The 251,631-nt window shown below is 31.6% G+C and overlaps 19 protein-coding genes and 1 pseudogene across 32 annotated transcripts; 6 read left to right on the top strand and 14 right to left on the bottom strand.

Moving 5' to 3' along the window:
* Positions 1–20,075: 20,075 nt before the first annotated feature.
* LOC25495752 (GTP-binding protein ERG) lies at positions 20,076–26,222 on the bottom strand. Of its 2 annotated transcripts, none has more exons than XM_013595983.3 (8): positions 25,336–26,219; positions 24,549–24,638; positions 23,494–23,639; positions 21,855–22,013; positions 21,663–21,729; positions 21,292–21,399; positions 21,044–21,183; positions 20,076–20,556 (listed from the first exon to the last, which is right to left on the bottom strand). In XM_013595983.3, the coding sequence occupies exons 1-8, from the start codon at positions 25,786–25,788 to the stop codon at positions 20,472–20,474; spliced, it is 1,248 nt and encodes a 415-aa protein (XP_013451437.2). In that variant the 5' UTR covers positions 25,789–26,219; the 3' UTR covers positions 20,076–20,471. The 2 variants fall into 2 exon arrangements, 1 of the variants encoding a protein (XP_013451437.2); XR_005642085.1 differs by having other exon boundaries at positions 20,538–20,556; positions 21,044–21,157; positions 25,336–26,222.
* A 16,976-nt stretch (positions 26,223–43,198) lies between these two features.
* LOC112422738 (protein FAR-RED IMPAIRED RESPONSE 1-like) lies at positions 43,199–45,268 on the top strand. The gene has a single exon (XM_024786361.1). The coding sequence runs from the start codon at positions 43,199–43,201 to the stop codon at positions 45,266–45,268; it is 2,070 nt and encodes a 689-aa protein (XP_024642129.1).
* A 28,919-nt stretch (positions 45,269–74,187) lies between these two features.
* On the bottom strand, positions 74,188–74,745 carry LOC25495745 (pectinesterase inhibitor 2). Its single transcript, XM_013595976.1, has one exon. The coding sequence runs from the start codon at positions 74,743–74,745 to the stop codon at positions 74,188–74,190; it is 558 nt and encodes a 185-aa protein (XP_013451430.1).
* A 1,277-nt stretch (positions 74,746–76,022) lies between these two features.
* Positions 76,023–76,668, bottom strand: LOC25495744 (pectinesterase inhibitor 1). The gene has a single exon (XM_013595975.2). It carries the CDS (start codon positions 76,629–76,631, stop codon positions 76,110–76,112), a length of 522 nt encoding a protein of 173 aa, XP_013451429.1. The 5' UTR covers positions 76,632–76,668; the 3' UTR covers positions 76,023–76,109.
* Positions 76,669–92,777: 16,109 nt separating this feature from the next.
* Positions 92,778–93,308, bottom strand: LOC25495741 (pectinesterase inhibitor 1). The gene has a single exon (XM_013595972.2). The coding sequence runs from the start codon at positions 93,306–93,308 to the stop codon at positions 92,778–92,780; it is 531 nt and encodes a 176-aa protein (XP_013451426.1).
* Positions 93,309–104,059: 10,751 nt separating this feature from the next.
* On the top strand, positions 104,060–110,138 carry LOC25495738 (sulfite oxidase). Its single transcript, XM_013595969.3, has 12 exons — positions 104,060–104,134; positions 104,203–104,318; positions 104,486–104,548; positions 105,970–106,006; positions 106,115–106,196; positions 106,354–106,472; positions 106,578–106,673; positions 107,249–107,359; positions 107,448–107,549; positions 107,716–107,763; positions 108,412–108,627; positions 109,760–110,138. The coding sequence occupies exons 1-12, from the start codon at positions 104,060–104,062 to the stop codon at positions 109,874–109,876; spliced, it is 1,182 nt and encodes a 393-aa protein (XP_013451423.1). The 3' UTR covers positions 109,877–110,138.
* A 24,449-nt stretch (positions 110,139–134,587) lies between these two features.
* LOC25495731 (uncharacterized) lies at positions 134,588–139,380 on the top strand. Its single transcript, XM_013595961.3, has 7 exons — positions 134,588–134,707; positions 134,900–135,077; positions 137,015–137,150; positions 137,827–137,911; positions 138,023–138,070; positions 138,724–138,824; positions 138,911–139,380. The coding sequence occupies exons 2-7, from the start codon at positions 134,915–134,917 to the stop codon at positions 139,044–139,046; spliced, it is 669 nt and encodes a 222-aa protein (XP_013451415.1). The 5' UTR covers positions 134,588–134,707; positions 134,900–134,914; the 3' UTR covers positions 139,047–139,380.
* Positions 139,381–140,212: 832 nt separating this feature from the next.
* LOC25495730 (ATPase family AAA domain-containing protein FIGL1) lies at positions 140,213–150,996 on the bottom strand. 2 transcript variants are annotated; one of them, XM_039834927.1, is made up of 13 exons: positions 150,617–150,996; positions 147,778–147,916; positions 147,288–147,674; positions 146,632–146,873; positions 146,065–146,192; positions 145,845–145,963; positions 145,672–145,764; positions 145,348–145,449; positions 145,053–145,155; positions 144,307–144,390; positions 144,132–144,227; positions 143,891–144,018; positions 140,213–140,366 (listed from the first exon to the last, which is right to left on the bottom strand). In XM_039834927.1, exons 1-13 carry the CDS (start codon positions 150,880–150,882, stop codon positions 140,265–140,267), a joined length of 1,989 nt encoding a protein of 662 aa, XP_039690861.1. In that variant the 5' UTR covers positions 150,883–150,996; the 3' UTR covers positions 140,213–140,264. The 2 variants fall into 2 exon arrangements, with proteins under 2 accessions (XP_039690861.1, XP_013451414.1); XM_013595960.3 differs by lacking the exon at positions 140,213–140,366 and adding an exon at positions 143,610–143,800 and having other exon boundaries at positions 150,617–150,993.
* Positions 150,997–159,138: 8,142 nt separating this feature from the next.
* LOC25495729 (ATPase family AAA domain-containing protein FIGL1) lies at positions 159,139–163,113 on the bottom strand. Its single transcript, XM_024786359.1, has 11 exons — positions 162,866–163,113; positions 161,631–161,837; positions 161,417–161,544; positions 161,201–161,319; positions 161,034–161,126; positions 160,730–160,839; positions 160,467–160,558; positions 159,781–159,864; positions 159,614–159,709; positions 159,399–159,526; positions 159,139–159,306 (listed from the first exon to the last, which is right to left on the bottom strand). The coding sequence occupies exons 1-11, from the start codon at positions 163,111–163,113 to the stop codon at positions 159,139–159,141; spliced, it is 1,473 nt and encodes a 490-aa protein (XP_024642127.1).
* Positions 163,114–168,622: 5,509 nt separating this feature from the next.
* Positions 168,623–172,948, top strand: LOC25495728 (ATPase family AAA domain-containing protein FIGL1). Its single transcript, XM_024786357.1, has 11 exons — positions 168,623–168,876; positions 169,625–169,942; positions 170,592–170,719; positions 170,818–170,936; positions 171,018–171,110; positions 171,270–171,371; positions 171,493–171,598; positions 172,265–172,348; positions 172,421–172,516; positions 172,627–172,754; positions 172,847–172,948. Exons 1-11 carry the CDS (start codon positions 168,623–168,625, stop codon positions 172,946–172,948), a joined length of 1,530 nt encoding a protein of 509 aa, XP_024642125.1.
* Positions 172,949–174,466: 1,518 nt separating this feature from the next.
* On the top strand, positions 174,467–177,836 carry LOC25495727 (ATPase family AAA domain-containing protein FIGL1-like; annotated as a pseudogene).
* A 3,014-nt stretch (positions 177,837–180,850) lies between these two features.
* LOC25495726 (SWI/SNF complex component SNF12 homolog) lies at positions 180,851–184,229 on the bottom strand. 3 transcript variants are annotated; one of them, XM_013595956.3, is made up of 3 exons: positions 183,904–184,229; positions 182,076–183,796; positions 180,851–181,406 (listed from the first exon to the last, which is right to left on the bottom strand). In XM_013595956.3, exons 2-3 carry the CDS (start codon positions 183,677–183,679, stop codon positions 181,334–181,336), a joined length of 1,677 nt encoding a protein of 558 aa, XP_013451410.1. In that variant the 5' UTR covers positions 183,680–183,796; positions 183,904–184,229; the 3' UTR covers positions 180,851–181,333. The 3 variants fall into 3 exon arrangements, with proteins under 3 accessions (XP_013451410.1, XP_024641617.1, XP_024641616.1); XM_024785849.2 differs by having other exon boundaries at positions 182,076–183,715; XM_024785848.2 differs by having other exon boundaries at positions 182,076–184,229.
* A 4,480-nt stretch (positions 184,230–188,709) lies between these two features.
* LOC25495724 (F-box/kelch-repeat protein At3g27150) lies at positions 188,710–192,112 on the bottom strand. Its single transcript, XM_013595955.3, has 3 exons — positions 191,794–192,112; positions 190,686–191,251; positions 188,710–189,965 (listed from the first exon to the last, which is right to left on the bottom strand). Exons 2-3 carry the CDS (start codon positions 191,164–191,166, stop codon positions 189,229–189,231), a joined length of 1,218 nt encoding a protein of 405 aa, XP_013451409.1. The 5' UTR covers positions 191,167–191,251; positions 191,794–192,112; the 3' UTR covers positions 188,710–189,228.
* Positions 192,113–200,386: 8,274 nt separating this feature from the next.
* LOC11422090 (uncharacterized) lies at positions 200,387–205,802 on the bottom strand. Of its 10 annotated transcripts, XR_005642218.1 has the most exons (7): positions 205,438–205,798; positions 204,132–204,290; positions 203,876–203,942; positions 202,327–202,418; positions 201,669–201,740; positions 200,935–201,060; positions 200,406–200,810 (listed from the first exon to the last, which is right to left on the bottom strand). XR_005642218.1 is itself a non-coding variant. In XM_024785434.2 (4 exons), exons 1-3 carry the CDS (start codon positions 205,788–205,790, stop codon positions 201,041–201,043), a joined length of 465 nt encoding a protein of 154 aa, XP_024641202.1. In that variant the 5' UTR covers positions 205,791–205,802; the 3' UTR covers positions 200,406–200,810; positions 200,935–201,040. The 10 variants fall into 10 exon arrangements, 1 of the variants encoding a protein (XP_024641202.1); XR_003012804.2 differs by having other exon boundaries at positions 200,387–200,810; positions 203,211–204,290; positions 205,438–205,802; XR_005642217.1 differs by having other exon boundaries at positions 200,387–200,810; positions 202,327–203,942; positions 205,438–205,802.
* Positions 205,803–215,542: 9,740 nt separating this feature from the next.
* Positions 215,543–221,657, top strand: LOC11427694 (chloride channel protein CLC-a). Its single transcript, XM_003618799.4, has 6 exons — positions 215,543–215,850; positions 216,006–216,206; positions 216,520–216,697; positions 218,968–219,500; positions 220,015–221,143; positions 221,350–221,657. Exons 1-6 carry the CDS (start codon positions 215,672–215,674, stop codon positions 221,455–221,457), a joined length of 2,328 nt encoding a protein of 775 aa, XP_003618847.2. The 5' UTR covers positions 215,543–215,671; the 3' UTR covers positions 221,458–221,657.
* A 675-nt stretch (positions 221,658–222,332) lies between these two features.
* On the bottom strand, positions 222,333–223,732 carry LOC11427693 (mavicyanin). Its single transcript, XM_003618798.4, has 2 exons — positions 223,457–223,732; positions 222,333–222,932 (listed from the first exon to the last, which is right to left on the bottom strand). Exons 1-2 carry the CDS (start codon positions 223,620–223,622, stop codon positions 222,559–222,561), a joined length of 540 nt encoding a protein of 179 aa, XP_003618846.1. The 5' UTR covers positions 223,623–223,732; the 3' UTR covers positions 222,333–222,558.
* Positions 223,733–224,923: 1,191 nt separating this feature from the next.
* On the bottom strand, positions 224,924–229,046 carry LOC120580820 (triacylglycerol lipase 2). The gene is made up of 8 exons (XM_039834949.1): positions 228,861–229,046; positions 228,638–228,757; positions 227,253–227,393; positions 226,561–226,674; positions 226,277–226,472; positions 225,647–225,721; positions 225,427–225,522; positions 224,924–225,263 (listed from the first exon to the last, which is right to left on the bottom strand). Exons 1-8 carry the CDS (start codon positions 229,044–229,046, stop codon positions 224,938–224,940), a joined length of 1,254 nt encoding a protein of 417 aa, XP_039690883.1. The 3' UTR covers positions 224,924–224,937.
* A 3,002-nt stretch (positions 229,047–232,048) lies between these two features.
* LOC11416871 (triacylglycerol lipase 2) lies at positions 232,049–235,907 on the bottom strand. The gene is made up of 8 exons (XM_039834982.1): positions 235,722–235,907; positions 235,499–235,618; positions 234,394–234,534; positions 233,702–233,815; positions 233,418–233,613; positions 232,850–232,924; positions 232,640–232,735; positions 232,049–232,475 (listed from the first exon to the last, which is right to left on the bottom strand). The coding sequence occupies exons 1-8, from the start codon at positions 235,905–235,907 to the stop codon at positions 232,150–232,152; spliced, it is 1,254 nt and encodes a 417-aa protein (XP_039690916.1). The 3' UTR covers positions 232,049–232,149.
* A 2,121-nt stretch (positions 235,908–238,028) lies between these two features.
* LOC11417505 (triacylglycerol lipase 2) lies at positions 238,029–242,065 on the bottom strand. Its single transcript, XM_003618796.3, has 9 exons — positions 241,806–242,065; positions 241,455–241,574; positions 240,601–240,741; positions 239,896–240,009; positions 239,655–239,798; positions 239,135–239,175; positions 238,962–239,041; positions 238,744–238,839; positions 238,029–238,354 (listed from the first exon to the last, which is right to left on the bottom strand). The coding sequence occupies exons 1-9, from the start codon at positions 241,989–241,991 to the stop codon at positions 238,029–238,031; spliced, it is 1,248 nt and encodes a 415-aa protein (XP_003618844.1). The 5' UTR covers positions 241,992–242,065.
* A 3,077-nt stretch (positions 242,066–245,142) lies between these two features.
* On the bottom strand, positions 245,143–249,240 carry LOC25495721 (triacylglycerol lipase 2). The gene is made up of 9 exons (XM_024786356.2): positions 249,055–249,240; positions 248,239–248,358; positions 247,275–247,415; positions 246,915–247,028; positions 246,691–246,834; positions 246,135–246,175; positions 245,922–246,025; positions 245,707–245,802; positions 245,143–245,478 (listed from the first exon to the last, which is right to left on the bottom strand). Exons 1-9 carry the CDS (start codon positions 249,238–249,240, stop codon positions 245,153–245,155), a joined length of 1,272 nt encoding a protein of 423 aa, XP_024642124.1. The 3' UTR covers positions 245,143–245,152.
* Positions 249,241–251,631: the final 2,391 nt, after the last annotated feature.

The following is a 251,631-nucleotide window of genomic DNA, read 5'->3' as shown; positions in this document are numbered from 1 at the left end:
GGTGAACTTAAAAGATTTGACCATAGATAATGAAAGCATGTTGAAGGTTAACATGGTGAACTTAAAAGATTTGACCATAATTGTGAAGTTAAAAATAATCACTGATTTATATGAGTGTCCTATTAATCAAGTACATTGACAAGAAACATATTAAATCTTGATTATTGTATTGGTTTAACTTCACCGAATCACCATGATGGTCCGATCTTTTATGTTCACCATAATAACCATCACTTGAAAGCATTTGGTCCGTCTTTTTGTAAATGTTTTAAAGTGCATAAGCTTAGTTAGTGAGAACTTATAAATTAATATAAAAACTTATTTATTTGTACAAGCTTTTTTTTTCATAAGCTCAATCCAAAGAGAGAGCACGTGGTTGCTTATAGTAGCTTAAACATTCTTATGTCACACTCTCTTTTTATTAGTTTTCTTTTATAACAATTTACAAATCATCAACTAAAGTTGAATCTACTATTTTATGAACTAATTAACTTTTTATGCTTGTTTTTTTTATGAAATAAACTTTAGCTGAAATGTAATAAGATAATAATAATTCTGGTGAATATCAATACAACGTTCTAATTGGTTAACTGTTCTTTGGTCTAGGCTTTTTTACACAATTTAGAAGTAAAGTATACAGAGTCAACTGCTGGCATCGCCTGGTCTGTATGGTAATTGTGTGAAAACATTACCTGCATGTCACAGGTTCGAATGCTGGCAAATGGAGACTTGTTGTTGACATTGATGATGATGATGATAGTTGTTCTCATATATGAGTAGGGATGGCAAAAAATCCACTAATTAATGGATAAAATAAACGGTTTTTTTAACCAACCGTTAATTAATGGATACAGATGCAGATTTAATGGTATCCACACCCGTGGATATCCATACCCGCTATTAAACCGAGTAAATTATATAAATAACCTCAATATCATTCAACTTCCTAAGAAAACACCTTAGGTATTGTGAGTGTTATCAGTTATTACGCTCCTTTAAAAGGAAGTGAAAGTGGTTGTTGAAGCTTTGTTTTTGTTGAATATGATGAGCTTTACTTATGTTTTTGTTAAATCAAATAACTTTATTTTTATTAAATTGAAGAGACTTTATTTATGTTTTTGTTGAGTCAATGATCTTTGTTGTTATTGTAATGTATGAATATTATGTTTTGCTAAAAAGAAAAGAAAATGCATGTGAAGAACCTTTGTTTCTAAATTTTAGCTAATAAAAGGTAAACAAATTTTTTATTTTATTTTTATAAATGTTATCCATGGATATCTGTATAAACCCGCGGATACCTCAAAATCGGCGGATTACTCGCTAAATGGATATCCGCGCGGATATGGATAGAGTACGGATTTCATATTTATTTAACGGAACGGACACGGATATCACACTATCCGCATCCATGGATATCCATTTACATCCCTATATAAGAGGTATTATAAAATACATCTCTTTTACTTTACGGTACTTACAAACTAAAATTGTAGATTAAATGTTTTATTTTTATTTGAATATAATTAAAGAAAATGAATTACTAAGGATCGATGTTTGAATAATTTTTATTAATGAGTGCTATGAAAATCTTTTTAAAATTTGATTTTTATTGAATGAAATTATCGTGAACACTACACTTTAGAAATGTGTTTCGTATAAAGTGATCAAGTTCATATAAATTGTATCGAATAAAAAAGTGAATATTAAGTACAATAAGATAAGATTTTTAACACTCCTAGTTTTGATTCACTCTTAAAATAGTTAATCCTTATTCACTCTAAATTCTGATATGTATTTATACTCTAAACTATTGCATTTTAATTCGTATTTCAAAATGGAGTTTGGGGGTATCATATTTAGCATTATTTAATCATTTTCTCTTATAAATATTTATTTGCAAATATGACTAGGTAATAATTTCTTATATATAAAAGCATACAATCATAAAGAGAAGAAACAAGATTGGTGATACAACATATAAGACAAACATGATGATAAGTAATATTGTAATTTAAGTGCAAACATACCACAAAGACACATTTGTTTTAGAAAGAAAAATAAAAGACGAGAGGTGGAGAGAATAAGGATCCGTTTGTTATTGATTAGAATAAAAGTGATTTTGATATAAACAATCTAGAGATTTTTTATTAGGTTTTTAAGAAAAACTATGGTTAAAAATCATTCAAGTTGAAAAACTATACATATCATAATAGTTTTTCATTTATATGGTTGAAAAATTATATACATCATAAATTAATGATATTCTCTCACTTATGTTCAAAATGATTTTCAAGTTCTTGTGAGCTCAATTGGTAGGGACAATGCATAATATATGCATGGTTCGAGTTAAAATCCCAACCACCGCAAAAAAAATGATTTTCAAATTCTTAAAAAATATGAGGAGTTGGTTACTTTTACCTCTCTTTTGAACGGTTGTATCATTTCTCTCATTTGTCTCTCAGTTTCCTTCCCGTCTCTCTTAAATGTCTTAGGCATCTCTCATTTTCCTGATCATCTATTTCTTCCGTTGCTTCTATAGATGATTTTGATGTAATTTCATAGTTTGTTACATTAATATCGATTTTAGATTTAGACGCATAAATTAGGGATTGTGATGATGATGATGATGCAGTTTTGAGTTTATTTTGATTTTGTTTTCAAAAAAAGATAGAGTGAATTAACCAATTTGATATGGTGTTTGAAAAACTAGGAAGCACCAATACAAGCACAAACAAACACTAAATATGACACTGTCACGTTCATACACAAAACTTTTATAGAACATGAATCTATTGTAGTAGTCACAATGTGTTGGTATTTTGTTGGTGACGGCACCATGTTTGCGGTAACGAAGCCGTATTTAAAACTTTGCATGTCGATGTCAGACACCAACACATGTGACTCTGTCAGTACAATTGATTCATGTTTTAAAAAGGTTTCGTGAATTAACCAATTTGATATGGTGTTTGAAAAACTACCATTGACATAGACTGTAAGTCAAGAAATTTACATCAAATCTCAACCACTAATTTATTTGATAGTAAGGTTCAAACTATATCAACTAAAGAAACTAATAAAACATAAGAGTCGTGCTAACATGTGTCCTAAGAGTGTGTTTGGATGGGGAAATGTTTTGAGTGAATGTAATGTTTTGAGGGAATTCAACTACTTTAAAGTAGTTGAATTCCCTCAAAACATTACATTCACTCAAAACATTTCCCCATCCAAACACACTCTAAGGGTATATATGCTAATGGTTATGTTTTGGCCTTTTTTACTGGATTGAGTTTTATGATTGTTAAATTTCTCATGATTTTTTGTTTATGTTTACCGTTCTTATAACAGATGAACTTCAGAGTTGGAACCTCACGTGGCAAATATGCATGAAATTGTAGCAGTTAGGGATCTCACAGAGATAGAAAATTTGGTAATATGACATTCTATGATTAGCATTTCAAATTAAGAGTAACTGAAAATTGTGGACAACTTCAACAGGTGTCTCACGAGACAAGAGATTAGTACTTGAAAATTGTTCGAAATTTCAATCCCATTCTTGTTTTTTTTTTCTTCTCATTTTGGTCGAACGTTACATTGATATCTGATAAGGCCACTCTATTAGTTGCAACTTGCAAGGACAAAGTGGACTCTTGGGTTTATATTTTTGTGAATGTTCTCGATTGTTAGTTTCAAGTGATCATCAAGTACTAGTCTACCATGAAAAGATGTTGTTTATCATTTTTTTTTACCTTCATTTATTTTGTTCAGAAGTATTTCCTATTTTTCAGTGACCATGGGTTTCTATTTATTTTGTTAGGAAGTCTTCAAGTGATCGTTAGGGTTTCTATTTATTTTTCATAAATCTTCATTTATATTTTTTCTTTACCTCCTCCCTTTCAAAAATCTCTCACACCCGATAACACCTACTTTATTTTGTTCAGAAGTATTTCCTATTTTTCAGTGACCGTTAGAGCCTGTTTCGTGCACATGATAAGAAAACAGAATATGATAAAACAATTCTATCCTGTTTCAATCCTCCGTTTGGAGCATCAATAGGAAATGATAACTTAAACCTATTTCTAATCTTATCATATTCACCCTTTGTTATTTTTATACTTAGTTTTTGGTGGGTTAGCAACAAGATAGTTTAAAGTTAACAAACGCGTATCCTTAGGGTTTCTATTTATTTTGTTAGGAAGTCTTTGAGTGACCGTTAGGGATTCTATTTATTTTTCATCAATCTTCATTTATATTTTTTCTTTACCTCCTCTCCCTTTCAAAAATCTCCTCACCCGACACCTACTTTATTTTTTTCAGAAGTATTTCCTATTTTTTTTAGTGAAGGATTTCTATTTATTTTTTTAGAAAGTCTTTGAGTGACCGTTAGGGTTTCTATTTACTTTTCATCAATAACCATTTATATTTTTTTCTTTACTTCCTCCCTTTCAAAAAATCTCCTCACCCAACACCTACTTTATTTTCTTCGCAAGTCTTTCCCATTTTTGATTCCATGGTATTGGCATGGTCCGACTAATTTTTGGGTTCCACTACAAAGAAACCCAGACTTAGCGACGGTCGTTTTCCGTCGCATAGTAGTCAAAATTCCGTAGCAAATGACTTTCTGACGGATTTTGCGACGCTGCAAAAATCCGTAGTAATAATGGGAATCGGAAATTTGACCGACGGAATATCAAGTCCGTCACTCCTTACGGCCGCTCACATTCGGTCGCAAACGCCAAAAATCTGTCCCTAAACCTCCCACATTCTGGATATATGTAACCCAGTTTTCCGTCACAAAATACCGACGTTAAAACTATCCGTCACAAATTACTGAGGGAAAAAGCCGTTGCAAATTACTGAGAGAAGAATCCCGTCGCTAAATATCTGGGAATTTGTGTAGCGACGCTATAGTGGCCGACGCTACACGCTAAGACCAATCTTTTGTTACTCTTAGACTTTCCGTCGCAAATAGGATTTTTTATTTCTCAAAACAGTGGAATATAAAACAAGGTGATGAATAATCACAATATAAAATACATTAATATTTGATGGAAAACTTTTTGGCTGCGTTCACAAGAAGATTAAACGTAACTCCTCCTGTGATGCACGAATCAATTCCTCATTAGTCTTCAACCGCTCTTTGAGTTCAACCAATAACAACTTAAACTGCATATAAGAAGATTAAAAAACTTCTTATACTAGTCACAAAAATATGAAATTAAATTAATTACTACAGTTAAATTCATATATAAACCAACCAATAACAACTTAAACAAATTAAAACTAGTTTTTAATTAATAACTAAGTTATCATGACTTCTTTCGAAGTGAAAAAACATAAGATTATCATGTTCACATGTCAGAACCTGATGAACAATAATAAGCATGCATAACATTAAAAACTATGGCACAAAAGCATGTAACATACAACAATATACATGATTAGATAACCAAAAACAATTATAGCATATGATGACAGAGTTATAGTGTAGCAACATGCATCATTACAGATGAGGACAATTATAAATACTAATTTTAAAGTTTTTCCAATTGAGGACTAGTATAAAAAGTAAAAAAAAAAAAAGTAATGAAAAAATCATAAATTACGACTAGATCTCTGTGAACCTTCAAACACAACAGGATTCAATAAGATATGGCTACTATTTCAAAGTTTAATTGAAGTTTGACTGAAGAAGTTAGTAGTTACGATTCTATTCGGAGTTTGTCACAGAATTGATGCATTAGGATTCTATAATAAGGGAATCATGTACTCACTTCATACTCAAGTATAAGCAGAAGTACTTTTTTTCACACTTATTAAGGATGGTAGTTAAGTGCTTATAATTTCCTTGATTTCATGTAAAAAGAGAATAAGAAAAGGGTGGTGCTCCACTGGAGAAGCTATAGTTAGTGCCAATCAGAAAACAACATCACCTTAGGGCTGTATATATGTTAATTGGTCTAATTTTTCATTTTATAAATTTGATAAGAGACTAGTAACAGATTCCATTCCATACCCTCCAAAATTGATGGTAGGCAGTGTGGTGGAATAGAATATATACCAGCAATTCCAAATAAAAAATGGACTAGAGATAACTTCAACCAACAATTCCAAATAAAAAATGCACTTAGCGACAAATCAAACATCGAGGAGGTTAAACATAAGTTGGACGAAGAGAAGGACAGTCCCTGAAACTCGTTATACCATAAGTCCACAAGATCCTTGTCATATTTCTTTATCTCTCGATAAGTTCGCCAAGTCCCTTGAAACAAAAGTTTCATAATCTTTGTACTGTCACGTGGGGGCTGAACAACAGGCTCAAACCTATAAAAACAAAATTAAACGGAAAATCTTACGTTAACTGTGGTCCCAGACGGATCCATATACGCCTATCAGTAGGATCTGTACTCCCAGCTATCGGATACGAATCATCACATGATGATGATGCATGTTAATCACCACCAGATATAACATCAGATGGTAAATGTGGCAGGCTATGTGTATTAGAAAGATGTGGACTTGGAGTAGAGTGGGGAGATTGGATATTTGTAGGTATTTGAGAAGTGGAGCATGAATTGTAGAATGTGACAAAGTAGTTTTATGTTTACCTCCCCCTCTTCCCCTAACTTTGTTGATGCCTATACCAACACCTCTTCCACTTCCCCTTGTAATATCATTGTCTTCCATCTATATACATATAAAACTAGGTAATTAACTACTGAACATAAAAAAGTTAAAAGGCACGCAAAATAAAACATCCAAAATCTGTTCTCCCTAATTAGTAATTTAAAAAAATTAACTAAAAAAAATCCATACACTAGTTTGAAGCAAACAAAGATTCAACTGTAAAAGACAGACCATAAAATCTTCACTAACTAAAACATATAAATCCATAAAACAATCCAAATCACCAACAAATTGACAAAATCCCAGAAAGAAAAATCAAAACCTTAACAGATAGACATTCAAAATGATAGAGTAATTAAATCAGTCAACATAACAATGTGAAGTAATTCAATAACATTCCTTTTTTTTTTTACAGTTACATAATTTTTCTAAAAGTCTTTTTAGTTTGACTTTACCAGTGTATCTTACCGGTGGCAATTTGATCCACCAAATTAATATCATCCAATCCATCCATAACATAAAAAAAATATGTTAATGGATTAGATTCAATCCATCCTTTTAAAAATATGGATATAGATCCAATCCATCCACTTATTTTCAAAATTCAATGGATCTCCATATTTTTTTATAAGTCGTTTTAGAAAATGGTCTATTGTTTAGATCATGGAGGTCGAGGTGCAGTTTCAAGGATGAGGCGAATAGGTCACTCTTATGAGGTGAATAGGTGTGTTGATATTTTAGCCAACATCGATTACGAGGAATGCTCGATATGATGCTTTAGCCAACATCGATTACGCGGGTATTTACTACCAAACCCTTTTTTTCAAACCCTTTTGTGTTCAGGAAAAAAAAAAGTAATCCGAGAAAATGTAATAACACAAGAAGTGTATTTGATATGCTAAAAGTTAAGTATTAGACAAAATAATACAAGACATAACAGCACAAGACAAACTTTTATAGTAATGAACAATTTTTTATCTTTTATGTTGTATGCTGGACAAAAGACTATTTTGATATGTTGGACAATTTGTTCTTGTGACAAAAAGTTGTGATAAGATTTAGAGAGACGAAAATTTCAGTTTTTAGCATATCTTTTATCCCTTAGTTTGTCTAGTCCGTAAAACAATTTTAATATCAAACAAACTATACTAAAATTGTCTTGTCCATTTCAAACAAATACAAAGTAGAATTAAGTTCCTCTGTGTTTTCTATTGTCTTTGTTTGCTTCATTATTGTACTTTTAGAAATATAAATAGAAAAGTATCAAAATCTTTAACTCTACAAGGTGTACCCAAAGAACTTTCCAACATAATTCAAATTTCAAACCATTTATTATTTTGTGAAAAATGTTTTTTTTTGACTCCATTCCATAATAAGTGAGCCTTTTGTAAAAAAAAAAAATTGTCGTAAAAAAGGTGATACATTTGACTTTTCAATCAATATAAATTACTTTTTTCCAATTATAGCTCTAATTAATATTACTTTCACCACTCTCAATTTAATATATTTCACTTTGCATTTTTTTTTGTGGTGGCCGGGGTTTGAACCCCGGACCTTGCATATATTATGCATTGTCCATACCAATTGAGTTAAACTCACGGGGACATATTTCACTTTGCATTTATGATAGTGGTGAATACACCAATACACAAAAACACTTAAAATCATTTTTCTTTCTCATTCACTTATACATTTTTTTAATACGTGTGAAATGAACAATTAACTCACTTAATTTAAGTCGAAGGGAGTACTAGACTACCAGCCACAAACAATCACTATTCACTATCATCATCATTCATCACATAAGAAACAACCTAAAAGTCCAAACCAAACCATTTCATTTTCATTCTTTGGCTCAACCACATGACCTCACCTCACTTGGCTCGCTGGCGTAGTCCTCAGATCTTTGTCTTCTTGTTGATGCTACTGCGAGGTTGGCGGAAGTGGTGAAGGTTGGAGCTGTTGCTAGGGTTAGAGGGAGGGTTACTAAGTATAAAAGGGGGTGCATATAACTGTTACGGATGTTGTTGGTGAGAGGGATTTGAATGTTGAGGTTTTGCATTGCGTTGAGTGTGTTAATTTGGCTAGGAATTGTTATAATCTTCTTAATGTTTCATCTTCTGGTTCCGTAATACCTAAATTGAATTAGAATAGTTGTTGTATTTTGGTTTTGTTGTAAGAGAGGTATATGATCAATGTTGTTATGGTTTTGTGAAGTAGGCAAACTGGCTATACATATTGAAGACGAAGCGGCGTGCAAGAAAGGCTCAATAGAAATAATGCAGATTTGGTATCTGGTGTACGATTGACTCGAATTATACGTTTTCGGAAAAGGAATTTGCTCACGAGCTTAACTCGTCGATTTTCCACGATGTAAGGGTGAATTTAGCCATTCAAGGTCATCTGAAGGCCCAAAACCCGATTTTTATTATTTCAACACAACTTGATTATTTTTCTGTTTTTCGTTTAATATTGTTATTATCGGCTCATTAGAGTTTGTTATTTCCCTAGTATTTAAGCTAAACATTCGTAGCCTAAGAGACAGTTTTCCATTCAATAAAATTATCTAGACTTTTCTTAATTCTAGTGGATTCCGAAAACTTTTTTTTGACAGGTTTGTAGCTTGCAACTTGTCTGTTTATCTTTTAGGTTTAGCGTTTGCTAATCCTTGCTTCACTTATGCGTCATTTTAGTAGTAATTGTTTGTGTTTAGTGATAGTGATTATAAGAAGTGTTGACTTGTTATTGAGATGAGAGAAAATGTTTGTGAGCATGAGTGAAGCTTTTGGAGAGAAAAGTGACACTATTTCATTTTACATGTAAAATTATTTAATATTTTATTGAAGGGATAAAAAAAAAATTATTCTCTTATTTGCTTTGTATTTATTTATTCAATAAAAAAGCATCTACCTCAACAAAAAAAAAAAAAACTTTTGGAATAATATAAAATGTTTTGGAATACCAAATCATTGCTTGACCTTGAAGGTTGGAGTTCCCATCATGTTATTGAGAAATATTGATCAAGCAATGGGATTATGCAATGACACAAGGTTGCAAGTTAATCATCTTGAAAATAATTACACAATCATTGCAACCGCCATAACTGGTAAGAGTATTGGTGAAAGGCTTTTAATTCCAAGAATAGATTTGGTTCCCTCTAATTCTAGCTATCCATTCAGATTTTCCAACAAAATGTCAAGGGTAATCATTGTCTAAGGTTGAGTTGTATCTACCTCGACTTGTGTTACACATGGACAATTTATATATTGTTGTATCAAGAGTAACCAACAAAAAAAGGACTGAAATTCTTGATTTTGGATGAAGATGGTAAAACTTGTACTTCAACCATTAATGTGGTTTTTCCTGTAATTTTTTATAACCTCTAGAGAGATTACAATATCAACTAAGAACAAAGGTACATATAGAGTTCTAAATTCCTTTTTGATAACCTATAATTTATTAAAAATTTGTATATTGTTACTAAAGGACATTATTAATGACACTTATATTATTTGCAATGTAGTTGCTTTGGACCTCAGTGAAATAATCAAAGTATTGTTGAAGAGCGAGGCAAGGAAGGAATGTAATTTTTTAAAACAGTTTGTGCTGGAAGCATTCAGCTATGAGGATAATGAGTGTTTTATAATAATGATTGCAAACTATGCCATATCTTTAAAATAAACTGATTTTATTATATATTAAATAAGTATTATTACATCTAGTAAAAATATTTCCTTAAAATACATGTTTTTATAATAATAGGGAATTCAAAAAATGGTTAAGTATGTTTTCGTCCACATAAAAAAAATAGAACTTTGTCGTCCTAACTAAATGTTCATGCACACTATTTTAATCATTGCTGTCAAGTGAACATGTATTTAATAGTTTTTTTAACATGCATGTTTAAAACATAATAAAAAGTTTCTCCACAAAAAAGAGCTCTAGATTTGATTTCTAGGTCTAGATTCAGTACAAAATTCAAACTTCAAATTTTAATTTCTCAAATTCGTTGAACTCTATGTTGATTTGGAAGTGACAACAAAAATTTTAATCGGCCTACAAAGGTGGTGTTGATTTATAGTTGTTACTAATAATTTGAAGATTAAGTGAAATTGAATGAGATGTGAAAATCTGCAACTTCTTTTGTGAAAATAATCTATTTGCAAAAGTTTTAGGTCATGAAAATGTATGCGTGTGCATCCATATATAGGTGTATAGATCATGAGAGATATTGTTAAGAGTCCCACCTCGGATAGGTGATGGTCTGACAATGTGTTTATAAGTGGGACAATCCTCACCTCACAAACCGGTTTTGTGGGGTTGTGTTAGGCCCAACCACGATTTCTAAAAGATATAAATAAAATGATTTGTTAAATGAATATATAAAAATATGAGGTGTTCCTTAAAAAAAAAAATTAAGTGTTTAAATATAATGGTTTTTGTCCAATCATGTTCTTTGAGTAGTTAGTTAGTCTTTTTTTAGAGGTAGTTGGTCATTTGTTTTAATGTTGACGTTTCTAATCGGAATATCGTAGTACCGTAGTTTCTCTCTTTTTTCGTGGAATTCACTCACATTCAAAAGAACCGAAATGTAAGGAAACATCTATATTTTATCATATTGTTTAAGTCTAATTCATATCATGCCAATAAACTTTTGTATATAACCACTATTTTATTTAATAAATATAAATTCAAGCATTCTACAACTTTTATTTCTCATATCTTCAACATACCAAAATTCAAATTTGTAGGAGTTCGTGGTGAAGGTGCCGACCATGGAACGTGACCTTTTGGCAACATACCAAAATTTAAATTTGTAGGAGTTTGTGGTGGAGGTGGAGAATCAGATGATCCTCTACTAGGTCCCGACCACGGAACATGACCTTTTGGGAACATATCAAAATTCAAATTTGTAGGAGTTCGTGGTGGAGGTGGAGAATCAGATGATCCTCTACTAGGTCACAGAATCAGATGATCCTCTACTAGGTCCCGACCACGAAACATGACCTTTTAGCAACATACCAAAATTCAAATTTATAGGAGTTCGTGGTGGAGGTGGAGAATCAGGAAATACTGGATTAGGTCGCGACCCCTTAACAAGACCTCTTGGCATCATACCAAAATCAGCCGCATTAAGAGTCAAAAACAACAAAAACATGGTAACAAGCAAGTAAACCTCTGATATTTTCATCTCTCCAGTTTAGTAATTTAGGTGTCGCAAAACAACATATAAATAAGGTTTAAAAGGCAAGTTTCATATAAGGAAATTTAAGTACTTTATATTCTATTATAGGTTTTAAATGTGAACTAATTAAATTAGTCAAAATAGCAATGTGAAGTGATTCATAATTTGATCTAAAAGAACTTTTAGCTTTGACTTTATATCTATATTTTAGATGTGGAAATTTGATCCACTAAATTCATCCAATTCATCCATTAATAAAAAAAAAACAGTTAATGGATTAGATTCAATCCATCTTTTTTAAAATATGGATAGATTCAATTCATCCACTTATTTTAAAAATTCAATGGATCAACTTCTCAAATATTAATAATAAATTCAATGGATAAGAAAATTATTTTGGGCCCACGTACCAAAAACAATTAAAATTAAATTTGTAAATAAACACAAACTAATTTATAAATTAATTTATAATATTTATATTTTAATTTTAATAACATATCTTTAAAAAATGGCCACCATGGCCACTGGAGCTCCACCAACCCTGTGGACTGCCGCCACACGCTGTTGGATGGACTCATCGAAGCTCTACAGCAAGTCGCCAAAAATAATTATTTTTCGGCAGAACGCCGCTATACTCCATCGTGGTTGTCACTAGAGCTCTAATGTTGACCACTATTGACCAGCCCCGCTGGCGGTCAGCCATAGCAACCTTTTTTAATAATTAATATATTGATTTATTAAATTTTAATATAAAAATCAGTTAATTCTTTCTGAGCATATTAATTTACCACGAGTCTTGGACGATACGGTTTCACTTGATCACAACCCTCACATTTGATCTTGTATATCCATTTGTTTCGAATGACTTTTTGACCTTTTGGAAGTTCAACAAGCTCACATGTCTTGTTTCTATGTAAGTCCTTCATATCTTCATGCATTGTTATCATCCATTAAGAAGCATTTCAACAAGCTCAGATGTCTTGTTTCTATGTAAGTCCTTCATATCTTCATGCGTTGTTATCATCCATTAAGAAGCATTTTAACTGTTTAACGCCTCTTGAAAGTTGAAGGTTCACCTTGTTCAGTTAGAAGACTATATGAATTGTGCCTCATCGTAACATAGTTTGATTTCCAAGATGGTTTTTGCGTTTGAGGCGTTGATTAATGTGGATCTTTGTTTATCTTACGACTACCACAAGATTCCAATTCACAACTCTTACCATCGGTGCACTGTTGTTTTTGATGACATATGTTGCTTCAATGTTACGTATTCAATGCAAATCTTGGGTCCTATTTCTTTCAATGTCACAATCCCTAAATCATTTCTCACCATCATGCAATTGAACCTAATAACCATAACCCTGCCCTTTTTGACGGGCCTAATAAATTTTAATGAAAAAAAGGTATGCAAGGAATTGAATCAGGTAGCACAAGAAAAATTCATTTTTTAAAAAATCACTAACGTCATTGCAATTCCTTTTTTTTAGCAGTTCTTTTCAATATTATTTTTTCTTTCAATTATCATATAAAGATTCCTTTTTATTATTATTTTTGCTTTCGGTAACCACATAGAAATTCCTTTTCATTATTATTTTTTTCTTTCGATTACCACGTAGCAGTTTCTATTCCCTTTCATTTTTATAGATTTAACAACCTTTGCGGTTAGGACCAATTTTTTTGGTGCAGACTTTTGTATATATTTTTTCTTTTGAACTGTCTTTTTTATTGCAGTTCATCTTTTATTTTTATTGCTTTTTGAGGTAGTTTGATAACATAAAACTGAATATAACTATAAAAGTAATAATAATCAATTTCATAGTTATATGTGAAGCTATACAAAACCGTGCAAACAAAGTTTAATTTCTTTTCAATATCTTTTCCACTTTCAATCAATTTAACATTCAATTCATTGAGTCTTCTAATTTCAATGCACAAGAATTTTGGTAGATATTATTTTTTATGCCAAAAATGACTTAATTTTACTAAGGGCATATGATATTACATCAGACTCAACTTGTGCGACACACGGGTGTAGGTCTAGTTATTATTATTGTTATTGTTATTATTATTATTATTATTATTATTATTATTATTATTATTATATTAATTATAATTATTATCCTTATTTATTAATTTTATTAGGTTTGCAGCAACTTATGTTGAGGCCAAATCCCTAATTAATTTTAAAGTTAACAAACCTTGATGATTAAGGAAGTAATGGACTTTGATTAATTTGTTGGTATTTAACTTGTGCTCTTGAGTGGTTAACTAAGACAGGAATAAGTTTCAATTTATACCAAGATACAAAGAATCAAAGGACATAAAGACTTAAAGAACTCAGTCAGAGTTCAGAAAGTTAAAGAGAGTTCAGAAGGTTGTTCATGATGAACATCAAGAGTCAAGCCCAGAAATTCATGAACCAAATGAAGAACATGCAAGGTTCACGTGACTTAAATAAAAGCCCAGTAAAGTACATTGACTAAGATCAATCAAGGAATAAAGGCATTTATTTGATTAAAGTCAAAAAGGACATCTTCAATGTTCATTCTAGACTATGAACATTTGAAGTACAAAACATTAGGAATATTCCATTAAGAATATCATCCTAGATGTTTTCCATGCTGCACTTCATAAATGTTTCAATATTAGGATTTGATTACATCAATTAAGAGTCTTACAAATCATCCTAAGTGAAACAAAAGGAACATTCTGAAGTCCCCTAAGTTCAGAAAGTTCGATCTTGCTCCATGCTTTTTCTGACATGAACAGTACAGTGGTTGGAAAGTCAAAAGCAAGATCAAATCTGATTCAACAAGATTTCGACACGTAAGGGAGTTGGTACTGTACAAAGCAAACCAAATCCCCTAAAGCATGGAAGTGAAGTGACAACACCACTTTATGAGATCCTGCACGCGATCCTAGACATATTTCAAAGAAGATCTGATCTAACAACATTCTGAAGTCGTACAAAGCAAATCTTCAAGTACAATCCAGAAATTCATGTGACATTCATTTGCAAAAGCCCAGATGCATATCTAACCATTCATCCACATGAACCCAGATGAAGATCATGATGAACACAACAACATTCTGAAGTATTTCAGTTTGCCCAGAATTTCAAGTGAAAGTTGGTGGGTCCCAGGACACGTGGCATAAGACCAGTGGTCACTCTCTAACGGCTACAAAGGCTCAAGAACTCTATAAATAGAGATCAAGACCTCAGCATAACACACACATTTGCAAAGCATACAAGAAAACAACATAAGAGTGTTTGAAGCTTTAGCAAAAACATTGATCATCACAAAGATTCCAAGAAGTCTTCAAAAGTGTAAATCAATATTTCTCTTATCTGATCTATATCATTCAAACTCCATACAAATTGTAAACAAAGTCTCATATAGCTTTAGGGGTACTAAAGTGTTAGTTTGAGCAGAAAGGTGTAAAGTCTAAGTGGGTAACTTAGCAAGAAAGGTTTAAGCCTGCTGAGGCTACGAGAATACAGTTGTTGTAATTGTTCAGGTGAACAAGGTTGTAAGGTGCAGGATTTGAGAAGTTATCTCAAGCATCATAGTGGAAAATCTCACAAAACTGTGAGGAGTGGACTAACCCACATTGGGGGAACCAATATAAATTTCTGTGTGTTCTTCTTCTCTTCTCTTTACTATTTACTTACAATAAACACAACACACACAAACACATTTAATTATTTAAACTGTTTTTATACTAACACTTCAGAATGTTTTGAAGTCTGTTTGTTAACTTAACCACTCCAAGTTTTCAACTTGAGAATAACTTTTAAGTGACAGGTTTAATTTTTAAAGAGTCACAATTCAAAGTGCTTGCATAACATGTTATCACCCTATAACTTTTTTGTCATACTTTTTGTAACATGTTGTTTTCCATTGATTTGGTAGGTCCTTTGATGACTCATCCTGTTACTGAGATGGACAAGACTGTCACCAAGCTTCAATTGAAGTACAGAACATACATAGTTGAGTACGACACATAAGATGTAATTTGTCGTTTTCCTTCCTAACCTCTTGCTCTTTTTTTATTTTTTAGGAAAACTATCATTTTAAGGTGATGTCATAACATCATTTTAGGGTGTTGTCTTCCTAACTTCTTCCTAACTTGTTATTTTTCAGGACACAGAACATGTTAAGTTGTCATTTTCCTTCCTAAGTTGTCGTTTCTATTTTATTTTAAGTTGTGTTTTATTTTTTTCTATATGGATACGGCGGAACAGGCAAGACATTTCTTTGGAGAGCAATGTCGGTTGCGATACGATCAAGAGGGGAAATAGTTTTAACAGTTGCTTCAAGTGGTATAGCTGCATTATTAATACCAGGAGGGAGAATCGCACATTCGGGATTTGACCTTCCCTTTATTATCGATGAATGCTCCACGTGTAATGTCAAACCTAATACCCCGTTGGCTCAGTTGGTAGTCCAAGCAAGATTAGTAATATGGGATGAGGCTCCGATGATGCACAAATTTTGCTTTGAAGCACTTGATCGTTCTTTCAGAGACGTTATGAAGGAGATGGATAAGAGAAAAAAATACATCCCTTTTGGAGGTAAAGTCGTTGTATTTGATGGAGATTTTAGGCAGATATTACATGTAATTCCTAAAGGCAGAAGACCAGAAATCGTTCATGCTACTATCAATTCTTCAAAATTATGGAATCATTGTGAGGTTCTTACCTTGATTAAGAACATGAGGAATTTGAGGCGAAAAGACAATTTTCATAATGGGTTTTAAGTATAGGCGATGGACGAATAGGGGAAGACAATGAAGTGTACAAGACCATTGTTGTTTCGTCATATTTGCTCATAGAAAGCGCAAGAGATCCTCTTGCTGCTATTGTTGAAAGCATGTATCCTAACATCTTGGAGAGCATGAGTGACATAACTTACTTTCAAAATAGAGCTATATTGACAACAAAAAATTCCATAGTCGAGAAGATCAACGACTATATGTTGGACATGTTCCAGGTGAGAAGAAGGTTTACTTGAGTTATGATTCACCTATTCAGCGTAACTTAAACGGTGATCATATTGACGATGTTCATACACCCGAATTCCTCAACACCGTCACTGCTTCTGGACTGCCTAATCACAGATTAAGGTTAAAGGTTGGTGTGCCAGTTATGTTGTTGAGAAATATAGATCCACGATATGGATTATGCAATGGAACCAAATTAGTTATCACTAGGATGGGAAGATACGTCATTGAGGAGAGGGTTATTTCCAGAAGTAATGTTGGTGGTTAGGTTTTTGTATCCATGCTATCTCTATTGCCTTCAGATGTCAGCAGTGGCGGAGCCAGAAAAAAATGTCAGGGTGGGCCACTAAAATTAACTATTGAAAAATTGTTTAAAGTCTTACAAATTAGATCCTATAATTGAATTATTTAAATTTTTCAGGTGCACCACTACACCAATTTGCGGAAATTTGGATCAACCGAAACCTAAAACCGACGTAAAATTGTATAAAATCTCACAAAATAGATCTATAATTGAATTATTTAAATTTTCGGGTGGGCCACTACACCACTTTGCAGGAATTTGGATCAACCAAAACATAAAACCAATACAAAATTGCATAAAATCTCGCAATTTAGACCTATAATCGTTGATTTTTTAATTTTTTCGGGTGGGCCGTGGCCACCCCAACCCTTGAAGGGCTCCGCCACTGGATGTCAGGATTCCCTTTAAGTTTCAACGAAGACAATTTCCTTTGACTGTATCATTTGCAATGACAATTAACAAAAGTCAAGGGCAGTCGCTTAAACGTGTAAGGCTCTATACTAAAAAAATCGAAAGGCGTCATGGTGTATATAAGCTCATATGACTATAAAGACACGTCTTGTAACCAGGGGCGGTTCCCTTCATGATGATGGGGTAGCCCTTGCTACCCCAAAAGAAAAAATATTCTTGAATTTTGTTGGTATATATTTATATTTAGCCACCCCAAATAATAAATATTGAGCTACCCCAAATAAGTTTGGTTGCCGAAAATTAACATAAATAAGAAAGTGAAAAAGTACTACATCATTGATAGATTTATTTGTATGGTTTGTTAGTTTTAGTCAGAGAAAATTTCAACAACAATAGTGAGAAACAAATGAAATAGATAATAAGTTCTTTACAAATAACCTATTGTTTACATTGAAAAGACATTAGTAATCTTTTATTAAACAATCAATTATGGATAAAATTGACTTCTTAAAACATGTTTTGTCCAGAATTATTGTGATTTTTTTTATGAATCAATTAAGTTTTAGATTAAATTTATTTTTAGTATCTACAACACTCGCAATTTTGAAGTTAAGTTCCTAACATTTTGTTTAATTTTAGTCCTTAATTTATTGTTATAGAGATTAATGCAAGACTAAAAACACTTTTTTTTTGTAAAATTATAAAACCATGAGACAAAAATTGAATAAATTTTTTTGTAAGGATTAAACCTATAAAATTATAATTTATGGGACAAAAAATATATTTTATCCTTAAATTTCATATGCTGGTTTTAAAAATAATTTTTTTTGTTTATTGGCCCCGTGTAAAATTTTCTCTAGCTTCGCCGCTACTTGTAACAATCATATTTTCACAAGCTTATTACTTATTTTTACAAACTTATAAACTTTTTTAAAATCTTAATTCAAGTAGTAGGTGGAAAAATAACTTACCAATTCTCTTCATTCCTCTCCAAACTCGCAAAAAAAGCTTCAATAACTTTTTTTGCGAGTTTGGAGGAGAAGGGAGAGAATGGTTTGGAAAAAAAAAAAAGGAAGGACTGGATGGAACAAATAGAAGACGTTGGGAGGAACGGCTTTGGGAAACTTATTTTTCTTTAAAATATAAAACCCTCCTCAATTTTCCCCTATATTTTTGTTCCCCAAAGTCTTTTCTTCCCCTCCATTTCAAACTCTCAAATAAACATTAAAGCGTGCTCCTCTAAAAGCCTCGTATTTGGTTATTTTCAATGAAAATTTAATAGACTTCGATTTTTTTCAATGAATATTTCGTTAAACTATTTTGACTTCTTAAAAAAAAATTACTCCCTCCGATCTTATTTACAAGAGACAATTTATTTTTTAGATACATAAATAATTTATGTATTTGGTTTAGGTTCTTAACTAGATACATACATTATTCAATGTATCTAAAAAGTCAATTTTCTCTTGTAAATAGGACTGGAGGGAGTATCAATTATGAATTATCCGTTCTAAACTTACTTGTCAATTTTTTATCCAACATAGTATATACTATGAGTTTTTTGTTTTATACTAGTAATTAAGTTAGCCGTTTGACTAAAGTCAATAGTTATAAAATTTGTAAGCCACTGTCACTCTATCTATCACACAAAAACCATTTGAACAATTTCAACCATATCGTTCAAACAAAACGGGAATTAGAATTACAAGACTTGTTGATTTTTGGTTTTGTTGTAAGAGAGTTGTATTAGCAATTTGTTATGGTTTTGGTAGTAACTGTGTGTTTAGTGATAGTGATTATAAGAAATGTTGACTTCTTATTGAGATGAGGGAAAATGTTTGCGAGTATTAGTGAAGATTTCTGAGAGGAAAGTGACGATATTTCATTTTCTATGTAAAATTATTTATTATTTTATTTAAGGAGTAAAAATGTCTTCATGGTAAAAAATTATTATTTTATTTATTTTATTTATCTCTTATTTGCTTTTTATTTATTTATTCAATAAAAAAGCATCTACCTCAACAAAAAAATCTGATTCAAAGATAAAATTCCAATTATATGCAGTTAAAATGTTTGATGACCACTTAAAAAATCCGTCCAAATTATTGTGGTTATATTTTTTTTTTAGGAATATTGGGTTATATTTAGCCTAGTAGTGATAGTGAAAAATAAGTTGAAATGATAATAAATAATAACTTTTTGAAAAAATATGGTGACACTCGCTCAAAGTCATGAACTCGTTTACTCTTTCTCAAGGTCTCAGGTTCGGTGCTAATTTAAATGAGTTAGTTTACCTTCTTCAAAATCACAACCATTTTAGCTTAGGACGCAAACAAGCTAGAAGGAGAAATGATTGAGAAACTTAAAATTGTTTTACTTTTTTCAATTAATCATTCAGTTGTTTTTAAAAACATCATCATGATTAAACACAAATAGCTTCTTTCACAACAAATTATTCCAACATCGATTACGGTTGACATATAAAAAAACGCAAAGCAAATAGACAACCAAAATTTTATCATCAAAATTTCTATACAGAAAATAACATTGCACAATAACCAAACTCGTATCTCACCATTTTCATACAACCAAATGCCCTAGTTGTGTTTTGTATAAAACATAAGTCAATAAATTTGAATGAACAAAAAAAACTGAAATTTCCTTTCAATTTTCATAAACAACCATAAACTTTAAACAAATTTGAGTTCTTAAACTTCAGCAATCAAATACTAAAAGGCATAACAAATTGCCGGCGTGAGATCACTTGTTTCTTCCAGAGCACTTATTTTATCTATGATGACCCTGTTCTCAAGCAAGGTTATGGAAGCTTCGACGACTTCAAAGGTCAGTGTAATTCACACACCCCTTTGGCATTTTACATGCATAACATGGTGTGTGGCAAAAAAGGTATCTTCTGAATGCCAAAGATATTCGCCTCGTTAATCATTTGAGCTTAACCTGAAGAACTAGATGCACTTGCTTTTTGAAAATGGTCCTTAGCTCTTCATTAGCTTCTATTCCTATTCTCCTGTTAAACAAACATGAACAAACAAATGTTTACCACTTCCGAATAATGACGCCAAAGCAACTTTTCATTTAAAGGTCGCAACTCGCAAGGTAGAGAAAAGAATCCTAATCATACACCCCTTCATGGGAGAAGGATTAATTAGGGCATGAGATGGGGAGGTAGACTCAAACAAGAAACTGAAGTAAATAAGAGGTAAATCCTAAGATGGATAAAAATAACGAGAAAAAACCTTATAGAAACTTTAATCGACCAAAAAGGTCATCAATTCCATCTGAGTCCAACGAAGAAACAAGATGAACCTGTCTAATCTTCATACTCAAAAAGTTTTGACATATGGAAAATGGCACAGCCATATATATAACAGAAAAAGATGGAGATATATATGGTTTTCCCATAATAATGTAATATCTAAAATAGGTGAAATTGCGAGAACAACGAACTAAAATTTGTTAAACTACAAAAAGGAAAGACAGAAGAAAGAAGTTACCCAATTTTTGAGCCACGCTTCCCCACAAGAATCTTGAGTTGGCCTAATTTGTTAGTGAGAAAGTGTTGTTCAATCCTAAGAGAACCATCTCGCAACTCTTTCCAGTCAATCAACCTATGTTCAATATCATATGGAATTTCCTGAATTGAGAAAATTGTGAGCCAATAAACACTATTATATAATCCTACAGCATACTCAGACACAAATTCTAGCTATCAATTAGAAGAACAAGTGAATTCAACAATTACCTGATGTACATGGTCCAACAACCTTTCACGCACAACTTCTAATGATATCATTTTCATAACTTCCTCGGTCATGGTAAAAGGATCTTCTTCCCAGGGCCGTTCTACTGCCTATTGCATAACAAACAATTAAAATCCAGTGTTAAGTCTTGGAGTTTGCAAGATAACAGGACAACTATAATTAAAAAAAAAAGTCTAATTGTAAGAAAAACAAATTCATATGCATGGTAGAAGGAAAAAAGAATTGTGATTCTATAATTGAAGGTGGGACAGTCTTGCTACACCCAGAAAAGAACATTGATGTTTCCTTGAAGTTACCAATACTATAATTTGTATACAACTAATATATATAGCAGACATAGAAAGATACATGCCTGCTCCATCAAGAACTGAGTCAAATCTTTTACGCCAGCCCCCTTCATTCCAGATATCATGAAACGCCTAAATAATAAAATAGCCAATAGAAGCAAGTTTAAGAAGTAGAGTCAATCTACAAAAATATTAAAATCAAACTCACACTGCAGACCAGTGTTTCCCTTAATCTTCAAACAGCAAAAAGACCTTACCTTTCAAATCCAGGAAGATTTTCGAATTCTTCTGCAACCTTCGTTAAGTCTTTCTTTTTCTCTACTAAATCAATCTTATTCATACACAAAACTCGCTTTTGATTTGGAATGGACCGTTCTCCCATTCGCTTGATCAGTTTTACAACTCTTGAATCAGGCCTATATTGATGGAATGTTAAAAAACGGAATGGGATCACTAATAATGAAAAGAACAATAAATGTATATTGTATAACATTAAAAGAATGGAAGAATGTATAACACTTGTCTGAGGTTTTTGACATACTAACACGTGTTGTATAAGAATCAAACAGACATCAGTGTCTGCAACATGTCGAACATGCGGACACACCTAAACCTTTGAGTGTTGGTGCTTCATACTGCTTGGGTACCAATGACCCATCGACACCCTAATACATCACACTAGGGATTACTGTATGAAGGACCGAAGAAGCAAGAAAATCCATGCCCAGCTATAAGTTAAGCAGACAACAAGATTTAATAAATCAATGACTGACTAAGATGAGGTGAAGACTAACAAAGAAGCAAGAAAATATATACTCGGCATTCAAATCAAACTTTCTGTAGATTCAAGTATCTTATCTATTGTCATAAGTTAATCCGCGCAAGACGTCTATAGCCATCTTTGCTTGGATAAATAATAGAGAAAAGTTGGGAAAGTTATAATAACAGATCTCTTGATAACCATTTTAAGTGGCAAATGAAGCCAAGTTAGCAACAATGCAGTCACTTTTATAGGCTTTTGACCAGATTCAGGGTAAACAATTTTAACACGAGTTTCGTATGGAATTTTCGGGGAAAAATTTAAAATATTAATAAAAATAAAAAAAGTTTAAACACAAATGTCAGAGTAGGTGGATTCTAAGGTGGGGGGTCAATTAAATCCATCACCGCAGCACCGGTGTACCACACTATATTTGACCATTGGATTAAATAAGACTATAGGATCTCCTTATTTTTGAGCATACCAGATCTAATATCTTCTCTGCAACCAGTTCTTTCTCTCCGCCTAACACATCTCATTTCGCCGCAGCACAACGACGTACCGGAACAACGGCTCCGGGCTTCGATTGTTCTACAACCACATACGAATATTTACTCCTCAGTTCACAAAATAAACCCCACAAGTTCCAATCATTTTGCCTTCAGATCTAAATCATATCTTTCATTTTCTCTCGAATGAATAATGCTCTGGTAGTGTATGGGTAGAAGATATCAACGTCGCGCGGAAAAACAACAACGCATATGAGACTAATACCCAAAAACTAAACCCAAAGAAAAGCCTAATTCCTACAACTGAACTCATTTGAAATCAAATTCCTACTTGAATTCATCGTCCTGTCAAAATCCCTCGTTTCATTCCTCATTATTTTTATTTCTTAAAACTTCCCTAAACTTGTTTTAATTTTATTTCAGTTTGTATTATCTTTCCATTTTTTCAATTCAGTGTGCAGCAAAATGAGATCTGGTAGGCGAGAGAAAGGATGGGTAAGAGATATTAGATCCAGTGTGGTCACGAATAAGGAGATCATATGGTCTTATTTAATCCAATGGTATAGTGGTACACCTCACCGTAGAATCCACAGTCAGTATTTCCTCAGATTAAACAAAACACTTTACCTAGTAATATGTCTATGGACATCAAAAATGACTATGAGCACTTCATAGAGATTGACTGAACTCCAAGCACTTTCAACACGAGCTTTGGCATCCTTATAAGGGAATCCGCTACAATTTAGCACGAGCCCTGGCGTATCAAAAAAACACTGCATAGAGAAAAAATGATCAGTGCAAATATGTGACCATGTAAACTGCGTTGTCAAATTAAAAACCCATCATAAAACAACATAATGAAACAGTAAGATCATGGCTAAAGTAGTGAATCTCCAAAGGTTTTAGTAAATATACTAATATAGTCAACAAACCAAACACAGATGACAAAAGGCAAGAACTACACGGGAGTAGGGCATGTTGAGAAAAAAATGAAGCAGTGATATTAATTTGGTAGGGCAGCAATACCAGATTTTAACAGGATGCCTAGGATAAAGGTTTACATGATCTCTTCATTCATAATCTATATAATTATTCAAGAAAAAAGCAGCAGTGGCTTCATTTATTATAAGCTGGAACTTCTTGAAACACCTTTTCTTTCCAATAATTTGACTCATTCAAATCCAAATTAAGCATATAAAAACAAATGAGCTTTTTTCTAATTGATTTATTTACTTGCTTCTAGAAAAATTGTAATTGTATTTTGCAATTGGCAAAATGATGTATACAATAATGATATATAACTAGCGTTAAATTTGTTTTAAAATGACACTACCAGTTCTAAAGCACAGATATATTTTCACATTTGCTATATGATCTTTTTTTCACTTTACATAATGAAATCTATGCAAAAGCACAAAAAAACCATGTTTCATTGGAATCAATCATGCATATATCGACGGTTCATGACCTTCACTGATACTATTGAATACTTTACCAGTCAAACATAATTGATATAGTTCGAGTATATCTGACTAAGATGCAAAACTCTTATACTCTGCATCGAAAGAATACCAATTTATTGCATCTACTACTTTCTAAAGCATAATAGCATAAGCCTCTGTTGTAACCTCAGCATTCCCTTTTACACACGACGAAATAAAATATACAGCCAAGTTACTCACAATTTGGGTGTCTCCTTTAGTCAACACGCCCACAACTTCATGAGTTGTGGTGTTTGTCTTACGTGAAACAGCCGCCACCTTTGTTCCAACCTATGATGATAAATCAGAAATAACATAAATCATATTTAGAAATGTTATGAACCAAATGCTGATTGAAATTTAAACTAATAATAATATAAATGGAAATGTTCCTCATAAGTTACAACCAGAGATCATGAAGAGGTTATCAAGATTGTGAGTGGAGCAGAAACAGAAAATAACAGAAATAGAACATGATAATATTGAGTGGAACAAGCTATTTAGAAGATGCAAATAAAATCAAACTAATAGATAGCTCCATTTCGGAGAAAGAACCAACTTCTCTAACTAAAACCTCTCAAATGCTCCCTATTAAAGAAAGGGAAATGCTAACGAGTGCCCTAAGGGCACTTTTTAACAACCTTAAATAGTACGTTTATGTTGATGGCTCTGTTTGGATAAACAGCTTATAGCACAAACGCTTATATATAAGCTATTTCTATGGCAATGATAAAATAAAGTTAATTGTTTCCATGTAAGCTGTTTTCATAAGCTATGCAGGAAAACTTATGAACAATGTTATAAGCTATGTTCATAAGCTCTACCGAACAGTCTCACATAACATATGCTAGTAGAAAAGTTCAAATAAGCTGAAATTTTTTCTAATCTTATCATATATAGTCTTAACATTCAATGCAACATCCTCATTTCAGCTACAACATAACATAACATGATGATTGAAATGCAATAAAGAAAGAAAGAACTTCACCATGTAGTTAGTGAGAGAAGATTTTCCAGCATTAGGAGCACCAATAATCCCAACAGACAAAGACTTCTGATCCTCCTCATTCACAACACCGACATCTTCATCTTCTTCCTCCTCCTCGGGTTTACTCAATGCAGCTTCCAACAAAGCCTTCTCAAGCGCCTTTGTTTTCCTCTCCTCCTCTTCCTCCTTAAACTTTATTCTCCCCTTCGGCTCATCGCCGAACACCAGTTTATCCGTTCGGTCTCGATATTTCTTATTCCACGTCACCTTCGGCTTTTCGTCGTTGTTATTAAGGATTGGGATTTCGTAGTGAGAACTATCGAAGGTTGCGTCTGAATGTTCGGGTTCCGGTGTGAGGGGTTCGGCGGAGAAGAAAGCGCGGAAGACGGTGGTGGTGATTTTGGGTGAAGGAGTTGAATAGAGAGTGTTTTTGAAGATTCTTAAGGATTTCATTGTAGAGTATTTTCATATATTATACCGTATTTTCATTTTTTTTTTCTTTCCCTCTTTCTTCCCCTGTACTTCAAGTCTGCAACCCTCACTCTCTTTCTTCTTCAACCTTCAATCTCTCTCTGTCACACAACCGTACTCAACCTCTGATCCCTCTTCGATTAACTTCCGACCGATGGTGGTGACGACGATGGAGGATGATGACTGATGAGAATGGTGGTTGTTGTGACGGTGGGAGGATGTGGTGGTGCGGAGTTCTGGATGACGGCGAGAGTTCAGAGAGAGGGAGAGAGAGATTGGACGGGTGTGGTGTTGGATGGAGGTCGGAGGTTGGTGACCGCAGTGGTGGGAGGGAGGACGGAGGTGGTATGAGGATGGTGGTGGTGGTGATTCAATTCAGAGAGAAACAAAAGAGAACAGGGAAGAGAGTGTGTAGTGGTTTTACCAAACTGCCCTTGATTTGAGGTTGAAATAACAAAATTGCCCATGGTGTTGGTATTGTGTCTAAAATTTTGTGTCTAATTATCATTTCTTTTCGAGGAGAGAAGACACGGTTGTAAACGGTGTTTTTTTTATTTCTTCCTTGAATTTTTTTGTTTCTTGCTCTTTTAAAGCCCATAAAAAATAAGATTTTTGGAGCCCAATAATTTTACTATTGTGTAAATTTTATAAAGTAAATATAATCTCTAATTGTTGATACTTTTTTAATAATCTATTTTTTGTAGAAAGTTTTTTTATTAAAATTGTATTAAATATAATAAAGTAACATAAAATTAAACAATTAAATAGAAATGGAAATGAAATTTGTAAAAAAGGTTAAATGAAATATATTTTAAATGCACACATATAAAAAAAACTATTTTGGTCATTTGTACATCTAAAATCAATTATGATGCAAAATAGTCAAACAACATTTTTTATATAAATCACTTCTATCGTAAAGGTGTCCAAACATAAATCACTTTTCACTCAACTCACTTTTAATCAGAATCAATTATATGGAATCAATTCTATCAAAATCAATTATATCCACCACACAACCAAACACACGCTAAGGAAATATGAGTAGAATATTAGTTTGAATATTTTTTTTGAAAGAATATTTGTTTGAAATATTGTTTTTAGCATTGTGATTTTATCCACAATTTTGACTATGTAATTTCCTCTTTGTTAATGTATTTGTAGACAAGATTTTTCGATTAATGCAGATTGATTGATCATATTGCATATGTAATGAGTAATTGAAATGTTATTTGTCATTGAAAATTGAATATAGGTTATTAACCATTGTTTTGAAATTCTCAATTTGAAAAAGAATATGGCTGCATTTGGGTTACAAACTAATCATTATAATAATTTTGCACCTAGCTTAATAGCACTTTGTAAAGGAAGGGCTATTATACACATAATATGATAGCGCTTTTAAAGGAAACGCTATTAAACACAACATGAATCATATTTAATAGACCTCTTTGTTAGCACTATAATGATATTACAATAACACTTTCAAAAAATGCTATTAAAAATCAGGCTTTTAATAACACTTTAAAAGTGCTATTAAAGAGGATCCACTTACAATAGCGGCGCGTTTAATAGAGCTTTTAAGTTCTATTAAAGGTAAGAAAAAGTGCTATTAAACATTTTATACTACTCTCTCCGTCCCAAATTGTATGACGTTTTGGGCATTTCACACATATTAAGAAATACAATTAATATTGTGTGGAAAATAGATATTATGAGTTGTTTTACAAAATTGTTCTTAATAAATAATATGGGAAAGAAAAATGAAAGAATTGAAAGAAGAAGGAGTAATAAATAATTAAGGTTATAATTGGAAAAGTAACATTAATATTGCATGGGTATTATAAAAGCGACATATAATTTGGGACAAATTTTTTCTCCTAAAGCGACATACAATTTGGGACAGAGGGAGTAGTTTTCATTGACTTAAAAGTATGTGAATGTATATATTAATATTTGATATGGACTCATTGTTTTAATTGCATTCTGGTCAATTACGATCAATAATGATTAATGCAAATAATTGTTGTTAAAGAAGTCAAATTGTGTTGTCCAAACGGTGCTTATAGTTAAAAAAACTTGCAAGAAAATAAAGAATAGGTGAAGAATATTTTTTTTTGGCAAATTCTATGGTACACCCAATATATTTGAGTGTATCGGTACACTCACTCTTTAAATTAATGGTTAAATGAGTTATTTTTTGAAGAAAAATATTATTTTCTATCATTTATATTTGTAATAACTAAATCTTATTCATCAAAAGTGTTAACGAAATAAAATTATTATTTTTTTTAAATTTTTAGCACTCAATATTGATTATATTTTACGATAATATGTAAAAAAAATACTATGCTTCTTATAAACAATAAACTGATGTTTTTTCTTGTGAAATGATGTTCTATAAAATATAAATATTGATAAAAGCTATTTATTTCATAAAAAATGATCGTTAATTTATAAAATTATGAAAAAAGAGTATCGGTACACCTCATTTTGTGAGTGTACCGTAGAAGTTCCCTTTTTTTTTTTTTTTTTATTTTTTTATGTTTTTTCAAGCAATCGGCTTGCTAAATAAAAACTCTACATTGTTAGGCTATTTATTGATGTAATCTTTGCACCCTTGTAAGTTGTAAACATTAACATGTAATCTTTGTTGATGATTTCCATGTACCCTTGTAAAATAATTTCAATTTTGATGAAAATTGGAGAAGGGTGTTTTTTATTAAATAAATTAGCACTAAGGACTATTTTACAACGCAATTTTCATTGAGTTATCACCACATGGACAAAATTAAAATACAAAAAAATAACTCTAATTCAAATAAGTAAGAAACAATGCAATTTATTATCCCTTCTCATAAAAACAAAATTATTTTCCAGCAATTAAATATTTTGTTATGATTTGAAGAACTTGAACACCTTGTTGAAGATGATCAACATACTTTGCAAGTAAAGGACTGGTTTCATTTTGTTTAAGACTATTACTACATTCAAGAATGTATTTCATGACATCAGCTGTATCTTTAGCCATGGCTTGATAGTGTTTCACCTGAAAATCTAGTTTTGCAGCACCAAGCCTGACAATGGCACTATCAGCTTGGACCAAATCTGATGAACAAGGAATATAATAGTTTACTATCGTAATGTTATCCCCACTTTGCAATTGAGTGATGAGTTTATATGTGTCCTGCATATTGTGATCAAGCACATCAAGTATGTATTCTGCAAGGTGGACAAGATCTACACCTTTTGCTCCTCCTGGCTTTGAGTTGAGAAGATACGAACAATATGAAGGATTGGAAGCTTCATTGCAGATGACATCTACATCAACAACTTTGGCTGAAATTGAATTGAAGGAAGCAACACATAGAATAAGAAGCACTAACAAGAGGGATGAGTGTTGAGTCATTTTTTTGTTGTTTTTCTTATTATGCCTCCTTTTTTTCTTGACTTTTTCTTATTGATTTTACACATGGTTTTATATTTATACTATAGTTTTCATTGACAAAAAATTATGTGGATGGATATGTTAATATTTGATATGAATTAATTACTTTAATTGCATTCTGGTCAATTACAATGAATTATAGTTAATGCAAGGTTTTATATTAGTTTCCTTTCTATTTTAAGTCAAGAAATTTACATCAAATCTCAACTGCTAATTTATTTGATAGTAAGGTTCAAACTATATCAACTAAAGAAACTAATAAAATATAGAGTCGTGCTAACATGTGTCCTAAGGGTATATGCTAATGGTTATGTTTTGGCCTTTTTTACTGGATTGTGTTTTATGACTGTTAAATTTCTCATGATTTTTTGTTTATGTTTACCGTTCTTATAACAGATGAACTTCAAATTTGGAACCTCACGTGACAAATATGCATGAAATTGTAGCAGTTAGGGATCTCACAGAGATAGAAAATTTGGTAATATGACATTCTATGATTAGCATTTCAAATTAAGAGTAACTGAAAATTGTGGACAACTTCAACAGGTGTCTCACAAGACGAGAGATTAGTACTTGAAAATTGTTCGAAATTTCAATCCCATTCTTGTTTTTTTTTTTCTTCTCATTTTGGTCGAACGTTACATTGATATATTAAGGCCACTCTATTAGTTGCAACTTGCAAGGACAAAGTGGACTCTTGGGTTTATATTTTTGTGAATGTTCTCGATTGTTAGTTTCAAGTGATCATCAAGTACTAGTCTACCATGAAAAGATGTTTTTGTTTATCATTTTTTTTTACCTTCATTTATTTTGTTCAGAAGTATTTCCTATTTTTCAGTGACCATTAGGGTTTCTATTTATTTTGTTAGGAAGTCTTCAAGTGACCATTAGGGTTTCTATTTATTTTTCATAAATCTTCATTTATATTTTTTCTTTACCTCCTCCCTTTCAAAAATCTCCTCGCCCGATAACACCTACTTTATTTTGTTCAGAAGTATTTCCGATTTTTCAGTGATCGTTAGAGCCTGTTTCGTGCACATGATAGGAAAACAGAATATGATAAAACAATTCTATCATGTTTCAATCCGCCGTTTGGAGCATCAATAGGAAAGGATAACTTAAACCTATTTCTAATCTTATCATATTCACCCTTTGTTATTTTTATACTTAGTTTTTGGTGGGTTAGCAACATGATAGTTTAAAGTTAACAAACGTGTATCCTTAGGGTTTCTATTTATTTTGTTAGGAAGTCTTTGAGTGACCGTTAGGGATTCTATTTATTTTTCATCAATCTTCATTTATATTTTTTCTTTACCTCCTCTCCCTTTCAAAAATCTCCTCACCCGACACCTACTTTATTTTTTTCAGAAGTATTTCCTATTTTTTTCAGTGACGGGTTTCTATTTATATTTTTAGAAAGTCTTTAAGTGACCGTTAGGGTTTCTATTTACTTTTCATCAATATCCATTTATATTTTTTTCTTTACCTCTTCCCTTTCAAAAAATCTCCTCACCCAACACCTACTTTATTTTGTTCACAAGTCTTTCCCATTTTTGATTCCGTGGTATTGGCATGGTCCGACTAATTTTCAGGCTCATACGGTAATCTTTCATCGGCTAACTTACGCTCCTAAAATTTAAGAACACTGCAACATCTGAAGGATGTTAATCGGGAAAAGCTTCTTAAAAAAAATAAAACTGATATAGATGCTCAAGCTGCTCTCCATGCACTTGCTCGGTTTGGAATGAAAATTGATATCTGTGTATAAATTTTTGGTACATAAATCAACAAATAGTTTTGGCCCTTTTTATTTTTATTGGTATAATTATGTTACTAGAACAAGAATGCTATTATGAATGACTTATTAGAAAGAAAGTTAGTATGGTCTTCTTAAAAAAAACAAAATAGTATTGCCCCTATTGTTCAAAAGGTGATATAATCACATCTTAAAATCTTAATACTTTGAATGGCTAAAATCTTTTGATAATCAATTATGTTAAAAGAATGAGAATTTTACTATGTATGACTTATTTGAAAGAAAGTTAGTATGACCCTGCCCCTGATTGTACAAATGACAAAATCATATATTAAAATCTAAATAGTATGAATGGATAAATGGTTTTATTTATTAGTAGGCTTTTTGAAGTATCCCTATGAAGGTGGTGAAAAACATGCTTTTAGGATCATGGATATTGGATTCATACAGATACAATCAAGGTTTTAAATAATGGCGTGATTGCAGTCGCGTATAGGATTTCATTAATACTTTAGCTATTATGGATGTTGCGTTATGGATTTGAAGTTTTAAATTAGAGAAAGAGCCTAAAGTAGATAATATTATGTAATTTATGTTCAAATTTGTACTAGAAATGTGATTTTCATCCATCATAAGTTAGCTCGATTATATGTATATGTATCTGTAAGTGAACGTGCGCGCATGCACAAGCGTGCGTACGAGTGTGTGTGTATGGAATTACCTGGACTAGTTTAGAAAATGTTTTAATGGGATGGTAGCGTAAAACGCATTTTCCCGAGTTTATAGAAAATCAATGAACAGGAAGGTCAAGTATGTCAAAATCAGCACAAAAGTTTATGTCTAACTTAAATTGGCTTCCCACTATTATTGATAACAAAGCAGCTAGCAGCATTCTCTTTTGAACCTCAATTCAAGAAGCATATATAGTTTATATAACTACTCACAACAGATGAATAGTCACTTGATAAACCATGAATCACTATAACAATTAGAGTAGAAAAGAAAAACACATGAGCCATAGATTACACATGAGCCATAGCAGAAAACACACTATGTTTTTTGATCTAGTTTCTTTTGATTATAGAAAACACACTATGTTTTTTTCTCCCTCTTTCACTATGTCTCTCTGATCCTTCAATGTACTATGTTCTTTTGATATGTATATCTTTTTATCATAGTGTGTTTTGTACTTTTGATTATGTCTAGTTTTGATCACAATTAAAGACTAGTCTCATTGTTAACAAATGCTATCAGTTACTTATAATGTCTATCTAAGATATGCAGAGACTTCTAAATATATACACTAGTTTGGCAATGGTTTGGTAATTCAAAATTGTGGGCTTATGAAAAAATATGATTCTTGCAGCTGATGCAGCAACTTGCTATGATTTATGTACCATTTATTTTTTTGTCTTTACTTACATTGACTATCACAGGATTAACTTCAGCTTGTTGAAGCTTCAAATCAAGGCCATTTGAGTTGTTAGTGAAATCAGAGGATGAAGATGATATCAAAAGGAAAATGCAGAAAAATTGAAGAAAGAAGATCTTTAGAACCATATTGAAAAATATGATTCTTGCAGCTGATGCAGCAACTTGCTATGATTTATGTGCCATTTTTTTTTACACAAATCAACTAGTTGCATTGCATATCATTCATACATAATTCAATATATTAGTGTTGGTCCTCCTAATTCATAATTAATAATTGAATAGCAGCAACATAAAGTAAGTAGACGTAGGAATCCCTACTTCTGGAAAAAATTCTATATTTGCATATACACATAGATCAAAATCCCGATTTAAATCCTAAAATTTAGGATTTTGCGACTTTACTCACTTTCAACAATTTAAATCCCAAAACATGCAAAATCCTAGTAAAATCGCACAAAATCGCACAAAATCGATGCAAAATTAACTTACGCTGAAAATAAATTTCGTTTAGTTCAGATCATTTGGTTCATGAGTTAACTTGGTTATATATATATATATCTGTAAGTGAACATGCGCGCATGCACGAGCGTGCGTGCCTGTGCGTGTATAGAATGACATGGACTAGTTTAGAAAATGTTTTAATTGGATGATAGTGTAAAAACACATTTTCCTGAGTTTATAGAAAATCAATGAAAGGAGCATTCTCTCTTGAACATCAATTCAAGGAGGAAGTCCACTAGTATTTAAGGAAAATGTATCACTTAGTATATCCAAGTAGTATGCAAATAATCATAATGCAACAAGGAATGCAGATATCAAGCCATGTGATCCTAATGCAACAGAGAGTTTATGAACTCAGCCACTACCTCAAAAATCACAAATCTAAGCACCAACAATAACATAAAAAAGCTAAGACAAAGTAAAACCCAGAACATATTTAAGCAAACACAAAGACAAAACACTAACAAACATGCTAAAAAAATTCAGGGGAGAAAACACACTTAAACAATACAATGCAGCATAAAAAAAATTAAAAGGAAAAGAAATAGTTAACCATAGACCTAAACAGAAGCATATATAGTTTATATAACTACTTACAATAGATGAATAGTCACTTGATAAACCATGAATTACTATAACAATTACGAATAGAAAAGAAAAACACACGAGCCATATATAACACATGAGCCATAGCAGAAAACACACTATATTTTTTGATCTAGTTTCTTTTGATTATAGAAAACACACTTATGTTTTTTTCTCCCTCTTTCACTATGTCTCTCTGATCCTTCAATGTACTATGTTCTTTTGATATGTATATCATTTTATCATAGCGTGTTTTCTACTTTTGATTCTGTCTACTTTTGATCACAATTAAAGACTAGTCTCATTGTTAACAAATGCTGTCAGTTACTTATGTACATCTAAGACATGCAGAGACTTCTAAACATATAGATGCCATTGTTACTTGCAAGCCTTACTAACACTACAAATTACAAGCCTTAGCTTTTGTAAAACCATCAGCCAGTTGAAATTCAATGAGACAATAGATGACTCCAGCATGCCTTTCATCACTTGGTCTCTAATGAAGTGAAATCTAGTCTCTTTATGCTTGCTTCTACCATGTGGAATAGAATTGTTTGGACTTCGGTGAGTTAGTTACTAATAACTTGCATCACAAGTCAAGTGTATATAACTAGTTGTAATGCTTTTTTTTCATCAATCAATGAATAACTAGATCGCAACAAACTCTTTCTTCTCTCTAACCTCTTTATCCTCTTTTCATTCATTATATTCTTTCACTTGTTCATTCATGAATACACTTACTTGCAATGCAAGAAATCTAATGTTGCACTAATAGATTGATCTTCCCTTGAGAATGGGAGAAAGTCATCCTAATTTGGAACAAACAAATTTTGCTAAAATGACATATAAAGTGGAACAGAGGAGATCATTTGGTTCATAAGTTGGCTCCATTATATGTATACGTATTTGTAAATGAGCATGCACGCGTGTACGAGTATATGTGCGTGCGTGTGTATAGAATTATATGGACTAGTTTAGAAATTTTTTTAATCGGATGATAGTGTAAACACATTTTTTATTTATTTTCGTAAGTCATTAATCTTTTCTTCATGCTATATAAGGCTTTGAAAACTGTTGAAAGAAACCAACAACATAAGATATTTGATTTCCTCTCCCACCCTTCATCACTTTGCTAAGGTTTTTCTTGTTACTAGTAGATTAGGATCTGCGTGATGGACAATTTATGATAATGATCGTGCTCAAAAACAGTGTGAATGCGTGATCACTATTGTTTTATTGAAGTTGTTTGTTGTTGGTTGTTAGTTCCACATTGCTCATGTTCTAGAGCCGTTGAGTGTATAAATATGTTTGAGTACTCTATTCGTTTGAGCTGCTTTCAGGAGAAGGTCCAAGCCCATTTAACATGATTGTGGATCCTTCTCTTTAAGGTTTTCTTTTTTATTATGTGTTCTATCATTTTTATTTGTTTTTGTAGTTCCTATGAGATAAACATAAGACCAATCTCATGCAGCTACGATGAAATTTATTACACAACAAAGATTCAAAGGATAAAAAGCATGAGAATGAAGAAGCTTGTAGTACAAGTAACTAAGCTGGTGTAGTACAATTAGGTTATTTGAATTCATTGCTTTGCCTCAATAGTTAGTGTTGGGTGCTTGTTTCATGTGGGTCGAATACTCTTGCTCTTTTGCGTGGGTTGTGACTTGAGTACCTATTGTAATTTTCTCACCTAAATTGACAATATAACCTATCAATTATATGTCAACAATGAATAGTGCTAAGTTTTACTTATTTGATGTGCTTTATAAACTTTGAACTTTGGATCAACGATTAACTGATTAACTTTGAACTTTGGATCAATGATCTTGCTTTATAAGAATATTGCTTGTTCGATTGAATACTACATGTGGAACATATTTGTGAAATTCTGGAACTTCATTGAGATTTGATTAAATGCTAAGTAGGAAGCTATCAACATTTCTTAGATTGCTTGTTATCTATTAAATCAAGTTTTCATTTGTTTCAAAAATGTGACCGTGTTTCTTTACTTAAAGTATAAATGCAGTTTTTGTCCCCTAACTTTTTGTTTCTTTTCAGAGTTTATATATGAACAACAATTTGTGTAGTACCAGTTAAAGTGATGTTACCGCAGTTCAAAATGCCATTTTACCGCGGGTGAAATCGCCGTTTTACTCTAAAAATTAGCTGCCATTTTATTAAAGCGTATCATGACCAAGGTAGACAAAATCGAGATCCTAGACAAGATCGGGGCAGGGTGACAGTATCGTGAATAGCAGGATCGTAACATGGATCGGAAGATCCTACCAAATTTATAGTATACTGCTTATAGATTTAAGTTAGTAAGAAAACAACTTCAAATGACAAAAATTACTTAATAAAAAAACATATTGGGAAGGTTTCACAAATTATTGCTTAGTGGTGTATTGGGAAGGTTTCCAATATAGTTATTAATCAATTATAATTAATAAATATTTGGTATGATAGGGAAAAAAAGATCTGTTTCATTCATGTGGCAGGTCGATAAAAAAAACGCAATTAATTTTTTTAGGAAGGTTTTCAATACAATTAAATTAATAATTAATTGGTTTAATGGGCTAAGAAACAAACCGTTTCATGTGACAGCTAAAAAAAACGCGTTTTTTCTGAGTTTCTGAAGCTTTTATAACGTTTTTCGAAGTTGGGTCGCAGATCCGACCCGCGTACCCAGAATTTCAAGAAGACGATCGGAAACGGCCAAAACGCACGAGACAGTCGTTTCCACGCGTTTTCGCGGCGATCCTGGCCGCGCCCACCAATTTCCGATTCCATACCCAATCAAGCACGCAGGTGGTAATTGACCAGAATGCAATTAAGACTAATTCATTTTTTTAGGTAAAGAATAATCAGTTCATATGGAATAGAATTTAATTACTATATTTGAACAAATATTTTACATATGAATTCAATGTACGGTGTAAAATAATTGTACATCAACAAAACATATCAATTAAAGTCTATTAACATATTCATCCAAAGACTCTATAAAGCCATGTGTAAAATCAAGAAGCAAAACACAAGTAAAAGAAGAGAAATAATAAAGAAAAACAACACAAAATGATGAGGCAAAACTCCTCTCTCTTGTTGGTGCTTTTGATTCTATGTGTTGCTTCCTCCAATTCAATCTCAGCCAAAGTTGTTGATGTGGATATCATTTGCAAAGAAGCATCCAATCCTTCGTATTGCTCAAATCTTCTCAATTCGAAGCCAGGAGGTGCAAAAGGTGTAGATCTTGTCGACCTTGCACGATACACAATTGATGTGCTTAATAATAATTCGTCTGACACACTTAACCTAATACATAATTTGGTTCGAAGTGCTGAAAATGATACGGTAGCAAACTATTATTATCGTTGTGATATTGATCTTTTGAACCATGCAGATAGTGTTACTTCTAGCCTTACGGATGCACAAGTAAGTTTGTCTTTCAGAAAGTATCCAGCCATGGCTAAAGATTCAGCTGATATTATGAAATACATTCTTGAATGTATTGATAGTCTACATAAACATAAAACCAGCCCTTTACTCGCAACATATGTTGAAAATCTTCGACAAAGTGCTCAAGTTTTTCAAATTATCACAAAATATTTAAATCTTGAAAAATAAATTAATTCTTTAGAAGGAATAATAATTTGGATTGTTTCATAGTTTCATTTAGAGTTGTTTCTTTGTATTCTAGTTATGTCTATGAGGTGATGACTCGATGAGAATAGTCTTGTAAAATGACTTTTAGTTCCAATTTATTTAATAAAATATTTTCCCTTCTCCAATTCTTAAAAGTGAATGTATTTTATTTTTAATTTAAAGGAATTCTGAAAAACAAATTAGTAATAACTATGTAATTAGATACTTTCTTTGACCTTACATTGATTTGAGTATAACTAGAGTTGGTTTCAACAATGTCTCGAGTTCGAGCATTGTTGATAGAAAAAACATGGCTGGAAGGAAAGACTCTAGTGATAGTGCCACTACCAGGCTTGGTGCTGCAAAACTAGATTTTCAGGTGAAACACTATCAAGCCATGGCTAAAGATACAGCTGATGTCATGAAATACGTTCTTGAATGTAGTAATAGTCTTAAACAAAATCCAACCAGCCATTTACTTGCAAAGTATGTTGATCATCTTCGACAAGGTGTTCAAGTTCTTCAAATTATAACAAAATATTTAATTGCTGGAAAGTAAATTAGTTTTTTTTGAGAAGGGATGATAAATTGCCTTGTTTCTTATAGTTATTTGATTTAGAGTTGTTTCTTTGTATTTTACTTTTGTCCATGTGGTGATAACTCAATGAAAATGGCATCGTAAAATTGCCATAAGTGCTAATATATTTAATAAAAATCACCGTTCTCCAATTTCCAAATTACCTCATCTCTTTGTTGTGTGTTTGATATCACCTTATCTTTGTTTTAGACCGTTGTTGTTCATAGGTCTGCCATCAAAGTTTTTTCCATGTATTTTTAATACCTAATTATTAATACGGTTGATCAAACATGTTGTATATCCGGTCATATTCATGTTCAATGCTTTATACGCTTTCGCTAATGATTTATAATATACTAGACTTTCCACCCGTGCTGCCGCACGGGTCATATACATTGTAGATGTAGTAGACAAATATATGCAGATGTTGGAATTCGAACCTCAGACACCACACTTATTCACCTTAAAAATATTAATTTTTATCAATCGTGTGTTACTTCATTCTTTTGTTAAAATTATATGTCAATGTTATATTATTGGTATGTTACTTCATTTTTTATTTTATTTTTTTGACAAAATGTTACTTCATTCTTTTGTAAAAATTATATGTTAATGTTATATTATGTACCTAAAAATAGCTCATTCTTAACCTCAACATGTAAAATGTTTTATTTAAATAATTTTCCTTTTATCGAATATTTGGCCTTTACCGTAAATAATATCCTTTAACTGTTTGTTGAAATGTTTCTTCCACCTGTTTATATAGATTGCAAAATTCTGGTGCATTTTGTGGTAGATATTTAACAAAGAGAGTTCAGTTCTAATTTGGATGAAAAGTGTAATATTAACAAAAAAAATGTTGCTATAATCTTTCAAAACCCTTTTATTCCAATAGGGCGATTTGTTTTGTTGAAGAAATAGGGGAAATAAAGCGATGCCGATTTGCTTTGTTCATGAAAATAGGAGATTAGGTGTGAGCATTAGGGTTATTCATGAAAATAAGAGATTAGGTGTGAGCATTAGGGTTAAAACAATAAAATTATGCAATAGGGTTTAGGTTAAAATTAGGGCTTACGGGTTAACTTTAATATATAAGAAGATTAAGTGAGAGCATTAGGGTTGTTCATGAAAATAGGAGATTAGGTGTGAGCATTAGGGTTAAAACAGTAAAATTATGCAATAGGGTTTAGGTTAAAATTAGGCTTACGAGTTAACTTTAATATATAAGAAGATTAGGTGTGAGCATTAGGGTTAAAACAGTAAAATTATGCAATAGGGTTTAGGTTAAAATTAGAGCTTACGGGTTAACTTTAATATATACAAGAAGATTAGGTGTGAGCATTAGGGTTGTTCATGAAAATAGGAGATTAGGTGTGAGCATTAGGGTTAAAACAGTAAAATTATGCAATAGGGTTTAGGTTAAAATTAGGGCTTACGGGTTAACTTTAATATATAAGAAGATTTTAGCTTGTCTTGTAAAATTGATCTTTATTTAGACCTAATTCAGACATACATACCCAACGACTTGAATCACCTCAACAAGTTTGCGTGGGTAAATTTATCGGTCTTTTGATTTTTGCAAAATCTATACCGCAATACAACTCTGTCAACATCTTTGGACAACTCAAAATAAACACCTTGTTGATACTTCCGTCAAATATTTTAATCAACTATGAAAGCCTGCAAAACAAACAATTTTTTTTTGTGGTGGCTGGGGTTCGAACCTGTAACACCCCGTTTTCCCAACGTAAAAATTTCATTTATTTAATCAGAGTAATTCACATAAACGGAATGTCACACTTCTTTTCTTAAAATCATAAACGGAATAATTAATTAATTATCCTTCAAAATTCAATAACATAATATTTAATACTTCGCAGCGGAATTTATTCGAACATCTAAAATAATTTTGGCACGAAGGCCTCATCAAAGTATCTCATAAAAATCCAATTAACAACTTAATCATGTAAATTCATAAGCAATACGTAAGGAATAGAAAAGCATGCAACAAAGTTCCCATCCTGTTACGTATCAGAGCATCTAAAGACACACATGAGAGATAATCCACTCACGACAACAATCTAACAACAACTTAAACTCGATCACCTGCAAGTTACTCATACAAAGAGCAACATTTCCAAGCAGAAGGGGTGAGATTTCACAAAACAATAATATCAAGCATATAATTCATTAATTATATTTAACAACATAGAATTTGCCTAATAATAATCCTTTATGTAATGATTCTTAATAACTCAACCAACTTCTAATTATTATTAACTTCATATTCATCGCATTATATACATCATCACTTAGCACATAATAATCAAATCATAATCATCATCATATAGCATCATAAATCATCACATCATAAACATCATCTTATAACGTTAATAAAATCCCTTTTCTTTATACTTTAGACTTTATAGTATTCATAAAATACTAATTGATGATTGATGATAAAGCAAAAGACAATGTATTCATAAAGTTAATGATCTACATATTGTTGAGTTATTATAGATTTGACAACTATTTTGTGTAAATTGAACTAGAAGGATATCATAATTATGAGGTTTAATTAATTGTTTGTGCAAAATTTGAAAATAAACAATGTTTACTCTGAGTGATTTGAATATGTGCAAAACGAACATGAACAAGTTTGGAAAAATTATGTTTTGCAAAAGTGCAATGTAATGAGTCAAATAACTTAAAGAGGCAATATAGGAAATTTGAGTGTGGACTTATAAATAAGAGAATGTCACGGAAAAAGGGTATGGAAATTGTGATGCCATAAGCATCTTCTTTTCTATCTCCATTCTCCTTCTCGATTCTATTTTAATTCTTTGCTTCTTTATTGTACTCATTCAAACTTGTACTTTGGTTATGAAACTTATTTTACTTCTCTAGTTGAAGGTCTGTTACATGGAGGGAAGTCGAAAATTGGTGTTTTAAGCTATTTTAAGATGTCTAGGGTTGTTGCTAAAAAACGAAAAAAGAGGTCTAGGGTTGTACCATATTTTCCTTGATTCCAAATAACTTTTTTTTAACTTCAATTTTTTTTGGGAAGGAAACAACAAAAATATTTATTAAATGGAGGTGAGAAAATTACAATAGGTACTCAACTCACAACCGAGGCAAAAGAGCAAGAGTATTCGACCCACCGAAACAAACACCCTACACTAACTATTGAGGCAAAGCAATGAATTCGAATTCATTATACAGACAAACACCCCTTTTATTTCTTGCAATAGAATCCAACTCCTTAAGATTGTTTTAATCTTCCTTAAAAAAAAAAAGATTGTTTTAATCTCATCGACCAAGCCCTCAATATCCGGAATCTTTAAAGAAAAAAAAAACTCAATTTTGCGCTTTTCAAGTCTTTCAAATAGTTGTATGTCAAATAAAAATAAGCCGTTTCCGAGCAAAAAAATTCAATTTCTAGCTTTCTTAACAAGTGCCATGGGGGCACTGGTTAACACAACCCTACAAACAAACACCCTTTTTATTTCTTACAAATTCCATAATATAGAAAATGTATGTATGGGGTATGAACCTTGTTGCATGCATGCATTGTGTTCTCAATGATTTTTGGTTGGAATGATTTGATATGGTGTGTTGAGTTTAAAGTTGTTGCTTGCCTTTTGCATGCCTTGACATGTTAATTGTTGATCTTTGATAGTTCAATCCCACCCTAATTTGTGCTTGGTAAGCATTCTAACTGATTTGAATATGTGGAAAACGAACATGAATAAGTTTCGAAAAATTATGTTTTGCTAAAGTGCAGGGAAGTCGATAATTGTTGTATTGAGCTATTTTAAGATGTCTATAGTTTTCCCATATTTTCCTTGGTTCCAAATCACTTTTTTTTAACAACAATTTTTTACTTTATTTTGAAGGAAACAACAGAATTATTTATTAAATGGAAGTGAGAAAATTACACTAAGTACGACTAAGGGTCTAGTCTAGATGTAAGACATTTTATATGTAGGGGCCGGGGTTCAAACTTTGGCTTTCCCACTTATTTACTTGAGTGGTGATTAAAATTGGTTTGAGTTTAATATGAAGTGATTTATATTTAAAAACATTAATTTAAAAATGATTTAAACAAAATAAATTTTGGATATTTAAAAACATCCAAACATATCAAAATTAGTTTTTTCAACTTTAAAATTGAAATCAAATATACACAAAAAGACTTAAGATTGCTTTTTTTGAGTAGGTATAAGTTGAACAATAATTATTAACTTTTCAAAATACCTACCAATCACCTGGTTTTTACTTAGTTTCTTTCTTTTTCCCATTTTTAGAAAAAGGCTTTAATCACCCCACTGCTCCTCCACTCAGCTGTATCCAAGCCATTGCTTTGGGATTATTTTTTAAAAAATTTTATTTATTTTCGTAAGTCATTAATATTTTCTTCAGGATAGATAAGGCATTGAAAACTGTTGAAAGAAACCAACAACATAAGATATTTGATTTCCTCTACCAACCTTCATCACTTATCTAGGGTTTCTCTTGTTACTTGTAGATTAGGATCTGCGTGATGGACAATTTATGATCATGATCGTGCCTAAAAACAGCGTGAATGTGTGATCATAATTGTTTTGTTGAAGTTGGTTTTGAATTTGTTTATAGTTTGTTTTTAGTCCCACGTTGCTCATGTTCCAGAGCCGTTGAGTGTATAAATATGCTTCAGTACTCTATTCCTTTGAGTTGTTTTTAGGATGAGATTCAAGTCCATTGAACATATTTGTGCATCTTCTCTAAGAAAGCAGCTTTTATTGTGTGTTCTATCATTTTTATTTCTTTTTGTAGTTCCTATGTGATAAACATAAGACCAATTTAGTGCAGCAGCACCGCTATTTCCAACGAAGAAATTTTCACGGGAATCACGAATTAATGTGCCGTGCACGTGGGTTACTTCTTTTTTAATTTAAATTAAAGGTGCAAATCATATCTTTTCTTTTAAAAGAAAAAGAAAAATCACAAATTGCGTGACTTTCTCTCTCTCACCCAAAAATTGTGCGACTGTCTCTTGGTTTTTGTTTTCGTTGCCGCATAGACATAGACAGTTTCATATTTGCATCATAATTGTTGCCTTCCCATTTTGCCTTCGTCTCATAGTCTCTGCATGTTTGTGGAACCACTATCTACCTCTTAAACAAAAGTTTCTATTTTGCTTTAGTTTCAGCAATTGGATTTACAAGTAAGTATTTGTTGGTATTTTTTTCTAGATTAATTTACTGATATTCAACCTATTAATTGTGTTTTCTTTTTTTGACTAAGATTAATTGTTTGGATAATTAATTGTAATTTCTTTAAACAAATTGTTTTAGTGCAAGAAATATCCAAATCATCATCTAGTGAAAGAGAAAATGAAGGAAACGAAAATTATGATGATAATTTAGGTTCAAATATTGTTTGTGAAGAGGTAGCCCCTAGTAATGAAATGACATTTAGCTCGGAAGCGGAAGTTACCTTGTATTACATGAATTATGCTCAACGTATGGGTTTCGGGATGAGTAAAATAAGTTCAAAAAATGGAGATGATGGAAAAAAATATTTTACTTTAGCATGTAGTCGTGCAGGAAAGTATGTGAGCACTTCAAAGAATCTTTTGAAGCCAAATGCTAGCATTAAAACACAATGTAGGGCAAGACTGAATGCATGTATATGTCTGGATGGAAGAGTTGTAGTTACAAGTGTTACTCTTGACCATAATCATGGCCTTAGCCCAAACAAGGCACGATACTTTAGATGTAACAAGAATATGGGGTCTCACATAAAAAGGAAATTAGAGATTAATGATCAAGCAGGTATCAATGTCAGTAGAAATTTTAGATCTATGGTTGTTGAAGCAAACGGGTACGAGAATCTCACATTTGGTGAAAAAGACTGTAGAAACTATATAGACAAGGTCAGGCGGCTAAGGCTTGGGACAGGAGACGCTGAAGCAATACAAAACTATTTTGTTAGAATGCAAAAGCAAAATAGTCAGTTTTATTATGTAATGGATGTGGATGATGATAGCCGTTTAAGAAATGTATTCTGGGCAGATGCAAGATGTAGGGCTGCATATGAATACTTTGGTGAAGTCGTAACTTTTGACACCACTTATTTAACAAACAAATATGACATGCCTTTTGCTCCTTTTGTTGGAGTAAATCATCACGGTCAATCTGTATTGTTGGGTTGTGCACTCTTATCAAAAGAGGATGCTAAAACTTTTACTTGGTTATTCACCACGTGGTTAGAATGCATGCATGGACGCGCTCCAAATGCCATTATTACTGATCAGGATAAGGCAATGAAAAAGGCGATTGAGGTTGTCTTCCCAAAAGCCCGTCATAGATGGTGCTTATGGCATTTAATGAAAAAGGTACCTGAAAAGTTTGGTAAATACTCAGAATATGAGTCTATTAAAGAACTTTTGCATGCTGCTGTATATGATTCTTTGAGCAAAAGTGATTTCTTAGAGAGGTGGGAAAAAATGATTGAATGTTATGCGCTACATGATAATGAATGGTTGAAAGGGATATTTGAGGAGCGACATCGTTGGGTTCCTGTGTATGTGAGAGACGTGTTTTGGGCCGGGATGTCAACTACACAACGAAGTGAAAGTATGAATTCATTTTTTGATGGGTATGTATGCTCAAAGACATCATTGAAGCAATTTGTTGAACAATATGACAGTGCATTGAAAGATAAGATTGAAAAGGAAAGCAAGGCTGATTTTGGTTCATTTAATTCAGTAATTGCTTGTGTAAGTCATTTTGGCTTTGAATCACAATTCCAAAAATCATTTACCAATGCAAAATTCAAAGAATTTCAAGTAGAAGTTTCTTCTATGATGTATTGCCATACTTCATTTGAAGAATTGGTGGGTTATAATTCTATATTTTATGTGATAGAAAGTAAGAAAGTATACGACAAAGCAAAAGATGTGGTATTCAAGGTGTCCTACAATGAAAAAGACTTTGAGATACAATGTACTTGCTGCTTATTTGAGTTTAAAGGCATTTTGTGTAGACACATACTATGTGTGCTTAAACTCTCTGGTAAAACAGATTTAGTGCCATCTCATTATATTTTTTCTCAGTGGAGGAAGGATATAAAGCGACGACATACAGTTATTAAATGTGGTATTGATAACTTGACTGGAAATGTTGAGTTACAGCGTGTTGGTAAAGCATGTGATGCCTTTTATGAAGTTGCTTCTATAGATATAAGCACCGAAGAAGAGTTATTGGAAGTGATGAATTGGATCAAGGACTTGAAAATTAAGTTAACTTGTAAAAAAAATTCTCCGATTATTATAGAAGAAGTTAATTCAATTCAAAATCAAGCGTCGAGAATTCTGGATCCCATAGTGGCTAGAGGAAAAGGGCGCCCTCCTTCAAAACGAAAGGCTTCTATAGTTGATAAAATTATAAAGAAGAAGATTGCAGGAAAAAAAACTCGAAGTAGCCAAAAAAGAACAAGTTGTCAAAGTTCAGAAGAGGTGATTTTGAGTTTGTAAAATTTATTTTCTAGAGTTGAACATTGTAGTATATATGTCTAATTTTAGTTTTATGGCAGGGCCTGAGCTCGCCTGTTGTTCAAAATACTACAAATGAAAATTTTATTAGATATGAAATTTTTGATGGGACTGACACACAAGAGAGTATTCAAGTAAGCAAAATTTATTACTCTCATTCTTCATTACATGCTGAACACTAGTTATATATGTTTTTTTTTATGTTTATATCTATAGCAGGAGCAAAACTACATCTTGAGCAGTGAAAATGTGAACACTTTAGCTCCATTTGATCGAAATGAAGAACATAGCAGTGCAATAAATCAGGTTTAAACATAGGATATATGTTTTATTTATATCCATTTCAGTATTTATACCATAAATTAATGTTTATCTCCCTGTGTATTTGTAGTGTGAGCAAGGTTATTTTAGCTAGGAAGAATGGATATGGTACTATAAACAATTTAGCTCCCTTCAATCCAAATCAAGAACATTTTGCTGAAGTAAACAAGGTGCATATATAGAATTTAATGTTGTTTGATTTTTATTTGAAAATTAATATCAATTGGATGCCAAAGGAGTTGGTGGATGAAATTAAATTATGCTACAAATTTGTTGGCCTTCTAGTCTGCTATGTTTTTTCTTCTCTGGTTTTTTCCAATTTAAGTCCCTGCGTTTATCTTAAGTGTGGTCCAGGTATTGTCTCTTATTGTATGGCAAAACAATGAGCTAGTTGTTTATTGTGCGGCAAAATCAAATTTTAATTAAAAAAAAATGCACTAATCTCTGTGTCTTTTTGTAGGAACAATATCATATGAAAGATCAGCACAATAACCATAGAGACACAAGATGACAGGCTGCTGTTTCGGTGGTTTTTTGAGGATGACAGTTTGGTTTTTCTGTTTTAGCCTTCTGTTAGTGCTCTGCAGCATTGCAGTTGTTGTTTGCTGGTTGCATTTTTTATGGGTGGCTCCTGTGCCTTTTTTTCCTTCTGTTTTCGCTTGCTTGCTACCGTTATGTAATTCATGGCTTTTTGCACTTCTTGTGCTAAGCCATCTAACATCATAAAGACATAATTCAGTCACTGCTTTTGCAACATTTTAGCTTTATCTTGTATTAGAATTTTGATATTTTCATTTGGATGGATTGTCATGTTATTTGGAAGGATTATTATTTAATATTATAACTGGAAAGACACAAATTGATGTTCTTCAAGTTTCATACATTGAAATGTATACATAGGCATTGTCGAACTTTTCCCTCAATGCTATTCATAATGATTCCCTAACATACAGTATCATTGTTGAACAATTCCTACTGCACTTTAAGCTATGATTTTTTTAAGAATGAACAAAGGAAGCTACTTGCAAAAGAGTAAATATTATTACACTACATGGATAGTCTTTAACAAAAGACATCCTAAGAACCAAATGCTCACTATTTTTCCTAAACATCATAAGGTTCTCCCTCCCTTTGTAGTCTCCACTATACAAATGAGCTTAAACAGCTACATCCATCAAAGCTTGACAAAATCTAGCTCTGACCAAAATATCTCTCTTTTTTCTTTCTTTCTTTTTCAATAGTTTAACCAAAATATGTTTACAAGTGTATATAATTACAAGTCTTCAAACAGTAGCATCATTTTAATTTTATATGGAGCTCCTCCAAGTTACCCATATAGCCACCAAATCCAATGGCACTCCATATTTGATTCTGCTACAGCCACAATGCATCTGATATGAAAATTCTTTAAAGCAGCTTCAAATGGTAGAATAAGATACCGATATATGTCTCTAGTATACAAATAACATATCAATTGTAACTCATAAGTCTTTCCATGAAATTTCCAACAAACAGAATGATCAAACAAAATGCCAATGTCACAACTAGTATATCAGATTCCATCAGTACTAGAAGACAACAATTACCAATACAAGTTGGAAACAAAAACCTACTCCATGGAAAATCTAGAAGCCAATCCATCTAAATTGGACTCAAACAACATATTTAAAGAATGAATTATTAGGTTTTTATATGAGGAACAAGGTAATTAACTAATTAAGAGAAAGTAGACTCAGAGTTGCAACATTAAACTCAAATACGGAATCAGCGGAAATAACGGTACACTCGACTTAGGGAGGAAAACGGAACCAGGGGAATTGATCGACAAACGATAAGAAACGAGGGTTTTAAAGTTTGAGAAGTGGAAGGAAATCAGGGTGAATCATTTCAAAAGATTCATGAAAGCATGGAAAGAAGAAGAAGAAGAAGAAGAAGCCGGGTATTTGTGTCGAGCATGGGAAGAAGAAGAAGAAGAAGAAGAAGACAAGGGTTTTAATTTGGTAACCAATTTTTATTTTTATTTAAAAAAAGAGAGTGAGAGAGAGATAGACTTTATGCAATTATTGAGGTTACCCAAGTCATTCGTTGATTTCTTAGAAATCACTCTCGTGGGATTAAGCATTTCTCTTTAATGCAGTTACGATGAAATTCTTGTGTGCTAACATATAATGATACTTTTTTGATTAATTTTGATTAGTAGTTTTCTTTAGCATATAATGTCACGTTCTAGCCGGTCATCCTTTATTGTTTCTAAATGTGTACATTATTTTACCGTCTTTATGGATTAGATACAGTGATACACTATCTTTTCGATTGAATTGGCTACTGCTAAAAATGACAGATGGACTAATAGAAACCCTATAGTTCCTTACTTGCTGAGCATGCTAAAGCTTTCTGTTGATTTTAGTTAGTTATTATATGAGTAAGCTGTAATCAGTTAAAGATCACATTCTTTATATTATTAGACTTTAGAGTAATCATAAAAACTGCTTGATGATTGATGACAAAGCAAAAGACAATGTATTCATAAAATTAATGATTTACATATTGTTGATTTATTATATAGTTTTGACATACTATTTTGTGTAACATGAACTAGAAGGATCTCATAACTATGAGGTTTAATTACTTGTTTGTGCAAAATTTGAAAATAAACAATGTATATTCTGACGTGCGTTTCTTTTCAGTGAGTACGGTGACCCAATATCTGTCAAGGAACTTGCTGCTTGCGTCTCTAGCTATTATGGTGGCTCAGTGAAACCGACTGTCGTGTAGTCATTTTTAAGTTGTATTTCTTCACACTTCATATTAATAACCAATCTATAATGGTGCTGCAGACCTTTTAGATGTGGTGCCATACTAGGTGGTTATGACAAAGATAGACCACAATTGTACATGGTCGAGCCTTCTGGCGTCTCTTTTATGTAAATTTTGACAATCACCTGCTGAAGGTTAAACATCATGTGTAGCCTATGTGTTACACTTTGAAGGTTAACAGAAACTACTGAGTGTGTTACTACATGTAGCTTTTTTTTGTGCCAGGTATCCATGAGTCGAGAACTTGGGTTACCACTTTTAATTAGACTTTTCTCTCGATCATATTTTATCCTTTCACAATTCTCAAACTCGAGACCTTGTTTAAAGGATCAAAATTCAGTAATACTTGGACCGATAATGTAATGTTGGTGAGAAAGTATTTATTTTCCAGGTTACAAGGTGACAAAGCATCTAAGAGAAAGAAAAAAAATTCTAAAGAATGATTCTAATAATAAGGGAAATAGGCAGGTGTAATGTATAGACACACAAATACATTGAACTTGTTTCTTCAAAAATTGAACTTGTTTCTTCAAAAAACACTTTGAAGCCATACTCTTTTTAGAAAAAGAAAGACATATTCAAATCTTAATTTTTTTTGTTTACCATGTTAGCGGTGCAAAGTTTCAATCGTTGTTTAGCAATGATTAATATCTATCGAATAATCTATATGACACATAAGGTAGGTTCTTTCAAAGACGAATGTGAATAATTTTTCATTTCCTCGGTCCTATCTCTTGTGCAACACCTTTAAATGTTACCAGGCATGACACATCTTTACAACTTTTAGCTTAAAATTTAAGTATCCAGTGTTGCAATAGATTTAACGTTTTTTCATTGATAATATATGTTTGTTTTGAAAATTTGGTTGTAAACATAGTTTCAGAAACATCGTTGATTTTGTTATCTACCAACAGATATATATTTTTTTTTATATGGGTGTACCAATACTAATGATGGTTATATAAATTTTACTTATGTATTTTGTTGATTTACATTTGATACTTTTGAATGGAGTTACAAATATAATCTTGCTTGACATTTTTATTAAAAAAAAAACTCATTATTAAGTTTGAGAGGGAAAACATCCCTCACTAAATATTATATTTTACCACATTTGGTTACGACTTTGGGTCGTCACTAAATCTGTCGCTAATATCATTTATGATGGAAATGTACTACTTCTGCGACGAATTCCTACCATCTCCATTTTTCTAGTAGTGGCATATATAAAATGCAATATTACATAGTCTAACAAAAAGAATCAACAAAAATTATAAAAATTAAACTCAAATTACAAATCACTTATTCTTTATGTGAAAAAGAAAAAAAAATCACATATTATCTTCACCCCTACCTCCAATTATGTCACAAAACTATTAGGTATCAAATAAGTAAAAACATTGCGAAGGATATGGATTTCAACTATCTGAGATGCAGATGATTACTAATCTTCCTCTAAGAGAATTCGCTAGCCACTTTTATTGGGTTTGAGAACATGGCTTGCCACATTTCAAGAGTCTTTCCGTCCAGCCATGTTTTTTCTATCAACAATGCTCGAACTCGAGACATTGTTGAAACCAACTCTAGTTATACTCAAATCAATGTAAGGTCAAAGAAAGTATCTAATTACATAGTTATTACTAATTTGTTTTTCAGAATTCCTTTAAATTAAAAATAAAATACATTCACTTTTAAGAATTGGAGAAGGGAAAATATTTTATTAAATAAATTGGAACTAAAAGTCATTTTACAAGACTATTCTCATCGAGTCATCACCTCATAGACATAACTAGAATACAAAGAAACAACTCTAAATGAAACTATGAAACAATCCAAATTATTATTCCTTCTAAAGAATTAATTTATTTTTCAAGATTTAAATATTTTGTGATAATTTGAAAAACTTGAGCACTTTGTCGAAGATTTTCAACATATGTTGCGAGTAAAGGGCTGGTTTTATGTTTATGTAGACTATCAATACATTCAAGAATGTATTTCATAATATCAGCTGAATCTTTAGCCATGGCTGGATACTTTCTGAAAGACAAACTTACTTGTGCATCCGTAAGGCTAGAAGTAACACTATCTGCATGGTTCAAAAGATCAATATCACAACGATAATAATAGTTTGCTACCGTATCATTTTCAGCACTTCGAACCAAATTATGTATTAGGTTAAGTGTGTCAGACGAATTATTATTAAGCACATCAATTGTGTATCGTGCAAGGTCGACAAGATCTACACCTTTTGCACCTCCTGGCTTCGAATTGAGAAGATTTGAGCAATACGAAGGATTGGATGCTTCTTTGCAAATGATATCCACATCAACAACTTTGGCTGAGATTGAATTGGAGGAAGCAACACATAGAATCAAAAGCACCAACAAGAGAGAGGAGTTTTGCCTCATCATTTTGTGTTGTTTTTCTTTATTATTTCTCTTCTTTTACTTGTGTTTTGCTTCTTGATTTTACACATGGCTTTATAGAGTATTTGGATGAATATGTTAATAGAGTTTAATCAGAATATTTGTCAATTTAAAGTTATTTATCAAATGATATTTTGTCACATTTAATGAATATGACAATTATTATGTATTCATATTCATTAATTTGATGTGACAATACATCATTGGACCCATTTGTAAAATATATTAGGAGTAATTAGTATGTTACATATGGCAATGTGCAATGATTTTACACATGTATCCTATGTGTTGCTATCTCAAATAAATATGATAACTCTTGTGTTGTCATATTCATTAATTGAGTCGCATATAATTGAATTCATATATATATATATATATATATATATATATATATATATATATGTAAAATAATGGTTCAAATATACTAATTTTATTATATTCCATATGAACTGATTATTCTACCTAAAAATAACTAATTAGTCTTAATTGCTGGTCAATGACAATAAATTATATAATTTGGTCAATTACAATAAAGTGATTTTTTATAAAGTGATTCTTGCCAATTAATAAATTTTTTCCAAACTTTGCTTAATTGCAATCCGTTAAAGCAGCCGGTCATTATTATAAATATTTCTTTTTTAAAGTTATTGTAAAACTGATATATTTCTACTTTATATAATATAGTTCACATACGTTAGTTTTTTTTTTTTTTTTTTTAAGAATATACGTTAGTTAGTTCTTTATAACTATCGTAACTTCTAGTTTTTTTTACTTTTTGGTTACATAGTAACTTCTAGTTTTTGTTAGTGATTCTAGTTTTGTTGAAAGATTGTTTTTTTTTTTTTTTAAAGATTTTGTTGAAAGATTATTAGTGACTTTTTATTTTACATTTAAGTCTCAACCTTTTTATGATGTAAATATGTTTATGAGTTGGTTTTGACGCGTGAGAATTTATTAATTAGCATGAGAGTTTAATATTTTCTTCTTTTTTTTTTTGTTGAGGGAAGTTTAATATTTTATGATATTCATAAATAAACATATTCCATCCAAAATAATGAGTTTTTCTATTCACACCCTATATATTTTTGGTTACACCCAATTTTTAAAATTTTTTTTTGATAATACCAAAATTGTCCTTTTATATAAATTTTCTTAAAATTTTGATTTCATTCATTGTCACTCTAAAATTTCACTCTCTTTCACCCATCAACGATCAAACAATCCTGATGTTCAATTAATCTCTATGGAAGATTAAAGAGTGAATCAAAATATCTTTCATTCATACTCGATTGCATATAAATAAGTGAATTTTTTCTTCTTTTTCAGTAATGCTGGTTTCAATTTTCTTCTTCTTGTTCAACTGCAATGTACGACAGTTTCAGGTTTACATTGTTGAGGTTAACTTAAATTCAGTTTAAGTAGGTTCATGTAAACTTAGTTTACATAATCTACTTAAACTTAGTTTACATAACCTATTTAAACTGAGTTTAAGTATGTACACTTAAACTCAATTTACATGACCTACTTAAACTAAGTTTACATGTACATACTTAAATTGATATTACGTATAATCATTGAACAAGGTTGAACTTTTAGATGTACACTTAAACTGAGTTTACATGACCTACTTAAACTGAGTTTAAGTATCTATACATAAACTCAGTTTACATGAGCTACTTAAACTAAGTTTACATGATCTACTTAAACTGAGTTTAAGTATGTACACTTAAACTTTTTTACATGACCTACGTAAAATAAGTTTACATGTACATACTTAAATTGAGATTACGTAGAATCATTGAACAAGGTTGAACTTTTAAATGTACACTTAAACTCGGTTTACATGATCTACTTAAACTGAGTTTAAGTATGTACACTTAAACTCAGTTTACATGACCTACTGAAACGAAGTTTACATGACCTACTGAAACGAAGTGAGGGAAAAAATGAAGATGCTTTTTGAAAATTAAATTTTATGGAAGGGTAATTTTATCATTTTGGGATGCAACCAGAATTAAACAGTGTGTAATTAGAAAAACTCCAAAATAATTAATAAACATATTCATGATTTTATAAATTTTATTTTCATTACACTTTTTTAGTCTATTGGTTTCATTGTACTTAACGAGAAACATATATTTCGGTAATAATTTTATAGTAAATTAATTTAGAGAGACTGAGTTATATATGATTGAGACATTCGATTTTATCCGATTCAGTCATACGGTTCGACAAATGACTCAATGATTCAACTATTAACTCAGTGATCCAATAACTTTACTGAGTCGATGAAGACAGTACAATTTATATAAAACTATGATTATGATAGAAGAATACTTGTTTCCAAAAAAAAAAAAATGATTATCTGGTAAAAATAAATAAAAATATTTGCTTATCGTGATGATCAAAGAGAGGATTATTAAATATTGGTCCATCTAATATAAACAATAGTCTAAATGCTGACCTTTACACTAACTCCATCCATAATTTTAAAACCCTTTTAAGAATTTCTTTATCCATTTTTATAAGACATTTTTCAAATTTTAACGTACGATAATTATTTCTTTATCACTTTATCCATATTTATGTTACATATTTTTCCTGCATTATATAATAAATATTATATGAGAACAATAACTAATTCATTCTCCTAAAGGGTAAACATGTAAATCGTCCACAAAATTAATTTAACAATCAACTTTTTTAGTTCTTGTATTTTTTCAAAAAGGTTTTATATTTAGGGAGACGAATGTAGTAATTTTAAAGTCTTGATAAAAGGAAAATCTAAATAGCCGTATAGTGTCAGCTGCCGTACCCACCGCTTCCACTCTCCTCTCCTAAATCTCACACGATGTAGCCACCGTCGGAGGTGATGTGACGAGGTATTCCCCATCCTCCGCATCACCTGTAAACACCAACATCGGTCGTGAACCCTTTGGGGTCCCCTTTCCGTTGCCTTTTCCGTCGCGGTTGTTCTCACCTACCGCAGTCGATCCCATGGAGATATGAGCTCTGGTTGGTCCGTCTCTGTAACCCCTATAAACATCTAGTTTACATTGGTTTTTCTGGATCCGGTTCGATCAAAGATTGAGTTCTCCTTACATTTCTAGTGTTGTCTTTGTTTGAGTGTTAACTTTGTTTGAAGGTGTTGCTGGTGTTTTGTGGGCTGTTTAATTGACTGTATTGGTCATTGTTTCCGTGTTCGTTCAGGTAATTTTTTGGTGGCTACAGTCTGTTGATATGAGTTTTGGGGGACCGATTTGCGCTTTGTTTTGTGCATATAAGAGTAGGGGGTGTTGTGCCTCTATTGTGGCTGCATTTTTGTTTTGAAGGGGAAATTTTATGTTGATGTTGTGGCTTTGAGTGTTTGTTTTGTGAGGGTGTTGTAACGCCCCATTTTTATTTAATTATTTTTAGTTAATTTAAAGTCTTTTATATGATTTTTAAATGATTTACGTTGATTTTGTGGTGTGGTATATTTTATTAAATGACTATTTTATTATTTAATAGAATAAGTGAGAAATAGGATTTAATTGGAGTTTGGGGGTTATGCGAGAATTAAGTAAACTTAGGGGGAGTAAAGTGAATATTGGGAGATTATATTTATTAAAGAATTAGAAAATAGAAGTGGGGGAAGCAGTTTTTACGTACAACAGAGAAAAGGGAGAAAAGTCAAGAAAAGGGAAGAGAACCAAGAAGGGCTGCGATTTCGATTATCTAAGGTAAGGGTGAGGCTAACTTACATTAATTTTAGTGTATATGATTCTGATTATGTTTTAACAAAACTTATGAATAAATTTGGAGAATTGGGAATTAGGGTTATGATGAGAATTGATGATTAAATGATGGAATTAGGGTGAATTGATGTAGAAATGATGAACAGACCTTAGATGTTTCATATATTGATGTTTAGAATCAGTTTTAAGGTTAGAACAATGGGTTTGGGTGAATTTTTGAGAAAAACTGTAACCTGGCCGTACTGTTATTCATCGCTCGCCTCCCGAGTGATGAACCTCGCCATAGCGAGTGATGAAGATCATCGTTCGCCTCGCGAGCAGGAGTTGTTCGCCTCGCGAGTTGCATTTCGCAGCTCGCCATAGCGAGCAAGTTTACTCGCCGTAGCGAGTGTGGGCAGAGAGCTTGCACAATTTCGCATTTTTGAGCTGTGAGTTTAACCTTGGATGTTTATGAGGGCCTGAACATGTACCTTAATGATTAGGCAAAGTTTTAGAATGAGATTGAACTCGGGAATGAGACAGAATGGATCCTTGAGCGTTATACCCTAACTCGCCGTGGCGAGTAGAGGCTCTCGCCTCGCGAGCTAGTGCTTGACAGACTGCGTTGTTAGGATTTCATGTGACTTTGTCGCACGAGAGGCTGTGAGTTGAACCTTGAGATAGCAATGAAAGATGTATAGGATTTAAATGATGAACTGTGAAGCTGGATAGGGTAAATTGAGGTTATTAATGTGATAAAAATTGTATAAGTAATACTTGGATTATGTGAAAATGCTAGACATCGTTGGATTGTATAAGATATTGTTATATCATGATGTTGTATACTGTTGTGTTGCTGTTGATTGATTATGATTGTTAATGATCGCTGGTTTATACTTAACTGCATTCAATTAGAATGTACAATGTGTTGGTTCGAGTTGTAAGTGGCGAGTTGTCGTTCTAAGTAACGGAGTCATAGGTTGTTGATGTTGATCAAGTTGGGGAGTGAGTCATAGTTATTATGCACGGTCGTTGTCGTTGGTTGTCGTTGTCGTAGTTGAGTTGTATGCTGATATACACAAGTTGAGTCCTTCATGATTAGGAATCTGTTGAGGGCTTATGCCCTGGAATGCTATGTCATTCAACTGTTGAGGGCTTATGCCCTGGAATGCTTTGTCATTCAAACTGTTGAGGGCTCATGCCTTGGAATGCCTTGTCATTCAAATTGTTGGGGGCTTATGCCCCGGAATGCTTAGTCATTCAACCCGTTGAAATTAGTACCACGTTGTTGTTGTTGTAGATGTTGTTGAGCGAGTTGGTGTTGTAGATGTTGTTGAGAGAGTTGTTGTGGTTGATGTTGTTGAGTGTTGTTGAATGAGCTGTTGTAGTCGTTGATAAATACTGATGTGTCGTTGTTGTTGATTGGATTAGTAAGTGTTATTAAAATTGAAGAAGTATGAATATTATCATTGGGTATATGTTGTTAATTATGTTATTTAATTAAGTTGATGATTTATATATATATCTATTATTATTGTTTGTGAATCTCACCCCTTCTGCTTGGAATTGTTGCCCTTCGTATGGGTAACTTGCAGGTATTGAAGAATATTAGAAGTGGTGGCTCAAGTGTCTTAGGGCTCTGATACGTAACGGGATGGGAAATTGTTGTCGTGTTTTCATTCCTTATGTATCATTATGAAACTGTTGATGTTGAATTTAATCTTTACAGATATTTTGTTGAGGCCGTGTGCCAAAGTTTTATTGGAAGTTGTTTAATGTTGAAAAATACTTTCCGCTGCAATGAACTGATATTTTATCAAAGTTGATTTTAATAAATAGTACTTTATTCTATTTATGGATTTTTGAAAAGCAGTGTAACATGCCCGTCAGATGTTAAACTCTGATTTACTTTTATATTTATGTTGTTGGGAAAACGGGGTGTTACAGGTGTTGTTTTTTATTTATGAATTATTAAAGAAGGGAAAAAGGTGTGTTTTTGTGCGGTGATTGATCTTTTTTGGAGGAAGAACGATGTATTTGGGGGCATGGTCTTTGGTGTGAGAATCATGTATGCCTCAAAGAGGGTAGAGAGGTCTTGGTGTATTATGCAGCGATATTTGTTTTCGTTTTGGGGCTGATTGTTGTTGGTTTTGGCGTTTGAGGGGTCTAGCGTTTGTGGCGTTGTCGTATTGGAGGGTTTGATTTTTATTGTGGACATGGGTTTTGGGTAGGATGAAAGCAACGTCTTGTTTGCTTTATGAATGACGTTGCAATTCCGAAATATTGTTCCGTCACGTAGATTGTTGTGCATCAGGTTGTGTCAAACCGAGGTGCAGTCGTTGAGTAGTTGTGACTGTTGTCTCTCAACTTTGACAACAATGATTGATTGTTTGTGGTTCTTAATACTAGTGGTAGTATTGGAGGTGAGGAACAGTTGTAGTGTTTTATTACTCTGCTGATGTTCTGTTTTCGGTGTGTAGGTGGGTGCACAGTTTGCGCTGGTTGTTTTTTGGGGTGTTGGGAGCTGATTTTCTGGTTTGGTTGGGTCTTTCGGTTGCAGCAGTTCTGTTCTCTTGGATGCATTGTTGTGCTAGGACTTTTGTTGTTATCCTATTGATGGTTTAAGTGTTTTTTACATTCTACAATTGAGGTTGTTGTTTGACTTTAGGCGACATATTTTAATTTTTTTCTTGGGATGTGTGTATATGTTGGTTCTGCGCACCATTCTCACCTTGAGGTCGGTTGCGTTATTAATACATTTTAGCCTTTTAAAAAAAATGTAGTAATTTTACAAAACTAAGAATACAAAAAAAAAGTATGAACAAGTCGGCCCTAGTTTTCTCTTTCTAGGTTTTCTCTTCGAGTTTCTTCATTAATGGGTGATTTTCATATAATTCTTGGGAAGCAAGGAGAAGTGTCTAAGATTGAGTTAAGGGCTGTTAGTAGCATTAGTATTGTTGTTGTTGCTGTTTGAAATGAAAAGCTAGAAGCTAAAAGTCAAAAGTTGTTCCGAAAACTTCCATATTTGATTATTGAGTTTAATATGTTAGAATTTCTGTAAGACTGGTGTAGGAGATGTGTGTACATATTTTCTTTGATTCTGGAAAATTTGAGTTGAAATTTAATTGTCTAGAGGTCATAAGCTGTCAGTTAAGCTGTTTTGCAAATTTTGCCTTAAATGACTATGTTGTGGATTAACCTGCTGTATAAGTGGTTCATGGGGCTGAGTATATATGTTGGAACATCTTTGTTAAAGGCTGGGTCGAAATTAATTTGATAGAAGCCATAAGCTGTAATTAAGCTGTTTCGAAGTGCTTAAATAGCCAAACGGCGTACTTCTGGTGCAAGGACTGAAATGGAAATTTCCGTGTATGCTGGTTGATGAAGTAAGAGTATGCCAAGGTGAGTTCCTTTAGCTTAGAACGCACCTTTGGGGATCGATTATGATTAGGTTAGATTATTGAGATAACATAAATAATTAGACCATTTTTATGATTTTTTGACTTTTGTGCAAGCATGACTATTATGCCATATGAATGGTACATTTGAAGTAGAATAAATATAAGATAGTTAGAATGATTATTTCTTGATTAGGCACCCTTACTTGTTTATTCTACAATCTCTTTTATGTTAATAAGTATGTTTACGTTAGTATAAATGTTGGAGGGAAATTAGCAAGACAATTGATGTATATATACCGATAAAAATGATTTGAAAGAAAATTTTAAATGGAGCCTATTAGTAACATGCTCACGGTGAATTATAGAAAATTGGTGAATTATAGAAAATTGCAGAAAAATGGAAATGAGTAAAAGAAAATGAAAATGAGTAACATGCTCATAGAAAAGGAAAGGAAAAAAAACTTATATTTGTTAATGATATGAAATTTAAGTCAAAGAATTATTTGGTTAGTATAAAAAAAAAAAAAAAAAACTTATATTTTTCAATTATGAAACCAAGGAAAAATTTTAAGGACCCTCCAACATGAATACTAACATAGCATACGCATATTAACATGAAAGTTATGATTAGAATGAATTAGCTACGAAGCATTATTTCATTGGTCATTTTACCAATCATTGAAAATGAGAAATTTTAGTTATGGAACTTCGGTTTAGTTACCCGAAACTAGTTGTTATTAGAAAAGAATCAGAGACATACTCAGATAAGTATGTCAAAGTATAAGTTATACTAGAATACGATATATTGGATATATGATTGAGATTATTATTATGATTATGGTGATTATGCTTATGATTAAAGTTATGAGTATGACTATGTTTATGATATAATCAAATTAGTATTCAGACATCGATTCTAGTTATCCACTGATCGCTCATTATGCATAATAAAATCATATAAACATGAAATGGGTTGAGTTTAGTAACAGATGGTGATCCTAGGTTCCTAGAGATTGCCTACAACCTAAGATAGGTGAAACTCACTTAGACATTTTGTCTCACCTCAATCCTTTTTATTTATTTCATATGTACACATTATTATACAACATGATGGTTCGTGAAGAGAAAGCAAAAATAGCTGGACCATATAAAGTTCACGTCAGTGGTATTATTTCAGAGGCATAAGACGAGCATTTCCATATCTTATTCAAAAGAAATTTTTATTATTGTGATTTTAATGTATCCACTGCCAAGTTTAACACGCATGCTAGATATCCTAGGTAATGTCTAGTAGGGGTGTTACTTTAATTTTATCATATATTTTTGTAGATATTATTGTCGTTACATGCTATTAACTTGAATGGTGTGAGAGTGTTCACAGATTCATTCCTTACGTTTTTAACCGTGTTGAATGATGCAATCTCTTGATTCGATTTAAATGAATGAATATCATTGTTTTTGTCAAAAAAAAGTATGAATTACGGAGGCTAAATGTTGCTTATTACGACGGTCTTAGCCGCCATCATAAACCAAATTGATGTCTTCCATGACATCATATTTTTAGCGGCACAAAGTTAAAAACTGGGTTTAAGAAGAACCATTATTCAAGCTGTCATGATACACTTCAAAAAAAAGGCAGCTAATTTTTTTCCTGCTTCCAGAACTGACGAACCAAGCCCAAAAATAAGCGAAATCAAATAAGTTAAGATGATGCATTATCTGATCATTTTTATGTTTGATGAACGTAGAAACTTGCTTCCCAACGATTAACAATGATTTGAAATGATGATTTTGACATAAAAATTTGCACTTTTTGGGTTTTTAGAGGTGAAGAGGGAAAAAAAATGGTGCTTGAAGTTGGGACTAATGGGTTTTGTACCAAAATAATACAAGCCTGCAGCGTGAGTCAAGTCACGCTGGGTTGACAACCTGCTTGAGTTAATTTACGCTGAAAGCATTGAGCGTGACTTAAGCTACGCAGGGGTACTTTTGTCCATTCAGTTGGAAATGAGTGTTTTTTAATTTGAGAGGAGCAATTTTCTTATTTCTTGCTAGAATCCAACTCCATGAGATTGTTTTAATCTCATCAACCAAGCCCTCCACATCTGGAATCTTTAAAGAAGAAAAAAAACTCCATTTTGCGCTTTCTAAATCTTTCCAATAATTGTATGTCAAATAAAAGTAAGCCGTTTCTGAGCAAAATGACCTCGGTTCCACCTCTAGATGCTCCAGATACCAAACACTCCAAATCGCTTCTATAATCACATGGACATCTTAATTTTTCTCTTATTCATGATAATTGATTCCCTTATATTTGTAATTGCACTAAGTTTTAGATTGTTCCTTACACAACTTTTTGATGATTATATTTACTCATGTCAAGTATATATGGACTCGTTGAGATGTAATCTCACCTTATGTTGTTTAAATTCTTTTCACGTATTTTTGTACATTGGAAGACTGAAGAATAAATGACTCGGTAGTTATCCAATATGTGAACATAATTAACTCAATTAGCAGAGAAATTACGTTTTATATGTAGTATGTCGGAGTTTGAACTTTGGTTTTTCCACTTATTTACTAGAAAAGACGGATTTCTATTGTGTGGTGATAAAAATTGGTTTGAGTTTAATATGAAGTGATTTATATTTAGAAACATTAATTTAAAAGTAATTTAAACAAAATAAATTCTAGATAAAAAAAACATCCAAACATCAAAATTAGTTTTTTCAACTTTAAAATTGAAATCAAATATACACAAATACTTAAGATTGCTTTTATTGAGTAGGTATAAGTTGAACAATAATTATTAACTTTTCAAAATACCTACCAAACACCTTATTATTACATAGTTTCTTTCTTTTTCCCATTTTTAGAAAAAGGCTTTAATCACACCACTGCTCCTCCACTCAGCTGTATCCAAGCCATATTGGGATTATTATTTTTTTCAAATTTTTTATTTGATTTCGTAGGTCATTAATCTTTTCTTCAGGCTATATATAAGGCATTGACAACTGTTGAAAGAAACCAACAACATAAGATATTTGATTTCCTCTCCCAACCTTCATCACTTATCTAGGGTTTCTCTTGTTACTAGTAGATTAGGATCTGCATGATGGACAATTTATGATAATGATCGTACCCAAAAACAGCGTGAATGTGTGATCACAATTGTTTTGTTGAAATTGAGTTTGAAGTTGTTTGTAGTTTGTCGTTAGTCCCACATTGCTCATGTTTCAGAGTAGTTGAGTGTATAAATATATTTGACTACTCTTTTCCTTTGAGGTGCTTTTAGGATGAGATCCATGCGCATTTAACATGTCCGAGTATCTACATCCATGAACTAACCTTTTATTGTGTGTTCTACATTTTTATTTGTTTTGCGAGTTTAAACATCGGATTGATGATACTTTTTTATTTGTAGTTTTCTTTAGCATATAATGTCACGTTCTAGTTCCTATGATATACTTTAAAATTCTTTTAATGTATGTATGAAATTTTTCCAGTCTTATGCTGTAGCAGGTTTAGCTGCAGATGGAAGGCAACTAACTATGACTGGTTTGCTCCATTTGATTGCAACATTTACATCTGCCGATCACTATTTATTGTTTCTAAATGTACATCATTTTTCCGTGTTTACGGATTAGATACACTACCTTGTTGATTGAATTGGCTACTGATATAAATGATAGATAGACTAATAGAAACCCTATAGTTACTTACTGAGCATGCTAAAGCTTTCTGTTGATTTTAGTTAGTTATATGTGTAATCTGTAACCAGTTAAAGATCCCTTTCTTTATACTTTAGACTTTAGTATTCATAAAATACGCTTGATGATTGATGACAAAGCAAAAGACAATGTATAAATAAAGTTAATGATTTACATATTGTTGAGTATTCATATTGTTCATTAATATTTGAATCTTTCTTATGATACTTTAAACTTTTTTTAATGTATGTATGAATCTTCTTCCAATTTTAGGTTGTAGCAAGATTAGCTGCTGATGGAAGGCAAATCGTTGTTAGGGCTAAGTCTGCTGAAGCAACTAACCACGACTCGACGGGTTTGCTACATTTACTTCTGAAAATCCCCTTTTATTTCATCTAACGGAAATGCTTAAATTGACGACAGGCTTTGTTGTGTGACTTGCACGACTTTGTATTTCATTTATTGCTATTTCATATATTTTTATTTATTTTAATTAAAACTTAATTATAAAAAAGGGAGTGAAGCCACATATTGGTCGTGTGGTTTCGTGGGCAGGAAATTGTCGTGTCCTTTAGCACTGCTCTTCATCTAAACATATACATCTTTTTATCGTGTTAACCAATTAAATACACCATCTTTTTAATTGAATCGATAGATGGACTAATAGAAACCCTATAATGGTTTTTCATTTTCTCTCAAAAAAAAAAAAAAAAAAAACCTATAGTGGAAAATAACTTTTACTTAGTTAAATGTGTAATCTCTTTTAAGAATTGCCATAATATGCTTTGAATAAAATGGCGGGCTAATTTCTTGAGTAAAACCACGATATCACATTGGGTAATTTTTCTTCAACAATGCTATATATCAAGAAAGATTTTATCAAGACAGATTTAAGAATGACATGGCAGAATAATCACATTTGATTTTATCAAGAAATTGTCCCGAAATTAATGTTAGCCAATAAAATCTCAGCCTGATCGGAAATCATGGGGTGGTGGATGTTATGTATTTTTTTTTATGAAATGTTAATAAATAAGACTGAAATCTAAGAGTGATTATTCTACCATGTCATTTTTAAATCTTTTTGATATATAGCATTTTCCTTTTTTTTTTTTATGTGTAGTAGCAGTTTGAACCACAAAAATAGTCACTTTTATGGGTACTAATACAAATTCCTGGAACTAATAATTTTTTTATGGATACTAATTAAATACATTTTGTTAATGCATTTTTTTCGTTTATATGTTTAAATTAGACTGAAGACATGACACATCTTTACAACTACTTAAAATTTAGGATATGGATTTCAACTATCTGAGATGCAGATGATTACTAATCTTCCTCTAAGAGAATTTGCTAGCCACTTTTATTGGGTCTCAGAACTTGGCTTGCCACTTTTCACGAGTCTTTCCTTCCAGCCATGTTTTTTCCATCAACAACGCTCGAACTCGAGACATCGTTGAAACCACCTCTAGTTATACTCAAATCAATGTAAGGTCAAAGAAGTATCTAATTACATAGTTATTACTAATTTGTTTTTCAGAATTCCTTTAAATTAAAAATAAAATACATTCACTTTTAAAAATTGGAGAAGGGAAAATACTTTATTAAATAAAATATTGGAACTAAAAGTCATTTTACAAGACTATTCTCATCGAGTCATCACCTCATAGACAAAAGTAGAATACAAAGAAACAACTCTAAATGAAATAACTATGAAACAATCCAAATTATTATCCCTTCTAAAAGACTAATTTATATTCCAAGATTTAAATATTTTGTTATAATTTGAAAAACTTGAGCACCTTGTTGAAGGTTTTCAACATACTTTGCGAGTAAAGGGCTGGTTTCATCTTCATGTAGACTATCAATACATTCAAGAATGTATTTCATAATATCAGCTGAATCTTTAGCCATGGCTGGATACTTTATGAAATACAAACTTATTTGTGCATCCGTAAGGCTAGAAGTGACACTATCTCCATGGTTCAAAAGATCAATATCACAATGATAATAATAGTTTGCTACCGTAGAATTTTCAGCACTTTGAATCAAACTTCTTATTAGGTTAAGTGTGTCGGAAGTATTATCATTAAGCACATCAATTGTGTATTGTGCAAGGTCAACAAGATCTACACCTTTTGCACCTCCTGGCTTCGAGTTGAGAAGATTTGAGCAATACGATTGATTAGAGGCTTCTTTGCAAATGATATCTACGTCAACAACTTCGGCTGAAATTGAATTGGAGGAAGCAAAACATAGAATAAGAAGCACCAGCAAGAGAGAGGAATTTTCCCTCATCATTTTGTGTTATTTTTCTTTATGATTTCTCTTCTTTTATTTGTGTTTTGCTTCTTGATTTTATACATGGCTTTATAGAGTATTTAGATGAATATGTTAATAGAGTTTAATCATTATGTTTTGTCGATGTATAATTATTTTACACATACATGCAATGATGTATTGTCACATCAATTAATAAATATGACAACTCTTATGTTTTTATCTTCATTAATCGACATGACAACACTTCATTGGATCCATGTGTAAAATATGTTGGGAGTAATTAGTCTACTACGTCAATGGACAATGATTACACATGTATCCTAGGATGGGTTGATACGTCAATTAATAAATACGACAACTCTCGTGTTGTCCTATTCTTTATTTGACGTGGTAACACATCATTGAATTCATGTGTAAAATTATTGTTCACATATACCAATTAAATTCTATTCGATATGAACAATAATTTTAATTTGGTCAATTACAATGAATTTCTTTCTGGTCAATTACACCAATTAAATTCTATTATCGAACAATAATTTTAATTTGGTCAATTAGAATGAATTTCTTTCTGGTCAATTACAAATGAAATATAATTTGGTCAATTACAATGAATAATAATTAATGATTTTGTAAAAGAAGTGAAATTGTGTTTTTTAATCGTTGCTTAATTGCAATCCATTAAAACAGCCGGTCATTATTATAAATAAGGGAGCTACGGTGCAGTCATGAAACTGACTTTTTTGAAAAAGTTAATTTTAATTTTAATGTTTGATTCATTTTTAAATTGTTGATTAATGATCAATAGTAATTCATCTAGTAATGCTTGCAAGATTTTGGACTTACCGGTACTATTTTATCATTGGCATCTTTAACATGGAAACAGAGTTGCTGATATCATGTGATAGTCTTAAGTGTTACACTTTGTAGGGTGTTAAAACAAGGTAGGATAAAAATTAGATCAAGTGTATTCTTGTTAATATGATGAATTGATGATATTATGGGGACTGAACTTTTGATGTCACTGTACAAACAGTGGGGTGTTACTCACAACACTTTTGATATTATAGTGTTAACTTCACCAGAAAAGTCATTCTCATGACTTCACCATAGAATTTTCCTCTAAAATATTTCTTTTTTAAAATTATTGTAAAATTGATATATCTTGTTTCTAATATAGTCCACCTATATTATTTATTTAATGATTATCATAAAAGAATATTTGCTTATCATTATCATGATGATCGGATAGAGGCTTATCAAATATTGGTTCATCTAATATAGACAAAGAGAATAGTCTAAATGTTGACCTTTATACTGGCTCCATCCGTAATTTTAAAACCCTTTTAAGATTTTATTTATTTTTTTATAAGACACTTTTTAAATTTTAATTGATATAATTATTTCTTTACTACTTTACCCCTATTTATATTACATATTTTTCTGCAATATATAAAAAATATTATATGAGAACATTAACAAATGCATTCTTCTAAAGGGCAAACATGTAAATCAGTAGTAGTCGTCAACAAAATTAATTTAACAATGAACATTCATAATTCTTGTGTTTTTTCTAAAGGGTCTTATGTTTAGGGACACCAATGTAGTAATTTTACAGAACAAATACTACAAAAAAAGTATGAATTACGGAGGCTAAATCTTGCTTATTACAACGGTCTTAGCCACCATCATAAATGAAATTGATGTCTTCCATCACATCCTAATTTTAGCTGCACTAAGTTAAAAACCGGGTTTAAGAAGAACCGTTATTCAAGCTGTCATGATACGCTTTAATAAAATGACAGCTAATTTTTAGAGTAAAACGGCGATTTCACCCGCGGTAAAATGGCATTTTGAACCGCGGTAACATCACTTTAACAAGTACTACTACAAATTGTTGTTCATATATAAACTGTGAAAAGAAACAAAAAGTTAGGGAACAAAAACTGCATTTATACTTTAAGTAAAGGAACACGACCACATTTTCAAACACATGAAAACTTGATTTAATAGATAACAAGCAATCTAAGAAATGCTGATAGCTTCCTACTTAACATTTAATCAAATATCAATGAAGTTCCAGAATTTCACAAATATGTTCCTCAATAGTAGTCAATCGAACAAGCAATTTTCTTACATATAAAGCAAGATCCTTGATCCAAAGTTCAAAGTTAATCAGTTAATCCTTGATCCAAAGTTCAAAGTTTATAAAAGCACATCAAATACATCACCAGATGAATGTGAAAATAATCCATCACGAGAACAAGCAACATCATACAAACTCACTTGCATGTTGTTCAATCGCATCGATATTTTGCTGAAATAAATATGTATCTCTATCACTCTATGCATAATGTTCATCCATAAATAAAGCATAATATGCTATATTTGGTGTCCTTTATTTTGTTCTACAGACGGTAATTTCTAACAGCACATAACCTAGAAGTATATACAACAAAAAAACACGAGGTGATGGAAGGCATAAAGATCACAGTTATAACAAATTTGCTTGCCTTGCAATTTTCTAATCAATTAAAATTTTCGTTTTTATGAGTTTTATTTTGGATGATCCACATTTATACAACGCCATTTGCTTTGTTGTTTCTGCCTTACCGTCTCTATTCGGCTTAAACATAGATTTGATTATTAATAAAAAATTTCGTTAAAAAAAGAAATGAATGGAGTGCATTCAGTCAAATGCATTTGGTACTTAATTATATACTGAAATGCAGAATATAATCTAGGGCCGGAATCCAATTTTAGCTTTGATTCAATATACCTAGTCAAGTTAGGAGTGAAGCCTTTATTTATATTATCTTACAAGACTGAACGTTCAATGGATACTAGAAATGAAGCAATATTGATTTCATTATAAAATTTCATCAAATAATCCCGATGCTTCAAAAGCTTAAGTTGGGCCTCTTGGGATTTTAAGGGGTTTTCAAAACTTCAATCCTCTTACCAACATAAATTTGATAAACAATTAATCAATCTATGAAAGGATGATCACTAACAAAAACAAAAATAACGATGCTTCTACTCGGTCTACATGGTAATAACCCCTTCACTCATAATGATAGCTTATTTGAATGAAGGCTTAGAGAGAGAAGACGGTTTTTTTCTCTCGCTAGATCAGGAGAAAGGACACATTAAGGGAAAGCAACGACATTCCAACTAGGTTGGCTCCCAGATGAACCCCCATCCTATGTCGCCGAACTCAAATATTATTAATAAAAAGGGAAAATATATACAAGAGGGGGGACTAGACCAAAACTCTCAAAGGAAAAGAAAAAGAAAGGAGAAACATAATGAATTCAACCGCCTAAGGAAACCTATAATGAGACATACCACAACGGTCCAAATAAAACTCCACCTGAGGGTCAGGAAGTAAAACCGACAACCACCCCGCGCCATGGACCGAGTGACCCATATTAGAAAATTTATAATCATTGATCAGACGGAGATGGCTCACCCCTAGTGCGGGTTTTGTATGGCGGCTTACCAATATTAATTTTCTTTAGGTGCTGCTTCTGTTTCTTAGTTAAAACCGGCGTGAAAAACTATGGTTTCTAACAACTGAACTAGGTTAAGTGTATTGTTACTTCATCTCAAGGATTCTATTCATAGAACTATTTGTGTGCTCTACAAGCCAAGAAACAACTTTTGGGATTTTCAAAGGTAAGTATCCACTCGTGGGCTTTCCAAGCTAAGCAGTTCCGTAAGCTAAACACACCCTTGAATAATAAGTTTCACTTATTTATCTAACTCTCATCTATATGTCGTATGTGTGTGACCATGTATAATCTTGTAACGTTGAAAATAATATTAAATCTTACTTTTAATATTATAAACAATGAGTAATATCTAGGAACACATCACTGTCACCCAAGGGGCAATAATGTCATGTGATCTGACGAATTTCATCAGGTCACTCATGTCTCTCAACATGATGTGTGGAGTACCTATCAACCGACTTTATAGTTATCCTGTTTCGCACAAATGTATGAGCAAAAATAAAGTACTCGACTCCTACATCTAAGGTACATAGTGGTTCCAGGCCGAAGCATGTAATGCACCACCATCACTATGAGAGTAACTAATGACACTTACATAACATTCTATGTAGTATTATCATTGTAGGTCAATCAAATATAAATATTACTTCTAATATTTTTTATCTATATGAAGAAATGATAACTACTTACCCGTGATATGTACGATGTTATACATCTTTACGCACATAATAGTCTTTATGTTTTAATGCTATCTCATTTCATAATAAAGCTTAACTACATATACTTTAATAATATCATCCTCATATTTAATGGGGGTCTCATAATTAAGTCGTACATAATGTTCCATCAAATAGACTAATTATTCTATAGACTTTATTATTTTAAAACAAAATAAAATGTCAAAAGAAAGACCTTATATTGTTATACACACACCCTGTGTTCACTATTAAAATAAAAAAAAAAAATCAGTTTTTAGATTCGTTCAATAAATTATGTATGTGGACTATAATATAGATACCACATGCCATTTAGTCGATGAATCTAAAAAATACATTTTTGCTTATAATGCTGACCACAAGATGTACATATCAAAGTCATGATACAAAATCAAAACAAATCGATACATATTTTCTATTAGGGCTTACTCCAAGAGGGTCATGCCTTTTCCATTGTCCCCTTATCACATATTTCTATTGTTCCTCCATTTTTCCATGCAGCTCTGATTCATTAACATTAGAAAAGGGGACAGTTAGTCAAAACTCCCAGACAATGGAACAATGTAATGTCAATGACGTAACAAGTTCCAGTAACATAGTATATACAACAATGACATCCAAAACAATGTTACAATATCAAGGACAACTACATGTGCTTCAATGGTTTAAAAAATACATAATATTTCAAATATTATTTGCCATTATCAATCAAGATGTGTATAGACTAAATTCCTAAACAGTAACCAACTATAATCACAATAGCACAAAACATTTACCAACCAAAATCATATCAACCAATTTAAAAGGTTTATGAATAAGAAATTGTAAATTAAGAAAACAACATGCACATATGGATCAAGCGAACATTATAACATTGAACTCAAACCAAGAAGAATTACAAAGAAACCTTTATATTACATCTCCTATCTTGTGAAATCACAACAAAACCCTATCAAGATATACATTTAGCTCAAATTATATTTTTATCAACAACGTATGAAAACATCTCCAATATTGAAGAGTATGACAAAAGCCCTAATTTTGAGCATATAACAATGATTTCATAACACAATATACTATTCATAGTTCTAATTGCATAATCAAATAAGCAATATAATGAGGAAAAAACCCCAAACTAAGATGTCAAAAACCCTAACAATATAGATTGAAAGCAAAAATTTAGTATAATATGATTGAGAAACACAAATCAAGAGACATCACATACTTGAAATTCGATTTAGTAAATCAGAGATTAGAGTCAAAGTTAAGATAAAAACAGCCAAAAGGAAACCCTAGAAATGTAAAATTGAAAATAATAATACCCAAAAGGAAACCCTAGACTTAAACATTCAAATACCTTTTTTTTTTGTTACAAAGCTAAACAAAACAACAAAAAGAAAAGCCGGGAAAACAGGGAAAAAAACAAGAACTAATCCTTAAGAGAAAAAAGTTCTTGTTGCGTCGATCTTGAGAAGGCTCATAATATTACCCGGAGGAGAAGGATGGATGAAGAGATCCACATTTGATAAAGCTCCAAGTTTGGCCATAAAATCCGCACATTGGTTTCCTTCCCGAAGGGTGTGACCAAATAAATATTCAAATATCTAAAATTTTGGTTTTAGTCCATGAACTTTTATCTATTTTAAAAAATGGAGAATAAATGTGGTTTTTTTACAAAGTATAATAACATTCATCTACAAATATTCAAATCACCAAAATACTCATGTTTATGGGTCTGCAACGTTGACGACGCAAAAGTCATTGATTCAATCTGCACTTGATCAAAACTAATCTTTTAATCTGAATCAAATAAACACCACACTAAGACACACCCCACAAAGACGAGAAATCAAAATACACAAAGTCGTGTTAGACGACGAAATCACAAAAACAATCGAAAGAAAATTAAAAATATGTGAAAATATCTTATTTAACTAAAGGAAAAAAAACAATCCGGGACAATAATAAGTGATTGCAATTTTAATATTGAGGTTTGAACAACATAATTTGACTTCTTTTATAAAATAGATATTTTTATGGATTATAATTCATTGTAATTGACTAGAATGCAATTAGAATATAATTATTTTGAAGAAACAATTGAATAATTAATTCATATAAAATATTAACATATTCATCCACATACTCTATAAAACCATTGTAAAATCAATATGAAAACACAAGAAAAAGAGAGAAATAATAAAGAAAAACAACACAAAATGAGTCAATATTTCTCTCTCTACTTGGTGATTCTTATTCTATGTGTTGCTTCCTCCAATTCAATTTCAGCCAAAGTTGTTGATGTAGATGTCATTTGCAAAGAAGCCTCCAATCCTTCATTTTGTTCAAATCTTCTCAACTCAAAACCAGGATGAGCAAAAAGTGTAGATCTTGTTGATCTTGCACAATACACAATTAAGGTGCTTGATGAAAATTTGGCCAACACATCTAATCTCATCACTAAATTGCAAAGTGGTAATAATCTTACAATTTACTTTCAATGTTCATTAGAAATCATTAGTGCCACCACTAAGCTTGTAGCTGCCCAATTAGAATTGACAATCGGACAATATCCAGCCATGGTTAAAGATGCAGCTGATGTTATGCAATCTCTTCTTCAATGTAGGGATGGTCTTAAAAAAGATGAAACCAGCCCTTTACTTGCAAAGAATGTTGATGATCTTCGACAAGATGATCAAGTTCTTCAAATTATACTAAAATATTTAAATCTTGGATAATGAATTAGTTTTTTAGGAAGGGATAAATATTTGGAGTCAGGACCTGTTATCAAATGGTCAATAGTGCCATTTTATTTAATAAAAAACCATCCCTTCTCCATTTTTCAAATGTATTTTACATTTATTTTAAAGGAACTATAGAAGTTATTAACTTTACGTATAAGATACTTTGCCCAAGAACTCAAGAGCGTTTAGATGAGATGACACCGATTTCTTCTAGCTTAATTAAGGTTTTGGGTTCGAATTCAGCATTGAACATGTAACAACGTTAAAACTAAGAAGTTTTTTTCCCATTTGAGTCTCATAAAGCTCAAGAGATTAGTTCCCGTAGTCGTGCGTGCGGAAGATACCCGATTTACAAACACACAAAAATATACTAAGGCCAACTGGAATTGAAGTTGGAATTTTTTAACAAGGTTTCAAGGTTTTCCGTAAGAAAAAGGTATCTTTGAGCATTGTGAATGAAAAAAAATGTGACTAAAAAGGAGAGTTGTGAAAAAAAAAGGTCTCATTGAGAGTTGTGCATGTGAAAGATACCCGATTTGCAAACACACAAAAATATACTATGGAATTGAAGTTGGACTTTTTTTAATAAGGTTTCAAGGTTTTCCGTAAAAAAAAGGTCTGATAGAGAGTTGTGCATATAGAAGATACCCGATTTACAAACACACAAAAATAAACTATGGAATTGAAGTTGGGTTTTTTTTAACAAGGTTTCAAGGTTTTCCGTAAAAAATAAAGGTCTCTTTGAGCATTGTGAATGAAAAAAATGTGACTAAAAAGGAGACCAATTAAAAATGATCAGCTAAATTTACTAGTAAAACTTTTAAGCGAGATTTATTTTATTAATTTTTAGTTGAGCATTGTGTATGAAAAAAAAAATCATAAGTTACACAACGCAAGATATATTCAAACTCAGATATTTATATTCAAAATAAAACACTTTTTTTTAGGTCAAAATAAAACACTTTGTCATCTGTATCAAGACAACTTGTTTCTTTAATTTTATGTATACCTCTATGCTCACTATTATAAATAAAAAACTATTTTCTAAGTTTATTGATTAACTTATTTATTTAGTCAATATTACAGACAAAGATATATCAATTATACAATGAATTTAAAAATGATTTTTGATTTATAACAATGACTAAAGAGAGTGTACGCTATTCATGTATATTAATTAGTAAAATATTGTATACTTTTTTATCGGGGGCGTAATTTCTTATAAGAAAATGATTTTTAGGATGCCTAATGTGAGGTTTAATTAGATCACCTTATGCTTGGGTCAGTTATGGTTTGGATAAGGTTGCAATGCGAGTTCTTTTGTTGGTTGTAAATATTATTTTGAGAAGCTCGTCATTTTGATTCTTTTACATAAAGAAATGCAAATTTTTGTACGATGAAAATCAAATAATTTATTCATTGTATTGATAGTTTGTATAATTCTTTTTTTTGAGAGAAGCCTGCATAATCATATGATACCATTTACTCTCAAAAGATGTTACAAGGTGACCAAGTTCTTCATATTATATCAAAGAGAAATGATATTTGAACAATCATTTTTTGACAACTTTTGTGACAACTTTCTCTCTCATATTCACATTATCCTTTTACTTTTTCTCTCTATTGCTTTGATTTTTGTACAACTACCTAAATTTCTTTGTATAATTTAAGTTGTCCAAAAAATTGTCACAAGAAATGATTGTTCAAATATCATTGCTCTATATCAAACTATTTAAATCTTGGATAATGAATTTGATTGTTTCTTAGTTATTTGAATTAGATGTACAACAAGACAATTTTTTTTTTTAAGGATGTACAAACAAGACAATCTTGGTCATTTCTCAAGGATTTCCAAGTTAAAAATAATCAAACAAGAATAGTGAAACATCAATATAAAATTGGGGGTTTAGTTGTTGTTGAAAATGTTTGCAAAAGACCAAATATGTGACAAGTATTTTTTTATTTATTTTTTATTTTTTGTAAAATTGGATAGTAGCTACGAAACGAGTATTTTTTGTCGTACAAACTTATAAGCCATAAGACCAAAAATGTGCCTTAAGGCTTAACAAACAAAATACTCTGTATTTGAAAGCAAAAACTGAAAGTAATATTTTAGTAAATGGTTTTATTTACTAAAAATTGTAATTATGGTTGTTTACTTTTGCAGGTTAAGCCGTAGTTTTACGATTTTTTTTAGTGTTCGAAGTTCGAACCCCAGACTTATTGCATATCATTGTCCTTACCAGCTTAGCTAAACTCACGAGGAGTGACAGTAGAGATTTACCATTTAATAACACAATATGATTTCTTTAAAAGAATAATAACATTAATTTTTCTTTTTGACAAAATAATAGCATTAATTATAATTGACAAGATGCAAAATTAAAATAACTAATTGATGCTCCCTCCATTCATTTTCTTTTGATGTTTTAGAACTTCAACTATATTTCAAAACTTTTGATGTTTTAGTGAATTTATTATTATTTTCTCAGGTTTACCCTTGTTGAAAAACACAATAAACTATTAAAGTAGTTGTGACCTTTGGTTTATTATATGTGAATTTAATGATAAATAAGGACATTTTAATTACTCCTTAAAACTTGTGTCAAGAGCTAAAACATCAAAAGAAAAGGAATGGAGGGAGTAGTATCAAATAATTAAATGATTCCTCCAATTCAGTCATATTCCTCAAATTTTCTCAATTTAAAGTCAGGAGGAGCAAAAGGCGTAGATCTTCTTGACCCTACACAACACACAATTGATGTGCTTCATGACAAGCAACTTAAAAAGAACAACTTTATATTGAAAAATATAATATTTTAATTTTTAAGAAATTGAATGCACAACTTTTAATATATATGTTTCGATAATGAGTTCATTAAGGCACACCTTGCCTAATAAAATTGCTAGATTGATTGATCAAAGTGGTATAATATTACGGAAATTTGAGAGTTTAAAGTTCATAGAAAATCGGGTGTTGTAAAATGATCAATAATGTCACTTTATTTGAAAAACTTTATCTCTTGAACCATTTTTAATTTCATTTTACTTTTATTTTGATGGAATAATGTTCATGTTGGTGATCCAATTCAATATTGTTCAAGTTTAAAGGGCCTCCTTATATCTAGAAAGTACAAACTATAGACAAGAATCACATCATGCAAACTAGAAATAGACAATAAATTAAGTTGGACAAATTGACTAATTTATTATAAAATTATTCAAGAAATAGAAACCTAAACTAGTTATCTACTTTTGTAATATCAACACCATATTTGTGATAATAAGAGCAATTTGGCCAACAACATCAACATATTTTGGAAGCAAAGATGTATCTTTATAGAGAGATAAAACCCTTGCATCCTGATGAACACTCTCATCTCCGGTGAGGCAGTCATAAACATCGGTCGCGATAGCATTCATATGAGTGTATACATTATAATAATCAAAAGCCTTCAATTGTTGTTGGGCATTCACAACCTCACCAAGAGCTCCTCCATCCAATAGAAAATGAGAATAACAATTCTTGTAATGGTCTTGTTTGTTGCGATCACTGCCACTTTGTGCGATTAGTTTTGTGATTAGAGTGACTGTATTCGATACATTGGTATGAAGCACGTCAATGGTGTATTGTGCAAGACTATTGAGGTCTTGACCTACACCACCTGGCTTTGATTTGAGAAGAGTTAAACAAAAAGAAGGGTCTTTGGCTTCCTTGCAAATAGCTTGCACATCAACAACATTAACGGCATAGGAGGATGCAACACAAAAAAGAAACACAACAACTAGGGTTAAGAAATGAGCCATAGTGTATTTGTTTCTTCTCTATTTTTCCACATTAGCGGCTTTATATAGATTTCATCAGTTGAAAAAAAAAAATTCACAATAAATTATGGTCAATTCCCATATCTTTATTTTATCTTTGTATTAAACATTAAACAAATGCCTTGCAAAGGTTTCAAAATACAATTTTTTTTTTTTTTTGGTGTACAAAGTATACAATATCTTTGATACATATTGGTCAAAGCAAAACGATTTTTATATATAAGGAATAATTTAATGGTGCATGAAAGACACTAATTAAGTTCAAATTATTTAGTGATTCAATGATACATATTGGTCAAAGCAAAACGTTTTTTATATATAAGGAATAATTTAATGGTGCATGAAAGACACTAATTAAGTTCAAATTATTTAGTGATTCAATGATACATATTGGTGAAAGCAAAACTTTTTTTTTTTTTAAATATAAGGAATAATTTAATAGTGCATGAAAGACACTAATTAAGTTCATATTATTTAGTGATTCAAAAAACTCATTATTTATCGCCAAAAAAATTGAAAACAATTGTGATTAGAATGAACTTTTTTTTTAAAGAAAGTGATAAGAAGGAACTTTTTTTTTTAACAAGGTGATAAGAATGAACTTAATTACTCATAAACATAAAAAAATATTTATTAAAGTTGATTTTTTTTTTTAGGAATAAAGTTAATATAAATCAAATCAAATAAAAATTACTACATTGTGAAAAAAATTCAAAATTTCGAATGACACATAGTCGAGGAAAAATGCATATTCGTAAATATCAACATTATTAGACAGGAGTGTGTAAATTTAAGGTGATTTTTGCGACTTCATTTACAGAAATAAAAATTATATTTTCTCTTTAAATAACATGCTTATTTTCTTCTTCTAAATTGAAGGTATATGCACTCTTATTCAGGTCATTAATTCTGAATCAATTAAAAACAATATTCAATATTATAATTTCCACTTTGAGATCAATCAAGCATTACCAATGGAAAATCACCCACCAATTCTAAGTAACAATGCTCTATAAATTTAAGAATGAGTTAAGCATAAATTATTATAATTCACTTTGAAAAAAAACTATGCACATTTGTTTCAAATTGTAAGTTCCTTGTCATATGTGGATTCATGTTTCACATTATAAGTTTCACTATGCGCATTTGTTTGACAATAATAACTTTAAAAATTGAGCGGTAAACACAATTCAATATTGTTATTGTTCAAGGATCTCATTATATATGTGTCAACAATATTGTTTAATCTCTAACTTTTTATTTCTCATATTTTTTGGACAAAATTTCTCATAAACTGACTAATATATTGTAACATTATTCAAGAAACAGAAAACAAAGTTAATAGTCTACTTTTTTAATAATATGGCTGCAATAATAAGAATAATATCAGCAACTTGATTGACATCATTTGCATATTTTGGAAGCAAAGAGGTATCAGATGAATATCCTGAAAGACAGTCATCAACATTGGTCATGACACCAGCCATATGGATATTCACACCCTGGTAATCAGAACTCTTCAAGAGTAGCCGAGTTTCGAGAAGATCACCAAGAATTCCATCCTCACCAAAATGATCCAAACAATCCTTGTAGTGGGCTTGTTTCTTGGGAACACCACGGCTTTCCGCAATCAACTTTTTTATTAGAGTGACTGTAGCGGAAGCATTGGTATTAAGCACGTCAATGGAGTATCGTGCTAGACTAACGAGGTCTCCACCTACATTTCTTGGCTTTGATTTGAGAAGAGTTAAACAAAACGAAGGGTATTTGGTTTGCTTGCAAAGATCTTGCAAGTTTACATCATTAGCTGCATAGGACGATGCGACACAAAAAAGAAACACAACAACTAGGATTAAGAAACGAGACATATTATTTTTGCTCTTTTTCTCTCAAGATTCTCCTAAGTATGTTTATGATTTCTTTTGTTTCACTATTTAGGACTTTATATAGGTTTCATCAATCGAAAACAATACAATAAATTATGGTCGGCCTTTTTTTTTTTTTTTGAGGGGATGGTCAAGGCCTTTATTATTTGCTTTTGATCGAAATTAATTATTTTATCCTACTATTATTTGCTTTTTGACCTAAAATTAATTATTTTATCCTACTATTGATTGCTTTTTGACCTAAAATTAATTATTTTATCCTACTATTATTTGCTTTTGATCGAAATTAATTATTTGCTTTTCGACCGAAAATTTCCTCGTTTGGTTTCCTTAAGCACTGTTCTGGAAGCACTGGTTAGCATGACCCAAAATTTTCTATTTTGGCTTCCTTAACCAGTGACCCAAAACTATCAAACTTCGGTCAAGGGTTGCAAAAAACTGATCCTATCATTTGCCTAATATTTGAACAACGAAAATACAATAGACATCGTCTACGTACCTATCAAAGGTCAGTACTCCAATGAAAACATGCCAAGATAGACCACTTGAACCAATACAAAGCCTTTGATAGGTAGACGTTGTCTATTGTATTTTCGTTGTTCAAATTTTTGACAAATGATAGGATCAGTTCTTTGAAACTCTTCATAGAAGTTTGATAGAGTTTTCTCACATTGATATTTGAGTGGACTTAATTGATATTTGCACAAGGTTTTTTCTTTTGGCATATTCTTTCTAATCCTTTATTATAAAAGTTAGACTTGGTTGGCAAGTTTGCCCTAATTCACCCTACTTTGCCCTAATCTCTAGCATTTTTCACTCCTAAACATGTACTAATTGCTAATCTGATCACACCCGTTCAAACTCTATTTTCACATTTGATCAAACCCGTGGATTCAAACTCAAAAAATGTTCTCTCATATAACTAAGTTAATGCTAATTGAAAACGTATAATACACTTTTAATGCAATTGAAGACGTAGTAAATGCTAATCAAGTCGGTCAACAAACCCCTACACTAATTACTAATATAATCTCACCCGTTCAAACTCTATTTTTAAACTTGATCACACTCGTTGATTCAAACTCTAAAAATGTTCTCTCATATAACTTAGTTAACGCTAATTGAAAACGTATAACACACGTTTAATGCAATTGAAGACGAAGTAAATGCTAATCAAGTTGGTCAACAACCCCCTACACTAATTGTTAATCTAATCTCACATGTTCAAACTCTATTTTCACACTCGATCACACCCGTTGATTCAAACTCTCAACCGTAGATCTCATAACAAACTTTTAAACCATATTCTCTCCTAATATTAACTTGAAAAACATTCTATATTAACGATTGCATACCCATTATCTAATTTCTTTCAATATATATCATGATCGATAGAAAACCATAATAAAAGTTATTGCATCACTTTTATTTAAAACTAGGCTTTGGCAAAAAATATTGGATAGATCACGAAAAATATGCTAGGGACGACTTTTCAAAAGCTAGACTTGGTTGCCAAACATGTTTGCCCTAATTCGCCCTACTTTGACTGTCCTCCATGTAACAAAGTCAAATTTCATATATTTATGAAATAGATTATTGATATTTCATTGTGAATAAAATAAACTTATTGCTCATTAACGGTATATAATGAATAGTAATTATGCATTATGGGTCAAAAGGCATTACCAAGCATTATGCTAATCAATTAATATTGATCATTGTTGTTGTTTGTTTTTTAAGGGCGCAAAGTATTCAAAAGCAATATGCACTAATTGCTTTTATGGCTGCAATGAATAGTAATTATTACCAATATAAGACTATGATCATTCAGATTTAAAACTTTCAAATTCAACTTGCAAATTACCTATTTAAATACCACTTAGTTGTGAGAAAACAATTATTCTGTTCTTTAAGCAAAACTAACTGTTTCTTGCACTTGCTAAGATGGCAAACATTTTCACCCCCATTTCAGCTGTGACAGGTGGAAAGAAGGATTTGAAGTTGATTGTACGTGTGACCCATATATGGCTGATCCGTGATAAGGAAAATCCAGACGATATCATCTTCATGAACATGATATTGGTTGATGAGAAGGTATATTATATAAACTTCATGTATAAATAAATTATCCTTTTTTCAAGTTGCCAATACGATAACATATATTATGGGGTTTATGTTAGTGACATGTTATTTTTGTTTAGCGAGGACGGATCCATGCCACTATTCGTAAGTACCTGGTGCCAACGATTCAATGAATGGTTAAAGAAGGAGGAACATATAAGCTAGAGAATGTCATGGTAGGATTTAATGAGGGGAATTACAAACTCTTGCCACACAAGTACAAACTTAACATGTCGGAAAATGCGAGATTTACTATAAGGTGAATGCAAGCAATGTGCCTCAGAACGTGTTTGAATTCGTGTCTTTCAAAGACATTTTGATCTCTCCGGAAGAGGACGTGGTTGCTAGTATGAAATCCTACCTTTATTATATACGAATTTGTTTCTAGCTGTTTATGTAAATGATAATGGAAATTTTTTATATGTAGATGTCCTTGGTCATGTAGTCGAGACAGATAGTGTAAGAGAAACCGAGAAAAATGGAAGAAAAAGCAAAGTAATTGATCTTACACTAGAGAATTTAGAGTAAGCTATGCAATATTGATCGATTCAACTATGACTTTATTCTCATGATCGATTCAATTAAGTTATTTAATGTTTCAGGCACAGAAGGATCCGTTGCTCTCTTTGGGGTGAATTTGCAACTGATATTGAAAACTACTTTTCAACCCATGACAACACTAAGCCTGTTGTGTTGATTGTACAGTTTGGCAGATTGAGGAAGTATATGGGTAAATTCTTTAGTTATGTTTTATGGAAAGTTCAGTGTACACAGCGTAATTATAACTTTATCGCTAAATTAACTAAAATTTAACGAACAAACAGGTGCAATGGGCGTGGAGAATTTGTTTTTCGGGTCCAAGGTTATCATGGATGGTGATATTCCTGAAGTTGAATATTATAAAAAGGGGTAATTAATTGATTTCATCAATTGTCACGACAATTCTAATATATCCATTGTTGATAGCACTTATCCGAACCTATTAGATGGTATGACTGATATATCATATTTTCAGGACAAAGCAATACTTGCTCCAACAAACTCAATAGTGGATCAGATCAAAGATTACATGTTAGATTTAATGCCTGGTGAAGAGAAAACATATTTGAGCTATGATACTCCATTGATACATAATGGAAATTGTGATGCTGTTGATGATGTCCACACTCTAGAATTTCTCAACACAATAAATGCTTCATGACTCCCACATCACAAGATAAGATTGAAGATTGGAGTTCCAATTATGCTTTTGTTAAATATTGATCTAAAGTTAGGATTATGCAATGGAACAAGGTTAACCATAACTAGAATGAAAAAATTTGTACTTGAAGCAAAGGTTATATCTGGAAGTAACATCGGCGAAAAAGTTTTCATACCCAAGTTATCTCTTCAACCGTCTGATGTTAAAATTCCTTTCAAATTTTAGAGAAGACAATTTCCAATATCTGTTTCATTTGTCATGACAATCAACAAGAGTCAAGGGCAATCACTTAAAAATGTTGGAATTTATTTGCCGAGTCCTGTGTTCTCGCATATGGTCAGTTGTACGTTGCAATTTCCAGAGTCACTTCAAAACAATGTTTGAAAATACTAATCGTTGATGGAGATGGGGAGAACATTGATACGATCTCAAATGTTGTTTATCACGAAGTCTTTCGTAATATATCTTGATAATTAATGTTCAAACCTTTTTGTTATCTATGCTACCATTTCATTTTGTTGCTATTGTTGTCTTAGAAGTGAACATATTTTTAAAACTGATATAAAACTTCTATCAATTATATATATTTACATTATTGTGAATGATTCGATTAAATTCTATGTGGTATGACCTGTGCTACGGGTCAGGAGTCTAGTTTCCACAATGTTTGATTGTTCCACCATTAGTGAGGGTTGGGGATGGGTGTTTATTTTTTTTTGCTGCGGTCTAAAAATGTAAATGTGGAGAGCTAGGGGTATTGGTATATATGGTTCCTCAAACCGTAATCAAAATAATTTAACCCGTGATTTAATTAACCAGCTTAATATTTGGAGTAGCTACTTTTCTTGGAGAATAAATAAAAGGGATGACTTTTGGGACGCAAGATTTCTACAAGCATTCTCTCTCTCTCTCATTGGAGATACACTACAACATAATTGATCGTATCTGGTCCTATTAAGGATTAAATTAATGGAGTGAATATGTGATTTGGACGTGTGGTAGCCATTTAAGCTAACTTGCATCATTGGAGATACACTATAACAAATTGAGATATGGTAATATTTGATTTTTTTTGACAAAAACAAAATGATATTCATTCATTCAAATCGAGAGATTACATCATTCAACACCGCTAAAAACGTAAAGGATGAATCTGCGAACAAACTCACAGCATCCAAGTTAATAGCATATAACGGCATAATGCCTACAAAAAATATATGATGAAATTAAAGTGACCGGAATATCCATTGCATCAGGATCTGCAACGTTGCCGCCCAAATCTTTGATTGAAGAATCGATCTTTCAATATGAATCAAATGAACACCGCACGAAGACGAGAAATCAAACAACGCCGCACAAGATGACGAACAACAAATCACCGCACTTAAATGATGAAACTACAAAGAAAAAAAAACCTAGATCTATGTGAAAATCACTTATTTAGATTGAAATAAAGAGAAAAAGATGAAGAGGGGTGATTTCAGGTCAAGAATTGACTCAAAACCACCCCTCAATGAAGAAATTGTAAGAGAAAACCTAGAGAGAGAAAACTAGGACCGACTTATTGGAGAGGGAGAGATAAAATGACAATGTTGGTAATATTGGATTGTTAAATCATAAAAACAATGTTACTAATTATATTATATTTAATAACATTTGAACAATTGTCAGACAAAATCTATGTTACTAAAGAGTTTCAGTAACATTATTTTAGTATTATTAGAAACGTTAAAAATAGTTATTTGTTTACATTTTTTGTAACATTCTTCTACCATCATTGGTAATAATAAAAAAATGTCTCCAAGTTCCTCTAAACAAATGTCGCCTACTTATAATTCTTGCTGCACCCCAATCACACTCTGTTTCAATTTAGTGCCTAAAAAACCAACGATGAAATCAGCCACTACTTGTATGTACAACAACCGTTTATTCAAGAATTTCTTTTGGCCGATCTCAAATTATTCACAGCCAGTAAAGTAATGGCTTCAAACTCAATCTGAATGAAATCATCTCAGTGCTCCTCTCTCACAGTACGATTAGTTTAATTTTGTTTGATCCAAATTCCTAATTCACCGTCTCTTTTTAGTTCTAATTGAACAAAATTCACAATTTCCAAAAAAAAAAACGGAGATTTAACACCTAAATAAAATTCATAAAATTGGATTAAGAAAAATTATGAATTAATCGAACGGCATCATTGTTGTGAAATTAAATTCATGCATCATCACCACCATAATTGATCCAATTTCACCATGATATCTCTAAATAATTAGATAGAGAAAGCACCATAATTAAAAAATACAAGAGTGGATTCTTCAAACACAGATTGAAATGAAACACATGATGTGAGAGGCAAAAGATCAAGTAGATTTGAGTATCATATTCATTAACATCGAAAGAGTTAATAGCCGAGTAATGGTGAGCAGGTATGGAACACATAAACAACTTAAATGAATAAAACACAGCTTTGGATTAATTAAGATTGACGGTTGGGATTTGGTGTCAACGAATCCTAACTCATAAAACAAATGTCTCCAAGTTCCTCTAAACAAATGTCGCCTTCTTATAATTTTTGAGACATGCCGCATATTTACATTTTTTGCTTAGACTTCATTCAAGTTTGTTGTAAACTCCAATTTGAACTAAAAAAATTTGAAGATAAAACTTTCTTTACATTCAAGACTCCAAATATGTTTTAACCAAAAAAAAAAGACTCCAAATGTGTTCTCTAACAAACATTTGAAATCGGATTTCATAATGAAAATATGAACTATGCAACACAATTTCCATTACATACTAAAACTATTACAAATTTTCATCTCATTAAGCATGTACTCTATATAAAAATCTTTTATGCATTGTTCTTAATCTTGCATCCGAACTATGAATGCATCGAACTCCATATACGACTCCATTCAAGAAAAAGGAGAATCCACATTCATCTCACATTTTTTTTCCATAGTTGTCAGTATTTTTTACCTTGACACCACCTCACAATGCAAGAAAAGATGAGTTGATGTTTACTCACCCTCCCCACATAACACAAAATTTTTCATCATCCGAGTTCAACACGTTAGGCATAGCGAGGTTGCGACAAGCAGGAAATTTATCAAGAAGAATGGTCCAAGAGAAAGACACCATTTTAGATGGAGCGAGACTCTTCCAAAGATACCGAAACACCACCGTAACAAACTCAGCTCTTCGTCTAGAAGCAAGGTTCCCTCAACCAACTTATATGAGGACCGAACCGAGGGGGCTCCACTATCCTCGTCCCCCCACCACCACACATCCTCGTCTTCCAAACCTCTAAACCCTCATACACCCAACAAGTTATTAATTAATTCCATCTCTCAATTAAAAGGATCTCTACGCCAAAGGAGCCTCCAAAGCACCCAATCATGACGCCTTTCCCATTAACCTCCCACCATTGCTTCCTTTTGGGTTGAAAGGGAGTAAAATCTAGGAAAAGACACTCGGAGAGTATAATTTCCCACCCACATATCCGTCCAAAAACTCATGTTTCTTCCATTTGATTGACTTGGTGTCATGACCCATGTGGCATATTTTATTAAGTAATTGCTAATGAGATGCCATGTGTATTTGTCATTTGATTGATCTTGTAATGTATGTATATAGGAGATAGGAGATAACAATGGATATGCATGCGGCCGAACCTGGGTGTATATTTATGAGCGTTTGTAGTCCAAAGATATTGTCAATAGGCATATTCACTGTGCAGTTTGGATCCGTTTTGAGACAAAAATTCCTCTAATCGAAAACTAAAATCAAATGCGATTTAGTTCAGTTTAGATGGTTATTTAAATGCTACATGTAAGATTAAAAACAAACAAGAAATATATGAATGCAATATACAACCCTAATAAAAGAATAAACAACATTTTTTTCCTTCAATATGATTGATATGTATCGTTTAAAGTTATGACTCGTTTTTTCGGCTACTTTAGAATGTCCCATGTGCAATGGGGATGGGGTGTTTCTGACCTTTCTCCTCTTGTTCCCTTCTACTGACAGTTGAAATATTATTACATGGTTCATTTTGAATTTTACCTCGCATCTTTATTTTCATTCTCTCCATAAGATCTAATTTACTTGATCTAATTTACTCTCCATAAGATCTAAAAGAATAAATAAGTATTAAAAAAAAAGAATAAATAAGTATTAAAATTTATTTTGTGGTTTGTTTTGGTTTCGAAAAAGTGGTTCGAAATCGAAACCGATGTGAACAGTTTTTACAAAACAACATTCAAACGCATCCAAATATATTTTGTTTTGTGCGATTTTTAGTTTTTATGATCGATTTGCATTTTATGTTTGGATTTGAACACCCCTAACTATCAATAGTCGATGCTTGCTTAGGTTAAAAATTTGAAAAAATGCACTCAATTCATTGTAAATTGAATTTGAAAAAAATGCACTCAATACATTGTAAATCAAGTATATATTAATAAGAGTTTTTGTACCAAAAAATTAAAATAAGTGTTTAATATACTCTGTTAGTGTGTAATTATTTTATACGTAAACCAAATGATGTGTTGTCACGTCAATTATGTGTTATCAAATTCATTATATAATGTGGCAACGCATCATTAGATGTATGTGTAAAATAATTGTACACCGACATATTATACTTATTAAATTCTATTAATACTCCCTCCGTCCCAAATTGTATGTTACTTTAGAAAAAATATTTGTCCCAAATTGTATGTCACTTTAGAATATCAATGAAACATTAATGTTATTTTTCCTATTATATCCTTAACTATTTATTACTCTTTCTTTTTTCAATTCTTTCATTCATCTTTCCCATATGATTTATTAAGGATAATTTTGTAAAACAACTCATAATATCTCTTTCCCACATAATATTAATTACATTTCTTAATATGTGTGAAATGCCCAAAACGTCATACAATTTGGGACGGAGGGAGTAATATTATACATTGACCCTTTCATCACTCAATGATTATTAAATACATTATATCATTCAATAATTAAACAATTTTGTCAAAGGAGTATTTATTATTTTTTTGACAACCCAAGAAGTATTTATTATTAAGATTAACATCATGATAAATTTTAAGATTACTTCCTTTATTTCTATTCATTTTATAATTACTTCAAAATATAATCACTTTTCATAAAAGAAACTGCATAACTTTGAAGACATCTTCAGGTTATATGTGGATTCATGTTTCAAATAATAACTTACACTTTGCACATTCCATTTGTCAATAATAACTTTAAAAAAAAAATTAATGTTTAAGAACCTCATTATGTGTCAACCCTTTTGCATCATGTTGGTGGCCAAAAAATTTAAACAAAATTAAATTCAACACAAACTAGAAAACTTTTACAAAATCATTATTAAAATTAAAGTAAAATCAGTATAAAAAACACAATTACTCAACCATTATTGTCTAAGATACATACAACGAAATTAGGAGTCTACTAACATATTTGTCATAACAAGAGTAGTATAAGCAATTTTGTCGACAACATCACCATATTTTGGAAGCAAAGAGGTATCAGATGAATCACTTAAAATACAGTTTTCAACATTGAATTCGAGATAAACCATATCCACACCCACTTGATTGAAATCGGAATGTTTGAAGTGTTTAAGGGAATGTAGAACATAACCAAGAACTCCTTCATCCTCACCAAAATAAGCCAAACAATCCTTGTAATGGTTTTGTTTCTTGGGATCACTACCACTTTGTGTAATTAGTTTTGTGATTAGAGTGAGTGTATTTGACACATTGGTGTGAAGCACGTCAAGGGTGTATTGTGCTAAACTCTAGAGGTCTCCACCTACACCATTAGGTTTAGATTTGAGAAGAGCTAAACAAAATGAAGGGTCTTTGGTTTTCTTGCAAATGGATTGCACATCCACATCAAGAGGAGGATGCAACAAAGAAAAGAAACACACCAACTAGGATTGAAAAACGAAGCATATTGCTTTTGCTCTTTTTCTCTCTTTGGTTTCTCCTAGTGATTTCCTTTGTCTCACTAGGGCTTTATATAAATTTCATCAATTTTTTTTTTGAGGGATGTAGATTTCATCAATTGAAAACAATACAATTAAATATGGTCAATACCCATATTATAATTGGTATATAAATGAATAATAATCTTGTTAATGATTTTGTTTAGATAGACCAAATGACATTTGTCATTGAAAACTCACACACAGAAATGAAAAAGCCGAAGGAATTTTTACCATTAAAGTTATGACTTGTAAAAAAAATTATGGATCATTTTTTTATCAAGATTTTATTAATGGTTTTATTCATAAAATTATTCATAAAATAAATTTTATTTTATTTTTGAGGGAGAATAAAATTAATTTTATGAATATTTTTCCACTAGGATATGCAGGCATGAAATAGTTGTTAAGGTAATCATTGCTACCCAATCCAATGGAATAGATGCATTTGCTAAGATAATTTGAAGCTGTATTCTAATCTCCAAGCAAATTTATCACTTGGGACACTGTCTTTTGGTAGTTTTGTACTTGACCACTAAAACTAATACGATCTCCCTACAAAGTTGAAATAATTAACAATTATAGAAATTATTAATCATATTTATCATCAAACAAAGATTAAAAGAAATTATGGTAAAATCAAAAGTATTTCATCTAATTAAGCACGTACTCTATATAAAAATCTTTCAATACTAGAAACTCTCGTTTTTCCTGCGGATGTTCATGCGGAAAATAATCCACAGGAATACCTGAGGATTTTAATGAAAGTCATACGAAGTTTCCTGCCAATCCAGAAGCCGTAGGAAACTCCGCAGGTAAGTTTTATTTTGCTGAGGATTTTCTTGCGGAATTGTTGTCGAATATTTTTTCAACGTTTCCTTAGAAAATTCCGCAGGTAGTGCTGCTGATTTTACTGCAGGTTTTCAGATGACCTTTCCTGCGGATTTTCAGTGTTACTTAATTGCCTTATAAACAAAACAAACAATTTGAGCTGTTTTCGTGTGTATGGTCTTGAAATGTGACTTATATTTTATTGACACACAAATGTGTCTTTCCATTTGTCTTTTGTGGAACTTGTTGTTTTGTTCTAGTTTTTAGCTAAGTTAGTTTTTGTTGTTGCAGGAGTGGGAAGGAAGAACAAATATTGCCATGTCTAACACTGTCACCACAGAAATTCGTGGAAGTCTGATGCATATGTCTATCGGTAAAACTAAAACTACTAGGAAATTAAAGTCGACCGAACTGTTGAGAACGTATGTAACCAATCATTTTTTCATAAGCATTGTTCTTACTTAAGTTTATCTAATTCATTTTCAATCATTTGAATACAACTAACACAAAAATTCCCTCAGGCAATTGATCTCAGGACGCGCATGGCTTTATTTAAGATGATGAACAATAATCTGTTTCAGCATATTAATGGATGCATTTCAACTGGAAAAGAAGTATGTCATACACACACCACATGCTTTTATTCACAAGTTTCAGTTTTCTGTCATCTTGTCATTACAGTTTTATATAACATGGACTTGATGCCTGTCCATAATTGATTCTATTTTTTTTATTATTATCAGGAAAATGTTTATCATGATACCAATTCCGATGGTAAAGAATATGCAATTAAAATAAACAAAACATCTGTTCTGGGATTTAAGTAAGTACCTTGCGTATTTGATTGTTCTAACTTCTGAACGCTGAAAGTTACACAGGATACTATTATCTTTTCTTTTTTTACCTGACTTACTATGATCTCATTGATATCAGGGATAGAAAAAAATATGTCAAAGGAGATTGCCACTTTGAACGTGATTCAGTAATTATAGGGACTATGTTAGGTGGTGTTAGTGTAACAAACTTTTGAGAAGGATGAGGTATTATCAATTGGGGTATTTTATGTTGTTGTATGTTTATTTCAATTGTAAAACATTCTATTGAAATTTCAGTGTTTTTAAAGGCTATATATATATGCCTAGGTAAAGTTGTGTGCAACTAGTTTGCTTTGTCTCCTGCTGCACATTCTAATTACTAAAATGTTTAGATAATTTGTACCTTTTTTTATTTAAATACATAGAATGCTTTGAAGCTCATTATCTTTTATTAAATTAAATACATTTAAATGACTAAGATGCAGATTTACCAGCTTAATTTTTGTTTTATTCTTGACCATGCTTCTTGCGGATTTTCCTGCGGATTCACGGGCAGGTAAACTCTATTAAACTGACCAAAATTTAGCTGCGGATTTATTGACATTTCGGGCGGTTATATCCGTAGGAAGATTTCCTGCTGATCCTAAAATCCTCAGAAATAGTTTTACCCACATTGACATTTCATGCGGATATATCCGTAGGAAGATTTCCTGCGGATATATCCGTAGGAAGATTTCCTGCGGATCCTAAAATCCTCAGAAATGAATTACTCACTAAGGTATTACATGGAAACCTAAATCCTTTGTATTGGATTTGTTTTGGTATTTGATTATTTATTTATCTCACATTTTTTTCATAGTTGTTAATATTTTTTTAGAGTCCCTTCCTGGTAAAGTAGTACTTGTATATGGTAGTCCTATGTTTGAATATTTTACATTTTGGTAGATTGTTCCTCACACTCTATAGGTGCTAAAATGTTCCTCATACTTTTCATTTCGCCACCATCAGTTTCACATGTTTTTTACAGCAACTAGTGGTTCAGTGATAACATAATTAATATAAAGGAAATTGTACTATTTGAGTAAGTGCCAATTTTCAAACTCCAACTCTCAACAAAAGCATCAATTGGTACGTAAAATAAAGGAAATTGTATTTTGAGTTGGTGCCAAACTCCAAAGTTTATTCACTAGTTATTTCTTAATCCTATTCAAAAGCATTCAGAAATCTATTTATACACACACAAAAAATACGTCGGTTCTTAATTAATGTGACAACACATTATTGGACATATATATAAAATAATTGTAAATCGAGAGAATATAATAATTAAATTCTATTAATTAATAATATTATTATACGAGTCAGGATCCGTTGACACCAGGTGTCAACGAATTCGTTAACACCAAATCACATCCGTTGATTTTATTTGATCCAAAGGTTGATATTTGTTTACTTAAAACTATCATGTACCATATCTTATTGTGATTTTCTTTTCCTAATTTGTTCTACCTATTTCTCTCTCTCTAATTACTCATGATTTCAAATTCATTAAATAATTTTGTTTTCAACGTGCAACAAACATTTCTTCTATTTCGTTTCTTCTTTCATGAAAATAATTTTGCTGCACATTCATCTAATTAATTTGTTTCTTCTTCATCTAATTACTTCTGATTTCAAAATCCCACTATTTATTATATTCTCTCTCATCAATCTCATTCACATTCTTCTCTAAATCATCTTGTTTCCAGCCACTTTTTTTTCTTCTTCCTGATTGTTCCGTTTAACACCATGTTTCTATCATTTGACATTGTTAGAGATGTTAATCTCATTAACCTCATGAATTTTTAGTTTTAAAAAAAAATACCATTAAAATAGATCGGATGTTGAATTGTGGCACACGATGTGTTAAGTTCAGATTCAAAAGGTTTATGTTTGAAAAAAAAATTACATGCTAGCTAATGTTTGATTCAAGTGAAGGATAAACATAAAAACAATTAACCATAAAATAATTCTTTCGTATGATAACATAGTGCAGAACATCTCATTGAGAAGAAGATGGGTCTCTTTTAGGAAACAAGAGGGTTTTTAGGAAAGGAAAATATTGAATGTTGAGTATCCACATTATGATCTTATTGAATAAATTCTGGCCTTTGGATTAAGAGTAGTGAACGGTTGAGATTTGGTGTCAACGAATCCGTTGACACCTGGTGTCAATGGATCCTAACTCTTATTATACAGTGGCCTTTTCATCATTCAATAATTATTAAATACATTTTTCTTTCGTCCCTATAAACTTAGTTCAGTTGGTAGGAACATTGTATAATATAAATAGAGGCGGGGTTCGAACCCTGACACCCCACTTATTTTCCTTAAAAGGAGAATTTCAAGTCACTACACTAGACTACTTGACAAAAAAAATACATTCTTCCTTAAAAAAAATATTAAATACATTATGTCATTTGATATTTGAAATCAATGCTTGTCATATAATTAATTTTGTTCGGATAAATTCTAGTCGTCAAAATTACACTTTTAGTCCCTTTTAATTTTAGGTAACAGTTTGGTCCTTTATCTTTTTTTTTTATTTCAATTTTATCCTTTTGATCCATTTACATATGAATTTTTAAGCTTAAAATTCATGATTTTATTTTCTTATTGTCTTTCAGTCTTCAAATATATGATCCTCGTCTATGTTTGCATAAGAATATTAGATTTGAAGCTTGAAAATGTATATGAAAATGGACAAAAAGGACCAAGTTGAAATAAAAAAAAAAAATAAAGGACCAAACTGTTACATGAAATTAAGTTAAGGGACTAAAAATGTAATTTTACATTTCTAGTCACTAGGCTGCTTGACTAAAAAATACATTCTTCCTTCAAAAAAATTAAAAAACATATTATGTCATTTAATATTTGACCAAAAAAATAACGCTTTCATCAATGCATGTCATTTAATATTTGACCAAAAAAATAACGCTATCATCAATGCTTGTCATTTAATATTTGATCAATTCAGAAGTCTTAGCTCAACTGGTAAAATGCCGAAATTGTTAGGCCGAATGCTATTATCGAGATTCGAACCCCGGTACCTCCACTTATGTGTGTGAGTTTATAATGACTTTGCTATTTCGTCTATCTACCAAAAAAAATATTTGACCAAAAAATAATCCTTTCATCAATGCTTTCCATATAATCAAATTGTCAAAAGAGTATTTATTAGTAAGAATATCAATTTTGTCAAAAGAGTTTTTATTAGAAAGATTAAATTCTTGATAAATTTTAAGATTTATTTCATGTATTTCTATTCCTTTTATAATAGTACTCTCTATTTCAAATTATATATAAATTCACTTTGCAAAAAAATTGTATATCTTCGAAGACATATGCTGCATGCTTCAGGTAGAGCGGTTCTGAAATTTTGGTGGCCTAAGGCAAACTAATAATTTGGACCTCAATTAATAGTGCATAAAAAAATTTGAATTCCTAAATTATGAAAATAATTTCCTTGAAATATATGTTTTTTATTACGTTAAGAAATAATCTAATAAAAACACCAATCTTTATAAAAAAAACTTTGAATTTTTTATTTAATTTCCAAATGTTTATACATAACAATTTCTATGAGCATTTTTAGATGTGAAGTCGCTAATAATGATGTCTACATCAATATGGTTTTTTTTGGTAACATCATCAATATGGTTTATTATATCTTTCTTAATACATAAAATGGTTAGACCATTCAACTTTTTTTTTTTGTGACATTGACTATATCAAGTAGTTTTTAAATAATTTTAACTTCGAAAAAGTTATTTGTAAAGATGCAAAGTCACGAGAATTCAAAAAGAAATTGAAACATTTTAATAACAATCTGCAGCTTTGACAAACTCAAGGATTCCAAATGCTAACATCAACATATTTGACAAAGATTTTTGCAACACTTTCAATTCTAAAAAAAGATCATTTGCATCAACATGCAAACCTCCCTTTAGAATTTAAGTTTTTTTTTTTGTTTTCAGATTAATGGACCCTTATTTTTGTTATTATGAAGCCTTTTAACCTATTTTTCAAGGTCTAGCTAGGACAGTTGCCCTCCTCGCCCTGCCTCAGATACAGTCTTGGCTTCAAGTCATCTGGTAGACATGTTTCAAATTATAACTTCCACTTTGCACATTCGTTTGTCAATTCTCAATTCATTATTGTTAATGTTTAAGGACCTCGTTATTTTATTTTTAAGGAAGGGTTCTCATTATGTGTCAACCTATGAAACCCATACTGATACAGGTGCGGGTGCGATACGATACGGGTACGTGGATACGCAAAATTTTTAAAATTTAGGATACGATACGGCTAAGATACGATAACAATTTTTTATACTAAAACTTATATTCATGTAAAATAGTTGAAGAAATAAGCATTGATTAATCTTGATTATTATACTATTATAATAATAATAATACATTCGATCAAAATAAAAAAATAAAAAAAAAGTAAAGTTTTCTTATAAACCATATTATATTTTCCTTCATATGTTGAGATATCAAGAGAAGCATCATTAAAATAATTCTACGCAAATTTTGTCTAATGTTGATTAGTTGAATCTCATCTCTCTCGTTACCTCCATCCGCAAGAAGTATAATTTTAAGCGGTTCATCAAGAAACAATTCTACTGATGCATATCTAAAATTGAATCATATACATCTACACTGAATTTCACAACACTATCTCAATTTTTTACCCTTTATTTTTTCTAGGATACGTATATGTGAAGTGTCTTATAAGTATCATAGTGTATCTATGGAGTATCTTATAAGTATTCAATAAAATATTTTTTTAAAATTAAAATATTTAATTCAGATACTTCGTGGGTACGTATCTAAGAGTATCCGTGAAGTATCGATACCCGATACGTATCCAATACGGATACGTCTTCGTTTGCAGTATCTGGGCTTCATGTCAACCCTTTCACATCATATTGGTGGCTAAAAAATTTAAACAAAATCAAATTCAATACAAACTAGAAAACTTTTACAAAATCATGATTAAAAAAATTAAAGCAAAATCGATGCAAAAACACAATTACTCAACCATTATTGTTTAAACTCTTAACACTTTTTATTTTTCATATATTATTTTTCAAGAAACATACAATGAAATTAGGAGCGACGTACTAACATATTTGTCATAATAAGAGTAGTATCAGCAATGTTGCGGACATCATTACCATATTTTGGAAGCAAAGAGGTATCAGATGGATCCCCTGAAATACAGTCATCAACATGGAACCTGAGATAAACCATATCCACACCCACTTGATTGAACTTGGAATTTTTGAATTGTTTTAGGGAATCAAGAACATATCCAAGAACTCCTTTATACTCCACACCAAATAAAGCCAAACAATCCTTGTAATGGTTTTGTTTCTTGGGATCACTACCACTTTGTGCGATTAGTTTGTTGATTAGAGTGAGTGTATTGGACGTATTGGTGTGAAGCACGTTAAGGGTGTATTGTGCTAAACTCTTGAGGTCTCCACCTACACCATTAGGTTTAGATTTGAGAAGAACTAAACAAAATGAAGGGTCATTTGCTTGCTTGCAAATGGATTGCACATCGACATCATGATCTGCATAGGAGGATGCAACAAATAAAAGAAACACAACAACTAGGATTGAGAAACGAACCATATTGTTTTTGCTCTTTTTCTTTGGTTGGTATGTTGGTGATTTCCATTGTCTTCGCTAGGGCTTTATATATAGATTTCATCAATTCAAAACAATACAATAAATATGGTCAAAGTCCCATTTAAATAATATGCATATTATATGCAGGTATATCTATTTCTTTATCTTTATCTCTATTTATAAACATTTACCTTTTTTTCTTTAGGGAAATGCTAACCAGTTCCGTCAGATCAATGGTTAAGGAAGCAAATATAGTAATTTTTAATTGGAATTTGTGCATTCAACTTCTCAAAAGTATAAAAAGTGATATTCTCAACCTAAAACTTTCTTTTTTTGGTTTCCTTAACCATTGCCCTAAGAGCACCGGTTAGCATAACCCTTTTTTTTTTTTTTAAAGTACTCTTGTCATTCAATCTTACTTGACCTCATTAATTGCTTTTACTCAAATACACATAGAAAATCATAATTAAATGTAAAGGAAAAGTTACATGTGACAATGTAAGGTTGAATCATACTAGTCCAGTCAAACCATTTAAGACAATTTTTTTTTAATGACATCATTTATGACATACTAAAGTAACAAAGTATAACTAACAACCAAATAAAAATCTTCAACAGCAAAATTTTGAAAAATAATCTTAATAAATAATTATGTAAAATGATATAATTGAAAAATTTTAAAAATAGTATTATAATTAATTTATTAAATCTGCAAAAATAGATGTTTTTTTTAATTATGATATAATATATATTTATTTGTCGATGATGCATAAAAAACATGAGATAAATATTTGTCATTGCTAAATAGAAAAAACACGAGAGAGGTGTTTGTCATTGATACATAAAAAATAGGGTTAATAATGATTTTCACCTATGTAATATAGGTGAAATCTTTGGCTCTCCAGTTGGAATGGTTGGACCAATCTCTGGCTGGAATGTGATTCTACCAGTGTCATTGCGGTCTTCAAGTCTCCCTCGTTGGTTCCTATTATGCTTCGCAATCGCTGGCACAATGCTCTTCGCCTTGGAGTTCAGGTTATTTCATCCCACATATATCGTGAAGGTAATGTTTGTGCTGACAGGTTAGCAAACCTTGGTCATTCCATCACCGGTGCGGTTTGGCATTCTACTCTACCACCTGATTTAGGCTTTGATTTTTTTCGTGATAGATGTGGACTTCCTAATTACAGATTTCCTTAGTCTGTGATTTCTTTTCTTTGTTCTTTGTTTGTTTCTGAGGGTTTTGGCCTAGTCCCCCATCTTTGTAATTATTTTTCCCCCTTTTTTTTTTAATAAGATTTGAGTGTTGCTGTATAGGATAGAGGTTCCCCGGGGTGCCAACCTAGTTGGGATGTCCGTGTTTCCTCTTGATGCATGTCCACGCTCCCGGTTTATCCAAAAAAAACCTATGTAATATAGGCCATTTTCGGTTTTCGCCCCTGTAAAATTTTCGGTTTGATTTGCATCCTTGTAAAACATTTTTTTCCAGAAAACACTCCTCCCCCATCCAACTCAGCAAATTCGCTTACGTGATTTGGCATTTTTTTTCATTTTTAATTGACCACGAGTAAAAAAATATTTCCACATCAGATTTTACTTTTAAAATATTTGAAAATGAATTTTAAAAAATAAAAAAATCATAAAAATATTCAGTTTTTTTTTCCAAAAATTTAAAATATCGAAAAATAATTTTTAAAAAATTCAGAAAAAATATTAATATTTTTTCCGAAATATAAAAAAAGAGAAAAATAGTCATATTTTTTGGAAAAATTGAAAAAAAAAAATAGATTAGATTTTTTTTTCAAAAATTTTAAAAATTAGAAAAATAGTCATATTCTGGAATTTAATTTCCAAAGTACAAAAAAAAAGTAATTTTTCAAAATAAAAAAAAAAAAAAAGGTCAGATTTTTTAAAAAAAAATAATTTTTAAAAATCTGGATAAAAATTTAGAGGGTTTTAAAAAAGTGGTGGAAATTCCATTTTTCCTAGAATTAAACTTTTTCTTAGAGGTAGAAATCATAAATCTTATATTTGTGGAATGAAATGATTTTTTTCCCAATATTTTATTAAAATTGTGGAATAAAAAATTAATTTTTTGAATTTTTTCACAAAATGGATATATTTTTGTGGAATGAAATGATTTTTTTCACAAAATGATAATTTTTTGAATTTTTAAAAAATTAATTTTTGATTTTTTAAATTTTTGGAAAAAAAGCTGAATATTTTTATGATTTTTTTATTTTTTTAAAATTTATTTTTAAATATTTTAAAAATAAAATTTGAAATAGATATATTTTTTACACGTGGCCAATTCAAAAAAAAAAAATGCTAAATCAGCGCCACGAATTTGCTGAGTTCGATGGGGGAGGGGTGTTTTCTGAAGAAAAAAAAATTTATAAGGATGCAATTCAAACCGAAAATTTTATAAGGGCGAAAACCGAAAACGACCTATATTACAGGGGTGAAAGGCACTATTAATCCTAAAAAATACAAGACTAATATTTGTTCCTGATGCATAAAAAAATGAAACAAATAATTTGCTTTAAAAATATATTTTAAAATAAGCACAAGACAAAAATTTCTTATGAAAAAAAGATTGAAAGAAGCCTATCACATATATTCATCATTGAAGATTAGTTGGGATCCTTGGATTGATGGCATGGTTTGAAAACACAAATTTGTATTGGTTTGAATAACTAGGTGGATTTTTGTTCCAAATCTCCTTGTGTGAGTTTTTTACTAACAATTATCATTTTGTGCTCTGATATAAATATTTCGTTTAACCGTGGTAGATGTTATCATAGATACGGTTTTTTGCCATAACTTTGTGCAAATTGTTGGGTTACAAGTGGAGCCCGGGAGGGTACCCATATCCAGAAAGAGTAAAGAAATTTTTGTGCTCTAATGGTAATGGATAATATAAAACTTAGACGGTATATTCAAATAAAAAAAATCTTTGTTTTATAAGAGAGACACCACACTCTTACCCAAAATCTTAAGGCAATGAGTTTATGAGTCATCTCATTTATAAAGTGTTCAACCTCCACTTTTATATCTGATGTGGACATATAACTCACACTTGCACACAACAATCTCCCCCTCAAGTGTGAGTCCATCAATTCACCATACTCACCATTTAAGTGAAAGCTCTTTCATCCTCACTATGGCAATCTACGAACATGAAGGTATTTAAAGACAATTCACAGTTCCATATACGCCTCAACATAATGGTATAGCAGAGCGATTGAATAAAACTCTCCTAGATAAAACAAGAGTTATGCAGAGAACAGCAGGAATGGCCAAGTCTTTTTTGGCAAAAGCTGCGAAAATGGCATGTTATGTGATCAATCGATCTCCATAAACTGCAATTGGTTTGAAAACACCGATGGAGATTTGGAACAAAAATCCACCTAGTTATTCATCCTTACATGTGTTCGGATGTATTGTGCACAGGATGTACATCTCCCAAGACAGAACAAAGACAGATCCAAAGTCTAAAAAATGTATATTCTTGGGTTATACTGACAAGATGAAGGGGTATCGCTTGTGGGATCCCACTATTCGCAAGCTTGTTGTTGGCAGAGATGTAGTCTTTGCAGAAAATGAACTGCAAAGTGAGCAGAAACATGACAACACTATCACATACACTACTGCAATGGAGATAGAAATGAAGTCTAAAGAAGATGAGTTTTCTGGAGTTGAAGTTTTGCATGTTCATTTTCAGCTATCGTGAAATTTGATGATGTGAGCTGAGCAGATAGTATATTCATGGTGTTTATGTGATTTGTTATTGATATGGATTCATTCATTCGGAGAGTGTAGAGCCTCCTTTTCAAGAAAATTATTGTTTGAAGTGACTTGACCTCGTACAATTTAATAAGAGTATCCTAGATCTCCCTTGCAGTCTTATTCTATACAATACATGAAAGTATCAAGTCTGCCATTGCTAAGTGAAAATCGGCAATATCGTTGTCATCCATCTCTTTCCACTTTTGATCAGTGATATATATTTGCAGATATACTATCAATTGCGTCTAGGCAAATGTCTCTTCTTAGAATCGTCCTTATCTTTAATTCCCTTAGTGAGAAATTACTCTCATTAAACTTCTCAATCTTAAATTTTTTTGCATTGGTTTTAAAACAGATTACACTATTTAACCGTGAAAAGTACAATATATGTAGGAGATATTGTATGTTTTATCGTACCGGAATAACATAATATTATTACGCAAATAAAATAAAGATGAGAAAGTTTAATGTATTCTATTTGTATATTTCTCTCTATGCAAATTTATTCAAGTATACGATAAAATACACAATATTGCTTGCATATACTATATTATTCACGCTGAAATATTGTAATCTGGTTCAAAACCATGACAACAAAATTTAATATTGAGAAGTTTAATGAGAGTAATTTTTCATTGTGGAAATTAAAGATAAGGGCGATTCTAAGAAAAGATAATTGCCTAGATGCAATTTATGGTAGATATGCAAATATCACTGATTAAAAGTGGAAAAAGATGGATGACAACGTTTTTTCCAATTTGCACTTAGCAATTGCAGACTCGGTATTTTCAAGTATTACAGAGAAAAAGTCTGCAAGGGAGATCTAGGATGTTATTATTAAATTGTACAAGGTGAAGTCACTTCACACAAGAATTTTCTTAAAATGGAGTCTTTACACTCTCCGAATGAATGAATACATATCGACAACAAATCACATAAACACCATGAATACACTATTTGCTCAGCTCACAACATCAGATTTCATGATAGCTGAAAATAAACGTGCAGAACTTCTACTTCAGAGTTTACCTGATTCATATGATCAACTCATCATCAACATTACAAACAACAATATTGTTGACTCTCTTCATTTTGATGATGTTGCTGGTGCAATTTGAAGAGGGAGTTTTGGAACAACAAAGGGAATGGAGAGAAGACATCAGAAGCATCAACCTCTCAAGGTTGTGTTGCAAGTACCTCAGATGATGGAGAAATCTTGTATAGCGGAGAAACAATCATTTCTAAGGGTGGAAATGCCTTTAATGATGGTTGGTTAGTGGACTCAGGCGCCACATGGCATATGACTCCACGCAAGGATTGGTTTTCTACCTCTGAAACTTATATAGCAATTGTTGCTATTCTATTTATAGGTTCAAGAGAAACTTATTCTCTTCCTTAGAATTCCTACCATAAAAACCTTACCAACTTTTATTTAGTAAAAAGTTCTTTAGCTATAAACTAGTATTCGTTATTCTCAAGTTATATATGTGTGGTTGGAGAGAATAGATTCTCTCAAAGGTAATTCCCTCAAATTTTTCTCAATTGGTACATCTCAACCACACACATAATATTGTATTTTATTTATAATTTTAGATCTATTTTTTTCTCTCATGTTTAATGGTAAAGATAATAGATGTAATAATTGAAAAAAAAATTGAGAGAATTTTACTTGGGAAAATTTTGAAGTCGAGTCCCGGTGCATGTTTGGTGTGAATATTTTTTTTTTAAAAAATCGATATCCGATCTAAGGAACGACTAATCTGAGGGGACCAATCTCATCGCCCACTTGTGAGGGCTCCGTTTTAAGCCATGGACTTGCCCACCGAAATTGACACCAGAGGAAATCGAACCTGAAATCTTAAGAGGAGCACACTCCAAGATCCCAAGTCAACCACTAGGCCAACCCCAAATGGGGTTTTGGTGTGAAAATTTTGAAGCTACAAATCAAAACTTTTGCATTGATGTTAGAATTTTCCAAAATTTTGTTTAAAACAAAGGTTTATTATAAGCATTCAAATGGGTATTTAGTGTATATTTTTCCATTTTTTTTTTATTATGCTAACGTGTGTGAATTATAAGCAACATATTTTTATAAAATTTTGATTTTGATCAAAATTATATTTATATATATTTATAACTTTTAATTAGTAACAAACTATGTCAATTTTTTTTTTTACCAATAATATAACAAATATAATAAAAATTCTTATATTTTTCATTAACATCAACAATATAAACTTCTAAAAAGCAAATTTGTTTAAGGGCTTATTTGGAATAATGAAAAATTCAGCCCATAAAAATTATGTATTCCCTTTATATATTGTTATAAATTCTCTATTGTGATTCTAAATTGAATAACAACGTCGATCCACCTCTTAAAAAACAACTTCGATCCATAAAATTCATTATAAACAACATGTCATTCTCAGTTGCAGTAACTATAAATAGGGATGTACAAAATCGAACCAACTCAATAAAAAAATGCAAACTAAATCCATTCAAACCGAAAATCACAAAAAAACCATGTTTGATTCGGATGTATTTTAGTCAATTTTGCACTCGATCGCACGGTTTGATTCACTTTGTGGTTTTTGTTTTCCCGCACGAATCAAACTAAGCCGCAAACTTAGAGAAACATTAACTTAACTCCACCCATTCCAAGGAATTTATTAAAGCTATAGCTTGAAGGTTAACACTTAAATATGGTGTGCATGGAATGCTAGTTCACTCCATTTCAGTTTATTTCTGGCCTAGAACTTTATTGAAGGATGCTGAATATGGATAAGGAATATTCTCTAGAGTGGTAATGTATCAATTAATACCTGCATTCTCTATCATCAATTCACTTCTATGAAGGATATTTGGCCTCTTTGTGATGGATGGAGTCACTATTGCAAGGTTGTAATCAATGCTTGCCTTGTAAATATTTTTTCAACAATTTGTTACATAAGAAACCGACCTAGATTTAACGATACAATAATTTACCAGAAATAGGTTGGATTACCTAATTTTAGATTTATCAATTTTTTAAGAGGTTTTGGCCCAATCCCCTTTTCTTACATAACTACTAGAAAATTTGGTTTTAGCGACAAAAATTTATGAGGGTGTAAATTCCGTCGCAACTTGTGATGGATTTTGTGTCATTGGCGACGAATTTTGCGAGGGTTTCTCTCGTCGCAAAGTATCCGTCATAATTACCGTCAGAAATGTGACATTACACAGTTTTGTGAGGGATTTAGCGAGGGTTTGGTTCCATCTATAACTATTCCGTCGCAGATTCCCCAAATGGTTTGCGACGTCCTTGAATGTACTTTTTTTTTTATGTAACCAAAAAAAACATGTACTCTCTTTTTGGTTTACTATATTGAATTTCAGTGATGCCTTTTCATCACCTTTGTTAAAACAAATATAGAAATAATAAATTAAGAAAATTATTGAAAATAACAAGTATACATTTTTGGGGCGTTAGAAATAACAATATAAATTGCATAAAAATTTGTGACAAAATTGCACATGTTCAATCAATTATTGTTAAACTCAAAAAACTTCATATTTATGAGATTTTTTTTAAAGTCGATATTGACTCATATGTTGCAAACTAAGAATACTCTATTGTTTCAACAAATTTGATATAATAAAAATAATCTCAGCAATCTTCTGGACAACATCAGCATATTTTGGAAGCATAGAGGTATCATGAAAAGGAGGGTCACTTGGTGAATCTCCAAAAAGACAATCATCAACATTAATTATGATAAAATTTGCATTCATATGAACATCTTCATAATCTCCAATCTTAAGGAATCCTTCAGCTTCCTTAACATATTCAACAATAGAATTAAAATGTTGCAAACAATTTCCGTAATGAGATTTTTCATTCATATCACGACTTTGTGCAACTAATTTCGTGATTAGATCGACTGTGTTGGTTACGTTGGTATGAACATTTTCAATGGAGTATTGTGCAAGGCTAACGAGGTCTCGACCTACACCAGCAGGTCTTGATTTGAGAAAAGTTGAACAAAAAGAAGGGTCTTTTGCAGTCTTGCAAATGGTTTCAACGTTGCAATGACAAATCATGAAAGCAAGGCTGGTTGTGGTCATACAATTGAGAGGAACAAATCTTTAATAGACAATAATTTTTACCAGTTGGGAGTGAATTGACCAAAAGGAGAGTCAAATGCATTATGCCATGTCCTATCATGATAGAATAATCTGCAGCTAGAAAAATATGGTTTAGGTCCAAACTTGGCATAGAATTTGATTCTACTAACATTCAATTCAGATAATGGTTAGAATACATCATTTACATTTTAAAGGATGAGGACATTATCTACCTTGTATCCATAGCCTTCAGCGCAAACAGGACATAGCATAATGCATTCTAACATACAAATAACATTCTCACAAAAAATAACATGTCGTGCAAACAAATAAGGAGAAAACCTAATTCAAACAGAATAAACTTGAATTGTGATATAATTTGTTTGAGACAGACAGGTACATGGGGCTTAGGAGCCATCTTCCGCGATGCTAAGAGGGAAGTTACGACTTCGACGACCTGTAACATGAACGGATTCGAGGATGCAACAACAGTTGATCGTTATGGTACTTTACAAAATAGTCGATGTTGACAAGGGTTGCTGAAAACCATCTATTTGAATTCAAATAATATTAAGTTTACTGAAAATGAAAAGACATTACTTCTGCTAATCTTCACTTGTTATTTTCCTCCTCTATGATCAAGTAAAACTATATATTTGATTTCCAAATTCCCACTAGGAAGGTCAGTTTGATGCCTTTGTCTTCTAATATGACGCAAGACATAGGCCCTATTTGGATAGACAATTTAATATGCATGTTGTTCTCACCCCAAGAGTGCCTTTTAAATTATAAAGGTTTAGTATTAGTAGCCCATCGAAATTGGCCCAAGGGAGAATCGAATCTAAGATCTTGAGAAGAGTAAATTTCGAGGTCTGAATCAACTCAAGTGATGTTTGTTCATTTCAAGATCTTAGATTCCATTCTCCCTTGTGCCAGTTTCGATCGGCTACTCTATTCATTTGGATCACATTTAGGAGAAAAGCGTAGAACGCAATTAAGAGAAGAAAAATTGACATGTTATGGAACTCAGTTATGATCAAGAGTTCTAAGAGCTAAATGCATGAACTCGATGTATGCACTTTGGAACTTATAGAAACACTTCATGAGCGAAAACAAACTGCAGGCTGGAAGAATAGTTTAAAGCTTAAGGGACAGATTACTGGGCCAAAAACAATATACACATAATTATAGAATATTATCTTCTATCACAACACATATCTTATCAACCAAACAATTTATTTGCAAATAAGTTCAATTGCATGATGGATCAGAGAAAATCACCACTCTAATTAAGTTGGACATTTTGTAACATCACTTTAATAATTAATCAATACCTTCGTATAATATGCAGGTAAACTCAGCTGCAAATGTTCAACCTGAAAAGTTGAAGACATTTGGAATGCCATCTATATCGTATCTTATCATTTTCACCATACTGTAGAGTGTGTTTAGATGAGGTAATTGAGAAATTTTAAAGAATTTAGAATTCTAGGCAATTTAAATGATTCAATTAAATTACTTTCATTTCTCAATTCTTTTGTTTGGATAAAGTAATAAAAAAATTCATTGTCATCATTTTTGGACAGCTTTTATAAATTTTAATTTTTTTGGGTCAAATTTGAAAATTGAAATTAGGGTCAAAATGTAAATTTTAAAAATTTGAGGGGTCAAATTATAATTTTTGAAAAAATTGAGGGACCAATTTGAAATTTTTGGAAAATTTGAGGATCAAAATGCAAAATATGAAAAATAACAACAATGAAGAAATTTGAAATTCTTAGCTTTTAGGTGTCATTTGAAATTCTCTAAATTTAACTTGAACAAAATACTTCATAAATTTCCATCATTTTGAAAATGCTTCAAATTATTATCCAAACAATGGAATTCACCCAAAAGTATTTGAATTCCCTCAAAACATTTCCCCATCCAAACACACTCTTAGTTTAGTTACAAGATATTATGCACTAAAACACCTACACTGGACACGATGTTAACACACGCATAGGCATCTGGTAATAATTTGAGAAAGTAAATGTGATTGAACGTAATTACACATGTGCGTATTGTGTCGGTATCACTAACATATGAATGTCGCTACTACATAGGTTGACAACCGTGTAAAATACACTTTCTTCAACAAGCAAAAAACAGTGTAAAATACACTATTTATAACTATTGATTTGACTTGAGAAAAGAGAAAAAACTAATAAAAAATGAATTGTATCTACGCAATATATAATAAATACGTTGTTGGACATCTAAATGGTTCTTAAAAAAACATTTCTCTAACCTAAATTGGTAGACAATATATTTAGGGTCAGATGAATTCCTCCAATCAAATGATAGGTTAGGCGAGCCCAAACATAACTCAATACAAATTAGATGCATAAGTTATGTTGGTATGGTTAAGCCCAAATATAGCTTAATTTATCCACAATTTATCTAAACCAATTTATAATTTGGAAATCCCTCTAAAAGACTAAAATGTATGTTTTGTATAACCTTTAATTTGTTGTTTAGAATGCCTTCAAGTTGTATGGTTAAGTGGCATGTGCATGTCGACAAAAAAAATCGATACTGACCAATATTACATAAAAATATTTGTTGAGAGAAGTCAATCCCTTAAATGGATCTCAATATTTCAAAAGAATTAGTCTTTGTAGTTGCATGCGAAAAATATCAATGTGTTTTTTTTCACTTTGAATTTCAAAAACAAACAAAATGAAAACTTTTCATTAAACAAATTATTAATCTTTAAAAGTGATTATTTTACAAAAAGTGATTATTCCAAAACCATTGTCTTTATCACCTCTTTCATTTCCACTAACTCACTCTGTTTTCATCTTCCATCTCCAAAAACAATGCCAGGATTAACAGCACCATCAGATTATTCCAAAGAACCACCTCGTCATCCTTCTCTTCAAATCAACTCCAAGGTAATCAATCATCTTTCTCTTTCTTCAAAACGCTCATTCTAATCGTCGTTTTCTTTTCTTCTTCACAGGAACCTTTCAACGCAGAACCAAAACGTTCAGCGCTTATTGCATCGTATGTTACACCTTCCGATTTCTTCTATAAGAGGAATCATGGTCCTATTCCCATCGTTGAAGATATCAACAGGTTCGGTTCATTCATTCTCTTCAATTATTTTTTTTTTATTTTTTTTATAGTTATGAATATTAAAACAAAATTATTGTGATTTATCAACATTGTAAAACTTTTTCTGCAAATTTATCTATTATTATTATTGTTGTTGTTGTTGTGACTGGTTTGGTATTTATGAACAGATACTGCGTGGAGATATCTGGTCTTGTGCAGCATTCCAAACAGCTCTTTATGAAAGATATCAGGTTAGTTTGTTGTTGGGAATTTGGAATTCAGTTAGGATTTTCTTACGCTTAAGAGTATGTTTGGATTGTCGTAATTGAACTTACTAGCTTAAGCACTTATGAGATTGTTTGGAAGAACTGATAGAAATAGCGTGTGACATGTTCATAAGTTGTTTTAGCTTATTTTCAAAAGCTCTTAAGATATTTTATGAAAAAAATATTTGACTTTATTTTGTTTTATGTTGTAAAAATAGCTTATAGATAAACACTTATATTATAAAAAAAAAAAATGATAAGCCCTTATGCTATAAGTGATTAATGAAGTTTTTTTTTTTTTTTTTTTTGAAGAAGTGATTAATGAAGTTGTTTATTGAAACAGGGCCTAAATTTATCGTTTCTTGTTTTAAATTTTTTTGGAGAGAAAAATAGAAGAAAAAGGTCAAATTATTTGTTATTCTTTAGGAGAGAATGAGGAGTGTTTGGGTAATAACTTAAGCACCTCTTTGATATGTTGGTATCTTATAAGAACTAATTGTAGAGAGTACTACATTGATTGGGATATGACCTGAAAAAATGTTTATAAGTGGGAGGCATCTTGCATATCCACAATGCATTGGGCCGCCCGCTATCAATCTTTGAGTTCACATTCTAGATGTCTAGTTTTTGGTGTAACTGAATGTGTTGCAACTTGAGAGTCTCATATTAGATGAGATATAGCCTAAAAAGGTGTTTACAAGTAAGAAACATTTCCCATCTTATAGGCCAAACCCAAATCGTAAGACTTTGTAGAAGCTATTTTTCCAATTAAAGAAAATGAAGGTAAACTCGTCATGTACTTTTGTATATCGGCATATGATGATTGATAGGGGCTGTGGTGGCAAGTGCCAACATGTTAGCCTCACTTTCTCTTCAATGAACTGCCGTGTTCCAATTTCTTTGTTTAGAAAAAGCGCTTATTTAAAACCTTGGTTGTGACACTTGACATGTAAAGTTTGTTTCTCTTGTTTTAAAATTTTCTTTTGAGAGAAAAATAGAAGAACATTGTCAAAGTGAAAACAGTTATTTTGGATATTCGGGATAAAGTACGGATATCTGGGTAAATATGTTAATTAAGCACCTATTCCGTAAGGGCATATGTTTACTATGGATTGGTGATAACTTGTGTATAAACTAATTTTACAATTAAAGAAAACGTGGGTATATCTATACTGTTTCTATAAGCTATCTTAAGGGGCTTACTAAAATAAGCTAAAACAACATACAAGCATGTCATGAGCTATTTTTGTAAGCTCTCTTAAGAACCTACACAAGTGCTCATGTCATAAGACAAGTCTAAATCAGCTCTTCCGCTCTTCCAAACATCCGCTAAATTCTTGATTTGTTGGTTCATTATTATTAAATTCTTGTCGTGCAAGGAAGTGACCTTGTTATTTTGATGGCAGGAATCTTCCAAAGTATAATGTCACTGCCACACTGCAGGTATGTGTTTTTGCGCTAAAATTGGATTGAAGTGCAGCAGTGGTTTTTTTTGGTGTTTTTACATAGATTTTCGGATGACTACTTCATTCTGCAAATGAATTCTTTCAGTGTGCAGGGAATCGGAGGACAGCTATGAGCAAGACGAGGACAGTGAAAGGGGTTGGATGGGATGTTTCTGCTATTGGAAATGGTTAGTGTGGTCAGTTTTATTGTTGAAGTATTCTTGGATTGCAGGAGTTTCATGTTGTGTTTAAGATCACCCTTGACTGCTAAGCTATTGATTAAGATATCTAATTAATGTAGTGAATCTATGTATTTTTAATTACGGTTTCTTTTTGTTCTCTCAGCTGTTTGGGGTGGTGCCAAATTAGCTGATGTTCTTGAACTTGTTGGAATTCCCAAGTTGACAAGTGTCACTCAATTTGGTGGAAAACATGTTGAGTTTGTAAGCATTGATAGGTGTAAGGTAATGATTAATGAATATGGCTTGTATGTTTAATCTGGCAATCTTCAATTCCTTACTATAAGTCTATAACCTTATTGATTCCTTTCAAAAAATATTAAAAATTAGGAAGAAAAGGGAGGACCATATAAGGCCTCAATACCACTCAGTCAGGCTGCAAATCCTGAAGCAGATGTTCTACTTGCTTATGAAATGAATGGAGAAGTAAGTTAATTTGATTTCTTGTTCTCTATCTTCTTGGAGCAATAAAACGACGTTTTTTCTTTTGCTGTTTATATTGTTTTTCAATCAGTATTTTCTGTTTGTACTCTAGGATTCATGCAAACTGATGGCTTCTCATAGTGTCATCATAGGAGCTTCAATAATGCAATTTTATTCTATTATTTGTATTTTTAGTAATGAATAACAGGGGTAGTAAAAAATTAGGATTTAAATTTGAGTTTCATATGTAGATAGTAACATATAATTACTGTAAACTTGAATTCAACATGTTATACTAGTGGATAATTGATTTAAATTTGAATTCTGTTTGCTGATATTAGAAAATAATTAGGAAATGTAAACTAGTATAGATGCTCATTTTGAATTCAAACAACGAGAACGATAAAAAATAAAAATAAAAATAGGTTCTCTGAGTAGCCTTTGCTCAAGCGTTACTGGGGATTTTCTTCTGCAATACATCTATTTCTGATTCTTAATAATTCATTTTCTTCTTCCTATTTGGAAATTTGGGTTCCTATCAGTTTTGAGCTTCGCTTATAATCTCTGTCTTTCTTTAGCCTCTTAACAGAGATCACGGATACCCGTTACGTGTGATTGTTCCCGGTGTCATTGGAGCTCGGTCTGTTAAATGGCTGGAAGCTATCAATATCATTGAAGAAGAATGCCAGGTCTGATATATGACGTATTATACTTTTGAAATACCAAATTTTTCATTTTTGGAATGCCCCAAGAGCTTCACATTATTATGTATATCAGGGTTTCTTCATGCAAAAGGACTACAAAATGTTCCCACCATCAGTGAATTGGGACAATATTGATTGGTCAACCAGGAGACCCCAAATGGATTTCCCTGTTCAGGTATTCTTATTATTGTGCCCTCTCTGCCTTTCCTAACTTGAGTTATATTTGAAAGTAACCAGTTTGTAGTAAGTGCTAATTTAATTTGTTAAAAGTTTATTAAGCAGAATAAGTATTTTATTGAGCGAACTTTTGTAACCAATGAGTATTCGTTTCCTTGTGGCAGTGTGTTATATGTTCTTTGGAAGACGTGAGCACAGTAAAGCCTGGGAAGGTTAGTTTATTTAATGATGATGTATGTATATAGGCTATTCATGCTTCAGTGTAGATGTTGGTTGCCTCTCTTTTCGGTTTTGATGAGTTACAAGAATTACAAGAATGTGTTTTTCTTATTTACTATGAAATGCACAAACGTGTTGAATTAACTTTTTTATTTCAAATAATATTCTAAATTTAAGTTTAATGAAAATGAAAAGACATTATTTCTGGTAAATTTCACTTCTTGTAAAACTAAATATTTGAGTAAATTTAAGTTTACTGAAAATGAATTAGCTTTTTGTTCAAGTAAAACTATATATTTGAGTTCCAAATTCCCATTTGGGAGTTAAATTTGATGCCTATGTCTTCCAATATCACACAAGCAAGACTACTGTACATAGGCCGTGTTTAGATAAACAACTTAATTAAGTGCTTATCGTATAAGTGCTTATAAATAAGCTATTTCTGTAACAAATGAGAAAATAAAGTCAAACCGTTTTCATAAAAACTATAAACAATTTTCTTAAGCTGTAATGAAGAGCTTATGGATATGTCATAAGCTGTTTCCATAATTTTCTTATGCTAAAAAAGGCAATCGAAACAGGCTCTCATTCTGCTCATTTGGTAGTTGACTTAAGTCCTAATTCTGGCATATGTTGTGCAGGTAAAAATTAGCGGCTATGCCGCATCAGGTGGTGGCAGAGGCATTGAAAGAGTAGATGTGTCTGTTGATGGAGGCAAAACATGGATGGAAGCCTCAAGATCTCAAAAAAGGGGTATTCAGTATATATCAGATGCTGCCGACAGCGACAAATGGGCTTGGGTGCTTTTTGAAGTCACAGCTGATATTCAACACAGCACAGAGATTATTGCAAAAGCGGTATGTTCCATATCTTCTCTCCCAATTGTGATCAGTCTTAGTTTTTTGTGTTGTACGAAGCCAACGAGATATATGAAGAGAGAAAATCTGATGATTGATATCGGGGTATCATATAAGATCATGATGATATGGTGAAATATTTAGTTCTCTTGTTAGTAGGCATGGTTCTAAATTGCGGTTGCGGTCGTGGTCACAGTTGCCGTTACATTATGAACCTTGATTTATGCAGTCTCAATTTAGAACTATGTTAGTAGGTACTCCCCCAACAAAATAACCATTTTCCGTTTAGTGGTTTCCATCCACTACGCTTTAAAGAAAATTTACCAGACAAATTATAATGCATTATATACAATGCCACATTTTATAATTTTAGTGGAAGGCATACACACTACAGGACTTAATATTTATATGATACAGTATATGGGTCATTCATTCAAATTATAAAGTGGTTAAAAGTGTTATCTATCCCAATTTAGCTACTATATGAATGGTAAATGGTTATGTCCACTTTTTAGTTCACAATAATGTAGCACCAACACTTAATATTGAAAGCGTACCCGGTATCCAACATGTGTCAATGTCGACGTTCAATTACTTCTCTTTTTCTCAAATTATTATCTGTGTATGGATGTCAGTATTGTGTCTGTGTTTGTGCTAGCGTTTCATTGTCCTTAACTGCATAAGCAATAAAATCAATTTTCTTTGTTCCATTTTCAATCAATTGGTTTATAGGTAGAGGAAATGATGCCTATTTTTCCATAATCATCATATACTCTACTTTTGATATATTTTGGTCTTAATTTTCATTTCATACGAATGTGAATTGTAGATATTAAACAATTGTCATTTCTTCTAAAATATTTTTGATATTTTTGAAAATTGTGAATAGAATAGAGACGCTAATATGCTTATATAAACTCCTCTAAATCTTACAGGATTGATTAATGGGCCGAATAGAATTAGTAGACATAATCATTGAATATACACTATTACAACACATCTCATATCAACTAAGCTTTTTATCACCAAATGAGTTCATTTGCATTATTGATCAGAGAATATCACCACTCTAATTCAGTTGGGCATCTTTGCAAGATCTCCCTAATAATTAATACCTTTGTATAATTTGCAGGTAGATTCAGCTGCAAATGTTCAACCTGAAAAGGTCGAAGATGTTTGGAACCTTAGAGGGATATTAAACACTTCATGGCATCGGGTAAAAGTTCAAGCGAGTTACTCAAACTTGTAAAATTTGTGCCAACTATTTGGTCAAAGGTTTTTGAAGCATCTTACTGAACACTGAACTCTGAAAGTGCATCGGCGCCAATTGTATAAAAAGTCTTAACACGAATAAACCCTAGAGCTAAAGGGAAGGGGTTGTGAATAATCACTTACTCTAGTTTCATGTGTGATTGCCTGAAACTATAACTTTGTTTCATCATGGAATTACTGTGAGATATTAAACTTGGAGCGTTTGGCATTTTGAATTTCATCTATATGATCTTTTATCATTTTCATCATACCTTTAGTTTAGTTTCTAGCTATGATGCACCGACGTCGAGATTGGACATGACACTGACACACACTTACACATGCAGGTAATAATTTGAAGAAATTAAACGTGATTGAATATAATCATGCACGTCAGTGTCGTGTTAGCATCACTGACATGTCTTCAATTTAAAATGTTTGGACTACATAGGTTAGAGGCATTTCACTTATCATTATTGGATCAAATTATCATCATGATATCAGAAGAAGAAAAAAAAAAAAAACTCACTATCAATAATATAAAAAAGTCCCTTAAAACATATATCGGAAGAAAAAAAAACTCACTTTCAATAATTTAAAAAGGGTTTTTCTATCATATGCAAATTTGTACATGTTAAGAAGTTTATTTTTTAAAAAGGGTTTATTTTTTTTTCTTCAAAAGAGAAAAGAAGTTTATTTTTTTTAATGGATTTATTAAAATTTTATAATAAGTGATTTTTGTTTATCTCATTGGTTTTTATTTTTTTCGTACGGTTACAACTTCATAAAACACTGTTTTTGGCATTTATTTACACACATCATCTAGATCTAGATTTTCTCCAACATAAGTCATTCCATCCAATATTTCCCACTCTATCTAGTATCTTCCTTCATATTATAAAATCAAACATTTCCTTCAAAAAAATCAATTAATTGTAGGTAACGTTTTTCTCTCTTTCATGCAGATTTTATGCTTATTTCCTATGCTAATGATTCCCACAAAAAGAACGTGTAGAACAAAGAGATGTTTATATGGGATTTCATCCAGCAAAATTTACCGCTTCCAGCTACCACTCCCTTATAACAAGAGGCTTGTGGTTCAAGTCATGGTTGGGTAGCAAAGGTGGATTTTATTTCGAAACTTACAATCATAACCCTACTAAATCCCTTCAAAAATCTAGTTTCGATCCCTCTACCACCCATCTACATGCTGGATATATATATAGACGGGTTAGATATTATGAATGTAACGTTCATAAGGTTATTTTATCAGAAAATCCTACAATTAGGCTTCACAATTATGTTGTAGTTGCAATTTCTAGTACGCGTAAATGTCTTGCTTTCATAAAAGCCGGACAAAAGTTTTGGACTTATGTTGATGATGACTATTTTTGCTTCAGCGATGTTATATTTTATAAAGGGCTAGTCTATGCCGCGGGACGATGGAATAACATTGTCTCTTTCGATATTTGTAACTCGAAGGATTCAATTTATTACACCGATGATTATTTTGAAGAAGCACTGCATCCTTACCCTAATGGACCATTTGATATGAAAACCTATAATGTAAAAGATGGAAGCTTTAGTGACCATTGCCCTTTCGAACATTGGTTCGCACAGATGCCACCTTCACTATGGGTTCTTCCACCATATCAGTGGGAATGATAGCTTAATTTGAAGTATGCTACTTTGTTTTAATTAGTTTTTATCTTATCATGTTTGTTTAATTAGTTTTTATCTTTTCATGTTTGGTTATTTATCTAATATTGAAAACTTATGCAACAAACATGAAGAAAATCGTTGAAACAATGTTACCATATATTTACAATTTATAGTGTTGATTGAATTTCTATAGTATTGTGTAATTGATCTTACTAGAGTTATTAATTATTACTGCAATGAGTTTGTCTTTCTCCTGATAATAGCAATTTGTAGAAGGTAACTAATGTCGTTACACATTTTTTTCCTCACCAAAAAAAGTACGATAATAAACCCTGTCAAAGAGATTAATTCCTTTGTGTGTAAAAGAATAACTTAAAGAATGGATTAGTTTTTAAAAAACAAACTCCTAATTGAGAAAATTTCTAGGAAACATAAAACAGTTTTCACTATGTTCCTTGGCAAAAATGGTTATCTTATTGGTTTGAACCATTCGGTAATCGGTAAATTCATTTCCGTCTCTAAGAGTATGTTGAAAAGAAATGTTCCAATTCCCCATACAAAAATGACAAATTTTTCGGATGAGAGGAGCATAAGGATGGAGTTGAGAAGTTGCATGAGAAGTGAAATCAACTGTTAGAGTGGAATCTAATTTAATGATAATATTCCTGAATCTTTCAGATTGAGCAATCTTGAGAAGTAATTCAGCGGTATTCGGCACATAAGGAATTAGTGAGCCGAAGAACCCAAGTAACAAGTCGTCATTGTTGTTGCGAGACATGCGACCAAAGCCCGATCTGTAATTCTAGCGCACTTGTTTTAATATGTTCTATATGATGTTTTAACGTTTGCAATGTTCCGTTCAATGTTCCAACATCACGAAATAAACTGAAATAAAAACAAGAAAGTAAATGACAGGAAAGTAAAGAACACAATGAGTTTGTTGACCCATTTCGGTGACAAACACACCTACTCTGGGGGCTGCCAAGCCAGGAATTCCGCTAGTGTAGTCCTTACTCTATAGCTCTCAGCAAACTCCAAATTTACACTAAAGACCTAGGACCTACCCGTATAGACTTCAATCTTGGAACTCCTAGATCTGAGATCCCATCTCACTATCTTAATGGTCAGTCACAACCCCTGTGACCTATCAGACCTAAACACAAACTCAAAGGTGAAGTTACCTTCAAACAAACAACTAACACCTTCTTTCACAACTTCGGTGTAGTACACAAGACTATCAAACGCACACACAGTCCTAAACAAGTATCACAGACGATACAAGAAAGAATCACAATATAGGTTCTAAACTTGCATCATAAACGATACAAGAGTAGAGCACATGTAGACTCAAAACCTTAAAAATCTAAACTTTTTAGTGTGACGGCTTGAATGATCAATTAGGTCTTGAAGTCTCCCTTATATACTGAAGCAGCTTGGGCTAAATTCATTAGTTGGGCTTCAGTACAAAGCATATCGGTTCAGCTAATCTGCAAAACAAGAATCAGAAACAAATATGGAAAGTCCTAAAATGTCAGAACATCTTTAGGATCGTTCCCAACAAATAACAAATAGTTCCTAAAATAATATAAATACTACTTTAGAAGTATTCCACAGTTGATTCCGTATAGATATGCGCGTTGCTTGGTCAATAAGATAAGGAACTATTGTTTTCTTAAACAATAAAGGGCGCGCGTACAAGTAGGAATGAACCCAGGCACACTAAACCGTGCCAGGATGTTGGAACATTGTATCCAACATCTTAAAAAGAGGCCTAAACACATGTTGGAACATTGGTTCCAACTTACACAACAAGGATATTTATTTTAGCAATAATGCAGCCAATACAAATACCCAACACGACCTTTCAGGATTGTTGAAAGAGTTGCCATCCACATTACTTTTATGGTGTCTTCAAGAGGACGAATCTAGACCCCACATATCAATTTTTGAATGGTAGGCATAGTTTTAAAACCCGGCTCGGACCGGCCGGTCCGACAGATTGGACCGTGAACCGGTGATGTAAAATGAATTATATTATATATGTAAATATATTACATTTTAATTTTATAAGAGGAAAGAACACATCATTTTTTTTCTTTTAAAAAGAGAAAATTATTGTTAAACATAATCTTTACACAATAATAATAATATACACATCATATTTTTTTTAGAAAATCTATATACTATATTAATATTAATATATATGCAAAACAAAATCTATTTCATGTCATTAAAATATAGCTGTAAAAATATTAATATACATATTACATGTCAGTTTTTTTAGTTTTTAAATGAACGAGTCACCAATTAAATTCGATTTAATCGGTTAAATAGCTATATAAATTTAATCTCAAGACCGAGTTATCTAACAGAGTCATCCGAATTGATCTGGTTCAGTCATGCGGTTCGACCAATGATTTAGTGGTTCGACCATTAACTCAGTGACCCAGTACATCTGCCGAGCTGATGACCGAGCCGAATTTTAAAACTATGATGGTAGAAGTACCTAGGATATATAAGAATGATTTTTGTAAAAACATTGTCAGATAATTCATTTACAGTCGTTGAACTCCATGTCATTCCTAGTGCCAGATAACCCAACAAGTGACTATAAACATAATATCGTTAAAAGATGTAGCATGGTCAAAAAACCATGGATTCAAAACCATAATTTATTTAAATCTCCATCAAAGAAACATTAGAGTACTAGTATGAATTGCCTAAAACATTGAGACAAAAATCACACATATTCAATCAATTATTGTCAAACTCATGAAACTTTTATTAATGTCTAGATTGATCCATATGTTGCAACATCATTCAACAAATACAAATTATAAATGAGTAAATATTCTTCCCTAAAAAAGAAAAAAAACTACAAGTATTCTAATGTCTCAAAATATTTGAGATAGCTAAAATAATCTCAGCAACTTTCTCAACATCATGAGCATATTTTGGAAGCAAACTATTATCATCAAAAGAAGGGTTTCCATAAGCTCCATTAAGACAATCTGGAATAACTTCTCTAATAGATTCTGCATCCTCATACAAACCCTGATACTCTCCACTCTCAATGAAACCTTGAGCTTCCTCAATGTCATCAAGAGCTTCAGTAAAATCTAGTGAACACGACAGGTAATGGGATTTTTCGGCGTTATTACGACTTCGTACGATTAGTTTATTGATTAGATTGATTGTGTTGGTTATTTTGGCATGAGCATCTTCAATGGAGTATTTGGCAAGGCTAACAAGGTCTCCATGTACACTACGAGGTCTTGATTTGAGAAAAGTTGAACAAAAACTAGGGTTTTGAGTTTTCTTGCAAATGGTATGCAGATTTACAATTTTGGCTGCATATGAGGATGCAATAAATAAAAGAAACATAATGGTAATTGATGAAAAACGAACCATATTGTATTTTCTTGTAGTAATTGTAATATTTGTCATTTGCTTGCTTCACTCCTTAGCTTTATATATTTTGGTCAATTAAAGAGATGATAAAATATTGAATTTAATGACTATAAGCTCTTTGAGACTGTTTCTTTATAATTATGTTTTATTTAACAACATATGATATGTTATAGGTAGCTTTCCTTCAAAACAAAAAATGTTATAGGTAGCTTTAGCTCAGGTGGTTAAGACAATGCATAAAATATGCAAGGTCTAATGTTTAAATCTCGGCCATTATAAAATAAAAAAAATAAAAAGGTAGGTACATAGTATAATTTGGCTTCTTTTTTGGTTGTCAAACCTCCGATTGATCTTGGTAAGTTAAAGTTCGGCTTGAGGTAAATATAGTCTGACTAAGAATTGATCCATTAAGAATCAAATTTGCATTGCCTAGAACAATTTGTCATTTTGTGAAACTCTTTAGCCATAATAAAATTTGGTTTTTTTTTTTTTTGAGCAAATAAAAAAATAAAATTGATAATTGATAAGTTATAAATTTGTGAAACTCTTTAATTTGAGCAAATAAAATTTGGTTATAACTATGTTTAGTAAAAAATCGGATGATTGATAATTGATAAGTTAACATTGTTTAATAAAATTAACGGTTAAACTAACTGATAAATATAAAATGACGACATCCCTAATTTAAGCCTAACATTGTAACGACTCTAAAAAATGAAAATTAAACACAACATATAACAAAAAAGAAAATTAAACATAACAAAGCTGGACGTAACACCCCCTCAAAAAAAATTGACCGTTACAACACTTTCTTTTCTTGCTTTAACGTAACATTTTTCTTCTTTTTAAATATAACTTCTTTTTTTAATGTTAAAGTAAATTTTTTGTTTTAAATAAATGTAACTATTCATTCATATATTAATAGCCCTTAAAATCAAAAATTTAATTAAACTTAACCTTTTTTTTTTTTGCATAAACGCAATTATGTATTATAAAGGATAAAATCAAGTTTTCGTTAAAATGATGCGAGTGAAAATGAGAAGAAAAAATAACTATAAACTCAAACTCTAATTGAAATAGCGTTTGAAAAATAAGTTATAAGATTGTAAAATAAACTAATAAGCTAAGTTAATTGTGTTTTTGTCACAAGCTTTGGTCTATTCCATGTAATTCAACATCAGATTTTGGACTACGTTAACGAAGTTGTGTAGCTCAATTAGTTACTCCATCCATTCCTTTTTGAATTTTTTTTTTTTTTTTGATAAGCAAGGAACGTAGACAGACATCAAGAGGCATCATCGACATCCCAACTAGGTTGGCACCTCGAGAGACCTCCATCCTATGCCGCTACGCTCTAAAAAATTTATTAAAAAAGGGGAAAAAATAATTACAAAAGGAGGTGGGACTAGACCAAAACCCTCAAACAACAAAAAGAGAAGGAAACAGAAAATAAACAGAAGAAACAATAAAAAGCAACCAAAAAACTGATCATGGGAATCTATAATATGGAAGTCCACATCTATCCCTATAGAAATCAAGCCTTAAATCAATAGGAAGAGTGTCTAGCCAGACTACACCAACATTGGAGTGACCCATAGAAGCCAACCTATCTACGCAACTGTTTCCTTTACGGAAAATGTGGGAAGAAATAACTTGAACCTGTAAGTGTCGGACATATACTCAGAGTTACCGATACCTCTATTCCAATAGAGACAATTCATTGATCAGTGGATTTATTGTCACCCCGTGCACGAGATTTAGAAGGCTTCTTTGAAAGAACATGTTGGACCTTCAGTTTCTGCTTCTGATTTCTTGTAAGAACCGGCATAAAGCCTGCAGACGCGTCAACTGCAGCTTCAGCTGCTGATCGAGCATCATACTCTCGAACTCTTTCCCACAAATCTAAACCATGCTGAATGTTCTTGCTAGGATGAACCTCTTGTCTTTGTAATGTACCAACCTCTTGTGTTTTGTCCGTAGACATACCTTGTTGACCAGCAAGAGCATCATAATTACCAATTTGAGCATCATCAGAATTTTCAGGAGTAACCATGTCATTTTAGAATATTAACATAAAAATAGCAAAGTGTATTTTTGTACATTTTTTTCCTGTTTTACCCTAATTTTAATCCACTAATATATATTTCTGTATTTTTGCACACATTTTCTCTTTGCAATAAATTTTTTTTTTCTCTCATAATAAACATTTGTTAGTTACTATATTTTTCTCCAACAAATTCCTATTTGTCTTATATTTTATTTTTCTCTCAGATCTGTTATTTTACTTTGCACTTGAAGTTTTTAACAATTATACTACTTATCTTATTTATAGAATTTTAACTATTCATGGAACCATTGTTATAGGTAACAAAGTTTTGTTTAAATTTTAAGATAACAAGAAACAAACTTTGTTTTAAAAAAACAAACAGAATTTGTTTTAAAAAAAAAAAAAAAAAAAATTTAGTTTTTCAAATATATATCATTAATTAGTTGATTTTTTTTTTTTTTGAACAAGCCAAAATGGAATTAATTAAAACAAAATGAGTGATTCATCTCGCACAAGGCGTGCAAAAGAGAACCACAAAAACAAAAAGCATACAGGCCAAAATAAAAACAGAAGAAAAACAGCAAAATTACTGTAAAACTCCCATGCAAAGTAGAGGATGTCTCCACCAGTCATGATAGCAAAAAGAACAGGTTGACATACACGCCTTTAACCACTAAAAGGAAAGCATTTTTACCCTGTGAATCATCTGCTGTAACTCTGAAGCCTTCTAATTAAAAACACGGTTGTTCATTTCCTTCCAAATAACTCAGACACATGTAAGCCAGATTAGTCTTAGAAAGGAATATGTGAATCGCGATAACCCTGATAAATGACCGAACTGAATAAGATGTGCACGAAGAACCTCTGGTGCGACAAAATGAATATTTAACCACTGCGAAACAGAAACCCACAGATTGCGAAATGTGTCGCAATTTAAAAATAAATGTGTAGTAGTCTTTTGTAAACCCCATCCTCTAACATTAATTAGTTGATTGAATGTCTATTGTGTAATTGATCTTACTACAGTTATTAATTATTACTTGAATGAGTTTGTCTTTCTCTTGATAATAGCAATTTGTAGAAGGTAACTAATGTCGTTACACTTTTTTTTCCTCACCAAAAAAAGTAAGATAGTAAAGCCTAAGATTAATTCCCTAGTATGTAAAAGAATAACTTAAAAGAATGGATTAGTTTTTAGAAAGAAAAAAAAAATTAAAAAAAATTAAAATTAAAAACTCCTAATTGAGCAAATTTCTAGGAAATAAATAGTTTTCACTATGTTCCTTGGCAAAAATGGCTTTGAACTAATTGGTACATTCATTTCCTTCTCTAAGTGTATGTTGAAAAGAAATGTTCCAATCCCCCATACAAAAATGACGAATTTTTTGGACGAGAAGAACATAAGGATGGAGTTGAGAAGTTGCATGAGAAGTGAAACCAACTGTTAGAGTGAAATCTTATTCAACGATAATATTTCTCAATTGTCTAGTTTGAGCAATTTTGAGACCATTTAAAATTGCATGAAGTTCGACGCATAAGGAATTAGAGAGCAAGAACCCAAATAACCAGTTTCCATTGTTGTTCGCAAGATGCCACCAAAGCCACATCTTCCATGATCGTTGAAAGAGTTGTCGTCCATATTAACTTTTATGTTGTCTTCAGGAGGAGGAATTCAACTGGCCTCACACGTCGGTTTTTGAATGGTAGGAGTACCTAGAACCTTCAAGGAAAAGAGCTATATAAGAATGAATGTTGTTAAGTCACTGCAAGATAATTCATTTACGGTTGTTGAACACCATGCCATTCTTAATCTTTCAGATAACGCAACAAATGACTACAAACATAATCTCGTTGAAAGATGTAGCATGGTCTACAAACCATAGATTCAAAACCATAATTTATTTAAATCTCCATCAAAGAAACAATAGAGTACTGGTATAAATTGCCTAAAAAATTGAGACAAAAATCAAACATATTCAATCAATTATTGTTAAACTCATGAAACTTTATATTTGCAAGATTTTATTAATGTCCAAATTGATCCATATGTTGCAACATTATTCAAGAAATAGAAATTATAAAAGAGTAAATATTCTTCCTCAAAAAAAAAAAACTACAAGTATTCTAATGTCTCAAAATATTTGAGATAACTAAAATAATATCAGCAACTTTCTCAACATCATGAGCATATTTTGGAAGCAAAGTATTTTCATCAAAAGAAGGGGTTTCATAAGCTTTATTAAGACAATCTGGAGCAGCTTCTCTTATAGATTCTGCATCCTCATACAAACCCTGATACTCTCCACTCTCAATGAAACCTTGAGCTTCCTTAATTTCATCAAGAATACCAGTAAAAACTATTGAACACCTTCGGTAATGGGATTTTTCGGCGTTAAAACGACTTCGTGCGATTAGTTTTGTGATTAGATTGATTGTGTTGGTTATTTTGGCATGAGCATCTTCAATGGAGTATTTTGCAAGGCTAACAAGGTCTCCATGTACACTACGAGGTCTTGATTTGAGAAAAGTTGAACAAAAACTAGGGTTTTGAGTTTTCTTGCAAATGGTATGCACATTTACAATTTTGGCTGCATTTGAGGATGCAATAAATAAAAGAAACATAATGGTAATTGATGAAAAACGAACCATGTTGTATTTTCTTGTAGTAATTGTAATATTGGTCATTTGCTTGCTTCACTCCTTAGCTTTATATAGTTTTGGTTAATTAAAAAGATGATAAAATATTGAATTTAATTACTATAAGCACTTTGAGACTTTTTCTTTCTGGTTACATCCTCCGGTCACTATTATAAGCAAAAATTAATATTTTAGATTCATTCAATTAATGATGCATATGATCTTGATTATATAGACCACATACATCATTTATTGAATAAATCCAAAATATTAATTTTTGCTTATAATAGTGATCGGATGGTGTATGTTTTATATATCACCATATGGTATAGGTAGATAGTATAATTTGGTTTCTTTTTAATCATTTGATTAATTAGGAAAATTTGAAGTTCGGTCGTAAGGTAAATAGTCACGTAAATATATATCGTCTGATTGAGAATTATTCGACCAAGAATTAAATTTGGGCCGTCTATAACAATTCGTCATTAGGTGAAGCTCTTAAACCATAATATAATTTGGTTATGAATATGTTTAGTAAAAATATCGGATGACCGTTAAACTAGCTTATAATTGATGACTAATGTCTAAGTTTTTTTTATGACGGTTGAACTAACTGATAAATTTAAATGACATAAAATAACATTCTTAATTTAAACCTAACATTGTAAGGACCCCTAAAAAAAATTAAACACCGCATGTAATAAAAAATAATAATTAAACATAACAAAGCTGGACGTAACACCACCTAAAATAAACGTAACCTTTTTTCTTCTTAAATGTAACTTCTTCTTTTTTAATGTTAAAGTAATTTTTTTAATTAAAAATGTAACTATTCTTTTATTACCAACCCTTAAAATCAGAAATTTATTAAACGTAACCTTTTTTTTCTTGCTTAAATGCAATTATGTGTTATAATCGGTAAAATCGGCTTTTAGTTAAAATTATGAGGGTAAATATGAGAAAAAAGAAATAAATTATAAGTTCACACTCTAAATAAAATAACATCTAAAAAAATAAGTTATAACATCATCCACAATACAGCACTCCATTTAAGTGTTTAAACGGGTCCCAACTGTACATATCATTCGTTTTATAATTAATATTTGATAAGCACTCAATCTCTCCAACCTAGCATCTCAAATAATTATTAATTGGGTCCCTAAATGGGTCCCGACTGTACACGTCAGTCGTTTTATAATTTATATTTGATAAGCACTCAATCTCTCCAACCCAACACCTCAAAATAATTATTAATTGGGTCCCTGCAATAGCTCTACATCATTAAATTTTGACAATTAATTTATATATTCATTCATAATTATATAATTTTAAAATATTAAAATAATTTAATTATAAATTATATAAAAAAAAAAGTTAAGGCTTGAAAAAACAATATAAAATAAATGATGGTAAATTACTTGTTGTTTTGCTTAAATCCAATCACTGTATGTTCTTTTTTTTTTTTTTTTCCATTCAAACGGGTAAATTATTTGTTGTTTTAAAAAAAAGTTTTGGTTGAAAATTTAATGTTAGATCGATTAAATTTTAGTCTTGCAATTAATATATAATTTACTTTTTAATATTAAAATAATACAACAATTATCCAGAAGTCCTAGCTCAACTGGCAAAATGCCGAAATTGTTAGGCCGGATGCCATGACCGGGGTTCGAACCCCGGTACCTCCACTTGTGTGTGTGAGTTTATAATGGCTTTGCCATTTCGTCTATCTACCAAAAAAATAAAAATAAATAATACAACAATTGAATAGAGAAAGAAAATAGAATTAATTGCACATGTGGGACCCATGAGTAATAGGAGAGAGAGGATGCTTATAAAAGCTCACATCTCTATAAGCACTATATTAATTGGTGTCACAAAGGGATGCTTATTTAGCATGGTGTTAAATACGGGAAGGACTTCCTTTATAGATGGCCTAAGATAGTAAAATAAGCTAATATCGTCTAAAATATAAGTTAATTGTGTTTTTAAGGGGGCTTTGTAGCTCAATTCGGTTGAACCAAAGGATAAAGAATTAGAGATTCAAGGTTTAACTCTCCACGGAGAGAGGATAAAAAAAACTAATAAAAATTAACATACTACATTTATCATTAAAAAATATGACAAGGGATAAAAAAATTGGAGTAACTTTATCATTAAAAAATATTTTGGACTACATTGAACTCAAATGAAAATGTTACAGTAAACCACCAATTTGATCCATGTCTTTGTAAACCATCAATTTGGTCTCTGTCTTTGTAAAAATTACAATGAATCTTAATTTAAAAAACCTTTTTTTCGAAAAAAAAATCTGACCTTTTTAAAAATTTGGTAAAAAAATATATTTTTTTTAATTTTGAAAATGATTTTATAAAAAATCTGGAATATTTTTTTCTTCATATTTTATGAAAAAATATGAATTTTTTTATATATTTTTGGCTTCAAAAAAATCAGGTGTTAATCATTCACCATAGGCTACAATACACCTACATGATCCAACGGTTTATATTTGAAAAATAGATCAAACAGTTAAAATGTAACGGATAGGACCAAAAGAGGTAACGGCAAAAGACATAAGGGACCAAATTGAGACACTTTATAGTTAGGGGACCAAAATGAAATCCGAAAATAAGTTAAGGGACTAAAGCATATATTAAGCCTATATCAAAATAGTCTTTGTCTTTGTCAAAAAGTTTCTCAATTAATTTCTATGTCATGTGAAAAAACATAGAAACATGTGTTTAATTGAGAAACTTTTGACAAAGACAAGTACTATTTTGAATTATTGTCAAAAATTTATCAATTAGACTCATGTTTCTATGTTTTTTTTCCACATGATGAAGGACTTAATTGAAAAACTTTTAACAAAGACATTGACTATTTTGAAATATTAATAGAATCAGTGACTAATTTGAAAATCACTTATAAAGAAAGGAATCAAATTGATGGTTTACTCGAAAAAGTCAACATGGGACCATGGAATACATTGTCTGTTTCGTTATTTGTTACTACAAGGAAGATTTCTTTCGATTGTAAGTAAGATCATTCCAAATGTGGTTTCATTGTGGGGGGCTGATTTTGTTCATAGGGCGATGGTACTAAAAAGTTTGAAGTGCATGAGTTGAAACAATTAACATTAGTTATTATTATTTACAATTTGTTGTGTTTAATGAATGTTTATTGTGATCCCATTTAGGTTGTGTGATAGTGCTAGCTAGAACTTAGAACAGACTTTAGAGTGTGCTTGTTTTAATGTCATAGTTTCAATTCTCTCACGTTTTAATTTTGGCTGGTTAGTTTGATTTCTTAAAAATAAAAATAATGTCTATTGTGTAATTGATCTTACCACATGAGTTAGTCTTTCTCTTGATAATAATAGTAATTTGTAGAAGGTGACTAATATTTTTACACATTTTTATCAAAAAATTAACAAAATTAACACATACTTTGGTTCCCTATGAATTTATTAAAAATAAATAAATCTTTTCAATTGTACACCTTTACCAGGCTTGGACAAAAGTAATCTCAAATAACTAAAAACCCTACGTTTCTTCTCCGACGAACTTACAAACAACCATTGATGTCCGATGCTTCTTCCACCTGAACCTCAACCACCGTCCACCATACCTCCTCATCCTTCTCGAATTCCACAACCACTACCATGCCTTCTTTCTCCGGTGATATTGAATCGTCGCCGGTGTGTGACAGAGAGGAGAAGAACGATGAGGTTAGGGGAGAGAACAGAGAAGATGTACAATTGCATAAAGAGAGAGATGATTTTCTAAAATTGTCCTTGCACTTTAAAGGAAATTACAAAAAAATGTCATTGATGTCGTATTTGTGTCAAAAAATTTGTGTTTGTTTATCATTTCTGATAACTAAAAACCCAAAAGTAAAACAAAATCTTCAAATTTTGTTTGAGTCTAGGTCAAGGTGACTTTCAACCGTTAAAAGTTTACTTCAACAAAATAGGTAAAAACATGTTGTACTTGCAATTGCTTTTTGGCTTCTTTTGCTTCACGAGTAACAGCTAACACATAGACATGCAAATCAAAAGACCAATGTTATTGTCAATAAATAGGTTTCTTCTCCCTCAACCTCTCATCTCAAAGTTACCCTCTATTATCTCTTCCTTTTTCCTCCATTTTTTTTTTATTTGTTTTAGTTGTTTTACTCCAAACACCCCCATGTTTCAGTTGTTTTGCTTCATGAGTAGTTGAAATTAAAGAGAAGAATCAGAAACCATACACGTCCACTTCTTTCTTCTCATTCCCTCCCCCATAAAGAGATATAGTGACAACTTTATGAAATTTTTAAAGCGGACAATCGAATAAAGTCAAAAATCTCATGCTAGTTGGTTATGGTAATTTTCATACATGTTATTATTGAAAACCTAGAAGAACTAAGTGAAAATGACACAATTTTATGGGACCATTGTATGTCAGTGATTCTAGGAAGTCATTAGAATTCCAACAGAAAAGTGAATCATCTTAACCTCGTTTACAGTGGTCAACATTAACATGAGAAAGACGATAATTAACTTGTTTCAGATATTTTTATTTTGTGTGATAGTGCTCTTTCAAGATTTCTAGTTGCTATATTTATTTTCTCTGTGACAAACGATGACCAACCACAAATGACACTTTACATTTCTTATATTGTCTCAAGTTGCCATACCGAAACCCTTCATTAAAATTATACAATTATTATATTCTGAGTTTAATGTGGTTACTAAATAATTTGAGGATTGTTTTTGTTAAAATAAATGAGATACCATTTGAGGATTTTTTTTTTTTTTAATAGATGTTTGAACTAAAAAACTTGACTATATTGAGGGAGGCTTCTACGGTTTGATTCTCTATATTTGAAGTTAATTTTTTTATAAAAAAGATTTGGAAACTAACTTGTTACCTAAAATGGAATTTAATTTTTTTTTCCTTTCTAAAGTTAAACTAGCCCATCCAAATTGGTACGGGGAAGAATCAAACTCAGATCTTGTCAAATTTAAGATATTAATCACAATTTTGTAACACTATTCATTATACTATTCACACTTGTGTCAATTTGAAGAGAGAAAAAACTCATAAAAGTAATTTTAAAAACTACAATTATGGGGACATGTTTTACAGTCCAGGAACTCAACTACAATTTATTTTTTTTAATTAGGGGACATGTTTTAATTTTTTTTTTTGGAATATACAATTATTATGGTTTAAGAAATTTGAATAAATTATGTATGATTTATGAAATTAAAATAAATATTTTAAAATTGAAGTTTTTAGGTAATTAAAAATAAACGGATATCCGTGAATAAACACCCGAGAATTACCCGTATAACGGTACTCGCACAAACAAAGGGCAAAACAAAAAATCTTGCGCTGATTAATGAAAGATGAAATTGAATCCCACCATGTGAAACATGACACATGATTCTCAAATATATTATTTGTAAATAGATATAGATGCATTTCATTATTATTCAAACATTAACCTTAGGACGTACATAACATTTAATTATTTAGACATTAAAAAACCTGCTATAATTTGAATAATTTGATCAATTTGTAAGGCAACTTGACCATAATTTGGAAGGGAAGAAGTATCATGATAATTAGGATCGTTAATACAATCACTAATGTCATGCATAATGTCGTTTGCTCCAACACTCATGAGATTATAATTTCCCTCCTTCAAAACTCTTTGTATGTTCCCAAGCACAAAAATAGCACCTCCATCAGCAAAATAATATTTCAAACAATTTTTGTAATGTGTTAAAGCTTTGACATCTTTACCACTTCGTGAGATCAACGTATTGATTAGCTTCACTGTGTTAGTCAATTTGACGTGAAGCACATCAATTGTGTATTGCGCAAGAGTAGCGAGGTCTGCGCCTTTTGCCCCTCCGGGCTTTGAATTGAGAAGGGTTGAACAAAAGGAAGGGTTTTTGGCTTTTTGGCAAATGACATTAACTTGCACAATTTTGCTAGAATATGAGGATGTAACACATAGAAGAAGCCCTAGCAAAATTGAAGAGTGATGAACCATTGTATTGTTTTTTCTTATTAATTTTCCTATCTTTTTATTTTCACAATGAATGGTTTCTCCACTTGGTTTTATAACTATCACTAGTTGAAGGGTAAAGTATGGATTATGAATCTTCAATTGGATTAATTATTTTAATTAAAGCTTAATGATATCTTTTTTTTTTTTTTTGGTTTAGTAGCCTAGTGACTAGAGCTCACAGAATTAAATGTGGAGAAGTGGGGTGTCCGGGGTTCTAACCATGACCCCTGCATAAATTATGTAATGTTCCTGTCAACTGAGTTAAACTCACGGTGACGCTTAACGGTGTCTTTTACTCAAGTTAAAGTATTCTCAACACAAGTCAAATTGTGTGTTTTGGAACGGTTTAAAAAATTGAAAATTCCAGGAACCGTTTATAAACATCAATAGAATGGATTTTAATTTTTTTTTGGTTACAATTGCTAATGGGGTTAGATAATTTTCATTAAACGTCTATTAAATTAAATTTCGTTTTCATTAAACCCCTCTGTTATAAAAATTTTAAATTAATTTTCATTTTAGATTAAAAGATTTTTTTTTTTTGCAAACTCACCCGTCAATTAAAGCCATGCATGGTATACAACATAAATTCAGATATTTTTGTATAATTTATTAGGGATAGATAATTCACAAACAGAGATAGTGAACTTGGTCCTATATGACAATTCTAAATAATCAATTTTGGAAAAATCATACACTAAATATGATCTGCATAACATGTTTCAGAACTCCATAAACAATCGTGAATGAACAATCATATGAAATCCTAAAATTTCATATATATTATTGAAGGTAGTCGGACTAAATATGAAACTTATGCAATTGGTCCCACCTAAAAACCTTAAACCAATAATAATGAATAATCACGCACCAATATATTTTGTGTAGTAAATTTCAAAACCTAAGTGCACAAACTAATCAATGTAGAAACTTCAACTCTTAATATCTAACATGCATAATGAACTCTTTGCTTTTTATAAGTTCTATAACCTAAAATGACTTAATTTAAATACGCATGAGGGATTAAGGTAAGGGGAAACCCACGTTTAAGTCTTTAATTCTTCTTCTTCCTTGAAACCCTAATTTCATTATTTTTACTCTTCTCATATCAAGCTTCGTAGACTCAAAAACTAATGCTTAATCTAATTTAGTCTTGCATGTGGGTTTGATTGAAAATATGTGAACGAATTTTGAGAAAGAAAAGAAGTTTGGGTAGAAGGTGTGAGAGGCCAAGAGTGAGGTAGAGGAAGGAAACTATAAAAACCTCTTGTTACAATCCTTATATATCTGTAGAAAAATTATCCCTTTTGTCCTCACTTAACACATTAATTTCCTTTAAGTTCTATTCTAAGTAGAAAATCGCTTTTAGATACCTATTGTTTGCTCTCAAGCACCTCAAAACTACATAATTACATCCAATGATAGTTAATCACCGTTCGAAGATCTTTTTAAACTAGATAATTTGATTTAAAAAGTGATTAGACCAATCTAAAAAGCGTTGAACTACACTTAAATGATTCTGGATAGGTGAACGACAATTAGCCGCAACTCAATCAATCATAGTTGAGTTAGTTCAGTGGTGTTGATTTAAGACCTCGGAGTTTACTTATCTCAATATCTCAATCTTGATTCTCTCACGTGCTAATTTTGATAGGTTAATTTGATTTCTTAAAAAAAAAAAAAAAATATCTATGTATAGAAGATAACGTGCAAGCTCGGTGCATGATTTTAATATACGAGTTTTTTTCGCCAAGTTGTGGAGGTACTCATTTTACTCATGATTTTGATATAAGAGGAATGCTAGCAGCACTCATTTTTCAACACTCTCTCTAACACTCACTCATTTATTGGATGAAATCATTGCTTTGTGGGAGTTCAATTTTCAAAGTGTAGACCTTCAATAATCTAAACCAATAAAAGAGTGAGTATTAGAGAGAGTGTTCAAAAAATAGTGTTAGTAACATCACTCTTGATATAAACACACATTATCACATGATAAACCAATTATGATTTTTAGTACCCTTTACAAACAAAACTATCATTTCTATTACAATGCTTTGGTGTGACCACCAAAAAAGAGTAAGATAATGAACCCTCTCAATGAGATTGATTCCTTTGTATGTAAAAGAATAATTAAAAGAGTTGATTAATTTTTAAAAAGAAAAACAAACTCCAAATGAGAAAATTTCTTGGCCAGACCAATTTAGGAATGGTTCACCAATGCACACATAAGCAAGAATTAATAAGTTCCTTATGAATTTATCAAAAATAAAAAATAAAAAATCTTTCCAATTGTACACCTTGACCAAGTTTGGACAAAAGTAATCCCAAATAACTGAACACCAAAAAGTAAAACAAAATATTCAAATTTTGAGTCTAGGTCAAGGTGACTTTCAGCTGTTAAGAGTTTGCTTCAACAAAATAGGTAAAAACATGTTGTACTTGCAATTGTTTTTTGGCTTCTTTTGCTTCACGAGTAACAGCTAGCACATAGACATGCAAATCAAAAGACCAATGTTATTGTCAATAAATAGGTTTCTTCTCCCTCAACCTCTCATCTCAAAGTTACCCTCTATTATCTCTACCTTTCCTCCAATCTTTTTATTTGTTTTGTTGTTTTACTCTAAACCCCATGTTTCACTTGTTTTGGTTCATGAGTAGTTGAAAATATAGCTTAAAGTTAGTAGATATTATATATAGGCCTATAATATTGATGATATGTGTGTTTGGTGGTGGTGAGGGTGAGAGTGCCCACTTATTTCTTCCCATCTCTCCCTCAATAGTTATATAAGTATACAACAGTGAGTACACCACAAACATCGAGTAATACACAATGCCTAGAGGCTAGACACATTTAAAAAGTTAGTGATATATGAAGAGGACAAAGACATGTAGAGTGTCATATTTGTGGTTGTTCTACATGTGTTTAGACGTTAGAGTGATATGGTACGAAATAATATAGTAACGACTTTAAGAATTTTTAAAAGAGGACAAGCAAACTAGGTTCTGAATTCATGCATCGGATGGCTAGTTAGGTGGTTTCATACATATTATCGTTGAAACCCTTGAAATAGATGAAATGGGTCCAAGGTTTTATTGGACCATAGTGTATCAATGGTTCAAAAAGTTATCAGAACAATATAAAACCATTGGTTTTCGGAATAGTTCAATAAAAACTTGAATAATTTTAATCTCGTTTAAAGTGTTGCAAAAATAAGGGTTAAATATGTTTTCGGTCCTTATAAATATACCAATTTTTCATTTTAGTTCCTCTAAAATTTTCTTTCAATTTTTAGTCCTATAAAATTTTCAATCTTTACTTTTAGTCCCCATTTTTAAGTAAATTTTTGTATTTTTTTAATGAAATTGTGCAGAAATATATGGAATATTGTAAAAATCACTCCCAAAAAAATTAGAATTTTTTAACAAAAACATGAATTAAATATGAATTTTTTACCGCCAAAAATATAAAAATTCATATTTAATTCATGTATTGGTAAAAAATTCTAATTTTTTTTGGGAGAGATCCTTATAATATTATACATTTTTCTGCAAAATTTTATTTAAAAATATGTATTCTACATATGAATTTATTTTAAACGAGGGACCAAAAGTAAAGATTGAAAATTTTATAGGGACTAAAAGTTGAAGGAAAATTTTAAAGAGACTAAAACGAAAAGTTGATATATTTATAGGGACCAAAAACATATTTAACCCAAAAATAATATAAACGAGTTCCCAACTTCCCAATTGGTGTAGGAATTTTGATTTTGTTTGATAGTGCTCTTTCAAGATTTACAGTTGCTTTAATTATTTTCTAAAATCACGATATGGTTTTTGTGACACATGACGACCAATCATAAATCACACTTCACATGTCGTCTTTTATCTATATAGGCATGAAATATTTGATATTGATGTAAATGAGGATATATCTTAAGTTCCCCTACGGAAGCCCCTTGTTAAAATTATATAAATTATACGATTATTATATTTTGGGTTTTTTTTTTTTTTTGTCAAGTAGCCTTGGTTAGAGCTCACACAATTAAATTGTGGAGAAGTTGAGTGTCCAGGATTCGAATCCCGACCCCTGCATATAATATGCAATATCCCTACCAACTGAGCTAAGCTCACGGGATATTATATTTTGGGTTTAATATGGTTACCAAATTATCAGAGTTTTTTCTATCAAGTAACTTAGTGGTTAGATATGGTTAAAAATTCACCTCTTAAGCTCTGTTTGCGGGTTTGAAGGGGAAATGAGTGGAGGGTTTTGGAAATAATGAAGAAGCAAATGCCAGAAATAAAAGGATATTGGGAGGGGAGGATTTTTGAGTGTCCACTTTTATTCATAATACAAAATCTTTCTCATCTGGAAGAACTCAAAAATTGCATTGGGGTTTATATTATTTCTTCAAATTTAATCTATGTTTTTATAATATTGTTAAAATTAAAAATATATTAATCATAAACATTAATTTATCATTCTCTAAAAAATACTTTTTCAAAAAATATAAAAGATTTCTCTATTTTTCCTTTTATTTTTCACACCCAAAATCCTTCCTTCCCCTACCCTCCAAACTCCCAAGCAAAACTTTAGGTGAATAAATGGGGTGTCTAGGTTCGATCTAATGCCCCTATATATATTTATGCAACATATCTAACAATTAAGCTAAGTCCGTGCAAGACACTTAGAAAACTCAAATAATTTTGGGACTCATTTTTTTGTAAATCAACAAATGTTATTAACACTAAGTCGATGCAAGACACGAGAATACTTGGTGGGCACTCCAAATCAAAAGTATTTAGACATGTTCACATGAATGATAAAAATTAAAAGAGAAATAATTTAATCACATCACTTAATATCATCTCTCTTTTAAATTTTATCAATCATGTGTGTGCCTAAATAAATTTTATATGGGTTTGTGTCTATGCAAGACACATGAAAAAACTCGCGACAACAGAAAAAAGCAACACAGAGGGACTGTATACAAATCATTTTGTAGAGGACTCAAATACAAATATATTTAATTCGAATCAAATACAAATTGTTTAAAAGTTTAAAGACCCTATCAAAGTTTTAGTAGAGGTCTAATTGTAAATTACCTAAAAGCTCAAGGACTTCGTCACAAATATCGGTTCATCTATTAATTAAATATTTTTGACAAATTTAGGGACTCAAATTGGGGACATATTTTAAATTTTCAAATAGTTAAAGACTACAAAATAATTAAACCTATATTGTATAATTGTATTGTGTATATGACTTTTTTTTTTTTAAAAAAAAAAATTAATTATTATTAATTAAAGTGACATTAATTATCATCATTTTACAACCGTTTTAGATGGTATTTGAATCATCTATCTTTTAAGTTACAAATTTAAGTTCATACCCATACCACTTACCTAACACCTCAAATGTGTCAAGTGTCATTTATAACTCAATGTGTCGTTCCACCTGAGATATTGATCTCTTCTGACTGCTAAAGCTTTAAACTCATCAATTATATATTGCTTTAAGTCTCATCAATTATGGTTCTGCATCTATAACCTAATTTGATCTCTATAATACTTCTGGTCAGAATGTTAATCCCTTTTCTTGTAAGTTGTGACAATGCAACTTATTCATCCATTGTGCATTTTTTTTCCCATTGTTGTATCATGTATGGCCTTGTAGACTTTGGCATAATCATAATGAGTTGCTAAAAAATGTCCTAAAACTTTGTAATATGTCATTACCTAAATAAAAGCATTCCGATTTCTATAATCAGCTTGTGTTGATTGGGAAAGACACATGCGTTTCTCTCGGTCTCAAAATAATTATGTATATACTCCTTCCGTCTCAAAATATAAGTAAAATTCGAGACGGAAATATAAAATAATTACGGGTACCCAATAATTAGATATATAGAGACACTCTATCCGTCTCAAAATATAAGTAAAATTTAGTCAACAAAAATTAATGTATTTGATTCAAAATTTGTACCAAATACATAACGTTTATTGTATTTAATGTCATAAAATTAGTTGAAAATTCGTATAAGTTTTTGTATACTTTTTTTTTAGACGTTAAGTAGTTAAATATTTGTATGGACTTACATAATTTCTATATAGGGTTGGGAATAGGCCAGGCCAGGCCAGACTTTGATAGGCCTGAGTCTGGCCTACGAAAAAATTTGCAGGCCTGAGCCTGGCCTATGGCCTTTCATAGGCCTATTTTTTTGGCCTGGCCTGGCCTGACCTGAAAGCCTATTTACAGGTCTACTTACTATTAAAGTCACTAAACATTTCATTTTATCTACTTTTAAATAAGCTTAATAGGCCTCAAAGTATATTTCAGTGTAAGACTTATCTATCACTACTATAAGGCCTTAAAAGCCTATTTCACTATAAAGTTTTAAAGCTTATTAAAAAAGTCCACTATGAAGCCTAACAAGCATAAACAGGCCGGCCTATTAGGCTTCATAAACTTTTTTGATAGCCTAAACCTGACCTATTTACTTAAATAGGCTTTTTAAAAAGCCTAAACCTAACCTTTTTAATAAACAGGCCAGGCCAGGCCAGACTTAAACAGGTCAGGCCATAGGCCCCTGTAGGCCGACCTGGCCTATTCCCAACCTTATTTTTATATATCATGTAAGGACTCCGAAATTTGTATTGAATATGCAATTTGTATGGTTTAAGAAATTTGAAAGATTTATGTATGACTTGTGAAAGAAAAATAGATGTTTAAAAATGAGAGTTTTTAAGTAATTAAAAAAAAAGTAAAAATAAATGGATATCTGTGAATACTCGTGGATACTTCAATACTCGTGGATTTCTCCTATAATAGTACCTCCGTAGGTACGAGAACAAGTATCATATTTACTCAATGGAGCGGAAACGAATGTCATATTACACATACTCATTGATATATATATTGCAACACACTCAATACTAAACAAAGTGCATACCAAAAAGTTTGAGCTGATTAATGAAAGATGGAATTGAATACCACCATGTGAAACATGACACATGATTCTCAAATATATTATTTGTAAATAAATAAATATAGATGCATTTCATTATTATTCAAACGTTAACCTTAGGACGTCATAACCATTTAATTAATTAGACATTAAAAAAACTGCTATAATTTGAATAATTTGATCAATTTGCAAGGCAACTTGACCATAATTTGGAAGGGAAGAAGTATCATGATAATTAGGATCATTAATACAATCACTAATGTCATGCATAATGTCGTTTGCTCCAACACTCATGAGATTATAATTTCCCTCCTTCAAAACTCTTTGTATGTTCCCAAGCACAAAAATAGCACCTCCATCAGCAAAATAATATTTCAAACAATTTTTGTAATGGGTTAAAGCTTTGACATCTTTACCACTTTATGAGATCAACGTATTGATTAACTTCACTGTGTTAGTCAAATTGACACGAAGTACATCAATCGTGTATTGCGCAAGACTAACAAGGTCTGCGCCATTTGCCCCTTCGGGTTTTGAATTGAGAAGAGTTGAACAAAAGGAAGGGTTTTTTGCTTTCTGGCAAATGACATTAACTTCGACAATTTTGCTAGAATATGAGGATGTAACACATAGAAGAAGCACTAGCAAAAATGAATAGTAATGAACCATTGTATTGTTTTTCTTATTAATTCTCCTATCTTTGTATTTGTACTTTGAATGGTTTCCCCACTTGGTTTTATAACTATCACCAATTGAAGGGTAAAGTATGAATTATGAATTTTCAAATGGATTAATTATTTTAATTTTTTAACAAAATAATATAGATGAATTATTTTAATTAAATCTTAATGGTGTCTTTTACTAAGGTTAATATATATTCTCAACACAAGTCAAATTGTGTGTTTTTTAAGCAAACAAGTGAAATTGACTTGAAACCTTTTTCCTTTTAGAGAAAGTTGACTTGAAACTTTTTTTTTTTTTCCAACAAGAAGTTGACTTGAAACTTGAAACAACGTCCATAATATAAATACTAGGGGTGCTGCTCTCTTCGGTGCAAGACCTCTAGGTCAAGCATCGTACGATACCTCCAAATTTTTTCGGTACAAAATCAATATGAACCATTAGATTTTAATGAATGGTTGGGATCTAAAAGAATGGTGACCCACTAAAACGTTATTATTTAAACATTAATATTGAATTTTTAGAAAGCAACGGAATTTGGAATTTCCTTTACTAAAGGTGTTTTGGGAACTGTTTAAAAAAAATTGAAAAGAACCGTAAACATTAGAATGACATTTTTTTTTATACCATTGCTAATGAAGTTTGATAATTTTCATTAAACCTCTCTCAAATTAAATTAAATCTCATTTTCATTAAACCTTTATGTTATTAAATTTCATTTTAGATTAAAAGTTCCCAAAAATGAAATTTTATGGGAGTCTTGATCCTTGGTTTTTTTTTTTTCTTCTGATTTTACAGGAAAGTTTCTGAACAAACTGATCAAATAGCCCGCAAACTGGATTTTCAACTAGAAACATGTAACAATGACCTAAAACAGAAGAATGATAGTTAGGAAGATTATTATGGAAATTAAACTGGTTATCTATGTTGCAAACAAGCTTAGAACTTGCGCTAATACAATACATATTATATAATCTGAATTGTTTTTTCCCTAATAAGGGTGTTTATGGATCTTCGAATTTTATAGTCCGAAAAAAGCAAGGAATGCACTCTATTTTTTGGGGTGTTCGAATTATAATATCCAAATTGGTAAAAAAACTTATTTTTCCACAAAAGAAAAAGATAAAACCCAATTCGAATTATAGAATCCGAAAATTCCATGAACATTTTTTCTAGAATAAAAAATAGGGCGTGCGAGAAATAGGTAATGTGGAAAAAGTAATAGTCATATTGTTAATTGGCTAGTTGGGCCCAAAACCAAAAGCCCATCCTCTTCACTTGTTTTGATGCCCTACCCTTCATTTCTAATTCCACTCTCTCACTGTTCTTTTCAGCGATCGTAGCAGAAAAAACCGAACAGGTAAATTTCAAAAATCTCATCTTTCTCAATATTTTTTTCCAACCCATTTTTAATTTTGCTTCATATTGCTCAAAAATGTAAATTTTTTCATATAAAAATTGAATTTTTTGATGTAAAAATTGAATTTTTATATTGATATTTATGGTGATAAAAATGGGTTTTTATGAAAGTTGTTTTGTGATGTGAATTTAGGGTTTATTGTGGAAAATGGGTAGTGTTGTTAGAGCTACATTGAAGAAAACAAACTCTAGTGTTTCTGCATTTCAGAGAAGTAATGGTTTTGTGGCTAGATTCTTCTCTACTGAAGCTGAAAATCCACCTCAGGATTTAACAACTGCTACACCTCCTTTTTTGCATACAACAAATACAGGTATACCCTTTTGTGGATTGAATTTAATAGGCATGCATTGACGGTGTAAATTGGTTTTGCACTGACGGTGTAAATTAGTTTTGCACTGTCATTCAATAAGAAACCATCAATCTGCTATGTCATACAACTAATTTTAAAATATTTTTGTGATTTGGTGGAGTACAAGATGCTCATTGGGGGTCAGTGTAAAACTATTTTACACTGATGGTTCATTTTCTATTTTCTCTTGTTCTAATTAGGATTGTTACTGTTAATATTGGAAAATTGCACTGACGGTGTAACATAGTTTTACATTGTCATGTAATAAGAAACCATCAATCTGCCATGTCATACAACTAATATTAAAAAATCTTTATGATTTGGTGGAATGAAAGATGCTCATTGGATGTACTATAAAACTATTTTACTACACTGGCGGTGCATTTTCGATTTTCTATTGTCTTAATTAGGATTGTTATTGTTAATATTGGGGAAATTGCACTATGGGTGTAAAATAGTTATGCATTGTCATGTAATAAGAAACCATCAATCTGCCATGTCATACAACTAATTTTAAAATATCTGTAATTTGGTGGAATACAAGATGCTCAATGGATGTTTGTGTACAACTATTTTACACTGACGGTGCATTTTCTATTTTCTGTTGTTTTAATTAGGAGTTTTATTGTTAATATTTTGGGAAATTGCATTGATCTATTGAGTTGTTATGCTTAAATGACACATACAACCCTTTTAGTTTTTGAGCTAACATAACATTCACCACCCTTATGTGTTGAGATAATTGTTGTCATTGAATGCTAAGATGCACGAAGAACGCATCTCCTAAGTGATGTGTCAGGCGTGTTACTACTTTTGTTAGGAGCAAGATTAAGAAGTTACTACTTTTGTTTTTAGGAAATTCTGTTTTCTTTAAGGTATCACTATAGCAGAATCTTTAAACATTTACAGTATGTTTGGATTGAATTAATTAGGAGGGAAAAGATTGGTTGCAATAATTTTAGTTTTACCTACGCCTTACATTTTTTTTTAGCAAAAGAGCAATGAAATGTGAAATCATCATGTAATCTCAAATTATCGCTGTTGTATAAGTTAAGTGCTTAATTAAGCTATTTTTCCAAACAAGGCCTAAGTGTCGCCTAATTTATTTTTAGCATTTAGTTGTCACTCACAATACGTAGCAGTGTCGCATTTAATATGATTGAAATATTAATTTTGAAATTACTGGTTGAAGTTTATGTTTGAATTAGGTAAAACACCTGGAATCCCTGATAAATATTGATCACCATTTGTTGGGGATAATCGAAAAACCTCACTATCATCGTTATCATTGTTGGTGTTGTTTTTCCTTGTATTTTATTCACATATACTGCTAAATGTAAAACTTAAAGCACTTTCCTGGTTTGAGAATAATAATGCATATAATTTACAAATTCATCTATGACACAAGTGAACATATGTGTGCGCATTTACATTTGGCAAACTAAAACACGTGTGAATTCTGTTTGAAAACAAGGTGTTAATTGACATGTTTAACCCAGTCACTGCTATCTATTCGCTTTGATAATATCCGATAACACTATTCACTCTTTAGTTTAGGTTGTCTTTGTGCAAGGTGGTGAGGATCTGAAACATCATCATGTTTATTCATGCATACTGCTAAATGTAAAACCCAAAGCACTTCATTGGTTTGAAAATAAAAATGCATATAATTTTACAAATTTGTCTTTGATGCAAGTGTCACTGACAGAACATATGTGTGCACATGTTTCATTTGTTGAACTAAAACATAAATATTGAAAACAAGGTGTTAATTGCATTGTTTAACTTAGTCACTGCCATCTCTTTGCTTTGGCAATACCTAATTCATTATTTACTCTTTAGTTTAAGTAGTTTTCATGTAAGGTGATGACTGTGCTGTTTTCTGATTCCATTATCAGGTTTGACATATGGTAGGCTGGTTGGCGTTAATAGACATGCACTCAAAACAGATATCATCAACTTCCTTGAAGGTTGTAATTTGACTCTGGACGATGTTAAAATGGAGTATACTCGTAGCTTCATCCCAATTTCAATGTAATGTATTCCGTCTTTTGTCTATTTTTTTTTTAGACCATTTTGATAGTCATAGCGTGGTGGCATAAAAATATCATCAGTTGCATTTATTGCCTAAGTGAATGTTATATTTTTTGTTTCTTTCAATGATCTTTAGAGAACAAATAGAAAGATCAATCCGATGTTTAGTTTTTCATTGCATTTCACAAAAACCATATGATTGGAGCTATATTGTCAATATTTGTTTAAATTCTGTTACACTATAGGGCTATAGCCAACAATAGTCGCTATTTGACAGCACTTTGTACTAATTAGCATCTTGCTGAATAATAGCGATTTGTTCAAATTTTGCTACGCTATGTATAGCCTATAGCGCCGCTGTGGTCGTTATTTGACAACACTGAATTCAGGGTATCTCATTAATGAGAAATGCAAATAATCCCTATTACTGAGGTATAATCATGAAGCAGAAAAAAGGGACTATACAACTTATGGACATCTGTTCCTCAAAAAAACAAAAAAAAAAAGCTTTAAGGACATCTCGTAAGTTGCTTCCATAAGTTCTCCCAACAGTCTCACAAGTGCTTAAGTCAATAGATAAACTCAAGTAAATCTATAAAACACCCGCTAAATTTGTCTCATCTTAGACTTTGTACTTGAATAACATAATTTAAATTGAACTTTTTGCTATCATCAGGATGGTGCAGTTCCCTACTTACAGTGCCTATGACAATGCTATACGCGTGATTGGAAGGAAGGGTCGTTTGTACAAACTGGATAGGGTATGCTGCTCTATATATACCTCTTGCCAATAGAAAGGGAAAAAAGAAACTTTCTTCCTTTGTTTTCACCTGGAAAATGTTTGATTTTTTCATTCTTTTCATTGGTATCAGATTGATCGTTCTCAATGGGACATCGTTACTCCATACGACGGAAGAACTGTAAGTATAAATTATTACCTACCTTTGCTAATCAATTTTTTTTTTAAGAGAAAATAGTTACTCTTTTATGGATTCTCATATGTTTAAAATGTCCTAATGCTGAATTATTTAACAGTTGAAAATTGTAGTCATAAGCATGATAATAAACTATGGAAGTTATGTAAATCTCAACCATTGATTTTCCAATCAATGGCTATTCCTCATTTCAGAGGAGTCAAATTCCTGCTAATAAGGAAAAATATAGTTCTGAAAATATCTACCCGATGATACTTTGATTTTTGATATAGATGATGGACTAAGATTGTGGCGTGCATATTTTAAAATCAGTTTAATGTTTCTCTTCAAACCAAATATTGCTAGTTCAAATCAATGTTGTCAATCACAGATTGTTCAAATTCCGCTATGTTACAGACTACAGTGCTATAGCATTGCTATAAGGCGCTACTTGATAATTCTTTTTACCAAATCATGTATCATGGAACAGTAGTAATTTATTAAAATTCCCGTACGCAGGTATGCTATAGCGCTATAGTGCCACTATATCCGCTATTTAACAACAATGGTTCAGATCCTATATGATCTTGTTTAATGCAAACATTACTGTCAAAGCACTGCTCTTAATCTGTTATCTAACAGTGTCTGTTTTTTGCTAGATTTTAATTGAAGGACTTCCACGAAGCTCACAGTTTGCAGATTTGGATCAGATCGTGTCCGGTTATGAATATGATTCATCTTCCGTCAATATGTTTCTAAGGTTAACATCAAGTATATATTATTTTTAATTCGTTTAATGTTTGATTTTACAATTCTCTGAAGATGATGGTACTTTGTTTGTTTCAGAGCTGGAGAGGGTAATGAACCTGTTAAAATGGCAACAATACGTTTCCGTTCAAGGATTCAAGCGATGAATGCATTCATTGCAAAGAATGGGACATATTGCCTCAACAGTCGCATTTCGATACATGTTCTTCAGTAATTACAAGACTCTTATGGTGATGGTGCTGTAGGAGCAGCAATGATTTTATAGCTTAGATTAGTAAAATTTATTATGTTTATGTGGCAAACTGGCAACAATATCTTGAATTAAAGCACTTGATCAAGCAATAATTTGGTAATTGATCACATTATGTTTCTAACAAGTGTTGTGATGTTATTCAATCAAAGTTTTTGAAGACTTGAAAATGTATTATTGATTGAATTGGGTGATGTATAAAAGTTTTATGAGTCAAATTAGTTTTACACCGTCATCCAATGGATGTTAGTGTAAAACTAGTTTGTATCGATGGTGCAAATCATTTTTTCTCATTGAATTAACGTGTATAGCTACTTCATTACATAAATAGGGAGTTTTTAGTTGCGTGTGATAAAATAAAATAAACATATGAAATCAATAGACATGTTAAACTACTATATTTATTGGTACTTAGCAAATTTCAGTTTCTGAATAATATTTCATGGTGATTGGTTGGTATGTTTTTCAAATCCTCTTATGAATTGAATTTTTTCCCCTTGTAACTACCAAGCATTGCTTGAACTGCTTGCTTATTAGTGTGTACTTTTAGGCTCTAACGAGACATTGAAAATACATTATTTTTATTAATACATACTACATATAAAAACCAAAAATTAGTTTTATAAAGATGAAGAATATTTTTAACAGAGTTAGCATGTGTTTGTCTCAAGTAAACTAAACTTCAAATTAAAATCTATGTTTACAATTTTTTTTTTACTATAAATCAAACATTTACAGAGTTTCAAAAGTTTCAAAGAAAAACTACTCAGCATTTGTGATAGTTTTATGAACTTTTTGAGTAATTCATGCATTTTGTGATACCCTATAATTTTGTACTTGGTTTTACTGGCAATTTACCGGTCACCCGCTTCTCTTCTTTCATGCAATTCAAATTCGTTAATGTCCAGTTTCACACCAGTGCTATCGATGACAGATGAAAGATTTATGGGCAGCTAAAATCATGTCATAGCATTTTGGCCTTTGACAGAACATGGCGGATATAATTGGTGTTGTAGCCTATGGTTGGTGGCTGCCAGAAAATCTGCCATGCTATAACCACATGTCAGAGATTTGACAACACCGGCGCTAAGACATTTTCCGTGATGCATACAATAATTAGGTAATTCGACTCAGGGTGCCTATGATGCTATGATGTTTGATATCCTTACAATGAGAACATACTCATTTTGCTAAGCTTCCAAATTGCTTGTTCCATTGCTCAAAAGTGCCAAGTTCATTAGGTGAAACAGAAGGCCTCACTTCTTGCAGGGAATTCTTGAAGTCCTGCACAAAGTGAAGAAATCATTTTAAAATTAATAATAATCAATCTTGGAGCACCTTCAACTCCTACAATTTTCTAGCCACTTTGAGCTATTTCATCAAGTCCAAAATATGCATGAAGTTTCTCTTTGGGACTAGTTTAGTTAATATGTCTGTGCTATGTTACCTTGTGCCAAACTTCTGTACTTCGATAATAGGCTCATTCCTCAAAAAGTGGTGCCTAACATTATTAGATTAAAAAAAATATAATTTGTTGGATTGGAGACATAAGCCCCGTTCTGTTAGTCGCAAGGACCATGTGAATGACTGTATGAATCGGCCAATTTTCTTTGGCGGCACTGGCGAAGGCTCCACACATGTCTCAGCCCTCAAACTCCCGAAAGAAAGTGTGAAACCAGCCCCAGCTCAAAGATTTACCTGTTTCCAGGCCTGCATTTCTGCAGATTCGGCCCGGGGACTTTCCTGAGCTCAGCACTCAGCAAGGGCCCATCCACATCGTCTCAATCCATGTGTTGCACTACATTCACTCTAGATTATTATAAACATTGTTATAAGAGATGATATTACCGATGTGGGACATTATTTACAAACCACACAAAACTTATCAAATTATTTTATTGTCGCTAAGAAAAATCTGAAACAAATTTCATAACCCAGCCATGAAGCATGAACACAACATTCACACCGACTTGTGTCCATGCTTCATTGACCCGAACTAGCAAGCAACAAATTAGACACACCAAATGCCACCATTGACAGGACTTTAAATTTCATGCAATTTAAGCCAAATTTTCAATATCCATAAATAAGCATAGTAATTCCACCTGAGAAGCATCATGGCAGTTAAGAACAGCTCGGATTCCTTTGTAGTGGGATCCTTAGGAAGGAACCGATATCAGCCTTCACAGGTGTACATGTTATTTACTTGAACTAAGCTACTAAAATAACTCCAAAATTTTCAATTATCTCGCCAAAAGTTATATAACACTGACACACTTCAGAGTTCAGACCAAAGGCATTTCTAGGGCCTGATCCGTGTTTGAGTCAGTGTTCAACACCAAAACATGTAAAGTTAATTTCAAAAAGTTCAATCATATCACGAAAACCTATATAGCATCAATAGACTTCAGATCAAAGACATGTCTGCAGCGTAAGTATTCGTCACCAACACAACATCCACACATATAGTTACGTTGAATCATTTTTATTATCTTAAATTATATAATAAACAATTAATTCCAAAAAAGTTTAATTATCTCACAAAAAACCATATAACAACAACACACATCATGTCAAATACGCGTCTTGTGTTTGACACATGTCAACATCAATGTTCAACAACACCAACACATAAAATTACATTTAATCAATTTCATTTTCTTAAATTATTACCGATGAATAAATAGATTTATATATAAAAAATGTTCAACTACTATAACCTCCTCTGTAGCACGCTTCTGATGGAAGGTGTGTCATGTAGCGAATATCGAGGCCTAACTCAACCTTACAAAACCGACTTGTACGGTGAGGAGTGCCTCCTCTTTCTAAACTCTTCTCAAGAATCTTATATATCCGATGTGAAACTAAATCTCACCGAATATTGGCCGCTAACATGTCCAGTGTCTGACACTGACACGATTATATTAATTTAAATTTTTTTTTCTTCAAATTTTTACCGGTATGAATATGCATTTCATCCCTGCAATTATAGGTCATTTGATTTTTCATCCCTGGACTTACTAATCCTCCCATTTTGCCCCTGCAAATATTTCATGATATTTGTTGATTCATCCACTAATGACATGCCACGTTAGTAATCAAACGAGATTAGGATGAAAATTCAACTGATTAATATTTGCAGGGGCAAAATGGGAGGATTAGTAACTTGAGAGACGAAAATTCAAATGACCTATATTTGCAAGGATGAAAGACATATTTAAGCCAATAAGTAATAATTACCAATTAACGATCGGAATGAGAGACTTTCTCGCAGTATGAGGATAGGATAAGGCTTGAGTCCGAATATGTTGAATGAAAGCTTTATCGGTTTCGGAATAAGAACGCGAATCAGCATCACGACAGTTTTCAGCGCCGAACAAGAGAGAGTGAAGTCGCTTTAGATTCTCATTAACTTCCTTTCTCCAACAACACTTCTTCACTGATTCTTCCATTGATGAGAGAGTGAGTTCAAGTAGCGAGAACGAAAATGGAATGAATGAAGAAATTTAAATTTTGTGTTGTTTTAAATCCTCTTCTCCCGCCATTTTCCCTCTTTCTCGCCCACGGCCCCACTTATTTAAGAAGTCTTGAGTTCGAGTCACTGGATGAATTTATATGTAAATACATTTGAAAGTATTTTTTGAGTCCGATTTTCATCTTAGCATTGGACTGAGGCATATCCGGTAAATCTAGATTTTTATTAAAAAAAAAAAAAACTGAATTTTATATACGAAAAATGTCGGAGAAATAAAAATTATTTTTTTTAATTTTTTATTACTCATAATATTGGATATTGGTTGTTTTTTTTTCCATAATATTTATAAATTTTAATTTAGACAATGAAATAATGTTTTTTTTTATGAAATTATTTTTTCTCTTATGAAATGATATTTTCATTTTTTTTATGAAATTAATATTTTCTAAAATATAAAAATCGATAAACAGTTTTATCTATCAAAGAAATTTTGTTAATTTATTGATTTATGAAGAAAACTTCAATCTCCTTTTGTGGGTGTTAAAGAACTTTAGTATTTGAGACTTCGGTCCGATGTTAAAAATCATCTTATTCTCTTTAACTATTTGTGTTAAAGAATTTTTGTTATTCAAGTGTAGCGTATGGCTGGTCTCTATAAGATGACATACATCACACCGTTCGTACAAACGATTCGGTGGTTAATACCATATTTTTCAAATAAGCCCCTAAATAATACTAGTAAGTGTTTTCGAATAGGAAAAGTCAAAATTTACTACATAGGGCATTTTAGGTATATTAATACATAAAATTGTTACTATAAATCAAACGCGTATAAAATTTCAAAGAGAACTAGTCGCCATTTTTTTATGGTTATATGATCTTTTCTGAGTAAATCATGCATCTTATGCTGCACTACGATTCTGCGTTAACGAGCTTCTCGTCTTTCATGCAACTCTAATCCATCTTTTCAGCACTTTGTGACATTTTCTGATTAAAGACTTTGTTAATGTTTTATTTACCAATACTAGTTATGTTGTTATCCACACAGACAATAAATGTAATTGTATCTTTAGGCAACAATTAGGCAATTTGATTCTGGTTGATATGGTATGTTATCTCTTTACAATGAGAACATATTCCTCTAAATTGCTAAGCTTCCAAATTGTTTGTTCCATTGCTCGTAAGTGCCAAGTTCATTAGGTGAAACAGAAGGCCTCACCTGTTGCAAGGAAATCTTGAAGTCCTACACAAATTGAAGAAAACCTTTAAAAATTAATAATGAACCTGACAAATATTTTTGAAATTTTTATGTTCTGTGCACCCTTTTCCATACCTGAAGAGTTACTGGTCTAATCTTTTCCTTTTCCAAGTTCACAACTTTTGCACCTTGTCTTATTTGCTCTCTTATGGGACCCAGAGAAGCATCCTTCACTAAGTTTTTCATGTCCGATCCGGAATAACCTTAAAAAAAGGTAACCAAGTAAAAGTAAAGTTAATCAACAGAAACCAAAAAAAACTAGAAAAAGAAACTATTATGCAGAAGATCCTGTAATTATCGGGAATAATGTCTATACCTTCGGTTAAGTTGCATATAATATCAATTTCCTCATTTGATAGCTTGAATAATCCATCCTTCTCTAAAAGGCTACGTGCGATCCAAGCTCTTGCCTCTAAAATACCAAGCAAATGTGTTAGTTAGATGGTGTGCTTAAAAGGGTTTATAGAAAGATGAAGAATCATGATTAGCACCTGAGGATGGTAGGGGAATGTACAGTCGTTTAGTAAGTCTCCTCCGTGCAGCTTCATCAAGCTCTTGGGGACGATTTGTTGCCCCTGCATAAATTTTTTCCAAATCCTTTAACAAATAGTATGACGGGACTAGTTTATGCGAGAAAGACTTGTGACCATCAAATTGAAAATTTTCTTGACCTCAATCTCTAAATTACTCAGATCAGAACTACCATAATACGTGTAATATATGACTCCTAGAACTAATTAATAACAAGATCAATCTTAGTTCTAATGCAAAAAGTAGACCAAAGAGACAACACCTATAATATGTAAACATGCAAAAGGGTAACAAATAGGTTGGATTATGTATAAGTAAGGATGTGATAAGCATCCAAGTACTTGGGAAAGCCTCCCTTAAAAGCTAAAAACCGAGGGAAAAGAATCAAACCACTTAAATACTCCACCGAACATCCCATACTACTTGATGTGGGACTTAAGCACTCCATAATACCCAAGTCCCTATCAGGATGTTACCCTTATTACAATCATAATGTGTGGAGGCGATCACAATAAAGCCTAATGTTTTGCCTTACGTACTTGATCACATTTTCGAAAGATTATTTCATAAATATTAATTAACAAAAGTCACTGTTATCTGGTATCTACTCATTAAAAGTATCACAAGGGAGACAGTTGATAGGCTAAAATGGAGTGTATTAAAAAGAAAAGTAAAAAGAAATTGAGCCTAGTGGCTCAACAATTACCTATAAGCAGAACTTTCTCGTTACCACTGTCAAAGCCTTCCATTTCAATAAGAAACTGTGTCTTTAGCCGTCTACTTGATTCATGCTCACCATCTGACTTACGCTGCATTAAGTAATATGTATTAAATAAATAAGAAAAAATTCATGTCATAATAATTTTTTCGCTAAGATTGCAAGTCACTTATTAGTATTACCCAATTATTTAAAAAATTTCGAAAAATAGTTGAATCTGAACCTATTAGAGCAATAAATATTAACGTTGCCTTTATTGGCCATGGCTTAGCATACTGCATACCTGAGACAAGAGCGAGTCTATTTCATCAACAAAAATTACTGCTGGCTGACGACAACTGGCCACTCCAAAGAGGGCTCTCACTAGCTTTTCACCTTCACCAATCTATAATTATCAGTAGATATATTAGGTATTGAAAACATTGTCTTTAGGATATTTAGAATTTGACAGGACCAGTTTATGAGTTGAGAAAGACTGCAGAAAATCATCTCAGAAAATATTTTAAAAAACATCACATGTTTATTTTTTTGACACAAGATGTTATAGGAGAAGTATATCAGCAAACATCCAAAATAAACAGCTAAAGCTGAAGCATATCAAACATACCCACTTGCTAGTCAATGAGCTTGCAGATATGTAAAAGAAGGTTGCCTTCGCTTCCCCAGCAATGGCCTTCCCAATCATTGTTTTGCCAGTTCCCTAGAATTCAAGTATATAAGACTGATCAAAGACCAGAGTCTTTGAAATTTACAACATCAGTAAGAGAAATTTGCACTTACTGGTGGACCAAATAGAAGCAGACCTCTCCCAGGAGAACGGCAGCCCATAAATAAGTCAGGTCTTAGCAGAGGAAATATGACCATCTCATTGACACAACTTTTGGCATGGTCCAATCCAGCTAAATTGTCATTAAACATTGGATTAGGAAAATTAATTTTCATAAGTACGAACTGTCGATTTGGGGAACAAAGCAGAAAGAGGAACAACTATTTATATTACCAATGTCATCCCAGTGTACATTAGGATCTTTGTCCATAATCTCGTTACTAACATGTTCAATGAGGCGAGGTTCTAAATTCCTCAATTTCTCAGGAAGTTCACCATCAGGACCACACAGGATTTCCAAACTGCAATCATATGAAGCATATTAGGAAGAGTGCATATATTATCCAACCAATAATCAATCGTGAGGTCAACAACGTATGGGGAAGAAAGAAAAGGAGTTAAAGCGAGGAAAGTAAAAAACACCAGCCCTATAATACCTCAATTAAAAATAATGAACGGAAAACAGATTAACTCTTGATAATTTTCTCATAAGGAATAAAGAAAGGTATCACAAGCTTAAATTTAGTTTGCAATTAATACAGACTAGTATAGCAATTTAAGTTACAGATGATCCTCAGCAGTTTGTAAGATCGAAACACTTAGGGGAACCGTCTACAATAAAATTTGAGATATTTACATTTGTACTTTTGGAATGTACAGGGAGAACAAATTTGAGACATAGTGCAGACAGGGAGTTAGAAGTAAGAACATAAAGAATAATGTGATGATCTCAGAACTGACCATTTCTTTGTAGACTCGTCTAAAGAATCATCACCCTTGTTGCCAGCTATTCGGGAAGTTATATTTCCAATATTGCTCCCATTGGATTTAATAGGGGGGATAAAATTACCACGGACACCTCGTCGTGAAACACCATATGATCTCCCACCGTATAGCCTGTTAGCAGGATTGTTGTCGCATTGTGGTGAGACAGGTGCACTGGGTGAACCCATTACACCTCGCTTTTGCTTTGCTTCCATTTCCTGCCCAAATAAGATTATGCAATCAACATTTCTACATAAGAAATAAATAGAATTGCATAAGGAAAACATCTGTCATATTAACTTTGAAGTTGACTGACAGAATGTTATTTCACTTGCTAGAATTTTTGTTTGATAACCACTCAATAATAGAGTAAGTTTGCTCTTTTCACCATTTTAGGGTATTTCCTTATAAAGAATGGGTGATAAAATTCCCCTAAATGAGCACATAAAGGGAAATTAGTGTATTTGGAAAACACATTAAAGCAGTGGAAAGAAATACAATATATGCAGCAAATTTGACAGAAAAAATGTGAACACCAATAGTTCAAAAAACAGGAAATAACCCCATCCCTATTTTCCATAGTCGTCAACAAAAGAGAGTGAAATTTGACGAATAAGGTAAAATAATCATACCAACTTCGTTCTGGCAGTAACAAATTCGTTGCAAGCAACATCGGGATTAACTTCCTCCTTGCTAGAAGGTGACTTGAAATAACCAACTCTGGGGCTATTATTTTCCGTGTGTGCACGTTTTGTCGAAAAAGTGTTTCGACAAGCTCTTTCTTCTCCTTCAACTTCAAAAACGGACGAGACACCAGGACCCTTTGTATGGATGGGAAGTGATTGAGGCCTTCCAATAATTGTGCAGTCCTCAGAGCTGTTAGTTTTCAAGTTGAAAAAACTGTTGGAACCATTACTAGTCCTCAAGCTGCTTTTCCCATACATGGATGTTAACTTAGCTTGCACCACTTCCTTTGATGCTTCCTTTCCAGTCTTGTTTTGCTTCCCAAGTTGATCAACCTGGATTTAAAAAAACAATATATGCATATTCGAAAATCATTATGTCTAGAATCTGGAGTTACCAAAATAATAGAGTTCAATCAACTGCAGTACAGTTTCTTACCAATTGATTGCAGTCTTTTTCTTTAGACGGCTTGATAAGAGCTTGAAAGTATTTAGAATTCCGTATCTTGTCAATATCGATATCTCCGGTTGTGTTAAAAACGGGCTCTGGAGACCTTTTTGCTTGCTCAAAAGCTCGGCTGAGGAAATAGTTAGGAAAAATAATCTTGAGAAACATGGTAACAACAAGAGGAAAATTGACGAGGCATTAACATAAGAGGAAGTTCATATCAATCAAGATTGCATCACATATTCTCAAAGAAACTATGACTGGTTACCATCTAATAGACTGTTTAGGTAGAAGACAGAAAAGAAAAAAACACTATTAATCTATAATAAATAAGATGCGATTCAAACCAATGTGGTCAACATCTTCGGACAATGACGGAATCTCCACTATTATAACTAAGATGTTACAAAGACTACAATCCTACAAAAAAATCTGCCTATCAAAACATTTGGTGAAGCACCTTCAACTTTTGCCATTTTCTAGCCACTTTGAGTTGTTTCGTCAAAAGTTTCTCTTTGGGACTAGTTTAGTTAATATGTATGCTATATTACCTCGTGCCAAACTACTGCACTTCGATAATAGGCAAAAAGTAGCGCCTCACATAAATATGTTTTCTCCTTCTCTCAAGATAAACTTGACCTTTTGCCAAAAAAAATGGCACTCAAGTTATCACTGAGTATTACAGCATGCTCACGCCGGAAAACCTAAATACCCTTTTTGGCCTAGGTTCTACCTTACATCATTTGCATGATAAAGCAAAATGTAAAAAGTAATCATCACAAATAACCTTTTATGCCCTATTTCTGTTAGTATTTTACTCTATCTTGAGTTTTTAATTGGCCCTGTTTATTAGCATTAGGCATGCAATTGTGTGATTGTGTCAAAAATAAAGCATGCAGCAGATAGAATAAAATAGTAAAACTCTGGTGCCACCTCTCTAATAGAACCAAAACACACCACTTCTTACTTTTGACAACAAGTTGAGTTCTAATCAGAATAAATATACATATGTTATTTCCATCAGTCCAACAGCCTTGACTTATCCAATAACTATTATAGACCTCGGCAAAACACTTGTCAAATTCTAACCAGATTGCATTACTCAAATATTTATATATAGGTTCTTATTCAAAAAAGTATATAGCAAACTAAAACATAATACAGAGACATCATGTTCCATTGTTTCAACAACATGACTTATCCAACAACTATCTCAAAATTGGGAAGTTCTGACCAAATTCTATAAACAGAAAACTTCTAACCACACTGCATTACTTGAATATGCATTTAGCGCCATATTAAAAAAAATGTATATATCATTTGAATGTTTGGGTAAACAGCTTAATTAAATGCTTATAGCATAAAGGCATATATGCTTATCATATAAGTGCTTATGTACAAGTTATTTCTTTAATAAATGATAAAATAAAGTCAAACTGTGTTTATATAAAATATAAGCTGTTCTCGTAAGCTATAATGGAGAGCTTATGGAAATAAGTTGAAAATAGCTTGTGGACATGTCATAAGCTATTTCTATAAGCTCTCACTAACAGTCTCACAAGTGTTTATGTCAATAGATAAGCTCAAATAAAGTCAATCCAAACATGCGTTACATATCAAACATACAAACTATAACAGAATACATAAATATCATGTTCAATTGCTATAACAGCTTTAACTTACCCAACAACTACTCTCAGATTTAGCAAATCATTATCAAACTCTATAAACGACAAAAACCTAACCACATTTCATTACTCAAATATACATGTATCATAAAATTCAAAAACAATTTCATCCAAAAAGTACAATTCTCTTCTGAAAAGCTATATATAGCACTGACACTTCATTATCAAAGACATCTAGTTTCTGTGATGTGTGTGAGTGTTTGACAGCAACAAGATATCAACACATATAGTTACATTCTGCATTCATTTTCTTAAATTATTACAAGTGTAAACATATTGCATAAAACTGAAAACAATTAACTCCAAAATTTCAATTATCTCACCAAAAGCTATATAGCACCGACACACTTCAGACTAAAGGCGTTTTTAGGGCATGTCTAGGGCCTGACCCGTGTTAGAGTTGGTGTTCGACACCAAAGGATGTACAGTTAATTTCAAAAGGTTAAAAGTCTCTCACCAAAACCTATGTAGCCCCCACACACTTCATATCAAAGACATGTCTAGTGTCTGACACATTTCACCGTAAGCATTTGAGACCAACACGACATCGACACATAATTACATTCAATCAGTTTTATTATCTTAAATTAAATTTTATAATAAACAATTAACTCCAAAAAAGTTCAATTATCTCACCAAAAGCTATGTAACACCAACACACTTCATATCAAATGCACGTCTAGTGTTTGATATATGTCAACGTATGTATTCAACACCAAAATATACAATTACACTCAATCAACTTCACTTTCTTAAATTATTATTACCAATGAATACATATATGTCAAACATTTTCAACTACTATATAACTTTCTCTGTAGCATAGCACCAACACTTCTGATGGAAGGCGTGTCCACGTGTCCGACACCGACACATGTCATTACATTCAATTAATTCTTTTTTTTTTTTTTTTTTTTTCAAATTTTAACTCGTTTCGACGTGTCGGTGTGGTATCCAGTGATTGTGTAAGTGCTGCAGAAGCTCTAACAGCTTTAACTCATCCAAAACTACTCTAAAATTCAATAAACAAAACAGAAAATGAAACTGAAATCGCATATCATAAAATTCTTCAACAATTCCATTCAATGCATCACCGAAACCGAAAAAAGTGGTTAATAACATGATTAATTAAGAATAATTACCGATTAATGGTCGGAGTGAGTGATTTTCTTGCTGTATGAAGATAAGACAAGGCTTGAGTCCGAATATGTTGAATGAAAGCTTGATCGGTTTCGGAATGAGAACGAGAATCGAGAAAACCGAGAAGACGAAGAGAGAGAATGTATGCGGAAGAGTAATCATCGGAATCGCGGTGGTTTTCGGCGGCGAACAAAAGAGAGTGAAGTCTTTTCAGATTCGAATCTGCTTCTTTTCTCCAGCAACACTTCTTCGGTGATGATTCTTCCATTGATGAGAGAGTGAGAATAAGAAAATGGAAATGAAAATGAAAATGAAATTTGAATTTTGTGTGTTTTATTATGAAGCGAATGAGTGAGTTAGATTCCTCTTCTCCCGCCTATTTCACCCTTTTCTCGCGCCTCCAACCCCATTTAAGTTTAATTATTTTTTGACTTAAATATGTATTCATCCTTGCAATTAGGAATCGTTTAAAAATTGGTTCTTGTAATCGCTAATTCTGTCAATTTACCTATGCATTATTTAATTATTTAAAATCTTCTCATTTAATCCCTAATTGCAACAATGAAATATACTTTTTTTAGAGTTACATATCTAACTTTATTTTTTATTTTTGATCTGTAAAAGTAAAACCTCATAATAGGAAAATGAATAGAAGTTCAATCGGAATAAAGAATTACCGACGATATATGTTAAAATTAAACTATCAAAGTAGTCTCTAATTTTCAATAGTTTTATAAGATCCCTATAGTTCACTCATTTCAACTTCAATCTGTCAAAGACAATACCTTAATATATCAGCTACAGATTAATCAAGGAAGGAGTCAATTAAGGTAATAATAAGAATTAATAATACAATTAGACAAAACAGATCGAGAAATCAAAAATAAAAAAGTATTAATAAGGATTAATAATAAGAACCTATTTAGGTTTGTAGAATGATGTTGGTTTGAGACCTTACCTAAATAATAATACTCCCTCTGGTCTTATTTATAAGAGAAATTTAGGTCAACAAAAGTGAATGTATTTGGATTGAATTTTTAACTAGATACATCAACTTTTGTTGACCCAAAATTCTCTTATAAATAGGACCGAAGGGAGTAACTAATATCAAACTCTTGCGATTACACGAATAACTTTACCTATGATCAACTATTACCAAATGTGGTACATTGATTTCGCATGGCTTGCAAAATAAATATATGTAACATTCACGTGTTAATACAATATATCAAAATGAAGTATATATTTTTGTTTTTTGGACACAAATATTATTTTTGAACAAAAATCATATCCATGTGATATTAATCATATATTATTAACGGGGGCAATCCGGTGCACTAAAACTCTCACATATGCAGAGTTTGGAAAGGGGTCCCACTATACATAAAAGACTGTTTCCATGACCTGAACTCGTGACATTTCAGTCACATGACAACAACTTTACCAGTTGCATTAACCGTATACTATGAATCATAAAATTTAATTACATCGATTGTGTGGACTATAAATAAAAATACGATATTGAGTTTAAAGCATGCAAAGAATTAAAAAAGAATAAAAAGGCAACCTGTTTGAAGTTGGCCTGGCGATTGACTTGAAATTTTAGAGTGCATTTCTTTCAAGGTTTTAAGTTGGATTTTTCATGACGCCAACTTCGATCTGTGGCTTTAAATGAAGCCCCTCAAATAGACGGTGTGATTGAATCTGTTAGAAAAATCGATTCTTGAATTGGGTATAAGTATTAAAAAAATAAAAATAATACTAAATCATAAGGGATGGAGAGAAAGGGAAGAGTTGAAGAGGTTATGTGAGTAGGAAGAGATTATTTATAGATAAAAAGGGGAGAATGCTTATTGGTTGAAAGAGAGAGCACACGGATCACCATCATGAGATCAATCTCAGCCTTTGGAATGAAACTTATCAATGGTGGATATTGACTCATACATGAGCATGGATCCCAAACTTATCTCTTGGTTTTTACTTTTTTATTCTTATTTTTAGCAAAATAAATTACTTTAATATTGAACTTGCTACCTACCACCTAATTGAAAATTATTTCTTCTTCGAACACAAGTTTTTTTTTATGTATAGAATTCGAACTCGGACTTTGCATTGAATATACTATACATTATCCTTACTAACTAACAAACACAAGTCTTTAGAATTGAAGCTCTCTCTTCTTTTTTTGTCACAACAATTTTTTTTAATTCATTAAATAACTAATTTATCTAGACATTAAATAATTTATGTATCTAGATTATTATATTATAATTTAAATATATTAATTATCAAATGAACTTAAAAAAATTTGCTTATAAATTTGATCTCACCATTAAATTGATTTTTTACGACTTAAACTAAATTTATACATTTTTATTTCAAATCACCTAATATACCATCACACCATCAAATTGGAAGACCTTAATCATGAATTGGTAAAAAGAAAAAAATGGATCCTGCCAAAATAAGAGAATCAAAATTATATTAAAAGTTTTTTTTATAAATTCTTAGACACTTTAGAGTTTGGTTGAATATCGTATCCATAAGCAAAATTTGTTTAACATTTGAATTTATTTTATTATAAATTAATATAAAAATATGACATTACATTGATGGATTGGATGAATGGTACATACTCAACCAAACTCTGATATTATTGTGTTCATTTTTCTTTTTAAAAAAAAGTTTAGAAGAATTGAACGGTTAGAGTAGACCTCAAGGCTTAAACGTCTAGAGAGCTCTTGAGCAATTGGAGTTGAACTCAAGAATGAGTAAAGTCCTTGTCAACGAGAACTCTTGTCTAATAATGCTTAATTTTGCTAGATTTTTAATTGAAGGACTTCCATGCAACTTTTTTTGAAAGGACTTCCACGCAACTTATAAAAACCAAAATTTACTTTTATAAAGACGAATAATATATTTAACATAGTCATTAGCTCATCATCCCCTAATAAAAACATAGTCATTAGCTCCATTAAATTTCAACCCAAAACCAAACACTTTGTTAAACCATATTTATACTATTAGCTGTGTCAAGACTTTGTTAACTTTTTTTTCAATACTACTTATACCATTATTATATCCACACAGACAAAAACATCCAACTGTTGCATGATGAGTGCAATAATTACATAATTTGATTCTGGTTCTATGATGTTGAAGTATTAAGGTAAATTTGTTTGAAATTAATATTGTTATGTAGGTCCCTAGTTGATATGGTACCCAATCTCCTTATAATGAGAACATATTCCTCTAAATTGCTAAGCTTCCAAATTGTTGCCAAATTCATTAGGTGAAACAGAAGGCTTCACTTCTTGCAGGGAATTCTTGAAGTCCTTCACAAATTGAAGAAAACCTTTAAAAATTAATAATCAACCTTAGAATTTTTTTCGAAATTTTTATGTCTGCATGCATCCTTTTCCATACTTGAAGAGTTACTCGCAGTGGCGGAGTCAAGATTATTATAAAGCCTGAGCAAAAAAAAATTGCAATACATTTAAAGGGGTTAACATAAGAAATTGCAAGCAATAATAAAAAAATGGCTAAACTGCACTTTTCGCCCCCTATGTTTTATAATGTTGCGATTTTAGCTCCCTATTAAAAAAAATACTCCATCCGTCCCAAATTGTATGTCACTTTAGAAAAAATATTTGTCCCATATTGTATGTCGCTTTACAATACCAATGAAAAATTAATGTTACTTTTCCTATTATATCCTTAACTATTTATTACTCTCTCTTCTTTCAATTCCTTCATTTATCTTTTCCATATCATTTATTAAGGACAATTTTGTAAAACAACTCATAATATCTCTTTCCCACACAATATTAATTGCATTTCTTAATATGTGTGAAATGCCCAAAACGTCATACAATTTGGGACGGAGGGAGTAGCAATTTTGGCCACTTTCATCCCAAAATTGCTCAGAAGATGCCACGTGTAACACCCCGTTTTCCCAATATCAAAATTTCATAAACAATTATCAGAGTAAAAACCATAAACGGGATATCACATAGAAACGTAATCCATAAACAGTTAAATAATAATTTAACCTTCACAATATCTTTAACATAGCAGCGGAATATTTAATTCAAAAATCATAAATCAGTTTGGCACGTAGGCCCCATCAAAAATAGTTCATAATCCATAACATAATGAAAATAACATATTATCCACGTAAGAGAATGAAGCATGTTATAGCATATAACCTCATCCCGTTACGTATCAGAGCGACCTAGACGACACAGTGAAGGCAAGGCCACTCACGACGGCAACTGCACACTAAGCACGATCACCTGCAAGTTACCCATACGAAGGGCAACATTTTCAAGCAGAAGGGGTGAGATTTCATAATACAATAACATTAATCAATGTAATGGAGAATCATAAATTAACAACATAATCATTCCATTATTAACTTTGCATAATTGCTAAACAGTTATCACGTAATCGTTTGTTCAATAATTAGGAATATCATAACATATCAAATAACACTTATCACGTAATCACATATTCAATCATTATCAACAAGGCATCTTAATCATGACAATGTGACAATGCTCTTAGACTCCTTATATGCATGTGGTACCAATCGTCATCATAAGTATTAATATACTTTAATCGTGCGGAGGACAAAGCTCCTATAAAACGTGCGGAGGACAAAGCTCCTAATTTTCGTGGTGAGGACAAAGCTCAATGTTATGCTATGCATGGACACATATGAACAAAACAACGTAATCGACTTATCAACATGCATCCAATAATTTGGAGCTAAACTTCATCATATACTTATGCACTTAGTTAAACAACGGAAGCAGCATAAACAGATCACATAAACAAAATGATATCATTATATCAATAGCACATAAATTGCATCATTATCAAGTTTTCACATCTTGCATGAATATACAATACATTAGTTCATACTCAATTAATATCAATATAGTCTTAAACAACTCTACAGGCTGCAGTAAACATCATCACTAGGTCTCAATGCTAATTAGGGGTTCACTCTTGATCAACACATGCGACACAGATCGCACAAACACTCAAACAACTACCTTCTGGTTGTACTCGCGAGGCGAGAGTTCTTACTCGCCATGGCGAGTAACACTAATCTCCCAAACTGATGTTGTTCTGGGTTCAATCCTGTCCTAAAATCATTCCTAACCAATACTAGGTATGTCTAGGCACTTAAAGGCACTCAAGATCCAACTAAAAAGTCAAAAATACAAAATATGACATGCACTCTGCCTAAGCTCGCGAGGCGAGGAAAGGTTGCTCGCCATGGCGAGTTGCACCAGACAACTCGCGAGGCGAAGGGGAAAGACTCGCGTGGCGAGCGATGAATCTTCATCACTCGCGAGGCGAGGATCGTAGCTCGCCGTGGCGAGCGATGAATGTCGCTACGGCCAGGCTTCCTAAAATCACAAAAATTCGACGTTTCATATGGTTCTAAGCTTGGTATTGATTCCAGAATTCATCCTAAACGTGTTCTAAGGTTACAGGACAATTCTTACATCAATCTAAACAAGTTTTACCGTTTATTCTCAATTTTTAGGGTTTTGACCTAATTCCAAAACTTCTCTAAATCAATCCTAACTATGTCAACTAATCATCAGAATTACAGAGGTTAATGCTACTGAGTTATTAGTCCCACCCTTACCTGGTTATGAAGAAAATCGCAGCCCTCTTGGTCTCTTGCTCCTCTCAAAGCTTTTTCTCCCTTTTCCAAAAGTTTTCACGTACAAAGTGTTTTTTCTAAACCTAGGTCTATTCTTTTATATCTCTTCCTAATTACTTATCTTATCTCAAATTCTTCCCCAAAACTATCTAAAATATCAAAACAGCCCTCAACTAAATATTTTATATTATTTTCAAATCTTTATTCTATTTATCAATAAAATAAATCTCATATCATATCAAATCCTCCAAAACTCATAACTTATCACGTCATCAGTCATATCATCAAAACATATCAAAATCATGCATATATTATATAACTATAATATAATTGCCTAAACTCAATTAAATCAACGATTAAACGAAAGTGGACGTTACACCACGTGTCCCAAAAAAGGGGTCATAATCGCAACTTTTTGTAAAGATAAGGGGTCAAAAAACATATTTCCCTTATGTTAGGGGGTCAAAAGAGCATATTTCTCTAAACATAGGGGGTCGCTTTTGCCATTTTTTTTAATAGGGAGCCAAAATCGCAACATTTTGAAACTTAAGGGGCGGAAAGTGGACTTTAGCCTAAAGAAATTGCCCAATTTATAGGCGTTTATATAAGAAATTGCAAAAAATTTGGGTCAGTGCCCGGGCAATTGCCAGGCTAGCCGGGCCTTGAAACCGCCCCTGCTTTTAGTAACACAGGCTTTATCTAACATTTATCAGTATTACTAAATTTAAATAGTAACATTTGAAATGATTTAATAACATTTTACAAAAGTTATTGTTACTAAACCCTTAAATATGTTGTAGTGTCAATTGATTATGTTTCAATCATGTGTTGCAATGTTTTTCAATTATGGTTTTTGAATGACTTGATATCCGAAAATATAATAATTTTTTTTTGGCTTAATACATTATTTGGTCCCTTAACTTATTTTTTGTTTTCAATTTAGTCCCCTAACTATAAAGTGTCTCAATTTGGTCCCATAAATCTTGTGCCGTTTACTATTTTGGTCCTCTCCGTTAGTATTTTGCAAAATCTGTTAACTCCTTTCCACATGTCATTTAAGATTCGTGATCAATGGTTGAATTTAAGAAGCACACATAGCATACCGTAGACTCACAACATACGATAACTTCTATTGTCATCTTCTTCCCTCTCCATCTTCATATAATTCATCAAACTTCATAAAAAAAAAAGCAATTTTTTTTTTTAAATCTAATTTTTTCCTTTCAAAATTTTATCATTCAAACTTCATTTAAAATCATACAATCAAATCCTTAAATCTGGAGTAAACACCACCACCATCATTTAACTCACAATCAAACTCATTTATCAAATTCATGAAAATCTCTACAAATATTTTCCTTCTTCTTCATAAAACCCTTCACAGAAGCAACACATCAATCATCAAATTAAAACAAATATTGCAAAAATTGATACAATAATCAAGAGTTTCTTGCTTTCACCATCGCCATCTCAGGTTTATTATATTTGATTTTTCGATTAGATTTTAGTCTCTAAAAAATGTGTGCTTCTCGCCATGGCTTCATGCTTATGCGTTGACTTTATTTTTTCTTTCTTTTTGAACAAATGTGTTGACCGTTGTTGGTTCTGCTTTTCTCATTGTAGGATTTAGCTGCAATTGAAAGCATGCCGTTGGCTTTAGAGAATGTTGTAAATGTAGTTTTCTATGGATCCAACGATATGGCCGTGGAGGACGCTGAAGTTCAGTTAGAATTATGCAAAACATTTGAAGGTTTTTTAGTTAGTTTTCCAGATTTGGCCGATGAGTTTTAAATTTGATGATAGGTGTGTTTGATAAATGGGTTTGATTGTGAGTTAGATGATGATGGTGGTGTTTATTCCATATCTAAGGATTTGATTATATCGTTTTTAATGAAGTTGAAATGATGAATTTTTTAGAAGAAAAAAATTAGATTTAAAAATAAAAATGGATTTTTATTTTTATTTTTATGAAGAGTGGTTATATGAAGATGAAAAGGGAAGAAGATGACAATAGAAGTTATAGTATGTTGTGAGTACACCGTATGTCATGTATGCTTCTTAAATCCAACCGTTGATCACAAATCTTAAATGACATGTGGAAAGGAGTTAACAAATTTTGCAAAATATTAACGGAGAGGACCAAAATAGTAAACGGCATAAGATTTATAAGACCAAATTGAGACACTTTATAGTTAGGGGACTAAATTGAAAACCAAAAATAAGTTAAGGAACTAAATGATGTATTAAGTTTTTTTTTTTTTTTTTTTTTTTTGTGAATTGGGTATACTTTGAGCACAACTACAAAGTCTAAATCTTTAATGTTAATTAAAAAATGGTTTTGATTTTAGGTCGAAGATAGATATGATAAGTTTACTCTCGTTTCTTCTCTCTAAACACCCCAAATTTGGGTCTGATTTTTATTTTTTTTTTGGATTTGAATTGTTCTTTTAGGTTGAAGGTAGAGAGGGTGAAAATGAAGAAGATATAATTTTTTTATGGGTTTCAGTTTTTTTTTCTGTCTAGAACCTGCCACCTCAACATAAAAAATGTCACATCGTCATTTTTGTAACGGTAAATCATTATAAGGGTATTAGTGCAACTTTTAAAGAGATAAATGACCAATATAGAATTAAAAAAATGTAAAGGACACAAGTGGTTCAAACATAATTAAAGTTTAATGGTCACCATGATGCATTTGGCCTAAGTTTAATGATCTTTCCTCGGAACCGAATTAAGGGGTTCAACTCCCTTACAACTTAGACTAATCCATTTTTTTAAAAACAAAATTAGGTATCAATAACAATGTAAAAGTCCACAAGGAAAACAATGCCAAAAAAGATATCAACAAAAAATGAAGACCATTCCCATCAAGATGACTATAGAATGTGTGATGCTTTGTCTCCATACAATGAGAGGACATCCTCTAAATTGCTTGTTCCATTGCTCAAAAGTGCCAAGTTCATTAGGTGAAACAGAAGGCCTTATCTCTTGCATGGAATTCATGAAGTCCTACACAAAGTGAAGAAATCTTTTCAAAATTAATAATCTATTTGAGAAATATTTTTGAAATTTCTAGGTTTTGCATGCACTCTTTTGCATACCTGAAGAGTTACTGGCCTCATATCCTCCTTTTTCAACTCCATAATATCTATACCTTGTTCCATTGCCTCTCTCAGTGGACCCATAGAAGCATCCTTCACTAAGTTTGTCATATCTAATCCTGAATAACCTAAAAAGAAAGTTCCAAGTATAAGTAAATCACCAGAAACCATGAAAAAAAATGAGATAATGTAATTAACTGGAATAATGTCAATACCATCCGTTAAGTCACGTATAATCTCCATTTCCTCATTTGATAGCTTGAATAATCCATCCTTCTCTAAAAGATTACGTGCAATCCAAGCTCTTGCGTCTGAAATAAGTTAGTTAGACGGTGTGCTTAAAAGGATTTGTAGAAAGGATTTGGAGAATCATGATTAGCACCTGAGGATGGTAGAGGAATGTATAGTCGTTTAGTAAGTCTCCTTTGTGCTACTTCATCAAGATCTTGGGGACGATTTGTTGCACCTGTATAAATTTTACCCTAAGTTTATAACAAACGGTATGGCAACACTATATTCTATGAGATAGGCTTACTATCCATCTGAAAAGCTAGCAAATCTTTTTCTTGGTTTGATTCATAAAATTAAATGTCCATTCCATTGTGAAGAGTAGACCAAAGAGACAACAACCAGAATATGTAAACAAAAAAATCCAAGTGCTTGGGGAAACTATCCTTAAAATTTAACTATCAAGGGAGACAAATCAAACCACTTAAAAATAACATGAATGTGGGAATTGGGCACTCCATGATACCGAAGTCCCTATCAGGATGTTACCATTATTACAATCATAATGTGTAGAGATGGTCCTTAATAAATCATCTTGCATAATATGAAAACACATGAAAATAAACATAGGCTAACCAAAAATCGAAATACATAAGAGTGACAACGATCACGTTAAAGCCCAATGTTTTGCGTATTGTACGCAGCCTTACCCTGTTTTTTACACAAGAGGCAGTTTCCAGGACTTGAATCCGTGACCTTTCAGTCACATTACAACAACTTTACCAGTTGCGCCAAGGTTACCCCTCATATTCTTTTTTACTAAACAAAGGAGAAAATTACCAATAACCAGGACTTGCTCGTTACCACCGGCAAAGCCTTCCATTTCAATAAGAAATTGTGTCTTTATACGTCCAGTTACTTCATACTCATTTCTTGGACGCTGCAACAAGTTACGCATATTAGAAAAATAAGAGAAAATTTCATGTCTTTAAATTCTTAATAGATGAAACTCTATTACTCAATTATTTAAAAATTTCCACAAATTAGTTGAAGGTGAACCTATTACAGCAATAAATATTAATGTTGCCTTTATTGGCCATGACATTAGCATACCTGAGACGAGTGAATCTATTTCATCAACAAATATAACTGCTGGCTGACGACAACTGGCCACTCCAAATAGGGCTGTTACTAGCTTTTCACCTTCACCAAACTGTAACTATCATCAAATATCAAGTATTCAAAACATTGTCACAGGTACATTTGACAGGATCAGTTCATGAGTTGAGAAAGAGTGCAGAAACTCGTCCTAGATAATATTTTAGAAAACGGAATACGATGTTTTAAGAGAAATATATCAGCAAACCGTTAAATAAACAGCTAAAGCTTAAACATATCAAAACATACACACTTGCTAGTCAACGAGCTTGCAGATATGTAAAAGAAGGTTGCTTTTGCCTCCCCAGCTATGGCTTTTCCGATCATTGTTTTACCAGTTCCCTACATTCAAGCATAACAGATGAAAGAGCAGGTCTTTGAAATTTATAACATCGGTAAGAGAAATTTGCACTCACTGGTGGACCAAATAGGAGCAGACCTCTCCCAGGAGAACGGCAACCCATAAATAAGTCAGGACGTCGCAGAGGTAATACGGCCATCTCATTGACACATTTTTTGGCATGGGTCAATCCAGCTAAAAATGCCATTAAACATTGAATGAGAATAACTATTTACATAAGAGTAGCCAATTTGGTTAACAAAGCAGAAAGATGAACAACTATTTGTATTACCAATGTCATTCCAATGGACATCGGGATTTTTATCCATAATCTCATTACTGACTTGTTCAATGTAGTAAGGTGTTACATTCCTCAACTTCTCAGGAAGTTGACCATCTGGACCATGCAGGTCATTCAAACTGCAAGAATAGGAAATTGAGAAATAGCGCGGATACAAAGTTAGAAGTAAGAACATAAAGATTGATATGAAGATCTCAGAACTGACCATTTGTTTGTAGTATTGGTTGATCCCATACTAGGGAGGCCATAGTTCCTAGCAATTTGGGAAGTAACATTTCCGGTATTAATAGGGAGGCCAGATTTGCCACCACAGATGCAAGGTCGTGAAACAGGCGCACTCGATGAACCAATTAAGTCATCTGCATTCTTTCTTTTCTTCCTATCCGGTTGTTCAACCATACCACCATTAAGACTGTTCAAAGGTGAATGAAAACAATAAAACGAATACGTTGTTTACAATAATAGACAAGTTCAAGACGCATACAATTTTTATTTTTTTTAAATGAAAGAAATACAGTGCCAAGCATCAACTTATTAAAATTGGTCCCATCAGTGAGATCCACTTATTAAAATTGGTCCCACTAATCTCCACATGTGTACATCTCTCTCATAAATGGACAATAAATGACTAGCATTCCAAATTGTTGCGTGCCAAATCAACCAAAAACCTTGACGAATCTTTTCATTCACCGACTCACCACTCAAACATTCCAAATGTATAAACAAATTCGGAGGTGTAATAAACGTGAACTCTAACCAACACATCACCAAAATCCAAATCCTATTAGTCACATGAAAAAACAAGAAAAGATGCTTAGCATTTTCCTCCTACGAATCACATAAAACACAATTTTCGGATTATAAGGTTTGATTTTGTCGGAATACGATCAAGTAAAAGTTTCCAAGAGAAAGCCACCACTCTTGGAGGAGCCTTTCCTTTCCAAAGATAACCAAACACATTCTTCTCAATGTCATTCCATCTCTCTTCCCACACCATCAATTTTCGAACAACTGTCGAAAACATACCATTAACCTCCAGTCTCCACTTCCAATAATCCATCCATTGTGCACATTGTAATATTCAATTTACATATGGATTTTTAATATTCAAATTTATAATTTTAGATCAATATGAGCTCTTAGCGTTCAAATATATGATCTTTCACTCCTGTTTTCATATGAATTTTAGATTTGATGTTTAAAAATCCATATGTAAACAAACTAAAATGACAAAAATTGATGTTTGAAAATCCATATACAAAGAAACTAACATGATGTGAAAAAAATAGCGAAGATAAAAGACAACATGGATATCTAAAATTAAGTTAAGGGACGAATGTAATTTTGCCATAAAAAACCCTAATGAGTAGGAAATATGAGACCAATACCTTAAATATAAGGACAAAAAACGGTTGCAATATCATAATATTTCAAACATACCGCAAATGATGTTGCGAAACCAGGTGTCTGAGTTGGACTTGTTGTTGGAGCATAGAATTACTTGTTGCAATCATCTTAGCATTGGTCAAGTCTTGGTTGATATGGTCTGCTGGTGGTACGCTGAGATCACGATAATTTTCAAGAAATTGAAGCATGGAATTCGCATAAATTTCAGTTGGGAACGCGGATGGAGAAATGCGGTATGCTTTTATTTTTGCTAGGGTTTCCGGTGAGAGCTGCTGAGCCATGTTGAAAATGTGAGAGAATTAGGGTTTCACTGTTTTGATTTTTTGAACAGAAATTTGGAGTGACGAGAGAGTAGCGATGAAATGAGAAACTTGTTATTGTCGTGTTTGATTATAAATGCTACGAAAGAGATTGACGTTTGTATGTATTATACTTGTTTTCAGATTGTAACAAAAAAAAAAAAAAACTATGTTCAGAAAAAAAAAAAATCTACTACTAATTTTAATTTATCTACTTCTAATTTAAGAATGTTATTCTCTCTCTCGACCTCCACTTAAGAGTTACGACCATCAAGGTTGACTTAGAATCAATTATTTTTACACAAAATCAAGTTTTTTCTTCTTTTTTTCAAAAGTGATTTTTACTTATATTTAGTTTTTTCTTTGGTGATTTCATTGTATGCTAAGTTCTTTTATTCGTCGTCTTTGTATGACGTTATTTTGCTTTCTCATCTTGTGTTACGATGTTTGTTCAGTTTAGATTGTCAGATCAACTTTAAATCAAACCAAATGACTTTGGTGTTGTCAAATTTACAGATCCAAAGGATGCATGTGTATTATGGATACTTGAATATAGGCTTATTTGTGGCTTATATACTTTGCTGTTTTATGCTACTATTAACTTTGATGCCATGAGTTTGTTCGCAGAGTCACATTTTTTGATTTCGACAAATTTGTATTGTATTGATATACCCTATAAGTTTAAAGGAAATATTATTTATTTCTAGTAAAAGAAATGTTACTTACATAGGTAATATTCTCTTTCTCTCATTTGTTTTTGAGAGATCTTTCTCTTTCTCTCATATTATACTCTCTTCTATTTCTATAAATTTGATGACAAAAAAAAAAAACCTAAAATGAATACGAACAAGGAAATATTTAAAGAAACAAAAGAAGAAAGTAAATTCCCTCAAAATTTATGGGATGTGGTTGAAAAGGGCAACAACCCACCACCTCTCCCAAACAACCCAACATTAGCTTAAATAAAAAATCACAGTGATGAAGTGGCAAAGGAGGGTAGAGCCCTTGCCATAGTACATACAACTCTACATGATGATATTTTTATCAAGATTTTGAATCTTAAAATTGCAAAAGAAGCTTGGATCAAGATGAAGGAGGAGTACCAAGGAAGTGAAAGAACAAAGAAAATGAAGGTGTTGAACTTGAGAAGAGAGTTTGAAGCACTATAAATGAAAGAAACTGAAACTGTTAGAGAGTTTTCTGACAGAACTTTTAAAGTTGTTAAACAAACCAGATTGTTGGGAGAAGATCTCGGTGACCAAAAATTTGCGGAAAAAAATATTGGTGTGTCTTCCAGAGATGTTTGAAGCAAAAATTTCATCTCTTGAAGAAAATAAGAATTTTTCTATAATCATAGTTGCAAAGTTTGTTAATATTTTGCAAGCTTCTGAGCAAAGAAGATCTTTAAAGAAGGAAGAAAAATGTTGGAGGTGCTTTTTTGGCCAGCAACAAAGGCAAAAATGAAAGCTTTAAAAGTTTTGAGAAAAGAAGTTTCCACCCTGCCCACATTGCAAAAAAGATACTCTCATTTAGATAAGTTTTGTTTGTACATGGTGTAACACCCTAATTCCGTCGATAAATATTAAATAATAAGGATGTTACACAACTTGACTTTATATCACAAAAATAATAAAATTTTCTTGCTAATTAATAATTTCAGCAGCGGAAACATTTCACTATTCTCATTAATAAATCTTATCATTGTCATTCAAGGTCATAAATTGAAATAACATTAGTTTCAAGATTCAAACTCAAAATCAAATTAATTTAAACGTTAACCCCAACCCATGGTGTTACATATCAGACCTCGTATTCAACTACATATCTAATCATTGCTAAAATAAAATTGACGGAAGACAATTCCCGTCGTATCCTGTTAGGCGTCCCGCAACTAGATCTCTTCGTCCTAAGTATCTGTAACCCACGGGTACAGACACCATAAATACCACAACAAGAAAGGGGTGAGAAATCCAGCCATAACATATTAGTAGGAAAAGCATGCACATTAAATAAATATCAAAAGAATATGGTCTCCACTATCTCATCACTCTCAGCAGTTACTATGTATAATCTCTTCATTTCACATATCACAGCAGCACATCATCTTCACACTCAAACACCCAATACAAAATCATCATATATATGCATATGGTCTCTCCTAACGACCTATATGATTGTGGTACCACTCCTACTCATCATTTTGCCAGAGTTATGTTACTGGACTTTTCTCATCATAGTTTGCCAGAGATATGTTACTGGACTTCTCCATCAGTCATGCACTCCATCAGTCTTAGACTCTATATGAATGCATAGAAATAAATTCGACAAGTAACACAAGTATACACATATTCAAATAATTCACATATTAATGCAAGACTCTCACTAAAATGTATGACTCTAATGCAAGAACACAAATATCAACATACTCATCATCATCCTATATCACTCTCATCATCATTATATACATCACTCTCATCATCATAAAAAATAAGCATCATCACTCTCATCATCATAATGATATAGTTATCGTCATCCTCATCATCACTAAAATATAAACATTATCATCCTCATCTTCATCATAAATCAATCATCACCACTCTCATCGTATTATATATATATATATATATATATATATATATATATTTAATATTAATCATCGACACTCTTTGTCGTGGTTATATGATTCCTCATCATTACTCTCTATTAACCGTTTATATCACCACTTATTCTCTTCATTAATCCAACCCTTACGCGTGACTCATTTCTACATCAACATCCCTCTATTTTATTTTATTTTATTATTCATCTTACAGACATACTCTATCCCATCATCTATTACAAGCTCTCTATATACTTTACTTCTGATAGCTCATTCTTAGTCTCAAGATGTATTCTAATTCATTATCATTACATATAATGTATCCTCTCTATACAACTAGGTTCTTCCCCACCATCGTCATTAACTCTTTCGTAATTATTCTTCTCATTTAAAACTACTTTATATCTTATTAATTATCTTGTTCTCACATTCGTCGTCATCTATACATCGACTATTCTCCTAATCTTAACTTAATCCTAATTTAAAGTTATTATCTCACTTTATCAGTACTTTTGACTTCAGAAACTTTCCTCACTAAGGCTTCATCATAATTCAAGATTTTATTCTCTTGATACCGGTTGTTATCATTATTGTCAAACATTATAACTATTACCGCTTATCCGCTTTCCTACTCATCTTGATCTCTTCTAATTATTTTCCGTCCTTTTCATCGCTATTATCATTCATATTATCTTTCATTACCTAATTCACAACTCCCTATCTTTCTTTACATCTCGCCTACGATCATCTAACTCGACTACACTATAATCTTTATTTGTTTTTACACTTTAAACGTTCCTATATAACATTCGCCATAAGTTATTTAATTACCTTGGCTCTCTCACTCTCCAATTATCAATACTCTTAAGATCATTATTTTTCACGTCCTATTGTCAAGTCATCTTTTAACATCATTAAATTCACTTAGATCACTATCCTGAGGTAATCACTTCTATTTATGCCTGATCACACTCCCTCATTTAAATGTAAAGCTTAAGGACCCTCACTTTTAGTTTACACGCTAACGGATTTGTTAAAATCACTAATACTATCATGGAGGGTTTAGAGTCCACCACAACGGTGGTGCTCAAACTTCATGAAAAACGTAGTATGACCCACATGCGACATTTTACCCCATAATAATATTAATATTATATCTATATTAATAATACTGACAATTAATATTAAAAATCGGGGTGTTACACATGGCAGGAGTAAAATGTAGAGCTTGTAACCAACTTGTTCATTTAGAGAATGTTTGCAAAAACAAAACAAACCAGTAGGAACAACAAGCCCGAGTTGTTGAGCACCACCAAGAAGATGAGGAGCAATTGTTTATGGCTTCTTGCTATTTAGTATGTTGTAGCAAAGAAACATGGCTAACAATGTTTTTTTTTTTTTTAAAGAACTTGATGAATCTTTTTACTCCAAAGTTGTCATTGGGAATTGACTACATGTTGATGTCAAAGGCAAAGGAGTTATGGCCGTTGAAACTCTCTCAAGTATAAAATATATTACAGATGTTTTATTTGTGTTTGGGATAAATCAAAGTCTTTTGAGTGTTGGACAAATGATGGAGAAAAACTATTCTTTGCATTTTAAGGATATGGAATGCACTATTTTTTTCATCCTTCTGAAACTAAATTAATGATTGTTAAAATGAGAGGCAAAAGTTTTCCATTATAGTGGAAGCTAGCACTCTTCTACGGTCACATTGAAAATTGATTCGATTTGATTTGTTATTTTAATAAAGGCAATGTTAACCAGTGCTTCAGTTAGGGAAGCAAATATAATAGTAATGCTAACCGAAGCACCTTTTAATAATAGATGCTCCCAATTTTTCATGTTTGTCCTTATTTTCATTTCATTGAACAACCTTTGATTTTATAGTTTTCCTGGCTGTGAGAGTTAGCAGATGAATTTTGTCGGTGAGTTTCAATTACCTTGAATGAGTTTCAAAACCTATTTTATTTTACGGTGCGTTTCAATTTTTTTCAATGCTGAGTTTCCAAACCCATTTTTATCTTATTGTGGATTTTGTGGAATTTTATTATTATATCAACTTATTATATAAGGCAAATTATATGGTACATCCAACCATTTGAGTGTATTCGTACACCAAATCTTTAAATTAATAGTTAAATGAGTTATTTTTTGTAGGAAAAAATTATTTCTATCACCTATAATTAAAATAACTAAATCTTATTTACCAAAAACGTCAACGCAATAAAATTTGATTTTTCTGAATACTTATTACTCATAATAGATAATTTTGATTATTTTTTACAGTAAAATGTACAAAAAATTAGTATGATTTTTATAAAAAATGAAATAATATTTTTTCTTATAAAATGATATTTTCTAAAATATATATATGTCAACAAACACCTATTTTCTTCATAAAAAAATGATAGTTAATTTATAAAAATTGTAAGTGAGAGTAGCGGTACACCGTAATTTGCGGGTGTACCGTAGAAATTCCCATTATATAAATCTATAGATAATTGTCAAAACAATTCTTTCTATAAATGGCTGAAGTTAATAATACAAAATAAATATAAATAATTATATAAAATAGAAATTAAATCTAATTTTAATATATGTATTGAAATCTTTTGTAAAATCAATTTTGATTTAAATTATCCAAACATCATAGATAAGAATCACTTTTTCAAACATAAATATTCAATTTATGTTCAACTAATTTTGATCAAAATCAAATTAATTCTAACAAAATCAAATATGGTCACGGCCAAAGCAACTACGATAAACTATAAAACCCTAATCTCCCCACCGATCTTCCTCACTCTTTCTCTCTCTCGTCACTCCCAATTTCTGTTCAACAAATCAAACCAGTGAAACCCTTAACCCTAATTCTCTGACACTTTCTTCATGGCTCCGCTCTCACAAGAAACCATAGCAAGACTAAAAGAATACAACTATTCTCCACTCATATTCGAGACTGAACGTCAAGCCACTTTGATTCTACAACGTCTTGATAAATTTCGAGATCTTAACAATAATCATGTAGGAGCAACGTTGAATAATACTCTCCAACAACAACAACTAAGAGAAAAGTTGAATACTTTGCAACAACAAGTCCAACTCAGACAACAGCAACAATTCCAACTCGGACAGCAGAAACGGTATGTTTCAGATATTATTATCATTGCATCATTTTTGGTATTTGTGCTCATATATATTTTCTACTCATTAGGGTTTTAGTCCTTTGGTTTCTATTCAAGGAAATATTAGTCTTGTCATATAGTTATTGAGGTATTGTTCTTGATCGTTTGAAGCAAGCTTTTTAAAAACGGTATGTAGAGCCAAAAATTTTGTTTAGGGGCACCAAGTTGAAAGTATAATTTAGTGAAGAATAAATAAAGTTTCGAATACACAATCAATTTATACAAGTATTTAAGAAATTATTACATATATTCAAAATTATAAGAAATTTTGAGGATATATAAAAGTTGAGTAACCGGTGGTTTGTCCGAGAATGACGAGACTTAAATGATATTTGAATAGCACAAAAAGAAAATATGAAACAACGAAAATGCAAACTTAGGAGGACGCGATCCGTGAATCGTTTGTAGTGGCTGAGGGTGCATAAACAAAATCGTAGGCAGTGATTCGATGTTTCTAAGCGAAATTGTAATGAGGAATCATAAATTGGAATTCTAGTTAAGGATTAACATTCTTCTATAAATTTTAGAAAAAATTCTACTTTGTTTTTCGATGTTAAAGATTTTAGTTAATAATTAGTGCAATGAAGCCTAGAAAGTTAGGTGTTTATTTCATTGTATATCATTAGTAACTGTCTGCATCTGATTGAACTTGTCTATTATTGTAGATAACTTATTCATTTTATTATTTTCATTTACCTTTGAACAGTCTTAACAGTATAGTTGCACAAAAGGATGGGAAGAAAATAAAGAATGAAGCTGAAGTAATTGCACCTGTCGTACCACAATACATCAACAAGCTCTACGGTGTCCCCGCTTTTGTCCCCCCTATTAACAACAATGTGAGCAATATTGGAAATAATGCACCGATTAACTCCAATGTAAGCAAGATTGGAAATGGCGCACCTATTAACAACAATGTGAGCAAGATTGGAAATAGTGCACCTATTAACAACAATTGGAGCAATACTGGAAATTATTCTTCCCAATTTACCAACATATGGGATAGAGCTACAAATAATAAATGGTCAGTTATGAGATCTTCATATCAGTCTTTATGTTCTTAATTCTATCTTTGTATCTTCACTATTTCTCAAATTTATTCTCTTTGTACTTTCCGAAAGTACAAAAGAAAAATGTCTCAAATTTAGTTGTAGATACTACAAGTAACTTAGTCCTTTCCGAGGAAACGAAATTCCTTGCAAAACAAACACGTTTCCGGGGAAATATTCCTTGCAAACTACATGTTCGAAAAAGCTTGGTTGAATGGTGATTAGCAGCGAAATTGATGCTGTTTACCGAGGAAAGTTTCCTTGGAAACAACATGGCAGGTTTGTGTTGGCTGGGCACAGAATTTAAAGGTGTTTTCCTCGGAAAAAGTTTGACTAGACTTGATCAAAAGTCGTTGCCGGACATGCTGTTTAAGGGTGTTTACCAAGAAATTTTTAGAAATTTTTCGATCTTACAAACTACTGGGAATCAACCCTAACTGAAATTGCCACAATAGTATATGCACTATTTACAAATTAAAGTTGAACTTGCAATGTCTTTATACGACTAGTGTTTTTGTCTCTCCCCACTTCAAATCCTTCTTTATTCTCGATAAGTAGATCTCATGATTAATGATTGGTTTGATAATACACGCATTCTTCCTAATATGCTTCATATTCTTGCAGTGTGGATGACCTGCGTGGTCCTGATGGTCAACTTCCTGAGAAGTTGAGGAATGTAACACCTCACCACATTGAACATGTCAGCAACGAGATTATGATTAAAAATCCCAATGTCCACTGGGATGATATTGGTAATATAAATAGCTGTTCATCTTTTTGCTTTGTTAACTAAATTAACAGTTCTTATGAAAACTAATTATCCTCATTCAATTTGTAATGGCATTTTTAGCTGGACTGGCCCATGCCAAAAAATGTGTCAACGAGATGGCCATATATCCTCTGCGACGTCCTGACTTATTTATGGGCTGCCGTTCTCCTGGGAAAGGTCTGCTGCTATTCGGTCCACCAGTAAGTGCAAACTTCTCTTACTGATTTTGTAAATTTCAAAGACTCTTCTCTTTCATTAGCCTTATATACTCCTAATACTAGGGAACTGGTAAAACAATGATTGGAAAAGCCATAGCTGGGGAGGCAAAGGCAGCCTTCTTTTACATATCTGCAAGCTCGCTATCTAGCAAATGGGTATGTTTTGATATGCTTTAGCTTTAACCGTTTATTTAATGGTTTGTTGATATATTTCTCTTAAAACATCGTATTCCGTTATCTCAAATATTATCTAGGATGAGTTTCTGCACTCTTTCTCAACTCATGAACTGATATTTGTACTGATGATAATTACAGTATGGTGAAGGTGAAAAGCTAGTAAGAGCCCTCTTTGGAGTGGCCAGTTGTCGTCAGCCAGCAGTAATATTTGTTGATGAAATAGATTCGCTCTTGTCTCAGGTATGCTATTGTCATGGCCAATAAAGGCACCATTTAATATTTATTGCTGTAATAGGTTCACGTTCGACTTATTGAGCATGAAATTTTCTCTTATTTATTTAATACATGTAACTTGTTGCAGAGAATGTCAAATGGTAATGAGCATGAAGCATCTAGACGTATCAAGACACAGTTTCTTATTGAAATGGAAGGCTTTGACGGTGGTGACGACCAAGTCTTGGTTATTGGTAATTGTTGAGCAACACACTCAATTTCTTTTTACTTTTCTCTCTAATATACTTCATTTTCATCTCACTAACTGTCTCCTTTGTTCAGTAAAAAAAAAAAGTCTCCTTTGTGATACATATGGGTAGATACTATACTAGACAATGATGGCTTTTGTTCTAAATTATTTATGATTTTATCATATTCCAAAATGTGATTCAATTTCACTCTAGTGTACTTCTGTTTTTGGTTTTGTTTGTGTTTTCAAATTTAGGTAAACTAGCCTATGTTTATTTTCATTTGTTTTCGTATTATGCAAGAGGATTTATTAAGAAGCATCTCTACACATTATGATTGTAATAATGGTAACATCCTGATAAGGACTTGGGTATCATCGAGTTCCCGAGTCCCACATTCAGTAATATGTGATGTTTGGTTTTTTTTTTTTCTCCCTTGATAGCTAGCCTCTAAGGGAAGTTTCCCCAAGGGGTTGATTACTTATCACATGTTTGCATCTTATAGGTATTGTCTCTTCGGTCTACTCTTTACAATGGAATCGACAAATCATTTTATTAATCAAACCAAGATTTTTTTTTCCTAGCTTCTCAATTTGATGATATTAAGCCTATTTCGTAGAAGCTAGTGTTGTCGTTACTATTTGTTATAAAATTTTGGTAAAATTTATACAGGCGCAACAAATCGTCCGCAAGATCTTGATGAAGCAGCACGAAGGAGACTTACTAAACGACTGTACATTCCCCTACCATCGTCAGGTAGTAATCATGATTCTCCATCTTTCTACAAACCCTTCATAGCACGATCTAACTTATTGTTTGGTCTTTTAGAGGCAAGAGCTTGGATTGTACGTAACCTTTTAGAGAAGGATGGCTTATTCAAGATATCAAATGAGGAAATGGAGATTATATGCAACTTAACAGAAGGTATTGACACTATTCCTATTAATTACAGTATCTTCTGCAAAGCACTTTGTTTTTCTAAATTTTTCATGGTTTCTAGTGATTTACTTTTTACTTGGTAACTTTCTTTTTAGGTTATTCAGGATCAGACATGAAAAACTTAGTGAAGGATGCTTCTATGGGTCCACTAAGAGAGGCAATGGAACAAGGTATAGATATTATGGAGTTGAAAAAAGAGGATATGAGGCCAGTAACTCTTCAGGTATGCAAAAGAGTGCATGCAAAACCTAGAAATTTAAAAAATATTTCTCAAGGTGAATATTAATTTTAAAATGATTTCTTCACTTTGTGTAGGACTTCAAGAATTCCCTGCAAGAGATAAGGCCTTCTGTTTCACCTAATGAACTTGGCACTTTTGAGCAATGGAACAAGCAATTTGGAACCCTAGCTGTTTAGAGGATGTCTTTTCATTGTATGGAGACAAAGTATCATATAGTCACCTAGATGGGAATGATCTTCCTTTTGCTAGTTTTTGTTGATACCTTTTTTGGCATTGTTTTACTCGTGGACTTCGTCATTGGCCTTCACGATACTTGTTATTTCGCTCTGCACTCTTTTTTCATTCACCATCTTTTATCCCTATATATGGTGACTAGTTCTTTGAATGTTTTTATACTTTTGAATAAAAGGAAAAAGTTGTAAACTTAGCTTTGAATCTAAAGTGTAGTCTCTTTAAAAATCTATTTTCCCAACCAAATTTGTGTTTTCAATCTCTCATTAGATTCTAAAAGTATATAACTTCAATGATTTGGTCTAATTGTAAAACGATAGATCACGAATCTGAAGGTTCTATAATCGTGCTTCGCTGCTCGTTGAGCCATAAGTTTTTCCCTACCTACCTCTTGGAATGTGACACCAACTTTCACCCTAAATTTTTCTTACACAAAAAGTACGTACGTTTTTTATTTTTCAAGCACTAAACAATGATAAACTTAAGAAGAAAATAATTCAACTTCTTACCCACCCTTTCTTCAATAATATCTTCACCAAAGAATGCATTTTATTATGCAAAAAAAAGGGAAGAGCATACAAGATGAGAGAGAAAATATTACCTATGTAAATAACATTCTTTTTTTTACTAAAAATAAATAATAATCATTCATACAAAATCGTTAAAAGAAATTCTGTTTTAATAGCTTAAAACAACAAAGTATATAATCCTATGTATTCAAGTGTTCAAAGTACACATGCATAATCTGAATCTGTAACTTTAACAACACCAAAATTATTGGTTAGATCTAAACTTGATCTGACAATCCAATCCGAAGAAACATCGTAACACAAGATAGGAAAACAAAACAACGCCATACAAAAATGACGAACAAAATAACGTCACATACAACGAAGTCGCCAAAGAAAAAAATTAAATATATTTGAAAATCACTTATTTACAAAAGAAAATAAAACGTGATTTTGGATAAATATAATTGATACTAAATCACCCTTGAGGGTCGTAAGTGGAGACTGAGAGAGAGTTAACATTCTTAAATTAGAAGTAGATAAATTAGTAGTAGATTTCTTTCTTGTTTCTGAACATAGTTTTTTTTTTTGTGTTTGTTATTATAATGAGTAGTGTTATTTGAACAATCATATGAGACAATTTATTTTTTCTCTCTTTTCATTGGTCAAAAAAATGGAGAGAAAAAGGAAGAGAGAATAAGAGAATAATGTGAGTATGAGAGAGAAAGTTGTCAAAAAGTTGTGAGAAAGTGGTTGTACAAATATCATTTCTCAATCTGAAAACAAAGTAGTACAAGGAATTTTCGTCAGAAAAAGTAACAAAAGGAGATGAAATAAATACAAAAGTATATATACGAGGATCACAAGTTTCTTATTTCATTGCTACCCTCGTCCCTCCAAATATCTGTTCAAAATATAAAAACAGTGAAACCCTAATTCTCTCACATTTTCAACATGGCTCAGCAGCTCTCACCGGAAACCCTAGCAACGATAAAAGCATCCACATTTATCCATCCGCATCCGCGTTCCCGACTGAAATTTATGCGAATTCGGTGCTTCAATTCCTTGAAAAATATCCCACCGGCAAACCATATCAACCAAGACTTGATCAATGATAGGAATTATATACTGCAACAACAAGTCCAACTCAGGAAGCCAAGAATGCCTGTTTTGCAAGATGAACATGTGCGGTATGTTTGAGATATTATTATCGTTGCAACAGCTTTTTGACCTTACATTTAAGGTATTGGTCTCATATTTCCTACTCATTAGGGTTTTATACGGCAAAATTACATTCATCGTCCCTTAACTTACTTTTAGATATTCATGTCCTCTTTTTTCTTAGTTATTTTTTTTCACTTCGTTTAGTTTCTTTGCATATGGATTTTCAAGCATCAATTTTTGTCACTTTAGTTTGTTTGCATATGGATTTTCAAACATCAAATCTAAAATTCATATGAAAACAAGAGCGAAAGATCATATATTTGAACGCTAAGAGCTCGTATCAATTTAAAATTATAGATTTGGATATTGAGAAGTAATATGTAGATTGATTAAAATGAGGCAATTGACGTTAAAAAAACAAAAAGGACGAAATCGTTACTTGAAATTAAAGTAAGGGACGACGAGGGTAATTCTTATGCTTTCTACTCAAGGAAATATTAGTCCTATAATTATTGACGTAATATTATACTTTACTAAGAGTGGTTACTGAAACTTGTTCTGAGTCGGTAGTGATTTATGAGGTTGTCTGAGTAGAGCAAGTCTGTGATTGGTTGGTGGAGTTGTCTGTCTCCTCTTTTCGCCGAGTTTGCTTGTACATGTCTCTTACTTTGGTTGGTTTCGGTTTTTCGTTTTCATGGTTGCTCTTTCGATGGAGTCTAGATTCCATCCATATACCCACCATTCATTTATTGTCCATTTACGAGAGATAGGCACAAGTGGAGATTAGTGGGACCAATTTTAACAAGTGGATCTCACCGATGGGTCCTACTAATCTCCCGCATGTGTCTAAATGGACAATATATTTGCTATTCAACAAAAAAAACATATACGAAGTTGAATATATAGAGCATTGCAATTGTTTATTTCAACATATATCATTTGTAATTGTATGCATCTTATAGGTGACAGGCTTGCGGTGCAAACATAGATGAGATGTTTTGTTCTATCATATGATTCTTTTCACTCTATTTCTTTTGTTTAAAAAAATTTGTACGCATCTTTTTGAACTTGTCTATTATTGTAAATAACGTATTCGTTTTATTATTTTTGTTCACCTTTGAACAGTCTTATTGTCCTCGTGAGCTTAACTCGGTTGGTTGGATAATGCATAAAATATGCAAGGTCCAGGTTTCAAACCCCGGCCACTACCAAAAAAAAAAAATGAAATTGCTAGCAATGTTGATGGATCAAGAAATACTACAAACAAATGGTCAGTTCTGAGATCTTCATATCAATCTTTATTTTCTTACTTCTAACTTTGTATCCGCGCTGTTTCTCAATTTCCTATTCTTGCAGTTTGGATATCCTGCGAGGTCCAGATGGTCTACTGCCTCAGAAACTGAGGAATTTAGCACCTCATCACATTGAACATGTCAGTAATGAGATTATGGATAAATATCCCGATGTCCATTGGGATGACATTGGTAATATAAATGTTGTTGCTTTGTTAACTAAATTGGCTATTCTTATGTAAATAGTTATCCTCATTCAATGTTTAATGACATTTTTAGCTGGATTGGCCCATGCCAAAAAATGTGTCAATGAGATGGCCGTATTTCCTCTGCGACGTCCTGACTTATTTAAGGGCTGCCGTTCTCCTGGGAGAGGTCTGCTCCTATTTGGTCCACCAGTGAGTGCAAAATTCTCTTACCGATGTTATAAATTTCAAAGACTAGCTCAATACAGTTTGGTGAAGGTGAAAAGCTAGTAACAGCCCTCTTTGCAGTAGCCAGTTGTCGTCAGCCAGCAGTAATTTTTTTTGATGAAATAGATTCACTCCTGTCTCAGGTATGCTATTGTCATGGCCAATAAAGACACCATTTGATATTTATTTCTGTAATAGGTTCACCTTCAACTATTTTGTCAGAGATTTTTAATTAATTGAGTAATAGAGTTTCATCTATTAGAATTTAAAGACATGAAATTTTCTCTAATTTATATAATATATGTGTAACTTGTTGCAGCGTAATGATAATGAGCATGAAATAACTAGACGTATGAAGACACAATTTTTTATTGAAATGGAAAGCTTTTCCGGTGGTAACGAGCAAGTCCTGGTTATTGGTAATTGTTGTGCAATACGCTCAATTTCTTTTCTTTTTTCTTTTATCTCGCTAACTGTCTCCTTTGTTCAGTAAAAAGTTATATCCTTTTGTGATACTTTTAATCGGTGGAAACTAAATAACGATGGCTTTTGTTCTACAATATTTATGATTTTATCTTTCGAAAATGTGATTCGGTACATAAGGCAAAATATCAGGCTTTAACATGATCACTGTCATGCTTATGTACTTCAGTTTTTGGTTTCGTTTATGATCAAATATAGGAAAACTAACCAATGTTTATTTTCATTTGTTTTTGTATTATGCAAGATTTATTAAGGACCGTCTCTACACATTATGATTGTAATAATGGTAAAATTTATACAGGTGCAACAAATCGTCCCCAAGATCTTGATGAAGCAGCACGAAGGAGACTTACTAAACGACTATACATTCCCCTACCATCCTCAGGTGCTAACCATGATCCTCCATCTTTCTACAAACCCTTTTAAGCACACCGTCTAACTAACTTATTTACTTGGTATTTCAGACGCAAGAGCTTGGATTGCACGTAATCTTTTAGAGAAGGATGAACTATTCAAGCTATCAAACGAGGAAATGGAGATTATATGTGACTTAACGGAAGGTATTGACATTATGCCAGTTAATTACAGTATCTAATTGTTTTTTCATTGTTTCTGGTGATTTACTTATACTTGGTAACTTTCTTTTTTAGGTTATTCAGGATCAGATATGAAAAACTTAGTGAAGGATGCTTCTATGGGTCCATTGAGAGAGGCAATGGAACAAGGTATAGATATTATGGAGTTGAAAAAGGAGGATTTTAGGCCAGTAACTCTTCAGGTATGCAAAAGAGTGCATGCAAAACCTAGAAATTTCAAAAATATTTCTCAAATTGATAATTAATTTTGAAAAGATTTCTTCACTTTGTGTAGGACTTCTTGAATTCCATGAAAGATATAAGGTCTTCTGTTTCAGCTAATGAACTTGGAATTTATGAGGAATGGAACAAGCAATTTGGAAGCTTACAAATTTAGAGGAACATAGAAGCTTCCAAAGTGTGCAAGTCTTTGGAACCATAGCAGGAAAAAATATAAGATCAATTCAAAATAGTTGAGCTGCAATATAACGGTTTTGATGTTTCAGCGGTCACTGCGACTAAAGTTGCATTAGTTGTATTAAACCTCGACCCTCCTAAAACTTAAAGATCTCGATGCGACCATAATTTAAAACCTTGGTTCTGTAGTGTTTTTTGTCAAGAAATTATTGTAGTTTACGTGGAGCTCAATGTCGTAATCCAAATGTGAAGGTTCACCAACAATGGAATGTGTACACTACATTCTCTTAGAAAACAACGATGTGAGATTATTGCATCCACAATCTATAAGAGAAACTCAAACTTGGTAAGCAAGATATCTAATGAAATGAAGGGGTAAGATTGAACTTCGAAGATAGATGATCATAGTCATATCCTGCATTTATCGATCTCTGTTGGTGGTAAGAATCTTAGACATATGAAAATGGGTGTCTTGGGATCCTAAACGTTAGGGCTGTGCAAGAGTAGCATAGAACAAATATTATTGGTTTCAAGATACGGATGATTTGCTATTAATAGAAATATGTCATTAGTTAATACTCAATATCTTGATCCTACCTCTTCAATAAGAGCATGTTAGCATCATAAAATGATTTTATTGTTCTAATGTCTTCCTAATAGTCTCCATAGATGTTCCAAATAACCAAAAAAAAAAAAAAATTGATTTACAAAAGTGGATTTATTTCAAGGCTGTGGAGACACAATCAAAGTACTTGGGAGACAACATGCTTTTAATTTTGTTTATGATCATGTTTGGAAGAAATTGAAAGTATGGAAGGAGAAAATGATACCATCAGTAGGTCATGAGGTTCTGATTAAATCTGTGAATCAATCCATTTTGACTTATTTTATCATGTTATGAGATGATTTCTCATATCGACAGGCTTGACTTATTCTGATATATTTAATAAATTAGTCCCAAAGAGAAACTTCATGCATATTTTAGGCTTGTTTAGTGTTTGACAGATGGAAATAGCTCTAACTGATTCTACAAATGTGTTGATAGGCAGCTTTTGTTGTTGGATTTAGTCTCTGTTGTAACATCTTATTTATAATTGTAGAGATTCTGACACTTTCCGTAGATGTAGACAACATTGGATGAACCATGTCTTCCGTTTTCTTCGATTTTTCTGTCTTCTACCTAAACAGTCTATTTGGTTACAACTTACAAAACAATTAGTTTGATCATTTGTGATACTTGATTGATATCAAATTCCTATTATCTTTAAATCTTTTTCTTTCTTCCCATACGTTGTTGATCTCACGAATCCTGTGTGGTCCTGATGGTGAACTTCCTGAGAAATTGAGGAATTTAGAATCTCGCCTCATTGAACATCTTAGTAACGAGATTATGGATAAAGATCCCAATGTACACTGGGATGACATTGGTAATATATTTCTCTTCAAAAATTAGTTTCTGTTTTCTAAAATCTTTTCTGAGATGATTTTCTACAGTCTTCATCAACTCTTGAACTGATCCTGTCTTTTTCAATACCTGATATATGTACTGATGATAATTACAGTGTGGTGATGGTGAGCATGAATCAAGTAGACGGCTAAAGACACAGTTTCTTATTGAAATGGAAGGCTTTGACAGTGGTAACATGAAACGGAAGGTATCAACACTATTCCAGTTACAGTTTCTTCTGCATAGCAGTTTGTTTTTCGACATTTGTCATGGTTAAGATATGAAAAACTCAGTGCAGGAGGCTTCTATAGGTCCCATAAGAGAGGCAATAAGACATGGTGCAAAAATTGTAAACTTGGAAAAGGAGAAGATTAGACTAGTCTCTCCAGGTATGCAAAAGGGTCCATACAGAACATAGAAATTTCAAAAATATTTTCCAAGATTGATTATTAATTTTTAAATGATTTATTCACTTTGTGCAGGACTTCAAGAATTCCCTGCAAGAAGTGAGGCCTTCTGTTTCACCTAATGATCTTGGCATTTTTGAGCAATGGAACAAGCAATTTGGAACCTTAGCAAAATGAGTATGTTCTCATTGTAAGGAGATTTACCTTAAACATTATTGTAAGCATAACAGAACATTTGGATGGTATTGCATGTATTGATATATGAAATAAGTAGTATTGAGAAAAAAATGTTAACAAAGTTTTAGAATCAGAAGATGTTACAAAGCATGATGAATGAAAAGTTGTGCACAAGATGCTTGATATGAAGCACGGACACGAACACGTACACTACTAATAATTTAAGAAAATCATATAATTCAGTGTAATTATAGTGTCATGTCGGTGTCGGACCAACACGGTGTCCGACACCGGGACACACCTAATCCGAGGAGTGTCCGTGCTTCAATTTACCAAAAAAAAGCACAAAGTTGGGATGTATCAGTACATACCCTCAACAAATTCTGAGGGCTAAAATGGACTGAAAGATGAGGTCTTTTATGTAAAATAAGAATATAAAAATTTTGATTTTATAATAATATGATAATTTTTTTTTGGTATGGAAATAAACCATTTATCAATTATTCATAAAATAAATTAAAAGTGATTTTAATTAAATTGCAGAGTCGTACACCAAAAAAAAAATTAAATTGCAGAGTCATGCATGAAGAGTATGTTTGGTTGTTTAGTTAAATACAAGTAAAAAAAGTCTACAATATGTTGAAAATCCTATAGCCATTTGCTACTAATTAAACGTATCTAGTAAAGTACATATGTACTTGCATATGTATTTTCAAGAACTTATAAAAATAATCAATGAAAACATTATAATAACTTACAAAAATAACTTTCATAATGGCCATAAGATTTTTTTTAGTGTTGTCACGTAGACTCTAATCAAACAAATGAAGTCCTTAACACCTAGCTCAATTGACAATGTCAATATTGCTAGGTTAAACATCTACATCCGGATTTGAACCAAAAAAAAAAGCTCAAAAAAAAAAAAAAAAAGCTTAGCGTTTAACTAAACTTTTTGGAGTTGAATTGAAGTGCATTGAAAAAAGAAGCTCAAATTTATATGTATTATTTTCATAACATTACTACATACTTCAACAGATCACAGATTGATTGTAACACAATCATGGCATACAGCACAAGTTTTTCTCTTCACCTGTGTTGTGTCACAAACAAGACAACCGAAGATATTGTACACAAATTAATCCTTCCTAATACAAATTTTTCATGATGTCAAAGTAACCAAAGAATCCATCATTGTGGACTACTACAACAACTACCGAAACATGAAACTATGATGCTACCATCTTTCTCCTAACAATCTGATAAATTATCAGCACTGCAACTAGTTGCGGTGCTCATAGGATCCATATGCTATGGAGCAGTATTCACAAATACGGCATGGAAGATGGAAAACTAGCTTACTTAAGAATTCCCTTGATTTATATTGAAATGAATAGCATAAAAGGATGAATGATTTCAAAATAAGGAGCACTGGGACTTCTCTAGGTATCATGTGCTTCCTGGAGCATCACTTCCTGCAGCTGGTTTGCGATTCAAATATCGAATAACAGCATCTTCAACCCTGCTCATGTTGTCAAACAATATATGAATTCTTTTAGTGAATGATAATTGATATAGTTAATGCTCAATCGTAAAATGCATCCATTAAACATAGAAAATACAAATACATTGATTCAAGGCTTATTTTAACTGGATTGTGCACAGAAGAAAGAAAAAAAATGCATTTTAAAACATTTGAAATGAAATCCTATCATATATATCAGTGTTGTCAACTGCAGATCTTAGAAAATGGTGGTTTGTTCAAATTCCGCTACACTACACTACACTTTGTGCCTAATAGCATATAGCAGAATAATCATGATTTGTTCAAATTATGTTATGCTATGACAGCATAGTGCGCTATTTGACAACACTGGGCCATATGAGATGAAAATAGGCGCATAAATCCAACAGTCCAACTAACATATATGCTAAGTTTATATATAAATCATCATCATTCATCAACTAAGACAATATATGGAAGGGGACTATTAATCACAGAAGTATAGTGACAATTCTAAATTATATCTGATTTTGAGTCAATCACAATCAATTCTGGCAGACGATGATGAATTAATTTGCAATCAAAGATGGTAGCAAATAAACAGAGACAAGCAAAAAAAACAAAATATAAAATAAAATAAAACAATGGAGGATAGAAAAATGAGCAGAGATAGTTCTCAAAGATTACCATGGTTGGTTGAAAAAATCTGCTCGGCGCTCTTTTTCAGCACTGCGACTAGGTTCTCCAGCTGCAGCTTTCAGATCCCTGCTTTGAGACTCAATCAAGGCATTAATAAATTCTACTGGAGATTGACTGAAACCAAGAAAGAATGCCCGTCTCCTACGATGCTCGTGGATTTTTCTAATGATTCCACATATCGATTCATCACATGTTTCAATCTCTTTGTTCTTCTCAACATTTGCCAATAGTGCAGACAACTCCCTTTGAATAGGAAAAGGAATATCAATCATCGCATCGTAACAAGCACTCCCAGCTGGACTATTTCCCGATAGTTTGATCTGATGCTCCACAACTATAGGTGGTGGAGGGAACAAATGTGGTGATATTTTCTGCGAAACCGTTGTGAACTTCACCTTTTCTTCCCCAAATACTTTCTGAAGAGGCTGATCACAGTGAAAAAAAGAAGGGTCGCTAGGGTTCTGCAGTTTCCTAGCCTTCACATAGTGCCATATTGCAGCAATAATTCTTGGACGAGTATCAACGTCGATAGCAAGAACTTCCGTCAATGCTGGTGAAAGCTTAAACTTCTCAGGTGCATAATTCATATAAAACTGTATATTCACCGAAAACTCTTTATCCCCTTTCCTCTTCACTTCAAAACCTTCTTGAGGAGCAGGTGATCGATAACTATCCCACATAATAGTGTTGTTCTCAGGATATAGCCTCGGATCCAAAGTAATGATTACTTTTTTAAAGAAAGCCGAGAACTTTGGATACATCGGTGACGACTTCTGAACTACTCCCGGCTGATCAGGGTCAACACCATCTTCCAATACCCTCCCAACTATCTTCAGTGTCCACGTCGGAGGCTCGGCATTTGGCTTCTTAGGTATCGTGCGAATTTGGTTCGCAAAAGTGTTAAATACATAAATACGAAGAGTTTTCTGAATACAAGGCGGATTTTTCAGCGCTTCCTGAATATCAACCTTCTTTCTAGAAAGTGCAGCATCCACACGAGACTCAAACTCGAGAAGCTGTGTATAAAGAGCAGATTCCGGCAATATAGCAGCCACCCTTTCCTGCATCGGTTTCTCAGGAAGCTTCTGCTTCTTTCTCCGTGCAGCAGCAGGCGTGAGTTCCATTGGTCTCAACGGTGAGAAATTATTCTGAGGCGGAAATCCAACCGGCCTCATAGGTGGTTTCAAAGGACCACGTTTCGCACTGCCACTCCCAGGCGTAGACATCGACGACGACGAAACACCTAAATTCCCTAAACCACCAACCTGATTCTGATTAAGACTCAACCCTTGAGCTTGCAAATGAGCCTGGAGCTGAGCATGAGCTACTGCTGCAGCTTGTGCATGAGCCTGAGCTTGAGCCTGAGCCTTATTTTGTGCTTGAACTATAGCATGGGCTTGTGACTGTGGAAACTGGCCTTGAAAACCAGCAGCCATTTGGGCTTGAGCTTGAGCTTGAGCCTGGGCTTGGGCTTGGGCTTGTGAAAAAACAGGGTTTGTAGACATAGAATTAGAGGGCATTCCAGCATTACCAAAGGATGATGAAGAAGCACCAATGCCTTTAGAAGGGTTGTTATTATTGTTCACAGACATCACTATCCAAATCTAATCAACAAAAGGGTCGAAACCCTAAAAATTCAAATCTTCAAGACCCAGATGAAAAAAATCTAAACTTTATGCAATATTATCAATCATAGACCAAAAGGGTACCTATATCACAACAAATTCAAGTGTGAAAACTACTTCGTAAAAATTCTGTTACCAAAATGGAAAGAACCAAAATCACTGATTTTGATTCTGAATTAAGTAATGTTTACCTCGATCTGGATTCAGGAAGATCCACTGATTGAAGAAGAAGCCATGAAGAAGTGAAAAATGTGATTTTTTTTGTGAATTAGGGTTTGGTGATGAAGAGAGAGAAACAAGGGGATAAGATGAATTAGGGTTTGATGAGTGAAAATTGCGAAGAGAGAGAGGTGAATTGAGGAAATTGACGAGAGAGAGTGAAGATTTAGAGAGAGAAAGAGATGAATTTTGAGGAAGATGAAGATGGTGAAGGTTTGGCTAGGGTTTGGAAAATGGGTCAAAGTTTTGAGTCAGTGTGAAGCGTTTAGTTTTGAAACGGTGTCGTTTTTAGTTCTAAAACAAGTTGTGAATGTTATAACCAAATCCAAATGTAATAAAACGTGTTTTTTCCTTTTTTTTTTTTTTTTTTTTAAGAACCAAAAATGGAATTTATATATTAACAACGGCGGTGAATCCCCATAAGCACAAGGTGTACTCAAGAGGTCACCCCAAAATTACAATATGTCTGAGTACAAAAACAATAACAGAAATCAATCGATACCCAAACAACGTAAAGGGTTCGACCACCATGTTTGTAAACCATAAACAAAACTAGCATTATTAGCTTTTAGCCATCACAAAGCTGTATATTTAACTTTATCCATCAAGTCTGTCAGTGGAGTGTGAACATTATTGAATAGCCTGTTGTTTCTTTGTTACATAATATCCACACGCAATAGCCACAAAAGCTGCATAAATGAACGTCTGGACCTCGAAGTGCCTATAGCGATAGTAAACTGAATAAAATGAGCATGTATGTTATAGGGATCAGCTCCAGAGATGCCAAGCCAATTCCTAACATGGTGCCATAAAGCACCAAAAATATCACAGTGAATGAACATATGTAATACTGATTCGTTGTTCCCACACCCCGCCACACAATAAATGTCCGCGCGCGGGTTGAATAATACCTCGCCTCAAAAGATTCTGTTTTGTTGGTAATTTGTCCCGCAACAACCTCCAAGATAGAATAGAGACCTTCAAAGGTACCAGCCTATGCCAAACAAGATCTCTCGTTTCATCACTTAAAGTAGCTACCTATGTAGTAAGAATTTGGTAAGCTCCACGCACAGTGTACCCCCCCCCCCCCCCCCCCCCCGGTAATGTCAAGGAGCCACTGCCACCTGTCAGTAACAACAGTCTGCAAAACAAAATTGTTAAGTAATAGGCGACACTCCCCTAGCAACTCCTCCTCCCACTCCCACAACCTTCTCCTCCATCTCCACGCTTCACCCCCTACCTCCCAGCCTAGAGAGAACACCTCAGCGACTGTAATCATTTTATTCAACGATAAATCAAATAAGCGACTAAACCGCCTACACAACGGAACAACGATAAATCAACAGAACACCTCACCCTTGAAATAAAAAGAAAATGTTTTAAAAACATTGGGTTAATTTTGTCAAAAAAAAAAAACATTGGATTAATTAGTGTCTCATGGATATTAATTGAAAAGTTTTGTTTCTCAAGTTGTTTAGTGATTAGAAATTTATCCCTTAAGACTAATATATGCTATATATATATATGATTTGCATTCCAATATCTATATATATATAGTATGTGTTTAGTTGTGCGGTACCAATTTCACATCAAGTCAAAATCACAGTAGGAACCATGTTTGCAATGAATTTATGGTGGGGTTTAGCATGGGAAAGTGGAGTTGTTTCCCACCATGGAAAAATATTTTTTGACGGTTAGATTTAAGAGGATCGTTGATCTTATTATGGTCTGCACACACTATATATTTCCCAACTTTGTCTTCAACCTCACTGTCGTCTCTCTCATTTAACCACCACCAAACTCCAGTCAACAACCCACCCCTTCAGCCTCACTGATCTTTCCCCACTGATTTTCAATTCGAATTTTGCTGTTTGACATAAAATTGATCTTTCAATCCCTTTCTTGTGCATAAAAATTCCTTTCCATTCTACGCTTATAATAGGTTCCAAAATGGCAATCAATTTTAAATAATTAGACATGTAAAAAGTAAAATTCACCATTAATATTGAAAAACATAGTTTTTGTAACAACAACCATGGCATTGATAACATTACGTACTTTCAAAAAACCTTTCATTCATTCTCAAATATAATAGAAAAACAACCACTTTCATCATCAACAATAGAATCCAATAAAACACCAGCAGATTTGTGCTTTCAAAAAAATTTAGATCTGAGTTTTTTTTATGTTTTTTTTTGTGGTTGAGTTATGGGTTTTTTTGTATGTGTTGATTATCCTTTTTCTATGTATTTAGTTTATTTGAATTGATTGGATTTGGGCAAGCGATTTTGGCAACTGAAACTCCCAAGCAATGGGTACCTATTAGAGTTTTTTTGAAGGTGTGATGAGGTGGGTTGTTGACTTGGGTTCAGAGGTGTGGTGGTGGTGAAAGGTGGAGATGATAGTAGTGAGGTTGATGACAAAGTGGGGAAAGATATAGTGTGTGTAGATTATAATAAGATCAATGAAAGGTGGGAAACAACTCCCCTTTCCTATACTAAATGCCACCTGAAGTTATATATAGTAGCTTTTCCAAATTACAACAATTTTTACCTTGGGGCGTGAGAAAGTTACTTCCACCGCACATCCAAATAAGCTAATACTACCTCCGGTCCTATTTATAAGAGAAATTTAGGTCAACAAAAGTGAATGTATTTGGACTGAATTTTTAACTAGATACATCAACTTTTGTTGACCCAAAATTCTCTTATAAATAGGACCGGAGGGAGTAGTATAATACAATGTCTCTTTTAACCAAGTAAACTCACATAAATTGGATACAGAGTTACAAAATAGTAGTAGTTTTATATTTCAAACAACAATTTTAAAACTATATAAAATTGAATTTACAACTTTCCAATAAATTAGTTTTATATTTGTTTCATTAATCAATTCATTCGGGCCATTCTTTAACATTTTTTTAAAACATTTTATCATTCTTAGACATTTGTTATTCATTTTCTATTGGGTTAAATAAGTTTTTATTCTTTATAAAATTTTCAAATTTCGCCTTTACTCTCTCGAAAATATTTTTTCAATTTTTTATCCTTCAAATACTTTATGTCATCACTTTTGGTATCTGTTTTTAAGTCAATTTATGTGTATTATTCAAAATTTAATAAAGACATATGTCGTCAAGTTTAGTACATTATAGAATTATCTCTTGATAAAAGTATTGAATTTTTAAATTAGAGATTAATTAAATGTGATTTTTTATAGGCTTAATTGTAGTTTTAGTATCACAATCTTGGAATTTTGGCCCCCTATAAAAAAATCAATAACAAATCAGCCCAAATTTACCCATTTTTATACTTTTGACTCTCTAAATCAATTTTGACCAAGTCAATGCATACGTGGCACCCACACCACTTAAAGTGAGGTGCCACGTGTGACTTTCTATTTTCTTAAGGGGCCAAAATCGCAAGATTGTGATACTTAGGGAGCCAAAACTAAGTTTAATAAATAAAGTGATTTGGGTGCCACTTATGCATTGACCCAGTCAAAATTGGTCCGGGGGACCAAAAGTGCAAAAGGGAGTAAACTTAGCAGACTGATTTGTTATTGTTTTTTATAAGGGATCAAAATTGCAAGATTGTGATACTTAGGGGCCAAAAATGCAATTAAGCTTTTTTATTTTTTTTGTGCTTAAATAATCATATTTAATCATGTTTAGTTATAATTTTTTTTTAGAGATTCTTATAATATTCTAAACATACTTGAAAAACTCATTCAAAAATATGAAGGGTACACATGATCTTACCTAAAAGCAAGGATCAAAAGTTGTGACAGAAAATATTTGGAGGACCAAAAATTGAAGAAATCTTTTAGTGGGACAAATGAGAAATTTGAAAATTTTATAAGAAACGAAAACTTATTTAACTCTTTATTTATTTGTTCTTTATTTATTTTATAGGACTCATCAATATCAGAATATACCTCAAGGTTCAATAAACATTTACATAGGTGCTTACTAAATCACTAGGATTCATACCTTGACAACAAAAGTTGATACACAATCTTACAATTGAAACAACTCCTTATCAAGTCAATCGTCACAAGCTATTTGTTCTTTATTTTGAGTTTAGGGTAATCTTCAATTTTAATTTTTGCAATATTAGAGACTTTTTAATTTAATTAAAAGTTTTTTTTTTTTACTCAACTTTAATTTAAAGTTCAAAAAATTTATTTTTGATCAAAAAGGATCAATTGACCATTGAATGATCTTTTTGAAAGAAAACAATGTTGGACCAAAGTAATTTTATTTTATGGTGAAAATCGTAACAGTATTGAAAAGAATATTGTTGTATACTTTAATTTAATGACGGTGGGTTGATAGTACAAAACAACTTTGCCCACACAACTAAAGAAAGTTAAGTATATTGGACAAGTTTGTTTACTATTTTCTAACCATACTTACTTGATTTAAACTACTCCGGTTGTCCCCGTGAGCTTAACTCAGTTGGTAAAGACAATGCATAACATATGCAAGGTCCAGGGTTCGAACCCCAGATACCACAAAAAAAAAACTACTCTGATTGTTGTTATAAGCAAATATTCTCTTTTTAAATTTTTAAAATTTATTAAATAATTGATGTATGGTTTATTATTATAAGCAAATATTATATTTTTAGATTCATATTCATTGAATAATTGATGTATCTGATTTATAATATATTTCAAATACATTAATTATTCAATAAATCTGAAAAAGAGTATCTGATTATTTACTCTTTATTTGCAATTGCGATATAAACATGTAAATAAAGAAATTGGGAAAATCAAAGTAGAACACTTTTACATTACGGATAAAAGAACAAGATACATGAACAAGCTTGATTACCAAGCCAATGATCAAGTAGTTCCATGAAATGAAACCATATGGATTACTAGAAACTTTATTACAACAAGGCTTACTAGAAACATTAAATAACAAAAACAAGTAAAGAGAAATCAACTAAAGAAAGTTGATTCAATCGGTAAGAAGATTAGCTCCAATCTCATAATGACCTGAGTTTGAATCTTACTATCGATGTGAGACCTCATGACCTGAGTTCGAATCTCATTGTCGATGTGAGACCTCATTGATAGGTATTATCATATATAAGTGCATCTGCTAACTTTCTCTTAACCTTCAGGCTTTCTTTGACCTTGATGACCCCTCGAGATCAAACTTGCCTAAACTGTTATTCATCAAAATAAACTTCACACAAACCTTCAACTTTTTCTTACTTTATTTTCATAAAGTTTCATTTCCAACCAACAACTACTTAATCCATAAAACTCATTCTTCAAAGTTTTCAAGCCAACATCACAGCACAATTGTGAATATAAGAGTTAAGATTTCCACTACCACACACAATTTTCTTCCACTCCAAAACCTCCAAATCAGGATGAGGAAAACACTTATAAATCTTCATCGCTGTTTTACAAATAACAAGCAATTCATTTCCCAAAGATTTGAATGCCACACCATAACCAACTTGGTTATCAGCTCTAACAGGAACAAACCCTAACTTCTTCCACAAGTTACTATCTTTCATATAAACCTTTACCTCGTTTGTTGAAGCATCAAGTGTGTACAATTCATTGTTAACAACAGCTATAAGTGGTGGTAATCTTGAACTTGAAAGAACAATATCCTTCAACATGTTAGGAATCAAATTCCACTTGTTGGTCTTTTCGTCGAAGAATTCACCACATGTTAGATCGTCATTATTTTCATCTCGTCCTCCAATTACATAAAACTTGTTGTCCAAGTAACATCCTGAACATGATTTTCTCTTTTTGTTCATGTTTGGGAGTTTTTGCCATGTTTGGTTTTCAGAATTGTATTTTTCAGCTGAATTTAAACATGTTTGGTTCATGCTTAAAACTTCAATGCAGTTTTTTCTTTCAAGTCCACCAGCAACATAAGCAAAATTGTCACATGAAGCTTTTGCAAAGACACACCTTGGTGTTATCATTGATGGACCTTTGAACCATTCATTTGTTGTTAATTCATAACGCCATATAACGGCTCCATCAATCTCCATACCTGTTAATTGATTTGTTAAAGAAGGAATAATATTGTGCAAAAATATGTCATTTTGGTCTTGAATGTACGAGGCGATGCCACTATAGTCCTCGAATCTATCAAAATTAAAAAAATATCCCTAAGTGCGCGTTTATTAGTAACTCCTAGACCAAACTAACTAACGAGAGACGCATATGAAGACCAAACAAACGCTCATGTTTGTGTCTATTTGTTAGTGATTTTTAGGGCCAAACCGACTCATGAAATATGCATTTGAGGAACAAACTAACATATCTATGTTTGTCTTTTGCCAGTAATTTCATAAACGAAACCGAGTAACGAAAAACACATGTGAGAATCAAACTAACAAACGAAAGAAACATTCGATGATAAAAACGTCTAACAATATATAGTGACACCATCATTCATTCAAGGACTAATCGTCACTGTCTTCCCTAAATGTGTGCGTTTGTGTCGATATAATCCCTAAATCTATCAAAATTACAAAAAAATATTCATGAGTATGCCTTCCATTAGTATTTCCATGCATAGACTATAAACCGACCAACAAAAGACATATGAAGACTATAACCTAACCGACGAAAGACACATGTAAAGACCAAACTGACTAATAAAAGAAACATTCTTGTATGCTTCTGTAATTTCGATACATTCAAGAACTACAGTAACACCGCTTCACACATACAACGACAAAAATAACCAATTACTCAAAATACATACCTGAAACAAATAAATGTGTGCCTGCAGAAAAGGACTCTTTTTCACCATTTTCAAATATGTAATCAGATGGAATAATAGGTAGCTTCCTGCATGACTTGAATTGACCATCAAACACACACCAATTCCTTTCACCACCACTTGCTAACATAAAAACTGATGGTTCTTTCAACCCTATCATTCTTCTTATCTTATAGATTTCACCATTCTTCATTAGATTTAAAAACTTGTTGTTTAAGCAACACATTTTCCAGTGTTTTGAAATTGGAAACCTTGCCAATATCATTGTCTCTAGTTCATCACTAAGACATGGTAATGGTAGTAGAACATAATCTGCATCCTGCGGTTCTTGACCTGAGGAGGAACCATTGTCACCAGATAGTGACAATTGTAGAATTCTCAAATTTTCATTGGAGGAATTTGGTGAATTTCTGTAAATTCCACTACCAATGAATGATCTTTTACTAGACACACTATAACTCATTTTTATGCAATTGTTTTTTCTTTTTCTCTGAATAATGTTTTGCTGAACAAAAAGACTTCACAGTTCACACCCTATTGCTAAATATCTGCAAAAACAGTTACTAGAATTAGATTGAAATTTATGTTATAAGTAAGAATAAGATACTCAATGCCTATAGTTAATAGTGAATTAGAGTCAAATTCTTTGAAAACTAATAATCACAGAATAAATTAGAGTCAAATAACATTTAAAATTAAGTGTGGTCAAATCGTGACCACACTAAGATATCAAAAATCTTGATGTCACGGTCCAATCGCAGTTACATTTTTTTTTTAAACCATGGTAAAATTTATTTCTCAATTGATATTTTATCTTATTCGTATAAAAAAAAACTTAAAACACTTATATTATAACATACTTCTATCGTATTAATGCTTATGTATAATCTATTTCTATAACAAAAATGAAATGGTTTTCGTGCTATAAGATATCTTCATAAGCTATCCTAAAAAGTTTATGGAACTAAGCTAATAAAAGTTCATGGACACGTCAAACAATTTCAGAAGTGTTTATGTCGTTGGATAAAGTCAAAAAATTCAATGCATGCAAAATAAAGATATCATGAATATCATTGAAAAAGATACTTACCTAGAAGACTTCACATGATCATGAGCTTGAACATGCCAAGATTAAGAAAAAGTTGATATCTTCATGGTTTGACCATATTTACTAAGAAGTGAAGAACAAAATAGAAAGTGTGAATGGATAAATCACAAAGAGAAGAGAATAAAAAGCCATTTACTTAAGACATTAAGTTAGTATAATATAACTCTAATCCATAATTATGTATGAAAACAATATGAAGTTGAAAGGTGGTCAAGATGAGGTGATAGGAGTGACTTAGAATAAGGAAAGGAAGCCATTAAGATGGATTCAACATGGAAGCATACTCCATATGTTAGGAAAATAAGTGGTTAAGTAAATAATTAAGGTGTGTGTTTAGAGATTATAATACCCTCCAAGAATTAATATTATATAAGATATGTCATCATCATCATTATCATTAATTCATTATCTAACTCACAACTATCACTATCTCTTTTTACACATATTTTTTTAATAGAAAAAAAGTAATTGAAGAGAGAGAGAGATTGTGTGCTGATTTCATAGCTCATATAGTATAGTTGAATTTTTGAATGGTTTTTCAGCACTCAAAATGTGACAGAAAATATTTTTTTAAAACCTAAGCAAAAGAATGGATAAAATATTGAACAAAAGAGAAAGGAAAAATGTGGGGACCAGATTCTGCAACCTTTTTTTGCTGATTAATTAATTAAGTAATTTTTTCCTCGTTTTGAGTAACTGTTATAAACCACATTACCACCTTCAAAACGTGTTTTTTCCATGCTTGCATTTTGTAATGTTAATTTACCTTGCATTTTCTTCTCATATATGTAAGGTTTAAAATAAGGGTGATGATAAAGTGTCTTAGGGCATTTGATAAGGTTTTAAAAATAAAAATAGTTGATAAATTTTATGTACAATTCTGAAAATAAAGTTATTTTTTATTGTTTCATTGTGTTGAATGTACGACTCTCAAGATAAAGTTTCTATTTTAAATTTCTTAGTAAAAGTCTATTAAACAGTAATAGTGGGATCATATAGTAATTTAATGAACATTCATTAAACCGTAAACCAACTGTGCATCACCATTAAACTCAACAAAAAAAAAAAAGTCTACAAAGTATTCACTATTTCTCACTTTGTATCTTCTACAACTTATTCAAATTTAACATAAAAATAAAAATAAAACTGTATTTAACATCAAAAAATTTAATGTCCAAAAATAATTTCTTAGAAGTAGATAATTTGATCAACCAACTGTCTTGGTAGTTGGTAAGTAGATGGGAGTTTAGTTCTTTATATGAGGTCCAAATCCAATATCATGCATCCCAATTCATGTGTATTTTAATTCAAGTTGGTAGGTGCTAATTAAGTCCAAGAATATCTGGATTACTTGGACTGTGCACTCAAGCTTTATATACTATTAAATAGAGCAAATTTTATGGTACATCTACAAATTTGAATGTATTGGTACACCAAGTCAATAAATTATTAGTTAAATGTGTTATTTTTTGAAGAGAAAAATTGTTTTCTATTATCTATAATTATAATAATTAAATCTTATTTATCAAAAACGTTGATGAAATAAAATTTAATTTTTCTAAATTTTTAGTACTCATAATAGAGAATTTTAATTTTTTTACAATAAAATGTAAAAAAAAAAAATTAGTATGATTTTTATAAACTAATTAAACGATGATTTTTTTCTTATGAAATGACATCTTCTAAAATATAAATATCAACAAATAGCTTTTTATTCCATAAAAATAATAGTTAATTTAAAAATTTTTAAAATAGGAGTATCGATACACCTTAATTTGTGGGTGTACCGTAGAAGTCCCCTGAGAAGTCTTGGATTTAATTTATATGAGACTCTATGTTAGACAATTAGATTGTCTCTTTTCCAACAACATCAAGTACAATATAATTTAGTCATTTATTTTTACCAAATTGTCACTTAGATAGTAATTCTTTTTTTTCTTTTTTTTTTGAGTCAAGAGTGTATTTAGCAACTGGGCCGTGATACCAGTTAACATTTATTGAGGGCCAATATTATGCAACTTATTTCATGAAAAAAAAATTAACCCCCCCCCCCCCGCGTCTCTCCAACGGTAGTTAACCACCATTCACTTAAGTCAACAGTAGTTAACTGTTGTTCACTCAATATCAACGGCAGTTAACCATCGTTGCGTTCCAATCATATTTCAAAACAGAACAACAACCTCCCACACTTCTTCAAAATACAACCAAACTCCCTCAAAACTCTCATAAACCAACCCTGCATTATATTTCTTCAAAGTCAACTAATCAATCATATACAATTAAGTTTTTGTAATCCCCTAGCATTCAAATTCTTAGTTTTATTTTTGTGTAAATTATAGATGACAAAACCATCCCTCTTAAATACAATGTCCATAGACCTAGGTGACACCACATTATTATGCATGACTCTTTAACCTATTTGTAAAAGGCCAAAAACCTTTGTTGTTAGGAAGCCAAAAATGTCAAACACATGATATGAAAGCAAGTTGATGCCATAACACACTTTCTTATGTTTGACCACTTTTCTTAAAGTGGCTTTGAGGATTGTTTGTCCCATAACAAAAACCGCAGTACCCAATCCCACAAGCCCGTGGGACCCCAGTCATTTCCACACAAGTATGTTTCTCCCCTACCCACTCGTACACCCGAACATATGTTGGCCTAAGTGTCGATTTTCCTTATTGTGGGTCAGTCAAGAATTTCAGGGGTGCCTTCTTCTTCACAGATATTTGACCGCCTAAGTATATCAAAAAGAACATCCATAACAAATTTGTGCCTTTATTTGAAGCAGGGAAGCTCCTTACAATGAACTTTATGCTCCCCAAAGGTATCCAGACACGTCTTATTGCAAACAGTGACACCTCATCAATAGAAAGTAATGGAATCATAATGCGATATATGAGGATAGTACGATACTCTATTGGTGACATATGTTGGCTTAACCCATCAATAAGGATAGCTAGAAGAAAATATTGAGCATGTGTTGTTTGCAAACACCGAAAAACTACTTTCTGTCGCGTGGTCATGTCAAATTTCACTTCCATATCCTGAACACTTTTACTAAAAAGACGTTCATCAAAATATGATGTGCTTTATATGAGGGATGGTGTCCTTGCTAGTAAAATTGCTAAAGTCAAAATTTAAAATCGTACCATAAAGACCATCAAAAGCACGGTCAAAATCAAAGTTCATACCACTTATCCCGCTATCTCTCAAAGTTGAGATTTTTTATATGCGGATCAAATTAATTTTAATATTTAATTTGAAAGTTTATGATCGACATTATATATATATTTTTTATTGTCAAGTAATTTAGTGGTTAGAAATTCATTACAACAAGAATAAGTGGGTTGTCTAGGGTTCAAACCCTCAACCCCTACATATATTATGCAATATCTCTACCAACTGAGTTAAGATCATAGGACGATTAACACCATATTCTAATAGGCTATATATATGATTGTCTAAATAATATTTTATTAGAGATATCAAAGTAACCTCTCTTTCTAATTGATAAAGTAACCTCCTCTTCCTAATTGGTATTTTTTTTAGATAGACAAAATGACAAAGCCATTATAAACTCACACATATAAGTGGAGGTATCAGGGTTCGAACCCCGATCATGGCATCCCGCCTAACAATTTCGGCATTTTACCAGTTGAGTTAGAACTTCTGGATTTGGTATTTAATATTTGCTTGATTGTACTTGGTAACTAGAGGGGAATAAAAAACGTCATGTGCTTTGTTCTTTAATGCCTCAATCGTTGCATCTACGTTTCAATACTTTAACAAAGTTCATTCGTGGCATCCACAATTAAAGCTAGCTAGATTAATTATAATCTCTTGAGCCAAAAACGAAATAGCATACAGTTGTGCACGAGCTTATACATAAATCTCTATGCAAACCTCAGAGATTAAAACTTTTACATTTGTGACGTATGTAGGTAAAAATAATTACTTTAACGAGTAAAAAATCTCAAAAGTAGGCATACTATTACCCAAGGGTAAATTTTTGTCACTTCTCCACTACCATGACATGTAGCTTGAATTATAAGTGATAATAGTATGTACTATTAAGATTAAGATATTGTGCTTGAATTATAGAAATTTATATTCCCTTTCATATCTATTGATTTTAACGTCATATTAATTTTTTGTCAAAAAAAAAAAACATCATATTAATTTAACAAAATTACATTTGTCGTCCCTTAACTTAATTTTAAATAATAATTTTACCTTTTATTTTATTTTTGTCATTTTGATCTATTTACATAGAAATTTTCAAGTATTAGATTTAAAATTCGTATGAAAATTTGGATTAAGGACCATAAATTTGAAACATCGAGAGTAACAATTTATATTGAAATAAAACCATAGATTTGAATGTTAAAAATTCATATACAAATTCATAACGAAAATAATGTAAAAAAAAAGATAAAAGACGAAGTTGTTATATGAAATTAAGTTAGGGTAGACGAGAAAGTAAGTTTTCCTATTAATTTTCATACACTAAGACTCATATGTGTGATTTTAAAAAACTATTTTTTTTTAAGCAAACGTAGTGGCTAAAATTTATCTTTTAAGATGGATAAATGGGGAAATCTGGAACTCGAACCACATTCTCCGCATATAATATCTTTATCAACAATATAAAGTGTTAGTAAAGTGTCTCACTCATTACCAACAATGATTTAGTTTAACGAGAAAAGGGTTAAACTCTCATAAGATAATCAAGCTTTGAATCTTGACTGAAAGAGGTGTCAACATTTGGTGTCCAACAATATCTCGAATAAGATTATCTTTGGTCGAGGAACTTATTAAAACAAAAAAGAAAATTGTGTCTCTCATTTTATAAGGAAATGTGAGAATTTAGTGCAATAGGTTGGCGGATTTCTCCTTTATTATTCTCCAGGTTCATCTGTTTTGTCTAACTAGTTTATTAATTTAATCTCTAGAGTTAGGATCTAGTTGTGATTATGATATGGTGGATTTACCTTTCAATATATATTTTTTTTCCTCCTTTCCATATACTACATTTTAATGGAATCTATTATTTTATTTCAAAATTAATCATGCATTTAACATTTCTGTCAGAACAAGAGTGGTTGTTTAATTTCATTTATTTATTGGTAACACTTTTATTTATTTGTAGCACTTGATTAGTGAAAGTGTATAGGATAAGCTTTCGGAGTTGGCCTGAGTATGCTCAATTAATTTACTAATATGGTCCACAAAGACAAAAACCTAAGATTATGCTAATTAGGAAATTTAATTAACTTTTATTTAATAAACCCACTAAAAACCTAAGATTATGCTAAATAGGAAACTTAATTAATTTATATTTAATAAACCCACTAATCCTTCTTCTAATTGGTTATCTACACAATTCCAAACAGTAATGCTTTCAAAAGGAAGGAGAGGATTATTAAACAAATTATTTTTTTAGTACCACTTATCATTTACCTAAATCATAACTTTTTGGGCTGCTAAAATCATTCATAAGTTGGAGAAAATAATTAATTTAATGTTTTTAGCTTTTCAATTGGAGTTCATGAAAGGTGGTGATGATACTTTTGTTTAGTTTAATGTACATAAGAAAACACCTTGTATGTTCATACATTGAACCTTGCATGTTCTTCCACAGAATTCTTTGTCTCATGTAAAGCGACCAAATCACTTTCTTTTTTATGAAGATACCAAAAGGTTAGTTAATTAAGAGATATGCTTAAAGCCTATTTATGCTTTAGGTTTAGGGTTTACTAGAATTTGCCTCTAGTAGAGGTTGATTGTTGAAAGCATAAAAGTCTTCAAAATCAAGATATTGGTATAGTAAATGATATAGAAAGAAAAATAGTACAAAGATTTTTATTTGTATGATTAACAACTTCAATACTCGTATTTGTTACCCGTACTATAACCTTAATAAATTGTCAACTTAACAAAAAGTAACATCCAAAGATCTTTAAAATCTTATATTACGAAAACTACAATACAAACCGTAGTACATGTAACTAACTCAACATCGAAAACAATAAAATACAAAACATCGCAAATAAATATTATTTTAAAAAAAAATTAAATTAGTCCACCAAAATTAATGCCAAGAAAATTGAATCTAAGACTTAGTAGTATCCAAAACTTGTCAAAAAAGCGACGCGCTATATCATTTAATGGTAGTTTTTCACATAATTAGAGTTTTGAAAAAAGAAAAAACTGCAAACATTGTGTTTGGATGAGGTAATAAAAAAATGTATTGTCATTATTTTTGGACAAATTTTATAAATAAATAAAAAATTGGGCCAAAATTAAAATTATGGGTTAATTTGTAAATTTAAAAAATTTTGATAGGTAAATTATAATTAATTAGTAATGTTTGTCTACCAAAATGTTGACTGTCTCACAAGTTGAAAAGTCACACCATAAAAACTACTCTACTAGCACAAATTAAAAAGAGCCAAAGTTCATGTTAGATTTGGTAAGTTCGCATTCCTAAGTAAAAAGAAGAGACTAGTAATAGTAATAGTATTATAAGGAGTTCCCAAGTAAAAAAGAGAGCATCTCACATAGGATATGAGTCATCTGAAGCAGTGGCGGTGCCACATATAAGTGAGGGGATGCACTTGCATCTCCTGAGCTTTTAAAATTTGCACATGATTGTACTGTTTTATTAGTGCTTGAACCTCCTGATATTTTAAGAATGAACCTCCTCATATCTTAACATTGCAATTGAGCCAAACATTTTGCACCAATAACCCAAGTTTCTCTCAGCCTATGAATGACACGAGTCTCACTTTTATGTTAGCATAACAGTATTTGGCTCAACTAGAGATAATTGACTTCCTTTTTGATATAACTCTATTTTTTAAAAGCCCAACTCTCTATTTGGTTTTTCCTATTACATTTGTTTTCTTTTATTTTCTTATTAATAATTGTAATTGTAATAATTGAATTCCTTCTAAAGTAAAAATGAAGTGCTTGAAGATAGAACACAAATCCTAAAAGTCTTTTAAGAAGCTTTTACCACTAAACCAAGTATGTCGTAGAGTTTAATTCTTGCAAATATAATATATATTACTAAATATTTTATATTCTTTCATAACTTAATACTCCCACCATCCTAAATTTTAACAGGAAAAGTTCACTTTCTTTGTCCCAAATTATAAATAAAATTGACAAATGTTTACCCTATTTAATCAAGTTGGTTTCAAATGTCATCTTTTCCAAATAAAATAAAATAAATCTTACTTATTCTCAATTTTCATGAACTCAAATGCAAGGTGTACCCAAATTACTCTCCCTCACATTTTTTCCGTAACCAATAACTTATGCAAATTATTTTTACTTCTTTCCATGAAACATATTTCAACACAAAATGTTATACACCAAATTATTATGCTTTAGAATTATAAATTTATAATTTACACAAATTCTAACTTTCATTTGATAGATTTTGAAATTTATAATTTATACAAATATGGAAAATATAAAAAATAATAATTAAACATTTATGCAAAAAAAAAAAGATATTTGATTGGAAAAAAATGACGAAAATTATAAATTTAGTAGTATAAATAAATGATAATTAAAAGAAAAAATAACTGCATAAAACTTTCATAGCTCTAGTAAAGTTGAAAGGTCTGAACTCCCTACTCCAGGATCCTGGCTACGCCACTGATCTGAAGTGACTATCTCAGGAGTTGGGAACCTATCTTAGAGTGCACACAAAGAGCCAAATGTTCATTACTTTTTACAAGAAGGGTCAAATATTTTCTACCAAAAAAGAAGGGCCAAATATTCATTTGACTTAGATTTGCATGGTTTTGTGCGTATCAAATTGGATTAATGTTTCAATGTTCTACCTTTCTAACTAGGTGGTGTGCAAAATATTCATATCTACGATAACTCTAGAATTTCAAGTCGTGGGGATGATATTCTATTATAAGAAAATTAACAGCATACACTTATGGGAAATAGACAGATGACATAGACTAGTAGGACTCATAAGTAGAGTTCACTTGTTAAAAAAAACTCCACTAACTACCACTTGTACGTCTATCTCTTTTATAAATGGACAACAAATGAAGTAAAGCCGAATTGTATTCATGGGCGGCAACATCATTGAATGATGGAGGAGGGTGAAGGACGACTGGAGTCGAACATGTACGCTAGGATGTACAAGGAAGAGAATTAGAAAACAAGAAAATATATTTTTAACTCCAGTGATAGTTAATGAGGTTTTTCTATATATAGTAACAAAGTGCTTTTTAGCACTACATATTATCGATCAAATACATCAATTTTTACTGACTCATAACTCTTGAAAAAAGATTTGAGGAAGTGTTGTTTTAAGATTTTATTTGTGTCGATCAAAACTGTTTAAACAAGTTTTGTATTAATGATACCAAACATTGAAGTACAGAGGACGGTTGCCCAATAATTTGTCGACTAGATACACAATAACTGGAGTTGAATCATCTCTCAAAATCAGGTTGTTTCATTTAAGCTCGTTTTTCGTTGGAAAATAAACGTATTTGATACGTATTTCAAAAATACTCAAAAATCAAATGAGAACGTATTTTGATGTGAATATAACATTTCTTCTCAACTAATGCTACAAATTACTATATAGCTTATAGGATTTGCAACAAGGGTCATTTAAAGTTGAATAGCAAAAGGGATTGGAGCATCAAGAGATGTGGAAAACAATCATACCTTAATCTTTATTTTTCTTCTAATCATGAAGCCTATTTCTATTAGCATTTTTTTTTTCCCTCATTTAAGGCAATTATTAAATAAAATACATGACCCAAAGCTGGTGTTTCTCTAAATTGAATCCAAACTGAAAAGAACACGCATACCGTGTGAAAAGAGAATCACACTTGAATTCAAAGGTTAGATTAATGCACAAAAATCCCTCTTAAGCTCCCAAGATGATAGCACCTCGACGATTCTTTCTACTCTTCCTCTTCATCGTCTTCTTCGGGAGCCTCTTTTAGCCACTATAGACAAGAGCAAATAAATTACTTACATATATGAAATAATGCATCTCATGGGATAGTTGAGAAGACGCAAGTAACATAATATTAGTTTTGTACGTGTGTAAAAATAGATGAAGATACTCACTTGAATTAATGGTTGGGCTAGGTTAACAAATACTTTATCAGCCTCATCCGGGTCTTTCTTCTCATCTTCCCAACTCAAAATAGCATCTTCTTCTATAACATCTTCATTATACATGTAGTGCAAAATCTGAAAGCAACTAAGAGTCAAAACAAAAGGAGGGTAAAGATAGTCCAATGCAGTGTGAGAATGTGTGAAACTATTGACTCCAATCATTTTACAAACAATATTGTATATAGACAGCATGAAAATGGGAGATCTCGGTATAACAAATACTGCTGCCAGCAAAGCAAGTATGCAAGTGTGAAAATTTGTTGGAACTTCAATTGTGTTAAAATCCATTTCACAACATTATTAACTTCAATTCGTTGTATCACCCGTTTCGGGTTGTTTTTATGGTTTACTGCAGGTACATGTCCCCCCAGTCTTGTACTTCCTGGTTCTGTTTTAATTTATCTGGCCTTTAGACAGAACGGTAGTGCTTAAGGTGTGATTCATCTTAAAAGTAATTTCCATATGACCAAAGGATATAACACTGTTAAAAGTTGAGTCCATGTTATAGTTTTTCTTCCTGAGGTGCGTAACACTCATTAAGAAGCCTAATTCATGAAAGATATAAAATTATTTTTAATAGTAACAGACGATATACATCAACTTCATACTTTGATAACCTTTCTTACATGCTACCAACTGAATAAAGACAATTCAATAACCTAACCAGTAAAAGATAAGCATACCTTTGTGAACAATGGAGCAAACTCCTTAGCAGATTCCAAACACATTTCTTCAAATTTTAGAATCACTTCAATCTGGAAGGAAATTTTTTTTGGAATCAGCCCCATGGATACTAACACTAACGTACTTGTCATAAACCAAAATTTCAGCAAAACCATATACAGCAAGCGCTTTTACAGTGGTTTCAGAGAACTCAAGAATGAGATAAAACTTGAAAAGAATGGAAGTGCATTTCTGCACTCAATTCTCAAATGAATATGATACAGGTAGGATGTATGAAACTTTTTCCATTCTGTAAGTGATTTAGCTAAAAACTGAATCAGTTATGCCAGTGGCAAGCACACAGTTCAGCACTTAGTTGAATGACTAAACTATAGATAATACAGTAGTTACAGTCAAGTTATACTCTCATAGTAGTTTCTCTTTATATTTTCTTAGGTATCCCTCTACCCCTTTCAGTTTCAGTATCTTCTATTTGATTCAACACTGGAGACTCCCAGTTAATTCATGTAACCTGAACATTCTGCATAATTTGTTACTAAATATATCTGATAGGTTTTTTCCAAGATGCCAAGTTTTCCAACCATATTCTATGCCTGATAAAAAAATAAATGGGAAAGATTAAAGACTGTGAAAACAGGAATATGGATGAAAGCTCACCGGCTGAACTATGGGGCATGTCTACAGCATACTTCATCATTGCATAAAATAAAGCTCCAGCACAATCAGCAGCTATCTTATTGTATGACAACCTAACACGAATAAAAACAATGTTTCTACAAATTAGTTCCTAGTGAATGCAGATTCAAAGTGTCTTCAAATAAAAACAATCAACAAATATGACGAGAACACCAGAGTCAAAGAATTGCAGTTCCGGAAAGATAATAGTTATGAACACATTCCATGAAGATGGCATAGCTTCTAAACGAAATTGAACATTGGTTCTTTAGCATATTTAGATAAGGTCAGTTGGAGGTTGGATGGTCTATGACTAGAGTAATGTGTGACTGATGTATCATATTTAGATATGATACATCTTTAATACATCTTACTAACGAAAGACACAAAATTGTATGTTTTTGTGACACATTCTGTTAGGAACCAAGAGATTCCAAAATTCTCTAGAAGGAATAGGGACCACTAAGTTTATGCAGCAGTTAGCAGTTAAGAGGGGGAAAAGCTGGAAATTAGTAGTTAGTAGCAGCTAGGGAGGAGATCACAAATACAGTTGTACCCCATGTTTGGGATTCATTCATTTTGATTGATCATAATAAAAACTGTATTATGTTGGAAAAGGAAATTCTCCCTTGCAGAGAAATCCCTGCATGTTTTTCTTTGATTCTTTTTTCTAAAATCTGATTTTTTACCCAGAGGAGCCAACACATTCACAGTAGAAATAATATATTCTGATATAGATGTGAAAAACATATGTCACTAAGCCTATTGTTGGATGATCACAATTACTTGTGATCATCATATATTAACTACTAAAATATTCGTGTATTAATGAGCAACAAATAAGTAATGCAAATGTCTTTTGTTACCATATCTTAGCCATTCCTTGATTTTCAAAATTTTCTCTTTAATCCTTAAATCAGTGTCATATTGTACCCTCTGTTGTCAAAAGCAGCCGCGCCAGCCGCTATAGTGGAAAAATCAGGACCACCGCACCAGGCCGCGTCGGCACATGTCAGAAGTGGAAAGCGGCCAAAGTGGACCTATAAATAGTAAAACAATAACTTGTACTAGTTGTATATAATTGGTATTAGCCATTTTCGATTTTGCTATCCCTTTTATTTCATATTATGAATACATCATGAAATTTTGAGTAATGTTTAAGGTATTTTAGTATTTCTTTTTGAATAGTATGGTATCTAGTATTAAATTTATTAGTGGCCACACCACCGAAATAGCGCCCGCTACACGCCCTGCTCCCGCACCGCGCCAATTATTAGGTTGGCCGCGCCACGCCGCATTTCCGCATTGACAACAGAGATTGTACCCATATCATATTATTTATCCAGGTTTCTTAACTGAAAACAAATTCTAACCAAGAACACAACAACCATTGTTCAATACAAAGTTCAAATTATAGTATCAACTTTTTAAGTCTTACAATATATGTGAATGGCAATGTAGCATATTTACGATAGCTGGAAATTTTCCGACATAAGTTGAAATTGAAGAACGAAATGAAGAAAATACATACCACATTGCGCTCGTATATGCAGTGCATCTCCAGCACTGACACAATTTTGAGACTCAATAGTTGTTACCTATGAAGCACGGATACGGACACCAGACACGACACGGACACTGACACGCCGACACAACTAATAATTTGAAAATATCACATAATTCGGTGTAATTACAAGTGTCGGTGTCGTGTCGGTATCGGACACGACACGTGTCCGACACTGGGACACGCCTAATCCGAGGAGTCTCCGTGCTTCATAGGTTGTTACAGTAAAATTAGGTTGATTAAACCACTCAGATTTCTCCAAATAGTTAATCACCTGCTTCGCATGAGCACAACAGAAAACAAAAACCTCTTCTACACCAGCTGATTCAAGCCATGTCAATGTGTAATATATCATTGGAACATTCACCAATGGCAAAAGCACCTTAAATCAACAAACAAATAGATATATCAAAACTCAAATAAAAATAATGAATTAATGTTAATGAGTGATCAATCACTAATGGCAAAAGCACCTTAAGTTAACAAACAAATAAGGCCTTGGTTAGATAAACAGCTTATTCGCAGCTTATAGCATAAGCGCTTATCATGAAAACCGCATACGTACAACCTATTTCTATATCAAAAGTAAATTAAGTTCAATTGTTTTTATATAAGTTATAAACTGTTTTCATAAGCTATCATGGTGAACTGATGAAAATAAGCTGAAAACAGCTTGTAAACATGTCATCAGTTATTTCCATAAGTTCTTCCATACAGTCTCACAAAATTTATGTCACTGTAGAAGCACAAATAAGTAAATCCATGTTCTTATATATGAATGTTGAAATTGTTCTTATACATGAATATGATTGTCGAAATTAATAACAACAACAATAAAGCCTTTTCCCACTAAGCGGGGTCGGCTACATGGATCAAATTACGCCATAATGTTCTATCATAAACCATGTTTCAGTCCAACTTATTAATTTCTAAATCTTTCTTAATAGTTTCTCTTATAGTTTTTTTAGGTCTTCATCTTCCTCTAGTGATCTGACAATCCTCCATCTGATCTACTCTCCTAGCTACATCTCTACATGCCCAAACCACCTAAGCCTATTTTCAACCACCTTTTCTACTATAGTTGCTACTCCAACTGTCTAATATTGTCATTTCTAATCCTATCCCATCTAGTCTTACCACACAAATGTTCAAATTAACCGATGTGAAATTTATCATTGCAACAATCACCAATGTCAATAGCACCTTAAATTAACAAATACATAAATATATCACAAGCTCTGTAACACCTACCCTTTTGATCACCGACAAGTATGATTACCTTGAATTATGTGATTTTCTTTTCAAATTATTATCGATGTCAATGTGCCAGTGTCATATCAATGTGTGTCTAGTGTCAGTGCTTCATAGATATATCACATTTCAAAAACTCAAACCAAAAACAATGAATTCATAAATTCAACAAAAAATAATGAATAAAAGCATCAAAATTCAACAATTCAAACCAAAAAAATAACAAATTCATGTTTATGAATGAACATTGCAAGAATCAACAAAAAAATTGAAATTACTTTGGGGCGTTCAAGAGTGATAGGTCTAACTTGGTAGTAAAACTATCAGCTAACATAATCGCTTGTAACGGAACACGAACAAGCTCATCGTGATCCTCTGAAACCCTAGCAGCGCTTTTCTTCGGTGCTCCCATTTTCTTCTCAACAATTGCAACAATGAAGAAAAAATTCCAGATGCTGAAATTCAGTGAAGAAATTGAATCGCGGGAACTGAGGATTAGTGTGAACGGCGGAGGTGAAGTGTGCCGCCGGAGGTGAACGGCGGCATTGGTGGTTCGCATAGAATCACGATGGTGAAATGTTTTTGTGATTTTTGGGAGACAGGTGGTTATAGCTTGGTAAAATAAAAACATAACTTTACTTACCTTCCGTTTCCGTCTTAATAATGTACACACTCCCATCATTGATATAAACAAAAATCCATGTTTTAATATATTTAAATTAATGATATATGTGACATATATCATTAATTGAATGTATCTAAAAAATATATTTTTGTTTATATTAATGACTGGAGGGTGTACAGACTACTAATTGTCAGAAATATTATTTTGATATTTTTGTGTGGATTATTTTTATCTTTTTGATTGATTTGCATATGGATTTTTAAGAGTCAAATATTTATTTTGAATAATAAAATTTCAATAAAAAAATACTTAAAATTACAAGATTTTTTTTAAGAAGCTAGAATGGTATTTTAATAACCAAATCTTTTTATTTGTCCCGAACAAGGTGTATTAGAGAAAAGTAAAGAGAAAAATCAAATTACATAATATACGTTTAAAGTACATCTGAATGGAAAAAAAAAAAAAAATTTATAAGAAATTTAAAAGATTATTCCACCACGAATCATAGTTAAAAGCAAGATTTTCATGTTTTGCTTTCAACCAACTAAAAGAATGAGCCTTAATGTTGTCAAGCAAAATGGTGAATAGTATTTTGCGAATTCTTGGAGCTTTTTGCTTTTCTTTCTATCCATAAAACCCGAGGTGAAGAAAACAAAACTAAAGGAATAATGTTTTTCTTGTGTTTTGAAAAGTCATCGAAGGAACCAAACTGAGGTAAATGATCTAAAATATTAAACAGCGTAACCAAGATGAAACCTAACCAATCGTACACAACAAACCAAAGTTGACAGAAAAAATCGCAATGAAGAAGAAATAGATAAACAATGTCCTCTAGATTACCACACCCCCCACACTTTGTTGAGAAGTATTTGGAAGAGCACTTCTCTCTACCACGAGGTATTTTGAATAGGATCTTATATATATATATAAAAAAAAAATTAAAAGATATTTGTTTTGAGAAAGTATGTCATTTTTATTATGTTAACTCTAATAATGAATATTTAACAGAATTTTTATTTAGAAAATCTAAGTTAGTGAATGTTAAATTTTGATTCTATTTTGCTCATAATATTTTTATTAATTATTTACTCCTAATTTTTGTACTCTGCGTAATTTATCAATCATGTCTCGTTAAATCTGTGACGTCGTCGCTAAACAATCTTATATTGTTGTGAAAATCATTTTTAACCCTTATACTGTTGAAGAGCATCAAACCAGATACAGAGTGAGAGTGAGTCGAAAATCATGAGTAAGAATTAAATGAGATGAACTTTTTTTTTTTTTTGAGCAAATGAATGAGATGAACATGAACAATTGTATTTTTAACAAATCAGAGGGATCATTCTGAATGGTTGAAGCCCTTTGAGTGATAACTGAATTTGAAGTGTGAAGATAAAATAAGAATTGGAAACATTATTAAATTCATGTTTGATTGCAATTAGCATCTGAGATGTGTGATAAATGAAGTACTTGATAAATTGACAACATGTTCTTAATTGATTAAGTATATCTATTGAATTGTTGAACTATAAATAATATATATTGGTGTGATATTTGAATAGTATGTCGAATATGTGTTGTTGTAATACGAAGTATTGTTTTGTTTTGATATGTGTTGTTGAAAGTATGAAATCTTTAATTTAAATAAATTATAAGGTAATTATTATTATGAAATTTGTGTATTTTATAACTTTGTGATGGACATTATCGATACGAGTTATCTAGCTTGAGAGAGGCAATGGTGGTGCTCAAAGAATATCCTAATTATGACGTACTTAGCACATGAGAGACAATCATGATACTCATTTAGATAACAATGATGGTGATTATCCAGACGGTGAAGGTCATTTAGAGGGCCTTGTGGGTGATTTGTAAATGTATATGTCTAGTATCGAACTCTTAATTGACTCCTATTGATTGCATGATGTCAAAACAGTTGTCAAAATCTAAACAGTCATGGCTAGACACCAGTTAATATTTTACTAGTAAGAGTGTTAAGCACCGAAGTCAACCACTGAGGTGTTGTTTCAACAGAGACACTAAACATTTACTTCTAGTTTGCTATCAAGAGTTAGTAATATGGTACCACATACATATGAAATAGAGGTGCAAAAGCATTGCATTAACATTATTTTTCTTTGATTTGAAATGTGTACGATCTTGTTTGGTAATTGAATTGAATGTTTGTTTTGTTTCTATCAATTGTTAATTATATATGGTATTGCGATGTTTTGCGTATTCTTCTCATTTGTTTTATATTATTCCATGTTTTCAAAACTCACTTGTGTTGTCATAGATGCCCAAACATTTTTAATACAACTATTTGACATAGTAATTATTGGGGATAAATTAAACCAAATTGTTGTTTATGCAAATAATAACTTTGTTAGTCCTTACCTTTTTAGATTCATATGCTTACTCATTTTAGTTTTGATGTTTAACATCAATACCACGTTTTGATTTTGGTAGTGATTAAAATTTATTGTAATGTAGTCAATAAAGTGGAGTCTAGATGAGCTTCATTTTGTTCGCACCACTCAATTGCATTATGTAAATATTAATCATGTGTCACATGACTATACAAAAAGTCAATGCCATTTATCATTAACCTACGTTTTTTTAGAGTATTAACATAGTTTGAATAAAATAATTGAAGATATACTCTTTTTTTTATTTTTTTATTTTTAAGTAAAATGAAGATATATTCATATTCATATATAGTCAAAATCCTATTTAAATATAACATGCATGTATACAAACACATAATGTACTCCAACAAAATAATTTACTCTTGATGATACATGTCTAACACATAATCAAAACTACTGGATATCATGATCCACATGATTGATGAAAAGTTATAAACACAACATGCTTCATGATGTTAGGATCTGCAACTACCAATCAAATCAATCTATGCTAAAAGAAAGAAGAAAAACGACAGAGAATAAAAATGCAACTATGTTTTTCATATCCTCGCATGTAGGAATTACAACCATTAAATACCAAGGTCTACATCCTTTAAAGTAGCGATATAAACACTCGTTCTCAATTATTATTTTTAACATCGATTGAATTGAATAAATAAAAATGTTATGAGGCTTAACGACGTACAACAAGGGACTTTGCTGAGTTCTCTTCTGTTAATATTAAAGTGCAACAATTACGTTCTTTGTGCTATGCATCCATCAATCCGGGTATTTCATCAACACGAACGTTCCTGGTATCTAAATTGTAATGCCTACGTTTCTGTAATTACTAAATTTTTCTCTCTAAAGTGCTACAACAATATCAAAGCTATACAATAAACTGTTGTTGTGTACAAATGTGAGTTATGTTATCTTTCGGCGTATGGTGTTGATCCTCAATGTCTTTCTTCAACTTAGCTACGGTAACAAATTTTCCTTTCTTTGTCTTAACACAAACTAAACTATTTTGATCACCTATATCATCAGCCATTTGTGAAAACCTAAGAAGAAGTTTGTGAAATACTACATGGGCATTGGTCTCTTGATTTAATAGACAGTCCATAAATTACTTGACATAAAGACTATTGAATTTATCTTAAGTGAATTATATATAAAACATTATAAATCAACAATCTTTACTTGGTATACTAGTCAAAATATGAAAGACAAAATATTGTTTATCAAACATGTGAAAGTTGTCTGTTATATGAATGAAAGATAGAAATAAGATCTAGTAGATAAATAGCTATTTTTTCAACATTTTTTTGAAGACATCAAAGATTGAGAAAACATTGAAAACAACATTTTCAAAATATCCACTCTATTATTCATGTTGATATAAGTGGTAGCTAACAATGTTTGATGTGAAATTCCATCAATTAAGTGAAGATTTTAATATTTGTTATTTTTCCAGCCTTCAGTTATATTAATGTTTTGATTTTAGGATTTGAAAAAGAAGGAGAAAAAGCGTGTGAAGCGATTGACTTCTGCAGTAAAAAAAACTGACGTATGATGCTCGCAACACTCAAATTGGTTTGATACCTAATTTTTTATGCAAGTCGTAAGTTACTCTTTTTCTTTTTTGAAGAATTACTCAATCTCTTTTAAATGTTGTTTTTAAAGTAATATTTTATTTTCGTTTTGATAGTAAGTACAACCAATATTAGATAGACCTTGTTGATAATGAATGAATTATATATGCAGCATTATAAATCAATAGTCTTTATTTGGTATATTAGTCAAAATAAGAATGACAAAATATTGTATACCAAACATGTGAAAGTTGTATGTTATACGATGGAAGATAGAAATTAGAATTAGTAAAGTAAATACATTTTTTTCCAGTATTCTGTGTAGACACCAAAGATTCAGAAAACATTGAAAACATCATTCTCAAAAATTCAAAATATCCACTCTGTTATTGTCACATTGATGTAGGTGGTAGCTAACAATGTGTATGCGAAATTCTATCAATTAGGTGGAGAATAAATTTTAAAATTGCAGCAATCATGACCCTTCAATTGATTTATTAAATTGTTTAGTAGTATGCCTCTACTAAATAAAGATTAAAACTTGTTTCTGATGTAATTGAATTAAATGTATGTGTTGTTTCTATCTATCATTGTTTATATATGATATTATGATATTTTGCGTATTCATCTCATTTGTGTTATATTATTCCATGTTTTCAGAACTCACTTGTAGTGTTATAGATGTCCAAACATTTTTAATACTACAACTTGACATATATTTTTTTTTTTAAGAATTACTCAATCTGTTTTAAATGTTTTTAAATTAAAATTTTATTTTGGTTTTGATAGTAATCATAACCAATAGTAGATAGACCTTGATGTTAATGAATGAATTATATATAAAGCATTATAAACCAATATTACGTACTTGGTATACTAGTCAAAATAGGAAAGACAAAATATTGTATACCAATCATGTGAAAGTTGTATGTTATCAGACCTAGTAAAGTAAATACCTCTTTTTTCAGCATTATTTGTATACGCCAAAGATTTAGAAAACACTCAAAACAACATTTTCAAAAATTTCAAAATATTCACTCTATTATTGTCACATTGATTATTGTCACATTTATATAGGTGGTAGTTAACAGTGTTTATGTGAAATTCTATCAATTAAGTGAAGAATAAATTTTGAAATCAACAATGACCCTTTAATTGATTAATTAAATTGTTTAGTAGTATGCCTCTACAAAATAAAGATTAAAGCTTGTTTATCATGTAATTGAATTGAATGTCTGTGTTTGTTTCTATCTATTGTTACTTATATATGGTACTATGATATTGCGTATTCTTCTCATTTATGTTATATTATTCTATGTTTTCAAAACTCACTTGTATTGTCATAGATGCCCAACCATTTTTAATACTACTACTTAACATAGTAATTAATAGGGATATATTAAACTAAATTTTTGCTTTTGCAAATAAGAATTTTGTTAGTCCTTACTTTCTTCGATTCATATGTTACTCATTTTAGTTTATGGATATTTAACAACAATACCACTTTTTGATTTTGATAGTGAATAAAGTTTTAATATAGTTAATAAAACAAAGTCTAGTTTGTGAACTTCATTTTGTTCGAACAACTCAATTGTGTAAATCTTTGAACCTGATTAATCATGTGTCACATGGTATTCCTTCTGGTATGCTAACAGAATAACATTTAATGCTTCTAACCAAGCTATTAATGGCCCGTAATATATACACGCTTTTAATTGATCCAATTTTCACCAATTCAGTAACATAATCCACTCATAATACCCGTGAAGCCCGGATACGAGATACGATACGGATACGGATACGATACTGCACCGATACGGAAAAATTTCAAAAATCAAGATACGATACGGCTGAGATACGTTAATAAAAAAAATTATATAATTAAATGTACAATATAATTATAACCATTTTTTTAATAGGCAAATATATTAACAAACACAAGAAACCAGACTCGTAGCACATTAACATAAATATAAATAATATTGACGATTAAGAGAGTGGTCATTAGTCAATTACATACGCAATATATACAAAAAGAGCACCATCAGTACTATACATCAATGTTGCACTATAATCCAAAAGGAACTTGTTAGTACTATATTATATTGATCCAAAAAAGAAGCACTATATCCAAAAAAGAACACATCAGTACTAAGAGTTAACACTAACAAGTAACTAACATTTACATCTCCTCTCCTCCATTCCCATCATCAAGATACAAATTAGCTTCCAAATCCGGTTCATCCAAAGACAACTCTGCTAACTCAATTCCAACACCATCAAGCGGTTCATGCGCATCTCCACCAATGTCCCACATTCTTGATTGTCCTTTCTTATATCCATCTTCTTTCCTTGACAAGAGTCGAAGATTAGTATGCACATAAACCAAATCTTCTACCCTTTTGGATCTATTTTATTTCTTTTCAAAGAATGGATAAAAGAGAAAGTACCCCAATTTCTCTCACAACATGAGGAAGAACAAGGTTGCACAAGAAGCTTTAAACCCTAATTTCTCGACGGTGGCCAAAGTGTGGTGTGGTGTGGGTCGTACTGGCACCAAAGAAAGATAAAGGAAATGTATATATATTATAGTAATATAATGTTTTTATTCTTATTTAAAAAAAAAACAGAAATCAAAATAATATAAAGAACACAAGTATTCGTGCGTATCGAGACGTATCGGAAAGTATCGGATAATTATTTTTTTAAAAAATAAAATTTAATATTTGGATACTCTTCGGATACGTATCGGGAAGTATCGGACAGGTATCGGTGCAGGATACGCAGGGGATACGGTACGTCATCCATTTTGAAGTATCAGGACTTCATAACATAATACTCATCATAACATAATCACTCATAATTAATCAAAATTACAAAAATTCACCATTACATACGCAATCCATAAAAGATTGAATTTCATCAAAAGTGCAACATTAAATATTTTTTTCAAACATATGACATTATTACACGCCAATACATATTACACTTCAATGGAGCGGACACAAATATGTAAGATATTATTTCCAACCATCAACCTAAACATGTAATCTACATCGCCATCATCATGGATAACTTTTGGAAAATAAACGGTCTTCCAACCATCTTCATCTTTATCCGTCATCATATTCACGCATGACACCTGTACAAATACATGAGATGTTATTTGATTTTCACCAAGATGAACAAAATATCTGTTAAGTTGTGCCTTCAACTCATCTAACCTGTTGATGAGGGTTAAAAAAGTAACAAAGCATTGCAACTTCAACATTGGATTCTTTTATATTGGATTTATCTATAGATATAGTAAATCTCGCCCTTTGCCGCTTGTTGATGAACCCAACCAAGCAAATCATCTCACTCTCGCCCTCTATCATTTGTGAAAAATTAAGGCGGTGTTTACTTCATTATCACAAAGCTTGGAAACACCGGTAGGTTTCGCTTCAATAGAAGCTTGATTGGAAATTTTGACTTCAACCGAAGCTTCAATGGTAGGTTTGACAATGAAATCAACATGAGCTTCAATGATGGCCGGTTTCAGCTCAACACCATCATCCACCATATTTTCAACCATCACTATATCTATCAAATAAAAAATAATAAAGAGAAAAATATAAATAACTTATGTAACAAGCCTAAGGTGACAAAAATTTGGCGCCAAAATTCTAATACTGACTCCATGCAATTTAACTCACCTTGGCACCTCAGGATGAGTTAACTCACGCTACTTTTAGGGCTCTAAAATAACGAACATAGCAGAAAAACCAGCAAAATGTAAATAGCCTGCACGATACATTACCTGGTTTTTGACGTTCGATACATGCATAAACTTGCTTTCTGACGATTTCCAATGATTTTAGCTCAAGATTTTCACAAAAAATTCACACTTTTGGGTATTTTGGAGGTGAAGAGGGAAAAAAATGTGTGTTTGAAGTGTGGAGCTGCTAGGGTTAGCCTAAAAATAGGAATGAATTGCAATGTGAGTTAACTTACGCTAGCTGTTAACATGAGTTAAGTCATGCTGGACGCCGAAAATGAATTAACTCACATTAGAGTTAATTTTTGAAGTTTAGGGTGGAAATGAGCAAAATTGTTCGAGAAAAAAAGCAATTTTCGTATGATGGATCATCTAAAAAGGCTAAATGATGACCCATTTCACCCGTCTCGCTACAGAAGATATGTAATTTTTTTTTGAAGAGAGATAAGATATGTAAATTATATGAATTAAATTTACACTCACTTTAGGATATATATTTTCTTTTGAAAAATATGTTCGATCGATGGCATCATTATAAACATCAGAAAACATTCAGCCATAAAAATTAGAAACCTTTCTTTCAAGGTTGGATAAGATAGAACTTTTCACACACCATGATATTATTAGAAATATCAATATATGTAAAAAAATCTGCATGTGACGAATTCAATTCATGTATTTTTTTTTTACAAAGTTCAATTGGTATTTTGATAGCAAACCCAAATGATGCTAAATATATAAAAACATTTTTGTAAAGTCATGCTAACCAATACATTAAAGTCATGCTAACCAATACATTAGAACACTAATTAAGAAAACCAAAAAAATTTAATTTTGCATTAAAAATGATATATTTTTTTTTTACACTTTTAAGTATTTAATTACGTAGGTGTTAAGAAATTCTTACTATACTCACGTCAAGTAAATAACATTTTTGCATTTTTAGTCCTGGTAACTAGTGCCTTTGCATTTAAAAAAAAAAAAAAAAAACTTTGAGAAAGGTATATATGAAGTATGAACGAAGGTAATAATAATGAGCCATGTTTCTAACAAAAATAAATAAATAATGAGCCACGAGGCCAGAGTTAATTACTTGTAAAACATGTAGCTTCAATGACAAATATGAAGTAGATTTTATGACCTTTCTTTTGCAATTTTCTTAGAATAATATTCAAACATAAGAGTCACTCTCATTTACCAATAACTTAAATCACACGTTTGTTTGCTTTCAGTAAACTTTGAAGATACACCACCTCATTCCTTTTAATTATTGTTTTAAGGTTAATTTATACATTTTGCCAAAAAAAAAAAAAGGTTAAGTTATAGATATTAAGAAAGTCAATATATTTTGTTACTTTTGATGGAATTATTGTCTTTTTTTACTTATGATTTATGATGACATCTTCTATTTATTGTTATTTTTCACGCACTTTTATCTCTTATAATTTTGACAAAAAAATAATTTAAGTAAAGACCGGAGTTCAAATCCTGTATTCCTTGTCTATTCATCTTTAAGTATGAAATTCTACATATTAAACTACTTGATAAAAAAAAAAAACCAAATACAAAACGGAACAACAACAATCCATACATAATCTACAACTTTTCTATTATATATACTATCCCAACTCTTTCTCTCTGTTGTCATTTCTAATTAATCATGTATTACCACACATTCAATGTAACATCCTAATCTCTATTGCACTTATCTTTATTACCGGCTATCTATTTTTTTCTATCGAAAAGTAAACTCCATTTATATCAATCACATTCAAATCTTAACATGTGATTTGATCATCCCATGTTTAATATTTTTTAACTAAAATATTGACTCTTACCATTAAAAAATAAAAATGCATGCCAATCATGTGAGAATGGAGGTAAGTGGTCACCGAATAATAGGATGAAATATATTAATATATAAATTTGTCATTTTCAAAGTTTTCAATTGACAATAAATAATTGAACAACATTGCAAATCAACCATATATTATAATCCAATCACAACAGTTTCTATTCTCCACTTTCTTATAAAATTACCATTTATAGACAAAGTGTCTCAAACTTTGTTCTAATCTAAAAACATTCTTAAACTTTGTCAACAATTTTTTGTGTGCATGTGTTACTCCAATGGGGGAAGAATTAAGTTTTGTAATGGAAAACACATCAATGGAGGAAGAAGTTGAAGAAAGAGATCCAGAAAGAAATCCAATGAATGAACCACTTCTAAAGAGGAATAGAACACTTTCTTCAAATCCACTTGCTCTTGTTGGAGCAAAAGTTTCCTACATAGAAAGCTTAGATTATGAGTAAGAGAACTCAAAATTTATGTAGCACTTATCACTTCTGATCGAATGTGTATTCGGTTTTTGACATTGCAAAACGTGATTATATTTGATTAATTCATTTTTTTATGTAATAATATCGATGTGTCAGTCTCGTGTATGATGTCTGAGTCTTGCAGGATCAATGAGAATGATTTGTTCAAGCAAGATTGGAGAAGTAGATCAAGAGGTCAAGTGATGCAATACATTATCTTGAAATGGTTACTTGCATTCCTTGTTGGACTTCTTACTGGTGTTATAGCTACTCTTATCAATCTTGCTGTTGAGAATATTTCAGGGTATAAACTCCTTACTGTTGTTGGATACATTCAACAAGAAAGGTTAGAACATACAATCCTCCCATATTTTTTTTTTAATTTTTTTTATAATGAGAAATTTTGGTCAAATATGATTAATGACTTCAATATAAGTTATGTTTTTTTTATCCGAAAATCGTAAATGTCACTAATGTCCATTTTAAAGCAGTTCATGATAGAAATCCGTCTCTTGAGACTATAGGGTCAATCTCTTACACTGAGCTAACACCTCGTAGACTCAATATCAGATGCGTCGAGCATAGTCACATGCCTTTAATTTGTTAAGAATAATTGTGACTACAATTTAAAACCTTGATGGTATAAATTGTGGATGCAGGTACTTGATGGGATTTCTATATTTCTTGGGGACTAATTTCTTGTTGACATTCATTGCTTCAATTCTGTGTGTTTGTTTTGCTCCAACTGCTGCTGGACCAGGCATACCTGAAATCAAAGCTTATCTTAATGGTGTTGATACTCCAAACATGTATGGTGCTACAGTTTTGTTTGTTAAGGTGAGTTTGTTAGATGAATTTTTTTTAATACAATGCTCTCATTTTTTTTACTTTTTTTTAATTAAATTAATGAAGGGTGCGATTATGATAAATTATAGTGACATCAGTGACCATTTTATAGTCGTCCCTAAAGAGATTTGAATTTTGTTCCTTAAGATTATAAGACCAAACAAACTCTTACTATCATGGATAATCCTTTTATATCTTATTAATTAGCAATAACAAATTTGGGATAAGGTTTCCCTTAAATCATTTTCATTTTATGAAATTTAATTTTTATTTTTTGTACCAAAAATAATATTTAATTTTCAAGAGGTTTTTTATTTTCCAAAAATTATATTAAGGTTGGATCATATGAGTAGTACCATCGTGTTGGAGTGTCAAATGTGAGTAAAATGTCTCATATTAGATAGAAACATTGTCATTAAGCAACATATAATCAAGAAACTTATATATATCTAATCTGAAAGTTTTAGGTGAACATATGCTGTTCAAATAACATATACAGTTGTTTCTAATCTCGATATTTTAGAAACCTCTCACATGATCCAATATATTTAAACAATATTTGGTGATACTTTACTTAATAGAAGTAGAATATATTTGAACATTTGATTAAAAGATGGCAGTATTTTTTACTTAATGGGACTAATTTCCCAATAAGAATTTAGAAAAGAAATTGGAAGTAAGATTTGATGTGTGGAAGGGGTTTGTCCAACCTTTTTTCATTATCATCTCAAAGATGGGGCGGGTCGAGAATGAATGCAAAAGATGCTTGCCTATCTTGTGTGATTGTTATGTCTATTGTCTTATTTATTAGGACCACAATTGTGGGGCCCACAAACCTTGGCCTTACACATCAATTGGTCATGATACAAGGAATGTTGTTTTCAATCATTGCCTTATTTGTCTAATATGTTAATGTTAATGTTAATGTCAGTATAGTATTCATGAAGGCTCTAATAATAATACATGATAATAATAATATTATTGTCTAACAAATATTATTGTGAAGAAATTTTTGTTGTTAAGTGCCTTATACGTTTCAAATACATAACAGTTTGAATATGTTTTAATTCATTGTTATTTTTTGTAAAAATTAATATTAGATGTGGTAATATGGTAAAACATGATAAAAAATGTCAGACGGTTGAATAAGTTGAATTATGAACGACAATTCATAGGATTCACAGTTCAATAGTTGATTTGATTTTAAAACATTGGTTATGTACCGACAATTCATAGAGTTTAATGATCTAATTTTATCTTAAAAGGAAAAGTTAGTCAAAAAAATCTTACAAGAAATTTTTCTGTTCAAATATTAATTAAGAAGTAATAGAACAAAGTAATCATTGTAAATTTTAAGGGTGAAAATAGGTTGGTCGAGCTAGACTTTGCAAGACTTAAGTCTGATCTATAAAAAGTTTAAACGTCTAAGCTTGACATGTGGTCTGTCATAGACTTACTTTTTAGGTCTGAATCCGATCTTCTAAAAGCTTGATATGACGTGCTAGCTTGTTTAAAAGCATATTTCATATGAACGCCTTTAAATAAGTAATGTGATATAAGATTAAATAAATAATAAACTAATAAATCAATGAGTTTAGACTCTCTTTTGATATTTAACATTAGATTTTTAGAGAACTTTACTATATAATATCAATTATAGTTTATAATAATACATTTGAATATAAGAAAAAATAATATAGACTAATAAGCTTAAATTACAGTACAAAATTTAACAAATTTATAATTTAATTCAAAGTATAAAATATAATATAATAATAAATAATATTAATTATTCTTCAAAAAAATAAAATAATAATATTACTTATATTTACTTAAGTAGACCGACCTAATAAGTATAGACTTTTTCAATTGTTCTTGGTTTAACCTTTTAAACTAAATAGACTTATGAAAAAGCCAAAATCTTTTTTATTTATAAAAAAGTCTTGGTGTGACATGTCATAAGATAGGCCGTCGGTCCCTGTAAGCCGATCTATTCCCATGCCTAAATTAGTCATGAACCTAATCATATTTCAGCATGAAAATATTTATTTAGATATTTTATGAAGTTATACAATAAAGTGACTTCCCATTATAATTTAATCAGATGATTGTTTTTTTACACCATGCATATCCATTAAACTCATACTCTTACCTCTTTCAAATATAATAAGTCAAGTTTTAATTCTGACTTAACTAAAAAAAAATAAAAATCTAAGAAACCTAAAGTTCAAATAATTTACTATATTTCACATATTGTGTAGATAATTGGAAGCATAGGAGCTGTTTCAGCAGGTCTAGACTTAGGAAAAGAAGGTCCATTAGTACACATAGGAAGCTGCATTGCTTCCTTACTAGGCCAAGGAGGTCCAGACAATCATAGAATCAAATGGAAATGGGTAAGATACTTCAACAACGATCGCGACCGTCGCGATCTAATCACATGTGGAGCTTCGTCGGGGGTTTGCGCGGCTTTCCGAGCTCCGGTTGGCGGCGTTCTCTTTTCTCTTGAAGAGGTTGCAAGTTGGTGGAGAAGTGCTCTTTTATGGAGAACTTTTTGTAGCACAGCTGTTGTTGTGGTTGTTCTAAGGGCATTCATTGAACTTTGTCATGAAGGGAAATGTGGTCTTTTTGGTGAAGGAGGTTTGATTATGTTTGATGTTAGTAATGTTGCTGTGAGTTATAATGTTATGGATATTGTTCCTGTTGCTATTATTGGAATCATTGGTGGTGTCTTGGGAAGCCTTTATAACTATCTTCTTCATAAGATCCTTAGGGTCTATAATCTCATCAATCAGTAAGTAATCTCTTCATACTCATGCTCATGTTTTTTAAGCTATGAAGCACGGACCCGAACACAGACACGGGACACGTCGACACCGTTGATCATTGAAAAAAATAACATAATTCAGTGTAATCATGTGTCCGACATCTAGATACGTCTAATATGAGGAGTGTCTGTGATTCATAGTTTATAAGTACTTTTTAACTATTGCATTGTATGACTAAGACCATGATTGGATAGCAACTTAATTAAGCGCTTATAGCATAACCACTTATCATATAAGTGTTTGTGTATAAACTATTTCTCTAACAAAAGATAAAATAAAGTTAAATTGTTTTTATATAAGTTGCTTTCATAAGCTATGGACATATGCTACTACTAACTTATTTTCATAAGCTCTCTAAAATAGTCTCACATGTACTTATGCTAGTAGATAAACTTCCAAACAGCCCTAAAGGTATCACAGCTCAAATTAACTTTTCTTTAGATTATGTGATTAATGATTAGAATTTTTACTTTATTGCAGGAAAGGAAAAATATACAAGCTTCTTCTAAGTCTCTCAGTATCAATCTTCACATCAGCATGTCAATATGGTCTTCCATTCCTAGTAAAATGTACACCATGTGATGATCTATCAATGTGTCCTACAAATGGAAAATCAGGAAACTACAAACAATTCAACTGTCCAAATGGCCATTACAATGACCTAGCTACTCTTCTACTCACAACAAATGATGATGCAGTTAGAAACATTTTCTCAACAAACACACCTCATGAATATCAACCTTTTTCAATCTTGATATTTTTCACACTATATTGCATATTAGGTTTAATCACTTTTGGCATTGCTGTTCCATCAGGACTTTTTTTACCTATCATATTAATCGGTTCGGGTTATGGACGTCTCCTCGGAATCATAATGAGGCCTTACACAAATATTGATCATGGTTTGTTAGCTGTTCTTGGTGCAGCTTCCTTGATGGCAGGGTCAATGAGAATGACTGTTTCACTTTGTGTTATCTTTCTTGAACTTACCAACAATCTTCTTTTGCTACCGATAACAATGATCGTTCTTCTCATAGCGAAAACCGTTGGAGATAGTTTCAATCCAAGTGTTTATGAGATGATACTTCATTTGAAGGGTTTACCTTTTATGGATGCTGATCCCGAACCGTGGATGAGAAATTTATCCGTCGGAGAACTTATTGATGTTAAATCATCGGTTGTTAGTTTTCGCGGCATTGAAAAGGTTTCCAACATTGTTGATGCCTTGAAGAACACTACACATAATGGTTTTCCTGTGATGGATGATGGTGATGAAGTTGAGATAGTAAAATTGCATGGAGTGATTTTAAGAGCACATTTGATAAAAGTGCTTAAGAAAAAGTGGTTTTTGAAAGAGAAAAGGAGAACTGAGGAATGGGAAGTTAGGGAGAAATTTAGTTGGGTTGAGTTGGCTGAGAGAGAAGAAAATATTGAAGATGTTATTGGTGTTACAAAAGAAGAAATGGAAATGTTTGTTGATCTTCATCCTCTTACTAATACAACTCCTTTCACCGTGTTAGAGAGTATGTCCGTAGCAAAAGCCCGAATCCTTTTCAGACAAGTCGGACTTCGTCATATGCTTGTTGTACCGAAGTATCAAGCGTCCGGGGTGAGTTCATTAAACATGTTGAATTATAAATTTTACTTTCATATGAGCCTGTTTAGATCGACTTATTTTAGCTTATCTACCGATATAATCATTTTTGATACTGTTTGAGAGAGCTTACGAAAACAACTTATAACATGACCATAAGTTGTTTTTTCAGCTTATTTTCATAAGCTTAGGTCTAACCTTTTGATATGCTCTTATCATAGGTGTCTCCAGTAATTGGGATCTTGACAAGGCAGGATCTACTTGCCTACAACATTCTACCAGTCTTTCCTCACTTGGAAAATTCTAAGGGCAGAGAAAAAAGCAATTGAAGCTCTTATAATCATTGAATGTCCATTCAGTTTATTGGAAAAAGTCTATTTCATTTCACAAATTTTCCCCCTCAGTTTTGTATTACTTTGGCCAATGCATAGAGAGATAAGATAATAGTAACAATGTTATACTATATTCAAATTTCTTATTCTTTCCACACAATTTTTATCAAGGTAATGAAAAAATATTCCCTTTATTACTAGTAATGTTATAAAAATTCTCATTGAAATACTTCAAGGAAAATATAAAAAATGTGTTCGATATGTCTATAACTCAAATGGTTCAGTTGAGAGTCTAGGATATTCAAATAAATTTGAGAAAAAGATATAGGGTTTAAACCCTGACCACCATCCTCGTTGTTACAGTTTAGTGGTTGATCTTGAGTAACAATTTTTTTTTTATAGTGTATTGGTTCGCTCTATGTCCCATTTTCATGTGTGTGTGTGGAGGCCCACTAGGCCACTCATCTATAATAATAAAAAAAACCTTACTACTAATATAGCTACTTTTTTGTTTCAAAAGTCTAGTATGACAAAACTCATGCACATAGATGTTATGATCTCAAATAATACTAGAATACACACAATTGTTAATAATCGAAATTAAGGAATTCAAGGGATACATGACATGTGATCCACAAATGAAGGAGTTGAAGATTGGAAATGGTAACCAAATATTCTTCAACATGCTATAAGAGACAAACCAAATGATTAACGGGGTGTGTAAAATTTGATGAAAGTCTCTACTTTCTTTCTTTGGCATTCTTCAGAATGATTTCTTTTTCTTAAGCTTGTTGTTAGATCTATCTTACTTTCAGTATCTTTCCCTTTAACAAATTGTTCTCATTATCGATATTTGTATTCTCAATCAATTATTTCGGACATAACATAATGTTGAAATACACATTCACTTACAATATATGGAAACAAACAAAACAACTTATATAAAGTATGTATCTTCTGTCTCTTATTCAACTCTACTACAAATTTGCAGAATATGAAGAGGTAAATTCAAATTTCCATGCCACCGTACCCCTCTAGTGTCTGTATATGTATATGTATATGCTTATTACACTTACAAACCAAACTTCATATAATCAATTAAAATAAAGAAAATATTGTTGCAAAAGATAGTGTGACAATGAGCATAAGGGAAGCAAAGTATTGTGAGGCTGAAGATGTAGTAGATGGAGGAGAAGTAGATGATGACGACGACGATGGTGATGACGACGACGACGACGGTGATGATGCAGTGGAAGAAGATCCATTTCCATTCCCTACTGTGATCTTTACTTTCATACCTTGATCACAATGACCTAAGGTACCACATGTGAAGTACCTTGTACCTGGCTTGTCCAATTTCACAACATCTTTTCCAGTGCTTAAGGAATTTAGTGGGGTGCTAATATCACATTTTTTGTAGGCACTTTCATCACTTAGTTCAACCACACTATGCATAGATGTGTACTTGAAAACTGCAAAAAATAAATCAATTAAATCAATACATACATCACATTCCTAGATTTTTTTTAGTGTTTTACATTATTTCCATAATCACATCAATTGTGATTGCATTAATTGTGATCATTGATCTAGCAAAAATATCAATCAAATATTGCTTAATGATACTGCCACAAGTTTTTGGATCGACGTATATTAGTTGTTACGTTAGTATATTCTCTTAATCAGAGTTTGAACTTTAATCTCTTAACTTCTTCGACCTTAAGTTCAAACCAGTTGAGTTATTCAACCATATTGTTAAATTGAGTTGCGAAAAAAAAATTGAAACATAAATGTTCCATCTACAATACCATTTTTTAAAATTTTCATTGGTGGATCAACATTATTTATTTGCAATTTTAATAATGATCACAATATAATTGAAACTTACCAAGTAAAAATAGTTATGTAAAAAATGATGATTAAAACATTAAAAAATATTTTTCCACTTTCTACTATAGGAATTTCTCTACCAACAAATTTCTGATAAGAAACTTACCAAGTTGATCTCCAACTTTGAATGTTTGACCTGAACTCCATGAATCAAAGTCTGAGGATGGATCCCAACCTTGACTTCCACCAACATTATGTTGTGTTGCCAATACCTCCTTTGTGATCAAGGTAGCTAACAACAATGCCAACAAAATCATCTTCTTGCACCCCATGATTCAATTTGTTATATGATTTTCTTTTGCTTATTACCACTCTTTTAGAGATTGTTTTGTTTGAATATATTTCTACAATTCATCTCTATATTTATAAGGTCATAAAATATCCTATGCATATACTTAAGACACAAATTTCTTTACATTAATATATGTTGAAACAATATTAAATTGTGACTTCCTTACAAAGTGACTTGTTAATTGTAAAATATAAGAGATGTATGTTTTCTTTTAATTGGATCAATAAAGTAGTTTGGTCATCTAGATCTTTTTCGGTGTTTGGATTGGCTTCCAAGCATATTCAGGTCGGTAAAGAATATTAAAGCTTGGCTTTCAAACAAAGTTGTCATGAGTCATATTTTCAGGATAGCTAGGTTAGATGCTCAAAACATTAATTGTAAGGCATAAAGTTTTCTTACTACTATCTCCGTCCCTGAATAAGGAGTATTTTGTCAAAATTACAGAGATTAAAAAAGTTGGTTGTAGTATTAAATTTGTATATAATTACTATTATTTTTACAATTTTATCTTTAAGAGAGAGAGTTGATTGATATTTATTTATTGTTGATTGAAGAAAAAGATGCAAAATAAATAAGGATGTATTGATAAAGAAATAATTAATGTATTTGAAAATATCAAATTAGTCTTATAATAAGAGACAATTTTATTTTTAAAATGGCTTTATAATTAGGGACCGAGGTAGTATTTCATGAGAAAAGTGTTTGAAAATCTTAAGAATAATATACATAATATTTCATAAGGTTGGCTTATTTTAATGAACTGTCGAATATATTTTAGCCTCTTCCCCTCTTCAATATTCATCAGGGTAAAGATTAAAAGTGAGTGAGGTCGAAAACAAATAAAAAAAAATAAAAATCTTTGCTTTAGGTTGTAATATGTTTTAGGCTGAACATTTTTGTTGGTATGTGTGACATCTTTTCTTTATAAAAAACTATTAACAATTTCTTTTACGTTATTTCTTTTTTATGCATTTTATGTTATTGAATTTCAGTATTTGTGAGTTAAGTTTGTATGCTTTTATACCAAAAGAAATATTTATATGCTTGATGTATAATACCAAAACACTTAAACATAGTGAACAACAATTGAGCTAAATGGTTAATGAGTTTTACTAAATGACGAATTGTTCGAGAGAACCTGAGTTCTATTCTTGATTGAAACAATTATTGATCATACTTTACTTACCTCCCGATCAAACTCTAAATTATTAAGATCCCTTTCCCCTAGGAACTAAAGGATTAACATAAAAAAAAGAAGCTATAACCTCGTCTTAAGCACCCTAATTATTCAAGTATCACCATTGACGTTTAAAAAATGATGTAACATTATTGTACACCAAGTCATTGGCATTCACACCAAACGCGTAGTCAGCATGAGCATAGTTATCAATGAATTGAACACTAAGCTTGTCTGCTTCATGGTTCTGAAAGTGTTGATTAAGTAATCTCTTAACATCAGCAACATCGGAAAGCGCGTCGCGACCGCCATAGCTCATGAAAATTGGTACATTTTTAGGAATGTTTGAGAGGTTGTAGACTGGAGGTGTTGGTCGTCCATAATGCCAGAAGTTTAAGTGTGGCGACATAAAGTCGAATTTCGTCAAGACACCACTTTGAACATCTGCATGAATTTATAGCATAAGAATGAATCAATATACGTGACTTCGAGCCCTAAATGAACAATATTTTTCCGTCTTTATTTACTTCACGACTGATTTTTAGATTATCAAAGGCTCTTTTAAGAATCAAGAAAAATAAATCATGACTGAACGTGAAAACCTTACTTTGAGCTAAATGAAACATGTTCCTTGCTGATGTTGATTGTCGTCCAACCTCCATGAATTGATTAAAAGCTGAAGGGGCTAAGCAACAATTTTCACCTAAAATAGGACAATTGAAAAAAAAAACATTAATTATATATTTAGTCAAAATTTTATAGAATTTTATTTATGTGAAAATGTGTCAATAAAAATTTAAATTTTGACTAGGGGAAAAAATTTAGACCTGTTAGTGCAGTAAATAATTCATTGCAGTTTACTCCAGGATGAGTACAAATACCCTTGATGAAGTCAACAATAGGTAGTCTAACAAAATAATTGTTGAAGATCATTAAATTATGCATAATATACTAATATATTTTTTATTATAATAATAATAAAAAAATAAAAAAATTGTAAGCTATATGTTCTTACACATTGACATCAAATTCAGGAATTCTCAAAAGAATATAGCCCTGTTTGGCAAAACAAAAGAATTAAAACGAATAAGATTTTATAATAACGGAAATAGATTCATTGCAAGTCAGTAATCTCAATTGTTTATCAAGATTAAATGGTTAAATTTTGAGTTTTAGTTTTGCTTAAGTCATGATGTGAGTCGATCTCTATCCAACAATTATCTGAGTTGTTGGTCAAGATCAAAAGGATGAAATTTTGAGTTTTATGATTTGCTAAAGTCACGATGTAAGTCATTTGATCATTGTCCAATGGCTAAGATGAATTCACTGCATTCAGTGTTCTCATTCGTTGGTCAAATCAGACTAGTTGAAATTTCAAAATTTCTATTTGTGAATGTCACGATGTCTGATCTCTATCCAACGGTTAAATTAGTCTAACTGCAATGACTATAAGAAATTACGACCGTAAAAAGTCCAAGAATAATTAGTGCTATTGATTAGGTTATATACCTTAGAGAGTAAGGATCTTGCAGCAATTTGTCCAAGTATAGATTTCATTTGGCTCAAATATGCAACAGGACTCAACAATGCTACTGATTTAACCTGATTTTCCCATTTACCTTCTGCCAAGGATGCTAAAGCTGTCAAAGTCCCCTGCCAAACATAGTCTTAAATTTTAGTATTATAAAATTGTTGAATACATTGATATTATATTATAAATGTTATTTATGTGATACATTACCAAAGAATGGCCAACATAATGTATCTTCTGTCCTCCTGTTTGCTTGGAAATAAAATCAAAAATTGCAGGCATTTCATATGTAACCAATTCATCCCAAGACCAATCCCAGTATGTCTGCCAATTTTTACATAGATAAATGTTATTTCAGTTTGTTAAAATAAATCAAGACCTTATTTAGAAAAAAAATTACTAGAGTAAATAATAAAATCAATTATTAAAAATGTGTGTTTGATTTGCTAAACAGTATGTACTAGACAATACAACACAAGATAGAACAACACAATACAAGACAGAACAACGCAAGATAAACTTTTATGGTATTGAATAAATTGCGGTCTTATATGATTTTTAGTGGACAAAAAACTATTTTTGTATTTTTAAATAACTTTTATGCAGGACAAAAAGTTGTGTTGTGGTTTATTGAGGGACAAAATTTAGATTTTTGTCCCGTCCTAGAAACAGTTTTATAAATTAAACACTGTACAACTGAAATTGTCATGTTCTGTAATTTATTTTTCTAACAAATCAAACACACCTACATGTGATTTAAGTTTCTCTAAATACTTCACATGAGAACTAATTTCAAGACTATAAAAAACCCCATGCAAGAACTTTAATGTATATAACTAGACAAATTTGATTATATACTCAAATTAAACATCATATTTTTGTTAAGGAATAGAAAAACAAACCTTGTTAGAGGGGTCTAGGGAGGTATGTTTGCGACTAAATTTGGTTCCTCTTGTATTAGGAATCCATACATCAAAGCCATTATTAGCAAGAATCATAGGAAGGTTTTGCTTTGGACTGTTCAGAAACCATGTTGCTCCATCCTGCACACAACAAAGACTCAAAATATTCAACAATATCATAGTAGCAAATATATAATCATATTCCTTCATTTGATGATAAGATTTTTTAAATTGAACAGAAATTAAAAAACGTAAATTATGAAATAAAATATACAAGTTTTTTATGCTCTTTTATTAATTTGAACGACATATTAGATTAAAATTAAATTTATAAATAAAAAAAGCTTATATGAACTAAAAATTAGAAAAGTATCTTTACGTTGGTTTACAATATATTTTTTTTATTCTTTCTTATAATACTATAATACTAAAATATAAATTAAAAACTCATCATTAAACAATATCAATGTAAGAATTTGCTGTTAGTATATTTCGTTGTTTTTACCTATGTGTGCTTTCCCTTTGTAAGGGTCTGACATGAAAGATTAGAGGTGGGGTGTTGGCAAGATGTGAGTTTGCTCGATCTATTTTTTAACTCAATTAGCATGGACAATACATAATATAAGTAGGGGATCGAGGTTCGAACTCTACACACCTTACTTTTAAAATTCATTTTTAAATAAACCTCACTTATTCACCTTAAAAAATGAATTTTTAACAACTAGACTACTTAAAAAAAAATCAAGAGTCTACAATCAAATAAATTTAAACAAGAATATATAAAATTAAGGAGAAAACTTAGGTACAATTTTCCTTAGGTGCTTTTCGTATGGTTCTTAACTAAATTCACCATGATTTCCTCAAATCCATATCCATAATTTAGAAAATTTGTTATATCCAAAAAATATGTATTTTTAGTTAAGAACCATACGAAAAGCACCTAAAGAATTGTACCTTAGTTTTCTCCTAAGTTATTGTTATGATGTTGCTATAATCCATTTCCCATTCTTTTTGTTAACCCTCCGATTTTAGAGAAGGAACCTAGTAATTCGGAGTTCGTTATCCCCATTTTTTTTTTTTTTTTTTAACGTTGTTATAGAGTAAAATTGAGAAACTCTTAAATTTAAGAATTTATAGTTAATGAATATATTATTTTTTTGGTCTAGTCTAATGAATATATTTAACCCTTCTAATTAATAACAACAATCAAGTTTAGAAAGTCAATGAAACGAAAAGGATATTAAAGGATAGTGGATCTTTTCTTCTTCAAGTTTTTTTTTTATAAGCAAAAATACTATTGATACAAAACTTTGATTTTTATTTTTTGGATAATGTAAATACTAACTAAAACAAGATATATAATCGATGAATTGTTTTTAACTTACCACAAAAACTCCATGTTGTACTATCACTGGTTCCTTCTTCTTAGTCACATTGCTCTTAGCCTCAGATCGACCTTCTGGAATCCTTTGAATGCTAAGAATGTATCCATCTTTGGTTATAACCTGAAAATATTACATATTAATGCATAAATCATAAATTAAAGGTAACAATTTGATTCATGTATTTTTGTGTAAAATGAAAATTTTGTGTAACCATAATTCTTACTTCGTGTTCTTCACATTTGAAGCCATGGATAGTGACCGAAGAAGCGCATAAACCTTGTATCGGAGATTTATCGTTTTTCTTATTAAGAAAAACACGACTCGAAGCATGGGCTTGATGATTACAAGTTGTTAAAATTATGACACAAAAGGTCAAAGTAACAATGTTCATTGAGCCGAGCGAAGCCATACTTTTGGTATTTTTTATCAAATAGGGAGAAAGATTTTTCGACAATTCAATAGAATTTTTGGTGTAATTTTTTAACTGAGAGAGGAGTCATCTAGTTATAGGAGATTTTGTAACCAGTTTAACTAAAATAGTGGAGTCGGTTACTCTAACGGATAAGATCAAAATGAAACTTAATCGATAATCAATTCAACAATATTTATGGATAAGATCAAAACGAAACAAACCTAATAAAGTGGAGTAACAAATTTATTGGATATGCATAAATGAAAAGAAAAAAAACTAATCAACAAGATACTACTCGTTATCTTTAAACACAAGCACCATAGCCTTTATAAATCACGGTGGAATCTACCTGAAATTGATGAGAAGCAATCAATATTTGGAGTGATAAATAAATCGAGTACAATCCTGTCAAAAATAATGGATCGCCCGAATATACAAAAACCAGTGGTGCAGTTTAATCGGCATCTGAAACAAAAAATTAAACAAGTTTTTCTATTTAAAAATATACACGTGTCAAGTTTTAATAAGAGAACTGCACCAACAACACATGTGGTACTGCACCTAAGTTTTCTCTTAAATGAAATATAGAAAATTAAGTTGAATTCTTATAAAAAATATAATCTAAATTTATGGGAATTCAAGAATAAAAATAAAAATTGTTACTCTCTCCGTTTCAAGATGCATGTCGCAGTTAACTACTCCACACATGCCAATATACAAATTTGACCATCAATATCTTTAATTATATATAATAAATAATTATAAAATGTGATATTTTGAAAATATTTATCGAGACAAATCAAAAAATATCTTACATGCTAACATTTGTATTTATATATTAGTTAAAAAAATATGGTCAAAGTAAGCTATGTGAATAGTGCGCATCGTAAAATTACAACTTGTATTTGATACACGGAGGGAGTATTATTTTTATCATTATCAAGTATTTGAAATTAAATACCGCAATATTAATTTAAACACTATTGATGTGTGTTTTATTTTATGTGAGACCCTCACTCTCTATTTTTTTAATTCACATCACACTAGCTCAAAGTCTTATAACTTGATGTTTAATCTTTCAATCCCTTCCAACTTCACATCAATGTTCCAACAATACCACAGTTGAATTTAAAAAATGGTTTCAATAATAACGTCAAAACGTTTCAATAAGGTTGCTAATAAACAAAGGTGTCGCCTACAACTTTGACCTTTGTATATCAGATACTATTATGATTTCACAAGAGTTACTTATAGTATTGAACTTTATCTCAGACATAACCCACACACAAACCTTTTCTTAAGTTTTAATTTTTTTTTATTGAAGAAGACTTAAGTTTTCATTTCATAAGCGCTGGTTGAAGGAACACATAATTAAATTAACGTTAATTCAATATTACACAATATAGGCAGAGGGGGGTTCAAACCTCAGACCCACTTTATTTAGTGGCGAATTTCTGATCACTAGATTAATTGAAAAAAAATGCCAAACATATTTTGCAATATGAGAAGGACCGCCAAAATCTGCTTACTAATCAGCCATTGATATTCTTTTGGGATGAAAATCAGATTATGCGTTAATTAATTATCAATGCTGAAATTTTTTCTTCCTCAATATTGTTTGGCCAGCAGAAAGAAGTGGGCAATTCTTTTACCAATTTTGATCTACAAGTTTTATATTATAAGATAGTTAAGCCAAATTAATAGATTCTGCTGGTCACTTTTATTACTAAAAGCACCTAATAATTTTGTTTATCAATTTTTTTTACCACCTAAAATTTGCATGCTTCATTTGTAATACCAAGGCTCAAGTGGTTAATAAAATTCACTAAATGACTAATATTTTAGGAGATCTTAAGTTCGATTCTTGGTTGAAACAATTCTTGATTAAACTTTACTTACCTCCTGATCGAACTCCAAATTATTAAAGTTCTTTTTTCCTAAAAATCGGAGGGTTAACAAAAAAACTAAAAGCTATTAACTTCGTCATTGGACTATTAATATACATTGGGCTCAGTGATAGCAAGCTACTTTCTTATATTTCCTATAATTCAGAAACACTTTCTAAAATGCAATTAGGGTAATGGGTGACTTAAACACTTTCTTATATTTCCTATAATTCAGAAACACTTTCTTATATTTATTTATTGTTGATTGAAGAAAAAGATGCAAAATAAATAAGGATGTATTGATAAAGAAATAATTAATGTATTTGAAAATATCAAATGAGTCTTATAATAAGAGACAATTTTATTTTTAAAATGACCTTATAATTAGGGACAAAGGTAGTATTTCATGAGAAAAGTGTTTGAAAATCTTAAGAATAATATACATAATAAGTCATAAGGTTGGCTTATTTTAAGAGTGGTGATACATGTACATCTCCATATGGCAATACACCTCTTACACCCACACAAAATCCTGACATGTGGGAAGGAAAAGGGAGAGGAGATGAAAGAGAAAGTATGGTTGTAAGATGAATTTATCAAAATGTCCCTAATGCATGGAGTGTACAATAGGATGTATGATTAAAGGATGTTCATGTAACATTTTCCTATTTTAATGAACTGTCGAATATATTTTAGCCTCTTCCCCTCTTCAATATTCATCAGGGTAAAGATTAAAAGTGAGTGAGGTCGAAAACAAATAAAAAAAAAAAAATCTTTGCTTTAGGTTGTAATATGTTTTAGGCTGAACATTTTTGTTGGTATGTGTGACATCTTTTCTTTATAAAAAACTATTAACAATTCCTTTTACGTTATTTCTTTTTTATGCATTTTATGTTATTGAATTTCAGTATTTGTTAGTTAAGTTTGTATGCTTTTATACCAAAAGAAATATTTGTATGTTTGATGTGTAATACCAAAACACTTAAACATAGCGAACAACAATTGAGCTAAATGGTTAATGAGTTTTATTAAATGACGAATTGTTCGAGAGAATCTGAGTTCTACTCCTGATTGAAACAATTATTGATCATACTTTACTTACCTTCCGATCAAACTCCAAATTATTAAGATCCCTTTCCCCTAGGAACTAAAGGATTAACATAAAAAAAAAAAAAAGCTATAACCTCGTCTTAAGCACCCTAATTATTCAAGTATCACCATTGACGTTTAAAAAATGATGTAACATTATTGTACACCAAGTCATTGGCATTCACACCAAACGCGTAGTCAGCATGAGCATAGTTATCAATGAATTGAACACTAAGCTTGTCTGCTTCATGATTCTGAAAGTGTTGATTAAGTAATCTCTTAACATCAGCAACATCGGAAAGCGCGTCGCGACCGCCATAGCTCATGAAAATTGGTACATTTTTAGGAATGTTTGAGAGGTTGTAGACTGGAGGTGTTGGTCGTCCATAATGCCAGAAGTTTAAGTGTGGCGACATAAAGTCGAATTTCGTCAAGACACCACTTTGAACATCTGCATGAATTTATAGCATAAGAATGAATCAATATACGTGACTTCGAGCCCTAAATGAACAATATTTTTTCCGTCTTTATTTACTTCACGACTGATTTTTAGATTATCAAAGGCTCTTTTAAGGATCAAGAAAAATAAATCATGACTGAACGTGAAAACCTTACTTTGAGCTAAATGAAACATGTTCCTTGCTGATGTTGATTGTGGTCCAACCTCCATGAATTGATTAAAAGCTGAAGGGGCTAAGCAACAATTTTCACCTAAAATAGGACAATTGAAAAAAAAAACATTAATTATATATTTAGTCAAAATTTTATTTATGTGAAAATGTGTCAATAAAAATTTAAGTTTTGACTAGGGGAAAAAATTTAGACCTGTTAGTGCAGTAAATAATTCATTGCAGTTTACTCCAGGATGAGCACAAATACCCTTGATGAAGTCAACAATAGGTAGTCTAACAAAATAATTGTTGAAGATCATTAAATTATGCATAATATACTAATATATTTTTTATTATAATAATAATAAAAAAAATAAAAAAATTGTAAGCTATATGTTCTTACACATTGACATCAAATTCAGGAATTCTCAAAAGAGTATAGCCCTGTTTGGCAAAACAAAAGAATTAAAACGAATAAGATTTTATAATAACGGAAATAGATTCATTGCAAGTCAGTAATCTCAATTGTTTATCAAGATTAAATGGTTAAATTTTGAGTTTTAGTTTTGCTTAAGTCATGATGTGAGCCGATCTCTATCCAACAATTATCTGAGTCGTTGGTCAAGATCAAAAGGATGAAATTTTGAGTTTTAGGGTTTAGGGTTCTCATTCGTTGGTCAAGTCCGACTAGTTGAAATTTCAAAATTTCTATTTGTGAATGTCACGATGTCTGATCTCTATCCAACGGTTAAGTTAGTCTAACTGCAACGACTATAAGAAATTAAGACCGTAAAAAGTCCGAGAATAATTAGTGCTATTGATTAGGTTATATACCTTAGAGAGTAAGGATCTTGCAGCAATTTGTCCAAGTATAGATTTCATTTGGCTCAAATATGCAACAGGACTCAACAATGCTACTGATTTAACCTGATTTTCCCATTTACCTTCTGCCAAGGATGCTAAAGCTGTCAAAGTCCCCTGCCAAACATAGTCTTAAATTTTAGTATTATAAAATTGTTGAATACATTGATATTATATTATAAATGTTATTTATGTGATACATTACCAAAGAATGGCCAACATAATGTATCTTCTGTCCTCCTGTTTGCTTGGAAATAAAATCAAAAATTGCAGGCATTTCATATGTAACCAATTCATCCCAAGACCAATCCCAGTATGTCTGCCAATGTTTACATAGATAAATGTTATTTCAGTTTGTTAAAATAAATCAAGACCTTATTTAGAAAAAAAATTACTAGAGTAAATAATCAAATCAATCATTAAAAATGTGTGTTTGATTTGCTAAACAGTATGTACTAGACAATACAACACAAGAAAAAACAACACAATACAAAACAGAACAACGCAAGATAAACTTTTATGGTATTGAATAAATTGCGGTCTTATATGATTTTTAGTGGACAAAAAACTATTTTTGTATTTTTAAATAACTTCTATGCAGGACAAAAAGTTGTGTTGTGGTTTATTGAGTGACAAAATTTAGATTTTTGTCCCATCCCAGAAACAGTTTTACAAATTAAACACTGTACAACTGAAATTTTCATGTTCTGTAATTTATTTTTCTAGCAAATCAAACACACCTACATGTGATTTAAGTTTCTCTAAATACTTCACATGAGAACTAATTTCAAGACTATAAAAAACCCCATGCAAGAACTTTAATGTATATAACTAGACAAATTTGATTATATACTCAAATGAAACATCATATTTTTGTTAAGGAATAGAAAAACAAACCTTGTTAGAGGGGTCTAGGGAGGTATGTTTGCGACTAAATTTGGTTCCTCTTGTATTAGGAATCCATACATCAAAGCCATTATTAGCAAGAATCATAGGAAGGTTTTGCTTTGGACTGTTCAAAAACCATGTTGCTCCATCCTGCACACAACAAAGACTCAAAATATTCAACAATATCATAGTAGCAAATATATAATCATATTCCTTCATTTGATGATAAGATTTTTAAATTGAACAGAAAACTAAAAAACATAAATTATGAAATAAAATATACAAGTTTTTTATGGTCTTTTATTAATTTGAACGACATATTAGATTAAAATTAAATTTATAAATAAAAAAAAGCTTATATGAACTAAAAATTAGAAAAGTATCTTTACGTTGGTTTATAATATTTTTTTATTCTTTCTTATAATACTATTATACTAAAATATAAATTAAAAACTCATACTTAAACAATATCAATGTAAGAACTTGCTGTTAGTATATTTCGTTGTTTTTTCCTATGTGTGCTTTCCCTTTGTAGGGGGTTGAGGTTCGAACTCTACACACCCCACTTTTAAAATTCATTTTTAAATAAACCTCACTTATTCACCTTAAAAAAATATTTTTAGCAACTAGACTACTTAAAAAAAAAATCAAGAGTCTACAATCAAATAAATTTAAACAAGAATATATAAAATTAAATCAAGTTATTGTTATGATGTTGCTATAATCCATTTCCCATTCTTTTTGTTAACCCTCCGATTTTAGAGAAGGAACCTAGTAATTCGGAGTTCGTTATCCCCATTTTTTTTTTTTTTTTTAACGTTGTTATAGAGTAAAATTGAGAAACTCTTAAATTTAAGAATTTATAGTTAATGAATATATTATTTTTTTGGTCTAGTCTAATGAATATATTTAACCCTTCTAATTAATAACAACAATCAAGTTTAGAAAGTCAATGAAACGAAAAGGATATTAAAGGATAGTGGATCTTTTCTTCTTCAAGTTTTTTTTTTATAAGCAAAAATACTATTGATACAAAACTTTGATTTTTATTTTTTGGATAATGTAAATACTAACTAAAACAAGATATATAATCGATGAATTGTTTTTAACTTACCACAAAAACTCCATGTTGTACTATCACTGGTTCCTTCTTCTTAGTCACATTGCTCTTAGCCTCAGATCGACCTTCTGGAATCCTTTGAATGCTAAGAATGTATCCATCTTTGGTTATAACCTGAAAATATTACATATTAATGCATAAATCATAAATTAAAGGTAACAATTTGATTCATGTATTTTTGTGTAAAACGAAAATTTTGTGTAACCATAATTCTTACTTCGTGTTCTTCACATTTGAAGCCATGGATAGTGACCGAAGAAGCGCATAAACCTTGTATCGGAGATTTATCGTTTTTCTTATTAAGAAAAACACGACTCGAAGCATGGGCTTGATGATTACAAGTTGTTAAAATTATGACACAAAAGGTCAAAGTAACAATGTTCATTGAGCCGAGCGAAGCCATACTTTTGGTATTTTTTATCAAATAGGGAGAAAGATTTTTCGACAATTCAATAGAATTTTTGGTGTAATTTTTTAACTGAGAGAGGAGTCATCTAGTTATAGGAGATTTTGTAACCAGTTTAACTAAAATAGTGGAGTCGGTTACTCTAACGGATAAGATCAAAATGAAACTTAATCGATAATCAATTCAACAATATTTATGGATAAGATCAAAACGAAACAAACCTAATAAAGTGGAGTAACAAACTTATTGGATATGCATAAATGAAAGGAAAAAAAACTAATCAACAAGATACTACTCGTTATCTTTAAACACAAGCACCATAGCCTTTATAAATCACGGTGGAATCTACCTGAAATTGATGAGAAGCAATCAATATTTGGAGTGATAAATAAATCGAGTACAATCCTGTCAAAAATAATGGATCGCCCGAATATACAAAAACCAGTGGTGCAGTTTAATCGGCATCTGAAACAAAAAATTAAACAAGTTTTTTCTATTTAAAAATATACACGTGTCAAGTTTTAATAAGAGAACTGCACCAACAACACATGTGGTACTGCATCTAAGTTTTCTCTTAAATGAAATATAGAAAATTAAGTTGAATTCTTATAAAAAATATAATCTAAATTTATGGGAATTCAAGAATAAAAATAAAAATTGTTACTCTCTCCGTTTCAAGATGCATGTCGCAGTTAACTACTCTACGCATGCCAATATACAAATTTGACCATCAATATCTTTAATTATATATAATAAATAATTATAAAATGTGATATTTTGAAAATATTTATCGAGACAAATCAAAAAATATCTTACATGCTAACATTTGTATTTATATATTAGTTAAAAAAATATGGTCAAAGTAAGCTATGTGAATAGTGCGCATCGTAAAATTACAACTTGTATTTGATACACGGAGGGAGTATTATTTTTATCATTATCAAGTATTTGAAATTAAATACCGCAATATTAATTTAAACACTATTGATGTGTGTTTTATTTTATGTGAGACCCTCACTCTCTATTTTTTTAATTCACATCACACTAGTTCAAAGTCTAATAACTTGATGTTTAATCTTTCAATCCCTTCCAACTTCACATCAATGTTCCAACAATACCACAGTAGAATTTAAAAAATGGTTTCAATAATAACGTCAAAACGTTTCAATAAGGTTGCTAATAAACAAAGATGTCGCCTACAACTTTGACCTTTGTATATCAGATACTATTATGATTTCACAAGAGTTACTTATAGTATTGAACCTTATCTCAGACATAACCCACACACAAACCTTTTCTTAAGTTTTAATTTTTTTTTATTGAAGAAGACTTAAGTTTTCATTTCATAAGCGCTGGTTGAAGGAACACATAATTAAATTAACGTTAATTCAATATTACATAATATAGGTAGAGGGGGGTTCGAACTTCAGACCCGCTTTATTTAGTGGCGAATTTCTGATCACTAGATTAATTGAAAAAAAATGCCAAACATATTTTGCAATATGAGAAGGACCGCCAAAATCTGCTTACTAATCAGCCATTGATATTCTTTTGGGATGAAAATCAGATTATGCGTTAATTAATTATCAATGCTGAAATTTTTTCTTCCTCAATATTGTTTGGCCAGCAGAAAGAAGTGGGCAATTCTTTTACCAATTTTGATCCACAAGTTTTATATTATAAGATAGTTAAGCCAAATTAATAGATTCTGCTGGTCACTTTTATTACTAAAAGCACCTAATAATTTTGTTTATCAATTTTTTTTACCACCTAAAATTTGCATGCTTCATTTGTAATACCAAGGCTCAAGTGGTTAATGAAATTCACTAAATGACTAATTTTTTAGGAGATTTTAAGTTCGATTATTGGTTGAAACAATTCTTGATTAGACTTTGATTACCCCCTGATCGAACTCCAAATTATTAAAGTTCTTTTTTCCTAAAAATCGGAGGTTTAACAAAATAAAAACTAAAAGCTATTAACTTCGTCATTGGACTATTAATATACATTGGGCTCAGTGATAGCAAGCTACTTTCTTATATTTCCTATAATTCAGAAACACTTTCTAAAATGCAATTAGGGTAAATGGGTGACTTAAGCACCCTAATTATTCAAGTATCACCATTTACGTTTAAAAAACGATGTAACATTATTGTACACCAAGTCATTGGCATTCACACCAAACATGTAGTCAGCATGAGCATAGTTTTCAATGAATTGAACACTAAGCTTGTTTGCATCATGGTTCTGAAAGTGTTCATTAAGTAATCTCTTAACATCAGCAACATCGGAAAGCGCGTCACTACCGCCATAGCTCATGAAAATTGGAACATTTTTAGGAATGTTTGAGAGGTTGTAGATTGGAGGTGTTAGTCGACGATAATGCCAGAAGTTTAAGTGTGGCAACATAAAGTCAAATTTCGTTAAGACACCGTTTCGAACATCTGCATAAATTTATAGCATAAGTTTAGGATTAAATATTAAATCAGAATGAATCAATATATCTGACTTCGAGCCCTAAATGAATCTGGATTGCCAATATTATATTAAGGGCTCAACACTCTCGAAAAGCCAATTAACCCTAGGGCGCACCATCCCTCATCGCTGCCTTTAAAAGCTTCTAGAAGCATCTAGAACGCGCTGTAACATAAAAGGCGTGACTTAGGGCCTAAGACTAAACCCTAGTTTTCTAGATTTCACTCACTGCAAGTACAAAAATAATATTTTTCTGTCTTTATTTACTTCACGACCTAACTTTAGATTATCAAATGCTCTTTCCAGGATCAAGAAAAATAAAATATGAATATTAAGTGGCTAGATGTGAAAATCTTACTCTGGGCTAAATGAAACATGTTCCTTACTGATGTTGGTTGTGGTTCAACCTTCACAAATTGATTAAAAGCTGAAGGGTCTAAGCAACAATTTTCACCTAAAATAGGACAATTTGAACAAAAAAAAAACATTAATTATATATTTAATCAAAATTTTAGAGAATTTTATCTATGTGATCTATTGAAATTTAAATTTTGACTAGGGGAAATTTTTTTAGACCTGTTAGTGCAGTAAACAAGTCATTGCAGTTTAATCCAGGTTGAGCACAAATACCCTTGATGAAGTCAACAATAGGTGTTCTAACAAAATAGTTGTTGAAGATCATTATGTATAATATACTAATGGATTTAAAATATGAGGAATTAATAAAATTGTAAGTTATATGTTCTTACGCTTTGACATCAAATTCAGAAATTCCCAAAAGAGTATAGCCCTATTTGGCAAAACAAAAGAATTAAAACGAATAAGATTTTATAATAATTTTATAATAACAGAAATAGATTCGTTGCAAGTTAGTAATCTCAATCGTTTATCAAAATAAATGGTTAAATTTAGAGTTTTAGTTTCGCTTAAGTCATTATATGAGCCGTTCGATCTTTATCCAACAATTATCTCAGTCATTGGTCAAGATCAAAAGGATGAAATCTTGAGTTTTATGATTTGCTAAAGTCACGATGTAAGCCATCTGATCATTATCCAATGGCTATGATGGATTCCCTACACTCAATAATCTCATTCGTTGATCAAGACCAAATAGTTGAAATTTCAAAATTTCAATTTAAAAAAGTCACTATGTCTGATCTCTATCTAACGACTAAGATAGTCTGACTACAACAACGGTAATAAATTACGACCGCAAGGAATCCAAGTCCAAGAATAAGAAGAGTTAGTGTTATTTATTAGGTTATATACCTCAGATAGTAAGGATCTTGCAGCAACTTGTCCAAGTATAGTTCTCATTTGGCTTAAATATGCAATAGGACTCAGCAATGCTACCGATTTAACCTGATTTACCCATTTACCCTCTGCCAAGGATGCCAAAGCTGTCAAAGTCCCCTGCCAAACATAGTCTTAATTTTTAGTATTATAAAATTGTTGAATATATGGATTATATATTATAAATGTTAATATATTTATTTATGCGATACATTACCATAGAATGGCCAACATAATGTATCTTCTGTCCTCCTGTTTGCTTGGAGACAAAATCAAAAATAGCAGGCGTTTCATAAGTAACCAATTCATCCCAAGACCATTCCCAATATTTCTGCCAATGTTTACATTAAAAAATGTTATTTTAGTTTGTTAAAATAAATCAAGACCTTATTTAGAAAAAAATTAGTAGAGTTGGACCGTCAATTTATCTTTAAGAGCTCAGGCGCCCTCCCGAAGGGCTCATGAAGCCCTAGGTGTGTCCCTTAAGAGTGCCGCCTTAACAAGCTTCTAAAAACATCTAGAATGCTCTAGAGTGGCTTAGGACCTAAGCTGATTGGGGCTTAAGTCTCCGAATTACAAGTCCACGAAAGGCTATAAATACCCCTCTTGAGAACATTCTCAAGGCATCACAAAAATAGACTAAACCTTAGTTTCTAATATTGTACTCACTGAAATTACAAGAGTAAATAATCAAACCAATCATTAAAACCGTAACATTTTGTAATAGTCTATTAATAATATAAGTTAAACTAAAAATGTTTTTGAGTGACATTTTGTACTTAAGTTTCTCTAAATACTCCACATGAGAACTAATTTGATGAGTATATAAAACCCTATGCAAGAACTTTAATGTATATAACTAGACAAATTTGATTATATACTCAAATTAAACATATTTTTTTTGAGGTATAGAAAAAGAAACCTTGCTAGAGGAGTCTAGGGAAGTATGTTTGCGGCTAAATTTGGTTCCTCTGGTGTTAGGAATCCATACATCAAAGCCATTATCAGCAAGAATCATAGGCAGGTTTTGCTTTGGACTGTTCAAAAACCATGTTGCTCCATCCTGCACACAACAAAGACTCAAAATATGCAACCATAACATAGTACCAATATATAATCATATTCCTTATGCAACCATAGTACCAATATATAATCATATTCCTTAATTTGCATCAATAATATAACATAATTGATCTTATACATTGTAAATGATACATGTTATAAATTGTGATAGTATGATTTTTTAAATTGAAAAGAAAACTAAAAAACGTAAATTATGAAATAAAATATACAAGTTTTTTATGCTCTTTTATTAATTTGAACGACATATATATTAAATTAAAGTTAAATTTATAAAAATTGGTTATATAGTATGACTATATAACCCATTTCCCAATTTTTTTTGTTAACTCTTCGGTTCTTAGGAGAAGGGACCTAGTAAGTTAGAGTTCGGCATTCCCAATTTTTTTTTTTTTAAAATGTTGCTATAGAGTAGAATTGAGAAACTCTCAAATTTAAGAAGCTTACAGTTATTTCTAATGAATGTATTTAACCATTCTAATTAATAACAATCGAGTTTAGTAAGTAAGTTTCATTCAATGAAACGTAAAGGATATTAAAGGGTGGTGGATCTTCTCTTCTTCAAGTTTTTCTTGTAAGCAAAAATACTATTGATGCAAAACTTGATTTTTATTTTTGGAAAATGTAAATACTAATATATATATATATATATATCTATATATATATGTATATAATTGATGGATTGTTGTAACTTACCACTGCAACTCCATGTTGTACTATCACTGGCTCCTTCTTCTTAGTCACATTGCTCTTAACCTCAGATCGACCTTCTGGAATCCTTTGAATGCTAAGAATGTATCCATCTTTGGTTATAACCTGAAAATATTGCATATTAATGCATAAATGAAATACTTGATTGTGTACAAAAATATTATCAGCAACAAAAACTAAAACCTTTTAATTTCTTTTTAGAGGACTAAAACCTTTGAAGAAAAGAAAATTAATGACAATAAAATTTTAATATTCTGTTGTTGATAATTCAATTTGTTCTAATATATTTATAAAAATTTTCCTGGTTATTTTGTTGCACATATATATAATTCTTACTTCATGTTCTTCACATTTGTAGCCATGGATAGTGACCGCAGAAGCACATAAACCTTCTACCGAAGATTTATCGTTTTTCTTACCCAAAAAAACATGACTCGAAGCATGGGCTTGATGATTACAAGTTGCTAAAACTATGATACAAAGGGTCAAAGCAACAATGTTCATCAAGCCCAGAAAAATCATATATTTTTGGTATTATTAATCAAAATGGAAGATATGAGATTGACGGGGAGGGACATTCTCTTTATATAGGTGGAGGTAAAACTGAAAAAGTTGAAATTTGACAAAGAACAGAAAACTTAATTGAATGTTTTTCTTGTCTATCTTTAATTAATTTGCTTAGTTAGTTAACTAAAAAATCAAAGGTTTGTAATTTTTTTAATTTGTTTTAATTTTAGAATTTTGCTACATTAAGAAATTGATCAGTTTGTATATATCATCAAGAGTTTCCTATTTTTAGCAATGCATGGATGACAACAAATATCTACTCAACGGTTTCAACATTTTTTCATATATATATATATATATGTATATATATTTTATAGTTTTGTATGTCAAATTTTTAAAAGAAACAAACGTTTTAGTGAGAGGAAATGAGACAAGGAGTGAAGAAAAATACATGACCATCCGCGGCCAAACTTGCGATGTGCAAGCTGTGTTACAAATTCGAAGGAAATTAAGAAGTGAACCGTCTCGCCATAACTCGTGTCGAGCAGTGCCAATGCGCGTCACACAATGACAGTTTCAAAAGGTTGGGAAACGCACGTCTATAAATATAGAAGCCCTAGGTTAGCAGAAAAGGATAATCAGACGACCAGACAAAGGTAGAAATGCGATTTTGAAAGATTAGGAGCAAACGAAGTCATTAAGGAGCCAAAGAATCATCAACCGATTATCCTTTACTTATATGTTTAGAAAGTGTTAATAGCTAATTTTCTAGGTTAGGTCATGAAGGAGAAATTTCTATGTAATTATTTAATCATGTAGCTGCTAATATCCTTTGAATACAATTGATTGCTTTAATTTTTGTTCGGTTGAATTTATTCTTAATGCTTTTTATACATTTAGAAATGTTTATGAATTGATATATGTCTCAATAACTACTAACCATAGCTTTGGGGTTTGACCTAATTTAACTGTTCAATCTTTAACAACTTTAGAAATATATATTCTATTAATGCTTTGTGACAAAATTTGGTGTTCATTCAAACCTGCAATGGTTATAGACTCAAGTAAGACATAAAAGTGTTGTAATTAGCAGAGAGTGTTCGTGACCAAGACACTGACCTAACTATTTTTCTCAAATATCGTAAAATCAGGCTATCTAGTCAATTGTGTTCATATTTATCTAGTTACCAAATAATATAGAGAAAGAAATCCGATATGACCTAGTCGTTTTTACTTATTTTATGAAGTTTAGATAATCGATCCATAACCAAGTGCAACCCCTCAATCTTTACATATCTTAACCATTATCATAGTAGTTAAGTTGAACTTTCACATATGAATACGAACTTACAAATTTTACTACTTGACGACGATTTAATACACTTGCTAATTTGTTCATCACATCCCATTTAAGAGCACTAGGGTAAAGTTTAAAATTTATCTTTCCAGGACAAAAGTTAAAAGACAAGGAGTGACAAAAAAAATGCATGACCATCCGCGACCAAACTCGTGATGCGCATGTTGCGTGTAACAAAATTCGAAGGAAGTTAAGAAGTGAACCGTCTCGCCACAACTCGTGCCGAGAAGTGCCAACGCGTGTCGCACAATATTGATTGTTCCAAAAGGTTGGGAAATGCGCGTCTATAAATATAGAAGCACTAGGTTAACAGAAAAGGATAATCCGACGATCAGACCAAGGTAGAAATGTGATTTTGAAAATTAGGAGCAAAAAACAAAGTCATTCGGGAGTCAAAGAATCATCAACCGGTTATTATTTACTTATATTTAGAAAGTATTAATTGCTAATTTTCTAGGTTAGGTCATGAAGGAGAAGTTTATATGTAATTATTTAATCATGTAGCTTTTAATATCCTTTGCATACATTTGATTGCTTTAATTTTATTTAGGATAAATTTATTCTTAATACTTTTTTTATACATTTAGGAATGTTTATGAATTGATATATGTCTTAATGACTACTAATCTAGCTTTGGGGCTTGACCTAAATTAACCGTTCAAATCTCTATTAGTTTTAGAAATATTCTATTAATCTTTTGTGACAAAATTTAGCGTTCATTCAAACCTCCAATGGTTATGGACTAAAGTAAGACATAAAGAGTGTTTGACTCGTAGAGAGTGTTAGTGACCAAGACACTGACCTAACTATTTTGTTCAAGTATCGTAAAATCAGGCTATCTAGTCAACTGTATTCATAGTATCTAGTTATCAAATAATTTAAATAAGAAAATCCAATATGACTTGGTCGTTTTTACTTATTTTCTTAAGTTCAGATAATCAATTTGTTGCCAATTGCAACCCCCGATCTTTACATAGCTTAGCCATTATCGTAGTAGTTAAGTTGAACTTTCACATATGAATACAAACTTATAAATTTTACTACTTGATGACGATTTAATACACTTGCTAATTTGTTTTTCACATCCCATTTAAGAGCACTAGGGTAAAGTTTAAAATTTATCTTTCCAATACAAAAGTTAAATTTTACTTTATTATCTTAACTCTTTAACTTGTGGCACGTGAACACAAGTTTGCATGATCCATCATTTTTTTTCCCAAAATTAGAATAGTTAAGATATCTTTATGATTATTTTGACATCCCAACTATGTTAAAACTCCAACAACCCAACAATCATTTGCAACAATTTAGGAAAAACAATCATTTTCATAACCACATAATAATTTGTATGGGGAGAAAATATTGTTAAAATAACCTATTTTTATAAACTTATTCAGACAGCTTTAATATCTCAAAGCTACTTTGTTTAATGTAAATCAAAATTTGGTATAACACATTTACATTTGTTTCTCTCTCTTTTCATTTTCATTATTTTTTATTTTTGTCAACTTTACACATGTTGGTATAACACATTTACACATGTTGTATTATAAGATAGTTAAGGCAATACGAATATACACCCTTTGATCACTTTCTCTAAAATATACACCCTTCGATCATTAATATAAACAAAAAAAAAAAAAACTTTTTAGATGCTTTGATAATTTTTACAAAGCACCTAAATTTGCATACTCTATTTACAAAATTTACATAGGGCTTAGTGATAACAAAACCACTCACTTTCCTATATCCTACAATTTTGTAACACTCTACAAGATGCCATTAGGGCAAATGTGCAAGCACCCTAATTATTCAACTATCACCATTGACGTTGAAAAAATGAGGTAACATTTTTGTACACTATCTCATTGGCATTTGCAGCCATCACGTAGTCAAGATGAGCATAGTTATCTATGAATTGAACACTAAGCTTGCCTGTATCATGGTTCCGAAAGTGTTCATTAAGTAATCTCTTAACATCGGCAACATCGGAAAGCGCGTCGCGACCTCCATAGCTTATGAAAATTGGTACATTTTTAGGAATGTTTGAGAGATTGTAGATAGGAGGTGTTAGTTTTCCATAATGCACCATGTTTGAGCCTAGCCTCTCAAAGTCAAATTTCGCTAGGACACCGCTTCGAACAGCTGCATGAATTTATAGCATATGATTATCATTAAGTATTAAACTTGAAGGAATTAATATCTATCTTAGCTGAAACGATCTTTAGTCAAACTTTATTTACCCCACAATCAAATTTTGGATTACCAAAGACTCTTTCCCAGGTAATCGAAGATTCGAGGGTTTAGAAAAACAAACATGGTTGAATGAATTTCAACATTAACTAATGAAGTGACTAGATGTGAAAATCTTACTTTGAGCTAAATGAAACAAGTTCCTTGTTGATGAAGATTGTGGTGCAACCTTGAGGAATTGTTGAAAAGCTGAAGAAGTTAAGCAACAATTTTCACCTAAAATAGGACAATTGAAAAAAACATTAATTATATATTTAGTCAAAATTTTAGAGAATTTTTTCTTGAAAATTATATCGATTGATATTTAAATTTTGACTATGGGAAAAAATTTATACCTGCTATTTCAGTAAGTATATTTTTTTTTGAAAGAAGTAATTTGTTATCGCAGGTTACTTCAGGTTGAGAACAAACACCCTTGAAGAATTCAAGAACATGTACTCTAACAAAAATAATTGTTTTAAGAGAATTAAATTATGTATACTATATATACTAATCTATTTTTTATTATGATATTATACTAATGAATTATGTAAGTTCTATGTTCTTACTGATTGAGACCAAATTCGCCAACGCCCAAAAGAGTAAGACCCTGTTTGGCAAGACAAAACAATTAGTCTGAATTAGAAATTTGTAGCTACTATATAAGATTTTATACGTTTAAAAACCATAAACAAATTCGATGTGATAAATGATCTCGACCGTCTATCAATATCAAATGGTTAAATTAATTTCTAAATTTGCTAAATTTACAATGTGAGTGGTTCGATCTTTATCAATATCCAGTGATTAAGATGAATTCACCCTTATCAGTGATCTCAATCATTGGTCAAGATCAAATGGGTGAAATTTCAAGTTTACAATTTACTAAAGTCATAATGTGAGAGTCGCTCAATCTTTATCCAATGACTAAGATGGATACTCTTCGATAAGTGATCTTAGTCCTTAAGATCAAATGATTGAAATTTCAAAATTTTGAGAAAGTCATGGTATGATCGGTCTGATCTCTATCCAACGACTAAGATAAATTGACCGTAAGAAATTACGACACCAATGAATTTTAGTCTAAGAATAAGAAGAGTTAGTTCTATTGATTAGGTTAACTACCTCGCCTAGTAAGGATCTTGCACCAACTTGTCCAAGTACAGTTTTCACTTTGCTCAAATATGCAATAGGACTCAACAATGCTACTGATTTAACTTGATTTACCCATTTGCCCTCTGACAAGGATACCAAAGCTACCAAAGTCCCCTGCCAAACATAGTCTTAAAGTTCAATATTTAAAAATGTTGACTACATTAATATTATATTTTATTTATGAGATACATTACCAAAGAATGACCAATATAATTTATCTTCTGTTCTCCTGTTTGCTTGGAGACAAAATCAAAAATAGCAGGCATTTCATCAGTAACCAATTCATCCCAAGACCAATCCCAGTATTTCTGCCAATGTTTACATAGATAAATGTTAATTCAGTTTGTTAAAATAAATCAAGTCATTACTTAGAAAAATTATTAGAATAAATAATCAAATCAATCATTACAAAATTTAACATTTTTTTGATAGTCCCTGAATAATAAAATTATACTAAATTGAAGTGTCTCTAAACAATACATCTAAAAACTTTTAATGTAATTTCAATTATTCAAATAAAGCATCAAAGATTTTTTCTAAGGAAAAATACAAACCTTGTTAGAGGGGTCTAGGGAAGTGTGTTTGCGGCTATATTTGGTTCCTCTTGTATTAGTAACCCATACATCAAAGCCATTGTCAGCAAGAATCATAGGCAGGTTTTGCTTTGGACTGTTCAGAAACCATGTTGCTCCATCCTGCTCACAAGCAAGTCTCAAAATATTCAACTATAGTTTAGTAATATAGAATTAAGTTCCTTAATTTGCATCAATAATATAGCATAATTTATATTAGATTTTGTAAAGGATACTTGTTATAAAGACCATTCATATTTGATATTAGAAGCCATTGAGACTTAGATAGTAGGATTTTATAAATTGTGTATGATTAAAATATTGTTGCCTCATTTTTTTTCTTTCATCAATTATCATGCACTTTTTTTGGAAGAATTTATCAGTCACTTGTGTTATGTGTTAATGTTTTTGGTTCTAGTAGTCTAGTGTTCAAGTTCACACATATTAAATGTGAAGAAATGTGGTGTCTGAAGTTCGAAGTCGAACTCCATCTATATATATATTATGCAATGTCCCTATCTACTGAACTAAACTCACATGAATGTGTTATTGTTGTGACTTCCTAAAGTAAAATTGAACAAGCTTATAATTAATTTCTAATTAATGTATCATTATAGTTATTTAACTCTTCTAATTACAATCAGTCCCCTTGAGCTTAACTCTCTTGATAAAGGATAATACATATTATATGTAGGGACCGGAGTTCGAAGCCAAAACACTCCACTTATTCACCTTTAAGGTGAATTTCTCTAGCCGCATGCTACTTGACAAAAAAATCAAATATTGAGAGTCAGGTTCATGCAATGAAACATAACATATATTAAAGGGTGGTTGATCTTTTCTTCATTTTCCAGTTCTAACACAAAATTAACTTGATTTTTTTCTTGAGAAAATGACAATACTAATTGAAATAGAATAAAAAAATTGATGCATTGTTATAACTTACCACTGCAACTCCATGTTGTACTATCACTGGCTCCTTTTTCTTAGTCACATTGTTCTTAACCTCAGATCGACCTTCTGGAATCCTTTGAATGCTAAGAATGTATCCATCTTTGGTTGTAACCTGAAAATTATTGCATATTAATGCATAAATATAATATTTGACTATGTACAAAAATATTATCAACCACAAAAACTAAAATCTTTTCATATTAAGAAAAGCTCATATCATGAATGGTATGTATATTGGTAACTAGTTAAAATATAAATCCTTTAATTCATAACCCTAATGATTGTTTAATCAATAATTTTCTGGGCATTCCTAAACTTTTAGTGATTTTATATTAGGGAAATGCTACATAGCGCGAAATACATTGCAACGAAGGAAAAACGAACCAATCATAATAAGGTAAAAAGTAAAATAAATCATAAGATAAAACGTCTTAACCACAATCAAGAGGCAACATTTTGATTCTTGTAATTTTGTATAAAGATGAAAATTATGATATGATAACTAGAAAAAAAAAATATAACAAGCAACAAAAATTAAAGATGAAAATTTATATTTTTGTCGCCGATAATTCATTTTGTTCTAATAAAGTATGTAATCCAAAAGTCCTAGCTCAACTGGCAATATGCCGAAATTGTTAGGCCGGATGCCATGACCGGGGTTCGAACCCCGGTACCTCCACTTGTGTGTGTGAGTTTATAATGGCTTTGCCATTTCGTCTATCTACGAAAAAAAAAAAAAAAAGTATGTAATTAAAAACCATTGCAAATTATGCATGTTAATTTTTTTGATTATGTTTGGAATTCTTACTTCAAGTTCTTGGCATTTGTAGCCATGGATAGTGACCCAAGAAGCACATAAACCGTTTCCCGGAGATATTTTGCTTTCCTTACCGGAAAAGGCACGACTCGAAGCCTGTACTTGATGATTACAATTTGCTAAAACAAAGATACAAAGTGTCAAAGCAGCAATGTTCATAAATCCTGGGAAAGCCATATCTTTTTTGTATTGTTTGCGAGCATGGAAAATGTAAGATTGAGGAGGAACATTCTCTTTATAGGTGATGAAAGTTGAGGTGAATCTCAAAAAGTTGAAATTTGGCATAGAATAGAAAACTTTTTTTTGGGTTACACATATAATAGAAAACTTAATTGAACGTTTTTAGTCTATCTTTAATTTGATATTGTCTTTAAATTGCTAAGAAATCAAAGGCTTGAACATTTTGTAATCTGTTTTATTTTTAGATTTTTTTCTACATTAAAACATGATCAATTTGTTGTATTTATGGTCAAGAGTTACCATTTTTCTAACACCAAAAAAAATAGTTACCTTCTTTTAGCAAACCCAATTATGATCTCTCCTTGATGGGAGACCGGTTATTTCGATATCCAGATTAACCTCGTAACAAACTAAGCTAAAACTAAGGAGAGAAGATTGCGACTAACAAGAAGTATATCATCAGATCTATAACTATAAATATAGGGCCATTGCACCAGGTACAATCACTTCACTTATTTCACATATGCTCACTAATCAACCTATTTTATTTACATGTTTGCACTCAGCCTCACTTTGGCGGTTAGAGTGTTTTTTGCAGGCACACCTCCCTCTTTGGAGGAGTGTATGACTAGTCGCAAAAGATCCAACCAGAACCATCGAAGAATGAATCACATGAGGTACACCCTACTTGTTCATTCAGAAACATCGGTGCTCACCACGGGGACCTCAATAAAACTATTTACAGAACAACGATTGCAATCACGCCAACATGGCGTCTCACAACATATGTGTGCAACCTTACTCCTATGCGTAGAGGACGATGTTCCAAGAGTTATTCCCCCTCTCAACAACGTTGTGACTCCTACAAACAAAGGCGCAAAACTCAGAATCTTGCAAATTCCTACGTAAATGAGATGCACGAATAGATGGGAGGGATCAATGTTTGGCTAGCCAAACATAACATGAGGAAATAATCCATATCCATATCATTATTAAAGACAAAAAATATCATGGTTACAAGAGTTCCTCAAGTTCGGGAGCAGATAGCAAGTCCTCAAACAAGAAAGAAACACAAAGGAGAAGTGCATATGATTAGTGTTCCTCGTGCGTAAGTTTGTGTCTTTACAAAGAAAGATTTCATGTTCCGAGGTAACTTTTTTGTTTCACATGTCAACTTTTTACAGCTTCCTATGTAATGCCATCCTATCGTGTTCCTTTGCATTTCTCATTTCAGTCTCATCCTTTTCCTCTACACTTATCATCCATTTCCACTCGCTAATAGTGAAGGGAGTTTTAGGAATTTTAGAAACTGAATCGATAGAGAGTTGAAAGAGCATAGTAAGGATTTGGCTGGAATTACACAAAATAAACTTTTCTTTCTTGAAAATAGAGGCGCATGGCCTCACACAAAATAAATTATTATTTTTTAATGACAAATATTGATAGTTATTTTTTAAGGGACAAATGTTTTTTTTGAACAAGCAATTAAGGGACAATTGTTAGTAGTTAAACGTCGGACTAATATTTATTTACAAGTCTCTATTATAAAAGAAAGTTCCTTTTTTAGATTTATTGAATCAATGATGTATTTAATCTCTAATATAGATTTTTTTTTTTTTTTTTTTTTTTTTTTTTTTTTTTTGTAACAAAAGGGAAAAAAAGAAAGAAAAAAAAGACAAGACCTAAACTTGGGTTGAACAAACTCAATGCTCATGACATTTGCTAAGAGGGTAGAGGCCTTATCAGAAGGGGATTCATACAAAATAACAAGACTACTATCATTTACAGCACCCTTTTTAGCCAGGAAATCAGCTGCAACCTTACCCTCATGCAAAGTATGTCGTAAACTAACCACCCAAATTCTACAAAGAAGATGTTTAACAGCCATGATCAATTTTCTATACTTTTGATGTTCATTCAAATCCTTTTGGATGAGGTCAACAACAATAGTTAATCAGAGAGCGACACAACATCTACTTAAATTCAATATCCCAACACAACTTCAAACCATGGTATAAATTCAAAATTTCATAATGGAGATTGCAAGGTCTACTGATTTTCCCAAAGAAGCCAAGCAAAAAAAGAACAGTATGATCACAAATAAGACCGCCAAAACCTCCCAAGTTGGACTCGAGGAACACACAAGCATCAACATTAAGAGCTACAGAATCCATACTAGATCGTTGCCAACTAACAATATGCGGAGGCTGCTGAACTATGTGAGAGGTAGGATAAGAAAAAGTTTTCAAGACATGATGCAGAAATGATAACACTTGAGTGCCAATTTCTTGGACAAAATGCTTGATATTCTCAAAGATACATTTGTTGTGAGAACACCAAATCTTCCACATGATAATGGGTCCAATGGGCCAATATTTGAAATAAATT

Source organism: Medicago truncatula, chromosome 6, assembly GCF_003473485.1.
Source record: "Medicago truncatula cultivar Jemalong A17 chromosome 6, MtrunA17r5.0-ANR, whole genome shotgun sequence".
NCBI classification, from domain to species: domain Eukaryota; kingdom Viridiplantae; phylum Streptophyta; class Magnoliopsida; order Fabales; family Fabaceae; genus Medicago; species Medicago truncatula.
The sequence above is the reverse complement of the archived record's forward strand: the minus strand, read 5'-3'. Positions and strand labels throughout refer to the sequence as shown.

Excerpts from the sequence above, each read along its gene's own strand:
- LOC25495731 (XM_013595961.3), top strand. The coding sequence starts at position 134,915 with ATGGGTAGTGTTGTTAGAGCTACATTGAAGAAAACAAACTCTAGTGTT. Across the intron at positions 137,912-138,022 it reads GTTTGTACAAACTGGATAGG|ATTGATCGTTCTCAATGGGA; the intron begins GTATGCTGCTCT and ends CATTGGTATCAG. Across the intron at positions 138,825-138,910 it reads TCCGTCAATATGTTTCTAAG|AGCTGGAGAGGGTAATGAAC; the intron begins GTTAACATCAAG and ends TGTTTGTTTCAG.
- LOC25495726 (XM_024785848.2), bottom strand. The coding sequence starts at position 183,679 with ATGTCTGTGAACAATAATAACAACCCTTCTAAAGGCATTGGTGCTTCT. Across the intron at positions 181,407-182,075 it reads GATTTTTTCAACCAACCATG|GGTTGAAGATGCTGTTATTC; the intron begins GTAATCTTTGAG and ends CAACATGAGCAG.
- LOC25495741 (XM_013595972.2), bottom strand. The coding sequence starts at position 93,308 with ATGGTTCGTTTCTCAATCCTAGTTGTTGTGTTTCTTTTATTTGTTGCA.
- LOC25495745 (XM_013595976.1), bottom strand. The coding sequence starts at position 74,745 with ATGGCTCATTTCTTAACCCTAGTTGTTGTGTTTCTTTTTTGTGTTGCA.
- LOC25495729 (XM_024786359.1), bottom strand. The coding sequence starts at position 163,113 with ATGGCTCAGCAGCTCTCACCGGAAACCCTAGCAAAAATAAAAGCATAC. Across the intron at positions 160,840-161,033 it reads GCTCGTTGACTAGCAAGTGT|TTTGGTGAAGGTGAAAAGCT; the intron begins GTATGTTTTGAT and ends TGATAGTTACAG. Across the intron at positions 159,710-159,780 it reads CATTCCTCTACCATCCTCAG|ACGCAAGAGCTTGGATTGCA; the intron begins GTGCTAATCATG and ends AACTTATTTCAG.
- LOC25495744 (XM_013595975.2), bottom strand. The coding sequence starts at position 76,631 with ATGTCTCGTTTCTTAATCCTAGTTGTTGTGTTTCTTTTTTGTGTCGCA.
- LOC11427693 (XM_003618798.4), bottom strand. The coding sequence starts at position 223,622 with ATGGGGTGCAAGAAGATGATTTTGTTGGCATTGTTGTTAGCTACCTTG. Across the intron at positions 222,933-223,456 it reads CAAAGTTGGAGATCAACTTG|TTTTCAAGTACACATCTATG; the intron begins GTAAGTTTCTTA and ends TATTTTTTGCAG.
- LOC25495730 (XM_039834927.1), bottom strand. The coding sequence starts at position 150,882 with ATGGAAGAATCATCACCGAAGAAGTGTTGCTGGAGAAAAGAAGCAGAT. Across the intron at positions 147,917-150,616 it reads CTCACTCCGACCATTAATCG|CCGAGCTTTTGAGCAAGCAA; the intron begins GTAATTATTCTT and ends CTATTTCCTCAG. Across the intron at positions 145,964-146,064 it reads TGTACACTGGGATGACATTG|CTGGATTGGACCATGCCAAA; the intron begins GTAATATAAATA and ends ATGACAATTTAG.
- LOC112422738 (XM_024786361.1), top strand. The coding sequence starts at position 43,199 with ATGACATTTAGCTCGGAAGCGGAAGTTACCTTGTATTACATGAATTAT.
- LOC25495724 (XM_013595955.3), bottom strand. The coding sequence starts at position 191,166 with ATGAGTTATAGTGTGTCTAGTAAAAGATCATTCATTGGTAGTGGAATT. Across the intron at positions 189,966-190,685 it reads CACACATTTATTTGTTTCAG|GTATGGAGATTGATGGAGCC; the intron begins GTATGTATTTTG and ends ATCAATTAACAG.
- LOC11422090 (XM_024785434.2), bottom strand. The coding sequence starts at position 205,790 with ATGTTTTTATTTTACCAAGCTATAACCACCTGTCTCCCAAAAATCACA. Across the intron at positions 202,419-205,437 it reads TCACTCTTGAACGCCCCAAA|GTTGTCATACAATAAGATAG; the intron begins GTAATTTCAATT and ends TATTCGTGTTAG. Across the intron at positions 201,061-202,326 it reads CATGCCCCATAGTTCAGCCG|ATTTTGCACTACATGTATAA; the intron begins GTGAGCTTTCAT and ends AGTTGCTTTCAG.
- LOC11427694 (XM_003618799.4), top strand. The coding sequence starts at position 215,672 with ATGGGGGAAGAATTAAGTTTTGTAATGGAAAACACATCAATGGAGGAA. Across the intron at positions 215,851-216,005 it reads ATAGAAAGCTTAGATTATGA|GATCAATGAGAATGATTTGT; the intron begins GTAAGAGAACTC and ends TGAGTCTTGCAG. Across the intron at positions 219,501-220,014 it reads GTCTATAATCTCATCAATCA|GAAAGGAAAAATATACAAGC; the intron begins GTAAGTAATCTC and ends ACTTTATTGCAG.
- LOC25495738 (XM_013595969.3), top strand. The coding sequence starts at position 104,060 with ATGCCAGGATTAACAGCACCATCAGATTATTCCAAAGAACCACCTCGT. Across the intron at positions 104,549-105,969 it reads CTCTTTATGAAAGATATCAG|GAATCTTCCAAAGTATAATG; the intron begins GTTAGTTTGTTG and ends TTTTGATGGCAG. Across the intron at positions 108,628-109,759 it reads CAGAGATTATTGCAAAAGCG|GTAGATTCAGCTGCAAATGT; the intron begins GTATGTTCCATA and ends TATAATTTGCAG.
- LOC25495752 (XM_013595983.3), bottom strand. The coding sequence starts at position 25,788 with ATGAAATCCTTAAGAATCTTCAAAAACACTCTCTATTCAACTCCTTCA. Across the intron at positions 24,639-25,335 it reads CTTCTCTCACTAACTACATG|GTTGGAACAAAGGTGGCGGC; the intron begins GTGAAGTTCTTT and ends TTATCATCATAG. Across the intron at positions 21,184-21,291 it reads TGTTGGACCATGTACATCAG|GAAATTCCATATGATATTGA; the intron begins GTAATTGTTGAA and ends TTCTCAATTCAG.
- LOC25495721 (XM_024786356.2), bottom strand. The coding sequence starts at position 249,240 with ATGGCTTTCCCAGGATTTATGAACATTGCTGCTTTGACACTTTGTATC. Across the intron at positions 245,803-245,921 it reads TATACTTACTGAAATAGCAG|GTGAAAATTGTTGCTTAACT; the intron begins GTATAAATTTTT and ends GTCCTATTTTAG. Across the intron at positions 245,479-245,706 it reads CTTGTTTCATTTAGCTCAAA|CTGTTCGAAGCGGTGTCCTA; the intron begins GTAAGATTTTCA and ends AAATTCATGCAG.
- LOC11417505 (XM_003618796.3), bottom strand. The coding sequence starts at position 241,991 with ATGATTTTTCTGGGCTTGATGAACATTGTTGCTTTGACCCTTTGTATC. Across the intron at positions 240,742-241,454 it reads TACAACATGGAGTTGCAGTG|GATGGAGCAACATGGTTTTT; the intron begins GTAAGTTACAAC and ends TGTTGTGTGCAG. Across the intron at positions 239,042-239,134 it reads TCTGAATTTGATGTCAAAGC|AACACCTATTGTTGACTTCA; the intron begins GTAAGAACATAT and ends CTATTTTGTTAG.
- LOC25495728 (XM_024786357.1), top strand. The coding sequence starts at position 168,623 with ATGGCTCCGCTCTCACAAGAAACCATAGCAAGACTAAAAGAATACAAC. Across the intron at positions 170,720-170,817 it reads TGTCCACTGGGATGATATTG|CTGGACTGGCCCATGCCAAA; the intron begins GTAATATAAATA and ends TGGCATTTTTAG. Across the intron at positions 171,111-171,269 it reads GCTCGCTATCTAGCAAATGG|TATGGTGAAGGTGAAAAGCT; the intron begins GTATGTTTTGAT and ends TGATAATTACAG.
- LOC11416871 (XM_039834982.1), bottom strand. The coding sequence starts at position 235,907 with ATGGCTTCGCTCGGCTCAATGAACATTGTTACTTTGACCTTTTGTGTC. Across the intron at positions 233,816-234,393 it reads CCCTAGACCCCTCTAACAAG|ACATACTGGGATTGGTCTTG; the intron begins GTTTGTTTTTCT and ends AAACATTGGCAG. Across the intron at positions 232,736-232,849 it reads ATTATTTACTGCACTAACAG|GTGAAAATTGTTGCTTAGCC; the intron begins GTCTAAATTTTT and ends GTCCTATTTTAG.
- LOC120580820 (XM_039834949.1), bottom strand. The coding sequence starts at position 229,046 with ATGGCTTCGCTCGGCTCAATGAACATTGTTACTTTGACCTTTTGTGTC. Across the intron at positions 227,394-228,637 it reads TACAACATGGAGTTTTTGTG|GATGGAGCAACATGGTTTCT; the intron begins GTAAGTTAAAAA and ends TGTTGTGTGCAG. Across the intron at positions 226,675-227,252 it reads CCCTAGACCCCTCTAACAAG|ACATACTGGGATTGGTCTTG; the intron begins GTTTGTTTTTCT and ends AAAAATTGGCAG.